At 42.3% G+C, this 234,043-nt stretch overlaps 1 protein-coding gene and 1 long non-coding RNA gene across 2 annotated transcripts; both read left to right on the top strand.

The window, feature by feature from the left end:
* Positions 1-28,973: 28,973 nt before the first annotated feature.
* Positions 28,974-159,586, top strand: TMEM132E (transmembrane protein 132E). The gene is made up of 9 exons (XM_056819460.1): positions 28,974-33,371; positions 142,500-143,442; positions 146,507-146,653; positions 147,131-147,323; positions 148,879-149,022; positions 152,825-153,030; positions 154,655-154,937; positions 155,297-155,488; positions 157,062-159,586. The coding sequence occupies exons 1-9, from the start codon at positions 33,299-33,301 to the stop codon at positions 158,115-158,117; spliced, it is 3,237 nt and encodes a 1,078-aa protein (XP_056675438.1). The 5' UTR covers positions 28,974-33,298; the 3' UTR covers positions 158,118-159,586.
* Positions 113,522-114,291, top strand: LOC103093114 (uncharacterized). Its single transcript, XR_463440.3, has 2 exons — positions 113,522-113,659; positions 114,093-114,291. It is a non-coding gene; the product is annotated as an uncharacterized LOC103093114 (long non-coding RNA).
* Positions 159,587-234,043: the final 74,457 nt, after the last annotated feature.

Below are 234,043 nucleotides of genomic sequence, written 5' to 3'. Positions count from 1 at the left end.
CCCACTTTTCCTATTGGTGACTGGAAATCTTTCCCCTCAACACTTCCCAATTGAAGGGACTTTCTGAAGAGAAACCCGAGCAAACTTTGCCTCAACTCCTGTTCCCCAAGGGTGAGTCAACCTGACTTTCTCTCAGGGGGTTCAGGCTGCCAAAGCCTGAGTTCCCTCCAAACTCAAGGAGGGAGAAAAAGGGTTTTAGATAGAGACAGGGACCCCTTTTCCCCACTTCCCTTTCCCATTCTTCCCTGACCATTATTCTTTTTGTATTATCTAATTGAGTTGACATTAAAAGTTATCTGTTCCCCAAGCTGAGTGTGAGTGAACAGATCAAGGGGAAACCCTTTGGTCTTGAGTAGTGGAGGGGGGGACAAGAGGGACAAGAGTGAATTGGGGAGAGCAGATTTAGCTAAAGAGGGAAGGCAGAAGGGGGAAATCTCTGAGCCAACCCTAAACATCAGCTGTCTCCCCTGGACCCTACTTTGTGAAGGGAAGTTCTCCTCTCTTTCCCCCTCTTTATACTGAAAGTCTTAAACCACTCAGAATACAAATTAACCTTCCCTTTTATAATACAAAGGTGATATTCTGGGGGGATTAAAATGGGACATGAGTATTACTCCTGCAAGCACTTTACTCTCATCTATTTTTCCTGGGGCTAAGTAAAAATAATACTCATATCAATTCCAATAATAAGGGAATGTTAATAAGGAAAGTCACTCAGGGGGATTTCGATGAATGTTTCCATTCTTCCTAGGAGCCACTTTGTGACCTCCTGGTTTCCATGTGTGACCGTGTCAAAACATAGTGGCTTGATGGCCCCTAGCATTTCTGCCTTCTGATTCAAAGATACTCTAAAAGGGTAGAAGGAAAGGACAGAAGGAAAAGTCCCATATAGACCAAAATATTCATTGCAACACTTTGGGGAGTGGCAAGGAACTGGAAATAAGTTCAGTGCCTAATAATCAGAGAACAACTAAACAAGTTGTGGTGTATAAACATCATGGAATATTAGTGTGAAAATGAGAGAAAATTAATAGGAAGAATGAAAAGAAGCATGGAAAGGCTTGTGTAAACTGATACAAAATGAAGTAAACAGAATTATAAAAATAATTCCCATGACTAACCCAATATAAAGGGGTGGGGAAAGAGAACTAAAGAAACTGAATTTTGTGTATATATTATAAAGATCAAGTTTGAACTCAAGGAAAAGTTATAAGAATATACCTCTCTTCTTTGTAGAGTTTGGTATCTATGAGTTTAAAACATTATATGTACTGTTTGACAGTGTTGGTTAGTCTTGATATATTGCTTTTTTAGCCTTTGTTAGAAGACTCTCCCAATCCCCCTAAATTCTAGGGCCATCTCTCTGTTGATGATCTCCTAATTATTTTGTATACAGCTTGTTTGTATGTGGTAGCTTTCATGTTTCCCCCATTAGACTGCGAGCATCCTAAGAGCAGGGACTATCCCTTGAATTTTTTGTATCCCTTTCACTTAGCACAGTGCTTGCCACTTAGTAGGTACTTAATAAATGTTTATTGACTGACTAGTATGGTTTATGGTGAAAGGGGAGTGGGATAAATTGGAAAAGGAAGGTAATTCAAAACAAAATATGTACAAATTTTATAATTTAATTAATATAACTTAAAAAGCAAAAGTGACAAAAGGAAAAAAAACTAAAATTAAAGAGATTATTCCTCTAATTTCTTTTCCATACTTAGAATTTATAACTCTAACCTCATAAGGAAGCAGCTAGATGCTTCAATGGATAAAGAACTGGCCCTAGAATCAGGAAGAACTGAGTTCAAATGTGACTCAGACACTTTCTAGCTATGTGATGCTGGGCAAGTCACTTAACTTCAGCTGCCTAGCCTTTACCATTCTTCTACCTTAGAATTAATACTTAGTATCAATTTGAAGATATATGATAAGGGTTGTGTTTTTTAAAACTAAATCAATAAGCAACCTGCAGGAATCTTCATTCATGATTTAAGGGTCTCCTTTTCTATTTGTTTGACACCACTGCAGCTAGAAGAGTTGGTCACCTTGAAACCAGAAAGACCTGATTTTGAGTCCTGCTTCCAGCACATACTTACTCATTCTTAAACTCTTAGGGCTTAGGAAAGTTGTTGAAGACTATGAGCTATAAATGAGTAGGAGGTTGGCAACTATGTGAATTCTGGGATTTACCATACTAGAAGTTCCCTACACTGATGAAATAAAGGGTCTGGGTATTGACAAATAGAAAGAAAAAGAGAGACAGAATTAAAAACAGAGATGCAGAGAGGAAAAAGGAAGGAAGGAAGGAAGGAAGGAAGGAAGGAAGGAAGGAAGGAAGGAAGGAAGGAAGGAAGGAAGGAAGGAAGGAAGGAAGGAAGGAAGGAAGGAAGGAAGGAAGGAAGGAAGGAAGGAAGGAAGGAAGGAAGGAAGGAAGGAAGGAAGGAAGGAAGGAAGGAAGGAAGGAAGGAAGGAAGGAAGGAAGGAAGGAAGGAAGGAAGGAAGGAAGGAAGGAAAGAAGGAAGGAAGGAAGGAAGGAAGGAAGGAAGGAAGGAAGGAAGGAAGGAAGGAAGGAAGGAAGGAAGGAAGGAAGGAAGGAAGGAAGGAAGGAAGGAAGGGAAGAAGGGAGGAAAGGAGGGAGGGAGGAGACATAGATATTGATAGAAGATAGGTGGATAGATAGATGATAGAATAAAACAGATAAAGAGATGATGTTAAGATAAAAAGATGAATAAAAGTTATAGATATGGAGATATTAAGATAGATAGATAGATAGATAGATAGATAGATAGATAGATAGATAGATAGGGAAAGAGAGAGAGAAAGTATTAAGTAATTTATACAAGGTCACAAAGGTAATTAGGAGAGCAAAATTTTGAACCTCAATTTGCTAACTTCATCTCCAGGGCTCTTGAGTAATTTGCCAAAGCCCACATAAGAAGTGAATAACATAGTAGAGATATGAACCTAGATTGTACTGATTCCAAATAAAGAACTCTTAGTTTATTTGTTCAAGGTGACATGGATATTAATATACAATAGAGGTAGGATATGAACTCAGGTCAGCTGGTTCCCAATTCCATATTGCTTCCATCATTTCACTCTCTCCAGTGGCTCCTCAGCTGTGGTGGTAACTCAGCCAATGTGAGTCCCTTAACACCACTAATATTAAGGAGGGGTTGACAAATGGCGGCATGATTCAGATAGGGGGCCATAGTTCCTCTGATTTTTGTAGAAAATCTAGTCTATTCAACAGTCAGGGCTGGTAAATATTTAATGAGTTATTTTTTTCACCAGAGACTCTACTGAGTAATATTTATGGTGGCTTGGAGGTTAAGTGTTGGGATTGGGCTCAACCAATCCTGCCTAATTCAATGTTCCAACTCACACATACTTCCTTTCACAGCCCACTTGGCACCCAATAGGGCAGCATTCACATTTGTGGACCCATGCTCTATTGTAAAAACAGACAACTTTGAAAGACTTAAGAATTCTAATCAATGTAGGGACCAATGATAATTGTAGAAGAACCATGATGAAATGTTACTATCCTCCTCACAGAGATATAATGGATGGGTTCATGATATAGAAGGAGACATTCATTTTTAAATTTAGGAATTTGTTTTAATTACTGAATTAGTTAGAATCTTGAACCCTTGGACTTCATCCCCCAGAAGTCCTTCAGTATTTCCCAGAATTCCTCTCCTCTCTCCACCTCGTTTGCATGGTCATGTTTGTATATAGTTTAGTGTCAGTCACGTCCTCTTTTGCTCTTCTTTCACAAGTAGACTGGGTGCTTTAGGTAGCTTTTACTCTAGTTATTATTAATACAACTTTTAAAATATAAGTTATTGAATATTAATTTTAATCTTTACATTACTATATATTTTTAATATTTCTATACTTTTCCCTTTCTTCTCTCAATGGGGAAGGAGGCAGGGAGAATAAAATAAAATAAATAATTCATTTATGTAATGCTATTCAATATTAGTGATGGGAAGAAAGATGGTCTTATCTAACCTTAACCCTTGTTTCAACATCATTATGATTCATACCTGCTCAGGTCTCTTAGAACTATGCTAGATAATCATATAGGGGTTTTCACATGAAGAGGTCCTTCAGCCTTTACAATAGCTGGATCTTGTTCACTAAGTTGTCATAGCAAACCCTGCAGGTTTTTTGGCATTCACCATTTGCTAATGGGTACATAGGTAGGAGTTAAAATTATGAGCTAAGAAGCAAAACGTATGCTTTTCTTGATAGCCAAACTAACAGATTTTTAGCATTTGGGGTTGGGGAAAGGGATGCTTTTCTGAATTCCCTGCTGGCAATGAAAGGGGTAGAGGTTGTTGTTCATCCTTCATTTTTTTTTAATCCTTACTTTCCATTTTAGAATCAATACTGTGTATTGGTTCCAAGGCAGAAGAGCAGTAAGGGTTAGGCAATGGGGGTTAAGTGATTTGCCCAGGGTTACACAGCTAGGAAGTGCCTGAGGCCAGATTTGAACCTAGGATCTCCCATCTCTAGGCCACCTGCCCCCATTCAGCCTTTTTTTTTTTTAAGAGAACCAATGACATCATAGGGTGATATCTTGACTGGCACACGGATCAGATTTAAGTGAGGCAGAGTTGTACAAAATTGTCAGTCTCATTGTCTTTTTCTAATCATCGAAGCCCAGTGGCAAGACAAAAGTCAGGATAACCAGTGATGGCCCAGGATGCAAAGGGAGATTTGTACTGACAGGAAACCATTCATTTAGCCGCCTCCTCTCCCTACAGATACAGAATGCTATGAATTAAAAACACCATAAAAACCTTAATCTGCATTGTCTTCTTCATTTTACTCATTAGGTCACTGGGATGTAGATAGGGGAAATACATTGCCAGAGGTCATGCAGTGAATTAATGGCAAATTTGGCCCTAAAAGCCAAGTCTTGTGAATGCAAGTCCAGTGTCATAAAGCTTCTATGAGTATCAGCTAAGAATTGGGCTCAAGCCAGGAGAAGAGAGTCTTTATGGAGAAAGTACCCTTCCTTCTTTACTGGAAAAGAATAAAAAGACCCTCTTTCAACCTCATCCTAGCCCCAAAGGCAAAAATCCAACCAAAGCATCTCCAAGAAGGAACTGGGAGAGGGATGTGGAAGATGCACCTAATGTATTGTTGGTAGAGCTGCAATTGATGTGATCATTCTAGAAAACAATTTGGAATTATTTGAATAAACTGACTAAAATGCACATATGTTTTGATATGAAGAATTCACTATTAGGTACACTCTTGCCTATGAGGTCAAAAGAGGAAAAGAAAAACTATTGATACTTTGTGTGTAGAAAAGAACTAGAAACAAAGAAGATTCTCATTGATTAGGGAATGGTTAAACAACCTGAATTTAATAAAAATTTACCTAACTGCGAGTGGGTGACTCAGTGGATTGAGAGCCAGGCCTAGAGATGGGAGATCCTGGGTTCAAATCTGGCTGCAGACACTTTCTAATTATGTGACCCTGGGCAAGTCACTTAACCCCCATTGCATAGCCCTTTCTGCTTTTCTGCATTGAAACCGATACACAGTATTGACTACAAGAAGAGAAAGTGTTTAAAAGAAAAAAAAAACTAAATCAGATGAGCATAAAAATACACAGAAAGACTTATATGAACTGACATAAAATGAAGTAAAGCCAGAAAAATAATATTAAAAAACAAAACAAATGGAAAGAATAACAACATAATTGAACATGAATGCTGCAAAATTGTAATGACTAAGTTTGATCTCAAAGAAGATATATGAGGCTATACCTTTCCCATACCCTTCGCAGAGGTGAGGGTCCACAGATATAGAACACTGGATATAATGTCAGAATTTACCTGTATATGCTGATAGGTTTTGTTGAATTTTTTTTCTCCTCTTTTTTTATTCTTTATTATAAAGGATGGCTCTCTGGGTGTGGAAGGAAGACAAGGAGACATGTGAGGTGAAGTAAAGAACAAAATATAACTCTATAAATTATTTTAAGGTAATTTATAAAAAGAGAAAAAGGAACCCCCCTTTTCATTGGAGATCTCTCTTTCTCCTAACATACCAAAAGAGATTTGTTTCTGAGATGATTACTAGAGATTTTTTGGAAATAAAATGATTTCTCCATGCTCCATTCCCTTCTATCTTTCCAGGCAAGTCAGGAAAGCTATAGTGAGTTATATAAATCTTTTAATTTTAAAGGGGGTTACACAGTCTACGGACAAGGTGGCTAGAATTGCAGTGAAGCAGTTGGCAGGGAAAAATATGGTGTTCTTCAATCCCCACCTGTTGCTAAAAAAAAAAAAAGCCATGGGATCCATGGAGGCACATAAAATCAGCATGTTGAAAAGGGAGGGGGTAGAGGGATGAAAATGGCTGCCTGACAACAAAAGATCCCTCTCCCCCTCCCCACCCCACCCTCATTTTGTAACTCCTTTATTCACCCTTTTAGATTGCCATGGATTTTCCTTTTAACCTGATTTCACCTGGATAAACATATGGGAAGTGAAAGGGGTAGGGAGAGGGGGCAGGGGAGAGACAGAAATGAAAGAGAGAGGAGGGGATATGTGAGAGGAAGAGGGAAGGATGAAGAGAAAGTGGGAGAAAGGAGAGGGAGGGAGAGAGGGAGAGAGGGAGAGGGAAGGATGGAGAGAGGGAGGGAGGGAGAGAGAATACATATTATGGTTTATCCTGAGCCTAGTACTCAGCTAGGAACAGCCTTAGTCTGAGGGTTTTCCCTCCCCCATTCCTTTCTGGACTGTTTGCCTGTTAAATCCTCTGTCTCTGTGCTGGGAAAATAAGCTCTCAATAGAGAGGTATTAGCCAGCCTGTCTGCTGAGCACTTGAGGATGTGACAGCAGGAGGCTTCAGCTCAGTTCCAGAGAGGACTCTGCTCCCCAGGCTGGGTCTAACAGAGTTGGGATCTCCAAGGTATGGGGGGCCAGAGGAACATAAGACAGCCTCACCTGGTACAAGACTGGGTACTCAGGCTGAGGGAAGAGAGAACAGGGACACAGAGAAGGATATTGACTGAGTCAAGAAGATGCTTTCCTCTGTTCCACACACACCCCCAGCTTAGATAAGAACAATGATCATTAACTCATCCTACACTGAAATTAGTTGGAGAGGGTATTCCTAGTACTTCACTAGAACTTTAGAGCAGGAGGGAACTTCAGAGACCAGCTAGTCTTACCACTGATTGATCCAGATGAGGAAGCTGGTAGAAGAAGTGTGATGTAGTAGACCTGGGTCCTAGCCCCATTTCTGCTATCAAATAGCATGATTACCTTAGTCAAGTCACCTCTTAGAAAAGAAATTTTCTCCTTTAAAAAGGGAAAACAATACTTGTCTCACCACCCCACCTCCCAACCTTGTTGTGAAGATCAGAGGACATCATGTCTGTGAAAAGCCTTCTGTAAGTGAACACAATAATGTTGATTACAGAGTGTCAGAGATGAGAGGACCTGAGAGATCATCTGGTCCAAGAGAAATGTGTACAATGGAGGGAACTGAGGCCAAGAGAGAGAATTGTCTAAAATGAAAATTGAAATAAGCATCAGAGCTGAGTCAAACCTAGACTGTCTAGCAACAGGTCCAAGCTTCTTTTCACTACACTATGCAACTTAGTAGTAATGGCAGCAATGTTGATGAAGAAAACAAAGGGAAAGAAGAGGAAGAGAAGGAAGAGAGGGAAAGGAACAGGAGAAAAAAGGAAGAAGGAAGAAAAGATAATGGTGATGCTGGCAGTACTTTAAGCAAGTTTTCCTATCTCTTATGACCTTGTGAACTTGAATCCATCATTTGATTTCTCTGTGCCTTAGTTTTCTCTTCTGTAATGTGCAGAGGCAGGATTTAATGATCCTTTAGACTAATTCCAACCCTAGATCCTGAAAGCCTATGAAGTGCTCTGGAAACCTGAATGGGAAATATATAGTATATAGGTCATAGACCAGAAGAGCTCAGAAGAAGGAAAGTTCAGTGTGGACTATCAGGTTTTTTTTCAGTAAATAAATTTTTTTTTTTACTAATTTTTACTAATTCTATGCAATAAGTTTCCACATACATTTCCCAAAATTATGCGATTCATATGGTCTCCCTCCCTTCTTCCCTCCCCACTCCTGGAGCTGGCAAGTGATACATATACCATCATGCAAAACATTTCTATATTGTTCATCTCTGTAAGTGAGTAATCTTATGAAGCCCAAACCCCACAACATAAACCCAAATAAGCAGGTGAAAAACCATCTGCATTTCTACTCCAACAGTTCCTTCTCTGGAGGTAGACAGCATTCTTTGTCCTACATCCCTCAGAATTGTGGACTGTAAGCTGTAAGGAAGAGTTTGGATTTAAAGCTAAACTTTCATTCTAAGTCTGGAGAGAATTTAGAGTAATAATAATAGTAACAATTAGCACCTCTATATCATTTTAAGATTTCCAAATAAGAGAGGTAACATCTTTCCAAGAATATAAGCACAAAAGTGTGTTTGTTTGTTTGTTATGAGAAGAGGAAACCCTCAGACCTCTATGGATCAGGAAGCTGGTGTGGGAGGACCCTGAGCAAAGACCAGGAGATGGGATAAGAGGTTTGGGGTGGGGGATTGGGAGGGCAGCTCTGAGTAAACCAGTCTGAATTGAACAAAGCACTCATGATTAGGGAGAGGGCAAAGAAGAAAGAAGATAACCTAGGTGAGATAAACTGGGACCAACTTGTAGAGAGCCTCGTATTTGAGGATAAAGAGTTTACAAAACGGGGTTAATAATAGCTTACCTACCGATGCCAAATTAAGCAAAGAGATCCAGAAAAACAATATATGAAATGAAAACTACAATGTAAATGGCGGGGGGGTGGGGGGGGAGAGACCCACAAAATGATCAACACTGACTGCTGTGAGATTATAATCACCAAATTGAGTCCTAAAGAATAGGTTCAAGGAGGCACCTTTGTAACCTTTAATAGTTTAAAACTGAGGCATCTAGGTGGCTCACTGAATAGAGAGCCAGGCCTGGAGATGGGAGGTCCTGGGTTCAAATCAGACCTCAGGCATGTTCTAGCTGTGTGACCCTGGGCAAGTCACTTAACACCAATTGCCAAGCCCTTATTGCTCTTCTGCCTTGGAACCGATACTTAGTATTGATTCTAAAACATAAGGTAAGAGATTATTTTTAATAATAATTTTAATAGCTGCATTGTCAAATATAGGTAAGGGGCAGGGAGGAGATATCAATTAACTTTTAAAAGAAGAATTGTGTGTGTGTGTGTGTGTGTGTGTGTGTGTGTGTGTGTGTGTGTTTTACCTACCAGAAGGCAGGGAATTGGACTAGACAACCTCTTGGGATCTTTTCTGTTTCTAAGATCTATGCCAATGACTGGCCTTTTCTCTTCCTCTGATTCCCTGCCCTTCACTAGCCCCAGGTATCCTCCCATCCCTAGTCTGTTTGAGTTTGCTGGACCTCTAAACATTACCTTGTTCCAACCCCTAACTCGCTGACCTCACCCTTTATTCTTCTTCTGCCCCAATAAAAATCATTCTTGCCTTTGAGCCAGGGGCTGGATTTTTGATGCTCTGGCCTCCCTCCCTGGCCCTTGCCTCACACAATCCCCAAACAAGGACTACCTCCTCTCCCCTCATCCCCAGCCCTCTCTCTGCCTAGGTTCCTGAACAGAGCTGTTGATCTGTATTATCTCTCTCCAGCCTTAGTGTTTTCTTCCCCCGCCCCATTCTTGTTCTATCTCCAGATTCCAGAGCCCAGGCAGGGAGAATGATCACACTCTCCCTAGCTATTTATACCCAAAGACACCTCGAGCTCTGTTATACCTTGGCGTCTTTCCACCAAGCGCAGCAAAGTAGTCCATCCTACTAAAAGAGAAGACAAAATGGACGTCCGCACCAGGCTCTTTCTCCTAGTCTGGCAGTCTCTCTGGCAGGAGCCCAGGCCTCCTTACCTCTCCTAGTCTGCCCCTCCTCACACAGACATCAGAGAGAAATCTCCTCCTCCCTTTTCCCAAACCACTGTGAATAGGTGGCCACTGAGTTTTTACAGAGGTGCAGTTCCCTGCCTCAGTCTCCCTGATGTTCACAGAAAAGGAGTGAATGTGCAGGTGCACTCACTGTGCACAAGCCTGCAGACAGACCACACACACACACACCCTAATTCTGGGTCTGTTGGAAGTAAGATGGAGTCAGAACCTTGGACAGCATTTGGAGCCCCTTCTTGGGGCAGCTCAGAGCAGAAAAGCTTCTAATTCCTGCCTCCTGCACCCAGAAAGCCTGTTTACAGAGTTATAACCTCCTAGTGGAATACTTAGTATCCACTTTCATCATATCAATTTATCATTTGCCTTCCATATTTCATAGCTCTGGGGGGAGGAACATTCAGGCAAGTTCATTTTTATTTTTATTTTTTTGTGATTGAGGAAGGGGGAGAAAGAAGAAGAGATTCAACTGATGGATAGAATCTTGATCTAGGGCAGTGATGGTGAATCTATGGCATGGGTGCCAAATATGGCACACAGAGTATTCTTTGTGGGCACTCCATCACCCTCCCTCCCCACCCCACCCCACTCCCAGAATTCATTACTAGAAAGGTAGAGGGACTCACGCTCCCTTCCCCTTCTCCCTCATTCCTATTGACATTTTTACATCACCTACCTCTCTGCCCAGCACCCCAATTGCAGTGCTTTCTCCCTCCCCCATGTGAGGTAAGGTGGGGTGGGGCATACCCAACATGTGGTTGTGGGGAGGGGCATGACAGTTGCCTCTGGGGGGGGGGGACAGGGCAGGCACAGCACTCAGTATAGGGGATGGCAAGGCCTGGTACTCTGTGTCTAAAAGATTCACCATGACTTCGAACTCCATTTATTAGTCTGGCCTTTTACTCCAGTTTCCCTTCTCCTAGTTTGAGGAAACATAAATGTAGTAAAAAGACCATTAGATTTGGAGTCAAAAGATCAGAGCTTGAAACTCATCTCTGTGACTTACTACCTGTGTGAACCTTAGACAAATAGCTGAGGTCTTTCTCTGGGTCTCAGTTTCCTTATCTGTAAAGTGAAAAGACATTAGACCAGGAATCCAAGTTCTTTTTGAGATGTAAGTCCTTTGATCTCTGTATGTCTGATATTATTTCTGTTCTAGATCTTTATTATGGGTGATGGAAGAGGTAACCCCCTGCCATCCTCCCCTCCTTCCACCCTGGGGTGTTTCTGAGAATCATCTCCTTCTCCTGGCCACTGATAGCCGGTGACTTTGAAGATGCCCTGCTTTCAAATCAATGCTCCCAGTGAAGCCAGGCCCAGGTCCCTGACATTCTAATTAAATATTTCATTTTGACCTTGGTTGCGTCATCTTAGCCTAAAATAATGGCATCTATCTTTCCCGTGTTCAGCTGCCCATCTCGAGCACTGGCTCCCACAAAACAGGGACACAGTCTGATCGCTGGTCCACTGAGAGGGACTTAAAGGAAAACTGCAAACCCTCTCAGGAACTCCACATCCATCTGCAGCTGGAGAAAAACAACCCTCATTCTCTGCCAAGAAGAGTCAAGGCATTTGCCCTCCCTGCCCTTCCAGTTAGTCAGGCAGTCCTCAGCACTGACAGAGTGCTGTGCTTGGAGCCTTGCTCTGGGAGGGGAAAGGAAGAAGGAAGAGGATGATAGAGAATACAAAGAAGGCAAAGGCAGCATCTTACCCTTTTTAACTTGTGTTCAACATTTATTAAGCATCTGTTATATGTGGAGCAGTTAGGAACTGGGGAGGGGGTATTGAGAACATACAAACAAATGTTCTTTCCCTGTCTTTATGGAGCTTCCATTTTAGAAGAGCATCTCACACACACACACACACACACACACACACACACACACACACACACACACACACACAAGAAGTAGTTATGGCATATGGGGTTAAAACACCGTCAGTGAATTAGAATGTTTCTATTCAGCCCAAGGTCATGAGTTAAGGGATAGTGCATTGAGGAATGCTTCATCGAGGTAACGTTTGTGTTGGGCTTTACATGGTACAGCACTGGATTTAGAGTCCAAAGACCTGAACTTGACTCTTGTCTCTGCTGCTTCTTAATTGTGTGACTTTAGGCAAGCCATTTAACCCCTCTGAATCTCTTTCCTCATCTGTAAAATTAAAGGATAGGACCAGATGGGTTTCTAAATAATCTTCTAGTTCTAAATTAGGGTAATTAGGTGGTGCAGTAGATAGAGAGAGCATCAGACTTGGTGTCAGAGAGGCTTGAGTTCAAATCTGGTCTCAGATACTTCCTAGCTGTGTGGCCCTGGGCAAGTCCCTTAACCCAATTTGCCTTAGTTTCTTCATCTATAAATCTATCTAGAAAAGCAAATAGTAAACCACAACAGTATCTTTGCCAAGAAAACTCCAAATGGGATCAAGAGGATGACTGAAATGACTGAGAAACAGGTTCTAAACCCCAGGAAGACATATAGGTAGTACCCTAGATAGAGCCTTGGACTTGGAGTCATGAAAAACTGAGTTCAAATACTTCCTGAGTCACTCAGTGTGTGACCTTAGGCAAGATATTAGCCTCTCTGTGCCAGTTTTCTAATTCACAACATGAGAGGGTTGAACTTGATGGCTTCTAAGGACCCTTCCAACTCTAAATCCAGGATCTCAATTGTCCCACAAACTCCCATGGATAGGGAGGATTTCAGTGGGCAAAGAAAGGTAGTAAGATATGTTAGTCATGGAGAAGAGTTTGAACAAAGGCAATGAGATGCAAAGTAATGGACTAGTGTGCAGTGTGCAGCTCTGTGTGTGTGTGTGTGTGTGTGTGTGTGTGTGTGTGTTTTGAGGGTAAGAGTTGTCAGTGCTGGGAAAGTTCAATTTGAAAACCAGGTCATAGACTTAGAACTGGCAAGACTTTTAGAAACCATCTAGTTTAATCTTCCCATTTTACAATTGAGAAAACTAAGACCTAAAGAATTTAAGTGACTTACTCGAAGACACTGGGGTTTGAACCCATGTCTCTTACTTCCAATCTAACATTCTAATCACTACTGCAGTGACCTCCGAGCCTTACTATGGCCCTGCCAGAATCACATAACCATATTTCCAAAGCTAGAAGGAACCCCATAGGTCACTTAGTCTGAAGCTCGAATGCCATCTACAATACTCCTAAGAAATGAATGATTAACTACTTAGGTATGTTCTTCTAGTCTCAATTCTTGGCTCTCTCTGCCCAGACTCATCTGATACCCCCTCTCTTTTTTGTACCTACTGTGTGTTAATATATATTGTCTCTGTACTGAGTTTGAGTATTGGACTTGGAGACTGGAAGACTTCAGTTCAAATTTCAACTTAGATAATTACTGTGTAACCCTGGGCAAGCCGCTGAGACTTTGTTTCTCAGTTTTCTTATCTATAATATGGGTAATATGGATGCTGATCAAACCTAAGCCCGGGAGCCTTTTTGAGCTAGTAACCAGTGACTGAGTCTGTCTCCAGGATAACTAGTCACTGAAATGAAGCATGAAAGGGAGAGGTTTTTTTAAAAGACCTTCTGTTTCAATTATAAGGCAGAGGAATAGTAAGGGGTAGGCAACTGAGGTTAAGTGACTTGCCCAAAGTCACACAGGTAGAAAGTATCTGAGATCAAATTTGAACCAAAGTCCTCCCAACTCCAGGACCTGGCACTCTATCCACTATGCTACCTAGAGGTGCTAAGAATACCATTTGGACAAAAAAAAATCATTTCTTTTTCTATGGTATATTAAGTTGAGTCCAGAGGCCAAGTCAACCTTTGTGGGAAAGGTGCTCTCTTTTGTTTGGACTTAAGGAAAGTACTATGGGAAGAGTACTGACTTTGGAGACAGAGAATCTGGGTTTGAATACCTCAGTCATTTATTTACTACCTAATCTCTGGACCTCTCTTTCTTCTCTATAAAATGAGGAGGACTGATTCATTCACCTCTAAGGTTCCTCTTACTTCCAAATACTTCATCCATGATCCCATAACAAAAATTCCAGGTGAGTTGGGAGAATGTAATATTTGTCCCTTTTCTAGACACTTAGTAGCTATGTGACCCTGGGCAAATCACTTAACCCTGTTTGACTCATTTTCTTCATCCGTCAAGAGTTGGGGAAAGAAATGGCAAACTACTTCAGTATCTTTGTCAAGAAAATCCCAACTGAGATCAGGATGTAATAGAGAGAGTTAATCTGGTGGTAAAAAGAGAGAGAAAGAAAGGAGACTTCCCCTCTCAAGGCATGGTTCAGGAGGGGGAGTGAATCTGTAGTTCCCCCTTTAGCCTCCCCTCAGGAATGGCTGCTCACCCAAACTGCCTCTTGATTTCCCTCTAATATTATGATATATAGAGCTTCCCTCCTCAGAGAGAGAGAGAGAGAGAAGTTACTCTCTCCCTCAAGCTGGAACTGTTTCCCCACTCTCACTATAATTAGTTGGGGAAGACAACAACCTTTATTCTAATTGATCAATTGGGGATAACACAGGAAAATGGCTGTAGGAGGGGTTTGTGAGGAAAGAGGGAAAAAGGTGTCCCTATTCTAGCTATCCCTTCTTCCCTCCTCAAGTTGGGGAACCCAGGCCTTGGCAGCCTTGGGCTCCTGAGAGATTCAGCCTTGGAAGGCCCTGATCTTGGTCCCACTGGGCAAAGGGCAGACCCAGGGCACCAGGAACTATTAGGTGATCTTGTCAGCTGCTTTGTGTCTTCTTCAGCTGGCCACTTCAGTTGGGAATTGAGGGGTGGGGGACAAGGGAATTCAGTCACCAGGAGAAAGATGTAAATCTTTTCTCAGGAGCAAGTCTTGACCAGACCTTTTCCTCAGGCTGTCTCAGGATTGAGAGAGCTAACTGCCTCTCCCACAGAATCTCCTGCTCACTTAAGATTCCAGAATCTCTCCTGAGGCCCCTCCCACATTGTGGCTGAGGCTCCAGCAATTTCCCAGACTGTAACTCCAGTTTTTGTGTTTGAAACCTCTATCACAAGGAAGAGTCAGATGTGACTGAAAACAGCTAACCAACATTCATCCTCAGAAGCAGAAAGTGTTAATTGTCTGAAGCCCATGGCAAGTTGCTGGTGCTTGTCCAGGGAATCTGAGAAGGGAGTATATGGATCTTGAATTCCCAGCTATCTTCTTGTTTCTCTTTCTCTGAGCATAGGTCAAAGACTAGCATTTCTGAGAATGGACTTTCTTTGTAAACTCCACAATTCCCAAGACATTGAGAGTTCCTAAGTTCAAAACACCCGCATTGGCTTCCTCAGAAATATATTTCTTGGAGAACGTAAAGCAACAGAAAGTTAGCCTACAGCTAAAGGACTGAAGCCATGAATGTGTGTAGGGGACACTGGGTACTTGAACAAGAGATCTGGTTCTTGCCAACCCTGTTATTGCTGAGTTGATTGGTAAGGATAGATCTAAGATGAAAGGAAAGTTACTTGTTCAGTATTAACCCCCTACCATGTCATTACCTCCTGAGAAGAGTCTAATGGGCTTTTCTGAAAGCTTTTGTTTCTGTGTTTATTTGTTCATGGGTTACTATGAGTCCTTAGTGTCATGCACACTTTCTGGGAGGTGGAATAGTGGCTTCCATATATCCAATATCCATTATTGCACAATGGGTGTCGATGTGGATGATGAGGGTCATATTACCCACTTAATGGGAAATCTAGGCATGTTGTTCCATCATGTCCAACTCTGTGTGACCCTGTGGACCCATAGCACACCAGGCCCTTCTATCCACTACTCTAAGTCTCTTCAAACTCATGTTCATCTCATCTGCCATCCCTTTCTCCTTTTACCTGTAATCTCTCCCAACATTGGGATCTTTTCCAATGAGTCCTGTCTCTTAATTATGTATTTAAGTATTTAAACTTTATTTTAATGCCATATAGACCTTGAGATAGGTATGCATATATAAATACCAATTTATAGTTAAATGTTTAAGTTTTAAGAATTTAAAGTATTTAAGCTTCAGCTTCAGTATTTGACCTTCCAGTGAAATTTTTGAATTAATTTCTTTAAATATTTACTGATCTGAATTTCTTGCTGTCCAAGGGACTCTCAAAAGTCTTCTTGGGCACCACAATTCAAAAGGGTCCATTCTTTAGCACTTGGCTTTCTTTAATCTAATCTCACAGTCATACACTGCTACTGAAAAAATCAGATCCTTGACCTTTGTCAGAAAGGTGATGCTTCCATGTTTTAGACATGAGCTATACTTAACTCTATTTTGGACAGTCAGGAAATAAACCAAAGAAAAGGAATGATTGAAGTTGATCAGTGTAAGCCCAGAGTTCTGGGAGGAGTGGGCTGTATAACAAACAAGGTCACACAGGGATAATAATAACACCTACTTCACAGGGTTGGTGTGAAATTATGAGTTCATGGACTTAAAATGCTTTGCAAACTTAAACTAACATATAATATGAGTTATTACTATCATTTAGACTATAAGCTCCGTGAAGGGAGAAACTTCTTCTGTCTCCCAAAAATGGTTATCATGTTTTGTAATTAATTGGTGGTTAATAATTTTTTTTAATTTAACTGATTTGAATTGACCAGACATGGTGGAAGAGGGACCTTAGAATCAATAGCAAACACAAAGAGGAACAGCTCTTGAGGACTCTGAACAAAACTTTGTAATTTATTTTCACAGAAGCATAAGATAGGCGGCCACTTCCACCCCTAAAGATCTTGAAGATGGGCACTGTTTGTTAGAGGGCTATTTTAGCTTGTTTTCCCTGTAATGGTTCCTTTTAGTGGATTTCAAAGTTGTAGTTTTGGGCTCTCTGGGAAAGGGAGAACCATAGCCATATCCCCAAAACCAGATATTTATTCATTATAATTCAACTGAATTTGTAGAGTTATTATTAAGCATTTATCATGGAAAAAGTCACCTTAATAGTATTTTCATCAGATCTTCAGAGGTCCAAGTCTTCTTCTTTGTCTTATAGATGAGGCTTAAAAGATCTATCCAAGGTCAGGCAGCAAATGAGTCACCAGGGTGGGTGATGGGAAGGAACTAGAGGTCCTCACCATCTTTACAGTCACCATCATCATTTTTTAAATTGTTGACATTGACATCATGCTTAAAATTGGTAAAAAATACTAGGTAGGTAGCTCAATGGACTGAGATCCATGCCTAGAAATGGGAGATCCTGGGTTCCAGTATAGCCTCAGATACATCTTAGCTGTGTAATCTTGGGCAAGTCACTTAACCCCAAGTTCCTCACCCTTACTGCTCTTCTGCCTTGAAATTAATGCACAATATTGTTTCTAAGATGGAAGGCATGGGTGTTAAAAATAATTTCCACACACTATCGTTAGTGCCAACCTCATCATCTCCTTAATAAGTACCAACCTCATCACATCCTTGTTTTACAGATGAAGAAACTGAGGCACAGAGCAATTAATCTATTTGTTCACAATTATAGACATTGATTGGTTCATAAATTGACTGATCACCAAGTCATAGAATATCTGGGTCATAAGATACATTAGAGACCCTCTGATTCAGAGAAGGGGGAAACTGAGGCACAGAGAGAACAATTGAGTTGTCCAAAGTCCCACTGGAAATCTGTGGCCAACTAGAACTAGGACCCAGAGCTTTAGAACACAGAAAGTACAGGCAGTAAGGGCAGGTACTACTAATAGTTGAATCTCAGAGGAGCAGAGCTCAGAGACAACCTCAGGGACAAGATTGATGGGGTGGTGAAAGGAAATCTGTATGAAAAACTGAGTTTCTTTCTATGGATTGAAGGCCTGGATTTCTGGCCTTATCGGTAAGTCCTGAAATTAGGACCTTCTACACAAAATACAGTCTGTTTGTCTGTCTCTATTTATTTACCATTAATCTATATTGATAGTTATCAATATATCATCTACCTATATCTATCAGTTTCTATATCTATCCATCTATTTACTTATTTGACTAAATCCATCTATTGTGAGATAGAGAAAGACTGACTTATTTTTCAACTGCTGTTAGACCTTAGACCAAAATGGGTTACCCAGATAAGTTATTTGGTTTCTCAAGACAGTCTTCACTCTATGTATTTCTCAAAAGTTGCTGGACCTCCCTTGATTCTCCACTAAATTCCAGCCTCACTTGACTCCTTTCCTAGCTTCTATTAGCTCCACTGTTAATCTTTGTTCTGAGCCATCCTAAAGCTTTGCTAGTTATAGTCCTTCCCAACCCTTACCCTCCCTCCTATCCATCCACCAAAGGAGTCTTGGGCATTTATAACCCTGGAGGCCCTCTCAAGAGTGGACTTCTGCTAACTGTGCATTGCCTGGCCTGACCAGATCTCTGCAGCCACATGCCTTCACTGGGGAAAAGACTTGGCTCATTATCCCATTGTTATGTCTCTCCCTCTCTCTGCTTCATCCATCAGCCAACTTGGCTAACAAAGGCATGTTGAGTAAGCCATAACAAACTCTGTAGTTCATTGCCGTTTAGCAGCAAAAAACTGTGGCAAAGCTAGCTCCATCCCCTGCCTGTCTATCTATTTCTCTGTCACTATCTGTCCATCAGTCTTTTCTGTCTCTTTGTTTCTGTCTTTTTCTCTGTGTCTGTGTCTCTATCACTGCCTCTCTCTGTCAATCTCTCAATCTTTTCTTCTCTCTCTCTCTCTCTCTCTCTCTCTCTCTCTCTCTCTCTCTCTCTCTCTCTCTCTCTATCTATCTCTTTCTCTTTCTCTCTGCTATGGGGAAGAAGAGGTCCTAGAACTATAGGAACAAAAAATATTAGTGCAGAAACAGATTTAGCTATATAATCCAACCTTCTCATTTTACAATTCAAGGCATCAGGCAAGGGCTGGGGAGTAGAAGGTAAGGTGGGCATATTAAGACTCTAGACCTGTCCATTACAGAGGTAGAATCACTAAATCTAGAATCTGCTGTGAAATGTGGGTTCAAATCTCAAAACTGATACCCCTTTCAGTGAATCACAGTCCTCAGTTTTCTGTAAAAAAGAGGACATTCAGAAGACCATACATCTTGATTTAGAAAGTACCAAAGAGGCCATCTAGACAAAGAATGACCTTCCAGATATGGAAGAGATCTCAGAGGTTGTCTGATTCCACCTCCTCACTTTATAGATTAAGAAAAAGGAAAGTTTGCTGACTTATCCAAGGTCATATGGGCAGTAAGTACAAGAAGTAGGATTTTCATTCAATGCCTCTGATTCCCAATAGCAGTACTCTTTCCCATTTGACTACTTTATACTGGGAAACAGATGACAAAACCTACCTACCTCCAGTTAGTAAAGAGGTAGGGAACCACAAGTATGTAATGCAACCTCTACTGTCCAGTGAAGTCACTATTTTTTCTTTATTTGAGATTTCAGTTCAATTAGGGCAGAACTTGGAGAAAAGAATATAATTAAAAATCCTGTCAATCAAACATTTGAAAAACATACAAATAAATGAATGAATGAATGAATGAATGAAAGAATGAATGAATGAATAAATAAATAAATAGATAAATAAATAAATGAAAGATTTACACTAAAGGATTCCTAAGGTCCCTTTGAATTCCAAACACTACTATCCCCAATCAAACAATAAGCATTTGTCAATTTGGCTAGCATTGTTCTAGACACTGGAGATACAAAGATAAAAATGAAATGTTCCCTACCCTTCCAAAGCTTACATTCTTTCAGGGATATGTGCATACAGAAATATCTATGAAATAAATACAAATTGATTGATGGGAGAGGGCCATTAGGAACTGGGGAATCAGAAAAGATCTCGTGAAAGGGATGATATTTGGACTGAATTTTGAAGAAAACTAGGGATACCAAGAACCATAGTGCATAGAGTGCCAGGACTAGACTCAGAAAAGCTCATCTTCCTGAGTTCAAATATGACCTCAAATTCAAGCTATGACCCTGGGCAAGTTACTTCACCTTGTTTGGCTCAGTTTCCTCATCTGTCAAATGAGCCACAGAAGGAATTGACAAACCACCCTGTATCTTGGCCAAGAAAACTCCAAACGGGATCATAAAGAGTCATTTACCACTGAATAGTCACAACAGTAAAAGGATTTCAAGATAGGGAGAGGGAACAAGCATTAATTTATTTCTAAATTATTATTATTTATTTTAATAGAAATTATTTATATTAGATTATATGTAGTATTATATTATATTCAATATTCAATTTATATTTAAATATAAGATTTTACAATAAATGTTTTATTTTAAATTTGTATTTATTTAAATTTTAAATTATTTTAAATAAATATAAAAATTTAAAAAATATTTATTATCCAGTTTATAGATATTTTTCCTTTTTTTAATTTATTTTCTATTTTTCCAGATTACACGTAGATGTAATTTTAATCATTGTTTTCTGACATTTTGTGATCGATGTTCTCTCCCTCCCTGCCACCCTTTCCTTCTCCTTGAGATAGCAGGTAATATGATATCAGTTGTACATATGCTCTCATGCAGTCCATATTTCCATGTTTGTCATGTTGTGAAAGAAGACACACATTGCTAATACAGGAGACAAATTCATGAAGGAAATAAAGCAGAGATGGCAGGCTTCAGTGTGCATTTAGCTCCTTCCCCAGTGGGGGACAGTCCTTGGATCCTGGCATCAGCACTGATTTCTTAAGTACTTCTACAATGTGTCAGGTACCATGTTAAGTACTTGACAACTATTATCTCGTGTGATTCCAGGAACTGGGATGGGGGGTGAGCAGGGGATTCCTCACTAGATCCGAGAGCCCTGCAGCTAAATTCTGAGCCCTGAAGACTGACCTCTCTTGTACTGTCTCCCTTCTCCCTTCAGTCTCTGGAAATGGAAGCCATGGGAAGGGTGGGAGGGAGATGGGGAGAATCCCAAGGGACAGCTTGGGATGGTACTGCAAGAGTGAAGAGAGGCAGAAATAGACTTGGCGAAAGGCAGTTTCACCTAATGGATGAGTGTCTACAAAGGAACCTGGCGATACCCAGCCTGCCACATAGACAGGCTGAACATATGTTTCTGTGGGCGTAATTCCGGGTATGTGTATCACTGTGTATTTATGTGTATATATAACTACGTACAAAGCTTTTTGGCACAGTAGAATGTTGGGCTTAGAATAAGGAAGATCTGAGTTCAAAACTCACCTCCAATATTTATTGACTATGTGAACATAAGTAAATTAGGTACGTTCTCAAAGCCACATTTCCTTATCTTTTTTTTCAGTATATATTTCCTCATCTTTTAAAAAATAAAATCATGTAATATAGGTACCACCCTGATTGAATTGCTTGTCTGCTCTGGGAGAGGGGAGGAAAGAAGGGAGGGAGACAACATGAATCCTATAACTCTGGAAAACTTATGTGGAAATTTGTTATTAAAATAAAATAAAGATAAAACTACAAAAATAAAATCACAAATCTGGCCTCAGACACTTCCCAGCTGTGTGACCCTAGGCAAGTCACTTGACCCCCATTGCCTAGCCCTTACCACTCTTCTGCCTTGGAACCAATACATAGTATTGATTCTAAGACAAAAGGGAAAATTGAAATTAACAAATTAAAGCTAGTAATAGCTGTGTGACCTTAGGTAAGTGACTTAAGCTGTATGTGCCTTGGTTTCCTCATCTGTAAAGTGAGAGTATTGGACTAGGTGGTCTTTGAGGGGCCTTCTTCATATAGTTCTATGACTCCATCTCTATGACCAACCTCTATGACTCCGTTTCCTCAGAGGATAGATCCTCAGTAACAATGCCTGTGGCACCTACATACCTCATCGGGTTTGGGGGATCAAATGAAATCATCTTGATAATATCCCTTACAGAATTTAAAGTGTTCATTAAAGTAATTTATTATCTTCCTAATCATGTGTGTAAATGTATATAAATAAGCACAGAGAGACATTATGGTACAGTAGGAAGGCACGTGAACTTTCTTGCTAAACTTAGAATTTTGAGTTTTGTTGTTTCATCATTTTTCAATCATGTTCAACTCTGCACGACCCCTTTGGGGTTTTCTTGGCAAAGGCACTGGAGTGGTTTGCCATTTCCTTCTCCAGCTCATTTGACAGATGAGGAAACTGAGGCAAACAACGTTAAGTGATTTGTTCAGGGTCCCACAAATCATAAATGTCTGAAGCCAGGTTTGACCTCAGATCATCCCAACTCCAGGGCCAGCACTCTATTTATTATGGCACCATCCAGCTGCCCCCTAGAATAGTGAGGTCTGAATTCAAATTTGGTTTCTGATATTTAGTTTCTTTGTGACCTTGGATAAGTTATTTTACTGCTTTTGCCCTCAGTTTCCTCATTTGTAAAATAAAGAAATTTGGACTAGATAGTCTCTAAATTATCTCAAACTCTAAAGCCATGATCCTATTACCTACATATATGTTTTCATAACTGTTTAATGTGCATATAATCATCTGGGAACATGTGTTGCCATGAGGTGACTGGCACTTGCATGGAAATTCATCTGCATATAATTCTCTGAGCATGTTACTGTGCATGTATATTGGGGGAAGTAGCATGAATATAGACAAGCTTTGTGTGTTGACGGCTGGGCAAGTATTCAGTCAACAAGCTTTTACTCCACACTTAAGTATGTGCCTGGCACTCTACTGGGTGCTGTTGAAAGGGTTTGAGAAGAAATAGACTAAAGAGGCTTTTAAAAATAAGAGAGTCGCAAGAAAATCACAATTTACTTTAAAAAGTGCTTGAATAATGGTTGCTTACATACCTATGGTTTATAGCACGCTTTTATATCTGTTCCTGCATTTGATCCTTATACTTTTTTTTTAAACCCTTACCTTCCGTCTTGGAGTCAATACTGTGTATTGGCTCCAAGGCAGAAGAGTGGTAAGGGCTAGGCAATGGGGGTCAAGTGACTTGCCCAGGGTCACACAGCTAGGAAGTGGCTGAGGCCGGATTTGAACCTAGGACCTCCCGTCTCTAGGCCTGGTTCTCAATCCACTGAGCTACCCAGCTGCCCCCTGATCCTTATACTTTTAAGGCTCTTCCTTGATCTCTGGGGTCTCCCCCTGCTTGAAATCTATGGTTTGGATGTGTAAATAAATAGTCTCATGAGCTAAGTAGAGTAAGGATGGGGTACTATATATATTGCCTCCCAGGCTAGCTAGGTAGCTAAAGCTCTGGTCCTCAAGTCAGGAAGACCTGGGTTCAAATTCAGCCTCAGACAGTTTTGTAACCCGGGGCAAGTCACTTAATCTTTATCTGCCTCCATGTCTTTGACTATAAAATAGGGATAATAATGGACGTTATTTCCCAGGGTTGTTGTGAAAATCAAATGAGATCATTTAGCCAGATACAAACAAGGCACTAATTAAGTGCTCATTTCTAGGAAAGGAGGAAAATTTACTTACTGATCAAGCTGGGGCTAGAAGGATCAAAAGGGGTTTGATCAAAGGAACATAGATTTTGCGGGGGAGGGGAATTTCCCTACTCTGTTTTTGGTTGAGGAATCTGAGATCCAGAGAGGTTGCCCTTCTGACTTTCCTAAGGTCACACAGCTAGTAAATGGGAGAAGTGGTATTAGAATTCAGGTCCCCTGCCTCTAAATGAGGCATGGGAATTTGGATGGGTAAATGGGTCAGGACATGCAAAGATAAGCATCAGAAGCTAAGAATACTTAAAGGATGCTGATCAGAAGAGCCCGTGGCAGAAGCTGATCTGGACCACTGAGTCTAAGATCAAAACAAAGCCACAAGGGTGAGACATGGAGGGAGGATACTGAACCAAAGCAGGGATGCAGGGTCCTTCTCCCTCAAGATGAGAGAGGGGATTGGTCCTTCCCCTGTCTGAAGTCTGTACCTCCCTGAAATTCAGTATGGAAATAAACAGAAAACACACATACACATGTCCTTGGTTTACTTTAATTCAACAACACCTCAAGGATACACGCTTCACAGTCCTTAATTAAGGTAAGATGTGGTTGTCTTTGGGCCTCTGGTAGGTGGTTTTCCTTTTCTCCTCAGGGTCTGTGGAGTCCCACAGCTAGGTGAAGGACAAGGTGTCCATGGGGGAATGACACTGCATAGAATGAGTCAGGCTTTTTGCTTGTATATTTGGCCCCCCCTACCCCCTCCCTTTCTGATCTATTGTCTTTGATGTCTCAATCTCCTCTTTGGACTTTCTTGCTTTTCCATTTTTGATGACACAAGGCGTTATCTCTTGCCTCTGATTCTAAATCTATGCCTTTGGGGTTTTAGGACATTAAAGTTAGCCTGGCTTGTGGTTAGTCTTGCAAATTCCTCTTAGGCAAAGGAATGAAGGCAGTGTCTTTGAATGGCCCTGTAGATGGCCATTATCCCATAATTCTGCAGGGCAGAAACCTTGTAAAGTGAGGCCCCCATCAGTTGTCCAACAAAGTGTTACTATATATCAGGGGTCCCCAAACTTTTTACACAGGGGACCAGTTCACTGTCCCTCAGACCATTGGAGGACTGGACTATAAAACCGTAACCCTAACCAGGCAGCAGTATACACAGTGGGGAATCCCCTCCCCAAGATCCCCACTCACCATGTTGACCATTGTGCAGACACGTAATCCTTGGTGTGCCTTGTTCTAAGGTGCCATGCAAAGGATTATATCACCGGAAGTAGTACTGTAAGTGAGTGATGCTGCCACATACAGTGCTCCTCTCACTAAACACCAATGAAAGAGGTGCCCCATCCGGAAGTGTGGTGGGGGCTGAATACATGGCATCAGGGGCCATCCAGCATGTGGCCCACAGGCCATAGTTTGGGGACCCCTGCTATATATAGTCAGTTAAGTATTCTGTTCAGTTGTGTCCAGAATCTTTGTGACTTCATGGACCGGAGCACACAGATCCTATCCATTTTCTTGGCAAAGACACTAGAGTAGTTTGCCATGTCCTTCTCCAGTGGATTAAGGCTAAGAGAGGCTAAGTGACTTGCCTAGGAATACACAAATAGTGTCTGAGACCAGATTTGAACTCAAGATGATGAATATCCAGGACTCCAGGTCCAGCACGCTATCCATTGAGCTACCTAGCTGCCAGGCAAGTGTCTTTATGCTATTCAGTTGCAAACAGGTCTGCCTTTATGGGAAAGCTCCTGGACAGGTACACTAAAGATTAGAACTCATGGCTGTCTTTGGCTATCGTTTTACCCTCAAAATACATGGGGGAGTTAAATTCTTAGTGTCAAGGGTCTGCATTCCACAAACAATTAATTTGATGGACTCAGTGTCTAAGGTTGAATAATTGGTTTGGCTTGGTTTGGTTTTATGCCAAGCAGTGATGTAAGGTTGGCCCTGGTTTCAACCTTCCCCAAATTGGTTGTAGTTAAATTATTACATCCAGCCACAGCATTACTTTCTAAAGAAATTTGCCATTTCTGAGTGGTGGTGAGTAAATGTGCCCATTTAAAAGTTAAGGAAACTGAGGCTCATATCTGTTCATTGACCTGTTAGAAATCATAAGAATATTAAATGGAGAAGTTGGGAAACTGTCTATAAGATTTCTACCCTGGAGGAAAATAGAACCAAATAGTGGAAGCAATGGGGCATGAGATTTTGCCTGCTATAATGGAAAGGACATGGTCTGGGGAGTCAGACTAGCTCTAATCCCAGCTCAGTCACAAACTAGCTATATGACCCAGAAGAGTCCCTTAACCACTCTAGGCTTTATTTTCCTCATCTATAAAATGAGTTCAGCTAGATGGTCTTTGAGATACCTTCCTAACCTTGATCTATGATCCTATGATGCCTCTATACTTCAGCTTCACTTATAAAATGGGTCTAATTGTCCTTCATGTAATCTTAAAGTTGGAGCTGGAAGGAGGCTCAAAGACCTTTATTTTATGAGGAGAACATAGAGGCCCAGACTGGTTAAATGCCTTAACCATGTAGCTAATATGGCAGGATTTGAACACAGGCCTTAGGATGATGATGTGTAAAAATAGACTTGAATCCAGGACTTCAATCCCCAGAAGTCTGTGCTCCACTTCCCCAGAATGCTTTGTAATCTCACTGAATTCTCACCTGGGAAGAGAGCAAAATATTATTTAAAGGTTCTCCACCGTAGGTGGGGTCTCTTTTTTTTTTTTTTCTCTTTTTACTTCCGCTTTGGAGCACATGTGGCTCTCCACCTAGCAGGCAAGATGTGAGTGGTCGTGAATAGGTTCTCTGGGCCTAGACACATGCTTTTCTTACTTGTGTTTTCTTTATATTTTAATCTTCAGTAAACCTCATAAAAATAATACTCCTTACAGAGAGAAACTAATTTCTACCTCTATCGGTATCCCCTAAATTTTAATCTTAACAGTTGTTCAATCATTTTTCAGTCATGTCCAATTCCTCACAACCCCATTTGGGCTTTTCTTAGCAAAGATTTTGGGGGAATTTGCCATTTCCTTCTCCAACTCATTTGACAGATGAGGAAACTGAGGCCAACAGGGTTAAGTGACTTACCCAGGGTCACACAGCTAGACAGTATCTGAGGCCGGGTTTGAACTCAAAAAGATGAGGCCTTCTGACTTTTGGTCACTATGCCCCTACCTAGTTGTCCTGCTTCTTACGATAAGAGCCTGTTAGGGCTGGAAGCAATCTTAGAAGCCATTATATCCAATGCCTTCATTTTACAATAAGAAGATTGAGGCAGAGAGAAGATAAGTAATTTCCCAAAGTCACCCAGCTACCAAGCCTGGAAAGCAGGATTTGAACCCAAATGTTCCTGACTTGAAGTTTTAATCACTGTCCCAGGTTCCACACTGACTTGGGGAGGAAAATGTATAAAAAGTTAAAGCAAGTTTCCTTGTCCCAAATACAATTTGGCTTCTCCATGAAGACTATTCTATTTGGAGGTTAAGTGGCCTGACCATAGGCATGTATGAAATATAAAGGCAGTATTTGAACCCAGATCTTAGCATCCTACAATCCTAGATTTAGACCTGTATGGGACCTTAGAAGCCAGTCAGTTTAACTCTCCCATTTTACCAGCAAGAAAATTAAGGTCTTTCTGAATCAAAAGTTCAACCATTTCTTCACTGTGCCTTCTCTTCAAAGATTTGTCATGAGGAAACTGATGGGAGGATGAATGTGTGAGGCCTCCATTACATAGATGCCTTCCTGTCTCCTGTTGTCGTCTGAAGTCCATAGGGAGCAGCTATTCTAAACTTCAGGGTCTGAGACAGTATCCATGCATTCCTATTGCTCCAAAGGCTGCCAGGTAGGAAGCTAGAACCTTCCTTGTTAGATGGCCAATCGCTACCCAGGGAGATTCGGAAAATGAGCAGCCTAATCACTGGGCTCATATAGGGAGGCCAGCAGTGAGAGCCACCCAGTCATCTCCAAAACAGTGTCTATAAAAACTCATTAAGCCCCAAACAAAATTAAAATAGCAGAAAGGAGATATACGCAGTAAAGTTAATTAATAAGAACTTAACGGTGCCATTTTTATTGGGCCAGGAGTGGATAAAATTCTCTGTAGTTCTGCCTGTCCTGGGATCTGCCTCATGTCATTGGTCAGTTCTGTCTCTACCTGGGACCCTGTCCTCTCTCTGTCCAGGGACCACAGCAAGGAGTTTTCCCAGGACCTCTTTCCTCAGGAATCATAATGAAATTCCTCCAGCTCATCATAAAACTTGTTCACATCTTTAAACAGAAATGGATGCATTTCTTCTTATCCAAAAAGAAGATGAGGCCAGGTCAGGTTTGGGCATAGGAAGGTCCCAGGAGACAACTGTCTTGACAAGGGGAGGTATAATTTATTTCCCCCCAAGGAAATGGGAAAACACATTTAAAACTGTAACTGAAGGTTGTAGTGTTTTGTAAATGGAGCTTGGCCTTTTGGGGGCTTTTGAATCTAGTTACTAGGTCCTGAGGCCAAATATGTTATTTTGCCAGATCAGTGGTCAGCAAGACCACATGAACTGGGGAGTTTCAATAACTCCCTATTGCTCTTAGACTAAAACACAAATCCTTAGTTTTGTCAAATCCCTCTGCATTCTGACTCTAAACTATATTTCTGGTCTTGTTATATGTTACTCCCCTTAACATATACATTCAAAGCCTTCAAACCACAGTCCCTCCTACCTTTCTAGTCTTCTTACACCTAATTCCTCAGTATCACTGGCCTCCTCCTTGTTCCACAAACAAGACACCCCATCTCTTATCTCCAAGCATTTTCTCTGGCTGCCCTCTGCAGCTAGAAAGTTCTCTTCTTTGCTCTTACTTCTGACCTCACTGACTTCCTTTAAGTCCCAACTAAAATCTCAGCTTTCACCAGAAGCTTTCCCTAACCCCTCTTAATTCCATTGCTTTCCCTTTTTAAATCATCCTAATCGTACTGCTTAGTTTGTATATATTTTCCTTGCAATCAGAGACTATCTTTTGCCTCTTTTTGTATCTCCAGCCTTAGCACAGTGCCTAACACACAATAGGTAGTTGATAAATGCTTATTGATTGGTTGATTGATTGATCCTTACATTCCAATAACTTGCTTTTCCCTGTCATTCTCTTGACACCATGAAAACTTCTGTCCTGTCCTGCCTGTCAGGTGTTGGTTACAGAGAAAGTGCTGACCTGCATTGAAAGAAGGAGATTCCTCTGGAATTTCTCTATGCCCGTGAAATCACAGATCCTGTCCCTAAAATGGGCATAGCAATTCCCCTGTTATTTCACAGGTTCAGATGAAAAGTGCTTTGTGAATTTAAATTTTAATTATTTTTAAAGAAACTGTTGGGACATGTTGCCCCCATTGTTTAGACAGGAAAATTGAGGCTGAAAGGGGGAGAAAAGAGTAGAAAGGAGTCTTCACTTTCCCACAATCATCTTGTGAGAAAGTATAGAATTCAAGATAAGAACCTAGATTAAGATGGAGTTGGAGGACCTGGATGGAAACCAGGACTCTTATCCTTTATTAGCAATATGTGCTTAGATGAGTCACTTAAAAGGAACTTTCATTTTCTCACCTGTAAAGTGGCGATAAACACAATAACTTTCATTGCTTGTTGCTTGAAAAATATTAAAAGTCTTTAAATTGTCATATTTATTGTTTTCACACCACCTTCAGTTCCAAATATATCTCTCCCTATAGCCCTCCCCAGGCAACTCACAACAACAAATAAAAAATAGAAGAAAAAAAGTCAAGCAAATCTAACCAAGAGTAACCAAGTCTGACAATGTACGCAAGAGTCACACCCATAGTCCCTCCCCTCAGGTCTACAAAGGGGAGAGGGAGGGACATTTAAATAAATATTTTAATCTCAATTGTTATATGTAGCCTGAAGGCAAAAACTGGATAAATGCGAGTTATGAATGCCTGTCTTCTTCTAGGGAATTTGGGGGGCAAAATAGTGATTCCCCAAATCTGGAAAAATACCTAAAAGAAGGTTATTTGATGTCATCTGAGGGATATTCAGTACCTCACACTGCTCTTGAAAAGAAAGTAGATGGCCTTTCTCTTTATCGATCCGGAACCCAGGATCTTTTAAGTCTGGGAGACAAGAAGAATGACAGGCAGCCCTTCCCACAGGCCTCCTCTCTCCTCTCCCTTAGACTCTGAGGACGCACCTTTTCCTTCTCCCTTCGGAGCCTGATTAGTGGCTGCTATCGCTATCACACCATTAATAAGCCCATGGGTGACATTAATTGCCATCAGGTACTAGGAGCCTAATGAGAATAATCTTCCTTGAAGGCTCTAGCACCTTCCATTCCCAGAGAAAGGAATCTCTGCCAACTCGCGGAGCTGAGGACGCACACTGTCTCCTCTCCAGACAGATGGGTGAGGTAGGGAAGGGGGTGGGGAAGGGCTCTCTCTCTTCCAGGCTCTGGGGCCCAGCAGAAGCGGATGAGAAGGCAGCAGCAGCAGCAGCAACAGGAGCAGCGTGAAGGGCTTCTGACAAAAACAGCCAAATTGCACTTTTCACAGCATAAATGGTATAACCTTTTCTGAATCTAACTGGAGGCAAGTGGAGAAGACTGAGAAGGAGAAAGCCTCGAGTTGTGACTGCTTTGATGTCATGCTCTGCCCCGTGGCCCCCAGTCCACACTCAAGCTATAGTAGGGATAGATATGGAAAGGGGTGACCCCAGCATTCGTCCTTTGGCTCCAGGATCCCAGGGCTCCCTTTCACGTCAACCCCCCTGGCCAGAGTCAGGTTCCAGGGATTTGGAGGCGGGGACACCAGGGAATATAAGATCCCTTCTCGAATGGACCAGTACATATGTAAAAATTTCATTTGAAAAAACAAGTCATTGTCCAAATATCCGGTTGACTTGTAATCTTATCTCCATGCAGATCACACAAGACTGTAAATGATCGTGCCCAGTTTGAGGAGGAAGGCCCGTTCCCGGGTCTCCTCCTCCTCCAGCAGGCTTATTCTGGAGACTCTCCCAAGGGGAAGGGGCACAGCGAGCATAAAGGTACACTTTGTTCTATCACTGGAGTTCAGCTGAGGGCCCCTTTAACAGAAGAACCAACCTGTAGGCTGAAGATACTCCTCTCTCTTCCTCACCCCTAACCCCTCCCTCTGGGTCCCTCAGGGCCTCAGAACGCCTCAGTTATTCCAAGCAAAACATAGGTTCCAGATGAGCCTGCGTCCCCACTCCTGCCTCAATGGCTGTGGGTGCATGTCCGGAAGCTCCTAAATAACCGCAAGCTCTGTGCGTCCCTGCCCCCTCCAGTTCCCGCTCCCCGGGAGGCAAGGGGGGGCTGCTGGGAAGCCCAGGATAATGTGCCTGACACTTGACAGTCCCCAAGGTCCCCCTCCCTTCCTCCACCCATACAATGCAAACCCTCCGCTCCCGGGATGGGGTGGGGGGATAAGGAGAGAGAGCGCACAACGACCGCCCCGCGTCTCTAGGAGAGAAAAAGGCTGCAAATTCCAACGGTGCGGCTCCCTCTCTGCCTCCCTCCCGCACCGGGCGGGGCGGGAGCATCTTTTACCAAGGCGCTTGCATCCTCTCGCCCGCGCTGGAGAAGAGAAGCCGCCACCTGTCAGCCCCACTCAAACCCGAATGCTAACCTGCCTGGGGAAAGGGGGGAAGGGTGGGAAGGAAACTCGAACCCAGACCGGAATTCAATCTACAGAAAGAGCAAGAGAGGCTCAGGAGCAACTGCCCTGAGCTGTGTGTGTGTGTTGGGGATAGGTGGGGGGCAGGGATGGGGGGCGGTGCACGCCTCCAGGCTGGGAATGCGGAATGGACACGTGGAGGGGGGAGGGGGCGCAGGGGGGGGGAGAAGACTGGGGGTCTCCAGCGGGCGCGAGCTCGGGGCGGCGCGCTTCTTGGCCACGTGATCGGGGGAAATCTGGGAGGGCAGGGGAGGGGAGGAGGGAGGCGCGCTAGGCTCCGCTATTGCCGCCGCCGCTGCCACTGATGCTGTTGCTGCCGCTGCCGTCGCCGCTGCTGCTGCTGCTGCTCCGAGTGGTGCTGAATCCCGGCCTGGGAGGAGGACTCGAGTGAGTGGGTGCGTGTGTCTCTCTTTAGTCTACGGCGGAGCAGCAGTCGGCGCTAACGCGGAGGAAGAAGCTGCTCAGTGCAACTGTGGTTGCCCCCCCCCGCCCCCCGCCAATCCCTTTCTCAGATTCCTACCCCCCTCCCTTCCTGGGGCAGCAACCCCCACCCCTGGCACCTCCTCTCGTCTTTGCAATGTATGCACCAGCTGCTGCCTTCTCGGCCCCGGGCAGGGGCAGTGCAGGATGCTCCGGCCACTAACGTGGCTCCCTCGACTCCCAGACTGCATCCAGCCGGGCTTGGCACTGGGGTCCGCTCTCGGAAATTGACTCAAAGCAGATCGGGAGTGACTGACAGCCCCACAGTTGGCTGCACCCGGAGGGGGAGTCTGCAAAGAGAAATTGTACGGGTGTCGGGGGCGGGGAGGGGAGAAGTGTGTGGGGGTAGGAGAGGTTAGGCTATACGGGGTGGGAAGTGGGGTGAATGGGGTGCTTATTGGAGTGAAGGAGATACCTGAGACTTATCCCTGGAAAAGTTCAAGGTTTGTGTATTTTCCCCGAGAAAGCATTTTCTCTTGGCAAGGGGGGAAAAAGAAAGGGAAAAGCGTGGCCCACTTATCTCTCCCCTAAGGGGATGTGACAGCAAGAAAGAAGTGGTGTGGGCAACTGGAAAGCACCCCCTAGTTTGGTGACAGCCCCCCTCCCATCCTGCACCGCCTAAAACCCAGGACGGTAGAGTCTCTGCCTAGGAGAATAAGGGTTCGGACCCAAGCAAGGAGGCTTGTCTCTTCCCCGACTTTCCCCATTCTTGGGCATCATCTCAATGGCAGACTCTGTCCCAGCCCAGCCGGACTCGACTCTGCTGCCGGAGCCCAGCCGCTGTCCGGGGAGGTGGCGCTAAAGCCGGACTGCTCGGAGCCAGCCGGAGCCCTGGCGGATGCTCTGGGGAGAGCTGGAGCTGGGAGGAGGAGGAGGCGAAGGAGGAGGAGGTGGTGGAGGAGGAGGAGGAGAGAGAGAGGGAGAGAGAGCGCGAGGAAAACAAGGAGAAGAAACTCTGCCCCCTTGCCTAAGTGCATTCCGCCCGGGCGCTCCGGAGAGTGTGGGGGTGGGGTGGGAGTCGCCTCCGCGTCGCCTGCGTGAGCTTCTGCACCGAAACTTTTCATTCTCCGGATGGATTAAAGTTACCTGGATTTGTTTTTAATATCATTATCAATTTTGATTCGTGTGCACCCGACGTAGGATTTTCTACTGGGGCCGCAGGTCGACAAAATCCAGACAGGACAACTCAGCCCGCCTAGAATCCTACAGAAACCTTCGAAATCGTACCTAGAATTGGAAATGGACGTCCTCGACCGATTTCGGATCTAATCGGGACCCGGAGGGGGGCCGAGAGAAGGGGCGGGAGTAGGGGGTGGACCCAAAGCTCTGATCTCCAGAGCCCGAGGCCGCAGGTCCCTCTCCAAGATTGCACGCGCTGCTCTGTTCTCCCCGGCTTCCGAGAACCTGCTGGGGCTCCCTCTAAGGGGGAGGTGGGTGGAAGTGCTCTCCCGCCCAATCCTGAATCCACCTCCCCTGGGCCCCAGGTGGGGAGAGGGATCCCAGCCCTCGGGGGTGGGGGGGGGGGAGTCTCGATGCTGTCTGTAGCTGGAACCGGGCTGGCCCTCTAAGGAGGTGGGGACTGTAAGGAGCTTGAGTCCCGTACCCCCCCCCCCACACACACAGAGACACCAAGTGGTTCCCGATTCTCTGTGCCCCCCCCCCCCCCTCACACGCAGAGGTGACAATTCTGCCTGCTAGAGGTTGGGTTTGACCGGCCCCTAGACTACGTCCCCTCCATCCCCAGCCCAGGGCGAAGGAACGGATCACCAGCTCTCTCCCTCTAGCTTCCCGGCCTCTGCCATGGCCCCCGGGATGCCGGGCCGCGGCCCCGCCGCCCTCCTCTGCTGCTGCCTCTCCACGCTGCTCGCCCACGGTAAGTATCGCGGCGCGGACACGCGGGGAAGAGACACAGCGGGTGCCGCTGTAGACTGTGAGGGTGGAGGGTAGGGAGGAGAAGAGAGAGGGGAGTCTCCCCCCGGGACACGTAGTCCTCCCCCAGCTCACTCTGCATTGCCGCCCGCTGGTATGGGGTTGCTCCCGCGCCTCAGCCCGCCCTGGCCCAATGCCGGGGGCCAGTGGAGGGTTAGGGAGTGTGCAAAGAACCTGAGCTTGCTGGTGAGGTGCCCTCTGACTCCCTGGGAAGGAGAAGACTTTCCTTTGCCCCATTCGACCAGGGCTGTTCCCAGAGAAGGGGGAAGGGCATGGGGGGGGGGTCTTAATCAAGCCCCCAGGGGCGTGTCTTCCTGTCTGGAACTGGGATCTTGGGGGGGGGGGTGGCATCCCTTCCTTCAGGATCGCTCCTCTCCCGGCTGCACTGGGGCCGGGGAGACAGCTACGTTGACTGGGACTGGGGCTGGGACAGGGACGAGCCGCCGATTTGGGGCTGGGAGAGTAGTAGTAGCGGTGTGTGGGTCTGGTTGCCTGTGGCTGGATCGCTCTTCCTGCAGTCTTCTGGAAGGGAGGGAAAGGGAGGAAAAAAAAATGCCCAGCGGAGCAGCAGGCTGCATGCACGCCCGCTATCCTGAGCTGCATTCAAATCGCTGTTTTAGCCTGGACTGGGCGGTGGCGCGTGCCGAGGGACTGGGCAGTGTCCCGGTGGGGACAGAGGCCCGGGTGCGGAGGTGCAGAACTGGCCTGAGGTGGAGGGTTCCTCTGGGCTCCTGAGCTCCCTCCCATTCTGTAATCTGTTGCGTCTTCTCCACCCCCTCCCCCAGACAGACTGTGTGCCTCCATTGCTAATGGGGGGGGGGATGCTTTGGCATTGGGACAGCGTGGGGGAGGGAGAAGAGTGAGAGAAGTGAGCCTCACTGGAATCTCAGGGTGCGCCCTGGGTGGGGGCTCATACTAAGATTCCGATGACTCTGCCTACCCCCACCAAGGGCTCTCAATCAAACAACCTTCTTAGTAAGGGTGGAGCCCTGAGGGTCCTCTTCCCTTTGGTAATCTAAGCTCCACTGTTGCTTGGGGGGGGGGGGGCATAGGAAGAGAAATAACTGGGAGGTCTGGAACTGGAAGAAGAGAAGGTCCACCAACCAAACCTGGACTTTATCGTTCCCCAGCCCCAACCAACCGGATCCTCCCCCACCCCCACCCCCACCTCTCACGACAAAGCTATCACCGGCCCCAGATGGAGTATATGTTTGGGAGAAGAGGAATCTGTAAGAGGACAGCCAGCCCAGTAAGGTGGTAGTGTAGAGAAACCCACCACTTCCCCCATCCAAGGCAGGATGAGCCCGACTGGTCTTACTTACTCTGGAGTGTGAAATCATCAGTCCCGTCCCTTTGTCCCCAAGACCCTGGGTTGCATAACCTCAGCTATGCCCACATAATATGACCCATGCGCCAGGGTTCCCCTTCAAGGCTTCCAGGCAGGCTGCCTCTATCCCTTTACCTCTGAAAAAGAAAAAAAAAAGTGGGAAGAAAAGGGATTTACTAAAGCAGTAGCTGTCATAGAACTCTCCAGGACCTGGAGAGAGGAAGAGAGGATAGATTCAGTCTCCAGAAGAAAGAAGGAATTCTCTTGGAGGGCAGGTAGAAGACTGTTGGATTTTGTTTTCTTAATGGCTGGTGCAAAATGGTCTATTGGTTGAGTTGGGTTTCCATGCTTCCTAGGTCCTTTTGGAGTTCAGACCAATGGGTAAAATAGGGAAAGGGGCCTTAGGCAAGACCGGAAGGGGATTTTTATAGCCCCCACTGCCTAAGAGCTCACCACATTGCCTTGTCTGGAGCAGAGGGGGCTTCTGTGAAGATTCAGAGCTCTGTTCTCTCCTAGGTCTCCCTGAGAGGAGGAAGAATGGGTGTGGGGAGCACATATGTGTGTCTGGAAGGGTTAGGTAGCTTTCTCTCTGGGGCATTGGTTTCTAGTACCTTTCTCTAACAGTCTGGAAATTGGAGGGGAGGGGAAGCGGGAAGCTGCAAGCCTGTAATTTCTAAGAGGAAACAATTGCTTCAAGGTTTAAGACTAGGAGGATGTATTTGAAAGAAGAATGGGGGAAATCCCTAGAGAAATGAGGCAGGCATTCCCTCTACTCCTGGGAATGCCTGGGCCTTTCCCTCTATGGTCAGTCTCTTTCTCAAGCAGGGCCCAGGTTTCCCTGTTCATAGGAGAGGCACACAATGATATTAGAGCTTAAAAATTCTTCACCCAGAAAAGACAGGGAGTACCCAGACTCTTATTCTTCTCTACCACCTCCCAGACTTCAGGACCAAAGCAATGGGCCCTTTCCTTCATCTCTGCTAGGGCATAGGATCATAGTTAAGGACCTAGAAGGGACCTTAGAGGCCATCAGTCTGACAGCTCACATTATTCCCTCATGAGTTCTTTATTGGTCCTTCCTGGCCTGGCAAGTGATTGAAGAGGTAAGGAGCTGTCAGTCAGGAAGAAGGAGAGTCTAGTTAGGTTTGCAAAGAGAAGGAACCAAGGCATGTGCATAAGCCTACTGCCATTTGTCTGAGGCCTTGAAAAGGAAGGTGGTCTATAATTTGCCCCTTCACAGGGTCTGACTGGGAGCCAAGAAGCTTGAGCTCCATTTTTTACTCAGGTGCTGACTTGCAGAGTGACCTTGGCCTGATGACTGTCCCCTCTCACTGTCTCCACATCCCTGTGCACAAGGAGAAAGGAGATACTTCTGTCTCTCCTTCCTTTCCATCCAGAAACCCTGCGTGGCTACTGCATGGAGAGCCAATGTATACAATTGGTCCCTGTACAAACAGATGCCATTATTCTGGTTGGAGGTGGTGTGGTGTGTGTGTAAAGGGTGACCAGGGAGGACTCAGAATAGCTAGTGCTCAAGGAATATCATAGATTAAGATTACTTTACCTTAAAGATCACTTATCTAGTCATTTTACAGATGAGAAAACTGAGGCCCAGACTTATTTAAGGTCACCCAGGGAATAAATACCTGTTTAAGGAATTAAACCTAGTCCTCTTACCCTGCATCCCATCAAACATTTTTCATTGTATCATCATCCTTGGGTTCATAGTGGGAGTGGGGAAGGGATATCACTGGTGTCAGAGTGGTCTTGCTTCTTCTCGTTTTGGTGTTGACTCCGTCTAGACTTTGGGGTCTCCATGGAAAATAGCCTATTGAAATGGTTGTGAGGATTATGACAAGAAGCATCACACCAATGTGTTTATTCGAAAAATTAAAGAACCATCTCTAAACATTAGATCCCCTAATTCACAGAAGCAAGTTAGGGGTAGGAGGAAAGAGAAAATATTGTAGAGAGAGGCAGGACAGAGTTCAAAGATTTGTCAATAACTGCTCCTTACCCTTCTAACATTAGCCATAGTGGATTACTGACCATTCTCAAAACTGGATACTTCATTTCCCACCTCCATGCATTTGCCTCTCTCAAGCACCTATCCCTCGGGTCTGAAATGCATTGCTTTATTCACATATTGCTCTGGTTTTCAAAATCTTAGTCTTCTTTCAAAGCCTGCCCCAAGCCTTCTCTGACCTCTGCCAGCTTCCAGTGCTCTCTCCTCAACCTTGTTCTACCTGTCTATGTACATGTTGCATTTCCCCTGTAGAATGTTACCTCAATAAGGACAGAGAATGCATGCTCCTTTTCCCCCCCTTGATATTCTCAGTACTTTGCTGTGGAATTGAAATTTAGCCTCTACTTATATCTCAGGCCAAGCCCTCAGTGGCTATAAGAAGTAGATTGTTAACTCCATAGATTTCCATGTGAAATATATAACTTTATGGTTTCATATGTATTTTTTCTCTAGACCTATAATTATGGTGGTATGGGGGAGCTCTCAGTGAAGAATTTATTCTGTCCATGTATATCTATCTGCTTGTTCTCCACAACTCAGAACCTTAACCAAGTTTCCTGGAAGCATTAAGAATTTAAGTGACTTGTCTAGGATCACCCAGCCAGCAAAAACTCTCCATCAAAGGGGAAACTAGAATTTGGGTCTTTCTGGTGTGGAGGATAATATTTTATCCATTTGGCTATCCTGCCTCTCTTCATATGAAAACATGTGACTGTGTATGCTGTGGCCGGTGCCATTTGTGACATGGTGGCCTCTAACATGAGAGGAGAAAGGATGCCCTCTCTCACGTTTCCTCCTTCTGGCCAATCTCAGATTTCTCCTTCCTTGGACATTCTGTGTCACCCTAGGCAAGTCACTTAACCCTGTTTGCCTTCCTCTTGCTTTTAGACCTTCCAGCCTGAGCTCTTTGCTGTATGGGATTGGCTAGAGAGGCAAAGGGAAAAACAGTGAATTCTCTACCTGGACCCCAAACCTGTGCCCATAGCTCTTTCTTCTCTCTCTGGGAGAAGAGCTCCGTGGAGCAACCCAGTTAATGTTTAAGACCAGTAGGTGGAGATGTGCTATAAACTTGCTAGCAAAAAAAAAAAATGAGGTTTATTTGAAGCCACTCTGGGCATAGATTGGTATGTGGCTGCTGATGGAGGCAGTTTAGAGCCAGGAGAGGCTAGAGGTAGTGGAAACCCCTTTGTAATACCTGTGCACTTGAATATTTCCCAGCAACCTCCTCCCCAAGCTGGGAAACATGCTCCAAAGGAAGTAATGTCTTGCATCTCTTGTATAGGTGGAAGGTGTAGTATGTATGTATGTATGTATGTATGTATGTATGTATGTATGTGTATATATGTGCATGTGTGTTCATGTATGCACATGTATGTTTATTGTGTAGGGTGTGTATATAGAGAGATGTGCCTACATATAGATATATATGTATATATATATATATATAAATAACTCGTGGACAGGTAGAAAGTGTATGCATGTGTGTGAACATGTGTACATATATGTATATTCATATATGTGCATGTATATGTGCATAAATATGTATATAGAGAAATATACCTATATATATTTATATGTATGTATGCATGCATGTATGTATATATGTATGTATGTATAAATAACTCCTGAACAGGTAGAGGGTATATGTATGCATATATATGTATATCTATGACAAATCATTGGGTACCCAGATTTCCAGAGTCCAAAATGATATCTAGGAATTCCCTTCAAAGACTTTGTTTCCCCAAAGGCCCTTAATGAGAATTCCCTTTGGCCTTCAGTTGTTAACTTACATCTCTATTGGAAACCACAGGGATGTCTAAGCATGAACATCTATGAAGAATATGAAGAAATGCTTTCCATTCCTCTCCAATTCAACTGAAGAAGTATTTGTTACTTTGTGTAAGGCTATAGGGTATTTTTTTTAATGATACTCTGCTCTCTGCTCTCAGGGAGAGTATATTCTATTCAGTAGGGAAGGCAGTGACAGGTCTCCAAATCAATATAGTATGATGTAGGGTGTGACAGGGGTGAAGAAGAGCCCCAGATATAATGTTCTGGGAAAATCAGGGAAGGCTCCATGTAGAGGGTGGCATTAAAGGAATAGAAGGATTCTGAAAGGTGGCAATGGGGTAGGAAATACATTCCAGGTAAAGAAAGAGCACTAGGGAATGCACGATGACATGTTCAGAAAGCAGAAGCCCAGGTTTTAAAAAAGAAAAAAAATGCAAAAAAATGGCTGGAAAATAAAATCATATGAAGGGGAATGATATAAACTAAAGCCACTAGGCTGGGCTGGACCATTGAGGTAGAAAAGAAGGGAAAACAGAGGAAGTTAGAAACCTTAGTACCATGCTAGATACCAAAGCTGCTGGCTCAGAGATGATACAGGCTAGACAGCTAGTGGAGAGATTCCAGTTTAGCATCCTCTTCAGACTGACCTGAGATCCAGACAATCAGGCTATTATTATCAGCAAGCTTGGGTAAAGTGTTTGCTTGGGGAGGAGGGGGGAGGGGGAGAAGAAGAGGGGGATGTCTCTTTCCCAGGCACTGAGCAAACAGGAAGAGTATGTGGGATGCTCCCTTCACTAGAATACATTCCTGGCTAGTTGTAGAGATAGGAACATTTGCATAGGGCAACACATGCTTAAGTCTTAAATGAGGAGTACCATAGTGCTATGGCAGTTAGAGCTAATGGAAGAATCTGAATGGTCCCCTGGCACAGTAGATATAACAAGGGACAGGGAGATAGGAAGGTCTTAGTTCAAATTCTACCATACATATTTACTGTGTGAACTGTGTGAACATGAGCAAGGCAGAGCCTCTCTCAACCCTTATTTCTTAACTTTTTCATTTGTAAAATGGGTTTAATAATAGCATCAATTTTACCAGGTTGTTGTGAATGTTGAATGAGATAATACATATAAAGCATCTTGTAAGCAAACTCTATATAAAGGCTAGTTATTTTTTGCTTTACTGGTCTCAGCATTGATTTAGATTGTGTGTGTGTGTGTGTGTGTGTGTGTTCTTTTATGACTTTGGAAACAGTAGAAAATGTTGAATTGAGCATTAAATGATATGGGTTCAAATCTTGACAATATGTCCCTGGTCCAGTCACCTTCATTCTCTGGCCTTGGTTTCCTCATCTGTAAAATGGGATAGGAATGGAGGTTGGACTAGAGACTTTTAAAATCCTTTCCAGTTCTACATTTGTGATCCTAAGTATTTCTTTAGGAAAAATGTGAAGAGTTGATGGTCTTCTTCTAAAAGGGAGAATAAGTCATCTGTCTCATTTTCTTATTGTATAGATTATTAAATCTATATATGTGAAGCTCATCCAATAAAAGGTTGAATTGACTAACTGACATTCCAGCAACTGTGCAGTCCCCTCCCCTTTCCCAAGGTGTCTCCCATTTCCCATCACTTACTATGGGATCAAAATGGAAGAGTCATTGAATCAATTTCTAGCTGAAATCCATGACTCCAAGGTTGGTGATAACCAGTAGGAACACAGAAAAGAAGTCATTTTGGAGAGGAGACTGGTGACACCATTGGGAGAGGGGTTGCAGTGAGTAAGAAGATGATCAGAGGATTAGAAATGAAGACCTTGGACTAGTATAGGAATCCACAAGTGACATGCCAAAGTGTGCCAAGGGAGATTGGGTTTAGGCACTTTGAGATCCTTGGAAAATGAGTAAGAAAATCATGCCCTGTTATAACACAGGAATATCAATCACCCAATTAAATAGTGGTAATATTTGTAATAATAATAACAATTGGTATTTATATAGTATTTAAGATCTTTAGAGAGACTTACATATATTTTTCATTCAGTCCCTACAACATGTTGGGGCTAATATTATCTCCATTTTAAAGATGAGAAATTGAGGCTATTATTATTCCAGAGTTACCCAGCTAGCAAAAATCTATGCAGGCAGGGGCAACTGGGTGATTTAGTGGATTTAGAGACAGGAGGTCCTGGGTGACCCTGGGCAAGTCATTTTACCTCCATCGCCCAGCTCTTACTATTCTGCCTTGGAACCAATAAACAGTTTTGATTCTAAGACAGATGGTAAGGGTTAAAAATATATATCTAGACAGGCTTTGAACCTAGGTGTTCCTGACTCCAAATTCAGCACTCTTTCCATGATGCTACCTAGCTGTCAGTAGTATCAGTTATTCCATCAGCAGACTCAACATCTTCTATCTTGCCTCTCCACCACTACCCTCATCTTCCCATATGAGCAGCAAGAGACAATTCTAGCTTTTTACCATCTTTCCTTAATAAAACAGAGACTTCTTGAGCCCATATTATGGAGTATGCACTGTGCTAGGGATTGGGGGAGATACACAGTGGTACCAGACACCATCCTCACTCTCACTGAGATTACAGTTGAGTAAGGAGATAAGACATGTCCATGAGTAACTAAAATATAGGGCTATACAGGAGAGGCAGCCCTGGAAATGGAGAGCTTGCATTCAAATCCTGCCTCTAATAAGAATGTTGCTTTATGACCCTGGGGCAATCTACTTACCCTTAATGGTCCAAGCAAGTCTTGGCTAACCCTTGGGTACCCAGAGGCAGTTTGAGTGTCTGGTGCGAAGCAGATAGAGGGCTGGGACTGGAATCAGGAAGACCTGAGTTTAAATCCAGTCTCAGACACTTGCTACTTATGTAATTCTGGGCAAGTCACTTAACCTCAGTTTCCTCAACTGTAAAATGGGGATAATAACAGAACCTACCTTGCAAGACTGTTGTGAGGATCAAGTGAGATGATATTAATGAACCACTTAGCCCAGTGCCTGGCACATGGTAGGTTCTATAGAAATGCTTATTCCCTTTTCCCTTCCCTAAGTTAATAACATCTCAGGTGTTTGATATGATGAGAAATAAATGTCATAGGAATAGGAGAAAATTTTCGGAATTCAAAGGACTCTAGACATGGATTGCCTATTCTGTGGCTTAGGTAAACAAGTTGCCTTCTCTGGGCTTCAGTTTCCCCCTCAGGAAAATGGGGAGGTTCAACTAGAGGGTCCCTGGGATCCCATCTTTTTTATGATAAGTAAGAGATCACTTTGATTTCTCTCCCTCCTCCATGCCCTCTTCTGTGCCCTCCACTCATCCCCCTCAGCCCCAGGGACTTGGCTCCAGGAAACTCAATTATAGAGGAGGCAGGTCGGGCCATGCCAGGGAAGAATGATTAGAAGAATACTCATCCTAGGAGCAGAAGGACATACCGGCTCTTCCTCTTCTCTCCCTTAGAGAATTTCCCCCCTCCTCCTCGGCTCCCTTCCCCCTTCCCCCCTTCTTTCTTGGCCCTTAACAAATAGCAATTTGAATAAGAGATTAATGAGCCCAATTTTTTATAAAAAAAGAAAACAATTTTCTTTTCTTTAAACAAAATGGAAAGCGTGTCTTATAGCTGCCAAGGAAGCTGGATGTTGTGTTAGGCTGTGTGTGCTTCAGCAGCTTCTGGGGAAGAGGAGTAGGGATGCCAGGAGTGCCAGGGTTCTGACGGGCATCCTGTGCTCCACAGTCAGATAGCCTGTGCTCCCACTTCATGGACACTAGAGATAGTCATGGCACATTTGGGAAAACTGTGGGAAGAAAAGAGGAGTGGGGTGACCTCAAAGGGCTGGGGGGGGGGAGGGGATAGATGGGCCTTTGAGAGATCATCTTGTTCTTTCTCTGTTTCTGTGACCCATTCAGGCAGCCATTCAACAACCACTCCCCCACTCCTTCCCCAGCCGACTGGCTGGGTCCCCAGCAGGGTGGAGTGGAAAATTGAGGCAATTACCTGGATAATTCCGTGCTTGTTGCATGAATAAATGAATGTGGGAATGAATAATTCAGATGGGGTTGGGGGGGCAGTAATTGAAGCAAATCTCTTTGGGTTTGTGCCTGGGTTGCCCGATAATTGTGCTGACTCTGCCTAGGAAAGTTCTTCTTTTTATCAGACTGCCATACTTTATGCTGTGGCACACACCTGGTCCTCCTCAGTCTGGGAGAAGGATGCTGTCCGCTGATTCCTACAGTGACCCTTTCTGCACGGGTGACCTTGGAGAAAGAGTCTGACAGGAAGGCTGATGGCTGCCATTTCTGAGCCCAGTTCCCATGCCCCTCTCCCACTGACACTAGGGATTGGTGTGCCCAAAATCATTTGGCAAGTCACTGACACCTCAGTGTTAGAAGATAAAAACATTTGCTTCACAACTCACAAAGTTGTCCTGAGTATCACGTGCAATAATGTCTGTAAGGTGATTTGCTAACGTTATGCTTTAATATGATGAGGAGATCACAAAAGAGATCCCCTTTGCCGCCTCTCAGCTAAGTAGAGGGGTGGTCTGCTAGATTTGACGCAGAAAAATCTAGGTAGAATTGTTCCCAATATACTTAGGAGTTGGATAATTTGGAGTCAGTCAATTATCTTCACTGCTCCTCAGTTTCCTTATCCATAAAATGGACATCAAGTGCATATAGAGTAGTTGTGATGCCCAAATAACATAACAAATGTTAAAGTGTTATTGAAATGTTACCTTTTGTCATAGGAGAGGTAATGTCAAAACAAGGAAGACATGAATTAGAGCCCCATCTCTGACATGTAGTAACTGTGTGACTTTAGCCTAAGCTTGCCCCATTCTTCTTAGGTTATCAGTGACTTGTCCAAGGTGCTCACCTACATTGGAAGAAAGAAATTCTATGAAACCTCTGAAATCACAAGTTTTCTATTACTAGGCACACTCAAAATCCCCCTGGTTGGGTCACAGGCATCTCTAAGAGTTAGCTGAATGGTATCTGGTAACCCCCTTGGGAAGGAGCATGCAGGGCAGATTTCTTCCAACAACCTGAGGGACGTGCTCCAATATTCCCAGGAGTGTCCTACATTGGTGATAGGCTAATCATTCTCAGTGGGGTGTTTTCTGTGCTAAGGGAGGTATCTGGAAGAAGCAAAGGAAGGAAACATTAAACTTTAATTTTTGTCTGTCTTTGTAGCCTCAGCACTTAACAAAGTACCTGGTACATAGTAGGTACTTAATAAAGGATAAATAGGGCAAAATAGATAGAATGCCAGGCCTGAAGTCATATTCCTGAGTTCAAATCCAACCTTGGGCATTTACTAGCTGTGTGATGCCCTGGGCAAGTCACTTAACCTTGTTTGCCTTGGTTTCCTCATTTGTAAAATGAGCTAGAGAAGGAAAAGGACAATCACTCCCGTATCTTTGCAAAGAAAACCCCATATGGGATCATGAGGAGTCAGACACAACTAAACAACAACAGGGCACTTAAATGCTGCTGGATTTCCTATCTGGAAGCCACCATTAGAAGTCATCTAACCCAGGAAGTACAGTTTTACAATTGAGGAAATCAAGGCCTATGGAGGTGAAATGACTTGTCTGAGGTTACACAAGAAGTGGAAGAGACAAGATTTCAACCTAGGTCCTCTTCCCCCAATATCCACCCCCCCCCAATATCTCCCCAGCATATCCCTTAAGGACTTGGGGAAAAAATCCACTCTCTGGGCCCTTTCTCAAGTGGGCGTGATGCTACTGGAATATCTGTAAATCCCAGTTTGATGGGGGATACAAGAATATACCACACCCACCTTTATGGATTTCCAGGGACACAGGCAAACATCTACAGTATTAGCAGATGGTAAGAAAACTCTTAAAGAACAGTACTGGCAGCATTCTTTAGTAGGTCAGTGCAAAACAACTCTGTCCCCAGCCCCCTTATTGAAAGAGCCCCGGGGAAATGATCTGGGTGTTTCTGACCTCTTAGAGCCCACCATTCCCCATTGGTCAGAGAACCCCAAACCTTACATCCCTAGCTTCATGGTGGCAAGCCCAGCTAAATGGCACAGTCAAGTTTATTTTTGGCCATGTAGTTCAGATTCTGTGGCAGACCTGTTACTAGGAGAGGAGGTAATGACAGTGGGAAATTGAACATACATATATAGCCTTACACACATGTGATCTTCTACACACCCACATGGATAAAGCGATGTGCATGTTTGCACAGATACATGAACACACACACACACACACACACACACACACACACACACACCCTTTTCCAGTCCCTAATTATCAGACTGGCAGAGCTCCCAATAATTGGCATCTGCTAATGGTAGCAATAGGTGCCTGTTCTTCTAGGGAATGCTAGGAGAGGATTCTTCACTCCTCTTACCATTGTTCATCTCTAGTATTTCTCCTAGATTAACCCTTTTGGTGCTCCCCTCTAGGTCACCTATCAGGTAGAAGCACATGCTGGGAGGGACAGTTTGTGGCAACTGCTCTCATCCCCCAGCTCCTTCCTCATCCCAGATTATTTTCCTCCCCACCTTCCCCTATCCCAACCTTGGCAATGACCATAAGGCAGTAGGAAGAGAAGCAAAAAGGAAAGGGCTTAGGCAGCTACACTGACATATTCCATTTATCCTCAAAGCCACACATTTAAAATATGGTCAACTCCCATTTTCCCCTTTTGTGTATTATCTGTTTGCCTGATGCAGCATATTTGGGGATTTTTGATGAGGCTACACACACACACACACACACACACACACACACACACACACACACTCACACACACACACTCTCTCTCACTCACACACATATACATTCCAAGGGTTTTTAATACTTGTTGGTCTGAAGCCTATGAAACCCTTCTCAGAATAAGATCTTTTAATGCATAAAATAAAATACTTAAAATTACAAAGAAAACCAATTATATTGAGTTACCATTTTTTTTTTCAAAACAATTCATGGCTCATTTGAAATCTATCTGTGGATTTTGATTTATTGGCTTGGGGAATTCACACTCATATTTTTCTATCAACCAAACAGCACAAAGAAAGAAAAGAAAATCTACCACTAGATAAAGGGAGCTGGAGCTGGAATCAGAGGTTCCCATCCTGTCTCTGCTACTTCCCAGCTGTAATAGTCTGAACAAGCCATTTCCTCTCCTCCATTGAATCCAATGCAAAATTATTTATGAATCTGTTGTGTGCAAGGGACTGTCCAAGGTACTGGAAATACAAAGATAACATATTCTACTAGGGGGTGAGAGGAAAGAAGTACAGTATGTAAAAAGATGAGAATATTCTTGATCATTTGAGGAGGAAGGAGAAAGGATTAATAGTGAAGACATATCAGTAACGGCGTAAAGGTTTGCTGTAGGAGATGACATATGAGCATGGAAGTTAGGGACAAGAGAGGCAGTATGGTGCAATAGAGAGAGCTCTGGACTTGGAGTTATGAAAACCTAGGTTTAAATCCTGCTTCAGACACTTAATAAACATGTAACCCAAGGCACCCAAGTTTTCTGTAATGTGGTCCCCTCATCTGTAAGATAAAAGGGATTTGAGTCAAGGTCCCCTCTAGCTCCAATTCTAAATCTATGATCCTATCATTCTAAGAGTTAGAGAGGGAAGGGAGAGTATATTCAGGGCTGTTTCAAAGACATTCACTTAAGCAGAAGATGAAATCCAAGTCTGGTGAACAGCAAGAAGACCAGTTGGGCTGGAATATAGAAAGTGCAGAAGGGAATAAAATTGAAGCAGGCTAGAAAGGTAGGCTGGAGCCAAATTGTGGAAGACTTTGAATGCCAAGAGGAGTAGTTTTTACTTCCACCTAGAAGTGACAGAGAATCATCAAAGGTCCTTGAGTAGGTATGACTTAAGTAGTGGTTTAGAAAGTTACTTGGGTAACCAAGTGGAGAAAGGATTGGAGAGGGGAAAGAATGGAGGTGGAGAGACCAGTTAAGAAGCTATTTCAGTATTACAGATAATAGGCAAGGAAGGCCAGAACTAGGGACATGAGAAATGCTTTGGAGGAATAAAAAGACTGCAATTGATTGATAATTGTGAGTGGTGAGAGAAGTCCCTCCACTATAAAATGAGAGGCTTAGACAAGGTGATCTCTAAGCCCTTTCTAGCTCTAGATCCTTTAAAAATAAGATTAATAATAAAATATTTATTAATAAGTACTATTTAACACAATATGCTTTATTATAAAATTTATTAAATTCAAAATTATTAATAAATAGTACTGTAAATAATAGCTATTCATAACTATATTTTATATAATGTTTTATATACTACACATTAAATTTATTCATATAAGATATTTGACATTATAGGATATTTATTAACAACTATCATTAAAGGTGACATTTATTGATAAATATTAATAAATATATGATATATATTATTTCATTAAGCACAATGAAACTTACTAATAAATATTATTACATGATATTTATTAAGAATTATTATTGAGTATAATGTTTATTGATAAATAGTATTAAATATAATATATAGTTTTATTTAAATATACACAATAAATTTATTAATAGATATTGGATGCAATAGTCATTCATGAATATCATGCTATAATATGTATTAAGAAGTACTACTGTATATAGGATTCATTGATGAGTATTATTAACTATATCATTATTATCATTTAAATAAGTATAATAACATTATTAATAAATATTATTGGAAACAATAGTTTTTCATACTGCCAGTAAATGTAGGAGTCAGGTCTGAACCCAGATGTCCTGCCTGCCACTCCCCTTGTGCATCTTATTGAAGTTTTTATTGCCCTTTCTCTCCTAGTCCAACTCTACCTTTAGTCTTTTCCACACCTCCTTTTACAGTTCCTCTCCCAAAGAGATTGGCTTGTTGGGTCTTTGTCCCCTGGAGAGAAAGTGCAACCTGGGAAAAGCAGACATCAGGGAACTGTCATTTCCTCAGCCTCCTACATGGTGTAAATGAGTCCAATTTTCAGTGACTTCTCACTGGGAGATTACACAACTGAATAAATATCCCACAGCTCTCCCCTAATCTTTTCCTTACTCAAAAGCTCACCCCCAGTGCTCACTAAAAGGAAAGAAATTTGAGGCTAGGGTATGTGGGGGGGGGCCAAAGAAGATAAACATTTTCTCTTCTTCCTTCTCAGAAGACATCATGATGTATTTTAGCTCTTGGAATCAGTGGTCTGAAGGCTCAATGGATTATCTCCTTTTTTATAGAAACTTGTGTTACTCAAGGCAAGTTATTTCAAGTCTTTTTGCCTAAGTTTTGTCTTCTGCAAAATGGAGATTAAAAGAACTGTGTCAATTATCTCACACGGTTGTTGTGAGCATCAAATGAGATGAAGAATAAAAAATATAGTGTAAGTGTCAGTTATTGTTTTTGTTTGAGTATTCCAGAAAGCATAGGGATGGACATGGGTTTTGGTGTCTGAATCATCAGCTGTGGTTCTGTCAACTGGAGGAATCTTCCCTGACTATCCAGCTCACTATGATCTTTTAGGATCAGCATCAACAATTGAGCACCTATCATATATGGCCTTTTCATATGTATTTATTGTCTCTTGAATTAAATAATAAGCTTCCTGAGGTCAGGAAACTGGTCTAACCCCTTCATTTATTGAGGTAGAAACATAGGCCTAAAAAGGGAAAGGATTTGTCCTAAGTCACCCAGCTTAATAGTGTCAGAGGTGGTACTATAACTCTGTTCCCCAGGGAGTAAATCAAGCCACAATTTTTTTCCTGCATATGTATCTGCTAGAGTCACACATATCTTTATGTGATCTCAGCACCTAACCCTGTTCCTTGATTGAATAAGTCCTCAATATATATTTGATAGATGGTGATGGTGGTGATAACAATGACAATGATAATTCAATACTCTGAGGATGGTGATAATGGTGATGTAGTGGCAGCTGTCACAATGGAAGTGGTGATAATGGTGATTATGATGATAACGATGATTATAATGGAGATAGTGATGGTTGTAGTAGTGATGCTGATGCTAATCTAGATGAGATGTTTATGAAAATGGTGATGGTAGTTTTGGTGATGGCAATGATAACGATGATGGTAGTTATGTAATGGAAATGATGATTTATGGGTATGGGGTTGTGATAATGACAATGATGATGGTGTTGATAGTGATGATGATGATGGTAACCAAATGGTGATCTAATGATGATGGAGGAGATGAAGATAATGATAGAAGTGATGACAATAGTAGTGACAATAATTATGGTCATAATTATGATGTTGCCGGGGACATTGTTGAAAATAACAGACCACATTTAAACTAGCTCTTTTTAAATTTTGCAATGTATTTGACATACATTACTTCATGAGACAATCCTATGGAGTAAGTGCTGCCATTATTCCCATTTTATAGCTGAGGAAACCAAGGCTCAAGGAGGTTAAGTAATTTCCCCATAGCAACAAACTATTAGCAAGTGTCAAAATTGAGACTGGGCAATGATAGTGATGCTACTACTACTGCTATAGTTGTTGATAAAATGGTCAAAGACTTCCTGTCATGTGACCTATGGTCTGACCAAAGCATAAGAAAATTTGCTAGCTAAGTGCTTTGAAATCATCGTATTATAGTTTTAAGAGCAATTTCACATCTATTATCCCATTTTATCCTCCAGCCTTTAGAGAAAATACTGCAGATAGGATTGTTCCCATTTTATAGATGTTGAAATTAAGGGCCAGACCAATGAAGAACCTCATTTATTGTTACATAACTATTAAATAGCAGAATTTGAACTAGAACGCAGGATTCTTACTTCCCAGTCCTATTCATGTTCTTTCAATGATAACTCCCTGATGCCTCTTTGATATTCTTCATATTATAGTTAAATAAATATAGCTAAATACCAAGTGTATTTCATGTTAATGGTCGATCAAGTATAAATCTCTTCATCTAAGGGAGAGCCTAGTCTCATGGGTAAGATGTGGTCTTTATTCCTAGTCTTCCTATGCCACCCTTCTTGTTCATGGCACCACTGGTCATACAACCTCAGAAACTTGGGATCATCTTCCTGCTTCACTCCTTGTATCCAATTAATTGCCAATCTCTATGGATCCTTTTAAGGAGCAGCTAAGTAGCACAGTAGATGGAATTCCAGGCTTGGAGTCAGGAAGATTCTTCTTCCTTAATTCAAATCTGGCCTCAGACACTTAATTGCTGTGTGACCCTGGACAAGTCACTTTAACACTATTGCCTTAGTTCCTCATCTGTAAAAATTATCTGGAGAGGGAAATGGCCAACCCCTCTATTATCTTTGCAAGATATGGTCACATAGTCAGACACCACTGAAAATGACTGAATGACAATAACAAATCAAACCTCTTCCTCACTGTGAAATTTCTGGCACACATTCATCCTTCTCCATTTCTATTGCCATCACTCTAATTCAGAATCGCTATACAGTCTATCATCTAGTCACACTGTCCTACTTTATTAACACAAGATAAGATACCACAATTATTTCCTCCATTGTTTTGAATTGCCTGCCCTCCTCCCACCCCTCCCTAAGTGGAATTCTCCCCTTCCTCACCTGAATTTGGAATCAGAGACTTAGACCTTTTCTCATTTTGTAAATGAGAAACCTGAGATGTAGGGGAAGGTAAATGACAACCAAGGTCACAAAGGGAGTAATTATAAGAGTAAGGATTTTAAACTAGGTCCTAGAGCACATAATGTTTACTTGTAGCCCATATCTATCCCATCACCTCTCTTTCCATTGTAACTGAAAGTTTAAGGAAATTTTATAAAGGTTCAAATGAAAGATCTCTGAGAGTAGAAGTTGTTTCGTTTTTTAAACTTGCAATCCCAGTACCTAGCACATTGCCTAGCACATAGCCTAGCACAGAGTAGGTGTTAATTGATTGGATTAAATAGATGGATTGTAGATGGAAATGGGGACAAATAGCTCTTGGACATGGACATGGAGAAATAGTTCTTACCCTCCAGGAGCTTCCAGTTCAGTTGAGGAAATGTCTGTGTTTCCAGGGATCTGATTTTCTGAAGATAAAGGAGGAATAGTGATACACATGATTTTAAAATACTTATATTCACAGCAGGAAAAGACTTTCTTCCCAACACCAAAACAAAGAAACAGTTGATTTCTTAGTGTTGGTGCTGAAAAGGAGCATATCTTTTCTCCTATGTGTGTATAGGGATATAATTGGGCAGTGAGACTCCTTGTAAATGCTAGCCCCCAAGGATGCTGCAGGGATGGGCATCAGGAGAGGTATAGTGGAGGTGGGATAAAGGCAGTTGGAGCAAGCATTGAGAAGGTGGAGCTGGTACTAGCACAGCTCCCTCCTTTGCAGCAGAAAGTCAATGAAGCCTCTTCAGTGATATAATTCAGCTAGGGGAGAAGGAGAATTGTTTGACCCTCTCTTTCCCCCAATGCCTTCACATCCTCAGAATGAGATAGAAGAGGAAACATCCCTCCCCCAAATGAGGACATCATGAGCACAAGTGGTAGTCAGAACCTTTGCACCAATCAGCTTGAGCTGCTCTTGGATCTACAACTTCCTCCATGAAGAGAACAGCTCCCCTGCAGGCCTCTGTCACACTCTCCTGGCTGTCCTCAAATGCCCTAGCTCACAGGATGTCAGGAAGGATGAGAGAGGCAACCTATCAAGGGTGGACAGAAGCTTGCCTTTGGAACCCAGAAGATCTAGGATCAAATCCTGCTTCTGACATTTAAGAGGCTATGGGACTCAGACCAACTCTCTCTGAGCCCCAATTTTCTCATCTGTAAAGTGGGGATAATAATAGCCTCTCCCTGAAAGGGTTGTTGGAATTAAATGAGATAATGGAAAGATCTTTGAAAGCTTTCAAATCTCTATAAATGTGAGTTGTTATTACTATTATCATCAGGGAATGGTAGATACTGAACTAGAATCTGAATCAGGAAGACTTCAGTTCAAGGTCCCACATTCTGTGTGACCCTGGGGAAGTTCTATCACCAGGCAACCTGCTAAACATATAAGCAACTCATCTGGCAAAGGAATTTTCTTGACCTGGAATTCTCTATATTAATGAAATCATTAGTCTAGACCATTTATTATTGTTGTCATTCAGTTGTTTTGCAGTCATATGTGACTCTTTATAACTCAATTTGGGGTTTTCTTGGCTAAGATACTAGGGTTATTGGTCATTTCCTTCTATACTCATTTTACAGATAAGGAAAATGAGGCAAATAGAGTAAAGTAACTTAACCATGGTTACTTTAGCTAGGTTAGCTAAGAAGTATCTGAGGCTGGATTTGAACTCAGAAAGATGAATCTTCCTGACTGTAGGCCTGGTACTCTATCTACTCTCACACTAGCTGCTCTTTTATTATTAATGATTATGATGATAACATTTAAGGAGCCAAGTGACCCCAGGCAAGTCTCTGAATTCATTTCTTCATCTGTAAAGATAAAAGTGATTATGATGATGGTAAGGGTAGGGGTGATGATGATGAGTCAACATGGTTTAGTGTATAGAGATTTGATCATGCATTAGGGGTCAGGAAAACCTGGGTTGGAATTTTGCCTCCAATGCCTATTGGCTTTGTGATCCTGGGCCAGTTATTTAAACTTTCCTTGCCACTAGTTGGCTTTCCAACTTCTCTAAGACTGTGGGGAGGGAACTAGTACTTGAAAATGTATTCTGAAAATAGAAAGTTTTATGGGAAGGAAACACTCTTAAGATAGGGGATAGGAATTGTAAAAGCTCTGGGTCTTCCCACCTACCAGCACAAGATCAACTAAACAACCAACCAGTACATTCCAGAAGGCTGCTTTAATTCTCAACTGATGAATGAGATACCCCTAGACTATTGGTTTATGACCTTCAGATTACCAGCCAGAGAAAAGGATTTAACCTCCCCTCAGCCCTGAGTTTGAACTACAAAATTTTTCCTGCTCTCCTGAGACCTCCACAGGGAATTCAGTGCTCCTTCAGAGCAAAGATCTTATCAATCAACAAGTATTTAGGATTAAAATACATTCTTATTGGTATCTTTCCTTTTTACATTGTAGAGAGTTCCTGTGTATCTCTTTCCTCTCTTCTCTGCTGGAAGGCTATCCTTTATAATAGTTTTGTTTTGTTGTAAGAGAAAGAGGAAGAAGAGAAAAAGAAAGTCAACATAACTAATCAATAATATTGGGGGGAAACACTAAATGCTATCTTCCACACCTGGGGACTTCCATCTCTACAAAGGAATAAAGGAAAATGTCTTATATTTCTTTTGGGGTAGCAAGCTTTAAACGTTAAATATATATTATATGCTAGTAGCCAGAGATACAAATAATGAAACAGTCCCTATTCACAACAAGGCTACATCCTAACAATGGAGAGAATGAGCCTACCTGTGTGGGTGGCTCAGTGAATGGTGTACTTTATTTGAAGCAGAAAAAACATCTCTGATAACTTTGTATCCCTGTGACCCAGGGTAAATCACTCTTACATTCTCCCTACCTAAACTAGGAACTTTCTCTGATTCCACCCTATATGTTTTTGTGTGTGTGTCAGTTCTCCCTAGATTGTAAACTTCTGGAGGGCAGGGATTGGTTTTTGTTGTTGTTGGTGGTGGTTTTTCTGGTTTTTTTTTTTTTGCCTTTTGGTGGTGGTCAGGTATCCTCAGCACTTAGGACCATGCCTGGCACTTAATAAATTTTTTTGACCAAGTTAACCTCTGTCTAATTCACTTTTCTCATTTGTAAAATGGAATTGATAGTTGCATTTATCTCCCAAAGTTATTATGAAAATGAAATAAGATGATATTTGCAAAATTCTTAGCAAATCTCATTGGCTATTAGTTATTTCTATACAGGATAACTATAAAGAGTACACAGAAATAAATAAGTGTGTCTTTCCTTCTGTTTGTCTCAACCAACTGCTTATTGTGTGACTTTGGACAAGTTACCTTATCTGGGCTTTAGTTCTCTCTTAGGAAGAATCTCTATTTCTCCTGGGGTAGCATGGAAGAGTGGAAAGAGCTCTTCATTTAGAGTCAAAAGGTCTAGATGCAAATTCTGACTTCATCTCTTATTATTAATGTGACTTTGGGCACGTTACTTCATTGTGAGGGCCTCGGTTTTCTCATCTGTAAAATGAAGGGATTTGGCTAGAAGACCTTCCAGTTTTCAATCTATGATATCTAAATTGAGGTTATGACAAAACAGAAAAGAAGGGGACTTGGGTAAAATGATTCATTGGAGCATTAGCACTATCAGGTTGTGGTGGTGAGAATGAGAAGGGGGAAAATGACTTAGAACTAAACTCTTAGTACTGAAGAGTTGTTCCAAATGAAATTGGCTATGGAGTCAATGGTCATAGGTTCAAATCTTACCCTCAACACACTATCTGGGCATCCTTAGGCAAATTTTTTAACCTCTCTTGGGCCTCAGTTTCCTCATTGGACTAGATGACCTCTTAAGTTTCTTTTGTTGCTAGATCTATGATCCTATGACCAGCTATTCCAACCCTTTAATTTTAAGAGGAAGAGAAAGGGGGGAAGAAGGCAGTTATCTTACTTGAAACCACAAGCTAGCTCACAGCAAAACTGTCTTCTTATCCAATTGCTCCGTTCACTGGCATTTTAGGAAAATGGAAAAAAATGATAAAAAGAAAAGGTCATCAGGGAAGAGGGAGGAAGGGTACAATGTAAGAAAGTAAGTTGTAGGGGAGGTAGAGTTTTCCCAGTGGTCCCTCAGGGTTAGCTGTACATACTCAGGAACTTTCCCACCTCTCCTCCTTTTCCTTAATGCAGTCATCATCACACAAGGCTTCACCAACCTAGTGTTTACACAAAGTAACTTGATTTCATCTTCTATAATCACATCACCAAACAGCCTGAAATTGGAACTGTTGCTAAATGTACAGCTTTTTAAAAAATCTCTCATTCCTCTCCTCAACTCACCACACACACACATACACACATGCATACATACATGCACACATACATACATGCACCAGGATCAACATTGCCTGGCCAATTCCACTCAGTTCAGGAGGGGCATCCAGAAGAAGAAATGTGGGGCCAGCAGATAGGTGAATTACATATTACATCTACATCCCTAAGAGAGGAGTGGTTAGCAAGGTGACTTGGAAGGGTAGCAGAATTCTTTCCCCATCTCACTAGCTCAAGGGACAGTCTCTTGACCAATGGACAAGCATTTATGAAGCACTTACTATGCTTAATAATTGTGTCAGGCACTATATTAAGTACTGGGGAAGCAAAGGAAGAAACAATCATAATGGGAGAGACAATCTGGCAATAAATAAGTGGGAGGTAGCCAAAAGGGAGGAAGGTTCTGTCAGCTGGGGGCTCAGAGAGAAAGCTCTTCTGCAGAAGGTGATAGGTAAGTTATGTTGAAGAGAGACAGACAGATTTGAAGAGACAACAGTGAAAAGGGAGAGAATTCCAGATGTAGGAGGGAAACAACGCAAAGGGATGGAGGCTGGAATTGGTGAATTATGTGTGACAAATGGCACATAAGCTGGCTTGACTGAATCATAGGATGCATGAAGGGCCAGGTTTCAAAGAGCTACAAATGCCGAACAAAGGACTTTATATTTGACTCTGGAGACATGAAAGAGCCTCTGAGGAAAGGAAATTATCACTTAGACAGCACCTACTATGTGCCAGATGCTGTGCTAAGGGCTTTTTTACAAATATTATTTTGTTTGGTCCTCACAATAACCTTTTGAAGTAAGGGCTTTTATTATTCCATTTTACAGTTGAAGAAATTGAGGTGAAGGTTAAGTGACTTGTTCACGGTCACATAGCTAGTAAATGTCTGAAGGCAGTTTTAAATTCAAGTCTTCCTGATTCTATGCCTGGCACTTGGTCCATCCAGTTGCCTCTGGAGTTTATTGCATAGTGATGATATGATCCCACTGTACTTTAGGAAAACCACTTTGGTAGCTGAGTGGAGGAAGAATTTGAAAGAGACTTGAGGAAAGCAGACCAATGGAAATACATTTTGGGGCAGCTAGGTAGCTCAGTGGATAGAGAAGTGCGTCTAAAGATGAGAGGTCCTAGGTTCAAATCTTGACTCAGGCACTTCCTGGCTGGGTGACCCTATTCAAGTTACTTAACCCCCATTGCCTAGCCCTTACCACTCTTCTGACTTGGAACCAATACACAATAACAATTCTAAGACAGGAAGAAAGGAAGCAAGGAAGGAAAGTGCAATATAATTATCTATAGACAAGAACTAATGAGAACCTAAAATAGGGTAGAGACTGTGTGAATAGAGAGAAGGGGAATTATGTGAGAAATGTGAAGGCAGAAATGAAAAGATTTATCAACTGATTTCATTTGTTGGATGTGAGAAAGTGAGGAGGTGAGGCTGATCCTTAGGTTATGAAACCAGGTGAGGGGGAAGATGGTGATGTTCTCAATAGTAATAGTGAAATTCAAAAGATGAGTAAGGTTAGGGTTTCTTTTGGGGGGTGGGGAATAATGAGTTCTGTTGTGACCACATTGGGTTTGAAATGACTACAGGGTATCTAATTTTAAATGTCCAATAGACAATTCTGAGCTGTGACTCAGAATTATATGTATACATATGTATGTATGTATGTATCTGCAAATCATCTACATGGAGATGATCATTAAACCCATAGGAGCTGATGAGATTATCAAGGAAAATAGTATAGAAAGAAAAGAAGAAAGCCAATGACAGAGTCTTGAAGGATACCCATGGTTAATAGGTAAGACATGGATGAACATCAAGCAAAGGAAGCTGAGAAGGAACCATCAGGCAGATCAGAGGAAAATCGAGAGGGAACAGTGCCATGAGAAGAAAGTAATAAGGAAAAGGCAGTCAACAGTGTCAAAGCTTCAGAAAGGTGATCAGGGAGAAGAAGAGGTCTCACTGTATTGCCACAGATTCTTCCCTATAGTCATATCACTACCAACCGCTACATTTTCTACTTTTGTCCCAGTTTTCACAAGTCATATCATTTCCCACTTTTACCATATATTTTTAAATTGTAAATCGATAACTCAGCAAGCATTTGTTAAGGAGTTGTGCTAGGAGCTGGAAAATATAGCTTCTGAACATAATTATCTTTCTGGAATGATTTGATTACAAACAGTTCTTGCTTCTTGCTTTACAAAAGCAGACTCTTCTGCACACCTCTAGTAAAGTGATTTTCTATAATGGGAATTTGCATTGGGAAACGAAGGGAGGGAGAGAGGGAGGCAGGAAGACCATGAGCCCATGGAGGGAGAGGAAAAACATGTGGTTCAAGGACTCGTGGGGGAGCCAGGGACAGATACACAGGAAAGTGGATTGTTGAAAGACAGGTATATGGGATCCAACATGGCCAGACATAAGGGCAGGGGACAACTTTTTCTGCCCTGCTGGAGTTCTCAAGTCAAACCCCAAACTTTCACTTGGAGGATTTTTTAGGGTCGTTTTTGTTTGTTTGGTTGTTTGTTTGGATTAAGGTAGGAGGCTGAAAAACTGAAGGGCAGGGGAGAGAGTCCAGCATTGTATAATAACCAGATGTTTGGGGGGAATTCAGATTTCTTTCAGAATTCTTGTGAAGTCAAATTGTGTAATGCAAATCTACATAAAGCAAGCCCTGTCTGTATAATTTCATGTAGGAAAATGGATTTGATGATCTCTTGGGATCTATTACAATTCTATTGTTCTTTTCATCTAATATAGGGAGATTTTTTCGGTTTATTTTCTGGTGGTGATGTGTGAATTTTCTCAACCAGTGTTTTGTTGCCTATAGTCAGAGTTTCTGGGGGTAATTTTCTTGTATTATATCCTGCATTATTATAGGTACATTTCTTGATGTGTCATGTTCTTCAGGAAAACCTGTAATCCTTAAGGTCTTCAAGACCAATTGTTTTGGCTCATAGAGAATTCATTTGTTCTTTTAACATTGTTGCTTTTTGCTTCTCTTCTGCTAATTTTCCATCTACTTCAGGTTTTTTTTTTCCCACTCTACATCTGCTTCTCTCTTTTTCACTTCTTTAGAAAGATTTTCCATCATGGATTTACTTTTCCTGCTAATTATGTTTTTAGTTCTGTACTGAGAGCTCTAATTTCTGACCTATGTTTACTTCTAATTTTTTTTCTTTTAAGGACTTCATTACTCTTTCAAATTATTCACAAATATCTTTTGTTCCATGCTCCCTAGGGAGTCCATAGGATTCTGTTTTTTCATCAGGCATTATTGATTCATTTTCTTTCATATTATAATATGTGCTTAATTTTTTAAAAAATTCTTTTTGAGGCTTTACTCCTTATTCTGTATGTTTTTAAGATTCTCTCTGTTGATTTCTTTACTAATGTACTAGACTTTGTTGGAGATTTTTTTATTCTTTATAACTTTGGTTTTCCATTCTCCTTTTTATATTACTCACCACTGCTTTTTTGGTCTCAGTTGTTTTGCTGATGAGCAAGCACCCAAGATTGGCTTCTAAGGCCTCTTCAGCTTTCTTAGGTTGGATTAATAGGATTTAGTGGTTTGGGTCCCAACATCTGAGTAGTCTCCAGGAATTCAGGACTGTCTCTACTGGAGTTTCAATTCTTTTTCTTTCAGCATCAATGAAGCTGCCACCTCTCCCTCCATTCCTTCCTTCAATCTCTTCTCTTCCTTCATGTGTCAGAGCAGAGTCCATATCTGCTGCTTCTTTTGAAGTAGGAATAGAGTATATATTCTGAGCAACACCAAAGAGTCTGCAGCAGTAGAGGATCAAAAGAGTTTGTTTTACTGCTTTGGGTTCATAGAGGCTGGTGGAGAAAAGAAAAGAAACAGGCATCTATTAGGTACCTACTATGTTTCAGGCATTGTGCTAAATGCTTTACAACTATCACTGATCTTTACAACAACCCTGGGAGTCAGGTATTATGATGGTTCCCATTTTACAGATAAGGAAACCAAGGTAGAGGTAAAGTGACTAACAAGTATCTGAGGTTGAGCTGAAATCTGGTCTCCCTGACTGCAGACAAAGCACTATCCACAGCACCACCAGGCAGCCAGCTAGGCTAGTGAAATTGTACTAGTGAAAAGGATTGTGCATTCAGTGAATAATCTAACTTTTAAAGGCCTCCAGCATTAATTCACAAGAATTTTTAAAACTGAGGACTTAAATGCAAACCAATATGAACAATTAAAAGTGAACAGAAAAAGGAAAAAGATAATTGTATATGAAACATGAACTCCTTTTATGTATAGATTGTTTTCTCCCCTACAGTGTAGAGCTAGGTTTATTTTCATTTGTGTAGAATTTACATTTAGTCTAGTTGTCTGTCTCCCCTTCTGAAATTCCTTCTCATCAATTTATTCTTAGTGACTTCTTGATGTTATTTCTTTTCTTCCTTTTTCAAAAGCATTACCATCATTGCCTCCCAACCCCCTTGTACTCTACACCTCCCTGAAAAAAGAAAAACCCTTCCTTCTAACAATGACAACAACAAAAAATATAATCACTCAACACAAATCCATGTATTGACTTTCTGAAAATGTGTCTCGTTCTGGACATCTAGTGTTCATCACCTTTCTGCCAAGAGGTGGGAAGCATGATTCATCATCAGGCTTTTGGAGTTGTAATTGGTCATTGTGTTCTTAAGTCTTTCATAGAAGTCATCATAGGTCTATAGTTTTATACAGCTGTTTTTCCTTATAATGTGTAGTTATTAAATAAATTGCTCTCCTGGTTCTGCTCCCTTCACTATGTGCCAGGTCACATATGTCCTCCTAGGTTTCTTTGAATACATCCTTTTCATCATTTTGTATGGTGAAGTACTATTACATTGCTTCCATATAACATAATATATCTAGCTATTCCCCAATTGATGGAAAACTACATTGTTTCCGGTACTCTACTATAATAAAATGTGCTGCCATAAATATTTTTGTACACATGGGTCCTTTGTCTCTTTCTCTGATCTTCTTAGGTTTTAAGGTTAGTAATGGTATTGCTGGGCCAAAGGGTACACACAATTTAGTGATTCTGGGGGTATAGTAAGCAAGTACTTCAAAGTCCTCTCGAACAGTGCATTAGGGGGCATGTTCTCCAATGCCCTTCTAATAATTGTCATTTTCATTGTTTTGTCATCTTTGCCAATCTGATTGGCATACAGTGAAAGTTCAGAGCTATTTGAATTCACATTTCTCTTATAATTAGTGATTTCGAGCATTTTTTATAATATGCTGATATTCAAAACTGACTCTTCACATGCTTTGTCTATATATGTGTATATATGTATATGTCATAAATATCAGACCTTTTATCAGAAAATTTTCTGCAAATATTTTTCCCCAAGTCAGTTATTTCCCTTCAGTTTTTAGCTGTATCGATTTTGTTTATGCAGAAGCCTCTTAGTCTCCTGGGATCCTTTTTATTCTTTATTTGGTCAAGAAATTTTCCCCTATTCACAGATGCAAAAGATACCTCCTTCCCTGGTCCTCTAATTTCCTAATGACATTTAGGTCATTTACTTCCATTTAGAACTTCTTTAATTTGGTGTAAGGCGCTAGTTTATACCTCATTTCTGCCATAATATTTTCTAATTTTCCAACATATTTTTGGTCAGATATTGAATTCTTTACCCAAGTAATTAGAGTCTGGAGGTTTATTAAATGCTTTTTTTAAATGTTCATTTGTATTTGGATCTTATATACATGATCTGTTCTACTGGTCATCATTTTTTATGTTTTATCCTGTACCAAATAGTTTTGGAGATAACTGCTTGGTAGTATAGTTTGAGTTCTTATACAGTTAGGCCTCTTTCCTTCTCACTTTTTTCATTATTTCTCTCCAATTCTTTTGTTCTTCCAAAGGAATTTTGCTCTTTAAAAAAACAGTTCTACATATTTTTTGCTACTTTGATTGATATAGTATTGAATAATTAAATTAATTTAGGTAGCACTGTCATTTTTTATTATATTGGCAAGGCCCAACCATGAGGAATTAATATCTCTTGAGTTATTTCAATCTGTATTCTGTAAGGATTATTTTATACTGATTTGCATGTAATTACCAAGTATGGCTTGGAAGGCAGACTATGAAGGATTTTATGCATTTTGTAGTTATTTTTAGTGTAATTTCTCTTCTTGGCCATCTCTTTACACCTATATTCTGGCCACCCCTACCCCCACCTTCCCACCATGGCCTTGGACTCTGATCCAGGGTCTCCTTGCTCTGATAAACAAGTTTCCTCCTTGTCTTGCCAAAAACCAGGTCTCCATTTCACTACTCTGATATAATAGCATCATGCCATGTACCTCCTCCGCTTTGCTTTCCAGCTCCGTTTTAGGTGATCTCCCCTATCAGAATGTCAGCTCCTTGAGGACAGGAATGGTCTTGCTTGAATTTATTTGTGTCCGGGGTGCTTGGCACATTACCTGGCTCCATGTAGGCATGTATGCATTTATCTAGCTATCTTTTTCTGCTAAGTTTTGTTATTAATGCACAGGCAGGCTGATGATTTTTGTGGATTATTTTATATCCTACTACTAAAGTTATTAATTCAATTTATTTTTAGTTGAATCTCTAGAGTTGTCTAAACAAACTATCATAACATTTGCAATAGGCTGTAATTTAGCCTATGCTTATTCTTACTTTCATTTTCTTGTTTTATTGTTGTAGCTAACATTGATGAAACTATATCAAATAGTAGGGGTGATAATGAACATCCTTGCCTTACCCTTATCTTATTGGTAAGGCCTTAAGTGTTCTCTATTTTATAGAATTCTAGATTTGGGTTTTAGATAGATACTCTTTTCCTTATTAAAGAGAGTTCCATTTATTCCTTTGCTTTTTTAATGTTCTTTTTTATTCAAAAATATTTTAGTTTCCCAATTATATGTAATAACAATTTTCCACATACATTTTCCAAAATTACAAGATCCAATTGTCTCCCTCTTTCCTTTCCTTCCCTGCTCTCAGAGATGGTAAGTAATTTGATCTGGTTAATGTTTTTTCTTCTAATATTTTTTAACATAAATATATGCTATATTCCTGTTCAAAGTTTTTCCAAATCTGTTGATAGAATTATGCGGTTTTTATTATGTTATTTCATGTGATCTATTTGTGCTTATACTTTTCTCAATACTTGAGCAATCCTGCATTACTGGCATATGTCTAACTTGGTCATAATGTATAATTTAAATATAAATATATGATATATTTCTAACTGTATTTCTCATAAACACATGTCTATTTGTGTGTATACATAAATAAAACACAAATGTGTATATAGTTGTAGCCTCAACTAGTGTTTTATTAAATAAATTTACATTATTATCTTTTGGGATTTTGGTCTTTGGTTTAGGTATAGAGACCATTTTTTTCTCTAAAAGGAACTTAATTGTTGTTTGAACAGTTGATTATAAATCAATGTGTTCCCAAAGGGTGTTCTTGTTTGCTTGTTTGTTTAGGAGTTCACTTATATCTAGTTCAATTTATTTTTTATATTAGGTCATTTAAATTCTTTATTTCTTATTCCGTTATTCTTTTCATTTTCCATTTTTATAAATTATTAATTTGCTTTATTTCTTGTGTTTTATTAGCATATAATTAGACAAAATAGTCACTAATAATTATCTGTATTTCCTCATATTTTTGTGAATCCTTTTTATTCTTTGATCCAGGTAATTTCTTTTCTTTCTATTTTTTAAATTATATTGACTTGTAATTTATCATACTTATTAGATTTTTTTAGCAGTTCCTAGTATGATTAATCAGTTCAGTGAAGTTTTTGCTTTCAAATGTGTTCATCTCTTCTGTGATTTTCAGAATGTCTATTTTGGTGGCTAGTTGGAGTTTTTGTCTGCAGATTTTCTAGTTAGATAAGTTTCACAAACAATTTTTAATTTGTTCTTTCTTTTGTTGGTGAAAGTGTTTATATACACACGCATACAAACAACCCCTCTGGATTTATTTGGCTGCATCCCAAAACTTTTTATATGTAATCTCATTGTTGTAGCTTTTTTTTCCTATTACATTATCTATTACTTCTGTGATTTGTTGTTTGACCCACCAGTTCTTTAGGATTACATAATTTAGTCCTATTTAAATTTGAATCCTTCCTTCAAAATCCCATAATTGATTATAATTTTATTTCATTGTGGTAAGTAACAGATGTGTTTAATATTTCTGCTTTTTTTGCATTTGTTTATGAGGTTTTTATGCCCTAACACATGACCAGTTTCAGTAATGATGCCATGCACAGCTGAGAAAGTCACTTAATCTCTCAGCAATCTAGGTAATTCTTTAAAACTATGAGTCATAGAGAAAGTGTTGATCTGCCTTGTAAAAGAAAGTTTCTAACTAGAAATTCTTCAGACCAGGTCCTTTGCTATCCTAGGATACACATGGTTTTGAAGGATACATTATTCTTGTTCACAAACCTGTATCTTCTGGAATATGCTATTCCGAGATTTTCTCCTCTTTATATTAATAGTTGCCAAATCTTACATGGTTCTCACTATGGTATCTTGGTACTTGAACTCTGTGGCTGCTTACAATAGATTTTCATTTTGAGGCTTCTTTCAGGAGGTGGTGACAGGTACATTCTTTCTATTTTAATTTTTCCTCTGATTCTAATAGTCCAAAGCAATATTGATATATGAGAGTTCTTGAAATATGGCTAGTATCCAAGCTTTTTTTGGTCATGACCTTCAGTGAGTCAGATGATTCTTAAATTATCTCTCCTGGACTGTTTTCAAAATCAAACTTTTAATAGATCCCCCTCATTTGTGGAGCCACTTATTTGTTGGTTCCATTCTCATTTTCAGTGATTCTGTTATTTTGATAAAAGCGTCTGTCTTCGGATCTTTTAAAAATTTTCACACTTCATTTCTTCCAGGGATTCTTACAGTTCTTATGGCCAAGACATTTCTTTTCCTCTAAGGCTCTGCTTATAACTGTTGTGGAGTTTCTTTTTCTGGACTTATCTTTGAATCCATAAGAATCTTTGTAGCAGTCAGTGCCTTTTTCTGTTTACTCATATTCCAGCTTTATTTCTTGATTTGGGACTTTGTGGCAGGGCTAGGCTCTCCCCTCTCCTATACTTTTGGATAGGGAAGTCAAGTCTATTTGACCTTGATCTTTATTTCCTAGGTTCCTATTCACCTCTGCTGTTGAGTCTATGTTTGGAGTATTGTCAATATTCATTGCTGTGGTCTTCAAGGGCCTCTGGAGGCCTCAAATCAAAGGGCTGAAAACTGAGGTATCTCAGTCTGAGTGCTGCTGGCTTCTAGTCATACATCTGTTGTTAAAGCTGACAGAAAATTACAAGTTTCTAGCTACCCTGGAGCTTCCTCATGGAACATTGTAGTATTTCCTATACCAACCCCTTTCTTAAAACCTTCCTCCCTTAGAACTTTCCCTGTCTTCCCAGAGTTCTGCAGGCTTCAGGAGACCTTAAAATGTCTCTGATCTTTGCTGGTAATCATTCAACTATATTTTTGCTGGATTTTCTGGTGGGACCTTTTCCCCAGTGCCCTCAGGCTATTGTCAGTTTTTTGTCTAATACCGGGCTAGATCAAAGTGCTTGCTATAGTCACTATTTTGGACCTTTTGATCATTATTTGATCTGATTCTCATTTTTTAAAATTAATTTAAAATTAATTTAAATTTAATTAATTTTTAAAAATAATAGTAATAACAATTATTATTGATGGTGTTTATGCAAAGCTTTAAGGTTTGCAAAGGGCTTTATAAATATTATTTCATTTACCACAGTCCTGGGAAGTAGATATTATAATCCCCATTTATAGATCTTTGCTGGATGGAATAAATCTGCAGTCATTCACACTTTCATCTTAACTTGAATTCCCCATCCCCCCATTTCACAGAGGAGGATTGAGGCCAGAGAAGGAAAGTGATTTACCTAAGGTCAGTACTCAGTGGCAGAGTTGAAATTCAAGCCCAGGCCCTCTGACTCCAAATCTAACTACCCCACCACCACCACCACCACTGTACCATGTAACCTTCACAGGTCCATCCTAATCTCACTTAATTTGTCCCCAGTTATATTTCTCCAGCCAGAAAAGTGCTTCAGGCAATCTCTCTCCAGCCCTTCTTGGAATTCTACTCCCTTCCACTTCACATACACACATACTCACCCAACCCTAGGCAAAGCTTTTCTGCATAAAAGCATCCCTGGGTCCTGCCTTTAAAAGTCCTCATCTTTTTTCCTTTCCCTAAACGGCCCCTAAATGATTTCAGTAAATTGCTCTAAGTAGCTCCAAAAAATATATATATATATATATATATATATATATATAATAACTCAGCATCTCTATGCCTGACCAGAATGTTGATAGAGCTGCTTCCTGCTACCAGGCCCTCTTCCTCTTTTCTAAGCATGTCTTAGCTCTGAGGAACCAAGAACAGGCATCCCCCACCCCTCTTCTCTTTCTCTTCTCTTGCTGGCATTACAGTAGATGGGGACCTGCTTTTTTTTGTCTCTACCTTCTCTTGTTTCACCAGGGGATGGGTTCCCCTGCTTCATTCATTCCACCAATTTAATATTTATTGTATATCTAAAGTCCAGGGTTTGAGCTTTTATTCCTTTGAGGAAAGTTCTCAGATTTTCCTCTGGGGCACCTAATGTAGTAATATGACAATGACAAAGGGAGGGTCACCCCAAAGCTTCTCAGGTCTGTCCCCAGGTCAAGAGACAGTGTCTTTTAATGACTCAGAATATCAAAACTTCATACCCTACCCCTACATGACAAAGAAAGGACTTATAAAACAGGTTTAATGATGAGAATGTTGGGCTTGTTATTAGAGTACCTAGTTTCTAATTTTTTCTCTTTTACTTACTAGCTTTGTGACTTGGAATAAGTTTATCTCTTTGGGACTCAGTTTTCTTATCTGTCAATTGGGTGGGTTATAGTATCTCTTCTCAAAGGTGTCTTCTAATCCTGAATTCTACCATTCTCCCCCCAAATGGCTCTCAGATGTATGTTCTATTACTCCAGGAGTGTCCAGACTCATAGGAACTATAGAGTCATAAGATTCTGATTTAGAGGCAATCCAGTTCAGGGGTTCTTAATCTTCTTTTTTTTTCATGAGAACATTCCTGCATGATTGGTTTCCTTTGTAATTCTATGTATTTTATTTTATATAATACTTAATAATAGTCTGAGAAGGGGCCCATAGGCGTTAGCAGACTGCTGTCCAAGGGTTCCATAGCATTAAAAAAGGCTAAGAGAGACTTCCGGTTAAGATGGCGGCTTAGAGAAAGCTAAAGCTCAGATCTCCGGAAAACCCTTCCCGACCAATCTCAAACGATAAGCTCCTAAGGCGCCGAAATTCAAAACGATCAACAGCACAGACCCTGGGAACCCTCCTCCTGGACCTGGACCCGGTTCAAAAGGTACGGCTCCCCTTAAAAGCCAGAACCCGAGATCACTCGGACCTCAGGGGTAGGAGCGCAGAGTCCAAGGCTCCTGGAAGCCGCAGCCCGGCCGGCTCAGAGAGCAGGGTCCTCGGAAACAACAACCCTCAGGGCCTTCTACAGTCCCGGTGAAAGTTACTGCCTGGGGCTTCCGCTGCAGAGAGCTGGTCAAAACAACAGCAACCCTCAGGGCGGGCAAGACAGCCTCACGGGCTGGATCCTGCTATCCAAGTCTCAGTGAAAGTCTGTGCTCTCGGAGCTTGGGGAAGCGGCAGCCCATCCCCCCGCAGGCCGACGAAACAGCCTCACGGCCAGCGATTCTGAAGGCAACTTCCGGAAAGCGAGCCGGGGGGAGAGTGTGGCCTCGTGGTCCGACCCTTCCATTCCAGTTCCAGTGAGGCATATTCAGTTTAACCCAGGGAAAGCCCATAGAACTATCTGCCCAGGACTGCCTCTGAACACCAGAAAGAGACAAGAAAAACTAATCCTCCACATTCAGAGATGACAAACTCCACAGAACCACAGAAGCCCCAAAATACCAAGAAAAATAAGAAGAAAGGGGCGACTTTGGACACATTCTATGGAGCCAAAATACAAAATACAGAGCAGACAGAAGATAATATAAAAGAAAATGCTCCAAAACCTTCCAAAGGAAATGGAAACTCTCCACAAACCTATGAAGAATTTGAATCAGAAATGACCAAAAAGATGAAAGCCTTCTGGGAGGAAAAGTTGGAAATAATGCAAAAGAAATTCACGCATCTACAAAACCAGTTTGACCAAACTGTAAAAGAAAACCAGGCTTTAAAGGCCAGAATCAGGCAGCTGGAAGACAACGATCGTGTAAAAGAGCAAGAATCAATAAAGCAAAGCCAAAATACCAAGAAATTAGAAGAGAACATAAAATATCTCACCGACAAGGTGATAGATCTGGAAAATAGGGGGAGAAGGGATAATTTAAGAATAATTGGACTCCCAGATAAGCCAGAAATAAACACCAAACTGGACATGGTGATACAAGATATAATCAAAGAAAATTGCCCAGAGATTCTAGAACAAGGGGGCAATACAGCCACTGACAGAGCTCACAGAACACCTTCTACACTAAACCCCCAAAAGACAACTCCCAGGAATGTAATTGCCAAATTCCAAAGCTATCAAACAAAAGAAAAAATCCTACAGGAAGCCAGAAAAAGACAATTTAGATATAAAGGAATGCCAATCAGGGTCACCCAAGACCTTGCAAGTTCTACTCTGAATGATCGTAAGGCATGGAACATGATCTTCAGAAAGGCAAGAGAGCTGGGTCTCCAACCAAGAATCAGCTACCCAGCAAAACTGACTATATACTTCCAAGGGAAAGTATGGGCATTCAACAAAATAGAAGACTTCCAACTTTTTGCAAAGAAAAGACCAGAGCTCTGTGGAAAGTTTGATACCGAAAATCAAAGAGCAAGGAATACCTGAAAAGGTAAATATTAAGGAAAGGGGAAAATGTTATCTTCTTCTTTTACTCAAACTCTCTTCTATAAGGACTACATTTATATCAACCTATGTATACTAACATGTGGGGGAAATGTAATGTATAAATAGGGGGTAAAGAAAGACCAAATAGAATAATCATTCTCACACAAAGATTCACATGGGAAGGGGAGGGGAAGAAAACTCCTATAAGAAGGAGAGGAAGAGAGGGGGGGGGGTTACTTAAACCTCAATCTCAGGGAAATCAGCTCTGAGAGGGAAAAACCTCCAGATCCATTGGGATCTTGAATTCTATCTTACCCAACAAGGGTAAGGAGAAGGGAAAACCAAGGGGGGGAGGGGGAGAGGGAGAACAAAAAGGGAGGGTAAGAGAGGGGGGAGGGGGAGGGAACAAAAAGGGAGGGACTAAAAAGGGAAACATCAAGGGAGGGGACAAGGGGGACTGTTTCAAAGTAAATCACTGGACTAAAAGGTAGAGCCGAAGAAGAAAAGGTTAGAATTAGGGAAGGCAATCAAAATGCCAGGGAGTCCACAAATGACAATCATAACTTTGAACGTGAATGGGATGAACTCACCCATAAAACGTAGACGAATAGCAGAATGGATTAGAATCCAAAACCCTACCATATGTTGTCTTCAAGAAACACACATGAGGCGGGTTGACACCCACAAGGTCAGAATTAAAGGATGGAGTAAGACCTTCTGGGCTTCAACTGATAGAAAGAAGGCAGGAGTGGTAATCATGATATCTGATAAAGCCAATGCAAAAATAGACCTGATCAAAAGGGATAGGGAAGGTAATTATATTTTGTTAAAAGGGACTATAGACAATGAGGAAATATCATTAATCAATATGTATGCACCAAATAATATAGCACCCAAATTTCTAATGGAGAAACTAGGAGAATTGAAGGAAGAAATAGACAATAAAACCATACTAGTGGGAGACTTAAACCAACCATTATCAAATTTAGATAAATCAAATCAAAAAATAAATAAGAAAGAGGTAAAAGAAGTGAATGAAATCTTAGAAAAATTAGAATTAATAGACATATGGAGAAAAATAAATAGGGATAAAAAGGAATACACCTTCTTCTCAGCACCACATGGCACATTCACAAAAATTGACCATACATTAGGTCACAGAAACATAGCACACAAATGCAGAAAAGCAGAAATAATGAATGCAGCCTTCTCAGATCACAAGGCAATAAAAATAATGATTAGTAATGGTACATGGAAAACCAAATCTAAAACCAATTGGAAATTAAACAATATGATACTCCAAAACCGTTTAGTTAAAGAAGAAATCATAGAAACAATTAATAATTTCATCGAGGAAAATGACAATGGCGAAACATCCTTCCAAACCTTTTGGGATGCAGCCAAAGCGGTAATCAGAGGTAAATTCATATCCCTGAATGCTTATATTAACAAACAAGGGAGAGCAGAGATCAATCAATTGGAAATGCAAATGAAAAAACTGGAAAGCGATCAAATTAAAAACCCCCAGCAGAAAACCAAATTAGAAATCCTAAAAATTAAGGGAGAAATTAATAAAATCGAAAGTGATAGAACTATTGATTTAATAAATGAGACAAGAAGCTGGTACTTTGAAAAAACAAACAAAATAGACAAGTTACTGGTCAATCTAGTTAAAAAAAGGAAGGAAGAAAAGCAAATTCACAGCATTAAAGATGAAAAGGGGGACAGCACCTCCAATGAGGAGGAAATTAAGGCAATCATTAGAAATTACTTTGCCCAATTATATGGCAATAAATACACCAATTTAGGAGAAATGGATGAATATATACAAAAATACAAACTGCCTAGACTAACAGAAGAGGAAATAGAATTCCTAAATAATCCCATATCAGAAATTGAAATCCAACAAGCCATCAAAGAACTTCCAAAGAAAAAGTCCCCAGGGCCTGATGGATTCACCTGTGAATTCTATCAAACATTCAGAGAACAGTTAATCCCAATACTATACAAACTATTTGACATAATAAGCAAAGAGGGAGTTCTACCAAACTCCTTTTACGACACAAACATGGTACTGATTCCAAAACCAGGCAGGTCAAAAACAGAGAAAGAAAACTATAGGCCAATCTCCCTAATGAATATAGATGCAAAAATCTTAAATAGGATACTAGCAAAAAGACTCCAGCAAGTGATCAGAAGGATCATTCACCATGATCAAGTAGGATTCATACCAGGGATGCAGGGCTGGTTCAACATTAGGAAAACCATCCACATAATTGACCACATCAACAAGCAAACTAGCAAGAATCACATGATTATTTCAATAGATGCAGAAAAAGCCTTTGATAAAATACAACACCCATTCCTATTAAAAACACTAGAAAGCATAGGAATAGAAGGGTCATTCCTAAAAATAATAAACAGTATATATCTAAAACCAACAGCTAATATCATCTGCAATGGGGATAAACTAGATGCATTCCCAATAAGATCAGGAGTGAAACAAGGATGCCCATTATCACCTCTACTATTTGACATTGTACTAGAAACACTAGCAGTAGCAATTAGAGAAGATAAAGGAATTGAAGGCATCAAAATAGGCAAGGAGGAGACCAAGTTATCACTCTTTGCGGATGACATGATGGTCTACTTAAAGAATCCTAGAGATTCAACCAAAAAGCTAATTGAAATAATCAACAACTTTAGCAAAGTTGCAGGATACAAAATAAACCCACATAAATCATCAGCTTTTCTATATATCTCCAACACAGCTCAGCAGCAAGAACTAGAAAGAGAAATCCCATTCAAAATCACCTTAGACAAAATAAAATACCTAGGAATCTACCTCCCAAGACAAACACAGGAACTATATGAACACAACTACAAAACACTCGCCACACAACTAAAACTAGACTTGAACAAATGGAAAAACATTAACTGCTCATGGATAGGACGAGCCAATATAATAAAAATGACCATCCTACCCAAACTTATTTATCTATTTAGTGCCATACCCATTGAACTACCAAAATACTTCTTCACTGATTTAGAAAAAACCATAACAAAGTTCATTTGGAAGAACAAAAGATCAAGGATATCCAGGGAAATAATGAAAAAAAACACATATGATGGGGGCCTTGCAGTCCCTGACCTAAAACTATATTACAAAGCAGCAGTCATCAAAACAATTTGGTACTGGCTAAGAAATAGAAAGGAAGATCAGTGGAATAGACTGGGGGAAAGCGACCTCAGCAAGACAGTATACGATAAACCCAAAGATCCCAGCTTTTGGGACAAAAATCCACTATTTCATAAAAACTGCTGGGAAAATTGGAAGACAGTGTGGGAGAGACTAGGAATAGATCAACACCTCACACCCTACACCAAGATAAATTCAAAATGGGTGAGTGACTTAAACATAAAGAAGGAAACCATAAGTAAATTGGGTAAACACAGAATAGTATACATGTCAGACCTTTGGGAGGGGAAAGGCTTTAAAACCAAGCAAGATATAGAAAGAATCACAAAATGTAAAATAAATAATTTTGACTACATCAAACTAAAAAGCTTTTGTACAAACAAAACCAATATAACTAAAATCAGAAGGGAAACAACAAATTGGGAAAAAATCTTCATAGAAACCTCTGACAAAGGTTTAATTACTCATATTTATAAAGAGCTAAATCAATTGTACACAAAATCAAGCCATTCTCCAATTGATAAATGGGCAAGGGAAATGGATAGGCAGTTCTCAGATAAAGAAATCAAAACTATTAACAAGCACATGAAGAAGTGTTCTACATCTCTTATAATCAGAGAGATGCAAATCAAAACAACTCTGAGGTATCACCTCACACCTAGCAGATTGGCTAACATAACAGCAAAGGAAAGTAATGAATGCTGGAGGGGATGTGGCAAAGTAGGGACATTAATTCATTGCTGGTGGAGCTGTGAACTGATCCAACCATTCTGGAGGGCAATTTGGAACTATGCCCAAAGGGCGACAAAAGAATATCTACCCTTTGATCCAGCCATAGCACTGCTGGGTCTGTACCCCAAAGAGATAATGGACACAAAGACTTGTACAAAAATATTCATAGCTGCGCTCTTTGTGGTGGCCCAAAACTGGAAAATGAGGGGATGCCCATCAATTGGGGAATGGCTGAACAAACTGTGGTATATGTTGGTGATGGAGTACTATTGCGCTAAAAGGAATAATAAAGTGGAGAAGTTCCATGGAGACTGGAACAACCTCCAGGAAGTGATGCAGAGCGAGAGGAGCAGAACCAGGAGAACATTGTACACAGAGACAAACACACTGTGGTATCATCAAACGTAATGGACTTCTCCATTAGTGGTGGTGTAATGTCCCTGAACAACTTGCAGGGACCCAGGAGAAAAAAACACCATTCATAAGCAAAGGATAAACTATGGGAGTGGAAACACCGAGAAAAAGCAACTGCCTGAATACAAAGATTGAGGGGACATGACAGAGGATAGACTCTAAATGAACACTCTAATGCAAATACTATCAACAAAGCAATGGGTTCAAATCAAGAAAACATCTAATGCCCAGTGGACTTACGCGTCGGCTATGGGGGGTTGGGGGGGGGGGGGAGGAAAAGAAAATGATCTATGTCTTTAACGAATAATGCTTGGAAATGACCAAATAAAATATATTTTAAAAAAAAAAAAGAAAAAAAAAGGCTAAGAACCCCTGGGCTAATGAGATCAAAGAAAAAGGAAAAGAACCTACATGTTCAAAAATTATTTGTAGCAGCTCTTTTTGTGGTAGAAAAGAATTGGGAATCAAGAAGATGCCCATTGATTGGAGAATGGCTGAACAAGTTGTGAAATATTATTATGATGGAATCCAAATTGCTATAAGAAATGATGGGGATGGGGGAGGTTCAGAAAAACATGGCAAGAACTATGTAAACTGATGCAAAGTGAAGTGAGAAGAAACTGGAGAATAATGTACATAGAAACAGCAATGTGATGATGACTGTGAAAGACTTGGCTACTTTAATCAATACTGTGATCCAAGACAGTTCTAAAGGAGTCATGATGAAAAACTATTACCTAATTCTAGAGAGAGAACTGAGAAACTCTAAGTACAATTTCTTTTAGCCCGATACTTTCTGTCTTAGAATCTATGCTAAGCATTGATTGGTTCCAAGGCAGAAGGGCTATAATGGCTAGACAATTGGAGTTAAGTGACTTGCCCAGGGTCACACAGGTAAATGTCTGAGGCAAATTTAAGCCCAGGATATCTCTCTTATCTCCACGTTTGGCTCTCTAGTCACTGCGCCACCAAATTGCCCCTGAGCGCAAATTGAAGTATGATTTTCTCTCTTTCTTCATTTTTATTATTTTCTGTGATAGAGATAATATGGAAATGTTTTGCATAATTTCACATTTATATTTGATATAATTTTGTTTTTCATCTCAGTGTGTGGGGAAGAGTGGGAGGAAGGGAGAAAATTTGGAACTTAAAATTTAAAAAGAATGTTAAAAATAAATAATAAATTTATTAAAGAAAAAAAGAACCCCCCAGGATATTCCAATCCTTTTATTTTTACAGGCAAGAAATCTGTAGTCCACCAAGTCAGTCTCAGCCAGTCAAGCATTTGTTAAGCATCTACTATGTGCCAGACACTGTGCTAAGCACTTAGAATACAGAGATCAAAGATAATCCCTAACCTAAAGGAGTTTACAATCTAATGAGGGAGACAGCATTTATAGATCTTTGCTGGATGGAATAAATCTGCAGTCATTCACACTTTCATCTTAACTTGAATTCCCCATCCCCCCATTTCACAGAGGAGGATTGAGGCCAGAGAAGGAAAGTGATTTACCCAAGGTCAGTAATCAGTGGCAGAGTTGAAATTCAAACCCAGGCCCTCTGACTCCAAATCTAACTACCCCCCCCCCACCACCACCACTGTACCATGTAACCTTCACAGGCCCATTCTAATCTCACTTAGTTTGTCCCCAGTTATATTTCTCCAGCCAGAAAAGTGCTTCAGGAAATCTCTCTCCAGCCTTTCCTGGATAAATATGTGGGAAGTGAAAGGGGTAAGGAGAGAGGGCAGGGGAGAGACAGAAATGAAAGGGGGAGGGAAAGAGAAAGAGAGAGAGAGAGAGAGAGAGAGAGAGAGAGAGAGAGAGAGAGAGAGAGAGAGAGAGAGAGAGAGAGAGAGAGAGAGAGAGAGAGAGAGAGAGAGAGAGAGAGAGAGAGAGAGAGAGAGAGAGAGAGAGAGAGAGAGAGAAGAGGGAAGGAAGCCTCTCATTTCCAAGTTAACACCCAGAGTTTTCCTTTTCCATGTTCCTAGCAAATAGGGAGCTAATGGGATGAACTTCATCCCTCCCCTGTTCTCCGAGCTCTCTCTCAAATTCTTCTATTTGTGTATCTGTTATGAAGGAACTCGGTGATATTATCATGGTAGGGCAGAGCCCCATCCTTGGCCCAGTTATCTACCTCTCAGCATCCCTATGCTCTTGGGCAACCTAATTTCCAGTGTTGCAGAATGGACAAGTTTGAGCAATGATGGGGTTCCTAAGAGGTAGGTCACTTACAGAAATATTCCTGATCAGGAAGTCCAGAAAAGCTGGATTCTAAGCCTGGTTCTGCCACTTCATAGCTGAATGACCTTGGACATATCATTTAACCTCCACGAATCCCAGTTTCCTCATCTATAAAATGGGAATAATAATATTTATACTGCCTACCTCCTGGGATTATTGAAGACCAAATGGCATCATGTATGGGAAGATACTTCGAAAAAAGTGAATTGGATTTACAGCAGGAAGAGATTATTGTCAAATCAATCAATAAATGTTTAGTAAGCATCTGTCCTCTTCTAGGCATTGTGTTGGGCACTAACGAGAAACAAAAGACAGTTTGTACTAGATGTGAAAGGTTAACCACTACAGTTCTTTTCAATCATGCTTGATTCTTTGATGACCCTTTTAGATTTTTCTTGGCAGAGATACTGGAGTGGTTTGCCATTCATTTCCTTCTCCAGTTAATTTTACAAATGAGGAAACTGAGGCAAATGGGTTAGTTCCTTGAATATTTCTGCCATTGCACTAGAGAGAAATGCTGGAGTCCTGCAGACAGACCTTTTTTTCACTGGCACCTGGACTGTAGCCCTTGAAGGTAGAGGGAAAAGTCCAAGATAATTCATTGCCCCCATTTTACATATAAGAAAACTGAAACAGGAAAGAGAGAAGTGCTTCCTTGTGCTCACCACAATAAGCATCAGATCCCAAGCAGGTTTCATTGGAAAGAAGCCTGGCTCTGAATCCAGAGTCCCAATCCTGGCACTTATTATGTGACCTTGGACACTTAAGGTTCCTCAGCTGCCATTTTCTTAATTGTAAAATAAGGAGGTTGGACCGAATGAATCATAGACTCAGAGATTCAGAGTTGGAAGGATTCATGCTCCACATGTCACAGGTGAAATGTTTCTAAGCTCCCTTCCAGTCCTAGGTCTGAGATCCTATGACCCACGTCCATCCAGACCAGAATCGTTGGCTGGTTCATCCTTCTATCTCTCCCCCCCCCCCGCCCCCCTTCCTCAGAGCTTCTTCCCCTAAACTGTCCTGGCTTGAAGAGCCATGGTTCAGCTGCCTCCTGCCTCTTGAATCTGGCGCCAGCTCCTCCTCCCCCATCCTTCTGCCCAGTTAATCAGGCTACCCCACAGACTATTAAGGAGAGCCCAGCAGACAGACAAATGAAGGCAAGCCTGAGATAAACACAGTGTGGGGGGAATATCATCCTTCCTTCCTAACAAAAGCGCCCGAAATTGTTTTGAATGAGATAAAAAGACCATGTCACTCGAATTCCCTTTGATGTATAAAGGGGAGGAAGGAGGGAGGGGGGTGGGAAACCACACACAACCCTCTGCTTCCCCTCCAATCTAATTGGAACCCAATTAAGTGAATAATTGTTACAAATGTAAAATTACCTTCCACCAACTTGTGGAAATGAGTTGCCAAGTCTGCATTCAAAATGAGCCTGTGGGGCCTAGAGCATCCCTCCTGCTTCCTCTCACCTCCCCGGCTGGCTGATGAGGCTCCCTCTGGCTTAGTGTCTGCAGACTCAAGAAGAGCCCGAGAGGATGGCAGCCCTGGCTCTGTCCCTCTCCGTCACCTTGTCCCCCTCTGTTCCCAGCTGTGAGCTGACCCACAGTCCAGGAAGCAGCTCCCAAAGGGTCATCTGCTCCAGCCGCCTGCCTTAGTCCTGCATGGTACCTAGAGCATCCCTGAGGGAAAGAGACACAGGGATGTGTACCCAGATGTTCTGTACCTGGAAAAGAACCTGCTGGGGAGGCCCCAGGATTGCTAAAAGGTTCTGGAAGGAGCAAGGAATAAGGTTTTCAGTAGCCTGGAAAGGTGATGGGGGTAGGGGAGAGAAGAGGATGAACACATACAGTATATGGATTTATACAGTGATGGCGGATTGGGTACTCACCACAGGGGCATCCTAGACCCAATTTGTGTAGTCCAGGGCAGCAATAAGTCCATCAATTAGCTAATGGCCAAGGACAAACAGCAATTAATCATCTGGGTCAGCAATATTTACCAATAGTGGCTATTTTACTAGGGAGCCAGTAGAACATCCAGAAGGAACTAGTTGAGTCCAGTAAAGTGTTCCATTATATGGAGGGGCCATCAGATTTGAATAGGGACCTAGACCTGGGACTCTGAACTCTTGGATTCAAATTCTAGCCCTGTCCCTTGTCAGCTGTGTGACCTTGGAAAAGTCACTTCAAGTTGTCAAAGTTGCAGCTTCCTCTTCCGTAAAATAGGCATGACAATTTGCCCCCGCCTTCCTTCCTTCTGTGGAAATAAGGATCAAGAGATTAGAATACTTATAAAAGCTTTGAAAATTGAACAATGCCATACCCAAATAGGAGGGATTCTTATTATTCATTTGCCCCCAAGGCTCAGTGTTGAAATTTTAAACATTTCCTCCTCTTTGAAGAGATAAGATCCATAAATGAAAACCATTAAATCTGTGTGATTTTATATGTAGATATAGATACACATAGACTGCTCAGTCATGTCCTACTCTTCATGATCCCATTGACCATCGCGTGCCAGTTTTGCCCATAGGATCTTCTTAGCAAAGATACTGAAGTAGTTTACCATTTCCTTCTCTAGTCTATACATATATACTGATCTGTTTGTGTGTATCCATACATGTACACACATGTATATAAACATGTATGTACATTTACATGTATGTGCATGCATTTATGTGTTTTATAGATGTATATATGTATAGATAGATCTATAGCTATATATAGATATATACATTTCAGTGTATGTATACATTGTGAAAATATATGTATCTACAAAGATGTGTGTATCTGCGCATATGTGTGAATGCATGTATGTATGTGTGTGTGTACACACAGAGTACAGGTAGTCCCAAATTTAGGAATACCTTATCTATAAATGACCCATGAATACCAATTCTGACACTCCCACCACTGGCGTTTTGGTCTCTCCCCTTCCAAGAGCCCCCATGCTGCTGTGTTAAGAACAACTGTGAGGAGCATTTCCAGAGAAGCCAGGGGCCCAGAAGTCAAGAATGGAGGAAGGAAAGAAGCTATGACAAGTAGCCACAGCTGAGGAAAGCTGACCCCACAAGCTGATACTTGGGCAGAGCTCCACTGCCTGCCTGCCGAGTGGGCATCCTGCCCAAAACATTTCTCTTGGCATTTTCAGAATTTCCCCCTTCCCTTTTCCCCCTGCCTGAATTCCTAACCAGGAGAGATTTATATGGGATCACAAGTGTCCTCTTTTAAACTGTAAGTCCCTCCGGGAAGTTGTTCACATTTTAGTCTGAATTCTTGTAATTAATAATTTTTCTCCTGAGATCACCTATGCTGAGGAAATGGGAATTTTTGTGGTAGAAGAAGGAAAAGGTCATTGATTTGATCAGTCCTGGGTAAAGTGTCACAGTTTAGATATGAAGGTATAAAAATAGATTTTACACTACTGGAAGGGTCCATATGGAATACTAATTTCAGATCTCCTTGGTTCATAGGAATCTGCAGATGAAGTGATTTGCAAGGAAGTATCATAGAATCATAGACATCACAGATCTTCGAGGCAATCTAGTCCAAACCCCTTTATTTTATAGATGGGTAATCTGAGGCATAGAGAAGGCAAGTGACTTGATCACAGTAACACTAATAAATTCCAGAAATGGTATTTGAACCCAGGGCTTCTGACTCCAGAATTCATGAGTATTCTTTCCATTGTACCACATCACACACAAGTCTGGCCTCCTGGTTCCCTGACTGCTACTTTGTACCATATCATGCTGCTTCTTGGAACTCAAGGCAACACGAGGACACTTTGTGCCTAGGGAAGAAGGATGATGAGAACTAATTCTTAATTTTTTTTAAATTTAAAATTTTTTAGCAGTCTGGAGAAGCCTGTGGACCCCTTCCCCAGAAAAAAAAATTTGTATGCATAAAAGGCAAAGGAAATCAATTATATTGAAATAGTTTTTTTTTTTAATTCAGACTCAAGGTTAAGGATCTCTTCTGTTGAATAAGAATAAGATGCAGAAATAGTGAGTTGCATTATTTAATTTTTTTATTAATAAAAATTCATTTTCTTTCCCACCTACTTCCATCACCCATTGTAAACAAACAAACAAACAAACAAACAAAAAACCTCTGCAATAAAAATGGCTAATTTCTACATTGGTGACGTCCAAAGATGTAGATTTGATACTGCTTCCCCAGCTCAAGAGCTTGATCCAATGTTTCATTATGAGTTCTCCACTACATCAGTCAGAGGTCTTCAGTCCTAAATTGTTTGTCTTTTCAATATCGTTATTATTACATGCATTGTTCTTCTAGTTCTGCTCACTCTAGTCTGTATCAGTTTGTAGAAATCTTTCTATATTTTTCTGAAATCTCCTCTTTCCTAATTTTTTGTGGCATAATAGTATTATATTCATATAGCACAAAGTATTCAGACATTTCTCCAGTTGATAAGCATTCCCTCAGGTTCTTTGACTTCAAAAAAAGACACATTTCAAAGATGAACTTGGCCTTTCTTCAAAGTTCTGCTGAAGGCCAGTCTTGAATCCAGGGAATGGAGAGGAAACTACCTCCTCCTAATTGCACTTTAAGGCCTTGCCTAACAGACAAACTTCAGCTGTTGCTGTGAAATGGTCAGATCTCAGGCTAGTGCTGTTAGTGCTATTTTAAATCTGGCCCACTTTCCTTCAAGAAATATACAGCAAAATCTTAGCATTTCAGTGGTCAGACACCACTTCCTTCAAACACCTCAAAATTCCTCTAAGGTTTGGACCTGGAGAGTTGCCATGGCTGAAAGCTTCATGGCCTCCAGCTAACGGTGATGAAACCTTTCTGATCATAGCTCTAGGCTGGCCCATTCCTGGGCCCCTCCTTGACAGCTTCTTGCCTTAAGTGGACATATCCATATTTATGTTTTATTTGAATAACCTTGGAGAGCCCAAGGTCCATGTCATATCCATGTCATAACGAGGCATCAGAGAAGGATGTAAGAGCAGCGGTCATTGGACTGTATATTTTGTGGACTAAATAAGCTTTTCCTGAGACCCTAAGAACCATTTATAGCATCATTCCTATGAGGAAATGGGGGTAGTGGGACTAGATGACCTCTAAGGACCCTCCCATCCCTAAATTTCTAGGATTTTTTGAACATATGCTCCAAAATTCCATTCCAGATGACTTACTCACAGACTCTTGGAATGCAACTCATTCCTAAATATACATGGAGGTATCCTGGCCATGTGAATCAGGGGCTAGGCTTAGAATTAGAAAAACCTGAGTTCAAGTCCTACATCAGTCACATGCCAGCTGTCATGCTGGGTGTGAGGGTCTTAACCTTTCCATACCCCCAAACAACTTTCAGCTCTGTAGGTTGTAAAATGCCTGCAAATCTGCTTTGGCAGAGGGAGTTTTCTCATCAGGAATTCCCAGTACCACCAAAAACATAAGTCTGGACCATACTGTGATAGAAAAAGGAACTACAAGTTTATCATAGAAAAATTATAGGCAAGAATGAGAAATTCTCACTTTTCCTGTCCCATCTGGCTCTCGCTTAGCCTAGGGTGTGGAATAGGGAAAGGGAGGGTAAGTATATGTATATAGACAGACAGACAGACAGATAGACAGAGATAGGCAAATAGATAGATGAAAGAAAGATAGATAGGCAGATATATCGATAGATATAGAGAGAGGGAGATGGATAAATGGATAGATGGATGGATAGATGGATGGATGGATAGATGATAGATAGATAGAGAGAGAGAGAGAGAGAGAGAGAGAGAGAGAAAGAAAGAAAGATAGATAGATAGATAGATAGATAGATAGATAGATAGATAGATAGATAGATAGATAGATAGATAGATAGATAGATAGATATACATATATATATGGATGTTCTCTAAGCTCTCTTCCTGGCTACCTTGGGTCTCTGGACTTTTAAAGTAGAGAGATCTGAAGCTGAAAGGGTCCTCAGAGCCATCTAATTCAACCTCTTTATTGTATAGGTAGAGAAACTGAGGACCAGAGAGTTTAAATTATTTAAACAGAGTCAAGTAGGTAGTAAGTATTTGCCATCAGAGGCAGGATTTTAATACATGTTCTCTAACTCCAGAGCCAGTATTCCTCCCAGGAATCTAGGTGAGACAGGCTGTCAGACAGAGAAAACAATGAGTCATTAATTAGCTAAACCATTTGAGGGATAACTGCTGTCTTAGGACCTCAGGATCAAAGATTTAGAGCTAGAAGGGAATTCAGCTTTCATCTTGCCCAAAAGCCCCTCATTTCACAAATAAAAGACTTTGAGGAAGGAAGCAAGCATTTATCAAACACCTACTATTCATGAAGAGTCAGACTCAGCTGAAATGACTAAACTACAAAAATGTGCCAGGCACTGTGCTAAGTGCTTTACAAATATTACCTTGGTTGATCCTCACAATAACCCTGGGAGATAGGCACTATCACCATCCCCATTCTTCAGTTGAGAAAACTGAGGCAAACAGGATTAAGTGACACTCCCAATCTAGTAGGTGGCTGAGGGGGGATTTGAACTTGAGTCTTCCTGACACCAAGCAGTTTCACTGTACTACCTAGCTGCTTAGGATGGAAAACCTAAGAAGTTAAGACTTTCTCAGGGTCACAGAGGTGGTCATCAGCAGTCAGGATCTGAGCTCACATCCTCTGAGTCCAAGCCCCCCAATTAGCTGGTACCAGTATGAAGGTCATGGGAGGCTCCAGAAGGTTGCTTGTTTATTAGCATACCAGGATGTCTGTGGGACACTGAGTACAAAAACCAAGCTCCTAGCAGTCCCAGAATTCACACTTTGAATCCCAGTATGGCTGAGTGTCTTTCTTGGTGCCCGAGCTCCAGTTCCTTCCTCTTTATTTTCTTTTTCTTTTTTCAGTGTCTCCTCTTACTGGGCATTCTTTCTCAGGGCTCTGCTCTGCCTCTGGCCAGAACTCCAGAAAAGCATAGTCCTTGCTTGATCAGCCTTCAGACACCCTCAGAGCAAGAACCAAAGCTTGTCTGTAACACACATACAGCCCTCATTCCTCAGCCAGATAGACACGCAGCAAGCAGGGGGCTGAGGCAGATAGGCTCCTCTGGGATGGAAGAGAGAATCAGCAAATGGGGGAGATGGGAGGTCCACCGATAAAAGGTCAAAGCAGAAAGCCAAGACATCATCTGCTAAGGAGCAAATTCCTGAACTCAGTGACTGGAGTTAAAATGGTGCCTCTTACGCCAGAGAATAAGGGGTCATCTACCCCTTCCCATTCTATCTAATTCAAGTTGTGTTAGGGAGGGAGGAGAGGAAGGCAGTGTTCATCCTAGAAAAATCAAGAAGAGGACTTCAACCATCAACAATAAGATTAATAGAAAGTGTAGCCATTGAGGAATATGGCACACGGACATGGCCAGGCTCTAAAGAAGGTAGGTTCCTTAAGGAATGTATCTCTATGCCTAGCACTGAGTTGACTCTTCAGTGTTTGTTGATAGATATCTTGATTCGCTGGAGGAATTTCTGTTATTGGTGATAAGATAACTTTGAACCAGTCCAGAAGGAGACCAGAAGGATGGAGCCCCAAGTCACAGATCTGCTGCTGATTCACTGTATGACCTAGGACAAGTTACTTGTCCCATAAGGGCCTCAGTTTTCTCCTCCGTGAAAGAAGGGGTTAAGGCGAGATGATCCCCTTCTGTCTTTGATATTCGGTCACTTTGTGATTTTCAGATAAATCCCACTCAAACTCCAAAGGGACCAAAGATAGCCATGGCTGTCAAGGTATTAATATTAGCCTTCTGACCTTTTCAGCTCTGGCAGCTTGTGTGTGTGTGTCAACAAACAGAGGGAGTAGGTGTGGAAGACTTCTTCCTTTACTATGTCAAGCATCATTTTCATTTGGGTAGCAGGGAATTCTTTTGTGGGAAAGGCACTGATCTCTGGACCTGGCTAGGGTGATATCCGGGAGTTGGGACAATGCCCATGGTGATAGGAGGGGATCTAGGGTTAGGAAAAAAAGGAGATTTGAATAGACTGAGTCAAAGGGGTTCAAATCCCACCTCTGCTACTACCTGTGTGATTTAAGAATATCAGTTCAGCAACCCAGGACCTAAGTTTCCTCATCTGTAAAGTAAAGTGGTTGAATTAGACGGTTTCTAAGACCAGCTCAGGGTGTACGTATTTGTTTGTATATGTTGAGGGAGAGCAGCAGGGATCTGGGCCCATGGAAGTCATTCTGTCCTGTGGTCTGACCTCTTGGGGAATTAGCTACATCTTTCTGGGCAAGAACCTCAGGTTGAATGGGGCTTGGAATGCCCGGCAGAGCTTTGTATAACTTTTATCCCACTCCTTTCTTCATCAAGGTCAATTTGTTTCTCCTTTCAGGCAAGGACTATTTTCTTTTTAATCTCTATGTTTCCAGTATGTTGCATATAGTAGGTGCTCAATAAACGTTTGTTGAATCAAAAATAATAGCTGTCACTTATCTAGTGGTTTCTGATTTGCTAAGTGCTTTGCAGACATGATTTTATTTTAATCCTATAACTTATGAGGCTTTTAAAGATGCTAACATTACTCCCATTTTGCAGATGAAAAAACTGAGGCAGAGAGAGGCTAAGTATATAAGACCAGATTTGAGCATTGATCATTCTGATTCCAAAAAAGCTTCTTTCTATAAGATCTGGTGAGGGAAACAAGGAAATACAGCCTATGTTGAATAAGAGGAGATAAGGAATATGGCCCCAGGGGGCTCAGAGCCAGGTCTAAAAGAAGAGTGGAAAGGTACTAGGATGAGAGAGGGGGATCTACTCTTTCCCTGTTCTCAGCCACAGGGATGACAGTGATTAAAGACACCATGGGCCCAGGTTGTTCTCAGCCCTCCCTGACACTAATTTAGGTCACAATTAGGCCAATTTGTCTCTGTCAGTTGAAGTTTCTCCCCTCTAATGACTCCAGCCCCTTCCAAGGCCTCTAGGGGAAGGAGGGAGTTGGGAGGATATCACTCCTGTTCTCAATTCCCTCTCTTTTCCACTCTGCCTGCTCATGAATCTCTCCTTATTGAGTTGACCCAGCCAATCAGTAGGCAAAAGAAGAGAAAAGAAAAGAAAAGAAAAGAAAAGAAAAGAAAAGAAAAGAAAAGAAAAGAAAAGAAAAGAAAAGAAAAGAAAAGAAAGGAAAAGAAAAGAAAAGAAAAGAAAAGAAAAAGAAGAGAAAAAGAAGAGAAAAAGAAGAGAATTAGCCTGGGTTAAGAAGTGTCATCAAACTGATATCCTGTTGTTTTTCAGTCATGTCCAACTCTTCATGGGCATCCATGATACTGGATAGGGAGTGGTTGCCATTTCTTTCTTCAGTGGATACTTTTGTCAGCCAATCAGAGATTGAGTGATTTGCCCAATGTCATATAGTTAAGAGGTATGTGAGTTTGTATTTGAATCCAAGTCTTCCCAACTCCATGGCCAGCCCTCTATCCACTGAGCCACTTATCTGCATGCTGATTGGTATTCATTCCCCCAAGTATCTCACTTTGGATATTTTCATGTCATATTCATCATTCAATTAAAAAAACATTTATTGGGGACAGCTGGGTAGCTCAGTGGATTGAGAGCCAATGCTAGAGACAAGAGGTCCAAAGCTTAAATCTGGCCTCAGACATTTCCCAGCTGTGTGACTCTGGGCAAGTCACTTGACCCCCATTGCCTAGCCCTTACCACTCTTCTGCCTTGGAACCAATACACAGTATTGACTCCAAGGTGGAAGGTAAGGGTTTTTTATTTTTTTAATCATTTATTAAGAATTTGTTGTATGTTACTCAAGAATTATTCTGCGCTAAAAATTGGGGATAGAAATAAAAGCCCCTGCCATCAAGGAACTCACAACCTAAATGGGGGAGACATCTAAACTGCCATGTCTGAACAAGCTAGATATAGGATAAATGGGAGACAATCACCCAGAGAAGTATTTCTTAATTACCTACTATGAACCAGGCACTGTGTTAAGTCTAGGAATACAAAGAAAGTCAAAAAACACTTCTGACCTCAAGGAGTTCATAGTCTAATTAAGAAGATGGCATTCAAGAGCTATACAGAAAAGGGGTAGCTAAGAAATGGGAGATTCTGAGTTCAAATGTAGTCACTTTCTAGCTGTGTGACCCTAGACAAGTCACTCAACCCTATTTGCCTAGCCTTGCTGCTCTTTTGCCTTCAAAGCCATACTTAATATTGATTCTAAGACATAAATTAAGGTGTTTCTTTTTAAAAGAAATGTACAAAGAGATAGAAATCAGTCCCAGGAGCAAAGCACTGTGGGGAGAGGAAAGAAGGGAAAGAGAATGGGCGATGGGAAAGACCTTTTGCAGAAGCTGAGATATGAGTTCTCTTGAAGGAAACCAGGGAAACCAAGATGAGGAGAAAGGAGTGTAAGCATTGGAAGTATGGGGGCCAGCACAAAAAGAGAGAGGGATGATGCAGTATGAAATCAAAGAAGATATAAGCCTGTGTATGTAGCTAATTCCTAGAGTGCTTGTTTTAGGGGGAAGGGGGAAGAGTAAACTGTAAGAAGATTGGAAAGCTAGGAAGGGGCCAAGTTGCAAACCATATGAAATGCCAAACAAAGCCCTTTATGTTTGATTTTGCAGATAATAGGGAGCCCCTGTAGCTCCTTGAGCAAGGTGGGGTGGCAGGATCAGACCTATGCCTTTGAAAAATCACCTTGGTAGCAGGATGGAGGGTGGATTGGAGTGGGGCAAGACTGGAGGCTTGTTAATTGAAGGATGAGGCTCTTGGATAGATGATTGGAGTTAAGCTGGATAGCTGTATTTGTAGGTAATTATGGTTATTCCCCCAAGACTCTGTCCTAAGACTGCTTTTCTCCATTCCCTCTCATGGTGATCTCCCCTGCTCAGATGGGTTTAATGACCAACTTTACCTAATGTGTAATTCAATGGAAAAACACTGAGAATTCAAGTTTTTTTCCTAGCTCTTTTATTGGATGTCCATGTAATCTCCAAGCAAAACCCTTCACCAATTTGGTCAGAATTTTCCTGTCTTTGGCATGAAAAGAGAAATAGACTAGATGAGCTCTGAGGTCCCTAAATCAGCTCTAAATCTGTGAACTTAAGACTTAATGATATAATCATAATCCAAATAAAGATTTCCTCCAAACAGGATCATAGATTTAGAGCTAAAAGAGACCTCAGGGGTCAAAGTCCAGTTTTTTCTTTTCTTTTTATTCTTTTGAGAGGAGGAAACCAAGCCTAGACACAAATACAAAGTGGTAGAATTGGAATTTGAACTCAAATCCTTTTGGCTTGGGATCTCTCAGTATATTGTCTATGGGAAGAAATTATTCCTTCTTTACTGCTGATGGGTTGAGTCTTGCCCATAAATGGTTCTGAAAACCTTGACCCCAGGAGTCAGTGAGTGGGACCAGAAGGGCTACCAACTTGGAAATGGAAGAGGTACTGAGAGCTGGGTATAGGGGAGTCCAGAAAGAAATCTCAAGAAGCCCAGGTGCAAATTAGAGGGCAGGAGGGTAGAGTTCCTCCCCAGAGATATTTCTGGCCTCTATTTCATTCAATTCGGTCCTCCCTTTCCTTAGGTGCTAGTAAATTCCTTTTGGAAATCCCCCAACCTCTGCCTTAGTCTTAGGGGTAATTAAGAGGAGGGAAGGAAAGGTGTCCATGTGGAGGCCAAAAGAATCTAGGGAAATCCCTGCAACCAGAAATGACTTGGCAGTCACAGTAGCAAGATACAGAATGGTGGGATGCCAGGAGCTATGGGAGGTTGGCCAGTATAGACTTAGTATATGCAAAACATAAAAGAAAATCCCCAGCATGGATTTGAAGAAGTCTCTTTCTTGCTAGGGTGCAGGTAGGTGGTGCAGTAGATAGAATGTCGAGTCTGGAGTCAGGGAACACTATCTTCCTGAATTCAAATTCAGCATCAGACATTTCTTAGCTGTGTGACTCTGGGCAAGTCGCTGGAGCCTGTTTGCCTCAGTTTCCTCACCTGTAAAAATGAGCTGGAAAAGAAAATGACAAACCACTCCAGCATCTCTGCCACAAAAGCCCCAAATGGGGTCACAAAGAGATGGACATAGTTGGAAAACAACTGAAAAATAACTTTCTTTCCAGAGTCTTTTTCTTCCCCATTCTTTGAAGGCAACAGGGACCTCCAACTTCTAGAGGTATTCCTTATCTCCTAGATCCAGGAAGTTCTGAATCAGAGCTTTTACAGTACCACAATAAGTATCTGAGCAGTTCATTCAGACTTCCCTGGAGGCAAAATGGTATAAGATCAGGCCAAATGGATGGCTTTTTGAGGGCCCTTCCAATCTGGAAGTTTTGTGATTCTATAGAATCTGCACAGAGCTGTTTCTCTCTCTTGCCAAGTGGGCCAGAACTTCTCCATCCCCTGAATCAAGCTAACTTCTGGTGGGAAGCTAAAATTAGATCCATGAACATTGTATCTTAGGGAGTAGCAAGGGACAGGTCTTTAAAACAATAGCTTTGAATGTGTTTAAAACAAAACACATAGAAAGTCATTTCCATGAAACACATTTCTTCCTATCACAAAGGTTTTATCTCCCTTTCCCAAAAATCTAGCCATTTTCTGAGATTGAGGAGAGATGGGAGGTCTGGGGGAGAATCTTAGGATCCTAGACTTAAGACTGAAAGGGATCTCAAAGTCCATCTAACTTCATCATTTTATTAAGAAGGAATTATCAGTAAATTGAATGATTAAAATATCAAGTCAAATCAATTAAAATAGCAAAATTGAAGCCCACCCAATAAATAATAGAGGTGTACTAGAGCCAGCATGAACTGGCGAGCAAGAAATGATTAACTTTTCAGTGAGAACATTAATGATTCAGAAATTACCAAAAGCTACCAATCAGGGCTCAGTTTATTATTTTGTTGATTAGCTTAGACTTAAGAAAGTGATGAAAAGGGGCCTCAGTGGAAAACGAGCCAGAGCTAGAGATGAGATGTCCTAGGTTCAAATCTGGCCTCAGATACTTTCTAGCTGTGAGTCTGGGAAAGTCACTTAACCCCATCGCCAAGCCCTTTCTGTTCTGCCTTAGAACCAATACCCAGTATTGAATCTAAGAGGGAAGGGAAAGAAAGGGTTAAAAAAGAAAGAAAGAAAGTGATAAAGAAATCTATCACTTTTTTAAATCCATCATTTTCTTAATGTTAATAATGTAGGTTAAACTTAAAAAAAATTTTTTTTTGTTTTTCATGGAGAATTGTTAAACATTTACCAACACAACCCCAACTTGCCCAACATTATACATAGGTAATATCAGAGGTGGGATTTGAACTCAAGGCTAATGAGTCTAGAGATAATCATCTTTTTACAGTAGATTACCATACTGGAGAAGAGTCTCCAAACCATGCTCTGATGTGTTCCTACCTTCACAGACACTAACTTTCAGAATAGATTGCTATGTGTCTTCTAAGGCTGAGAAAGGTGGGAAGGGACATATAGGGGAGGAATATGGTATCATCCAATGCTTTCTAGAAGTGGAGACTTCTCTCATTTTATAACTCAGAAGAGATGAAATGACTTTCCCAAGATCACATAGTTAGGAAACATTAGAACTGGCACACTCAGACTTAGAGGTAAATTGATGGTCCATTGTAGAGTGCTGGGCACCTAGCCTCAAACACTTCCCAGCAGCATAACCCTGAACAAGTCACAACTCCATCTGCCTCTGTTTTCTCATCTGTAAAATGTGGATAATAACAGCACTTGCCTCCCAAGGTTATTGTGGAGATCATTAAGTTAATCTTATCCTGAACCATTATTTGAGATTTCAATCTTGCTGCCATGATATGATCAAAAGTTTGATTCATTGAGGCAGCTCATTTGTTCAGTGGATTGAGACCCAGGCCTAGAGACAGTATACTGGTCCTGGGTTCAAATCTGAATTCAGACACTTCCTAGTTGTGTGGTCCTGGGCAAGTTGCTTAACCCCCATTGCCTAGCCCTTACCATTCTTTTGCCTTGGAACTGGTTTACAGTACTGATTCTAAGATTGAAGATAAGGGTTTAAAATATATATTGCTCTATGGATCTCTCTCATCTCTTTCCTCCTCTGTCTGCTTTGGCTCTCTTCTGCCCTGAGATGGTCTGAATGATGAGGGAGATTTGGGGAGATGAATCACTTTCCTGGGAGAAGGCTATTAATGACCATTTCCCCTTCTCTAACATGTCCCATCTTATCTATATCTCATCATAGCTGAGGAAAGAACAATTTCACCTGCCTGTTACCTATGGTTACGAAATCTCTCCACTCAAAATATACCAGAAATGCTATTGCTATATGGGAACTGACCTATTTACCCTCTCCTGGGGTGCTGGGAGCAGCATTTCCTGGGGAATGATGGGGATGTCCCATGTACAGGAGCCCAGTTAAAGCTGTGGAGGCAGAGCAGGGAAGAAATTAGCAACTGTAGCAGAAATAGAGTTCCTATCATTGCTAACCCCAGCTTTGCAGTCCCCCCTGTGTGAACTGACTCATTTACATGGAGGGAAGAAAGATAGGAACAGCAGGTCTGTGTGGGTTGGAAGTAAATTTAGCTCTTAGAAAGCATGAAATCTTATGGACAGGAGATGTGGACAGGTGTGGGCAGGGTATCTGAACATCACCAAATGGCCACCAGGTAGGAAAGAAATCTGAGAAGAGTGGAGGAAATGAGAAGTTGTTGCAGCAGGGTGGATGCAAGTTAGACCTCAACCCAACTTCATGGGAACATCGAGATGCCAGAGTCAGGCACAGATGGTGGTGGGGGGTGGAATCACCTTATGGGGAAATCTCTCCAAATAAGTTTATCTTCTATGCATTTGGTCTGGTTTAGGCATAAATAATCTGGAAAGTTGGGGGATCAACCATATTGCCTAGATTGACAGTTGTGCCCTAAAAGGTAATTTGTAATGAAACGTACAAAGTGGGTTGCGATGGGAAGAGCAGGGACAGGAAATCAAACTTGGCTTTTATTCTGGTCCCAGGATTTTTGACTCTGAAACTCTGTAGGACAGTAGGTTTAGTGGAAGGTCTGTTGGCTTGGGAGCCAGGGAATTTGATGGGAATCCCAGGTCTACCACACTGACCTTGGCCAAATTCAAAGTATCAGTACAAAGACATAGAGACTAGAGATAAAGAACTATTTCAAATTCCATTTCAGTCCTTTATTCAGTTATGTCTGACTGTTCATGCCCCCATTTGGGCTCTCTTGGCAAAGCCGTTCCTTCTCCAATTCATTTTTAGAGATAAGAAAACTGAGGCAAACAGGGTTAAGTGATTTGTCCATGATCACACAGCTAGTAAATGTCTGAAGCTGGATTTGAACTACTTCAAGATGTGTAAGATAGAATTGAGTGTGGTATTCCCAGAATGAGTACATTTTGTTACCTTTTGTTGTTACCTTTTGCTGACTGAGGACTCCAGGACAAGTTTGGGAGTGAGACTGCTGGAAGACAGAAAGGGCAATAAATAGCTCAGGTGCTCCCCTTACCGCACCTAATATGGGTTGGAGGAATCTGCAACCCAGTCACAGTTTTGGATTGTGGGTCAAGGCCCAGTGCAGGGGATCTGTCAGGGGAGGGAAGAGGAGCCTTGTTTTGGGAACTTGTATATATTGCCTGTTTGCTATCTAGTCTGTCGGCACTTCTTAGCCCATCATTGAAGTGCTCTCTTTCAAGAAGGGAATAAACAACTACCTCTTTTTACTACTACCTTCTGATTCCAGGTTTTGTTTATTTGAGTGAGTGGGGTATTATGCCCATCATTTTTATCTCACACAAAGGGAAGCTCCAAACTCCCGAGTCTGGCAGTTAAGGCCCTTTCACAGTCATCCTACTTCTTCAGACCCATCTCATTTTCTTCCTGTCTGGGCAGGTAAGGTCCTTTCACAGGCTGACTTCATCCTAATTTTTCAGACCCATCTCATACTCTTCCCCACCTCTTATTTAAGCGCAACTAATCTAATTACCCTCCTTTTAAACCAATTTTCGACTTCCAAACTGTCCTAGTATCAGTTTATCCATCTATATAACTGGTATGGTAAAACTTGTAGTATCCACCTTGGAAGGTGTTTGTAAGGAACAGTTAAAATAAAGGCTTTAAACTGTCTGCAAGCATCAGAGGACTAAATATTAGTTTGTTTTTAAATCACTTCGCATCTTTGACCTAATGTAAATCCCCAGCTTGATCACCCTTATTATTTCCCAAATTTGACTCCAAAGTCTCTCAGATAAAACCCATCCACAAAGGACAGTATATAGCCACCACTGAAGACATCACAGAGATTGGTCATTGGATCTTGAAGGCTGATCTCAAAAATTCTAGCTATAAGATGATACTCGACTATACTATATATTATTCTATACTATATATTTTATACTGTACTAAACTATACCACACTAAGATATATTCTACTCTATCTACTCTACTATAAAATACTACATATATTCTACTCTATATTCACCTTGAAAATGTTAGAGAAATGTAAGCCATTACTGACCCCATCTTTAATATCCAGCATCATATATATACCAGGCATCAGTGCTACTTGCTAGAAACACAAAAACCAATACAAAGTCATGTCTGCCCTCAATAAACCAAACCTACATTTCACCCATTTGTTGGCAGCACTGTGGGACTAGCCTGCTAGGTACCTTCTCTTCTGTATGAGTTCTGGTCTGGTTACTGAAAAAAATCAAACCAAAGAATGCCTCCCAACTAGCCCCACTCAGTCTGGATCTATATTCAGAGAAGGCAAACTTGGGTCCCTGTTGACCTGAAGCAGGTATTATGCAGAAGATAAGTTATCTGAGAAACACAAAAACTACCCTGCCTTCCATCCCACGGCTTAATAGCAATGACTGGGGGATTTCCTGTTCTATGGGATTATCTGCATCCTAGGTCATCCTTGGTGGCCCAGATCAGTGAAAGCTGTCCTCCCTCAAGTTCTTATTAGGACCAGAGGTTTTAAGAGCAGCCAGGATTTCCCAAACTAACCAGCCCATTGGTCCTTCCCTGTCTGTCAAAGAATAGAGGTTAGGGTTCTTCACTGAGCAGAGGGTGGCAACCCTAGCCTGTAACTTCAGTGAATGGGAGACAAAGGGGTGGGGGGACAGGATGTTAAATTTGAGAACTAAAGCCCTGAGGGCAGTTAGGTGGCACAATGGCTACAGCATCAGACCTGGGGTCTGGAGAACCTGGGTTCAAATCTGGTCTTAGATACTTCCTAGCTGTGTGACTCTGAGCAAGTCATTTAACCCCAATTGCCTAGCCCTTGCTGCTCTTCTATCTTAGAACTGATACTAAGACAGAAAGTAAGAGTTTTAAATAATAATAATTAAGGCCTTGAACCATTAACCAGACTTATCACCTCACTTCAAACCTGAAGGTACAGTGGAAAGAAAGCCAGGCTAATAGAGGACCAGAGTTCTAATCTCTCAGTTCTGTTAATTACACCCATCTCCTTTGCCTCAGTTTTCTCATCTGTAAAATGAGCTAGTTAGACTAGATAGCCCTTCAAGCTTTCAAAGGTTTGATCTCATCACCTTGGCTCTGCTATGTCCTCCCACCACATACCAAAAAAACCATCAAGGTAGGGAGAGAGATCCCAGGGGCTCAGGCCATTGCTGCTTTATCTTTTCAATGGCAACAGCACATATAAAGCAAGCAAGCCATACAGAGTAGAGGTTCATGGTTTCCCATAGGATCTTCATTTTGTGTTTTACTCTATGTCTGGAAGTGCTCTTTTTTATGTTTAATTAGAATTAAATTTTTTTCCAAAAAATCCAAACAAAATATGATAATGATGAATAGCAATCATTGATATCAGTAAAGTGATTTAAGGTTTGTAAAGCACTCTACATACATTATCTCATAGGACCTTAACAGCCCCATGGGATACTTCCCCACCTTTTCCAGATGAGAAAATTGAGGGTCAGAACAGGGAATAGTGAAATATAATGCTATACTTTGAGTCAGAAAGACCTGGGCAGGATTTGAACTCATCTCTCCATTCTAGATTTGAAGCTCATTTTTCCAGTTACATCCCCAATTGTTTTGTTTTGTTTTTAAGGTGGAAGAGGGTTTCCCCCTCCTGCTGAAATCTTCATCCTAAACATATCTTTAGACTCCCATCCTAATCTCCTACCTGGATCCCAACCCCCTGCTCCCAACAGGTTATTTGATTAGAACGTGGAGTTTCCTTGGTTGGACTTGGAATCAGCAGTGTGGAGGCTGGATGTGGGATGCTTGGTGAATCACAGCAGATAATCAGCTGCACGACTCATCCAGCCCCCCTACCCCGCTTTGGAAGCCTGCCTCCTGTATCTGGGAAGAGGGGGAAGGTAGGCTATCAATGAGCCTCAGCCCAGGAGAGGGATGGACAAAATAAAAGATCTCTCCAACTCCAGCTCCAAGTCTAGAACTGAAGGGCTCTGGGTTAGCATGGTTCAGGGCGCCATCATGAAAGGGACCCTTCAAAGTGTCTCTCCTTTGTCTAACAACTCAATCTGGGGATGGCAATGATGTGACTTAGTTGTCTGGACACCAAGATTCTGGTCTCAGCCCAACCACTAACCAGTTCTGTGATCTTGCACCAGAAATTGCCCTCCCCCTGGGCTGATGTCCAGATGTTCCTTTTTCTGGAAAAATGAAACAGTTGGATTAGATGAGGCATCAGTGTTCTAGATTCTTCAGGCAGTCCAGTGACGATTACTCTGGTTTGTCACCTACATTAATTATTGAAGGAATTGCTCCTTTTGGTTCAAGATTGGTGAAATTATTTACCCCTTGGAGGTTGGGGATCCCCCATTACAAGCTCTAGGACCGGACAGTATCTAAGGTCTTTTCCATGAGCTTTGATTTCCATAACTGAAGAAAGACCCCACACTTGCCAGGTGTCTATGACAATACCAAAGACATTCCTGAATATGTGTGGGGAAGGTACTGGGGTGGAGGGGGGGAGATAATTGCCTAGAGATGGGAGTTTGCTTAGACTCTAGGTCCATATTGCTCCCTCAAACTGCATCTCTGCTAAGCCAGAGGCTGGGAGAGCCCTAGCTTGGCTAGGCAACAGGGAGATTGTTTGCCACCCTTATTCCCACGGCTTCTCCTAATGATCACAGGCACCACTGTTTGGGTTTTTCCATACTTGCATCCCATCTGCTATTCCTCGTCTTGCTGCTGCCTCCACCCAAATGGCAGTCACAGCCCCTCCAATCATCTGCTTATGTTACCCCCGTTTTCTTCTTCCACCTCCTCACCACTGGATTCAGTGGAAAAAACATTGGCTTCATAGGCAGCTGGGTTGCTCAGTAGTTAGAGGGACAGACCTGGGACTAGAAAGTCCTGGGCTCAAATCTGGCCTCAGACACTTCCTAGCTGGGTGACCCTGGACAAGTGCCTTAATCCCCATTGCCCAGCCCTTATTGCTCTTCTACCTTGGAAACAATATTTAGTATTGATTCTAAGAGAGAGGGTAAGAACTTGTTGTTTTTAAAGAAAGAATTGGCTTCTGAGTCAGATGCCCTGGGATCATATTTCACCTCTGATACCAACACTGTAACCTTGGACATATCTCTCATCCCCTTTGGGCCTCAGTTTCCTCATCTGTCAGATGAAAAGTTGGACTAGATGGCCTCCTAGTTCCCTCCCAGGTATCCATCCAGGATCCTACTCCTCTTTCCTTTTTTCTTTGTTTTCTTACTTCTCTGAATATCCAATACCCTCAGAAGTGTAGAAACATTGGTATAAGAGAAACTTAGTGGAAAGAGACCTTAGAGGTCATCGAGTCCCGCCTCTTTCCCATTGAAGGAGTCTTTTCTACATGACAGGTGGTTATTCAGGCTCTGTGTGGGCGCCTCCAGTGATGAGGAGTTCACTGCCTCACAATGCAGCCCAACCCACTGTTGAACCAACTCTCCCTGCTAGAAAGTTCCTCCTTCACCAGATCTGAAAGCAGCCTTCTTCTCGTCTCTACCCATTCATCCTAGTTCCATTTTGTGGGGCTACACAGGAGAGACTCATCCCTTTTCCACACTAAAGCCCTTCAGATGTGTGACGGCTGTGATCAGATCTGTCTTCCCCACCACCATCACCACTCCAACACCCTTACTGACCCTCCAGGTTTCTCTAAGAAAGGCATCTTAATTTAAGCTGCCCAGAGGAAACAAGGTGGCTCAATAATGATCTGAAGTCAGGAAGACTGTGGTTCAAATTCAGCTTCAAATTGGTCCTGACTGTGTGACCCTGAGTAAGTCATTTAACCCCTTTCTGCCTCAGTTTCCTTATCCAAAAAATGGAGGTACTAATAGCACCTTCTTTTCATGATTCTTCTATTTGTAAAGCACTTTGCAAATCTTGAAAGTGATATTTAGTTGCTAACTTTTATTAGAGAAGAGAGAAAGAAGGAGGCAAACATTTATTGCACATCTGCTATGTGTCGGACACTGTGCTAAGTACTTTACTATAGATTATGGACTATTGGTATTAATGGGCAGGTGGATGGCACAGTGGATAGATTGCCATGCTTGGGGTCAGGAAGACACATCAAATCTGGCTGATTAACCCTGAGCAAGTCCCTTCACCCTGTTGGCCTCAATTTCCTCATCTGGAAAATGAGCTGAAGAAAATGGCAAACTATTGCAATATCTATGCCAAGAAGACCCCCAATGAGGTCACAAAGAATCAGACACAACAGAAAAATGGCCATACAAGTCAAGCATTATGCTAAACACTTTTCTATCATTATTGATTATTGGCTTTTATTACAAAGTCTCTTCAATTGTTCCTTCTATGAGATGGAATCCTCCTTCCCCTCAACATCCCAGCCATCCTATTTTGGCCTTTCTAAGTGTGAAATCCAGATGGGAACAAGATACTCCAGCTATAATCTGAGCAGGGTAGAGTACAATGAAACTCTCACATCCCTCCTACAGGACACGACACTGCTGCTATTAATGCTAAAATCCATTGAGAGAGGAAGCTGCAGAACAGTATCCTCAGTCATAAAGACCTGAATTCAAGTCCTGCCCCTGACACATTGTGACTGTGCTACCCTGGACAAGTCATTTAACAGTGTCCCCAGATAGTTCTCCAAAACTAGAAATCATAAAGCAGATGCTGATCTATATTGGTAGAGGGAGTTTTCATGCTGAGAGTTTCTCATAGGTATAATTCTCAGCCCCATCCCAACTTCCTAGATCATATTAGCTTTTTTGGAGGGGTGGGAATGAGGGAGAATCCCACAGTAGCCACTCACATGTCCAAAATCTGTACTGACTAACCAAGCATCTTTGACCTGCTACCTTTTGATCTGAAGGGATTTGACCTTCTTTAAGGCAGCAGTTCCATGGTTCCCCACTCCTGGGGGCTCACCATATTAGAACAAGATTTAACAGAGACTCCTGATCAGTTTTACAGTATAGGTAAGCTCAGAACTCAGGAGCCCAAGTGGTCTGCCGCCTTCAACTCTCCCAGGAGCAGAGATTACAGGTATGTGCCAACAAGCCTGGCCCCATCAGCTTTTCAAACAGCTAATCTCACTGCTGACTCAAATTGAATTTCCGATAAACTTGGGGTCTTTTTCTTTTTCACATAAACTGCTTTTAAGCCTGATATTCCTCAACTTGTGCTGTTGACTTTTAAAATCTAAATGTCATACTTGACATTTATCCCTGGACATTTAACCTTCTTCCTCTCAGGTCCTGTTCTGATGTTTCAGCATGGTGGGGGTGACCCTGAGGTCTCTAAGACTGTGCCAGCAGAGCACAAGATCTGACAGATCCAACCAGGCCAGGATGGCTCTGAGTTTGGACCTGGATGGCCTGTTTGCCCTCTGAGGACCAGCCTTGCCAAGTTCAAAAAAAACCTCAGATTGACTATAGGGAGATGAACCACTCCAAAGTCACAGAGGGTTTGGGATCTGTGGTGGGTGGTGAAGGGAATAACCATACCAGCAAGCTCACAGATCCCTGAAGCATTGAATGAGTCAGTGTAGTGTGGACTCATCATGATGTTCGGGCCATATCTTTTTAAAATCTTGATAGAGTAGCCCAATAATCTTGATAGATGGGGAGGGGAGGGGCAGAAAGGTACAGTGGAAAGAGCTCTCACTGGATCCAGACACAGGATCCAGGTTCAAATTCTACCTTTGATGCCTGTAACCTGTGTGACCTTGAGTGAGTCCCTTAACCACTTTGGGCCTCAGTTTCCTCATGTGTAAAATGATAGATTTGGACTAGAGGACCTCAAAAATCCCTTGCAGTTCTAAATCTATGATATTATCCTTTCCAGTTAATATATGAAATGAAAACACTGAACCAGATGGTGGACCCCTCTGGCTTCCATGTTTAGTAGTTCCCTCAACCAAGACACAGAGTCCTAAGGGAGTCAATACCGATGTCTGACGGGAGAATTTAAGCCGTGTGCTATTCAAATATTAAGGCTTTGATGGCCCTCAATGGAGATAGGATAAGTGGCAAGTTGGGAGAGACAGAGTAGTTATGATGGTTCCTTGTCCAAGCTAAGAGGAACAACCAGTCCAGAAAGGCTTTCTTCAAGAGGTGGGGATGATGGACTCTTCTGTGAATAATGGCTGGGAAGACACTTAGAATCTCTGCTTTACTCCAAAGTCCTGGTCAAGCACCACTTTCAACATGAAGATTTTCCTGATTCCTCCCAGATGGACACTCCTCCCTTTGCACCCTTCAATTAGTCCTGTCTGTCTATTCCTGTCTCCCCTCACTGGGCTGGGAGTTCCTTGATGGCAGAGACTATTTCATGCTTCCTTTGTATGTGGAATGCCTAGCACAGTGCCAAGTAGATAGTAGGTGCTTAATAAATGCTTGCTGAATGTATGAGTGATTGGAAATCAGTTGGGATGGAAAGGAGGGGAAAAACATTTAAAAGGCTCTAAGTGTATGCCATTGTCTTCAAATCATCAGTTGGAAGTATACAAAAGGAATCCCAGGTCCTCTGAAACATAGATGAGTATGACTGTAAAGCCTGAGGTCTCTCAGGTAGCTAGTGGATAGAGTACCAGGTTGGAATCAGGACAAGCCTAGGTTCAAATCTGGCCTCAGACACTTCCTAGCTGTGTGACCCTAGACAAGTCACTCATCTCCAATTGCCTAGTCCTTACCATTCTTCTGTCTTAGATTTGATATTAAGATAGAAGGTAAGTAAGAACTCTGGAGCTGACTGACTAGTGGTTGATTTTTGACTGTTATGAATTAGTAGGAACCTGATTTGTTTATTTGTTTTCTCTTCCCAGTGGGAAGCATGTCGTTAACTTAATGACCAGCCTAGTAATTTGGGTGCAGCACCACCACTCTGCCATGTCACCAGAAAGCTTTCCAATTGGCTGAGAGTAAACCCAAGCTTGGGAGCATGGACCAATGAGCATCACCCAAAGAGCCCAAAGAGAAGAAAATGAGCTAGTTCTCTGCTGTGTTCTTCTGGGGCTATGGGAGATGGGACAGTGAGAAAGAGTCAGACCAAACCATCAGAACTTTACTTGAGTGTGAGGTTGGAAACCTTAGGTGTTGCTCAGCCTTACCAGACTTCATTTCTCCTTCAGTCTTGATTATCTCTCTCCCCCATCTCTACCCAGAGAGTCATCTCTTGGTATTTTGTTTATTTATTTTTTTAAACCCTTACCTTCTGTATTAGAATCGATACCAAGTATGGGTTCCAAAGCAAGAGTAGTAAGGGCTGGGCAAATGGGGTTAAGTGACTTGCCCAAGGTCACACAGCTAGGAAGTGCCTGAGGTCATATTTGAATGCACCCTCCAGATTCCAGACCAGGTGCTCTATCCAATATATTCTCTAATTGCCCCTTAGAGGGTCATCTTGTAAGAATGATTTTAAAAAGGAAGAGGGAAGAACAGGCAGTTCTGTAAAGTCAACTAGCACAGCAACCAAATCTGACGATATATCCATGCTCTCCCCCATAATCCCCCCCGCCTCTATGAAGAGGAGAGAGAAATTGTTCATTACTTTTAATTGCCTTTTTCTGGTATATTATTTCTCAGTTTATACTTTCTCTTTTCTATTGTGCTGAAAAGCCTAGAAAAAGTACATTCTGTGATCTGGAGTAAGTACAAAGGACCTGAGGGAAAGAGAGAGGCTATGTACATGAGTAGAACATCTGGAGAGATGTGCTTTTGGAGGAAAACATTTGATAAAAGAAGCAGCTAGCTGGTGCAGTGGATAGAGTGCCAGGTCTAGAGTCCAGAAGCCCTAAATTCAAATCTAGTCTCAAATACTCACTAACTGTGACTCCAGGCAAGGGACTTAACCTAGGTTTGCCTCAGTTTCCTTTATTGTAATGTGAAGATAAAAATAGCACCTTCCTGGGAGGGGGGGTTATTGTAAAGATCAAATGAGATAATATTTGTAAAAGTACCTAGCACTTTTTGTTGTTGCTGTTTAGCCATTTTCCAATCATGTGCAACTTCTCATGACTCCATTAGAGGTTTTCTTGGCTAAGATACTAGAGGGGTTTGCCATTTCCTTCTCCAGCTCACTTTATAGGTGAGCAATTAAGGCAAGTAGGGCTAAATGACTTATCCAGGGTCACATAGCTAATATCTAAGGCCATATTTAAACTTAGAAACATGAGCCTCCCTGACTCCAGGCAATCTATCCATTGTGCCACCTGGCTGCCTACTACTACGACCACCACTACTACTACCACTACCACTATCACTACTACTCTACTACTACTACTACTACTACTACTACTACTACTACTACTACTACTACTACTACCAGTACCACCAGTACCACCACCACCACCACTATTACTTTTACTACTACTACTACCACTACTACCACTACCACCACCACCACCACTACCACTACTACTCTACTACTACTACTACTACTACTACTACTACTACTACTACTACTACTACTACTACTACCTACTACTACTACTACTACTATTACTACTACTACTACCAGTACCACCACCACCACCACCACTATTACTTTTACTACCACTACTACCACTACCACCACCACCACCACTACCACTACTACTCTACTACTACTACTACTACTACTACTACTACTACTACTACTACTACTACTACTACTACCTACTACTACTGCTACTATTACTACTACTACTACCAGTACCACCACCACCACCACTATTACTTTTACTACCACTACTACCACTACCACCACCACCACCACTACCACTACTACTCTACTACTACTACTACTACTACTACTACTACTACTACTACTACTACCTACTACTACTACTACTACTATTACCACTACTACTACCAGTACCACCACCACCACCACCACCACCACTATTACTTTTACTACCACTACTACCACTACCACCACCACCACCAGTACCACTCTACTACTACTACTACTACTACTACCAGTACCACCACCACCACCACCACCACCACCACCACCACCACTATTACTTTTACTACCACTACTACCACTACCACCACCACCACCAGTACCACTCTACTACTACTACTACTACTACCAGTACCACCACCACCACCACCACCACCACTATTACTTTTACTACCACTACTACCACTACCACCACCACCACCACTACCACTCTACTACTACTACTACTACTACTACTACTACTACTACTACTACTACCATCACCATCACCACAACTATTACTACTACTACTACCACTACCACCATCACCACTACCACTACTATTCTACTACTCTACTACTACCACCACCACCACCACCACCACTACTACTACTACTACTACAATCACTACCACCACTACTACTTTCCTCAGAAGTCCTGATAAAGGCTAGAAATTTGGTGCTTAGAAATCATGAATAATTGTTCTTTTTTGTTTTTTTCTTTTCTTTTCAATGGCATATAGAAGGAATTTTTAACAATTGTTATCTGACATTTTGCAGTTCAGATTCTATCCTTCCCTCTTTCCTTTATATTCACCCTCCCTGAAGCAGTAAATTGTCTTATATAGGTTATGTCAGTACTGTCATGTAATACTTATTTCTAAATTCCCCATTCCATGAAAGAAGACACATATTGCATATATAAGAAGAAATTCATGAAGGAAAAAGAAAAAAATGGAATCCTTTGCTCTACAATCAGACTCCAACAGTTCCTTCTTTGTTTGTGGATAGCATTTTTCAATGATGGTTCTTCTTATTCCTGAGCACCAATTCCATGGTTATAAATTGTGTGATGGAGTAGATTTAAGGGCTCTCCACCCAGGAAGAATGTATCTGGAAGATCAGGTCTTCACTTTTCATTGTTTTAAACCCTTACCTTTCATCTTAGAATCAATATTGTGTATTGGTTCCAAGGCAGAAGAGTGGGAAGGGCTAGGCAATGGGGGTTAAGAAACCTATCTAGGGTCACACATCAAGGAAGTGTCTGAGGCCAGATTTAATTCCTGTGGAGACCTTCTAAGACCTCTATCCTGCCCACTTCTTGCTTAGGTCTAGTCCTACTTTTTGCCTCAAGAATCAATCATATTACGTCTTCCTTGACTGAGGACTCCAATTGTATCTATGCTTGGATTTCTACCCTTGTTGGTTTATGCCCCAAAGAGATCTATATGTCCAAATGTTAGAAGCAAGAGGAAGAAGCAGGACAAGTCTGTAGATATATGTGGTATCCTTGTGCTTCTTCAGGAGTTCTTAAAGAGAATGTATAGGAAATGGTATATTGTAAGGGTTACCAACATGGGGTATGTGTACTTCTAGGGGATACAAAAAGCTTGACAAGGGGGCAGCTAGATGACTCAGTGGGTTGAGAGTCAGGCCAGGAGATGGAAAGTCCTAGGTTCCAATCTTGCCTCAGACACTTCCTAGCTTTGTGTCCTTGGGCAAATCACTTAACCCCTTGCCTAGTGCTTACCTCTCTTCTGCCTTGAAACCAATCCACAGTATTGATTCTAAGAAGGAAGGTAAGGGTTTCTGAGGAAGAAGAAAGAATAAGAAATAAGACTAGATAGAACACAAGGAAAAGGAAGAAGAGGAGGAGGAGGAGGAGGAGGAGGAAGAAAGAAGCTTGATAAAGGATATGGAGGATATTTATTTGGTAAATAATTTTGTTATCCAGAGGGATTAAGTAATTTGGCCAAGGTCAGGCAGTGAGTAGTAGACCTGGGATTCCCACCAAATTCCCTGGCTCCCAAGCCAACAGACCTTCCACTAAACCTACTGTCCTACAGAGTTTCAGAGTCAAAAATCCTGGGACCAGAATAAAAGCCAAGTTTGATTTCCTGTCCCTGCTCTTCCCATCCCAACCCACTGCCTCTCTTTCTTTTCTCTTTCTTGTCTAACTCTCAGTGATATAGGGATATGGTTTTCTTTAAAGATCTGTAGAATGACCCTGGGCCAAACACAGTTTTCATACCTTACAGCATCCTAACAGCAAAATCCAGAAGAGGGTCCTCTACTGAACTTGGCAAATGGTCCCCTAGATAATCAGAGGATACAGAACCATTCAGTCCTGCTCATTCCTCTTTCCCAAGAGCTCTTTGGGGTGAAGGAAGACAATTTGGAGGCTTAAAGGCCATGGAGGCTATGTAATCCAACTCCCTTATTTTCCAGAAGAATAAAGTGAGACCCAGAGAGAACAACTTGCCCAAAGTCATATTGGGAGGTCAGAGCCGGCTCTTGAACCCACACTGATTCTCCATCTGCCATCTCATGATACATCTCTTTCTACGTCATTTGATCCATTAACTGGTCCTGAGGCTGTTGATACAGAGACCTGGCTCCTCTTGCCTGACCAACAGTGCCCAGTATCCTTCTTCTTCTTGCAGGAAAAATGGGGGAGAATTGAGTCCCAGGAAGGAGCCCAGACCTCACTCAGACTCTTCTCACATTAAGATGCTGAAAGATGCAGCCAGAAACAGACAGGAAGGCAGGCATTGTCACAGAAATATGAAATCCATTTGCTGCTCTGATCCATGGGACTGTTAAGATCAAGTTCAGGAAATGAATTATTCGCTTTACTGATACCTCCTGGGAAACTAGTTGTCCCCACTTACTTCCCCAAGGTGACAGTGACTCTTTGCTGTGTTTTCTTGGGCTGTTGTTTAAACAGATGATGGAGGTATCCTTCCCACCTTCAGAGAGCTCTTGATGATGAGAGATGAATAGTCAGGCAGCCCCTGCCTGAAGGTGGCAGGATGGAGGATGGGGGAAGAGACACCATCTCTGCCTTCAAGGAGCACACAACTTTTGAGGGGAAGGAGGTCATTTGCTTTCAGGGAGCTTCCAGACTCATGAGGAAAACAATAAAAATAATAGCATTTATATAGATTCTTTTTTATTTTAACCCTTACCTTCTGTCTTGGAGTCAATACTGTGTATTGGCTCCAAGGCAGAAGAGTGGTAAGGGCTAGGCAATGGGGGTCAAGTGACTTGCCCAGGGTCACCCAGCTAGGATGTGGCTGAGACCGGATTTGAACCTAGGACCTCCTGTCTCTAGGCCTGGTTCTCAATCCACTGAGCTACCCAGCTGCCCTCTATTTATATAGATTCTTAAAACTTTGGAGATCTCATTTGATCCTCACAATAATCTTGGGCAGTAGGTACTATTGTTATCCTCATTTTACCATTCCTATCTTCACAGAGAGCCCAGTCTAGTGAAAGAAATATAATTCCTGCCCTCAGTGAGCTTCCCATCTAATTAAAGAAACACATTTGAGCACTAGATCAAGCAACCAGAAGACCTGTGTTCTACTCCTGGTCCTGCCTCTGACCATCTGTGTGACCTTGGATGTGTAACTTCCCCACTTTGAACCTCAATCTTCTCTATCTGTAAGATGATGGGGCTCTAAGTCCCTCTTTCAGTTCTGACTCTCTGGAAAACGATTAGGAGCCCTGCAAATGACATTAGGGCAAGCTTATTCCAGGGCTATGGGACTGCAAAGCCAACTAAGAAATGATCCTACCTGGGTCCAGGTAATCTGGGATGGCTGCCAGAAGAGAAAGCATTTGGAGTTGGCTTGGACTGGGGGGAAGGGGCCATGGATTGATGGAGAAGCACTGTTTGGGGCCCGGTAAATTGAACCCAAGATGCTTACTTAGGTACTCACTTGGGAAGTGTGTGCTCTTCCATTCAGATTGCTCCCTTAAAATATCTTTCATTTGTTCTTTTTTTCCTACCTACTCACACTCCTCCCTCCCCACCCAGGTCTCAGTAGCCTGGGGAGATAACCATACACCATAGATGAAAACGCACAAAGACAATCGTCATCCTCGGTTACCGAGAGACTACTACCATCCATCTCTGTTCTCTCTAATCCCTTCTCTTGCCTGACTGCTTCTTCTCAGGGGCTTAAAGTTCAGAGATATTGAGCTGGAAATTCTTGGTATAATCCACTCCCTGAGAGTTACTTGGGCCCTTTGGGAGGATACAGCTTCAGGATGAAAAGGGCCCTCATTCCTTTGCTTTCCAGGAGCAGCTCATGCCTTGTTCTGGGTAAGACTGGAATCTGTGGCTCTCCTCCTGGGTCCAAAAGGGAGATGGTTCTCTACTTTATAAAACAAGAGACATTCAAGGTCACAAAATCCAACCTCCATATCTTACAGACGAGGAAGCCTGAGGGCCAAAGGGAGAAAGTGACTTACCTAAGGTGACACCAAAGGAAAATGATAGACCTGGGATCTTTTTCCTCTTTTCTTTATCTCCTATAACCCATCACAGTCCAGTTTGGGTTTGTGCTTAATGTAAATCATTTGTTATTTGTGGTTCAATCATTTCAGTTGTGGCCAACTCTCTGGAACCCCATTTGGTATTTTCTTGCCAAGATACTGGAGTGATTCGCCATTTCCTTCTCCAGCTCACTTTACAGATAAGGAAACTGAGGCAGAAAAGATTAGGTGTCCTGCCCAAATTCACACAGCTAGCAGGTTTCTGAGGTCAGATTTTAATTCAAATCTTCCTGACCCCATTATTAGTGCTCTACTACCAAATACCTCCTAGTCATCTGATTTCTAGCCTTTGGGGAATTTATCCATGCCCCTTGTTAAGGAATAAGAGGAAGTAACCTGGAAATGGATCCCTAAGACCCTCGATGATGTCCCTGAACTACTGAACTCACACAAAGGACTATGATGGCTGGGCCCATGCAATTAAGAATGAATGCCTTGAACTTTTGGCCATGAGGGCAGTGTTGCCCAGTGGAGCTGGCATTGTACCAAGAAGTAAAGGACAGAACTCTGTCTCTCACCCACCAGCTGTGTGACTCTGAGCTAACTCCCTGACTTTGTGACTAACCCTATCCTGAACCCAAGTCACTTCCTCACTTCGAGACTCAGTTTCCTCCTCAGTAAAATATAAGTATAGAATTAGATCATCTCCCTACCCCGCACCCATGGTCTCTCAATCTCTATGCTCAAAGGAAAGAGGCTTATTTGACCATCTGTTTCCAAGGCCAGTATTAATCACAATAATTAGTTATATAATTATATATTACAATATGTAATTATAGATATTATATAATTATAACCAGTTGTTGTTCACTCGTTTCAGTCATTTCTGACTCTTTGAAACCCCATTTGGTATTTTCTTGGTAAAGATATTGGAGTAGCTTCTCCAGTTCATTTTACAGATGAAGAAACTGAGGCAAATGGAATTAAATGACTTGCCCAGAGTCACATAGTAAGTATCCAGGGCCGGATTTGAAATTGGGAAGATGAGTTTTCCTCAGTCCAGGGCCACTGCCCTGCTTAAGTGCCCTATATTTCATTACCCAGAGCCAAACTTTATTTTAGCGAACTTTTCACTGATGTTACAGCAGTCACTGTGTGTATTGTTCTTCTGGTTGTATTCACTTTGCTCTACACTAGTCTATATGAGTCTTAGTAAATATATTTTGAGGACAGGTAGGTTGCATAGTGGATAGAGTACCAGACCCGGAGTCAGGAGTACCTCGATTCAGATCTGGCCTCTTGGATACTTCCCAACTCTGTGATCTTGGGCAAGTCATTTAACCCAATTTACCTAGTCCTTGCTGCTCTTCTGTCTTTGAATAAACACTAATGGGGGTAGCTAGATGGCTCAGTGGATACAGATCCAAGCCTAAGAGACAGGAGGTCTTGGGTTCAGATCTGGCCACAGGCACTTCCTAGCCTTTACTGATCTTCTGCCTTGGAATCAATATACAATATTGAGTCTGAGATGGAAGGTAGAGGGGTAAAAAATTCTCAATATGTGCCAGGCACTGTGCTAGGCACCAAGGATACAAAAAAGGCAAAAGACAGGCATTTCTGTCTTTGAGGAGCTCAAGATCTAATTATGGAGAGAGTTTGTTAATAGCAACATCCAGACAAGTGACACATGAGATATATGGGAAATATCACTAAACAGAAGGTACTGGAGCAATGGCAGACTGGAAGAGGCTTCCTATAAAAGGTAGAGTTTGAACTGGAGCTCAAAGGGAACCAAGGGGTGAAGATGAGGAAGGAGAGTTTTCCAGGTATGGGGAACAGCCAGAGAAAGTGCCAAGATCCAAAAGATGAAGGGTCTCACTCACAGACTAGCAAAGAGGCCAGTAGGAGTATATGGGGGGAGCTGTGAGTTCTATGAAGCCTGGGAAGGTAGGAAGAGGACCCAGCTGTGAAAATTTTAAAAGACAAATGGAGGATTGGATATTCAGTCCTGAAGATGATAGGGAGCCACTAGAGTTTACTGAGGACGTGACATGATCCAGCTGCCTCAAGTTTCTTGACCTTCCAGTCCCATCCTCCACTCAAGCTTCAATGTCCTCTCCATTCATTTCTCTTCCTCCTCCTCCTTCTACTTCCTTCTTCTTCTCCTCATTGATGGCTGAGTGGAGGATGGACTGGAGGGTCAAGAGACTTGAAGCAAATAGTCCAGGCGTAGGAAAATGAGAGTCTACACCAGGGTGGTAGGGAAGGAGGCATATTCCAGAGATGTTTGTTGCAAAGGTGAAATCGAAAAGTCTTGGCAATGGGTTCCATATGAGGGGTGAGAAACAGTGAGAAATTGAGGGTGACTTCTAGGTGGCAAACTTGGGAAACAGAGGATGATGTTTCATTTGATGGTAATGGGGAAGTTGGGAAGGGGGGTAAGAGTTTGAAGGGAAAGATGAGTTCAAGATGTCTAACAGACACTTGGAGATGTGAGCTCTTCTTCTGCCTTAGAACCAATACTTAGGATTGATTCTAAGGCAGAAAAAAAGAGTTAAAAAAAGAAAAAGAACACAGTTTTGACCTTCAGGACCCCCTTAAAATATCTCTCCTCCAGAGATCCCCAGACTACACTTTGAAAATGCCATAATACCTTTCTTTGGGCCTCAGTTTCTTCCTCTGTAACATGAAGAAGTTGTACTAAGTGACTTCTAAGGCAGAAGTTCTTAACCTTAGGTCTGTAAACTTGATTTTACTTTTGTTCCTAAAAATATTTTGATAATTTTATATTACTGTAATGGATTTCCTTTAGAATTCTATGCAAATTTATTTAATGAATTTTAAAAATCTGAGAAATGGCCATAGAGTTCACTTGAGTTTTGCTAAAGAAGTACAGGACAAAGAAAGATTTAAAATGTCCTCACTCTAACTTTCTATTCCCATGGTAGTTCTTTTTACATTCCCCATACACATATACTTAATTTTGTTTTTGTTTTAATTAGAATTACTTTGTTTAAGCCCCAAAACTTATCATTCTTTTTTTAGTTCTAAGTTCTCTCCTTCTCTTCTCCCCTTTCCACTTATTAAGAAGGCAAGAAAGACAAAATTCACTACAAATATGTACAGGCATACAAAACAAATGTCTGCATTAAGTCATGTTCCCACACACAAAAAAAAATGCAAGAAAAGGAAAGAGAGAATATGCTTCAATCTGTACTCTGAGATTATCTACTCTATCTGGAGGTGGCTGTGTATTTTATCATGAGTCCTTTGGAATTGTGGTTGGTCCTTATGTTGATCAGAGTCAATAACTCTTTCACAGTTGACGTTCATTACAATATTTTTATTAAAGTATAGATTGTTATCCTGGTTTTATTCACTTCACACTGCATTAGTTCATATAAGTCTTCCCAAGTTTCTCTGAAACAATCTCCTTCATCATTTCCTTCAGAACAATGGTATTCCATTGCATTTATATACCTTAATTTGGTCTACCATTCCTGAATTGATATTGCCTCAGTTTCCAATTCTTTGCCACCACAAAAAAAAAGCTATTGTAAGATTTTATACATGCAGGCCTTTTTCCTCTTTGGGTATACCTATATACTTTTTAAAAACTCTTATCTTCGGTCTTGGAATCAAAAATTGGTTCCAAGGCACAAGAGTAGTAAGAGCTAGACAGTCGGGGTTAAATGACTTGCCCAGGGTCATGCAGCTAGAAAGTATCTGAGGCTAGATCTGAACCCAAGACCTCCCTTCTTCAGGCCTGACTATGCACTGAGCCACCTACCTGCCCCTGTACATATACTTTATATGATCCTCAGGAATGACCATCATCATACTTTTTTGTGGTCCAGGAGTGGGGCTAGATTCTATAGCTTGGAGCTCCAGGCTTAGAAAGATTAGGGATTGCCTACACTGGGAATGAAGCAACAAAGTGATGCAATAGAGTGCCAGACCTGGAGTCAGGAAGACTCATCTTCCTAAGTTCAGATCTGGCTTCAGATACTCTCTGGGCGACTTCCTAGGTAAGTCACTTTACCCAATTTGCCTCAGTTTCTTCATCTGTAAAATGAAGAGAAGGAAATGGCAAACCACGTCAGAATCTTGGCCAAGAAAACCCAAATGGGATCAGGAAGAGATGAAAATAACTGACCTAGAAGTCTGGGAATAACAGGGAATTTTTAAATGTCCCTTTTTAATTGTTGTACCAAAGATGAGATTTCTGAATCCTTATCTTCTACTTGCATTGTAAATAACCCCCTGGAAAACCAGCCCTTGTGATCTGGGAAGAGAAGCAGATGCTGTAACTGGGCATTCAATTACAATGACATTAGCAGAGGAGAGCTTTTAAAAGGCACTTAGGGAGCCTGATGAGACAGATCTCTGAACTCAGGGAACCAGGTACATTTAAGGGATAAGATGGGATTAGATCTTGAACCTCCCAGTTGGGGGTTAGGGATCAGTAAAGGCTTAGAAATTGACAATAAAGAAAGTCCTCACACCAAAGACCATTCTGAGAAGGAGCTAGGATCTCTGGGAAGATACAAAGATTCAGGAAAACCTAAGGCATGGCAGGGAAGGGGTTTGTTTTAACCAGAAAACCACCATGGACTACCATGTTCTATGAACAGGGAGAAAGAGGAGAGAAGAGGGGAAGAGGCAGAGAGGGGATAAAGTGTGGAGGAGATGAGGTAGGTGAGCTCATAGTGGTTAGCCTTAGTTGTCTCAATAAAGGAGGTGAAGTCATCTTCAAAAGGGAGTGGGAAAAGAGGGTTCCAATTGATCCCCTGGGGAAAATGATTTAGAACAAACCATTCCATGAAGACATTTATTAAGCATTGAGGCAGTGTATCCCCATGGGTAGAAAGCTGGCCTCCTAATTAGGAAAACATGGGTTCAAGACCCATTTTTAAAAATTCTTATTTTCAGGCTTAGAATCAATCAATACTAAATATCAATTCTAAGGCAGAAGAGGGATAAGGGCTAAGCAACTGGGGTTAAGTGACTTGTCTAGGCTAACACAGCCAGGAAGTGTCTGAGGCCATATTTGAACCCAAGACCCCCAACGCCAGACCTGGCTCTCTATTCCTGAGCCACCTAACTTTCCCTTCAAGGCTCATTTTTGACATTTAATGATCATGTGACTCTAGGCATGTCACTTAATATCCCAGCTCTCTAAAACTATAAGATACAGAAGAGGCATCAGTCTACATTGCTAGAGAGAATTTCCTTACTGGGAGTTTCCTATGCCAATAAAATCATAAATTTGGTTTCTTGTTTTGTTTTGTTTTGTTTTTAAACCCTTACCTTCCATCTTGGAATCAATACCATATATTGGTTCCAAAGAAATAAGGGCTAGGCAATGGGGGTTGATTGACTTACCCAGGGTCAGACAGCTAGGAAGTATCTGAGACCACATTTTCCCCAGTTAGTTGCTCCTTGATTTCATGTTTTTAAAAAGTGACAACTGTATTCAAGGCCCTCAGGATATTAAATTGGGGAGAAAAGAAATAAAACAAGACAGGCCCTCTGGAAGTGATGATTGTGGTAAGTATTGGGGGTAGGAGAAGAGAAGGAAGATGAGATAATATATACACATAACTACATCATAAGAATAAATACTCTTGCACTGAAAAATTCATGCCTTGGAGGAGTCAGTAGTGGGAAATGTAATAGAAAGCTAGTCGTACTGAGAAGAAGCATGTTGTTCAATCACTTTTAGTCATGTCTGACTCTTCATGAATGCTGTTTGGGGTTTTCTTGGCAAAGATACTAGAGTCATTTGCCATTTCCCTCTCCAGCTCATTTTACAGATAAGGAAACAGAGGCAAACACGGTGAAGTGACTTGCCCAGGGTCACACAGGTATTGAGTGTTTGGATCTTCATGACTGCAGGTCATAGTTCTATGGGAAAGAATCAGGATCTGGAGTCAGAAAACCCAAGGGCAGTCAACAAGCCTTTACCATGGACCTACAATAAGCTAAGGCATTGAGGACAAATGTGGAGATACTCCAGAGTCTACATTCCAGGGAGAAAGAAAAAGATACCACATGAACATATGATCAGATAGATATCAGGTGATTGGTGTGACAGAGGCTGGCACTAAAGAAAAAGTGCCAGGCTGAAGAGTGTGTGAAATTGATCACCTCAATGGGGGAGGGGCTCCAAGGGAGTGGAATCTGTCAGAGGAGGAGACTCTGGCTGGTAGAGGAGTTGGTTGCTCTTGGTCTTGAGAAGCCAAAGACAGAAGGTGGGAAAAGACTTTCTCCTGAGGGTTACCCACTTTTCCTGCTAGTGACTGGAAATCTTTCCCCCTAACACTTCCCCATTGAAGGGACTTTCTGAAGAGAAACCTGAGCAGGCTTTACCTCAGCTCCTGTTGCCCAGGGGCAATTCAACCTGACTTTCTCTCAGGGAGCTCAGACTGTCAAGGCCTGAGTTCCCCCTAAACTGGAGGAGGGAAGGGAAAGGGTTTAGATAGAGACAGGGACCCCCCCCTTTTCCCACTTTCCTTTTCCCATTCTTCCCTGCCCATTATTCCTTTTGTATTGCACGATTGAGTTGATATTAAAAGTTATCTGTTCACCAAGCTGAGTGTGAGTGAACAGATCAAGGGAGACCCTTTGGTCTTGAGTAGTGGAGGAGGGGCAAGATGAATTGGACAAGAAAGACAAGAGTGAATTGGGGAGAGCAGCTTTAGCTAAGGAGGGAAGGCAGAAGGGGAAAAATCTTTAAACCCCCTCTCCTTTCTCTGAGCCAACCCTAAACATCAGCTATCTCCCCTGTACCCTGCTTTGAGAAGGGGGGTCTCCACTCTTTTCCCCTCTCCATACTGAAAATCTTAACCCCTCAAGAACAAACTCCCCTCCCCATTATAATACATTGGGAAGGAAGGCATTCAAGCAGGTGGGAGGGAGGTGGGGTGGTGGTAATCAGGAGATGGCAGTGTTTGAAATGAGCCAGGAAGAAAACTAGGGATTTTAAAAGACAGCCTTGAAGAAAGAGAGCATTCCAGGCATGGGGCAGCCTGTGCCAAGACACCAGGGACTGGAGATGTTGCATCCTGTAGGAGAAACAGTGATAAGACTAGTTTGGCCAGATATCCGAGCAGGGAAATATTGTATGATAATTCACTAATCAATAAATATCAAGCACCTACTATGTGCCAGGGACTATGTAAACTGAGTGATACACAGGGATACAAAAGGATGCAAAAGATAGCCTCTGCCCTCAAGGAGCTCATAATTTAATGGTATTAGATTAGTTGTATTACAATCCAATGAGGCTGAAAAGGTAGATTGAGTCCAGGTTGTGAGAGTTTTAAGGGTAAAAAATAAGACAAGAGCTCCATCCCTCACAGGAGCTTTAAAAAGGCCCTCTTATTTATTTGTTCATTACACCGATATTCCCAGGTATCTCCCTCTCTTCTTCCTTCTTCCCCTCCCCACGCTAGAGAAGGCATTATTTTACATTATATATATATGTATATATTTATATTTATAACTCTGACTTGCTTGTTTCTGTTTATCAGTTCTTTCTCTGGAGACAAGCACACACCAGTTATTCTTCAAGCAGTATTTCTGTTGCTCTATATAATGTTCTCTTGGTTCTGCTCGTTTCACTTTTCATAATTCCACGTGGTCTTTCCATGGGCTTTTTTTTAATTAGCCTGCTCATCATTTCTTTTTAAAGAAAGTATTTTGTAAACCTGGAAGTTCCTTAGCCACGTGAGCAGTTTTCAGAAGGAAATAAAGGGCTTGCCTTGCAGCAGTCTATGCCCAGGTGAGGTTAGAGAGCATAAATATTTCTTGGATTCATTCTATCAGAGAATCCAGGGAGGAGGAGGTTCCAAGGCCTCTCCCCAGAGCCCACCTTTCTCCACTTTGGCACTCCAGACCCACAGATTTTTCCAGGCTGGCATGTTTGGGTGTTGTTTTTCAGTGTGTGTGTGTGTGTGTGTGTGTGTGTGTGTGTGGTTTTTTTTTTCCTTCATCTAATTGTTTATTAGGAGATTCAGGCAGTTGCACCAGTGGGAAGGCTCAGCTTGCCTCTGCTATAATTAGGATAATGCACATTACTCATTTAGGGTATACAGAGAGCATCCCCCCTCCCCCGCTTGCTCCTTCCCCTCCCCTCCCTTTTTCTGCTCCCCCCACCCTCCTCTCCACTTCTCTGATTTTCAGCACTGATGAAGAGTCAAGGATTGTCTTTGCCTTCCCTTCTGGAAGCCTCTGATATCTAGTCTCTCTCCCTCCCAGCTCCTCTTCAGCTCACCTCTTTCACCTGCTAATTCTATCTTCACTCTGTGTGTGTGTGTGTGTGTGTGTGTGTGTGTGTGTGTGTGTGTGTGTGTGTGTGTGTGTGTGCTCTGTCTGCCTGTCATCTCTTCTCTTTCCCTTTCTCCCGATTCTGCCTTGGTTTCTTCTGAGAGATCTCTGTCACTTTTGTCTTGTCTGTCTCTCTGGTTCTTCCTCTCTCCTTTTCCTTTTCCCTTCCCTCACTAAGATGTCTCTTGTGGTTTTCTAGCCTCTCTTCCCACCTCCACTCCTGGCTTCCCTTCTCTTTGTCTCTGACTCCTTCTGGCTCCTTCAGGAGACTGAGTCCCTAGATTAGGAACTTTTCTGTCTAAACTGTGAGCCAGGGACTAACAAAGTGGTTGGAGTGGTATCTATGGAGGAAGATCAGAACTAGCTTCACAGAGCAGTCAAGGAACCAGATGCCCAGGTATTTATCCAATGTGATTTGGAGGTTCTGACATGTCCTTCAGATCTTCTTGGGTTCATCTTTCCTCCTACATCATCTCAGCTCCTCAGAGAGACTGAATCCAAAGAGATGAGGCAATCCACTGGCAAGTTTTAGGAGGGACCAGGACAAAGAGAAGAGGATATGGCAGCAAAATCTTTTAGGTGGATGGGTCAGGGGGTGACAGCTTGAGAGCCCCAGGCCATTGAGGACAGATCCAGAATAAGAGTCTCCTTCCACCAAAGGTGTTAGCTGGTGAAGGCAGGAAGGGAACCTATCTAGCTGGAGCATGTGTAAAGGGTAAGGGTAGATGTGTTTCTGTATGTAACTCCATGAGTGCTATGTACACTTGTGTATGTGGGTGCATCTATGTATGTGTAAGAGAGACAGGGAGTGACCAAGAGAGGGAGGGAGAGATGGAGAGAGAGAGGATAGAGAAGGAAAAGAGAGTGACAGATACAGAGAGACAGAGAGATGCAGAGAAGCAGAGAGATGGAGAGAATTTAAGATGGAGAGACACAGAGACAGAGACAAAAAGAGACAGAAAGAGGAAGAGGGCTTTAAAGATAAAGAGGCATACAGAGAGAGAGAAGAAGAGGGAGAGAGAGAGATGGAGAGAAGGACAGAAAGAGGAGAGACAGAGACAGAGACAGAGACAGACCCAGAGAGGGAAAGAAAGACAGAAAGAAAGGAAAAGGGAGAGAGAGAAAATAGAGAGAAAGAGAAAGAAGGAAAGACATAGACAGACACAGAGAGGGATGGTAGGGAAAAGCCATTTGTACATTGAGTATATGTGTCAAGGGAGGAGGAGGGGTATGGGGATGGATGTATATCTATATGTAAAGTTTGGGGATTTACTGTGTGCCCATACGTGATGATTGTATCCATATAAATGGGACCAAAGGATGAAGGTATTTAAGCATCAGGAGGAGATAGCATACTAAAAGCAGGGGGTGTGATTTGAGCTAGATTATGAGGGTGGTGCTGTATGTCTCCAAGGAGAGCATTGTATATGATGTGTGCCTATGTGCATTCAGGGGATTGTGAAGGATGTGTCTATGCGTGATGGTCCTGTCTGTGTGTGAGATTGTGATCTATAGGTAATGAGGTGTATTATAGTAGGGACAGTGTATGTCTGTATGTGGCTTGTGTGCCTGTGTTAGTGGTGTGTGTATTTGTGTCTAGGTGCTGTAGGAGTGTTTCTATGTTCACAGGTATGTGTGTATGTGCACTCATGTGTGGTGGATTATATTAGAAGGTGGATGTACATTTTATGTGATCTGTGTCCGTGTGGCATATATGTATTTGTGTTTGCATGAGGCATGGGATGTGGGTCTCTCCATCAGTCCAACCAGAAACAAGGGAACAGTCTATAACTACACACAAGGTTTCTTTGTCCCTAGCAGTCGAAGGATGGAAGCCACCACCACTGTCATTACCAAAGTCTCCACCGTCTGAACCTTCTCCTTGGGAGAAAGGGAGATTCCCCTGAAGTTTAGAGGTGGAAGAACTCTGGTTATAGTCCCAAATTCATAGGAACCCCCCCTTGATTCCTGCCCTAAACCCAACCCTCTCTGTATATTCCCACATTTCCCTCCCCATGTCATCATATTCTTTCCCCCTTCACTATTTCTTCTTTAACTCTAGGAATGATCAAGTCATGAGTGCAGAGATGAGTCCACCTGGGTTACCCATGCCAGACTATGAATCTCTCCCTCCCACTGTCCATCCTGCAAGCCTCTGACTGAGTAATCTTCCTAGCACAGAGTTCCAATCATCTCATTCTCCTGTTTAAAAATCTGCAATGGCTCCCCATGGCCTTCCAAATAAAGAATGAATTCATTGATGTGGCATTCAAGGCTTTTTTCAATATGGTGCCAACCTGCTTTTCCATCTTATACTCTCACATATTCTTTAGGAATCAGGGCTAGATCTGTGAGGTAGGCAGCTCCAGATGAAGAGAACTCATACTATCAATGGAAGTCAACTCTTCTTCTGTCATCTACCATCTTAAGATCTGGCCAGAGCACTGAGAGGTGTTGGGGTTAGCCAGTGCATGTCAGAGGCAGGATCTGGATCCAGAGATATCATGTAGAGTTTGGGGAACACCTCATAGTCCAACAACCTCCTGGGTTTGTTGTAAACTGTAAAGCGCTCTGATAATGGAAGGCATGTCTCTCTATTTACTATCCCATCTCATAGAATTTCATAGAGCTTTAGAATTTTATGTATTTATGAAATTCTAAATAATATTATATTTGTGTCCATCTTCTCACCCCCTAAAGTCAATCTAGAATAATCAACAGGGTGCTAGAGTAAGGAAAATGGGTTTAAATCCACTTTCTAGCTATGTAACAAGAGGCAACACGCTTAATCTCTCTAAACGTCAGCTTCCTCATCTTTAACTATAACAATAATTAAATAAATTTTTAAATAATACATTTTAAAAGGTAATAATAATAACTGTAGTTCCTGCCTTAGAGGACTGTTGCGAGTCTTTAATAAGTTTATAGAAAGCCTTTTACAGACTTTAAATACAATATAGAAATCTCATCATTATTTGGTTGTAAATTCCTTGCAGGTAGAAACCATATCTTTTTCATCTTTAAATCTCCCTCAAGGCCTAGCACATATTAAGTAGTTAGTAAATGTTTGAGTAATAAAAGAAAGGAAAGAGAGGCAGACAGAGAGAGACAGATGGAAATAGTGAGAGAGATGGGGACCAAAAAGGAATCAGAAGACCTCTCCCTAGCCCAGACTTGTTCCTAAAGACAGCCCGGAGAGATAGTGGAAAGAGCATTAGACCGGTACAGTCAGGAAGACCTGGGTTCGAAGTCTGTCTTAGATACTTCTTAGCTGTATGACAATGGACAAGGAATTTGATATCTCAGAGCCTCCATTTCCCCATCTATAAAATGGAGATAACAATATTTGTGCTACTTATCTTACACAGCTGTTCAGAGAATATTGAGTATTAACTATTAAGTATTAATTAATAATATGTTATTAATTATTTATTAATTGAAAATTATTAATGATTAATATAACAAATAATAATTTATACATTAAGCATTAAATATAACGTATTAAGCATTAAGGGACTATATAAATGTTATTATTATTTTATTATTATCATCACTAAATTCAGGAGTGACCATGGACAAGTCACTGGCCTTTTCTAGACTCCAGTAAAAATCTGAAGATGACTTCTGAAAGATTTCTTCCAGCTCAAAATCCATGATCCTATGGTTCTCCCAATTTTTCATTTTGTTGTGGTAGAAAGGGCACTGGCCTTAGAGTCAGAGGACCTGGGTGCTAGCCTCCACTTTCCCCATCTGTACAGTGGACATAATCATACATAAGTGCTTTCAGTTCAATAAATCTAGCTTAAGCAACTATGTGTAAGGTGCAATTTTGGAGTTGGGCAGGGCTGCGAGAACCCACCTCTGATATGTATTTGCTTTGTTGCTTAATCTCTCAAAGGTTATCGCTGGCGGGGAAGGTGCTCACTTGGACTGTGAGGGTGTTTTCTTATCCTGGAGTTCCCTCTATCAGTAAAATCCCAAATCCAATCCCTGACACAATATGGAAGGCGTTGGGGAGGAGGTTGAGTTCTGTGGGAGGTTAGAACGGGAGCCTTAATCCATTTAGAGCAGAGGAAGGAAGGAAGAAGATGGAGTAAAGAGAGATGGAAATGACTGCTATAGGACTCCGAGGAGGAAGAATTAACAGAGAGGTGAAGGGCAGAGCTGGGGGAGTTGGGTGGGAGATCGTGGTGGGCTTCCCAGAAAAGACAAAATCCAAGCTGAGCCTTGAAGGGAGAGGACAACACAGGGAGACAGCTGGGGAATGAGTGCCTTTCACACATGAGGCACAGTTTGTGCAAATTTATGGAGGCGGGAGATGTCATGTAGAGTTTGGGGAATATCTCCTAGTCCAACAACCTCACGGGTTTGGTATAAACTGTAAAGCTCTGTGAGAATGGGCTCCAAGTGCCAATGGTGGGGGAGGTTGTTCAGCTGGGTTGCCGGTGGTGGAGCATAGGGAAACTACTGTGGGCAGCTGTCCCAGAAGCTGGCATTAGCCAACAAACATCCCCTAAGCCTGTGAGATCACTGGAAATGGCCTGGCCAAGGAAGAGTTAATAATTCAGGGTCTAAACCAAAATGCAGCTGGGGGATGACCGGTGGACACATGCACATACTTCAAGATGTCAACCAATGGGAATCTCTTGCCTTCCTCTGACCTTCTTGCCAAAGGCAAAGTGATAAACCAAGTGACTCAGGGGAGAGGAGGGAGCCCTGTCAGGCTGAACAGATACCTGGTACATCTTCTCGGGCATCAGGAATGACACAGACAGATCGGCTCCAGTTCTCTAGAAGCTGGCCAAGAGGGCAGACAATGGGGGCGAGGGTGAGCCTGTGGTGGAGACCTTTGCTGCCAGGATCGCCCAATCCCCAACCTCCACCACTCCCTGGCCAGGCTTGTCAGCTGCCACCAGCCAGGGCAGATGGGACTTCTTGGTGTCTGGATTGTATGGCCTTGGAAAAGGAGCTGGACCACCCCAATCTGACCATTTGCCAATGAGAGGCAGGGTAGGGGAAATCAGATCTTGGTTACCCCTTCTATCATTCATACTTTCTCAGCCTGGTGCCCCAAACACTGGCAGCAGATATGGAAAGGCAGGATTGTGGTACCGGGTGATGGAGAGGAGATTCAGACTCAGAAATTCAGGTTGACTGGTTGGGAAATAGATGAGAGACTGTCTCAGGAAGCATTAGATCTTGTGCAAGGCTCAGATAGGAGGCTGCTGACAACCTTCCCATGATCCTTCTCCCCCCACCATAGTCCTTAGGAATGATCTGTGGAGGAAGACACCCTGCAGTCTGGTGTCTTGACCCCTTTGGGGCTTGGATGATCCAGCCTTCCACTTCCTTTCGCCAGTTTTGGCCAATCCATAGCGGAATGCTCCCCGGGCAGCCAGGACCAACTCCTCCTTGTCCCTGGCCCATCATTTGTCTGCCAGTCAGTGTTTGCTCAGGGCTCTCCCTGTGCTACCATTACTATGTGCTCCTCACTCTGCAGAGAGGGGATGATAGAATGGAGAGGGAGGAATTAGAGACACCCAGAGCACAGGGGGACTACACAGAACAGGCCCGTCCATTGTCCTGGGCCTGGCCCTGGGCCAGGTCTGCAGCTGTCATTAGTGACCTGCCCTGAAATGGCTTTTTGGTAACACCAACAAGAGTGGATGTGGGTAGAGAAGCTGAGGACTGTCTCCTCCCCTACCCTCTGGCTGAGAGAGTGCCCTGAGGGCAGTCGGGGTCTATGTGGCCCTTCTCCTCAGACTGTCTTGCTCTCTAGTGCCAGGGATTCATTTCTACTTAAGACTACAGGGCTCCCTGAGAGAAGAAATGATGTAGCCTCTCACACTGGGAGGGCAGGGACTTTCTCTACTAATCAAATGAGGAACCCCACGATGGAGGGAGTTTGTGACTTCCCCATCCAAATGGAAGCTCTTGGGGGTCAGAAGCAGGGTCTCCCCCTACTCAAAGAGGGTTCTCTGAAGGCCAGGCCTCTTCCTCCTCCTTCCTGTCTCTAAGCCCAGACCAGCCTTAACCTACATTCCCCATAGCCCTGAAGGGATCCCCAACCCAGCCCGATGTACACCCCAAGTCTCAGAGTCCAAAGGAAGACACAGCTGAGGTCATGATGGGGTATTCTGAAGATGTAACCAGTCCTTCCATTCATGAAGAAGCAGCATCCCTCCCCTTCACCTTCTGCCTGCTCTTCCATTTCCATCAGCTCCTTATTTTAAAGCTAATTAGCATTTCCAGAAGAAGTGGCAAGGTGAGAGGTGACTCTGGTGACAGCATCATTTGCTAAGAAACACCCATGTTAACTAATGAAGGCCTTGCTAATTATTCTCCCCCGGGGCTGCCTCAAACAGGTACTTTCCTAGGCTAGATTCTCTCATCCAGAGGCAGCCAGAAACAGGACCCAGAAGTCTTTCCTTTCTAGGTCTTCTGCATCATCTCTCCCCACCTCCCCCATCATGCACCCTGGGTAGCCTTAAGAGATAAGGCACTTATTTCCCAGAGTTCTGGGCTCAGGTGGTGTCTGGGAATGGACTTTCTGGCTTCTGAGGTGAAGGCTGGCTTACATTTGGCGTACTATTCTCTGTGCATGTGACTGTGTGTTTCTCTCTCTCTGTCTTTCTTCTCTGCTCATCTCCAAAGGCTATGAGTCACGGTCAAGTCCTCCTCTTCCCTGCTGGAAGGAAGAAATTCAGGTGGGCGGGGTACCTTCTGCCCAGTGTCCCCCACCTTTCCATGTCTCTTGGGTAATGTGGGAGGAAGGAGATGCATTCCAACGTTCCCTAAACAAGAATATTGCAATCTTGGGCCATGCTGACCCTTGGAGCCAGCAGAGAACAGCTGAGAAGAAAGTAGGAGGGAAGGAGGAGGGGAGCCAGGAAAGAGCAAGAGAGAAGGAGAGGAACTGCCCTTAACTTTGGAAAGGAATTTGCAGGAGCCCCATGCTTATGGGAGGCCGTGTTGTCTAATGGATAGGGCTCTGGAGTTTGAATCAGAAAGACATGCGTTAAAATGTACTAGCAGTACTTCCTGGACTTTACATTTCTGTGTCTCATCTGGAAATCGAGGAGTGGCCTCTGAGATCTCATCTATCTAAAGATAAGATCTCATGATCCTAAAAGGGGTTCCAAATAGGAGGATGAAGTATGAGCCCCCTAAATTAGATTATGCATTGCTAGAAACTCCCTAGAACCTCACAATTGGAAAGGATTCTAGAGTCCATATTTGACTAATAATCCTTTCTAGAACATCCCCCCAAGGTGGACATTCAGCATGCCTGATACAGAGTGTAGTTCTTGTCCAGTCTTGCCTAACCCTTAATGATCCCATTTGATGTTTTCTTATCAAAGATCCTAGAGTGGTTTACCATTTCCTTCTCTAGATCATTTTACATATGAGGAAACTGAGACAAACAGGACTACATGACTTGCCCAGGGTCACATAGCTACTAAGTGTCTGAGACTGGTTTTGAACTCAGAAAGATGAGTCTTCCCGACTTTAGAACAATTCACCTAAATGCCTTGTGTCATTTAAGTGCTTGATAAATGTTTATTGATAGACCCAGCCTCTGCTCCATGACCCCATGATGGACAACTAATCATTTCTCAAAGCAGCCCATTCTGTTTAATTGTTTGATTCGTCCTTGAACCCATCCTATAGTACACATCTCTGCACCATTACCCGATAGCTTTGGGAAGGGCTTAGCAAAATGCCTGACAAAATAGGTTCTTATGATTGGATGGATGAATGGATGGATGGATGGATAGATGGATGGATGGATGGATGAATGGATGGACGGATGGATGGATGGATAGATGGATGAATGGATGGATGAATGGATGGACGGATGGATGGATGAAAGGATGGATGAATGGATGGACAGATAGATGGATGGATTCGCTCTACTTCTGCCCTCTAATAATTCTAATATCTTACTCAGGCAAAAATCCTTCAGGATCTGAAAACAGTCATGTTCTCTTGCAGTCTCCTCTTTGGGCTAAACTTCCCCCAATTGCTTCAATTGATCCTAAAATGGCATCCTTCTCATTGGTCTCTACTGGACCTATCCCAACTTGTCTAGGTCTCTCCTAAAGTGTTGTACCCAGAACTGAATACAGGACTATAGATAAGCTCTAACCAGGGCAGAATGTATGAGAATTCCTATTTCTCTCATTTTGAGTACTGTATCTTTCAAAACACAGCCAAGGGTCTTCTATGATTTGTTTCATTTTGCTTGGGGAAAGGGGTCCAAATCTGTTATTTCATCTAGGTAATAGTCCTTCCCCAGTTGCAGATCAATAGCTCTGCTGTAAGTAAGAAGTCTGTAAGAGAGTCATTTGGGGCACTGAATGGGATTTACATATGGTAACCCAAGTAGTATAAAATAATGATACTAATACAAATAACTAGTCTTTATATAGCAAAATACTTTACAAATATTCTCTCATTTGATCCTCACAACAACTGTGGGAGATCAGAGCTAATATTATTCTTACATTGGGGAAACTGAGGCAGGCAAAAGTTAAGTGATTTGCCCAAGGTCACACAGCTAGTATCTGAGGGAGAATTTGAATACAAGTCCTTCTAACTCCAGGTCCAGTATTCTATCCACTGCGCACCTAGCTGTCTCCAGAGGCAGGACTGATACCAAGACCTTCTCCCTATCCACTATTCCATGATTCTTCTTCCATAGCCTAGGGTAACATCTTTTGAAGAGCTGCCAAATCATTCTGCTGACTCATTTTGAGCTTGAAACATTTCAGGTGAAGCTTGCATCTTCTCCATCCCAAGCATCAGTCACCCTGTTCAACCTGTCCTTGTTTAGGTTCTAATCCTGTCATTAAATTTGCTGTGTGACTTAGGGCAAAGTCACTTCCCCTCTCTGATCTGAGTTTCTTAATCTGACCCATGAGGGTATTGTACTAAGTAATTTCTAAAATTACTTCCAATTGCAATATGCTGTGATTCTGAGAAATATTCTTCAAGGGGAAGCTAGGTAGCAAAATGAATAGAATGCCAGATCTGGAGTCAGGAAGATCTGGGTTCAAATTTGACCTCAGATACTTCCTAGCTGTGTGATCCTGAGCAAGTAATTTACCCCCAATTGCCTAGCCCTTACCACTCTATCCATACTTAGTGTGGATTCTAAGACAGAGGTAAGAATTAGAAAAAGAAAAAGAAACATTCTTCTTGTCCTGGAGAAGCTCCCGGTCTCATGGAAGAAGATCAGACAGAAATTTCCCTACCAAGCAGCAGAAGGGAAAGGGGTGAGTAAGTAGTCATATGGGCTACTCTGATGACCTAGAAAGGGGCCATAGAATATTAGGACTAGACAGGACCACTTCATAATAACTGAAGGTTCTCATCATTTTTTTTTCACTAGCATTCTGATGAAAGCCATGCATCCTTGCTCAGAATAATGTTTTTGAACCCATAGAATTATAGGGAAAATAACAACGCTGAAATATTTTTTTAATTCATAGACTCCAGGTTCAGAACCATTGATCTAGCCCAGCAAAAGGAAGTGACTTGCCCAGGGTCACCCAGCTGAACAAAGCCAGAAAAGGAATACAGGTCTCCTGGGGTATATTCTGGGTCTTTCTATGGCAAACAAAGCCAAGGGAGAAACTGGAATGGGGGAAGGAGAAGATAGCTTTATCCTGCCCCCCCACCCCAGGCCCCGCCATCTCTCTACAAGACAGATGCTTGCATAGAGGAGTCACGGTGTCGGGAGATGTTTCTGGCCACAAGAATAGTGGGAGTTAGCCGTGCAGCTGAAACCTGAGATCCTTCCGAATATCCAGAGGAGTTATTTTACCACCCAGTCAACTGATTACAGCTTTTTATTTTATAGTCCACGATGGGGGGATGGGAAGAGGGTTATGGTGCCGGGAAGTCGCATCTACTGGATTTATGACCTGCCAAGGCAGCTCGGGAGTGACGCTGCCTTGGGGGAGGGGCCCCTGGCCTGGGGAACTCTGCCTCCCGGGCTTATTCCTCCCGGTCTGGGCTTAGGGGAAGAAAACACCGTTTCATTTTCCTGGCTGCTAGCGGGGAGAGGGGGCCGGGCTCCTCTGGATTTATATGCAGCTTGTGTCTGATCTATCCAGTGCCGGCTTCCTCCTCCTTCCCTCCCTCCCTCCCTCCCTCCTCTACCTTTCCATACTGCAGGTCTATATATAAACTTGGCACAGAACCGTGGGGCATTGTGGGGGCCACCAGAGGGAGAATTGTATTTATTAAAGGATGGTGGGCCGAAGAATGGGAGGAGAGTTATATAGTCTGAGGAAGAAAGATCCAGCCGAACCTGCCCTCAAGGAACTCCGCTTCTACGGGGTAAATAGAGCCTCTGTGTCCCAAGAACTCCCAGTCTGAAGGAGAGACTTCACCCCTGCCCTCAGGAAATACCACGCCGAGGGAACAATTAGCTCTGCCACACGAATCCTAATTAGTGGAAGTCTCTAGTTTCCTTCCCTAGTTTCAGCTCAAGACCCCCTTCATAAAGGTTTCCCTCTCCTCCCCTTCATAATTACTATTAAAAAAAAAAACCGTACCTTCTTAGAATCAGTACTGTGTATTAGTTCAGGTAAGGACTAGGTAATGGGGGTTAAGTGACTTGCCCACGGTCACACAGTTAGGAAGTGTCTGAGACCAGATTTGAACCTAGGACCTCCATCTCCAGGCCTGGCACTCTATCCATTTAGCCACTTAGCTGCCCCTGCTCTATGTACTTAAGAATGCTTTGGGGTTAATCAGGAGAAAGCTCCACCAGACTGCTTACAATTACAGGATTTCCTATCACTGCTGGAGACATCAGAGAGATAATGGGGAGGGTTCTTGGATTGGGAAAGCATCTTCTTAATCCTTGGAAGGTCCCCTGCCCTTGTCTAGTCATGGGTACCTTTTTCTTTTTTCTATCATCCCTATATATCCTACAAACATGTTTTGACTCTCTCTCACCCAAATCCATTGAAGAATAAGGTAGGAGAGAAATCAGGGGTTATAGGATCCTAGATCAAGAAAGGGACCCCAGAGGTTGTCTAGTCCAAACCCATCATTTTATAAATGAGCAAACTGAGTCCCAGACCAGTCAAGTGACTTGGCCAAAGTCACATTGATTGTAAGTATCAAAGGTGGCATTTGAACCCAGGTCCTCTGACTCCTGAACCAACTCTTTTCCCAATATGCCATGCTGCTTCATTGCAGCTACTTTTTTTTTCCCACAGAGAAGTCTTCCAGAGTCAGCTACATACTCTCCTTATTTTCTCTGCCAATTTACTGCATGACCTTGAGGAAACTACTTTCCTTCCCTGGGCTTCAGATTCGTCCAGATGACTATTTCCCCTGACTTTTTGGAAGGATGGAACTCATACTTAAGAAAGGGGACTTTGAGACCTTCAGGGAATGGAGCAAGGAGTGACAAGAAGGTCAGAGAAATTGTAGGCTCCTTGAAGCTAGCCTCTTTCTCCCCATTGAGATGAGTGAGGGCAGGAAGGGAGAAACAGAGGGTCCAATTTAGATGCTTGAGACTCCTCACCTCTCCCCACCACTGGGTTGCTTCACTCCTCCACCTTGATTAAAATAACTAAGAAGATCCCTAACATGAGGAAAGCTTCCCATATATAATTTCCAGCAATATTTCAGATGGGTCAAGAAAATGGATTATTTCTATCAGCCCTTCTCCACCAGGTAGTTCTCCCAGTGGATAGAACACTGACCTGGGAGTCAAGAAAACTTGTGTTCAAATACCACCTCAGATTCTTAGTAGCTCTATAACCCCTATAACCAAGCTCTATAACCAGGCAAGTCACTTAACCTCTGTCATCCTCAGTTTCCTCTATTGGAAAATTGGAAGAATTATAGTCCCTGTCTCCTAGAGTTATTGTGAGGATTTGAGATATGAATAAGAAGAGCTGGGCTAGTACTTTCTAGAACCCAGTATTCTAACTGAGAGGGTGTGTAGTGTACAGGTAGATGGCCAGGCCAAGAGAGAAGAGGATTGTTAGCTCTATCTTCTTTGGGAGGATCCACTTCTTCCATGAAATACCTCCATTAGCAAACTCTTACATAGACATTTTGGCCAGTATCATCATGTAGGATAAAGGGTTTAACACTCTCTCTAGCACATAGTAGGTGTTTAATAAATGCTTATTCCATTCCAACATTATCATTTTTGTGGGGGGAGGGGGTTCCCACCTCCCTAGAATTCCAAAGGAAAGCAACCAGAAGCTCAAGAAAAAGGCAGCCTTTCTCTTTAATTCCTCTTAAATCCTAGCAAGTAAATCCTCCTGTTTCAATCACTAGCCCTCTTGTATGGGCCCCAGTGATACAGATCAATCAGAGTTGCTGTTTCATGCCTATCCTTTTTTTAATACTGAAAATTTTATTTAATTAATTATAATATTTTTCCATGGTTACAAAATTCATGTTCTTTCCCTCCCCTCTTTCCACTCCATTCCCATAGCTCACACGCAATTCCGCTGGGTTTTACATGTGTCACTGATCAAGACCTATTTCCATGTTGTTGATATTTGTTCTAGGGTGATTGCTTAGAGTCTACATCCTCAATCATATCCCCATCAACTCATGTGATCAAGCAGTTGTTTTTCATCTGTGTTTCTGCTCCCACAGTTCTTCCTCTGGATGTGAATAGCATTCTTTCTCATAAGTCCCTCAGAATTTTTCTGGATCATTACATTGCTGCTAGTCCATTACATTTGATTGTGCCATAGTGTGTCCATCTCTGTGTACAATGTTCTCCTGGTTCTGCTCCTTTCACTCTGCATCGATTCCTGGAGATCATTCCAGTTCACATGGGATCCCTCCAGTTCTTTATTCCTTTGAGCACAATAGTATTCCATCACCAACAGATACCACAGTTTGTTCAGCCATTCCCCAATTGAAGGGCATCACCTCATTTTCCATTTTTTTTTGCCACCACAAAGAGTGAAGCTATGAATATTCTTGTACAAGTCTTTTTCCTTATTATCTCTTTGGAGTACAAACCCAGCAGTGCTATGGCTGGATCAAAGCATGTCTATCCTTTTTAGGACAAAGCTCTTGTCCCACCCCACAGATAAACCAGAATATCTGCTTGGTACCTCCTGTTGTTCTCAACTCAAGGTCTATACATCTTATCTTGGCTACAATGGACATTGCTTCATTATGCCCCTATCTCATTCCTCATCCAAAGGCATGAAGTGAATGAGTCTGCCCTCCAGGATGGTGGAAGAATAAGGAGCTCTTGCTCTGGTGTCCGTTTTCCCATTTCTCTACCTAGGAGAGGACTTAGGCTGACTGCTCTGCTTTTGTTCTCCGTGGTGGCCCCTAAGCCCTTGCATTGTGAGCCTAAGCAATAATCCAGGTCTGTATGTCTGGGTCATCACTAAACAATCTAATAATGCCAGTTGTATTTTTGTTTTTGCCTTGGAGAGCAGGGAAAAGGTCAATAGTATTTGTTGGGATGGTGTTATCACAGTGAGGAAGGCAGTACAGCCAGTTGGATCATAGATTTGATAAGGGAACCTGGTTCAATTCAGTTTTGGAGCAGTCAGACATTTAGAACTGGAAGGAACCCTAGAAGTTATGTTCAATCTCTTCACTTTACAGGTCAGGGAACTGAGGCCCATGGTAACACAACAAATAAGTATCTGAAGCAGTATTTGAACCCAGGTCCTTATGATTAGAAGTCTGCACTCTATCTCTACATTCTGCACTAATATTTCTACTCATGCCACCAGGGTCCTCAACAATCATTATGCTTGATCAAGAAAAGATATACAGTCATTATTGCAAGTTGATTGCAAGACTTGCCCCTTACAATTAATTATGTATATACAGATTGAGCCTTAGTGAATAAGGAAAGAGTCACAAGATCATAGAAGGTGAGAGCTGGAAGAGATATCGAAGATCTTCTGTTTCAGGGATTTGTAACTTGGTGTTCATAAATGTGGAAGAGAGGGAGGGAGAGAGAGACAGAGAGACAGACAGAGACAGAGAGAGGAGGGACGGAGGGAGGGAGAGAGAGAAAAAGAGAAGGAAGGAGTAAGGGAGGAGGAGGAGGGAGAGAGAAAGAAAGATATGGCTAGATGGATGGAAAGATAGACAGATAGATAGATAACTAAATTTCAATATAATTGATTTCCTTTGTAATCCTATGTAATTTATTTTATTCATTCATTCATCTATTCATTTATTTAATCTCTTCTCTTTTGGGTGGGGGGAGGGACTCTTCCTTGCTCTCCTTATTTCAACCTGCCTGGGCTACTCACAGACATGATCCCACTGTTCATTAGCCTCAGAAATTTGACTCATTTCTTCTTCAGCCTGAGTCAGTTAACTCCTCTCTAAGGCAATCTAGTGGCCTCCCCCCAACTCATCCCTCCCCCCCAAACACAACCCCCTCTCAAGGATTCACCGCACTGGTACCAGACTTCATTTAAACATCCCAACCAGCTTAACCCTCTACAGCTCAGAACTCCCACGTCAAGTGACCCACCAGTTAGCCCTCCTACTAGCTGGGACCACAGTTGTGGATCACCATACCCAGCTATTTTATACATTTAAAAACATTGCTTTGAGAAGAAGTCTTTAAGCTCCACCAGACTGCTAACAGGATCCATGACCTACAGAAAGACTCAAATCCCCTGATCTAGACTAACACGGACTATAATGATACCTGATCATAATCAGGGCTCCTGGAGTTGAATTAAATTGATGTCAAATCTCTTCTACACCTTCTAAAACAAATGGTCCTACACCATCCTACACAAAAGGGCTTCAGCCCTGTAGTCAATGGTTATCCACCATCTCCTGAGCTGGACAGGACTCTTCCATCTTCCACATAGACCTTCAAACACTGGAAGACAACTTTAATGTCCCCATATGTCAGGTAGGAATGACTTTTAGTATAGAGAAGCATTCTCCATGGCTTATTTATCCTTCTATTCTCTTTCCCTCTGGTCAGGGAAACCAGCAGGATGTGTCCTGCCTTTGTCCCCTGAATGTCTTAGGCATCTGTCACTGTTGTGCTAGACTGCCCAGACGTGTAGACATAGGCAGGAAGTGGGTGGAGAAGTCTATATTCTGGCTCAGCAGAGACTTCAGACTTCTGAAAGTCAAGACCACTTCCTTGAAGGATGTTGGTCAGAATTAGTGATATGGCAAGTACGAGATCACCTAGCCCAAATGACTTGCCCAAGATGACACCCAGGTGTTATTGGCAGCTGCTAAAAGTAGACTTGAATTCAGGTTTTTTGATAGTCAGGTCTCCTGTACAGTGAGAGAAAAGCATGGTACAGTGACATCATTGCTGAAGCTTGAAATTGTGGACCTAGGGCCAAACTCTGGCTCTGCCTCTGTGAGCTTGGATAAGTCCCTTAACTTTAGTACCATCATCTGTAAAATAAGAGAATTATTGTAAAGTGAACTTTGAGGTCCCTGTTCTAAACCTATGGTCTTTTAATTTGCCTTTTATAGTGTAAAGGGCCCGTAGTATTCCCCATTATCCAATGGACCCATCAATAACTTTGTGACTGAACATTGTTATTGTTGTTCAGTCACTTTTCAGTTGTGTCTGACTCTTCATGACCCCGTTTGTGTTTTCTTGGCACCAGAGTGGTATGCCATTTTCTTCTCTAGCTCATTTTTAGAGATGAAGAAATTGAGGCAAACAGGGTTAAATTGATTACTCAGAAGCACACAACTAGTAAGTGCCTGAGGCTGGATTTGAACTAGGGAAGGTGAGTCTTCCTCACTCCAGGCATGACACCCTAGTGACTATGCCTCCTTGTCTGGGCACACTTATCCCTGAACCCCCTCTTATTCCTGTGGGGGACCCAAGGGACACAAGAGGAGGCACAAGTGATCAGATGCTAATACTAAGTGTATCACTAAGCCTCATTTCATCAATCACTGTTGTCATTACCATCATTGATCATCAACCTTATTCTTATTGCTTACTGTTATTAATATTCATCACCCTCATAAATGATATAGATCATTGTTATGTATTATTGACCATATGGCCAAGAGACCCCACTTGTAGATCTTACCCCTTGTTGATCTCCAAGCACATCATGCAAACTTCTGGTGCTCCCTATGTTAATCCCTGACACTCCTTCCTTCCTTCCCCCCACCTCCAAACACGAACACACACACACACACACACACACACACACACACACACACACACACACTCTTCCTAGGAAACCCTTCTGTACCTCCTTCCTTGGTCACTTACAATGCTACTTGTCTTCAAGCAACACCAAACTCTAACGAGAATTTTTTTTAATTGCAAGTGATTAGTTTTAATTTGGGGGCAATTAGTGGGAAAGAAAGGAAGCATCTGATCTTCATTAGAACTCATAAAATCGGGTGATTCCCACTCCTGCCATTCCCTTCCCTTCCCCCTTCCTCCCTGTCTGTCTCCAACCCTCAGTCCACTGGCACCAGTGGGTTTTCAGGAAAAAATCTCAAATGAAGAAGCTGGAAGTTCTAATGCTGCCATATGGAAGACCGCCCTCCCTCCAGGCACAAGTGAAGTGAGATTTGAGCAGAGCATTGAAGGATAGAATAATGAATGACCATTGCAGAAGAGAAGGACATTTTCCTTTTTGGTGAGACTCATTGGGTAGAACTGGACTAAGACAGAATGGATATAATTTGACTAAGTGGAGGGAGCAGGATGGAAGAAAGACATTCTGGGCAAGGGCAATCCCCTCTCATCCCATAACTATAAAACCTGGGTGAGGAGGTTAAATCTCATCACCTTATGATGTCATGATGATGACTAGGATGAAGTCATAGATAAGGTCTTGCAGATTGGGAAATAGGGACCAAAATTAGCCAGCAAAAGTGGCAGTGAAGAAATTCAAGAGTTCAAACTCCCAGGCCCATGCCTGATACCTTCTTCTGCCCTGTAGGATCCTAAAATCATAGACTTAGACCCCAAAGGGATCTTAGAGGCCGAATTGTCCAATTCCTCTATTTTAGTGGTGAGAAAACTGAGCCTCTGAGAGGTTTAAGAGAGTTCCAAAGGCTCACACTGCTTGATTTGCACTCTAACCACAGCACTATAAAAGTCATTTAGTTGGTCTACCACCACCAACCCCTGATTTTATAGATGGGGAAACTGAGACTTAGGGAGGGGAAGTAAGTTATATACCAACAAAAGGGACCTTAGAGACTATTTAGTCTGTTGCTTTTGTTTTGCAGTGGAGGAAAATGGGGTCCAGAGAAGGAATTTATCTTGCCCAAAGTCACACAGTTCCTTAGTGAAAGAGCTGGGAGATGGGAATAGAAGCCAGACCTCCTGGATTGGAGTCCCTTGGTCAAATGTATGTCTGAATTCTCAAAGCAGGACCTTGAGTGCTCATTAAAGAAACAGATTTCCTGCCAGGTTTTTAGTCCCTCTTCATCCACCCCCAAAACCCAAACCTTGCTAAACTTCATAGCTATAAATATGGCAGTATTAGCCCTAATACAGGGAGGTTTATAGTCTCAGCTGGGTGATATGTCTATGGGATTCTGCTAATGGAGAAGTAGAGATTTCTCATTCTGAGACAGGGAAGTAGGGACAGAGAGAAGACTGTACTGTACCTTTGGTGCCCTGAGATCAAGCAATGGCCTGGCATCTCAATAGCTAGGTTGATATGAGTATGCCTAGATGTTGGCTGTCATCAGACCCCTGCCTGACCCTCAATGTAAGCCATGAAGCTAATAATACCCTTCTTTCCTGGTCTGATTATCCAGTATGGCCTGCCCATCCTCCCAGGCAAGATATTGGGTTCTTGAAAAAGCCCTAGTTTCTTCCTGAACCTTAGCAAAAAGAATGGGTCCCCCCAACGAGAACAATGCCCTTCTCTCTTGCTATGGTCATCCAGTGTGTACTACACATCCTTCCAGGCAGACTATACAGTCCCAGAAAGTACTGCCCCAGTCTTTCTCATTCAAGACAGTAAGGAGAGCAAAAGGAAGAGAGAGGCTTGTACCCACTGCCAATGATGAGAATGACTCTGTCTTCGTTCTAAAGGCAGCAGGATTCAGAGCTGTGTGATCTTGGATCAAGTCATTTAAGTCTCATTTCTCTTCTCTGTAAAATGTGCATAATAATATTTGCATGATCTACTCCAATCAACTAATAAGCAAGCATTGGGCACCTGTTATATATCAGTAGCTGTGCAAGGTGCTGAAGATTAAAAAACAAACAAAAAATGGTCCCTGACTTCAAGTAACTTCCATTCAATCAGAGGAAACAATGTTGTTTGAAAACAGTACTGTGTATAAAAAAAAAGTTCATTTGAGGAGGCAAGAATATAGTAGGGACTTTTCTCTGGAAAATGGGAAGACCCCAGTCTGGTTCAAGATTTCCCTTTTCCTCTTTTCCTCCCTTCTGTCACAGATTATAGGAATAAGAGGGGTGGAGAGAACAGGATGTTATCCAATAGACTTGTTCATAGGATTTAGACCTAGAAGGGACTTCAGAGATCTTCTTGTTCAGGCTTGTTTTTGCTTTTCTCTTGTTTTCTTTTTCAGAAATGGCATCAAAGAGTTTAAATGATTGCTAGGATCATAAATCTAGGGCTGGAAGGAACATCAAGGTTAATTTAGATCTATGGTGGTCAACCTATGGCATATGTGCCAGGGAGGGGGAGCTGCTCCCCTCCCTTCTTCAGGTATGCCTCAGGATATTTCTCCCATCACCCACCCAGCAGCCCAATGGGAACACTTTCTCCCTCCACTGTATGGGATAGGGGAGCAGCTCACATGCAGTGTAAGAGTTGCAGTTTGGGCACTCAGACTTTAAAAGGTTTGCCATCTCTGGTCTAGATTAACCCTAACATTTTATAGATGAGGAAATCAAAGAGGTTGTGACTTGTTCAAGGTCACACAGGCAGTAATCAGCTTTGCTAACTGTTACTCAGTCCTTTTCAGTTGTGTCTGACTTTTCATGACCCCATTTGAATTATTCTTGGTAAAGATATTGGAGTGGTTTGCCATTTTCTTCTCCAGCTCATTTTATACATGAGGAAATGGAAACAAACATTATTCTTTGTGTCTCCAGGCTCATAGCACCATGCCTGGCACATAATAGGTTGTGTGTGTTTTTGTTTTTTTTTTAACTCTTACTTTCTGTTATGGAATTGATACTAAGTATTGATTCCAAGGCAGAAGAGCAGTAAGGGTTAGGCAATTGGGATTAAGTGACTTATCCACTTGCCATCTAGGAAGTATATAAGGCCAAATTTGAACCCAGGACTTCCCATCTCCAGACATGGCTCTCTCTCCACTGATCCACCTAGCCATCCCACATAATAGGTTCTTAATAAATGTTTGTTGATTAAAGGTATCTCTTTTCATAGGACCACTTGGAGTTCTAGGGCAGGTGAAAGAGATGGCTTTGAGAAGTGTATGGTAAAATCAGACTGAGAACTCAGGGCTCTTCTCTCCCAACTTAACAGTTCCTCCTTCCCCCAGTGCTCAGGGGAAAAGAAGTGTGTGTGTGTGTGGGGGGGGGAGATAGCTTTCTCTGCACTGGGCAATTTAGAAGAATTAGTGGATTTCTCTGCAGGCCACAGAATGCAAATTCCCCCTCTACCGATGGCTTCTTACATCAGGACGACCTGTGCTTTGACCAAGTAGTTAATATATTAGCCAGAATAGCAGGCGATTAGAGGAGATAATTTAAGGTTACAGCCTCCCTGTCGAGGAGCAGGCTGTTGGCTAGGCTGTTTGGAGCAGGGAGCCTCTCTGATCTCGGGAGGGAGGAGGTTAGTGGGGGATAGTTGGAGAGAGATTTGTGGAGCTTGGCTAAAACCGATGATTTATCACTGGCTCCTCTGAAACAAAGAGATCATTCCTGGGATCTGGGATCTTCTCTCCCAAACTCTTTACTTGACACTTTCCATTCCAGAATCTTATCTTCTGGGCCTAGGTTGGCTCTTCCTCGGACCATTGGCTCTCTCCTTTCCCTTTCCTAACCCACAAGTGGCACAGTGGGAAAGGTCAAGTCAACATGTACTATTACACACTGAATGTGTCACAAACTGTGCTAAGCATTGAGGACACCAAATAAAGGCAAAAATAGACCGGAGGCTAAGGTTCCAACCCAAATTCTACCACTTCCGGTCCTTGTCACCTTGGTAAATTACTTATTAACTTCCGAGTCTCAGTTTCTTCATCTGTAAAATGAATATTTCTGCTAGATGATTCCCCTAGTTTAAGTCTACGATCCTTTCCCAGAGATCCCAGCTTCCCAGAGGCAGACTCCTCTCTGCTAGTTCTCCACTTACCCAATGATAAAGACCTGATTTGGCCTCCCAAATTGGTGGGAGTATGAGATAGTGACAAAAATTGGGAAAAACTCAGATCAACTGCCATCTTCTATAGCAAGGGATCCACACACTCAGAGGGAACACAACTTGAATAAGAAACAAATCACAGTTTTATTTTCACTAACTCTCATTGAGATTTTGTACATCCTTTGGTTACCAATGTAGGCAACAAACCCTAGTAGTATTAAGCTTTGCCACACCAGCACCTGGTACATAAGGTACTTAAAATGCTTATAGCTGAACTGACCACCAAAGGGTAGATGATACCAAAAGAGTTAAGAACTCCTCTTCAAAATGAATATTTGGCCAATTTCTCCCTTCCTCCCCAATCCTCGGGCTTTAATCCCTCAGAGAAATACTTCTCTATCAAAACTTCAGACCCAGGCTGTACTTTTCCCACCAGGATCAGTTCACACGTGTCCAATGAAGAGGGCTTCGAGCTGGTCCTGAGTCCTAGGTCCTAGTGTAAGAACAAGGGAATAGACCTGTGATTTCAATGAAATTGGGAACTTCAGCCCTGTACAAATATCAGCTGGCACCTTTCTCTGCAATTTAGTTTAAGAAAGAAAGCAAGTATATGTCCAAGGTTGAGAGCAACTTTCTTTCTATCCACTATGGCGGGTGGCCTCTCAAAGCAAAGCCCTCCTTGATGCCATGTCCCTTTATTTCCTCTTCTGTTGACCTTTTCCCAAGCCTATGGTCTTGGGGAGACCTTTGATATCTGTGGTCTTTTGGAGGATTGCTTAATTTGTGCATTTTCCTGAAAACTGATCTTCTGCTCTTATTCTACTGGGAGTACCCACAGAGAAGGAACTCTAGGAGTTCCAAATCTTAGTGTAGTCTGTATCTTCCCTTCAAACTGAGAGTTCTCTGAGGACAGAGACTCTGCCCCTTTAGACTGAGATACCCCTAATGATACTCACTATATCCCTTTCAACAGACTGTAAGTTCCCCAAGGAGAAGTCCGCTCTCCCACTTGTATATTTCTTATGAATGCTTTTGTTTTTCAAGTCTTTACCTTCTATCTTAGAATCAATACTAAGTATTAATTCCAAAGAAAAGAGCAGTAAGGGCTAGGCTTGCCCACAGTCACACAGCTAGGAAGTAGCTAAGGTCACATTTGAACCCAGGACCTCCTATCTCCAGGCCTGGCTCTCTCTCCACTGAGCCACCTAGATGCCCCCACTGCCTTCTAGAGAACACCATCAAAGCCAAATGTTTACTGATGATCTTATTCATTTGAGTGACCTCAAAATCACCAAGATCTTTCTGACTCAGAAATGACCAAGAACATATAGGTCACCCCCTTATGTCCAGGCAGGATTGCCCCTTAAGTATATGTTCATCAAAAAGCATTTATTAAGCACTTACTATATTCTGGACAACATGCTAAGATCTGGAAATACAAGGACCAAAGTGAAACATCCTGCCCTCAGGGAGCTTATTGAGAGAGACAAGACATAGAGGTAGGTGTAGACATAGACACAGTCATAAACATTGAGATATAGACAGAGATGATATATGAAGAAATAGAAAAGAAATAGAGATATAAGCTATATAGGAAATAAAGGAACTAAATTTAAAAGATAATGTCAGGAAAGCACTAGTAGTTTGGGGGGGGGGCATGAAAGGCTTCTTTTAGGAGGTAAAAGTTGAACTTAGTCTTGAAAAAAATTAGGTAGAGAGCTAGTGGATTGAGATCCATGTCTCCAGATGGGAGACTGATCTCAGATACTTCCTAGTGGTGTGACCCTGGGCAAGTCACTTAACATCCCATTGCCTAACCCTTACTGACCTTCTGCCTTGGAACCAATTTATAGTATTGATTCCAAGACAGAAGGTCAGGATTGGGGGTTTTTTCCTTTAAGAAATAAAGGAAACTTTTGATTCTAGGAAACAGAAGGTGAGAGGGGATTGCATTCCAGAAGAAATGTGAGGGAGACAGTGCAAAAGCACACAGAGAGAAGATTTAAAGACTTGGACTAGGAACAATATTCCAGCCAGTTTGGTGGACTTTAGGGTATGGATGGTGCTAATGTATAATGAGGCTTGAAAGGTCATTCAGAGCCAAATTGTGAACAGCTTAAAATGTGCAAACAGAAGAGTCTGTTTTAATACTAGAGGGAATAGGAAATCACTGGAGTTTATTAAGTAGAAGAACAGCCACCTGACCTATGCTGTAGGAAGATCATTTGGGGAGATCACTTTAGCAGCAATGTGTAGGAAGAATTGGAGGAGGAAGAGACTTGAGACAGGAAAGTCAATTAGGAAGTGATTATATTTATTCTAGGCTCAGGTGGTAAGTGCTGGAATGAAGGCGATGACTTTGTGAATAGAAAAAGGGAGACAGATGCAAGGAATGGGAGATCTCTTCTCCACTGTAAAGGTAGAGTTCGATTAAGAGTCAGAAGAATTCCATTATTTTTTCTGACTCCTCCTCTCCCAAAAAAAGATGCAGTCTGGTTGCCTAGTGGTTAGAGCAGCAGCCACGGTGATAGGAAGATCTGAGTTCTGTTTACCTGATATATGGCTCTTGGAAAGTCCTCAGTGACACAGTTTCTTTATCTGTAAAATGAGGAAATTGGACTCAATGACCTCTAAGGTACCTTCCAGCTCCAAAGCTATGATTCTGTAACTTACATCCTATGTGATCTTGAACAAATCACTTAACCTTTGCCAGCCTCAGGTTTTCTTATCTATAAAATAGGGGGTGGGAAGATATCAGAATAAATGGTTTCTGAGTCCTTTCCAGCTCTAAATATATAATATATAATCCTTAAAGTTTCCTAGAGAAGAAAATTATAGTTTCCCTGTGTAATCTTCTAATGTAAAGGACATGTATTTGAATGTGTCTGTGTTGTATGTGCATTTGAGACAGAGACCAAGGGAAGGAGGGAGGGAGAGAGAAAGAGAAAAGGAAGTAGGGGAAAGAGAAACATACAGAGAGAAAGAAGAAGAGAATGGACAAGGGAGAGAAAGATAGAAGGGAGGAGAAAGGGTCAGAGAGAAGAAGAATGGAGAAACAGAGAGAGGGAAGGGGGACAGAGGGAGGAAGGAGGGGAAAAAGAGAATGAGAGAGAGGAAGGAGGGAGAGGCAGAGAAGAAGAGAGGAAGAGATACAGAGGGGAAAGGAAAGCAGGAGGAGAGAGAGAGAAAGAAAGGGAAATGGAGGAGAGCTGGAAAGAGAAAGAATGTTTATTGTGTTCAAATACATCTCATAGTTACACTCTCAGCCATTGCTCTCATTGTGTCTGGGCTGATTTCCTCCTCTGCATCTGACCTTATGAAACATTCAGAGGGTTTTCTTTCCCAGCTTTCTCCCTCTTTGCCCTTTCCAGGCACCCTGAAGACTGGAGAATAATTGTATGGAGTTCTACACAGAGATACAGGGAGTGGGCACAATGGCATACAGCCTGGCATGCACATATATAAGTGTGTGCATTTAGTCATTCATTCTTTCATTCATCCTTCCATTCACATTAAAAAAAAAACTTTATAGAGTTCCAGCTGTGAACAAGGCATTATGTGAACACACACGTACACACTGACACACTTATACACGTGTGTACATACACACACCACCCGCGAGAATCCTGATAAACCCTGCAGTACCCTAGGCTAGCATTAGCCTGAGGATTAGGATTCCTGGGTTCTGTTGCCAGTTTGGTGCAAAGTGATCCCAAGACAGTGGTAGAAATCTCCAGGGTTCATACGGTTCAAGTTTCTGCCCCAGTGTAAAAGCACTTAGGATAGGGCCTGAAGCCATGATTTCATTGGTATAGGAGCTCCTGGATGAGGAAACTTTCTCTATCAACAGGGTCTCATAGTTACTGATTGTCTTAGAGACTTGCCTAGAACAGAGGTGACAAACTTAGGACCTGTCACACACCCCAATGTTACTCCCAAACCAAGTTAAGAGAAATATGTAACAAAATGAATAAAAATTGGGCAGCTAGGTGGCCCAGTGGATAGAGCATCAGGTCTGGAGTCAGGAAGACTCATCCTTCTGAGTTCAAATCCAGCCTCAGACATTTACTAGCTGTGTGACCCTGGGCAAGTCACTGAATGGTGTTTGCCTCAGTTTCTTCATCTGTAAAATGAGCTAGAGAAGGAAATGGCAAACCACTCTAGTATCTTTGCCAAGAAAACCCCAAATGGGGTCACAAAGAGTCAACCCAACTGAAATGACTAAACAACTGACAATTTCTGGCTGCGGGGATCCTTTTATATGGTCTAGTTCTTAGCATGATGGCTAGCATATGGAAGGCACCTAAATGTTGATTGATTGATTGGTTTAATAGCTCCTTTTCTATTTGAGTCTGATACCACAGGCACTGTGCAAAACACTAGGAAGACAAAGAAAAGTTACTAAACAGTGCCCTCACTTGCTTTATTGTTCAGGTATAACTGGATCTGACTCTTTGTGACCCCATTTAGGGTTGTCTTGGCATGGATACTGGAATTGTTTGTTATTTCCTTCTCTAACTCATTTGACAGCTGAGGGAATGGAGACAAATGGTGTTAAGTGACTTGCCTAGTGTCACACAATTAGTGAATATCCAAGGCCATATTTGTCATTTCCTTCAGTTCATTTTGCAGAGAAAGAAGCAGAGGCAAACAGGGTTAAGTGACTTGTGCAGGATCACACAGCTTAACAAGTATCTGAATCCGACTTTGAACTCAGGTCCTCTTGACTCTGGGCCCAGCATCACCTTTCTGGAAATAGAACTAAGGAGAAAAGAATGAGGTTCAGTTATATTTGCTGAATGCTATGGACCATCAAGCACCATGATATTTCCTCTTCCCTCTACCTACTCCTCTCCTCTAGAAATTCTGATGACCCTTCCTTTTCTACTTAGAACCACCAAGAAAATAAACATGCAAAGAATTCAACAAATATTTATTAAGGGTGGAGAAGGGCTGAGGAAAGGAAAACAGAAAACTACAAGGGAGTTCCTGCAGCAAAAGGAACTCCCCCCTTACACTGGAGCCCTATGGAATACAGAAGGGAAGAATGGGTTTCTCTGGGTCACACAGACATTACAAAAATATCTTACAGCTATAGTATTATAGTTCATAGGTCAGAGAACTATTTAGTTCAGGAGGGGCCTTAGATATCATTTAATTCAACTTGTTCTTCATGATATAATGGAAAGAGCACAGAATTTGGAGTCAAAAGTCCTGAGTTCAAATTGTGCCAGGATGATCATAAACAAATCCCCTTAATTTCTCTGGGCCTCAGTTTCCTCAACTGTAAAATAAAATGACTTGTCCAGATGGACTTTGAGATCCCTTCTAAGTCTAAATCTATGATACCACACATAGACCCAAGGAAGTGAGGTGAGTTGCTCATGGTCACTGAGATAGTAAGAAGCAAAATTGGGAATTGAACCTGGGTCCTTAAATTCCAAAGTCATCCAAATTCCAATACTACATCACAAGGTACTTTCACTCATGCTCTCTTTTTTGATCATCTCAGAAAGTCTGTGAAATGGTCCATCAGGGCAGATCTGATCATGCCCACTGTGCAGCTGGAAAAACTAGAGGCCCAACACGGCAGTGGTAGCACAAGCAGGAAGTGCTAGGGCTGAGACTTGAACCCAGGTTTCCTCATTCCTAGTCTTGTATTATCTATTAGGATATCTACACACACACACACACATTCACTCACTCACTCAGATCCATCCCCACTTCACCATGTTCCTCTTCTTCCTCCTCCACCCTTGGATAAGACCAGGTATATTTATCCAACCCATTCCTTCATGCTGATCTGAATCCATCTTACCATATCCTACCACCCTCCCCCTTCATCTGGGCCTGGCATGAATCCAGATGGTCAGGCTCAAGCTTTGGGGACTCGGGATGGGACCAGAGAGAGCTAAATGTTACTTAGCAAGCTCAAGTTCGCCTATGGGTGGATGAGGTGGGGAAGGGCCACTGATTCTGACAACTTCCTCTCTCCTACCTTCTACCCCACCCTCAGGTTTGATGTCAGAGTCCCTAATGATCAGGAAGTGTTTGCTGTTTTACAGCAGCTGTTGCCATTATCCCCAAGGAGAAGGGAAATGTGGGGCCTCAGGAAATGATCTCCCACTGTCTGCCATAGAAAGAGAGAGAGTGAGACAGAGACAGAGACAGAGACAGAGACAGAGACAGAGAGAGATGAGTGACAATGATAGATGCATAGATGGATAGGAAGATACATACATATATAGAGATATAGATAGATAGGAAGATACATACATATATAGAGATATAGATAGATAGGAAGAGAAAGAAAGAAAGAAAGAAAGAAAGAAAGAAAGAAAGAAAGAAAGAAAGAAAGAAAGAAAGAAAGAAAGAAAGAAAGAAAGAAAGAAAGAAAGAAAGAAAGAAAGAAAGAAAGAAAGAAAGAAAGAAAGAAAGAAAGAAAGAAAGAAAGAAAGAAAGAAAGAAAGAAAGAAAGAAAGAAAGAAAGAAAGAAAGAAAGAAAGAGAAAAAGGAAAGAAAGAAAGAAAAAGGAAAGAAAAAAGAAAGATAAATGGATGGGGAGAGAGATGGATGATAATGAGATACAGATGGATGGATGGATGGATGGATGGATGGATGGATGGATGGATGGATGGATAGAAAGAGAAAGAGAGAGAGGTAAATAGATAAAAGGAGAGAGACAGGTAGATTAGGGTAAAGAGGGAGACAGATAAGATATATATATATATATATACATATATATATATATATATATATATATATAGAGAGAGAGAGAGAGAGAGAGAGAGAGAGAGAGAGAGAGAGAGAGAGAAGTATAAGTATTAACTATATTCTGGGCACTATGCTAACCACTGGGTTTACAAATTCATGGGTGGCAAGAATACCCTTGCCCTCAAGAAGCTTATTTTCTAATGGGAGAAGATAACACATAATGGTGAGATGAAGAGAGAAGGCTGTATACTTACTGTGGCAAGATCATAGTCTCCTGAACAACTAAATCCCTGTCACTCTCTATAAGTAATCCCAGTAATCCATAGGTTGAGCATCAGATCTGGGACACCGGGAAGGAGAGCAGAGTGCATCCTTCTTCCTCAACTCATATTGCATTTATTGATCCAGTTAAATATTATGTTCTTGCCATCCCCCGCATAGACTTAAGCCTCTTTAAGACAGAGATATAGTATACAACCAAGATAAGCTGGTTGAATTAATGAATGAGAGAACATGTCCTTTGTGTGTTCAAGTAATTCAGCCTTGAAAATGTTACCAAAAATGTGAATTGGGAGGCAAGGGTCAAAATGAGCAAAGAAATCATCTGATTGTAAGTTTCTTTTACACACACACACACACACACACACACACACACACACACACACACAGATAGAGCACATCACAGTTTTGGGACCACTTACAGCAACTCCAGTCACATCCAGGGCTGCCCACAAAAATGAGGACTTCTCTACTGGGCAGCCAGAAGGACTCAGACGTCATAGTCCAACCCCCTCATTTTATATTTCATTTCTAGGCCTAGTTTTCAAGACTGGGTGCTCTGATTAGAAACACTCCATTGCTCAGGGTTGTCAGCCTGCAGGGCTGAGTGTTTTAGTGGGTGCCCAAAGTCTCTGTCTCCAATGACCTCCATGCCATTCCTTTTTTTTTAAACCCTTACCTTCCATCTTGGAATCAATAATGTGTATTGGCTCCAAGGCAGAAGAGTGATAAGGGCTAGGAAATGGGGGTTAAGTGACTTGCCCAGGGTCACACAGCTGGGAAGTGTCTGAGGACAGATTTCAACCTAGGACCTCCCATCTCTAGGCCTGGCTCTCAATCCACTGAGCTACCCAGCTGCCCCCCCTCCATGCCATTCCTGATCTGCCCCACCTAGGTCCATTTCCCCAGACTCTCCCATGCCACCCAAACATGAGGATGCCCATTGTTCTAATCTCAGAAAACATTGTTTTTCCCTCTTCCCCTACCCGTCTATTCCCATTGACCCTACAAAAGAACCAGACCCTGATCCAGGGAAAAGGGCAACAAACTGGTCATTTGGAAGTACCATATTCTGGAACAAGTGTGGGTGCTTGTGTGCAGAGCTTGAAAATTTGCAAGTCTCTTTCTATGTTAACTCAACAGATCCTCCCCACAATCCTATGAAGTGAGTGATATTATTACCTCCATTTTGAAGAAACTGTAAAATGGGCATAAGAGATAAGATATAGATGTTTACAGACTTATCCAGGGTCACACAGCTTGTATCTATTTAAGGAAGAATTTGAACTTGGGTCTTTCTGATTTTGAGTCCTGTGGTTTATCTTCTTACTAGCTGTGTGACCTTGGATAAGTCATTTGACGCTGCCTCCATTTCCTCCTCCATCAAATGAGATGGAGAAAGAAAAGGCAAACCACTCCAGTATCTCTGCCAAGAAAACCCCAAATGGGATCAGAAAGAGAGAGACACAAGTGCAAAACGACTAAGTAACAACAGCAAAGTCTATTCCCTTTGACATCTACCTGCTGAGAGTGGCTAGAAAGGGATCTGGGCAGTGGCTTTCCCAAACTGTCCCTAAATGGTGATATAAGTAAAGAAGTACTTTAAAGCCCAAGTTCTGGGAGCCTCTGGAGAGAGAGAGATTGTGGAATTTTAAGAGAAGGATAAAGAATGAAAAATTTCGTTTATAAGTATAACACCCCTTTATGTTACCTTTGGGCATTTGTGCCCAATTTGGGTTCCAAGCTACTGAGATTCGCGCTAAAACCCCCTATTTTTTCCCTCTCTGAACACCTCTCCCGCCGGCCAGACAACATTAATTATAGGTCCTACGTTATGTAAGTTGTGCAAAAAGAGATAATTTGCTTAAAATAGAAATGCCAGCAAATAGTAGGAGAATTACACGAAGCAGCACTCTCCACAATGGTCCCCACCTGCCCCGGGAACGAGGCGTTGGCACCTACTCTGCTCCTCTTGGGCTTATCCTCCTGAATCTCTGGGAAACATTAATCACCCCTTCACTGAGTCCACCTCCCGTCCCACAGTCATTTATTATAAATGACGGAGCCAAGACTGGAACCCAGCGCCTCTGAGTCAGTACTATTTCCACCAGGGTCCAGGGCACATCGGATGGCTTGGGAGACTCTCGGAGGGCTTTGGCGGGACCCTGTGATTTTACCGGTACAGGCAACCCCCACGCTAGCTAGCTAGCCAAGGGACTCCCTCTCCCCGCCCAGGGTAGCCTTTTAGCCTTTTGTATTTCATTTTATATTTTTTTCCTGATTAAATGTCAGCACAATTTTAGTCATCGCTTTCTGACATTTTGAGGTCCAGGTTCTCTCCCTCCTTCCCAGCCTCTCCCCTCCCCAGCTGGCAGGTAATAGGATCTAAGTTGTTCATGCGCTATCATGCCACACGGATGGGGAAGAAGACGCATGACTTATACTGGAGAAAAACTCATGAAGGACGTCAAGTGAACGAACAATGGGATGCTTCAGTCTCTGCAATTTAGTCTTTTTTTTTTTAACCGTCACCTTCCGCCTTAGGATCAATATTATGTATTGGTTCCAAGGCCGCAGAGCGGCAAGGGCTAAGCCAGTGTTGGTAGAGACGTGGCGGAGCTGCCACTCAGGGAGCTGCTCCATTCCCCCTCTTCCCAGCGCCCCACCACAGTTTTTGCGGGTCCCGCCCTTCGGTCCAGCCCAAAGCCAGCACTTTCTCCCTCAAATCTTCCCATTGCCGGGCTAACACACAGCTTGAGCACTCGAATTCGGGAAAAGACTAGGGGGTTAAGTGACTTGCCCAGGGTCACACAGCTAGGACGTGTCTGAGGCCATGTTTGAACCCAGGGCCTCCCATCTGTAGGCCAGGCTCTCAACCCACTGAACTACCCATCTGCCCCCCATCTGCAATTTAGCCTTGTGGGGTGCCAAGAGCATTGAAAGATTAAGTGACTTGCCCAAGGTCACACAGTCAATATGGGAGGGAGGACTTGAACTAGGGTTCTCATTCTCTATCCAGTGTACCAACCACCCCTTCCTAACACCTTTTATACCTGAAATATCTAGGAGCACGGAGGTTGGGGGCGCCTATGCCCTCCGTCAGGGAATGGGAGGGCATTAAGTTCCTACAGCTTCCTGATCTTCCTTCTCTCCTCTCTTCGCAGCGTCTGGCCGCACCTCCCACCTGGCCACGCCGATGCCCCCCGAGGCTCCTGCTGCGCCAGTGCTGCCCGTCAGTTACCGCCTGTCCCACACCCGCCTGGCCTTCTTCCTTCGAGAGGTGCAGCCGCCGCCCCCTCCCACGGCCAACAGCAGCGGCGGGGGCCCCCTGCAGCGCTCGGAACCCTTCGTGGTCTTCCAGACGAAGGAGCTGCCCATCCTTAACGTGTCCCTGGGGCCCTTCAGCACCAGCCAGGTCCTGGCCCGGGAGCTCCTGCAGCCCGCCAGCACCCTGGACATCCCCGAGCGTCTGACCGTCAACTGGAAGGTTCGGGCCTTCATCGTGCACTCTCGCGTGCCCGCCTCGCAGCCCGTGGCTCAGGTCTTGTTCTACGTGGCCGGCCGGGACTGGGACGACTTCGGGGCCACCGAGAGGCTGCCTTGTGTCCGCCTCCACGCCTTCCGCAATGCCCACGAGGTCAAGAGCTCCTGCCGCCTGAGTGGAGGACTGGCCACCTGCCTGGTCCGGGCCGAGCTGCCCCTGGCCTGGTTCGGACCGCCTGCTCCGGCGGCACCGCCCCCTGCCCGCCGCAAGCCCCCAGAAGGCCTGGAGCCGGAGCCCGGTGGGGAAAGCCAGCAAGCTGAGCTCTATTATAGACTCCACGCTCCCGATGCCAGTGGGGGCTGTGGCGGAGAGGGGCCCCGCCGGGGCGGGGGAGGAGCCCGGGCGGAGGGCCCCACCCAGTACCCGCTCCTACGGATAGGCAGCATCAGTCTTTACCGCCCACCGCCCCGGCGGGCACTCCAAGAACACCGACTGGACGGCAACCTAGTCATCCGCCTCCCAGACCGTCCCCTGAAACCTGGAGAGGTGTTAAGCATACTCCTCTATCTGGCACCCAACTCCTCCTCCTCCTCCAACCCCAGCGTGGAACATTTCACCCTCAGGTACAAGGGTTGCAGTCCTAGGACCATAGATTTAGTCACTCTGGAGGCCATTGAGCCCAGATGCCTCATTTTACAAATGGGGAAATGGAGGCTTGGAGGGGTTAAAGGACTTGCCCAGGGTCACCCACTTATTGTGTCAGGAGCACGATTTGAATCCAAGTAAATCCTGGTGTCCTCTTGGTTCAAAGCTAACTGAGCTTGTGAAACCAACAGGAGTCCAGCTTACTAGAAGTCCCCTTCTTCCTACTGTGTTCAAGAAAGGCTGGGCTTGACCCTTCCCAGGTCTAAATTCTGCTTCATCATTAACTTGACTTTGGACAAGTCAATTCATTTACTTTATTTTGTTTTTAGATCCTTATCTTCCATCTTAAAAGTAATAGTGTGCCAGGCCTAAAGATGGGAGAGTCCTGGGTTCAAATATGGCCTCAGACACTTCCTAGCTGTGTGACCCTGGGCAAGTCATAACCTCTGTTGCCTAGCCCTTACCACTCTTCTGCCTTGGAACCAATATACAGTATTGATTCCAAGAGGGAAGGTGAGGGTTAAAAAAAAAAGTAATAGTGTGGATTGGTTCCAAGGCAGAAGAGCTAGTGAAAAGGGCTAGGCAACAGAGGTTATGACTTGCCCAGGGTCACACAGCTAGGAAGTGTCTGAGGCCATATTTGAACCCAGGACTCTCCCATCTCTAAGCCTGGCTCCCTCTCCTGAATCACGTAGCTACCTTTAAGTCAATTCACTCTTGGAGCCTTGATGTGCTCATCTATAAAGTGGGGATAATCATACCTGTCCCACTGACCTCATAGATCACCCCCCTGCTCCTCTGTTTAGGATTGCTAGAGAAAAAGTGGGGGAAGGTTGGACTAAGGTCTAGAGGGCCCAGTCTGAGGAATATAAGAGATGCTAGCAACAAGCATAATCATAAAAGTGACCATAATAATAATAATAAACATTAACATAGGACTTTAAGGTCTGCAAAGCTTTTTATGTTATCTCCTTTGATCCTCACAACAGCCCTGTGAGGCAAGCACTGTATTTATCTTAATTTTTGTTGTTCAGTTGTGTCTGACTCTTTGTGTGACCCCATTTGGGGTTTTCTTGGCAAAAATTTTGGGATGGTTTGCCATTTTTTCTCCAGCTCGTTTCACATAGGAGGAAACTGAGGCAAACAAGGTGAAATGACTTGCCCAGGGTCACACAGCTAGTAAGTGTCTGAGGCTGAATAGGAATTCAGGAAGATGAGTCTTCCCAACTCCAGGCCCAGTACTCTTTCCACTGTACCACCCTGTAACTTGATTTGCCTGATGGGGAAATTAACACTGAAAGTGTTTAAATAGTTTGTTTTTAAGTGTTTGAGTCACACCTTGATTCAGGTCTTCTTCACTTCAAGTTCAACACTATATATACTGGGCACTCTAGCTAGCTACCTGTAAATGGGAAAACTGGAGAAGGCAAGAGGGATGATCATTGGAGTCTGTGAAGTTGTCAGGGTCCGTCCCCCCCCACCTTTGTGCATCTGCCTCCCTCTCCTAGGCTTCCATAGGTGAGCAAGCTGCCGCGGTCAAGGCCTTTCTACATATTCATTAAGCACTATTGGAAAGTTACAAAGTTGATTACATTGACTTCTAATGGCAGAGTGGACTGACAGAAAGCCACAGGCATCCCCTGGTCCCTGGAGGGAGAGAAGAAGAGAAGGGCAAGACAGGATGAGTGAGGTTTCAACTTTAGCTTTCATTTTCCCAGCCCTGAAGCAGAGGGAGCTTCAAAGCCTCTCCCAAGGAGTATCTCAGAAGAGAGCAGACCCATTGGTGCATGGCCCATACCTCAAGGGCTTCAAGTCCTTTGAGATGTCCTAACTTCCTAGACTCTAGACATTCCTGAAAATGGGAAATCCAAATCGAATTGGCCTTATGAATAGATGACAGTCCCATAAGAATGTCTACCTGATCAGAGATTTAGCCCTGGAAGAGATCTCAGAGATCAGCTAGTTCAATCCTTTTGTTTTGCAGATGAGGAAACTGAGATTAAGTAACTTTCCCAAAGTCACACCAACAGTAACTAGCAAAGGGAATAAGTAGTAAGTGATTCATATGTGCCAGACATTTTACAAATATTATCTCAGTTGATCCTCATAATAACCTGGAAGGTAGGTGCTGTTATTAGCTCCATTTTATAGCTGAGGAAACTGAGGCAAACAGAATTTAAGTAATTTGTCCAAGATCATATAAATGTCTAAGGATAGATTTGAATTCAGGTCTTCCTGACTCCAGGCCAAGAGTTCTATTCATGGCACCACCTAGCTAAACTGTAAACTCACATAAACTCTCCTCCTCCTCCTCCTCCTCCTCCTTCTTCTTCTTTCTTCTTCTTCTTCCTTTTTTTTAAACTCTTACCTTTTGTTTTGGAATCAATACTCTATATTGGTTCCAAGGCAGAAGAGTGGTAAGGGCTAGGCAATGGGGGTTAAGTTACTTCCCCAAGGTCACACAGCTAGGAAGTTACTGAGACCAGACTTGAACCAAGGACCTCCCATCCCTAGGCCTGGCTCTCAATCCACTGAGCTGCCCCCTCTTACCCTCTTCTTGACAGACTAACAAGATTTTCAACCCCTTGAGGATGAGAAATGAGCTCCATTCATCAAGGCACCCCCTCCATGAGTAGCCTTCACAAAGGGTGATTGGTGAATTGGGGTAGAATTGAATTTCAAATTAGGGTACCTCTGGGAAGGGTCAACTTTAACAAGCCAGTAACACTTGAGTGTGGAAAAGTGTAGTTAGCTCATTAGATCCTGCTTCAAACTGCAGATTATTTTAGGTGTATCCTCTGGACCCTTGGAACCAAGAGACAATTTCCCAGAAGTCTTGCTCTTCCTCTTCAGAAATAAGTTAATTGGATTGCCTTTCCCCAGGCACAGTTAAGGCAGAGGGTTAGTTCATCCTGCCCTTACCACCATGCCTTAGACAAGGGTTCCTTGGCAAGTGGTATTTCTTAATGACCCCTAGAATTGGAAGGAGCTCTGGGCCCCACTGTGACCCCCAGCCCCTTCTTCCTCCATCTTTGTTCTCAGGGTGAAGGCCAAGAAGGGAGTAACCCTACTGGGCACCAAGGCCCGAAATGGCCAATGGCAGGTGACTTCAGAGCTGCTCACTGGGGGAAAGCACTCAACTGCCACCGTGGATGTATCCAGGACTCCAAGTACCCCCTTGCTCCCCAGGTCAGCCCCAATAGCCACCTTGCATGTCCTGGAGGGTGGGTCCCCCTGTTGACCCTTCTCAGCGTAAACCCATGACTGGGTTGGAGGGAGGAGAGCATGAAAGGATTGCCAGGCAGAAGTGGGGAGGGAGCCTTAGAAAGAAAAATCAATGCCAAATTGAGGCAGGACCCAGGAATCCTGACTACCAAAAAAGGAAGCTTCTGGTCCCAACACAAACTAGAAGGGAAGAAGCATGAGTGCATCAGAGACTTCCAAATTAGAGAGCAAAGATAACTTTGGTAAAGCCAAGGACTGGGGCAGTGGGGGTAGGATTAGAGGGAATCCAGCCCCAATTATTTAGTTTTTCTCAAGGGTCAGGGAGATTGTCTCACTACCAGTTAGACGGCTTTCAGGGATTCCCCCATCCCACCAAGGAGGAATGGCCCCCCAGCCCTTTTTGCTCATCCCTCCTGCTGCCATCACCTTCATACCTGGCAGGGAGGGGGAGGGACCCCTGGAGATCCTGCAGCTGGATTTTGAGATGGAGAACTTCACCAGCCAGTCCGTGAAGCGGAGGATCATGTGGCATATCGACTACCGAGGCAGGAGCCCCTTGCCTGACCTGGAGAGGGCAGTGACTGAGCTGACTGTCATTCAGAGGGATGTGCAGGCTATTCTGCCCCTGGCTATGGTGAGGGACTTCCTGAGTGCATGAGAGTGTGATGGCATTCCTGTATGTAATGTTGTTTCTTAAATTGGGGGGGGTGCTCCTTGGAGACCCCTTGATCCTAATGCACCTCACCATGTTGCATTTTTACTTGCATATGTTCACATTATTTTCCCCAATGATGATAAGTCCCTTGAGGACAAGAACTGCTTTATTTCCATCTTTGTATCTATAGTGCCAGATGCCTAAGAGGTGCTTGATAGATGCTTGTGAATTCATTGATTATTGGTGAGTGTACGTGTATGATTGTACAATCATACACACTCACCAATGTGTGTGTTTATATGTGTAACTGTGTGTATGACTATGTATGTATGACTGAGTACATGTCATGGAGGCAATGTGGTACAGTGGAAAGGGCACAGTACTTAAGAGTTAGGGGACCTGGATTCAAATTCTGATTCTGCTACTTACTACCTATGTAACCATAGGGGCAAGTCATTTAAACTTTGTGCCTCAGTTTCCTCACTTAGAAAACTAGAAAGTTTGCCTAGATAGCCTTGAAGGTATTTCCTCTGTGTGTGTGTGTGTGTGTGTGTGTGTGTGTGTGTGTGTGTGTGAGAGAGAGAGAGTTAGAGACCAAGAGGGACCAAGAGAGAGGAAAGAAAAGAGAGAAGATGGGAAGAAATGAAAGAAGAAAGAGAGGGAAAGAGAAAGGAGAGAGAGTGGGGAGAGAGAAAAGAGGAAAAAGAGACTGTGGAAACTAAGTGACTAAATATAGACGTGACTCAATGAACTTGTAAGATAATATCTGACAGCAATGTTTAAGATTAATTCAATTCCACAAACAATAATCAAGCACTTGCTTGTGCAGGGGCAACCTGCTAGGTGAAGGAATACAAAGATTTTTTAAATGGCAGCATGGTCCCTGGCCTTAAGGGGCTTACACTGGAATGAGAAGGAACAAGGACACACAGAGAAGCATGGTGCCTGGAAGAATGTGGGCAAAGAACTGTATAATTGGGGATTTAGAACTGGAAGAGTCCTTAGAAGGAGATCCAGACCAAGTGGTCCAGGAAAAGCTGAGGAAAAGGACCACATTCAGCTGGGGTAATCTGGGAGTACTTCATGGAGTGACAACGAAGTAGAAAGAGAATAATCTCATCAGGTGGAGATGCAGATGGAGTGTGTACTAGACATGGAGGCTAGCTGGTGTAAATATCCATCAGAGGGAGGGTCATAGAATGGGCTACTTCTCCAGAAAGCCAGCCAGAAAGATGCCTCAGTGGTACAATCATGAGAAGATGACTGAATGTATTTACCTGAAAATGTGTGGCTATGGATGAATGTATTTGAGTTTGTTTGTGAACCTTAACCTGTACGTTGGTGCAAGGGGAAAAACAGACACATTCCATATGAGGAGTGAAGAACAAGGGGGGAGATCATTGAGGGTAGAGGAGGCAGAGTTAGAAGGGAAGATGAGAAGGAGTGATGCTTGTCTTCTCCAAGATGGCAGAGGAAATGGACTATGATGGGCTCTGGATAGAACCATGCATTGTCTCTTTCATCCTTCCCATAGGACACGGAGATCATCAACACAGCTATCTTGACTGGCCGGACAGTGGCTATACCAGTCAAGGTCATCGCTATTGAGGTGACAGGCCTTGTTCTGGATGTTTCAGCTTTGGTGGAGTGTGAGTCCAACAATGAAGACATCATCAAGGTGGGTACGGTGGTCTTCAAGATCCCCCAAGGGGGCAGCTCTCCTTGGTGGGAGGCAGGAATCCCGAGGAATCTAAAGGGTAGGAATGCTCATGATCAATGTTAAATCAGCATTATATAATACTCAAGAACAAATGCATTTTGGGTGGAGTATAGGATGGCCCAAAAGCATGATGGTGGGGAGAGGGGAGGACAGAATGATGAGCTTTGCATGTCCTATCTGGGTTAGGGGGGAAACTATTCATTTTGGGGAGGGGTGTTTGCTTTTTGGTTTTTGTTTTCTGACAAGTCTTAGAAAGCTTCCTGGAGGAAGTGACCTTTTATGGGAGAGAGATGGCTTGATATCAAATCCTCTTGGAAAAAGAAGTCCTATTGAGAACTATTTACAGTAGAAATAGAAGGAATTCTCCTTTCTTAACTTCTGAAACCAACACAACAGTAGATTGGACAAAGGATTTGGAATGAGGAAGACTTGGGTTCGAATCACCTTAGACAACTCAGTAGCTGTGTAATTCCAGAGCTGACCTTCATGGGCCTCAATTTCTTCATCTATAAAACAAGAGAGAGCTAGATTTGATGGTCTCTAAAGTCCAGTCTAGTTCTATATCTCTAACCCTCAGTATCTTCCTTATCCCCTATCCCTCTATACCTGATCCAGCCATAAATAACCACAAGCTGGACTCCTCTTGATGTTTTCTTTAAACAAGATTATTGTAGGTATATCCTGTCCTCAGCATTCCAGGGATGAAGGAAGCCCAGCTTGTGATAAATCATTTGTCAAGCTACCTCCAGGGGGCCCCCCAGATTTATTCCTTCTTGCCCAGTATGGAAAGTGGGTTGGAGGCAAGTAGGAAAAGGAGAAGAGTTTGGGGAGAGTAAATGGGGAAGTGGAGGAAGACGGGAAGAGGGTGAGAAGTTGGCATAGGCATCTTACCTGGGGAGCCAGAGAACCATTATTACAGTGTCAGGGTTCCCGGCGGGCTCCATAAATCAAAAGATTACATGGCTGGATCTGTTTTCTGTTCCTGTAAATAATTCAGCATTAAGGAGAACAGAAGAAGGGGGAGCTGTGGGTTTTTGTTCCTTCATCCTGCGCTCTCTCTCCCTCTCTCTCTCTCTCTCTCTCTCTCTCTCTCTCTCTCTCTCTCTCTCTCTCTCTCTCTCTCTCTCTCTCTCTCTCTCTCTCTCTCAGACTGAAGTGTATATAATTCATCTCAGCCATAGATACTCCTACCTCTTGGAAGGATAATAAGACTAGCTAATATTTTATGTAATGCTTTAAGGTTTAGAAAGCATTTTACAAATATTAGCTCATTTTATCTTCACAAGGGCCCTGTGAAGTATGTCCTATTATCATTGCCACTTTACAGATGAGGAAACTGAAGCAGACAGAGGTTAAGTGACTTGCCCGGGGACACACAGCTAGTGAGTGTCTGAGGCCAGATTTGAACAGAGGACTTCCTTACTCCAGGCCCTGTGCACTGTCCACTACACCACCTACCTGCCCCGACATTGTAGAGGACTCTGGGTCCTCCCAGGCTCATGTTTTCAGGAGCAGAATTTTTGCCTCCAAAGGATGTTTCCTAAGGTCTGACCTACTGATGTCCATGATCACAGAGCACAGAAAAGGAATAGTTAGACCAAAGGGTTGTCTTTGAACCTGGAACCTCCTACCCCCAGCCCTTCTCCGGTGGAATAGATTTTTTTAAACCCTCACCTTCTGTCTTAGAACCAATACTTTTTTTTGGTTTTAAAGCAGAAGAATGGTAAATACTAGGCAGTGGGGGCTGTGACTTGCCCAGGGTCACACAGCTAGGTCTGAGGTCAAATTTGAACCCAGAATCTCCAGTCTCTAGGCCTGGCTCTCCATCCACTGAGCCACCCAGCTGCTCCCTGGAATAGATTTTGGAAAGCTGCCAGTGGTCTTTGTCCAAATTTGGAATACATTCTGTTGATTTTTAAAAACTTTTCTATCTTATTATCAATTCTAAGACAGAAAAGTGGCAAAGGCTAGATAATTGGGGTTGTGACTTCCCAGATCCCACGACTAGGAAGTGTCTGAAACCAGATTTGAACCCAGGTCCTCTTGACTCCAGGCCTGGTACTTTATTTACTGTACTATCTAGTTGCCCTCTCACTGACTTTTAATGGAGAAATGGGCTGTTTTGTCAGGGAGATTACCACCCTCTCTTCCAGCCACTAAAGCAGTGATGAGCTAAGTCCATTTAGGGACTCTGAGCTGGATCATTTTAGTAACGGCCCCCACACTGTGGTGAGGGGAGAGGAAAAGATGTTGGGAGAAAGAACCTGGATCAAGTGACCTCCCCACTCCTTCCATTCTTCCCTCATCGCACCCTGAACCCGTGTCCTGTGTGTATCTTTGTAAGCATCATTCCTGGATAGGAGCAAACTGTATATCATGTGCACAGGTGGGGGCCAAGGCAGCTCCGGCGTGTGTGTGCACCTGGGGAATGTGTATGTGTGTCTGTGTTTTGGGATTCAGTTCAATGAACTTTTTTATGGACCTGCTATAAGCTTTGGGGGAGAGGGACTAGATTGGGATTCCTTTAGTACAGGGACCTCCTAGGTAAGGAAATTTCTTTCACCAATGCAGGTGGACACCTTCTCTTCAACTTAACAGTCAGAATTTCCCAGAGCACTGAGAGATTAAGTGATTCGTTCTAAGACACACAGCCAGTTTGCCTTAGAAGTAGACTTGAACTCAAGCTAGAAGGGTACTCAAATCCTTTCTCCTTTTCTGTGTCCCCAGGCCCATTCTTTCCATTCCATTCATGTCTGTGGACTATAGGTTGTACCTCTCTCTCTCTCTCTCTCTCTCTCTCTCTCTCTCTCTCTCTCTCTCTCTCTCTGTGTGTGTGTCTCTGTCTCTCTCCTCTGTCTCTGTCTCTCCTCTCCTCTCTTCTCTCTCTATTTCTCCTCTCCTCTTTCTGTCTCTCTCCTCTCTCTCTTTCTGTCTCTCTGTTTCTCTCTCCTCTTTTCTCTCCTCTCTGTCTCTGTCTGTCTCTCTGTCTCTGTCTGTCTCTATCTCTTCCCCCCCCCCCCATCCCTCTGTAGGGTATATAGAGAATCCTACTACATGACTCTCCCCGAGGCCAGACTCCCCAGCAGTCTATGGGATGGCACTCCATGCATGGAAGAGGTGTCTCTCATGGTTTCAAGGCCCCAGGCAGGGATCATGATAAATAACCCTAGAGTTAGAAGGGTCCTCAGAGACCATCTATCCCAATAGCTTCATTTTACGAATAGGAAAACTGAGGCTCATTACCCAGAATGACCCAGGATTTGAACCCAAGTCCTTTCACAACAGAGACAAAGCTCATTCCATCATCCGGTGAATAATCACTCTCGTGATGGGTTCTTCCCTGGCTTCATTGGGCTGGGTAGTGAGTGACCCTTTGGGAGACAAGTCTGCATTTAAGCCCTTGGTGTCTGCCTGCTTGAAAAGGAAATGGTCCAGACAGAGGGACAAGATGAACAGTGTCAAAGTAGAGTCAAAGCCAGGTTAGTTATGATCATGCTTTGCAGGGACATTACTATACCAGTGTATTTGTTCAGGGGCTTCTCCACCCCCTCCCCTTGTGTCTGCTTCCTTTCCCCAAGGACTTCTTTGCCTCAATTCTTCTCCAGTCACCCTCCTCTGGCTCTAGTGCCCCCTCCTTACCAAGCGTTCTCTCTACCCAGTCATCTGGCCCTCTTAAGGCTTCAGATGCAATGGTGGGTCTTTATAGCATGACACATTCCTAGTTTTCTACCTCACTTCTCCCCACTGCTCTACCCCACAGGTGTCCAGCAGCTGTGACTATGTGTTTGTGAGCGGGAAGGAGTCGAGGGGCTCCATGAATGCTCGGGTGACCTTCCGATATGACATCTTGAGTGCCCCCCTGGAGATGACGGTCTGGGTTCCCAAGTTGCCCTTACACATTGAACTCTCTGATGCCCGACTCAGCCAAGTGAAGGGCTGGAGGGTTCCCATTCTACCAGACAGAAGGTACAGGCATGACCCTGGGGGACACATAGGTTCCCACTCAAGTAGACTTTAGCCTCCAGTGTATTCACCAGTAGAGACCAATGTAGACACACACACCAGTCTTGGCCATCCTTCCCCTTACCCATGCATTGATGCTCAAAGCCACACGCTTTCTATACCTACTCTGAGCTCCTGGAGTGGGAAAAATCCAGGAGGAAGTTTGGAGAATGATTGGAAGAGAAGCCACACGGAGGAGAAATGAAGGTGAATGAGAGAGATGCAGGCACCAAGATTTAACATGGCAGTGGGTTAGAGAGATAGAAGGAAAGAAAAGAAAGAAGAATAAGAAGGACCTCAGAGATTAGGCCAACCCCATCATTTTATAATGATGAGAGACTAAGCAATTGCTCAAGGCCAAGCTAGCTTTTGAACCCAGATCCCCCTAAGGACAATTCCAGGACTCTTCAATCCTATCACACTATTGAGACAGACTGGGAGTTCCTCAGACCGTTGGGTCTAGAGAATGGGGTTGAAGTGGAGGATGCTGGCTAGAGTCTTTCTCTGGGATATTTAAATGAAAAAAGAGAGAGATGGGCAGAGATAAGAGAAGAGGATGGATACATGGCAGGAAGGGGGAAGTGAAGGATGGGAGCATAGGTTTAGAGCTTGAAGGAACCTAAAAAGTCCAACCCCTGAAACACTGGGAAGAAGGGGGAATACAGGGGGCAGCTGGATAGTTCAGTGGATTGAGAGCTAGGCCTAGAGATGGGAGGCCCTAGGTTGAAATCTGGCCTCAGACACTTCCCAGCTGTGTGACCCTGGGCAAGTTACTTTAATCCCCATTGCCTAGCCCTTACCACTCTTCTGCCTTAGAGTCAGTATTGACTCCAAGACGGAAGGTAAGGATTTTTATTTTTAAAAAACAAAGAAAGAAAGAAAGAAAGAAAGAAAGAAAGAAAGAAAGAAAGAAAGAAAGAAAGAAAGAAAGAAAGAAAGAAAGAAAGAAAGAAAGAAAGAAAGAAAGAAAGAAAGAAAGAAAGAAAGAAAGAAAGAAAGAAAGAAAGGAAGAAAGGAAGAAAGGAAGAAAGGAAGAAAGGAAGAAAGGAAGAAAGGAAGAAAGGAAGAAAGGAAGAAAGGAAGAAAGGAAGAAAGGAAGAAAGGAAGAAAGAAAGAAAGAAAGAAAGAAAGAAAGAAAGAAAGAAAGAAAGAAAGAAAGAAAGAAAGAAAGAAAGAAAGAAAGAAAGAAAGAAAGAAAGAAAGGAAAACACAGCCTCCTAAAATAGACTGCTTCTTGGAGTAGAGTAGAACCAGAGTCTAAGGGAGAGGAGGGCCAGTCCCCTTCCATGCCCACACACCCACACACATTCCAATATGGTAGACACTACTTTCTCCTCTCTAGAGCTCAGACAATTGGGAAGGACCAAATGAAGAAAGCGACATTATAGGGACAACATCCTCTGGATATGTGGAGACTGTAAATGGAGCAGGATTTAGCTTCTTGCCTCCCCACTGCCTTCATTCTCTTTCCTCCTTAACATGCATGCATACACACAAGCACACACATGTATACATGTCCTCTGTCTCATAGATGAGGCTGAGGACCAAGTGATCTTCCTAAACTTGCTCTCCTCTTGCTTGTGCCCAGGTCAGCTCGAGAAAGTGAGGATGAGGAGGAGGAAGAGGAAGAGAGGCGACAGAACCGGGGCTGTACTCTGCAGTACCAACATTCCACCCTCCAGGTCTTCACTCAGTTCCACACAACATCCTCTGAGGGCACTGATCAAGTGGTCACCATGCTGGGCCCTGACTGGCTGGTGGAGGTGACCGACCTGGTCAGTGACTTCATGAGGGTGGGTGACCCCCGTGTGGCCCAGCTGGTGGACAGTAGCACTTTGGCTGGCCTTGAGCCTGGGACTACCCCATTTAAGGTAGGAATTGGCTTCCCCTTAGCCCCAACCCTTCCTGGATTAAGATCCTCGGGCCAAACAGAATAGGGGGGCTGACAAGGGCAGCTGCTGCCCTGAGATTGACTCCAGCTCCCCTGCTCCAAGCCCCACATTATTCCTGTTCACCCCTTCCCTCTCGTATACCTGTTCTTGTTGATAGCTCTGAAGTAATGAGTTATAGTCAAGAGAAGGATCCTTCTTGGGGGGAAGGATGGCTAGTCTCTAAAGGGTTGGGGTTGGGGCAGGCAATAAGTTCCCTACCATCCTGAACCTCTGTCTCCCCTTCCCCACACTCACCTGTGGCCTGAGCATCTGGCATCCAATTTGCTCCTCACCTCCAGGTTGTGTCCCCACTGACTGAGGCTATCCTGGGGGAGACCATGGTGACAGTGACAGAGGAGAAGGTCAGCATCACAGAGCTCCGAGGCCAGGTGGTAGCCAGCCTATCCCTCTCTCTCCGCCCCAGTCCTGGGAATAGTCACACCATCTTGGCTACTACAGCAGCCCAGCAGACCCTCAACTTCCTCAAGCAGGTGAATAACCCATCTTGGACTGATGGGGTCGGAGGGAAAGACGGGGTTCCTCACCTTGTGCTCCTATTCTCCGCTACTGAGGCTACTCTAGGTGACGTGTTATTCAGCCTGCTGCTCCTTCCTGGCTCAATGGGAGCTCAAACATGGGGAGTTTAACTACTTTCCTACTGGCTCCATTGTTCAATATTGGGTAGGTAAGGACTTAAATTATGGGAAGTCTAGCCCTTTATCTTACTATACTCAAAGATCAGAGATTACTTCTGGAAACCTAAGAAACCTTTCTTTCTAGGTCTCTGGACCAAATACCAAGCTTCCTCAATTCCCTCCAACTCCTGAACCCCAATAATAGCTGCTTCCTTGACTAATAAGAACAGGAAGAAAGACAAATGGGGTGGGGGAAAAGAAAAAAAATTGATGCAAAAAAGCAGAATATATAATAGATCAAGGGATCATGGGACCACTGACTTAAGTCCTTAGACAAGTATGGAGATCCCCCCACCCTCATTTTATAGATATGGAAACTGAGGCTTGGAGCATTTAAGTGACTTGCCCAGAGTCACACAAGTAGTAAATGTCTGAGGCAGGAAGAACTCTAGCTAGGGGATTCAGGTTATCCAGGTTATTCTGGCTCAATATGCAATCTTAGGCAAATTACTCTCACTGGGCCTCAGTTTCCTTCTCTATAAAATGGGCTATATTATTTCTAAAATCCCTTCTTGCTCTGATATTCCTGTGATGTTTTCAATTATTTAGGCCATAGGGGAGAAGGCCAAGGAAATCTTGGACCAGAGAATAGAGGAGATAATAACAATTCCTTAGCATATGAATAAAAAACAGATTTTTCTTCATCTTCTCCAAAGCAGGACAAGGAAGAATGGCTGATACTGCAGTACAAGAGACTTGAGTTATTAAGATAATGGGGAGGAGGGGGCAGTGATGAGGGCCGGCTTTGAAAGAATGGATGGGCAAATGAAAAATCCTTTAAGGACTTACAATGTGCCAAGCACTGTACCAAGTGCTGAGAATACAAAAAGAAAATGTGAAACAGCCCCTGCTTTCAGGGAACTCTAATTGAAAGAGGCAACACACATAGGAAAGTTCATTTGCGAAGATGCGCCTGTGCATCCCAAGGGCGCAGCCACAGCGTGAATGGCAAGGTCCATGGATACTTGGGATGCGTTGATGGGTCAGATTTAGTGCCTGGGAAGCTGGAAGGCACCATGGCAAGGCTTGTAGGTGAAGCAGATTTCCAAAGACGGATACTATAATAAATGGCTGGAGTAGTTTAAATTTAGTAAGTTGGAATGGTTGACTCAGTTCCTCCTTGTTAGATCAGTTCCATCCTCTGTGCTCCTCACTTTCTGCCTAGTGTTGTGGCACTAAAATCTCATTCATGCACATATCAGGATATCACCCTGTGATGTCATTGGTCCTCTTTGAAAAAGGACAAACCACAAGTATTTTCCCTCTCCCAACTCCAACAGCCATCTCCAGCTCCTCTGGAAAGGGGATAACCTTTGTGACATCTCTCCCTTTTCTTTGCCATCCCCTTCCCCTGGTTATTCTCTTCCAGGAAGCCCTCCTGAGCCTCTGGCTGTCCTACAGCGATGGCACCACAGCTCCACTCTCCCTATACAGCCCCAGAGACTACGCACTGCTGGTCAGCAGCCGGGATGAGCGGGTGGCCACGGTGACCCAGGACCGGGCCTTCCCCCTTGTGGTGGCCGAGGCTGAGGGGGAAGGTCTTCTGCTCCAGGCTGATCTCACCATCGCAGAGAGCTGTCAGAAGTCCAAGAGGAAGAGCATCCTGGCCACAGCGGCCGTGGGGCTTCGGGTCCACTTTGGGAATGAGGAAGAGGACCCCACCTATGACTACCCGGGCCCAAGCCAGCCTGGCCCAGGTGGGGGCGGTGGGGATGGTGATGATGAGGTGGTGGGGGCCGGCCACTTGGGCACTGCTTTCCCTCAGGGGCCTCCCACGCCAGGCACTGCTGGCCTGGCCCAGACAACCACCGATGATTTCCCGCCGGCACCCACTGGCTTCACCCAGATGCCCCGGGGGCTGACCGACCTGGAGATCGGGATGTACGCCTTACTCGGGGTCTTCTGCCTGGCCATTCTCGTCTTCCTCATCAACTGTATTGTCTTTGTACTGCGGTACCGACACAAGCGGATCCCCCCCGAGGGCCAGACCAGCATGGACCATTCCCATCACTGGGTCTTCCTGGGGAACGGGCAGCCCTTGAGAGCCCAGGGTGAGCTCTCCCCTCCTGCCGGCAACCCTCTGGAGGCCGTGCCAGCCTGCTGCCACGGCGACCACCACAGCAGCGGCAGCTCCCAGACCAGCGTCCAGAGTCAAGTTCACGGGCGAGGGGATGGCAGCTCAGGGGGCTCGGCCCGGGACCAGGCTGAGGACCCGGCCAGCTCACCCACGTCCAAACGCAAGCGGGTCAAGTTCACCACGTTCACCACGATGCCCTCCGAGGAGCTGGCCTATGACTCAGTGCCCGCTGGGGAGGAGGAGGAGGAGGAGGACCTGAGGTGGGGCTGCCCAGATGTGGCGGGGGGCACACTGGCTGCTCCTCAGGACCTGCACAACTACATCCGCAGAATCAAAGAGATTGCCTAGAGGCGTGAAAGCCCTCCCGTGAGACCCTGAGCCTCCACCCTGGCCCCACTCAGCTGCTTTTCCGGGACGAGTCTGCCTCCACCTCCCGGGCTTATTCTGGGCCTTGTTGGATTGGGTTTTATAAATCCTAACCTTCTCCCCACCGCCTAACCTTGGGTTAGGCCTGGGCAGGGCTGCTTCTGAGGCCTTGTCCTGCATCTCTCCTCCCTTCGTCGTTGGTTCTCCCTCTGGGGGGACCAGCCCAGTAGGAAGGGATTGGAGGAGAGACCCTATTTTCTCTCTTTCCGCGTCTCCACTGCCCTCTACAATCTGCCACTTCCATAACTCCCTTCCCAGAGAGTGAGAAGAGGCCCCCGGCAAGTGTGTAGACAAGAGAGACAAAAAAAGAAGTTGGGAGAAGAAGAAAGAAGCATGGGCTTTGCCCCATATGCCCCTCCCAAGCTTTGTCTGACCCTCTGGTTATCCCTTCCTTGGGGTCTGCTTCCCTCTCCTCCCCTGCCCCCCATTTCTCCTCTTTCCCTCCCCCCAAGCTGCACAATGACTTTTCTCAAACCTACATTCAGGGATTTCTGTCCTGAGGATGGGGATGAGGGGACTCCCCCCAGCCCTCCTGAGGGATGGAGCTGCAGAGCTGAAGGATTGGGCTGGGTTGGGAAATGATGCTCTGTGACCCTCTGGGAGGCTGGGAATCTCCTCGGGTGACTCGTGAGAGTCCTTTGGTCACCAGCTCAACAGAAAGGGTTCAAGCCACCCTTCCCTCCCATCTCCTCCCCTGAGGGATTGCTAATGGGTCCTCTCCTAATGCCTCCTTCTGTGGAGTAGGGTAGGGTAGGGAGATAGTGGGGAGCACATGTCTACTCCGTCCACAACCATTCCCCTGCACCCCCAAAAATCTATTGCCCAGAGAGGGGGTACTGCTAGTGAGACTATACCAGAAAGGGTTAAGGAAGGGGTAAGAAGGCAGAGAAGGGAGAAGAGGGGGAGCTCCATCTGCCCATGCTCTCGTGGCTTCCCCACAATGTCTCACCCCTGTCCCCCGACCCAAGGGCGCTGCCCTGCAATTCCCAGTTAGGTGGGAATTCTTCTAACCTTGTGATTTCCTCAGCGAGGTCTTCACCACGCCTTAGCCACTTGTCATGGGTTCGCCAGCTCTTTATCCCCTTTCTGGGTGGCCAGGGTGGGAGAGAGGGAGAGGGAGGCGCTCGGAGAGGCGGCCTTTCCTCCCCTCTGCCAACACAGACCCCCATGGGGTGGGTCCCAGGGCACCGGGAGACTTCTTGTCTTCTAGGGTGGGAGCTGAGGGCACCAGCATCACCGCCACTGCCCTGGGATAGCTGGATTGGACAATGTGACTTCTCAGATGTGATTTCTCCATTTGGGTTTTTGCCCACCACTGTGTCTGATTTTTCTTAAATAAATAAACAGAAGAGACCAGGACAGGGCGGGAGCAGAGGGACCTGGAGAACAGATGTGCTGCTCCCTTGGTTTTGTTCATGTGTGATCATGTATACCCACTGATACCCAACGTGGAAGAGAAAAGATACACAAACACGTAACTTCACATGCACTGCTCACAAATGCTTCTTCCAGTGTGTTGCTAGCCACTGAAAGGGGGGAGAAGGATATAGGGTCAAAGAACCAAAGATAGTAGGGACCTCAGAGTCTAGCCCATCCCACTCCCATTTTACAGATGAGAAAACTAAGGTCCAAGCAAATTGAGTGACTTGCTCAAGGTCACATAGTTAAGGAAGATTTGAATCACACTCCCCTGACTCTGAGGTCAGTGTCTGGGACTCCCTGCCTATCAATTTGATTAAAATTTAAAGAAGGAGTTTGATTTTACTGATCTTCTCCTAAGGTTCCCTGACCTGATTCCCTGAATTCTGCATTTGAGAAAGGTTTGTCTCTTAAAATAATTGGAGAGATAGGACCTGAATCAGGTTGTAGGTAAGAACTTCCCTATAAGAAGTCTTTTTTTTTTTTAAATAAACCCTTACCTTCTGTCTTGGCATCAATACTGAGGACTGGTTCCAAGACACAACAGTAAAGGCAAGGCAATAGGGGTTAAGTGACTTGCCCAGGGTCATACAACTAGGATGTATCTGAAGCCAGATTTGAACCCAGACTCTCCCATCTCCAGGTCTGACTATCCCCTGAACCACTCAGCTGCCCCTGTAATAAGTCTTAAAATGAGAGTGCTTTACTTTTTTGGAGCCCTGGAGCCCTTGGGCAGTCTACTGACACCAATGGACCCCCATCTAAGACCTATAAAATATATCAAATAAGAGAACTATAAAATAAAACATGTACGATTACAAGAGAAATATTGGGATATAGTTAGGAAAATGCCTAAAAAAACCATTGAGGACCTCTGCTAGAGACTGATGGTATTGGTCTTGTTCATTTCATTCTATGGTCAACCTGCTTTGAATCTGGCTACCACTGTGATTTTCCTAAACAATCAGAATAGTTGGCCTATTCTTTAGAAGTCAACCTTCTACCTTCTGAGGGAGCAGATGAGGAAAGCTGTGTATGAGCCCCAAAGGGCCAGGTCAAATTTCTCCTTGTCCCCCTCCAAACCCATGGCTAGGAAATAATTCCATTCCATTTTCCGCTGCCTGGATATTAACGTTTTCTACCTTAGAGACTGCCTAGCAATCCTGAGCCCCAGAACAATTACCAATGAGGGTCTCTCATCTTTATGAAAATCAGCAGGAATAGTCTCAAGACTACAATGGGATGACTCTCAACAGAGGTCCTATAATGTAGAGCACTGAGCTTTAGAACAGAAACCTAGATTTAATTCCCAGTTTTGAAACTCACCACCCCATGAGCAAATCATCCCCCTCTCAGAACCTTCGTTTCTGCTATAAAATGAAAGGGGATGGGGAAGAGGTGGGCCAGAGGGTCTCTTAAGTTTCCTTCCAATGTTGTGATTCCATACCTGCTGGGAATTGGTGAATTTACACAGATGCTGCTGCATGCTTCAAATTGATTCTCAATTAAAATAGGCAAACATGCCCTAGCACCTTCCCTCTCCTGGGCTCCGAGCCCCCATTGAAGGGAATCTATAGTAAAGTTTAAGAAAAAGAATGAATCACAGTAACATCTGCAGAAACCCAAAGGCCCTCGTGGAGCCAAACACTGCATTGATATTAAAATCTTGTTGCCAGCTTCATCACACATAGAGGAGACATTATCCTTGCCTCCATTTTTGAGTAATTGTGCCAGGAAAATATTTGTTGTTCTTGTTTACACAGGCATCTATGCTTCCAGTTGAAGCCTCTGCTGACTTTGTCTCCATCTCTGCTTGTCCTCATTCCCTAGTGCTGCTTGCAGCAGGGGCAATCCTTTTATGCCAAAAAATTCAGTGTCCAGGGACAGTGTGAGCCAGGCATAAAATGCAGAATCAGGAGGCAGCTCTGTTGAGGCATTAAAGTGGGATCATTCTAAGAGGTGATATTTTGATTTTAAGTATGGACTGGATTGAAGGAAAGGATTGATCTCAGTCTTCACAGGAAAGTGATTTAGGAGAAGAAAAGCAGATACATTCATACTTTCATAATCCCTGATACTACTATTCAGGTAGTCACTCCACCAATGCAGATTACAATCCATTCATGCCTTCTCATCTTGTATAATTCATGTCAAGATCCTTTCAGCAGTCCAAAGAGATCTGCCTAAGATGGTGGACACTCCTGTGTACCAGTATAAATGCAAAAACACATTTCAAAGCCAAAGTAAATTCATGGACCAAAATGGGGAAGCCAACAAGTGGATAGATAGCTCAAATAAAGAAAGTCAAGAAACATGATAAATAGATCTCATATGGAAATTTTCCAGGAAAAAAATGAAGAGAAATGCAGAATGAGAGAATCTGAATGGGCTGCAATTTGCACAAGTGGAGAGGAGACTTATAACAGGCAGATGGAATGAAAAATCTATCATATGAATGGAGCACTGTCCTAGGCACTTGGGGAAAGGCATCTCTTTAATACCTCAATAATCTGCAATTGCCATTGTAGGCACTTGCTCCACCATTCTGTCATCACAAAATTGTAGCTCCTCTACAACTCAGGCAATGTGCCCATGACACCTTCTTTGATATTAACTAGTCATGTATGCCTAAGCAAGTTCCTAGATGCCTCTGAGTCTCAAGAGCCTCCTTCATAAAATGAAGGAGTTGGACTAGATAGGTTCTAAAGTCTCTTTCAACTCTAGGTCAATAATCCTATGATCCTTTTAGGAGCTGGTGGTCTTCAAGAGTTGTTGTAGCCCCCTAAATTTATAATGGTCACTATTTGATTATAATTGACCATTATTGACCCATTATTATGGGTTTATAGCTAATGGAAAAGAACTAAGAGATCATCTAGTCTAATGGTGTCAAACTCAAATAGAGACCACTAAAACCAGACTACATATTGACTTAGAAAAACACATGCTAACACTATTTTCTTTTGTATCTTTATTTACTTTGTTATATATTTCCCAAGTATAAATATGTGTGTATATGTATAGATACAATATATACATATATATATGCATACATTTCATCCTAGAATCAATACTTTATATTGGTTCCAAGGCAGAAGGATGGTAAGGGCTAGGCAATAGAGGTTAAGTGACTTGCCCAGGGTCACACAGCTGGGAAGTGTATGAGGCCAGATTTGATTCTAGGACTTCCCATCTCTAAGTCAGGCTCTCAATCCACTGAGTCACCTAACTGCCCCCTCCCAATTATATTTTAACCTGGTTCTGGCCCCTGAAGTGTTGCAGGTGCTGCCATCTCAAATCTAGTCCATCCTCTATCTTTCCTCCTCCCAATTTTACAAGGTCCAAGTCTCATCTCCTATTGATGCCACCAAACCCATAGGTTAAGAAACATTTACCCTTCCCTTTCCAGTTGCCAAGATAAGAGCTAGCTGAGACCTTAGAATTAATGAAGGAAGGAAGGAAGGAAGGAAGGAAGGAAGGAAGGAAGGAAGGAAGGAAGGAAGGAAGGAAGGAAGGAAGGAAGGAAGGAAGGAAGGAAGGAAGGAAGGAAGGAAGGAAGGAAGGAAGGAAGGAAGGAAGGAAAGAAGGAAGGAAGGAAAGAAGGAAGGAAGGAAGGAAGGAAAGAAGGAAGGAAGGAAGAAAGGAAGGAAGGAAGGAAGGAAGGAAGGAAGGAAGGAAGGAAGGAAGGAAGGAAGGAAGGAAGGAAGGAAGGAAGGAAGGAAAGAAGGAAGGAAGAAAGGAAGGAAGGAAGGAAGGAAGGAAGGAAGGAAGGAAGGAAGGAAGGAAGGAAGGAAGGAAGGAAGGAAGGAAGGAAGGAAGGAAGGAAGGAAGGAAGGAAGGAAGGAAGGAAGGAAGGAAGGAAGGAAGGAAGGAAGGAAGGAAGGAAGGAAGGAAGGAAGGAGTAAATGAATGAATGAATGAATGAATGAAGCAAGCATTTATTAACTGCTTACTCTGTGCAAAGCACTGTACTAAGTGCTAGGGATACAAATAGAAAACCAACATAGTCCCTGATCTCAAGGAACTCATATTCTGATGAATATCATATTTTGAGGGTAGCTAGGTGACTTGTGGGGATAGAATGCTGTCCCTGGAGTCAGAAGGACTTGAGTTCACACCTGGACTCAGATATTTACTAGCTATGTGACTCTGAGCAAGTCACTTAACTCTGTTTGCCTCAGTTTCCTCATCAGTCAAATGATCTAGAGAAGGAAATGACAAACTAGCTGTATGAACCTAACTCTGCCTCAGTTTCCTCATCTGTCAAATAAACTGTAGAAGGAAATGGCAAATCATTCCATTATCATCACCAAGAAAAGCCCACTGGAATCACAAAGAGAATCAAAAACAAAAACTATTTTACTCTCATAGAAACTGAATGAATCCCAAGGAGATTGTGACTTGTTCACAGACACATAGCTAATTAGGTAAGATCTTGGTGATATGTTAACAGAGGAGGAGACTAGAATTTAAAGAGAACCAATGATTTGTCCAAATCAGTACCAGAGCTAGAATGTGGTCCCAGATCTCAGACTTTAAGCCAGCATTCTTTCCTCTTTACAGCTTGGGGCTTTAATCAATCTTTTTATTTTTTACTCTACCCTTAGAGTCTCTGTGCTCCTTCACCCCTTTGTCTAGTCATCAGTGGTCTTTAAAGAAGTACACTTTATTTTTTAATTTTAATTTTTAAATATTTTTTCCATGATTCCTTTTCTTTCCCTCCTCTTTTCCCTCTCCCCTCCCAGAGCCAACAAGTAATTCCACTAGGTTGTACAAATGTTATCACTTGATACATATTTCCATATTATTCATTTTTACTATAGAGTGATCTTTTAAAGCCTGAACCCCAAGTCACATACCATATATACATGTGATAAGTAATATCATATGTTCTTTTGCATTTCTTCTCCCATGGTTTTTTCTCTCAATGTGGATAGTGTTCTTTTCCATAAGTCCTTCAGGAGTGTCCTGGCTTGTTGCATTGCTACTAGTAGCAGAGTCCATGACATTGGATTGTGCCACAGTGTATCCATTTCTGTGTACAATGTTCTACTATTTCTGCTCCTTTCTCTCTGCATCTGTTCGTTGAGATTCTTCCAGTTCACAAGGAATTCCTCCAGTTCATCATTCCTTTCAGCACAATAGAATTCCATCACCATAAGATACCACAATTTGTTCAGCCATTCCTAAATTGAGAGACAACCACTCATTTTCCAATTTTTTGCCACCACAAAGAGTGTGGCTATGAATATTTTTGTACAAGTATTTTTCCTTATCTTTTGGGGGCACTAACCCAGTAGTAGTATTGCTGGATCGAAGGGTATGCATTCTTTTAAAGCCCTTTGCTCAAAATCCTAAATTGCCTTCCAGAATGGCTGGGCTTAGTTCACAACTTCATCAGCAATGCATTAGTGTCCCAATTTTGCCACAACCCCTCCAACATTTATTCTTTTCTTTTATTGCTATATTGGCCAATCTGCTATGTGTGAGATGGTACCTCAGCATTGTTTTGATTTACATTTCTCTGATTATGAGATATTTAGAACACTTTTTCATGTGCTTATTGATAGTTTTGGTTTATTTATCTAAAAACTGCCTATTCATGTCCCTTGCCCATTTGTCAACTGGGGAATGGCTTGATTTTTTTGTACAGTTGACCTAGCTCCTTATAAATTTGAGAGATTAGACATTTGTCAGAAGTTTTTGTTATAAACATTGTCCTAATTTGTTGCTTTTCCTTCTGATTTTGGTTGCATTGGTTTTGTTTGTATAGCAATGTTTTAATTTAATATAATGAAAATTATTCATTTTATATTTTGTAGCATTCTCTATCTCCTGCTTGGTCTTAAATTCCTTCCTTTCCCATTGATCTGACAGGTATACTATTCTATTTCACCTAATTTGTTTATGATTTCCATTTTTATATTTAAGTCATTTACCCATTCTGAGTTAATCTCAGTATAAGGTGTAAAATGTTTGTCTAGACCTAATTTTTCCTATACTGTTTTCCGATTCTCCCAGCAGTTTTTGTCAAATAGTGGGTTCTTGTCCCAAAAAGCTGGAATCTTTGGGTCTATCAAACACTATCTTGCTACTGTCATTTACCCCAAGTCTGTTCCATTGCTCCACCATTCTGTCTCTAAGCCAGTACCATATTGTTTTGCTGATCACTGCTTTATAGTATAGTTTGAGATCTGGCAATGGTAGGCCTCCATCCTTCACATTTTTAAAGCAGGACATTTTAAAGCCAGGCTCAGCAAGGTTAGTTTTTATGGAACAGACACACAGCCCATCACTTGGCCAGGACACTCCAAGATTTCTTGTCTGGGCAGCAGCTGATACAATTTATGCCCAGCTGGCCTGGCCCTTGCAGATTCAGGATCACATTCATATGTCAGGAAAGAATAGGTGAGGTTCCTGCCCTTTAGAGAGCTTCTAGTCTAGGGGCAGCTGGGTGGCTCAGTGGATAGAGAACCAGGTCTGGAGATGGTAAGTCCTGTGTTCAAATGTGACCTCAGACACTTCCTAGCTATGTGACCTTGGGCAAATCACTTAACTCCCATTATCTAGCCCTTACAACACTTCTGCCTTGGAACGAATACATAGTACTGATTCTAAGGCAGAAGGTAAAGCTTCTATTCTACCAAGAGAGATGGCAGATGCACAAGTGGCTAACAGAAGGAAAGGAAAACAAGAATTTATTATTATCTCATTTGATCTTCACAACCACCCTGGAAGATAGTGCTATTATTATCCCCATTTTACAGTAAAGGAAACTGAGGGAGAAAGAGGTGAAGTGACTTTCCCAGAGTCAAATAGCTAGTAAGTGCTGAGGCTAGATTTGAACTCAAATATTACTTGGCTTCTGTCCTTCATCCTAACCACTGCATGCAGGCAAGAGTGTTGGGGAGAGTCAGAGATGACCCTGAACTAAAGAAATTGGGGAAAGCTTCAGGGAAAGAAGGGCTAGGTTTTCAACATGTTGGGATAGTGGAGAGGGTAAGAATAAGCAAAGAAAGATACTCTATGAGCAATAATGGAAGACTCTCAGGAATCGTAAACAGTCTGAATGAAATGTCATAACAATCCCCTTTTTAAGATTTCACAAAGGACCTATCTCATAGCAGCCTGGTAAGGGAGACAGTGAAGGTATTATGATGCCCATTTTATAAATGAGCAAGTTGAGGATCAGAAATGAGAAGGGACTTTCTGGTGCAAATAGTGGAGGACTCAGACTCGTGCCAGCCCAGCAGGCTGACTGTAATGGGAAGTTATTTTGTTGTTGTATTTTAATGTTTTAGAAAGTAATGGAGTTTTTAAAAGTAAAATGCTTAAAAGGTAGGGTGACATCCATGCCAGGTTGTGGGGAGTCTTAAGTGCCAGATGGAAACATTTGGACTTTTTACTTCCCAACTCCCCTAACAGTTTCCGTTAACTGTCTCCTCCATATTCCTGGTGTCTGGCATGCTCTGGCAAAGCCCAGGATGATTTCAAGAAGAGCTTTCCCATCAGAAGAGTGAGACTTTGGAACGGGAGTTGCCCTTCTCAACGACTGAAAATAAAGTCATTCATTTTATTCACTCAACAAAAATGTATTAAGCCAGGTTCTGGACGTATAATTTTTAAACCCTCATATTCCATCTTAGAATCAACATTAGGTATTAATTCCAAGAGGAGTAAGGGCTAGGCAATGGAGATTAAAAGACTCTCCCAAGGTCACACATCTAGGAAGTGTTTGGGTCAGTTTTGAATCCAGGACCTCCAATACCTAGGCTTGACTTTCTATCTACTGAACCACCTAGCTATCCCCTGGAGATAGAAAATTTAAAACAGCCCCTGACTTCAAGGCTTTATTGTGGGGAGAAAACAGGAATACCAATAAGTGAAGGCAAAATGTACACAGTACAGAGGCATTTCTGTAGGGAATACACTGGCAACTGGAGGGATCAGAATGGGCTTCATGAAAGAATTAGCCCTTAAGGCAAACCTTGATGGGAGCTATAGGTGAGAAGGGAGTTCATTCCAGGCTTGGGATGGGGGTGGGGGTGGGGCAGCCTATGCAAAGACATGGAGACCAGAAATGGAATGTCCATTAGCAGGAGGTTGGTTTAGCTGTAACAGATTATGCTTGAAGGAGAGGAATATGGGAAAGGGAACTGGGAACCAAATTATAAAGCGCTTTAAATGTCAAACCAGATGCAGCTGCAAAGGGGATTTGGGCTATAGGGGCCGGGCTGCATGGAGGCAGGGAGTAGAGGGGAAGGGGCTCAATGATCATCCCTGCTCTTGCAAAGCCATGGGCTGAGAGCCAGGGGACAGAGAGAAGACTTGTGCTCAGTCTCATGGGCAGAGCCCTGGATGCCCCAAATCCTGGGTCAGCTTCCTCCCTTCACCCCGTCCTCTTTCCAAATGAAAGAGCAGAAACGGTTTCTGGAAACCAGCAGGCTCTGACCCCTGTGCAGTTGGAGAGGGAGCTGTAAGTGTGGGGAATGAGGAGGGACATTAAGTTAACAGCCCCTTTGGAATGGCCCCGACACTGAACTCCTCTTTAAAAATTTGTCTTCAACCTGAAAATGAATCAAGGGACCTTGTAAAGAACCGTTATTGACAGAGAGCTGCTCTGGGAATGCTTGGGAAACTATGCCCATGAATCAGAGCTGCTGCAGAAATGAGATTTCCTGGAAAGCCAGGGACTGGCTAATGAAGAGCTGTGAGCAAGGGAGGAGGGAGGGGGACAAGAAGAGCACCACTCCCGATCCCTTCAGCCCCAAGTCCAGGAGCCCCTGGGAGACTCCTTCAAAGCCTACCTCTTCCTGGAAGACTTATGCAAATCCACTTTTCCCAGCTCTGCTTAGCTGGTCTGCATACTCTCAACATTTGCCAATTTAGCTGAAGTGCCAGTGGATCATAGATTAAAAGCTACAGGAGGAGTCTCTGTCCCCATTTCACTTTACAGGTGAGGCGACTGAGGCTAAGGAGGATCTCCTATCTTTCACAGAGTGAAGATTTGAATTCAAGTCCTCTATATCCAGTGGTCTTAGGAGCCATGGCTTGTCAGAAGCTATCTCTATTCTTTAAGTATCCCAGGACAAGGGGACAGCCTGTGAATTGTGTTTAGTTCCGTGTACTCCTTATTTGATAAGCTGTTGTCCAGAGAAGGCAATCAATAGTGAAGAGCCTTGAGCCATGCCAAACCAATGCTCTCATACCATAAACCCCATTCCCCTATGACAGCCAGGAATATTTAACCTGAAGAAGACTCAGGGAGGATATTATAGTTTTCTTTAAGCATTTTAATGACTCTTTTGTGGAAAAGGAGGTTAGATTTGTTCTGCTCTGCCCCAGAGGAAAAGTTAAGAAAAACTGGTAGAAGGTAGAAAGATTCAAGTTTGCTGCTAAGTAGAGCAGAAGATTGTAGAACATAGCCCTTCTCATGGAACCAGAGCACCATATCTCCCTAGAAGGGGCTTAAATGCAACCCTAGTTCTATGGGAAGGGCTCCAGTCCAAGCCCAAACACATTAGGGAAAAGTTTCTAACCAAGTTACTCCAAAATTAGAATGGGCTCCCTTGAGAGGTAAATGGGTACACCATCATTTGTCTTCTCCAAAAGAAGATAGGTTGGGTGTAGTAGAAGGAATCTTTAGTCAGGCATGAAGTGGACTACTGATGGCTATTGAGGTCCCTTCCAACTCTATGGAATCTAAACCTGAGAACTAATGGAAGACAAAAGCAAGACTTGCTGGAGAGAGAGGAGTAAGGAAATAGTTTTAGCTGGGTCTGAGAGATCTTATTAAGAATTGAAGCAAAGTAAAATTGGAAAGGTCCTGAGAGAGAAAGAAAAAATCAAGGACAAAGCTGAGGGGCTGAGATTTAGAGATTAAACAACAAGGGCCACTTAATGATAAAAGCAGAGAGTATGCTTATTTGGAAGAGCGGATGACTCAAGGAACTTTTCCCAGTCTAGGATTCCTCAGTGTCCATTCTAGCAACACATAGAATCATAAGTCCCAGAGCTAGAGGGACCCAGGAGACATCTACTATAGTTCATTCTCCTACCCAGATATAAGACTTGTCCTTCATAATATTCTCAGCTTGTAGTCAGGCACTACTTGAATACCTCCAGTGACAAGAAACTTACAACCATGCAAGGAAGGTCCATTCACTTCTTGAACAGGTTTAAGAATTAAAGAGTTCTTTCTATGGTTTAATAGTTAGAGTTCTTTCTATTGACTAAAATCTTATTCCCAGTATCTTTCATGCTGGGATGATGCAAAATAAATTTAATTCTCTTTCTATATAAGATATTTAAAGGATAATTAGGTCCCCACCCCCCCAACCCTCAAGTTTCCTCCAAATCTGAGCCCCCTCGGTCAGGTCACTTGTCATCTTTCCTCTTAAAATTAGTACCAAGAATCGAATACCAAACTCCAGGTGGGGTAAGATAAGAGTAGTTCACAATGATCTAGATAATTTTTTTAGAAAGTCACTTCCTTATTTCTAGCCTCTTTCTTCTCAGAAATCATACCCGTTCTATTCCTTTTCTTCTGGAGGACATCCTCACTACCACCATTATCCCCCATATGGAAGCAGGACATTGGTCCTGTCTTTCTCAAACCACAAATGAAATGATGGAATACTCAAAGAGAAATGTCAAATAGCATTTCTGGTTCCTAAAGCTGGCTCCTTTACCATATTCTCTTCCCCCCTGCTCTTTTATAATGGACCAGTATTGTACTGAGGTGGGTAATGCCCAGGGTAGTGCAAAACATTCCCTCTGCCCCACAGAAAGGAGGAGAAGCAAGACTAGCAGCCAGTCAGGACCAGACTGCCAGACTATGGAATCCCTCCAGAGAGGACACAGCTTGTGTGGGCAGGTCTGTAGATAGAAATGGGATGTCAGCCAGCCAAGAAGGGTCCACCTGGCTGGCATCTGGCATTTCATCCTCAGCAAGAGGAGGGAACCCTAGAAGATATCAAGCCCAAATAGAGATTTCCTAATAGGAGAGGAGAGGAGAGAGGAAGGAGAGGGAAAACTGAGCTAGTACCCAGTTGAGTTGCATGAAAATTGTTTGATCTGAACAGATACACTATACCTGATTAATCTTGGAAGTCTAGGATCCATTAGCCTAGTGCCTGGGTTTCTAGGACATTTCCAATGAAATCTATTTATTTGAAGCACCAGTTTCATGATATAAGATCACTCCTGAGGTAAACAGAGATGCTTAATGTGGGGGGGGGCAGGTATGCTTTCCTGCCTTTTGACAAAGACACATCATCTGTCTTGTCTGCTTAACGTAGGAGAACATGCAAAATGCCAACAACTTTTCATATGAATCACAAGATTTAGACTAGAAAGGGCCATACAGAGCACACTGGGGATCATCTCGTCCACTGGTTTCCCTTTGTCATTTTAAAGAAGGTGAAACACCTGTCCAATGTCTCATAAATACTATGAAGCACGGATAGAATTTGAATCCTGATCTCTTCAAACTCCAGATGGGGTTGGAGGTTGAAAGTTGGCCATGGAGTCAGGAAAACCTGGATATGAGTCTCACCTTTGATACGTGTTAACTGTGTGACACAGGAAAAATCATTTACCTTCTCGGTGTCCCAAGGCAGTTCTCTAGGTCTGAAGATTACCAAGTCAGTACCTCTCTGCCTTGGGGGAGGAAGTTTCACATGAAGAGCTCCCCATACAGATGAAATCTCAGGTCAATCCACCACACCACCAAATGGTACCAGTAGATTTAAACATTTATCTAGATGTAAGAATATAGAAATCAATGACTAGTTCATGGCCTTCAGGTTAAGAACTCCTTAAGATGAATTATGGACTCCTAAAGATTATCTAGATCAACCCCTCACTTTCCAGGGGAGATATGAGTTTCATTGAGGTCACATGTATTTATTGAATGGAACACAGGTCATCTGATTCTAAGTCCAGTGTTCTTCCATGAAATCACTTGCTTTACTGTCCTTTGTAAGGAAGAGGATGCAAAAGGAGGAGGATGCAAGAACAGTACTGGCCTCAGTGGCCTGGGCTCTTTGGGATAGGCAGTAAGCTGGAAGAAGTGCAAGAGAAAGAAGGATAACAGCCTTAAGTACGTAGCCCTGGATGTCTATTCCCAATTCCAATAGCAAATGCCACTAACTTGTCTCTCACACACAGATAACCACGCTCTCCTGGAAGTGCTAAAGATTTGAATTTGTTCAGTTGTCTAGAGAGAAAAAAGAGACAGAGACACACAGAAAGAGACAAAGAAAGAGAGAAATACTGCCCAGTCCTGCTCCTGCCTCTCAGAGTCTTCTCATGGCATAGTAGAAAAAGCTCTGATTTAGGAATCAAAATTCTTGAGTCCAAATCCCAACTCTGTTAATTACAAGCTGTTTGGCTTTGGGCAAATTACTTCTCCCTCCTGGGACCTCAGTTTCCTCATTATTCATAGTGACACTTAGACACTTACCAATAAAAGAAAATCAATTAGCAAGCATTTGTTAAGCTTACTATTTATATGGCAAGCCGCGTGCTAACATCCCTGCCCTGAAGAAGCTTTCATTCTCAGAGGAGAGACATTTGCACAAGTCAGTGCTCTGGCTACACCACCCACTAGTCATTATGTTGGATCCCAAGAGGATCCCTCACGTCCACCGTCCTCTGTAGGACCACATTCCGCAAAACATTCTTCTTGAGCCCACATCACTGTGCTTCCATTTAATAGCCAGTAGGCACAATTAGCTCAAAGCAAAGGGATTTACCAAGATGCCACAGGAAGAGCAGTAGCTACAGAACATTCTCCTCATAAGCCTGAACATGTTCTCCCACAGAGACACACATCATTGGGAAAGTTGGCACTGAGGGTAAAGGTGGGGAGACATACACAGAGGGGACCTGGATTCTCCCTGGGTGCAGCATGTCTAATGGGCAGGTGGCTGAAGGAGACTCCTTGGACGTGCTCCTCTCTCATGCTCACTGTAGATTCTCTCTTGAATCCATTTCTTCTCTGCTGGGGTCACACTCTTAAAAGTCTTTCTCCTGCCTCCATTCATTCTCTCTCTCTCTCTCTCTCTCTCTCTCTCTCTCTCTCTCTCTCTCTCTCTCTCTCTCTCTCTCTCTCTCTGTATCTCTCTCTCTCTGTCTCTCTCTCTCTCCCCCTTCCTCTTGCTCCCTTTCCCTCTCCCCTCCCTCCTTCTCTCTCTCTCTCTCTCTCTCTCTCTCTCTCTCTCTCTCTCTCTCTCTCTCTGTATCTCTCTCTCTCTGTCTCTGTCTCTGTCTCTCTCTCCCCCTTCCTCTTGCTCCCTTTCTCTCTCCCCTCCCTCCTTCTCTCTCTCTTTCTCTCTCTCTCTCTCTCTCTCTCTCTCTCTCTCTCTCTCTCTCTCTCTCTCTCTCTCTCAAAAACCTTTTACATTTCATTAAAATCAATATTATGTCTGCATTCCAAGGCAGAAAAGCAGTAAGGACTGGGCAATGGAGGTTAAATAACTTGCCCAGGGTCACACAGCTAGGAAATATCTGAGATCAGATTTGTTCTAGACTGCTTCTTAATCCACCTCACCACATAGCTACCCACCTCGAACTTTTCTCTTTGTTTCTGCCCTTCTGTCTGTTTCTGCCTCTGTCTGTCTCTCTATTTCCCTATGCTCTTCATTTCTCTCTGTAGCTCTCTCTCTTCTCTCCTTTTCTCTCTTGTCCCCCCTCTCTCTGTCTCTCTGTTTTTCTGTCTATCTCTGCTTGGTGACTGTCTCTGTCACTGTCTGTCTGTCTGTCTCTCTCCCTCCTGTCTTTTGCCCACTCCTTCCTTACTGGGTACATTGTCTTCTACCTTTTGCATAGCTCTAATAGGCGCAATTTCCTTTCAAAGGAGAGATTCTTCAATAGCTGGCTTTCTTTCTTGCTACCAGAGGTCATACTCCTCGGAGTTGTCTCAGGAAACTGCTTAGAAAGAAAGAGGGAGAAAGGGGAGAGAAGGAAGGGAGAGGGGGAGGGAGGAAGGGAAGGAAGACCATTTACTACATAAATGACCCTGGACTAGTCACTGAACCTCTATCTGCCTCATTTCCTCATCTGTAAAATGGGGATAATGAGAACATCTACTTCCCAGAGTTGTGAGGAACTGGTGAAATACTATTTGTAAAGTGCTTTGAGAAACCTAAAGCACCACTAATTACTACCATCATTGTTGTCATTATTATTGTTACTTATTTTTACTATTATCCAGTGCTTCTGGATGGAGACAACTCATAAGAAGTGGGGGAAGGGAAGCAGCTGGGTAGCTCAGTGGATTGAGAGCCAGGCCTAGAGATGGGAGGTCCTAGGTTCAAATCTAGCCTCAGACACTTCCCAGCTGTGTGACCCTGAGCAAGTCACTTAATGCCCATTGCCTAGCCCTTACCACTTTTCTGCCTTGGAACCAATACACAGAAATGTAGTTCAAAGGCACAAGATTTCCAATTACACACTGTTCATGGATTTATCTTGGCAAGGATACTAGAGTGGTCTGCCATTTCCTTCTCCAGCTCATTTTATATATGAGGAAACTAAGGCAAATAGGGTTAAGTGACTTGCTCAGGATCACACAGCTCCTAGCTAAGTATCTGAGGCCAGATTTGAACTTGGGTTTTCCTGATTCCAGGCCCAGTGTTTTATCCACTGCCATGCTCAAGGAACTTTTGACTCCAAGATAGAAAGTAATGGTTCAAAAAAAAAAGTGGGAGAAGGCAGCAGGTGAGGAGGAAGAGACCAGGTCTGAGTGAGATGAAACATGTCAAATCCTTCCTAAAGTGCTGATCTTGGGAGGGCTTCAGGGCAAATTGTTGTTCAAACATTTCTCAATCAAATTTGACTCTCTGCACCCCCCCCCCCCCTGTGATTTTCTTGGCAAACATACCAGAGTGGTTTGCCATTTCCTTCTTCGGTTCATTTGACAGGTGAAGAAACTGAAACAAAGAGGCTGAAATGACTTGCCCAAGGTCACGCAGCTAATATGTGCCTTAGAACAGATTTGAACTCAAAAAGATGACTCTTCCTGACTTTTGGCCAGGCACTCAGGACAGAACATGCTTCATTTTTTTAAGGAACACCCAGTGACTGCCATCTTCTAACTCCAACAGGCCTAGTTTGAACACTTGTTCACAGGTCCTGAAGGAGTAACCAAAAAGCCTTTCATATAAAATTCCATTCACATTGACTAACGACCTTCTTTCCATCCAGCAGAAGATCATTTGCATCTTATTGTCACTTTACATTCTTGTTATTTCATCAATGGCAGGAGGAGGGAATATGTTAACTAAGGCTGCCCTTATTCACTCCTCCATCCTCACTACACATAGATTATGCCCTTTGATCTTCACAAACAATCTGGGAACAAATAAGTATTGTCATCCCCATTTTACAGATGAAGAAAATGAGACACACATTTAGTGTCAGAGACAAGATTCTAACTCGTTCTCCAGACTCCAGGTCCAGTAATCTTTCTACCATATCTTTAATTTGTTGTTATTGTCCTTCATTTTTAAAGAAGACCAGTGGTATCATGGGATGATGTCTTGACATGGGCATGTATTGGATTTAAATGAGGGAGAGTTGCACACTGTCTTTTTAGCCTCCCTTTCTCTTCCAGAGTCATCCAAGTCCAGAGGAAAGACAAAATTTTCTGAATCTTGGATGCTAAGTTTCCTGGTCCTTCTGCCTTTCTACAACAGAGCTTTCACGTGTTTGTTTCTAGCTCCATAGAGCACTTGTCTTTGAGTCAGGAAGCCCTAGATTTGAGTCTTGCCTTGAAGGACTTCTGGGCAAGCCTATGGGACTCACTTTCCTCATCTCTAAAAGGAAGGGGTTAGTTTGGATTACCTCAAAGGTCCCTTTCAGCTCTGAATAGAGTATCCTACATCTCCCAAGCTCTTTGTCCTATCTAGATTCACTCTATTCTCAGATTTTGGTGGGAAGGTGAAGGAAGGGAAGAGTTGATAGAAAAATACTTCCGAGCTAGATGAATGTTCCCTTGACTTAGGTGGCACAGTAGATAGAAGACTGAACCTGGAGTCAGGATGACCTTCATTCAAATCCAATCTTAAATATAGCTGTGTGACTCTGGGTAAATCATTTAACTCCATGTGCCTCAGTTTCTTCATTTGTCAAATGAGCTGGAGAAGGAAACAGTAAGTCAATCCAGTACCTTTGCCAAGAAAATTCCAAATGAAGTCATGAAGATTTGGATATGACCGAACCAACAATATCACTTGGGGCCAATCACTACCCAAAGAGACATTTTCCCCCTTCTCTTTTCCATTTGAAGGTCCTTAATATTGCTCTCCTTCCTCAAAGAGTAAGTTATAGGTCAGACTGATGTGTGAGAAGCCAGAATTCTGGGCTCCCTCTCCTCTCCCACTGGGCCCAGTTCTGGTTCCACTATTGTAGGCAATGATGGGAAAGTGAGAAGCAGGACCTCAGGCTAAAAGGCTTGTTTGGCTCACTATCTTCCCTAAGGCTTGGCTTTTTTATCTGTCACTCATCTCTACCTTAGAGTCTCAGATGTTGGCAGCTGCTTACTATTTGTGTGTGTTGGAACACCAGGATGGAATAAAAGGAGGGCCTGCTGCTAGCCACCAAAGAATGGGAAAAAACAGAGATACAAAATGGACCTCAAGAAAGGTCAGATGTAGACATCCTTATGCCCTGTAGGAAGTTCCTGCCTTCAGGAAGCTGTCAGTATTCTAGAGTATCTAAGATAGTCCCTGCCCTCTGGGAGTGCCCAGGGTGAAGGGAAGATGGGAGAGAGGAAAGATAATTCTAGTGCTTTCCTCCATCTCCCAAGCTCTCTGTAAATGAGAAGGAAAAGGGAAAGAAAGAATTAAGCGGTACTTAAGCTCCAATGGATGGAGATAGAAGGAGAGAAACAACCTCTGCCCTCAGTGAGTTCCAAGTTAGACTGTTGTTGTTTAACTGTTCAGTCAGATCTAACTCTTCATGACCCCATGGACCAGACTTTTGTAAAAATTAAAATTAATCTATAATAATTTCAAATATTATACTTTATAAAATTTATTAATAATCACTAGAAGAAAAAAATAAAAAGGTAACAAAATAAAACCACCTGCCCATGGCTAATCTACCTGTTCAAACAGCCTGCTCCACCACAGTCTCTGACAGGAAGCAAAGAGTCCTAGCCACAGAAGACCACCTTATTTATCCCCTTGTCTATGTCATCACAGAATGACAGGAAGTCAGTGGGCTCCTGGGAAATGTAGTTCAAAGGCACAAGATTTCCAATTACACACTGTTCATGGATTTTATCTTGGCAAGGATACTAGAGTGGTCTGCCATTTCCTTCTCCAGCTCATTTTATATATGAGGAAACTAAGGCAAATAGGGTTAAGTGACTTGCTCAGTATCACACAGCTACTAGCTAAGTATCTGAGGTCAGATTTGAACTTGGGTTTTCCTGATTCCAGGCCCAGTGTTTTATCCACTGCCATGCTCAAGGAACTTTTGATCTGGTAGAGCTGGGTGGGATTACTCTGAGAAGGTTTCCTGAAGAAGATAGGCTTTAAGTCAATGTGTTTGTTGGAGGAGTTAACAGATTCAAAGACGAGGATATTTAGAAGGTGTTTCAGATGATTGGTGGGATCCATCTTGGATCACCACAGTCTTAGTGAGCAAGAGATTGAATGTGGGCAGGAGATAAACTCACACAAGCCTACCATTAGGGTTAGTTCCCAGATCTTGGTTGGGGGCTGGGAAGGAGACACATAGGGAAATCACAAGAGATGCAGTTGGTAAGACTGTATGGTAGGATGGTGGTGGATACTACATGGAGACTTCTGGAACCAGTGGACAGAAGTCATTTAGGTATCCCTGATGATAGAAGAGAACAAACTGAATTGGGGTAGGAAATAGCAACCCAGAATCCATTTGCCAAGGGCAGTTTTGAGGGCTGAGCTTGATGGGGAGAGGCTGAAGGGGAAGTGATAGAAATAGATCAGCTACATTCAGGAGGAATGGGAATGAATGGAAACTGAATTGGGGCAGGGGAGAGTTAGGGGGATAGAGAGGAGCAGGGGCTCCATCCATCTTCCCTGTCAAGGGTGCAGTAGCAGAGAGAAGTCTTGATCCACTCCAGCCCTATATCCAAGATGATAACTTGCTTCTTCCTTCATTCAAAAGGACAAAGTTGGAACCTGTGCCAGGGATTATCCATAGTCTGCAGGTAGAGAAAAATGGTCTGCCTTGGTCTCTCTCACTAGCACTCCCAACTATGAGGGCATAGCTATTCTAATAAAGCTGATGATGACCTAAACAGAAATCTCTTAGTCATAAAGTTGGTTCTCTTTCCATCTCCTCTTCTTCCATTCTCTCTGGACCCTCTCAAGTGGGCAATGACTCTGGAATGAGATCTGAATTCAGATTCTGACTCTGACTCTTCTGTGACCCCGGGGCAAATCTCTTAGCCTCGCCTGGGCCTCAGTTTCCATCCTAAATCTATGATTTCAAGTCTCTTGTACATGCCTCTTAGGGGATAGTTATCAAGGCAAGAAAACCTCAGGCCCTGAGAGGGCAATGCCCTTGCCTTGGGTGCAAAGGAGGGCAGAAATAGAATCAGTAATGGAACTAAGGAAGTGATGATGGATATGTGTCAGGATTTTGTTTATTTGTAAATAGAAGAGAGAATATATGAGAAAGAGGGATGAGTGTTATCTATGTGGCCTGTAAGCAGGAGTGTTATAGAAGAGAACCTGTAAGAACACAGTCCATGGTGGGGGAAGAATAGAAATACAACGTGAAGTCTAGTTTAAGGAAAAATGTAAAGGTTCCTTTTCAGAGATGCCAGCAGGCAGCCACAGTTGGAGGAAATTTTTGCAGAGGGATGAGTGAGTGTGAGTGTGTGTGTGTGTGTGTGTGTGTGTGTGTGTGTGTGTGTGTCCTAGGGTAATACTCCAATCCTCCTCCCTAAAAACCCTGTTCAGACACAACAAAACACCAGACATAGCAGGTGATTAAATTGCTGCCTCTGTCAGGCATCTGGGGATGCATCTACAGCCACACACAGATCCAGGCTATCAAAGCAGCAGCAGCAGCGGTAGACTAGCCCACACTGATTGGAGACTTGCAGCCTGAATGCATTAGCCAAGAGGTGCCTAATGCAATCAGGGATAACCTAACCATGTTACTGTGTGAAGCTGAGGGCGTGGGGAGGGGCCATAGACCCTTCCTGCTACTTACTCTGTCCCAGGAGAGGGACAGGGACTTAGAAACATAACTAGCAATTTCTCCACCTGGGGCAAGCAGCAGTAGTGTGTGTGTGTGTGTGTGTGTGTGTGTGTGTGTGTGTGTGTGTTAGAGGTTAAAGGGGGATAGATGAAGGGAGGAAAGGTGTAGGAATGAACACCTGGAGTCAACTTTGGGATGGAGATGGAAGAAAAGCAATCCTAGGATAAAGGTGTCAAACATGCAGCCCTCATGTCTCAAGCAGCCTACAACACTCCTGAGGGTAGTTTGAACCAGATTAAAATGTAATTGGGAAGTATTTCAAAATTTTAAAATATAATAAATATAGATAATATTATACTTCGACACTAAATCAATATGCAACCCACAAGGGTCCTTATGTACAGATTAGTGGCCCTTGTTTCAACTGGCATTTGATACCACTGCTCTAAGATTCCACAGTTTCTAAGTTACTGGAGGGGAAGGAAACACCTGTGGAATACTCCCTCTCCACCCCACACATGAATGAGTTCTCATGCACTCATGCATACACACACACACACACACACACACACACACACACACACACACACCTACCACCACTTCTCAAGAAGGAAAGAAGAAATATCTATAGTATGGCATCAGCACCCTCAAAATTTCCCAACCCTCAGCAAAGCTCTAACTGCCCTGCCCTATTTACACTTCAGCTGGCACTATACTCATGTTAGAGATGAACTTATCTCCATCCTATATTAGAGAGCCAAATTCACAAAAAGGGACAGGATAGATTCTTGGTATGGTGATATTTTTAACCAGGAGATCCAAACTTAATACATTCGGAGCTGGAAAGGAATTTAAAGAACATCTAGTCCAAATCTTTCATTTTACAGATGATGAAAATAAATCCCAAAAGGTGAACTGATTTGCCCAAAGTCAGGGTTTCAATCTCAGTGCTATCATTCACTTTGGACAAGTCCCTTAATTTCTTTGGGACTCATCTTAATAATCTGTACCATTTGAAGGTTAGAAAGTGTTGCCATGGAAATAGTTCAGAATTATGACCATTTACAATCTTTTCAACCTTAAGCAACCTATTTCCTCTCTCTCTAAGTCTCAGTTTCTTCCTCAATCAATCAATCAAACATTTATTAAGCACATACTATGTGCCAGACACAGTGCTGAGCTCTGGGGATATAAGAAGAGAGGAAAGACAATCCCTCCCCTCAAGGAGCTCACAATCTATTTGGGGAGGCAACAAAGGAAGCAATGCAAAGCAGACTATACAGGATAATTACAAAATCATTTAAAGAAGCAAAACACTAGAATTAAGAGGAATTTGGGCAGGCTTCCAGTAAAAGAAGAGATTTTAGTTGGGACTTAAAAAAAGCCAGAGAAGTCAGTATTCAGAGTGGAGGAGGGAGAACATTGCAGACATGAGGGCTGATCAGAGAGAATGCCTGGAGTCAAGAGGTGGACCACTGGAGGCCAGTATCATTGTTGCAAAGAGTATGCATTGCAGAGTAAAATATGAGAGGACTGGAAAGGTAAGAGGGGACTAGGTTATGAAGGACTTTGAATCCTAAATATTCCAGAACATTTTCTATTTCATCCTGGCGGTGACAGGGAGACACTGGGAGGGGAAGGGGGGGATAGGGGTTACTTGACCAGACTTGACATTTTAGGAAAATCAGCTTAATGGCTGAATGGAGAATGGATTAGAATGGGGAGAGACGTGGAGCAGCCAGTTCCACCATCAAGATATTGCAATAATCCAGACAGGAGGTCATGATGGCCTCAACCAAAATGGTGGCAGAGTCAGAAGAGAAAAAAGGAAGCTTATTCAAAAGTTGCTTCAGAGATGAAACCTCAGGCATTGGCAGCAGAATGGATACGGGGATAGGGGAAGGGTGGTAATGAGAGATAGTGAGGAGCCAAGGATGGGTGGGAGCTTGAGGAACTGAGAGGTTGGTGTTGTTGTCTACAGTAATAGGGGATATGATGGGAAAGTGTTAAAGGGGAAGAAGATAATGAGATCTATCTTGGACATGTTGAATTTAGGATGCCCACTGGACAATTAGTTTGAGATATTTGAAAGACAATGAAGGGTGAAGCTATGTTAGGTGATCAATGACTGAATGTGAGAGCCAGGTGTTGGGGCTCACCCACTGTCACAGTCTCGGTGAGAGAATCAGCCTACAAGGAGGTGACTCTAAGTAAGAGAGAGTTAGTGAAAGACAGAAACAGATAGAAAGGAAAAAACAGGAGCTCCATGACTGAGGGGAGAAGTCTGAGTGGGCAAACACACAGCCCAATGATTGAAGCTATGGCTCCATTTATTATGACAAAGAGAAAGATTTTTATAGAGTGTGCTAAGCATTACATCATTTTTTTCAGAGGCATCTTTCCCACAGAGCATTGTTTATGAAAAAAACTGTACCCAAAACATTTTTAGGGCTCCTCTACAAAACCAAGCAAACTGAGGAAGAGTAAACGTTGATCTATTCTGAGTAACTTAGGGAAAAGAAAGTCTGAGTCATTTGGTCATGACATTACAAAGGCTTCTTTGATCTTCAAAATAAGGAGTAGCTCAAGGTTTTATTATGACCATTTGGGGAGGAAGCCTTCAATGGTTCTCTTTATCTGAGTTTTAGTCAGACAACACCTCATAGCTGTGAGATTGGGCCTTGCCAGGAATCCCAAGCAAATTTACAAGCATATCTTTTATGGCTTTTTTCCTCAATGGATCTAAATTGTCCTAGGTTCCTCCTTAAAACTGGGTGGCTGAGTAGATTGAGAGCCAGGCCCAGAGATAATAAGTCCTGGTTCAGATCTCAGAAAATTCCTGTGTGACCCTGGACAAGTCACTTAATCCCTGTGGCCCAGCCCTTTCCACTCTTCTGCATTGGAACCAATATACAGTATTGGTTATAAAATGGAAGGTAAGGGTTTAAAAAGAAAAAAAGAGAAAAAGACAATAAGACAATAAGAGATGAGACACTGGTAGACAGCAGAGAGATTGGTACAGTTAAGGTAGATTTGAGAATCATCAGCTTAGAGCTGGTAATTAAAACCATGGAAGATGAGAAAATCACCAAGAGAAAGTATGGAGAAAAAACAGAAGAGGGTCCAGTACAGAACTCCTGGGGAGACACTTAGAGGAGGTGATCTGGAGAAGATTCCAGCAAAGACAGAGAAGGAGAAGAAAGGTAGGAGGAGAACATGGAGAAAAGGGTATCCTGAAAACCTAGAGAAAAGACAGTATCAATGAAGTGATCAACTATGTCAAAGGCTACAGAGAAATCGAGGAAAATAAAGAGTGAGAAAAGCCATCAGATTTAGCTACTAAGAGATCATTGATTACTTAGGAGAAAACAGTTTTGGTGGAATGGTAAGGTTGGAATTATGGCCAGATTATGAGGGGGTTAAGAAGAAAGGGAAAGGAGAAAGTACATGGATCTATTGTATGTGGCCCTTTTTTTTAGACCTTACCTAAATACTATAATACTAAAAATAAATAATAAATGCTAACAATACTAAGTATTTGTTCTAAAGCAGAAGAGTGGTAAGGGCTGGACAATGGGAGTTAAGTGACTTGCCCAGGGTGACATAGCTAGGAAGCATCTGAGGTCAGATTTGAACCCAGGACCTCTCATCTCCAGGCCTGGCTTTTTATCCACTGAACCACTTAGCTGCCCCTGTACATGGCCTTTTTGAAGAGTTTAGCTACAAAGGGAAGAAGAAAAATATGATCATAGCAAGGATAGAAGAATCAAGTGAGTGGTTGTTTTTTTTTTTTCAGAATAGGGGAGACACGGATGTCTGTAGGCAGCTAGCAATGAACAAGCAGCCAAATAAAGATTGAAGATAAGTGAAAGAGTGGGGATGACAGAGGGGCATCTGTTGGAGGAAATGGGATGGAATGGGATGACTTGGATAAATAGAGAGGATATCTACCAAACAAAGGGTTGGACCAGATGATCCCTTCTACCTCCAACTCTATCATCTCACCATCTTTAATGCCATTGCTCCCCCAGATCTAAATCCCATGATCCTATGACAGAAAGAGATAGGCAAAGAGGCAGAGACATATGGGCCAATATTGTATATAGGTTGGAAGAGGACAGCCTAAGTGTGTTATTTCAGGGGCTGGGAAGAGCGTAGACAAGCCAAAGCCATTCCAATTTCACTTTGTGTTGCCATATGCAGTAAAAATCCTTGCTAATTAGAGAAGCAACGTGTTGTCATGATCAGAGTGGACGTCTCAAGAAGGAATGAACTCTCCCTCACAGAATGTCTTCCAGCAAAGTCTTCATAACCAAATCTTGGACATATTGTAGTTGGGAATCTTTTTCTGGGATAGATTGGACTGGTTGGCCTCTGAGAGTCCATCTAACTGAAATTCTCTGTTCTGAAGTCAGAGAGGGACATGTGTTTGCATCCTGCCTCTAATGTCTACCAGAATCCTGTAGGTAGTACAGTGAGATGCTGGACCTGGGAGTCAGGAAGACCTGAGTTCAAATCTTGACCTTGGGCACTTCCTCCTGTATGATCTTGGGCAAGTCTCTCAATTTTAATTTCTACATCTATAAAATTAGGATAATAATAGCACATACCTCAAAGGGTTATGGTGAGGATAAAATAAAATAGCATGGGTAAAATGCTCTGCCATTTTAAACATTATTTCTATTATAAATTCTATAGAATCATTAATTCTATTAGTTCTTCCTTTGTTTCAAAGAGGATCAGTGCTGTTTGCAGGATGATTTCTATATAACCCAGAGCAAATTATTCTAGGAGGAGGCAATAAGGGAGGAAGGCAGACAATTTGGATCATACAACTTTGAAAAACTTATGTAGAAATTTGTTATTACATGTAGTTTTTTGAAATAAATTACCAAAGAGGAGAAGCGATATCACAATGAGTGATGTTTTGACTTGCTCACAAATTGAATTTAAGTGAGGCAGAGTCTCACAAATTCATCAGCCTCACTCTCTCCCTTCCAGAGTCATTGGAGTCCAGTGGCAGAACAAAATCTAAGCTAACTGGTGAGGCAGTGGATGTGTTTGGAGTCTTATCTAAGTGACTATGGGCTTCGGGTTGCAGACTTTCCATTTCTCCATCTATAAAATGGGAGCATTAAAATCCAGAGTACTTACCCCAAATGGTTCTGGTGAGGCACAAACGGGACACATGTTTTGAGTCTTGTAGGCATATCAAAGAGTTTTCATTCAAACCTCTCCTCCAAGTCTCCTCCAAGTCCTCCAAACCTCCAAGTCAAGTTTGTGCTAATTCCCACAGAGCTAAAATTTATCTCTGTGTTCTCTGAGGGATAGCTAAGAAATTTGGGCAAATAAGGATTTTGTTTTGAAAGGAAGAGATTACAGTCTAGAGATGAAAGCCTATATCTTCAAGCTTTTAAAAACAATATTTAGCAGCATCTAGTTAACACATGAAACCACGTGCTAATTACAAACAATTCTTAGCCTTCCCCTTAAAGGAAGCCCAGAGGAATATTAACTGCCTGACAACCCTCAATAGTTGAAAATGGTGAAGCTAAGATTTTCTGCTTGGCCCCTTGAGTACCGAATAAGGACCAAGAGAAAAAACATTACAAAGAGGCAGATTTAGGCTTCCTGTAAGGCAGTGCTTCCTATGGATTCGAGGGCTCCAGAAGGGGAATGGGGTACTGCAGGCAACAGTGGCTTCTTTCTCATGGGAGGTCTTCAAGCAAACGTTGGATGACTGCCTGCAAAGGAAAAGCTAAAGGTAATTCCTGATCAGGTATATGTTAAACTCATCCAAGGTACTTAACCTGGTACTCCCCCATCTCTATCTTGAACCGTATTTTCTAAATAATTGGAGAGCTGTATTTCAACATAATTGGTTTCCTTTGTAATCCCGTGTATTTTAATAATGTGAGCTAGTATTTATCTAGCAATCAAAAATCATTTTATAGGTATTATCTCATTTAATCCTTATAGCAACTGCCTGAAATAGGTGTTGTTATTATTAGCAATTCATTTTATAGATCAGGAAACAAAGGCAGAGGGGAAAAGAAGGAAATAAGCAAGGAATAAACACTTATTAAGCACCTACTATGCACCAGGCTCTATACTAAATGCCCTACAAATAATCTCTCATTTGCTTCTCATAATAATTTTGGGAGGTAGAAGCTGTTATTAATCTTATTTTCCAGTTGAGGAAACTGAGGCAAGATGAGGGTAAGTGACTTGCCCAATGTTACATAGCTAGTTGAGTGTCTAAGACTTCACATGAACTCAGGTCTTCTTGACTCCAAGTACAAAAGCTGTCCTATTTTTTTTTAAACCTTTACCTTCTGCCTTGGAGCCAACTCTGGGGGGTAGGTGCCATTATTATCCCCATTTTTTTTAAAAAAAAAACCCTTACCTTCCGTCTTGGAGTCAATACTGTGTATTGGCTCCAAGGCAGAAGAGTGGTAAGGGCTAGGCAATGGGGGTCAAGTGACTTGCCCAGGGTCACACAGCTGGGAAGTGTCTGAGACCAGATTTGAACCTAGGACCTCCCATCTCTAGTCCTGGCTCTCAATCTACTGAGCTACTCAGCTGCCCCCTGTCCTATTTCATTTATGCATTTAAAAGCATTATTCTGAGGAGTCCATAGGCTTCACCAGCCCATGACACACATAAATATATGTACAATCCATATGTATGTGGTGAATGGTATTAGAAACCCCAGCTCTCGGTGGTTTCTGAGATCCCTCCCAATGCTGAGATTATGTGATTTCAGCACATCAGCAGGACAGATTCTAAGGAGCTCGGAGACGAAGCCCAGAAAGTAGGTCTTCTATGGCCTAGCCCTAAGCCTACGTGACATGATCTTGTCTCTTTGAAAAGGTGAATGGCTCAGGATGGGGAAAGAGCCGGCAGAGGTAGATCTGAAGAGCCGCTGTTTCCCTTTGTTTTCTCTTTGTGGATGGCAAGAGTAAAGATCTATGGACAGAAGAAGGACAAGGAAAAGGGTTAAGGAAACCCTAATAACGGGAGAGAGAGAGGCTTTATATGATCTTTTGACCAGCTTCCTGCCCTCACCCTTCTGTGCATATGAGCCCCCACTCACTCAATTAGATTTTTATTGCTTAGCAACCCCAGTATCTCCTATCTCCTACTCACCCCCACTACTCATATACATCCCAGAGTAAAAAGACATATTTGGAATAGAGCCAGCTATTTCCCTTTCTCTGCCTTTTCATTTCCTCCCTCTTCTTTCTCTTCCCTTTCTTTTTCTGTCCTTTTCACAACTGTCTCTTCTCTGTACTTCCTATCTTTATTTTTTCTCTGTACCCCCTAAAGCTACCCCTTCCTCACTTTTTCTGCCATATATTTACCTATTTTCTTCTCACACCTATTGTCTTTCCTTTACCCAATATCTGCCATCTGTCAGTTCTCCTCCTCATCCATCCCCTCTTTGTTTCCTCCCAGCCTGTTCCCCCTTTTGTATGCCCCCATTTTCTGTCCTCCTCTACACATGTGCCCCATCTCTGTCTTATCTGCTTTCTCTCCCAGGTCCCCAATTTCTCTCTCCTTCTTACTCGTTCACCTCTTTATCTGCCCTATCTTTGCTTCTTCATAAAATTCCATTTCCCTCTCTGAACCATTCACATCTCCCCCATCTCTGTCTCCCTCCAGCCCTCAATCACATCTGCACCTTCTTGGCTCCTTCCTCCTGTTTGTCTCCTAAATGGCTAAGATCACAAGCAATGTTGTGTCCATAACTTCTATGACCAAAAGAGTCCCAATTAGTAGTGAGACCCTTTGGGACAGGCCAGAGCATAGCGGTCTTGTCCATCACCAGACTGCAGAGATGGGAGAACATCAGAGGTCTATGAATCTCAGACAACTCATTCCACATCAGAGCAAGCCTCATGGTCTTAAGGAAAGAGCTAGTATGGACAGAAGCTGGTCTTCAGTCCTTCCTCTAAAGGAGCTTAGATGCATAATATGGAGGTAGGTTTTGAACAATGCTACATATATAACCCAATGGAATTGCTTGTCAGCTCCAGGAGTGGAGAGGGAAAAAGTGTGGGAAAGATCATGAATCATGAAGCCATGGAAAAATATTCTAAATTAATTAATTAATTAAAGGCACTTAGGACAAACCTTCTCCTTTGGCTTAAATCTCTCTTTCTACCTCTGAAAACTGGTGGGAGAAAATCTATCTTCTACCCAAACCTCCTTTCTAGATCCTGATAATTGTGGAGTAAAATCAAGCAATCAACAAGTATTTAGTAAGCCTCTACCATGTGCCAGACACTGTACTTGGAATTGGGAATCCAGGTACAAAAAGTACATTCAATCCCTACTTGAATGTAGCTTACATTTTAATCGTGAGGACAAGTACTTATAAAAATATAGTGTGAATAAATGCACCCACAGATACACAGTACTTAAATACAAGGTACTCTGGGAAATTGCTGGAGGGATCTAGGAAAAGCTTTATCCTGGACATGATGTCTTAAGTTGTGTCTTAAAAGGAAGAGAGTGCTTACTGTCTCAGGGAGGAGCAAGGCCAAAGAAAGAGAGGGAGGATCAGAAGACAGGAGAGAATTTGGAACTCAAAGCATTTTAAAAATAGTAATGTTTAGGGAGGCAGCTGGGTAGCTCAGTGGATTGAGAGCCAGGCTTAGAGATGGGAAGTCCTAGGTTCAAATCTGTCCTCAGACACTTCCCAGATGTGTGACCCTGGGCAAGTCACGAACCTCCATTGCCTGGCCCTTACCACTCTTCTGCTTTGGAGCCAATACACAATATTGATTCTAAGACTGAAGGTAAGGGTTTTTTAAAAAAAATTAATGTTTAAAAAATGCTTTTACATGTAATAGGGGAAATAAAATATTATTTAAAAAATAAAAATAAGTAAAAGGAAGAATTTCTATGGAAAAGAGGTAAAGAGGGAGGGCATTCTAGGCATGCAGGACAGCCTTTGAAAGGTATGGAGACCGGAGATTGTCCTGAATGAGGAACCAAATCTAGCTGTTTGACTAGATTGCGTAGGGGCATTGCTGTCTGGCAAGATTATTTGTATTAAAGTTGTGAAGGACTCAAATGGGAAGCAGATAGATGTAAGATCTTTGGCAGAAAGGAATGGGAAGAAACCTGAATCAGGGAGACCAAACAGGGGGCTGAATAATGAGGGCCTGAACTAAAGTGAGTGGAGAGAAAGGTAAAGTGGAAAATGGGGAATAAGGAAGCCAAAGTTGTACTCTTGTCCACCATTAACTTACCATGTGACTTTGGGCTAACCTCTTTCTCTCTCTGAGACTCAGATTCCTTCTTCATCAAATGGAAACAAAGATGCCTACCCAGCCAACCTCAAAGGGATGGGAAAAATGCAAAGAAAGGCTTATTTTCCCCATGTGGACCAATGGGACTTCAGAGCAATGGGAGTATTATCCCTAAACTATTTATTGGATATAACAGCTATAGGAAATTTGTAAGGAGTTGGATTAGGAGAAATGGAGACGATAAACCAAGAGCCATGGGGTATCTCAGCTACCTATAAAGGTGTTTTCCCAATGTGCATTTCAGTCCAACACATACCAGGGGTTGGAAGAAGAGAGGAGCAGCTATTATGAGCTGATGTGCAGCCTGTCATTGGCCGGGATGTGTTAGATGTGTATCTGTAAGTCGGAGATAAGACTCAGCCTGAATGGTAGAGGACCTTATCTCTCTCTCAGGCTGGAGCTCTCCTGAGCTCTTTACAGGTAGCTTAGAAAGGGGCCCTCTCCCATCTCTGATTCATTTCCTGTTTCCCTCAGTCTAATTTCCCATCTGATGGGAGGTTTTTCTCTTTGACTGGGCATGTAATGAAGCTGGCTGCTTGGAGGGTGGGGGAAGAGAAGGAAGAGGGTCTGGGGGAGGGGGAACTTTCTGAGGGTTTGGAGAAATGGGTTCCTCTTCTTTTCCAAGGATCCAGGTCCTAGAGCTTTCCCTGGACCTACACAGGCCAGAGTTACCTCCATGAATGAGGAGGGACACTACCTTTTTTGGGGGTCAAGAATACTGAATTTGAAGTTAGAACAAACTGAGTTCTGATCCTCATTCTGCCACTTAACTCAACAAAATTGCTTCCCAACCCTGGGCCTGTTTCCTCATCTGCAAAATGAGAGGGTTGGACAATAATGTCCTATTGTCAGCCTCAGTTTCCTCATCTGTAATATGAGGGTGATAAGAATAATACCTACCTCATATGGTTTTCAGAATGATCAAAGAAGATAATATAGGTAAGAGACTTTTCAACCCTTAAGGTGCAATATAAATGTTAGCTATTGTTCATTATCATTGTCATTATTAATATTAATTATATATTACATGGCAAAATATTAATAATAATTCTATAGCCTCCTTCCTCATATAGCTTACTATTAGGAGCCAGAAAGTCTAATTCTGCTCTCCAAAGTATGACTTTGGGGATCACAGGCTGGAGCAGGAATCCACAGTTCCCAAAAGGAAACAATATTCCAAGGGGCAGCTATCTCTTCCTTTAGGAAGGACAAAGAGGAGTTTCTTAGATATTGGTTATAAAATCTCAGAGTTAGAAGAGATCAACCTTTCCTGACCCAAGCAGGCATTTCCTCTCCATCATCATTCAAAAGTGGTCCTTTGGCTTCTTTTTGACCTCCTCCAGGAGCCCAGTCAACTGTTGGGAAATACCAATTGTTAAAATATTTTTCCAAATTGGAAAATGAGGGGATGCCCTTCAATTGGGGAATGACTGAATAAATTGTGTATCTATTGGTGATGGAATACTATTGTGTTAAAAGGAATAATGAACTGGAAGAATTCCATGTGAACTAGAACGACCTCCAGGAATTGATGTAGAATGAAAGGAGAAGAACCAGGAGAACACTGTACACAGAGACAGATACACCCCGGCACAATCGAATGTAATGGACTTTTCTACTAGCAGCAATGCAATGATCCAGGTCAGTTCTGAGGGACTTATGAGAAAGATGCTATCCACATCCAGAGGAAGAACTGTGGGGGTAGAAACACAGAAGAAAAACAATTGCTTGATTTCATGGGTCATGGGGATATGATTGGGGACATAGGCTCTAAACCAGTGGTTCTCAACCTTTCTAATGCCGTGACCCCGCAATACAGTTCCTCATGTTGTAGTAACCCTAAACCAAAAAATTATTTTGGTGGCTACTTCAAAACTGTAATTTTGCTACAGTTGTGATTCGGAATGTAAATACCTGATATGCATTATGTATTCTCATTGCTACAAATCAAACATAATTTAAACATAGTGATTAATCACAAAAACAATATTTAATTATATGTTGAGAAATATTAATCCAGCAGGAGGCAGCCTGAGCACTGCGGCGGGAGGTAAATCCTGCCTGGGGATGGGGGTCCGCAGACGTTGCCTTCTTCCTGTCGTCTCCTCCAGCTCAAGCTGAGGCTTCACTTTGCTGGGGTTACTCTGCTCCATTATCCGCTCCGGGAGTTATCCACTCCAGGACTCGTTCTTAACCCCTCCTGAGCCAACACCCTGGGTGCTCTCTCTGGGTCTCTGTTTGAGTCCAGTCTCCAGGCAACAGGGTAAATCCATCGCTCCTCATAGAGGGAGGGCTGCTGATAAGTAACTAATATTAGTACAATGTGCGGGCAGCAGGCTCCCCATTCTTTCCGAGATCTTGCTGTAAAGTATCATGATTTCTCAGCGACTAAAGCAATCGGAAATATGTATTTTCCTATGGCTTTAGGCAACCCCTATATTTTGGTCATTCAACCCCCATGGGGGTCACGACCCACAAGTTGAGAACTGCTGCTCTAAACAATCACCCAAGTACAAATATTAAAAATATGGAAATGGTCTTGATCAATGACACATGTAAAACCTAGTGGAATTGCATGTTGGGTAAGGGAGAGGAGTAAGAGGAAGGGAGGGAAAAAGCATGAATCATGTAACCATGGAAAAATTTTCTCATTTAATCAATAAATTTTTTTTAAATGTTTTTCCTTCAATTAACCACAGTTCTTCTCCTTGATTTCATTCCATTGCTCCTAATTCTGTTTCTTAGGGCCAAACAAAGCAAGTGGAATCCTTCTTTCTATAGAACTTGGAATCTGATAAAAATCAATATACAAATTCTTTTGGCAAAAGAGGTTATGCCATATTCAGGATAGGAGTAGAGATTGGAGTTTGGATTTCAGAAGGAAAACTTGGGTGATAAGGAAATACCCTCAACCAATGAGGATTGGTCAGGGAAAAGAGAAAAGGACAAGTATTCACTAAGTATTTACTTTATTCTAGAGTCCTAATGAGTTTGCCCAGGGTCACAAAGGTGGTAAATGTCCTTTGTGGGATTTGAACTGGATCTTCCTGATTCTAAGCTGTGAAGACTGGATTTAGCTATCTCCTGATTGTAACAATGAAGGCTCTTAGCTCCTTTATTGGGAAGATTGAATTGTAATCCACAATCTATTTTTAGATTTTAATCTACAAAAAGGTGGTAACTCAGTATTTTAAGTAGATCTACCCATTTTAACTACAAAAAGGTATTAAGTAACTACAAAAGGTGAATTAACCGAGACTTCCGGTTAAGATGGCGGCTTAGAGAAAGCTGAAGTTCAGATCTCCAGAAAACCCTTCCCGACCGATCTCAAACTAGAAGCTCCTAAGGCGCCGAAATTCAAAACGATCAACAGCACAGACCCTGGGAACCCTCCTCCTGGACCTGGACCCGGTTCAAAAGGTACGGCTCCCCTTAAAAGCCAGAACCCGAGATCCCTCGGACCTCAGGGGTAGGAGCGCAGAGTCCAAGGCTCCCGGAAGCGGCAGCCGCGCGGGGGCTCAGAGAGCAGGGTCTGAGGAACAACAACCCTCAGGGTCTTCTACCCAAGTCCCAGTCCGGGTGAAAGTTACTGCCTGGGGCTTCCGCTGCAGAGAGCTGATCGGTCCGGGTGAAAGTTACTGCCTGGGGCCTCCGCTGCAGAGAGCTGGTCAAAACAACAGCAACCCTCAGGGCGGGCAAGACAGCCTCACGGGCTGGATCCTGCTATCCAAGTCTCAGTGAAAGTCTGTGCTCTCGGAGCTTGGGGAAGCGGCAGCCCATCCCCCCGCAGGCCGACGAAACAGCCTCACGGCCAGGGATTCTGAAGGCAACTTCCGGAAATCGAGCCAGGGGGAGAGTGTGGCCTCCTGGTCCGACCCTACCATTCCAGTTCCAGTGAGGCATATTCAGTTTAACCCAGGGAACGCTCATAGAACCAACATCTGCCCAGGACTAAAGCCTCTGATCACCAGACAAAGACAAGAAAAGCCAATCCTCCATGTTCAGACATGACAAACTCCACAGAAGCACAGAAGCCCCAAAATACCAAGAAAAATAAGAAGAAAGGGGCGACTCTGGACACATTCTATGGAGCCAAAATACAAAATACAGAGCAGATAGAAGAAGATATACAAGAAAATTCTCCAAAATCTTCCAAAGGAAATAGAAACTCTCCACAAACACATGAAGAATTTGAATCAGAAAGGACCAAAAAGATGGAAGCCCTCTGGGAGGAAAAGTGGGAAATGATGCAAAAGAAATTCACGCATCTACAAAACCAGTTTGACCAAACTGTAAAAGAAAACCAGGCTTTAAAGCAAGAACTAATAAAGCAAAGCCAAAACACCAAGAAATTAGAAGAGAACATAAAATATCTCACCGACAAGGTGATAGATCTGGAAAACAGGGGGAGAAGAGAAAATTTAAGAATAATTGGACTCCCAGAAAAGCCAGAAATAAACACCAAACTGGACATGGTGATACAAGATATAATCAAAGAAAATTGCCCAGAGATTCTAGAACAAGGGGGCAATACATCCACTGACAGAGCTCACAGAACACCTTCTACACTAAACCCCCAAAAGACAACTCCCAGGAATGTAATTGCCAAATTCCAAAGCTATCAAACAAAAGAAAAAATCCTACAGGAAGCCAGAAAAAGACAATTTAGATATAAAGGAATGCCAATCAGGGTCACACAAGACCTTGCAAGTTCTACGCTGAATGATCGTAAGGCATGGAACATGATCTTCAGAAAGGCAAGAGAGCTGGGTCTCCAACCAAGAATCAGCTACCCAGCAAAACTGACTATATACTTCCAAGGGAAAGTATGGGCATTCAACAAAATAGAAGACTTCCAACTTTTTGCAAAGAAAAGACCAGAGCTCTGTGGAAAGTTTGATACCGAAAATCAAAGAGCAAGGAATACCTGAAAAGGTAAATATTAAGGAAAGGGGAAAAATGTTATCTTCTTCTTTTACTCAAACTCTCTTCTATAAGGACTACATTTATATCAACCTATGTATACTAATATGTGGGGAAAATGTAATGTATAAATAGGGGGTAAAGAAAGACCAAATAGAATAATGGTTCTCACACAAAGATTCACATGGGAAGGGGAGGGGAAGAAAACTCCTATAAGAAGGAGAAGAAGAGGGGGGGGGGGTTACTTAAACCTCAATCTCAGGGAAATCAACTCTGAGAGGGAAAAACATCCAGATCCATTGGGATCTTGAATTCTATCTTACCCAACAAGGGTAAGGAGAAGGGAAAACCAAGGGGGGGAGGGGGAGAGGGAGAACAAAAAGGGAGGGAAAGAGAGGGGGGAGGGGGAGGGAACAAAAAGGGAGGGACTAAAAAGGGAAACATCAAGGGAGGGGACAAGGGGGACTGATTCAAAGTAAATCACTGGACTAAAAGGTAGAGCCGAAGAAGAAAAGGTTAGAATTAGGGAAGGCAATCAAAATGCCAGGGAGTCCACAAATGACAATCATAACTTTGAACGTGAATGGGATGAACTCACCCATAAAACGTAGACGAATAGCTGAATGGATTAGAATCCAAAACCCTACCATATGCTGTCTTCAAGAAACACACATGAGGCGGGTTGACACCCACAAGGTCAGAATTAAAGGATGGAGTAAGACCTTCTGGGCCTCAACTGATAGAAAGAAGGCAGGAGTGGTAATCATGATATCTGATAAAGCCAATGCAAAAATAGACCTGATCAAAAGGGATAGGGAAGGTAATTATATTTTGTTAAAAGGGACTCTAGACAATGAGGAAATATCATTAATCAACATGTATGCACCAAATAATATAGCACCCAAATTTCTAATGGAGAAACTAGGAGAATTGAAGGAAGAAATAGACAATAAAACCATACTAGTGGGAGACTTAAACCAACCATTATCAAATTTAGATAAATCAAATCAAAAAATAAATAAGAAAGAGGTAAAAGAAGTGAATGAAATCTTAGAAAAATTAGAATTAATAGACATATGGAGAAAAATAAATAGGGATAAAAAGGAATACACCTTCTTCTCAGCACCACATGGCACATTCACAAAAATTGACCATACATTAGGTCACAGAAACATAGCACACAAATGCAAAAAAGCAGAAATAATGAATGCAGCCTTCTCAGATCACAAGGCAATAAAAATAATGATTAGTAATGGTACATGGAAAACCAAATCTAAAACCAATTGGAAATTAAACAATATGATACTCCAAAACCGTTTAGCTAAAGAAGAAATCATAGAAACAATTAATAATTTCATCAAGGAAAATGACAATGGCGAAACATCCTTTCAAACCTTTTGGGATGCAGCCAAAGCGGTAATCAGAGGCAAATTCATATCCCTGAAAGCTCATATTAACAAACAAGGGAGAGCAGAGATCAATCAATTGGAAATGCAATTGAAAAAACTCGAAAGCGATCAAATTAAAAACCCCCAGCAGAAAACCAAATTAGAAATCCTAAAAATTAAGGGAGAAATTAATAAAATCGAAAGTGATAGAACTATTGATTTAATAAATAAGACAAGAAGCTGGTACTTTGAAAAAACAAACAAAATAGACAAAGTACTGGTCAATCTAATTAAAAAAAGGAAGGAAGAAAAGCAAATTCACAGCATTAAAGATGAAAAGGGGGACAGCACCTCCAATGAGGAGGAAATTAAGGCAATCATTAGAAATTACTTTGCCCAATTATATGGCAATAAATACACTAATTTAGGAGAAATGGATGAATATATACAAAAATACAAACTGCCTAGACTAACAGAAGAGGAAATAGAATTCTTAAATAATCCCATATCAGAAATTGAAATCCATCAAGCCATCAAAGAACTTCCTAAGAAAAAATCCCCAGGGCCTGATGGATTCACCTGTGAATTCTATCAAACATTTAGAGAACAGTTAACCCCAATACTATACAAACTATTTGACATAATAAGCAAAGAGGGAGTTCTACCAAACTCCTTTTACGACACAAACATGGTACTGATTCCAAAACCAGGCAGGTCAAAAACAGAGAAAGAAAACTATAGACCAATCTCCCTAATGAATATAGATGCAAAAATTTTAAATAGGATACTAGCAAAAAGACTCCAGCAAGTGATCAGAAGGATCATTCACCATGATCAAGTAGGATTCATACCAGGGATGCAGGGCTGGTTCAACATTAGGAAAACCATCCACATAATTAACCACATCAACAAGCAAACTAGCAAGAACCACATGATTATCTCAATAGATGCAGAAAAAGCCTTTGATAAAATACAACATCCATTCCTATTAAAAACACTAGAAAGCATAGGAATAGAAGGGTCATTCCTAAAAATAATAAACAGTATATATCTAAAACCAACAGCTAATATCATCTGCAATGGGGATAAACTAGATGCATTCCCAATAAGATCAGGAGTGAAACAAGGATGCCCATTATCACCTCTACTATTTGACATTGTACTAGAAACACTAGCAGTAGCAATTAGAGAAGATAAAGAAATTGAAGGCATCAGAATAGGCAAGGAGGAGACCAAGTTATCACTCTTTGCGGATGACATGATGGTCTACTTAAAGAATCCTAGAGATTCAACCAAAAAGCTAATTGAAATAATCAACAACTTTAGCAAAGTTGCAGGATACAAAATAAACCCACATAAATCATCAGCTTTTCTATATATCTCCAACACAGCTCAGCAGCAAGAACTAGAAAGAGAAATCCCATTCAAAATCACCTTAGACAAAATAAAATACCTAGGAATCTATCTCCCAAGACAAACACAGGAACTATATGAACACAACTACAAAACACTCGCCACACAACTAAAACTAGACTTGAACAATTGGAAAAACATTAACTGCTCATGGATAGGACGAGCCAATATAATAAAAATGACCATCCTACCCAAACTTATTTATCTATTTAGTGCCATACCCATTGAACTACCAAAATACTTCTTCACTGATTTAGAAAAAACCATAACAAAGTTCATTTGGAAGAACAAAAGATCAAGGATATCCAGGGAAATAATGAAAAAAAACACATATGATGGGGGCCTTGCAGTCCCAGACCTCAAGCTATATTACAAAGCAGCAGTCATCAAAACAATTTGGTACTGGCTAAGAAACAGAAAGGAAGATCAGTGGAATAGACTGGGGGAAAACGACCTCAGCAAGACAGTATACGATAAACCCAAAGATCCCAGCTTTTGGGACAAAAATCCACTATTCGATAAAAACTGCTGGGAAAATTGGAAGACAGTGTGGGAGAGACTAGGAATAGATCAACACCTCACACCCTACACCAAGATAAATTCAAAATGGGTGAGTGACTTAAACATAAAGAAGGAAACCATAAGTAAATTGGGTAAACACAGAATAGTATACATGTCAGACCTTTGGGAGGGGAAAGGCTTTAAAACCAAGCAAGATATAGAAAGAATCACAAAATGTAAAATAAATAATTTTGACTACATCAAACTAAAAAGCTTTTGTACAAACAAAACCAATATAACTAAAATCAGAAGGGAAACAACAAATTGGGAAAAAATCTTCATAGAAACCTCTGACAAAGGTTTAATTACTCATATTTATAATGAGCTAAATCAATTGTACAAAAAATCAAGCCATTCTCCAATTGATAAATGGGCAAGGGAAATGGATAGGCAGTTCTCAGATAAAGAAATCAAAACTATTAACAAGCACATGAAGAAGTGTTCTACATCTCTTATAATCAGAGAGATGCAAATCAAAACAACTCTGAGGTATCACCTCACACCTAGCAGATTGGCTAACATAACAGCAGAGGAAAGTAATGAATGCTGGAGGGGATGTGGCAAAGTAGGGACATTAATTCATTGCTGGTGGAGTTGTGAACTGATCCAACCATTCTGGAGGGCAATTTGGGACTATGCCCAAAGGGCGACAAAAGAATATCTACCCTTTGACCCAGCCATAGCACTGCTGGGTCTGTACCCCAAAGAGATAATGGACACAAAGACTTGTACAAAAATATTCATAGCTGCGCTCTTTGTGGTGGCCCAAAACTGGAAAACGAGGGGATGCCCATCAATTGGGGAATGGCTGAACAAACTGTGGTATATGTTGGTGATGGAATACTATTGTGCTCAAAGGAATAATAAAGTGGAGAAGTTCCATGGAGACTGGAACAACCTCCAGGAAGTGATGCAGAGCGAGAGGAGCAGAACCAGGAGAACATTGTACACAGAGACTAATACACTGTGGTATAATCGAACGTAATGGACTTCTCCATTAGGGGCGGTGTAATGTCCCTGAACAACTTTCAGGGATCCAGGAGAAAAAAAACACCATTCATAAGCAAAGGATAAACTATGGGAGTGGAAACACCGAGAAAAAGCAACTGCCTGAATACAGAGGTTGAGGGGACATGACAGAGGACAGACTTTAAATGAACACTCTAATGCAAATACTATCAACAAAGCAATGGGTTCAAATCAAGAAAACATCTAATGCCCAGTGGACTTACGCGTCGGCTATGGGGGGTGGGGGGGAGGAAAAGAAAATGATCTATGTCTTTAACGAATAATGCTTGGAAATGATCAAATAAAATATATTAAAAAAAAAAAAGGTGAACTAACCAAAAAAGGTGTTAAGTAACCCAAAAAGGTATAATCTAACCAAAGAAGTTGTGCACTAAAGAGTGGGAAGTCCTGGAGAAAAGTGTCTGCTGTGATTGGTAGACATGAAATTTAAGGGAGGTGACACGAGAAAAAGACCTTTAAAAAGAGGACCAGAGTCCAGAAGAAGTGATATTCTATTCGAGATACTCAATCCTGGAGGAGCTTGTGCAGGAGACCTCAGACTGCTTTCTTTTTAGATGGTCACCATTGGTGAGTGAAAGGCTGACTTAGTAACCTTGCCTTTCTCAGAGGTGTAAACTTCTGAGAAAGGTCCATCAACTTGAGACTTTTTTCCCCTGAGTAGGGGCCTTAGAATTTCTACCTGGCTCAGAAGAAGCCAGAGTTGCTGTCTCAGAAGAAGCCAGAGTCGCTGTCTCTGTCTCTGTCTCTGTCTCTGTCTCTGTCTCTGTCTCTGTCTCTGTCTCTCTCTGTCTGTCTCATTCCTTAATATCTTCTCTCTATTGTAAATAAAACTACCATAAATTTCATTTTATTTTAATAATTCATTTTTGGGATTTAGAAATTAAATCCCTGGTGACCACCTAATAAAACCACCACTTTAAATAGTCAGTGTCCAACCACAATTTAAATTTAACAAAGCCCAGCATTCTACTACACTCACTGAAATACCATCCCTTCCAGGAAAACTTTCTTGATTAACTTTTAACAACCAGAATCCCATGGATCTCACATAATACTTTATTTTGCACCCTTCTGATTGATGTATTATGTTCTTCCTTAAGACATTTGAATGGGGGGGGGGGCACAGCCAGATATCACAGTGGATAGAACTCCAGGATTGGAGTCAGGAAGACCTGGGATCAAATCTGTCTTCAGACATTTCCTACCTATGTACCATGGGTAAGTCACTTAATCCCATTTGTCTAGCCCTTGCCCCTCTGTCTTAGAATTGTCACAAAGAGAAAGTTAGAGGGGTTTTTTTTAAGATACTTCAATGGCTCTGTGATCTCCTCTACATGGGTATTCCTTTTAATAATATAGTTCAGAAACCATTCACACCCTCTAATCCTATATGACTCTTATTTGTATCTTCTATCTTCCCATAAATCTTCCCAGGGCAAGAGGATCTGACATGTAGGATCTTTCCATTAGTTCTCTTTACAATTCAATGGATACCAATGAAACTCAAAGGCCATCCATCAGTTATGGCACCTTCTTGGGTCCACTCTCTCCATCAGTCATATATCTCCCTGATAGCATCCTTTATGCTGTTTGTTCATGTGTGGCAGAATGCTCATGTCCACCAGGTATCTCTCCTTTGTCCTTTAGGTGACCCTCAGCTTTAATTCTTCATTGGCTATAGGATTCTATGACTCAAAGCCATGTGGCATATCTAAAAGAACACTGATATTAATCACCCAGCATCTAGTAAGTGCTTAATAAATGCTTGCTTTATTGGAGTTTAAAAAAAAAAAAGATGGGCTTTCATTTCTGGAAGATTTTGAGTCATCATAATTATTGTATGATTTCTAAGACAATACAACCTGATGGTTTCTCTTGTTCAGCCAATACTTGGCTATTGTTATTCAATAGTTTCAGTAGCATCCCATTATTCATGACCCTATTTGGTGTTTTCTTGGCAAAGACATAGAAGCGGTTTGCCATTTCCTTCGGCAGTTCATTTGACAGATGAGGAAACTAAAGCAAACAAGTTCAAGTGACTTGCCCAGATATAGCCAGTAAGTATCCAAGGCTGGATTTGAACTCAGGTCTTCCTGATTCCAAGCCTAGTGCTCTGTCGACTGAGTTTAATAGCTGCCTTTCAGGAAATAATACATACCATGATTGGTGCTTGTATCATCTCTCCATACTTGATCATAAGTTCTATAATGTCAAAGGGCACAGCTAAGCTCAATGTCTCCTCATTGCATAGCACAGTATCCTGTATACACCAGGTGCTTAATACATTTTTGTTGAATGAATAAATCCATTCAGGGCTTATACTTAATCATTCATTGACTGTCACACACATGGTCTTCCCTGCCACATGTCTCTGGCCAAACACAGACATGGCTTCTGCCAAAAAGAAAACCCTCCCTGGGTTGCTTGGGATTCAGCCAGCATCCTCATGTTTCCCAGATGATACTGAGTGTGCTTCTCAAACCTCCTTTCCCTAGTAGGAAACCCTACTACTGTCAACATTCCATAGGTCTGTCCTGCCAAATTCCATCCAAGCATGGCATGGGAACTAAGGAGAGAGAGTGGCGACCAGTTGCTTTCCCCAATCTCACCTCAGGACTACTCTGTCATGTCAGATAGATGATCATCTACCTTCTATCCTCCAGATACCCAGGTCCACATAAGATGGGGCCAGGACAAAGCATTTCCCCCCAAATTTATTACAAATCTGACTCACACTCCAGGCTGCATCCATACCCCAGGCCTTCATCGCACCCAATCATATTGTCAGAGCCTGGAAGAACTTATCAATTGTTTAGTCCAACTCTCCACTCCCCTCATTTCACAGAGAAAAGATGGGGACCAGTGAAGGAAGGTGATTTATCTGAGGCAAGAAGTAGCAAAGCTGGGATTCAAACTGGAGCCTTCTGATGTCAAGTCCAAAGCTCTTTCCATTATACCACATGACTTCCTGGCCCTACTTTACCTTAATCTCAAGCTATCTTTCCCTAACACCCTTGGGTGCTTTAAAAAAAAAAACCTCTTACCTTCTGTTTTAGAATTGGTACTGAGTATTAGTTCCAAGGCAGAAGAGCAGTAAAGGTTAAGCTATCAGAACTGAGTGACTTGCTTAGGGTCACACAGTTGGGAAATTTCTGAGGCCAGATTTGAAACTAGGTCCTCTTGAATCCAGGTCAGGCTCCCTGTCCACTGAGCCATCTAGCTGCCCTTCCTCTACTCATTTTCCAGATGAGGAAACTGAGGTAAACAAGGTTAAGTAACCATGTCCTCCCAACTCCAGGTCTGGCCCTCTATCCACTGAGCTACCTATGTCGCTCTTTCCTTAGGTTCTAAACCCAAGTCTGTATATGAGATGGTGGGGGGGGGGATGGACAACATTATAGAAAGTCTCTGGAAGATACAAAAACTGTGAATGCATCACACATATATCAGGCATAGTTTGAATGCTTTGTATAGACTTCATCTTTCAGGAAGTAGGCACTTTATTGATGCCTGTTGAATAGAAATGAATTCCCTTCACATCCTGTGTGTGCATCCCCCACATTGTGCACTAGTCCAGATCATGCATCTACTTAACCATGTTATATATACATAGTACATTTGCCCAAGCCATAAATCTAGCATATCCATACATTATATTTAGTAAAGTCCATTTCTACTGGACTCGACTTTCCTCATTTCCATTTCCTCCTTGACAGTTGTGGGGCAGATGTTTGCACCGAGGATGGGGAGTGGGAGAGTATTCCTATATGAGCTGGGATGTTGCCCCCTGGTCTAGGAGATGGGCAGACATCCTGGGAGAGGAGACATTGTGGAGGGAAACAAAGGCTGCCACTGGAACAAGGTACTCTGGGAGGCATCAGAGGAAGGGGGAACATGAAGAAATAACAATTCTAGATGTGAAACTGGAAGGAACCTTAGACATCATTTGGGTCAATGCCTTCATTGAACAGATAAGGAAAAAGAGGCTCAAAGAAATCAAGAAACTTGCCCAAGGTCACATAGTAAGTAACAGCTAGATTTGAAAAGTTTTTTTGTTTTGTTTATTTTGCTTAAAATCAGGGACTTTTCCCACGGTCTTGAATCTGGATTCCTTAGTATGTGGGTTTCTCCTAGGAAGAGGAAAAAATGAAATGGAAGGAGGTAGGGAACCTCAGTGTGGACACACTCTTGTTTTAGCAGGGGTCATGCATAGCAGAAAAAGCTCTGGACCTCAAGTCAAGAAGACCTGGGTTTAAATTCTACCCCCAATCCATCCTTGCTGAGTGACCCTGGGCAAGTCACTCACCCTCTTGATGAGTTTCCATTTTCTCCCATGTGAAGTGGTTGGATTGGGCTCCATGCCCTCCAAGGTCCCTTCCAGCTCTAAATCTATGCTCCTCACTTTAGTTGGAACCTGCTCCAAGAAAGTTTAAGAAGAGATAATAAGGAAAGTAAATCAATAGTAACAGTAGCAATAGCAGTAACAGTAACAGTGCTACCACTGTAGCAGCAGCAGTAGTTGTAGTAATACTAATGGTAGTTATAGTATTATAATAATAGTCATATATAATGTATTATGATAGAATATCTAATAGTTATATATGATATATTATATGATACCAAATAATAGTTATATATCATAAAATATTGCCTAATAGTTACATGTGATGTCATTATATGTTAGCAAATAATAATTTTATATAATATATTACAAAATATAGAATAATAGCTATATATGGTATATTAGATAATATCAAATAATCATACACAATATATTATTAGTAGTATGCATTAATTACTTATGTGTTATGTAAAATACATATGTATTCATTACTTATACATAATTGGGTATATTACTTTATATATTCTACATAATCATATTATGAATGTTATTTATAATATAGTATATAATAATTATACATAATAATAATTATTATTATTTTATTTTGTTATCGCAGTTGGGTTGTTTTCAGTCACATTCAACTCTCTGTGACTCCATTTGAAGTTTTCTTGGTAGAGACACTGGAGAAGTTTGCCATATTCTCCTCCAGAAGAGTTACAGTAGTAAAATACATATTCTCCAGAATAGTATAATAATAACGATGAATAAACAAGTGAACAAATTAATAAGTAAATTAATAAATACCAAACAGAGTATTTCAACATACTTGTTATTTCTTTTTAAACCCTGACCTTTCATCTTGGAATCAATACTATATACTGGTTCCAAGGCAGAAGAGTGATAAGGGCTAGGCAATGGGAGTTAAGTGACTTGCCCAGGGTCATACAGCTAGGAAGTGTCTGAGGCCAGATTTGAACCTAGGACCTCCCATCTCTAGGCCTGGCTCTCAATTCACTGAGCTACCCAGCTGTCCCCCATACTTGTTATTAAAGGAATTCCAAATCAGGTATTTATTGGACCAAATGGCCTTGGAGGTCCCTTCCAACTCTAGGATGATATGGCAATATCTTCCAAAATTGATTTTTTTAAATGGTGAAGGATTTTTTATTCTCATTTATTCTCCACAGATTTATTCTACCAGAATAATTTTCATTAAGTACAGATCTGACCATGTCATGCCCCTACTCAACATCCTTCAATAGCTCTCTATCGCCTCATCACAAACTGTTTCCCCTCATCTTTTTAAGTTTCCTTAGATATTACTCATTTTCCTGCATGCTATAATCCAGATAAATTGGCCTTCTCTCAGTTCTTCCCCCATAACACACCATCTCCCAGCTTTGCAGGTGTTCTCCCACTTAACTAGAATGCAATACTTCCTCACCTCTGCCACCTAGAACCCCTCTCTTCCGTTTAAGCCATAGCTCAGGCGGTTTCACTCAGAAAATTTTCTTGAGTCCTAACAACTGCTAGGGCTCTCCTTCCCAAATGACCTTGTATTTAACTACTTTGCATTTTATGTATATTCATTCTCTTTCATGTTTATTCTATTCAAATTCTCTCCCAGTTAGAATATAAGGTTTTTATGAATATGGATAAGTTTATTCTTTGTATTAGCCCAGTGCCAAACACACAGTAGGAATTTAATAAATGCATGTCAGTAGATGGAGTGATTTTTCCATTAACCATGTTCCCCTTTCCTACTATAAATGAGTTTGAGTGATGAATTAAGAATTCTGTGGTGTGGTGAAGAGGGCAAAAGAGAGACTGACTAATATAAGAGAAAGGAAGGAAAAGATACAGGTGAGTAACATATGGAAGCTTGGGTTTCTTTAAAAGACCTCACAGATAATAGCTGAATACACATTAGGGCCTTGGCAGTCCCTGAGTCCCTAGATAACAGAAGGAATATAAAAAAGCCTCACGGAGGAGTCCCCAGTAACAGAGCCTAAATAAATGATGATGTGAGCACCAAATATAAGTTTATCTCCTTGCTCAGGGAGAAAGTGAGAGGTCTGAAGGAACACCTCTCAACTCTGACTTATCAGCAAGAATGAAGCATTCTTTGAAAAAATTGAAGGAGTACTTCAAGGAGAAAGAAAAAAGGAAAAATGAATCTGAACAGGCCATGGGGAATAATCTTAACCTATTTCAGGAAGGCAGAAAGTAGAAGAAAATGACATCAAAAACAGAGCGAAGAAGAAGGAGAATGGCTGTAACTTTGCTATTCTCTCATAGGAGTAGGATTCCTTTTGGAGGGTGGGACTATACACTCTGAAAAGGGCACAGTGGCTTTTTGTGTTCCTCTGAAGCACTTGGAAACACTGCGAAGAACACCAAGAAAAAGGCTGTCCAGTACTGAGTAGGAAGAAGAAAGGAGTTCAGTGGTTGGCAACTCTATGAGTAAGAATACCAAGACATCTATATATCAACTTGTCATGAACAGTGAGAAAGCATTCTATCTTTCTCCTAGTGTGAGAAAGAACAGTGTCAAATTTGATGACTATTCTCTACTTCTGGTGATATATATGGGTACAGATGATATGGCCAGAAGGAATCCAGAAATTGTCCATAGAAATTATGAAATCCTGAATAGGAAACTGAAGATCTTAGGGGCAAAGGGATATTTAATTACATGTTTAAAAATCATTGCACGGGGCATCTAAGGTGACTCAGTGGATTGAGAACCAGACCTGGAATTGGGAGGTCCTAGATTCAAACCTAGCCTCAGACACTTCCTAGCTATGTTTACTCAGACAGGTCACAACAGCCATTGTTTAGTCCTTACCTTAGGAATCAATATATAGTATCAATTCTAAGATGGAAGGTAAGATGCTTTTTAAAAAGTCATTGCAACTGATCAAAGGTATAGGGGCTTTAGAAATAATAAGTGAATAGTTGGGTAAAAAAAATTATAACAAAAGAATTGAATTTTTGTCCTTGGGCTTAAGATGCATGACTGATAAACAGGATCTTTGCCAGGGTTGGAATGTACCTAATAAGAACTGGAAGAGACATATCTGTCGTTAGATCCCTGAGGATCTGATCAGAGGCTTTAAGCAGGAAATTGAAGTACAAGGAAAAACCATCCTCAAGCTCACAGGGAATAGTAGACATAAAGGGATAAGACTAGCAGTAGAAATAGTAAATAATTCACAAAAGGCAATATCCAGGAAATCAGGAAGTGATAATACTCATGGTCTCAAATGTTTGTTCACAAATATGTTGAGTAATCATCAAAGAGAACTCAATATAAAGAGGTAAATATGGCCTCATAAACACCAAGATTTGGTAGATATGGTCTGTTTTGGGAATACAGCCATGGGATGGAATGCCTTTTTTCAAAAGGAACAGATTAAATAAAAGGAGTGGTGGAATAACATTGTTTACCATCTTAACAATCAGGTGATACTGCTAGCACTGAATCTGAGCCTATCCACCAGAAAGGATCAGACACTGGGCAAGTCTCAAACCCACCCTGGTCATTATACTCCTTCAACCCCATCAAGTAGAAATTTTGGCCAACTGCCAAGCTTTCTCTGTTTTTCTGAGAGTGAGTGACCTAACTACCATTGCTGCCTCTCTCCGGATGCCCAGGCTGAGTTGTTGAAAGGGTTGGATATTATGGATGTATCCAATAAGAATCAGCTTCAAACCCCCATCCTACCAGAAACCCTGCCTTCTCATGACATTTCAATGAGCTCTAGTCTCATGGCCTTTGAATAATGGAATCACTTCCCTGTAGGAACTGACAGAACATGTTTAACTGTATACAATGCTTTATTCTTGGCAGAGGTTCAATAAAAGCAATAAAACAATACATACTAAAACATCTACCATTTGGCCGAATGCCTGCAACCTCTCCCATACCCAGGCAGTTTTTTAAATGGTTTTCTCATCTCCTTTGAACCTATTAATGCTAGGAAAGTCAAGGTTCTGGGGTTTTTTTTGTTTTTTGTTTTTTGGGGTTTTTTTTGGACTTCACACCTGCTTCCCTTTCAAGAGTGAAAGGGAACAAAGCAGCTATTAAAGCTTAAAACTTAACTAAGATTTTTTAAAGATACTGTGTAAGGTATATTGAGATGGATAAAAAAAATGTTAGGTAGAAGCATTAGGTCTAGAGTCAGGTCGTAAAAATCCTGCCTCTGAAGCTTACATGCTGGATGACCCAGGACAAGTCACTTAACCTCTGTCTGCTTCAGTTTCCTCACATGTAAAATTGGGTTAATAAGAGCACTTACTTCTGTAAAAATGGAGATTTGAACTCTGGACTCCATTCCCCAGAAGTCCTTGCTCACTTCCCAAAATGCCTTGTAACCTCACCTGGGCAGAGAGGGAGATGGGGTATTTAACCTAGCTATAAAGGCTACTGGTTTTTTTCCTACTTCTGCTTCGGAGCAGATGCATCTCATGATGTGAGTGAAATTTGAATGGACCTCTTGGCCCACATAGCAAGTGCTCCTCTTACTTGTATATTCTTAAATTCCTTATCTTAAATAAAACTAAAAATATAACACTCCTTGCAGAGAGAAACTAATTTCTACCTGCCTCAGTTTCCCCAAATTTTAATCTTAACACTTCCCAGGGTGGTTGTGAACATTAAAAGAGATAATATTTGTCAAACACTTTGCAAACCTCAACATGCTATATAAATACTATCATTGTTGTTATTATAATAATAATTATTGTTATTACATAATTCCTAGCCAATGTTCCTCTCACACTTACGGTAGGGTAGTTCTTCGAATGAAGACTCTGAAATTCAGTACTTTGGGCTGGACTCAGGAACTAGTACAATTAAAACCCTTGCTAGCCAGTGCTTTTCCACTCAGTAGCCTACCCCCTGACAGTGACCTCAGATTGTGTCTTATGTTTGCTAGCTCATTTCTCATACATTAGAGTGAATGCATGCTGCAGTAGTCCCTGTCAGGGAGCATCCTGCCCCTGCCATTCTGCCATGACATCCCTGACCTTGACCATGGACTCTTATGTCATTACTTCGTGATGAACACTTATGTTCTTTCTCCCTACCGGTAGGCCAAGTCTTCCTGCTCCAAGCATCTAGGAGGGTCAGACCAAGAATAGGAGTACTATAAAATGTGTGTATGTATATACATTCCTGTTTGGGAATCCAAAACCAATGCAACCAAAATTAGAAGGGAAGCAACAAATTGGGAAACACTCTTCATAACAAAAACCTCTGACAAAGGTTTAATTACTCAAATTTATAAAGAGTTAAATCAATTGTACAAAAAATCAAGTCATTCCCCAGTTGATAAATGGGCAAGGGACATGAATAGGCAATTTTCAGTTAAAGAAATCAAAACTATTAATAAGCACATGAAGAAGTGTTCTAAATCTCTTATCATCAGAGAGATGCAAATCAAAACAACTCTGAGGTATCACCTCACACCTAGCAGATTGGCTAACATAATAGCAAAGGAAAGTAATGAATGCTGGAGGGGATGTGGCAAAGTAGGGATATTAATGCATTGCTGGTGGAGTTGTGAATTGATCCAACCACTCTGGAGGGCAGTTTGGAACTATGCCCAAAGGGTAATAAAAGATTGTCTGCCCTTTGATCCATCCATAGCACTGCTGAGTGCCCCAAAGAAATAATAAGAAAAAAGACTTGTACTAAAATATTCATAGCTGCACTCTTTATGTTGGCAAAAAACTGGAAAATGAGGGGATGCCTTTGATTGGGGAATGGCTGAACAAATTGTGGTATATGTTTGTGATGGAATATTATTGTGCTAAAAGGAATAATAAAGTGGAAGAATTCCATGTGAACTGGAACAACCTCCAGGAAGTGATGCAGAACGAGAGGAGCAGAACCAGGAGAACATTGTACAGAGACAGATCAACTGTAGTACAATTGAATGTAATGGACTTCTCCATTAGTGGCAGTGCAGTGATCCTGAACAACTTGGAGGGATCTATGAGAAAAAAAGCTATCCACATTCAGAGGAATAACTGTGGGAGTAGAAACACAGAAGAAAAACAACTGATTGAATACATGGGTCGAGAGGTTACGGTTGGGGATGTAGACTCTAAATGAACATCCTAGTGCAAACACTAACAAAATGGAAATAGCTTTTGATCAAGGATACATGTAATACCCAGTGAAATTGCATGTCAGCTACAGGAAGGGTGGGGGTAGGGAAGGTAGGGAAATAATATGATTCTTGTAACAAAGAAATAATGTTATAAATTTACTAAATAAATTAATTTAAATTAAAAAAGATTATAGTCCTCTAAAATTCCAAATCTTTTTTTCAAAAAAGCTATTATCTATCCAAACCTCACCCATTTTCAACTTTTCAAGTTGATTTTAGGAACCCAAGTGAAGGACTTTACATTCACCTATATCACATGTTGATTAAAATTAAAAATTTGCCCATTGTTCTAGTATGTCACCATCTTTTTATATGCAAACTTAATTATTGTATGTGTTAACTCTCTCACCTGACTTTGAGTCACCTTCATAACTAATTAGCAGTTTTCTATGCCTTCATGCAAATGATTGATACAAATATTGAACAATGCAAAGTTATGAAGACATCCCAGGAGTTCTCCACTACTCCTCACCAAGCTGATATTGATTCATTAATAACAATTCTTTGCTTCCAATCATTCTACTTCTTCTGAAGGCACCTAATAATACTGGGTATCTCAAAAGTCAATGCAGTTTTATATTTTAGCAGTTTAAAGTCATCCTTTTGGCACACCTATTTTCATCCAGTCAATAATTCTCCATCTCAGTCTCAACAGAAGAACAGAACATTAAACACTGCTTTCTAGATAAACATGGTCACAGGACTCATGTAATCTAGTAACCATATCAAAAAAGAAAATGATGTTAGTCTAAAATGATCTGTTCTTGATGAGGTCATACTGGTGTTCAGTGATCACTGCTTCCCTTTATAAATATTCACAAACCATCCATTTAATAATATTATAAAAATTGGATAAGAAATCAGAGTCAAGTTCGCCAGCCTAAAAGGTGAAGATTACATTTCCCCCTTTTGGGGGGAATACTGAGATGGGCATTCCCTATGGGCATTCCATACTTGTAAAGATTACTGCTCAATAACCACACTACCAATTTCTTCATCAACCTAGAGAGCAATTCCTCCAGAACTTGTCGCTTGAATTTATAGAAGATATATGGTTGTCCTCTTTCCCTCTCCCCTCTTCACTTTCAACTCCCCATTAACCATTTTGGGTCTACCCAGAAATGTATTGGAGCCAGCTCATACCCACTAGGGAGAGTCATTTATTGTTCAATGTTCAGTGTGAATATTTATACCTTGGAAGAGTTGGATTTGTTGTTTTGTTGATTGAGTTAAGAAAGTGATGGGAAATGTGTTAATGATGCAAATTAAATTTTAAAATGGGTCATGTGACTTCTTTTCTGAAGAAGCATTTGTTAAATATTTACCAGCACACTGTTAAATCTCCCCTTTTTAAGCTCAATGGAATCAACCTCTGCTTATTTCTTCCATTCAGTTATTCCCAGAAATCCTGACAAAGAATGTGAGCATCCCAGGAGATTCTCCAGTGAACTACCCTAGGTATCAGGTACCATGTTCTGCCTCTGGGCTTTCTGGTACCTTACTCCCTATTGTAGTATATTAAAATTGCCTCAAAGGACCCAGCATCTTCTGAACTCTATAGAGAGCCAGCTAAAATATAAATAGCCTCATATTTGGTGGTCTATCATTGCAAGGTCATTTCATGGCCTTGAAATGGGACTCATCTTTAGCCTATTGCCTTAACCAGAGGAGGTGTCATTACCAGAGGCATCCAGATGGCTACATCTGATACAATAATTAAAGGAGGCTATGTCTAGAGGTGGCAGTACACCTTTAGCACCTTCTCTCACCCTTCCTTAGAATGGCTAGTGTTCCTTTAGGGGGTCCAGTACTGAGCAGAGGTGATATAGAGGCTGGTTTAAGGTAGTTTTAATACACACACACACACACACACACGAGTAAGATTTCCCCTAGACTCTTGGCACACTGCTTTATCCTTAATGAGGGGAGTCCCTTTTTGAGGATTTTTAGAGACTCAGGTTATCAAGAATACATATAACCTCTAGTCTCTCATACCAATAAACCAGTCATCGCACTCTGTGAAAGGGAAAAACGACCTTGGGCAACCCATAGCTTTTCTCTACATCTGTAAAATCAGAGGATTCACCTAGATTATTTCTAAAATGCCTTCCAGTCCTAACATTCTGACTGAGCAAAAGTAGGCTCCATAGAAAGAGGGGCTGACCATTGCTTCTACCAGGACGAAGCCCTCAGAGAGAATCTTGCCCGGACTGAGAAAAACAGCTTCCAAAATGGATAGTTCCTTGTGGAATGCCTGCGTAGGAAGAATCCTCAGAAGGAGCCGGAAGGTTAAAGTGCCATCTCACTAAAAGCTACCTAAAGGGTACATTAGAAGAGAGTTTACAGAGTAGCCCATATTCGCTTCCAGGCTCTCTTAGAAGGCACCCCCTTACATAGTTAACAACCTCTTGGTTCTTTGTTGTGTTTATTGAGACATTTAAATCATGTCTGAGTCTTTGTGACTCCATCTGGGGTTTTCTTGGCAAAGATATCAGAGTGGTTTGCCATTTCCTTCCCCAGCTCATTTGTCAGATGAGGGAACTGAGGCAAACAGGGTTAAATGACTTGGTCAAAGTGGCATAGTAATTTTCTGAGACTGGATTTGAACTCAGTTCTTTTGACTCCTAGGCTCTACTACTACTACTGTGATCTTAAAACATTACTTCACCATTTTGATCAATGCAACAACAATCAACCAGGATTCCAGAGAAACAATGATTGAAAATGCTGCCCCACCTTTTGACAGAGAAGGAGATAGATTCTGGGTACAGAATGAGACATAAATCAGTAGACATGCATAATGTGGAAGCTTTTTTTGCTTGGCTGTGTGAATTTGTTACAGGAGATTTGTTTTCCTCTTTAAAATAAGAGTGGAAGAGATGAGAGAGAATGAACGTTAATTGAAAAAAATCTTTTAAATTAAAAAAAAAAGAAAATCATTTAGCTTCTCCAAACCAATCAATTGATCAGCAACCATTTATTAAGCACTTGCTATGGGCCAAGAAGTATGGTAAGCACTGGGAATAGAACAAAAGAAGGGAAAATAGTTAGTTCTTGCCTTCAAAGATTGAGTATAGAACCCTCAATTGACATTGAAAGGCTCCAACTCTCTTTTGGCCTCAATATCCTTTTTTTGTTGTTGTTCTTCAGTTGTCTCCATTTTGACTGAGTCTTCAATTTTGGGTTTTCTTGGCAGAGATATTGGAGGTGTTTATCCTTTCCTTTTCTGGCTCATTTTATAGGTAAGGAAACTGAGGCAAACAGAGTTAAATGTCTTGTCCAGTTAAATATCTGAGACCATATTTAAACTAGGGAAAATGAGTCATCCTGATTCCAAGTCCAATACTCTAGCCACTGAACCACCTACCTGTCCTAACATAAATTAGTCTCCTTTATGTATTCTCAGTTCTAATCATACTGGTCCTTTTCATGTTCCTTACACTTACACATCATCTAGCCTTCAAGGCTATTCCTTGTGTCTGGAATGCACTCCATTCTTCCCTCAACTCTTAGATTCTCTGGCTTCCCTGAAAACTCAGTAAAAGTGCCACCTTCTCCAACAATACCTTGTATGTCTTGTGTATATACTTCCATTTTTCCAGGTTTCTCTCTCCCTTTCTCATCAGCCCCTGGGACTCCAAAGTAAGCTCCTTGAAGGCAGAGATGGTTCCATTTTGTCTTTGCATCTCCAGTGCCTGACTTGTATTTTGTTTCTTTCAAACACTTATCCCCATTTGGACTTTTCTGTGCTGCTTGGTGAGATGACCTCTCTCCATCTCAGGCACTTTCTTAATAATTCAGCACTAGACATGGATTGTTTTTGTTGCTAACTCTAAAAGCTTATTGATCGATGAGATATCAGTTTCTTTTCTTGGTAGATGAGAAGGTTGGACTGGATAGAAGATGCTTTCCAGCTCTAAGCTTGTGATCTTGCAATTATTTCCCCTTCAATTATAACCCCTTCTTTCCTCACTCCTTCTTGGAGATGGCAGCTTGTGGGATGACCTACTCAAACCCTTCTTCCAGCTCCAGTTTTCATAGAACCAGTGAATGTCAGAACTAGTAGGGACCCTGAAGATTATTCAGTCTCGGCTCCAATCCTTCTGGCTTCAGCTTCCTCATCTGCAAAATGAGAATAATGTAACAACACTTCCCTCCCTTGTTATTGTGAGAGTCAAATGAAATCACTTTGCAGCACTATCTAAGTGCTAGTTTTTGTTATTGTTGAGTCATTTCAATCATGTCTGACTCTTCAGGACTCCATCTTGGATTTTCTTGTTAAAGATACTGGAGTGGTCTGTCATTTTCTTCTCTAACTCATTTTACAGATGAGAAAACTGAGGCAAACAGGTTAAGTGACTTGTCCAGGACCACATAGCTAGTCTGAGGCCAGATTTGAACTCAGGAAGATGGGTCTTCCATCTTCCATAAGCCAGATACTCTATCCACTGTACCATCTAAGTACCTGAATGTTAGTTATTATTATTTTAGGAGAGAAACTGAGGCCCAAGTAAGAGAAGTCATTTACCCAAATGTGCTTGGCCAGTAATTAGTAGACCTGGTGCTAGAGTGACCACACAACCCTATTCTGACTATCTTTTTTCAACTGACTCCCCTTGTCTACAGGTCTTGGTTATCCTACCTGTCATCAGCAGATGACTCTCCCTCTCCCATAGCATCTATAGCTGGAGCCCTCCCCTCTCTTTTCCTCTATCATCTCCATCCCCCAAGCGACCCTCGATTGGTTCCTAAATGAGCACTAATCCCAAACAGCTCCAGAGAGGCTTTTCATTAGGGTTCCCTAACGCATGGCTAATTTCCCAGTAACGGAGGAGGCACAGCCTCGTTAAACACCTAGGCACTGGGGAACACCTGAAGGCTTTGATAGGAGCTCTGGCTTCCTGGGAAGCAGGAGATGTTGGGAGGAGGGAGCTCAAGGAGGCTGTGGAACATAAAACTTTAAGGATGTTGAGGATTGTGTACTTTTAGAGACCGGCAAGGGTTCAGTGGGAGAGAATGCCATCCTTAAACTCTCCACTAGAAGTGCCTTAAAGGCACAAAATGGAACCTGTTGGTAGCATACTGGACTAGATTTGAAATCAGGAAGACCTGAGTTCAAATCATGATACAAACATGAGATGTATGACTATGGCAAGCCATTTAACATTTATTACTTGAATGCATGCATTAGCTTTTTCAAATAGTCTGATAACTGTATTTCAGTTTAATTTCTTTCCTTGTAATCTTATATATTTTACTTCATGTATCTAAAAGCATTAACTTATATTTATTTATAAATGTTAACTGCATAATAATATATCATATATCATACATATAATAATAAAAGCATTTTATTATATATTACTTTTATATTAAATAGTTTAATATTTTATTTATGTATTATTTTGTATTTTTATTTATCTTTAAAATTTCTTAATTCTGAGAAGGGGTCCATAGACTTCGCTAGACTGCCTAACAAAAATAACTGAGTCCCTGATCCACTGAGTTTTTGGTCTCATCAGCTTAGGTATTCTCTTCAATGATGCTGCTCTCAAGATATTCCACATTGCCTCACTTCTGGGACTCTTATCTGAATTCCTCTAGTCAGTTTACCACAGGGGGATTCAAATGATGTGCAGAAGCTTCCTTCATTCTTGGTGGTCTTTCAGAAGATTCCAATGGCATGCTTAGGCTAGCTAACATTTATCCCTCCCTCTCATCACCAGATCAGCCCATCTTCTTTTCATTTCCATGTCTTTATCTCCCCCAAACCTTTTTGGCATGCCTAGTGGGATGACAGCTGGGCATGGAGGGAGTAAATAGTATGCTAGTCTCAGATTCATGAAGATCAGATTTCAAATGCCTCCCATTACTTACTAGTTTTGTGATCACTGGTAAGTCATTCTTGGCCTCAGTTTCCACAGCAAGAAAATGGGGGTGACAATAATAGCATATGCTTCAAATGCTTGTTGTGAGAACCAAATGAATTAACTTAAGTAAAAAGTTTTACAAATCTAAAAACACTATATAAGTATTAATTATTAATATGCACAAAGCACCATGCTAGCGGAGAAAGGGGGCACAAATGCCAAAGCTAAGGGCATTAGACGTTCCAATAGGTAATTATTGAGACAGCTAGATGGCTCAGTGGATAGAGTCCTGGGCCTGGAATCAAAAGGTCCTGAATTCAAATCTTGTCTCAGGTACTTAGTAGCTGGTAATTCTGGGCAAGTCACTTAATCTCTGTTTGCCTTAATTCATTGGAGAAGGAAATGGCAAATAACTTTTGCCAAGAAACCCCCATAAAGGGTCAGGAAGATGTAGACACAACTGAACAACAAGAGGTAATTGTGGGAGGCCAGAGGCATTAGAGGCCAGGAACATTAGGCAAAGGGTAATGAACACCAAGAAAGTTGTGGAACTTCCAGGGAACCCCAGATGATGAGTCAGATCAACAGAATGACAACAAATAAAAATAACAGGGAAGCCCCCTGAGCTGCCCTGGGGATACATAAGGCATCAATGAGCTCCTGTTTTCCTTTGCAGCAGGTTCCCTTATGGGCTCTCTCGGGAAACACAAATAAGAATTCACTGGTTTTGTAGGAGAAGGAGCATGGGTTGGCAGAGAGGGAGAACAATGAAGTTCAAGGAGGAGGAAGGCTTCCCTCTTCAACAGATCTGTGATTTCATTGAGCTAGGTACAGATGGCAACCCAGTCATGCCTTCTTACTCTGTGCAATGTTCATCTCTAGTCTCCTGTACGTGCTCCATAGGGTGTCCACCCAGTGAGCTGGAGGCTTTTCTCTAGATCTATGACCATTCTGTGGGTACCGGGACAACACATGGACTGTTCATCTGTTAGCCCTTATTTCTTCCTTTATGACTCTGATATTCTCTTCCAGGAATACTTCTCTTTGATGAGATATTTATGCCACTTCTTGTAATCAAATCATTAGTAACATGTTACAGTCTGTTTATGTCTACCATAAATCCCTTCTTCTCACCGTGGGTCTCTTGGTGCCCTACAATTCTGATTCTTCACAGATCATGACATTTGAGTGGAATATATTTAGCATCACTAGAAAAATTTTGCAACTGAAAAGATGAATTTATAGTTGAGTACAGTGACACCTACCTATAATTTCTGCTACTGGAAAGGTAGATACCTTCCATGGCAAATGCCTTTGTTGATTCCCCACACACACACACTTTTATGCTTATGGAACCAAATAAGTTTACCTTGGGCAAGTCTCTGAGCCTCATTTTGAAAATGAGAGAGGTTGGACATAATGGCTTCCATGATCCTTCCAAGTCTAAATATATGATCTTCTACTTCTATATTGACATTGACATCTTCACTATAAATAAAACCAGGAGACATAAGAAAATTGCAACTAATGAAAGTATGGTTCACAGATTTACTTGGTGACACAAGCAAAGGATTTGTGGAGTTGGTTTCTTCATAATTCCAAAGGCACATTTCATCACATACTCATTCATTTGCCATCATAAGCAAAACCACCACCATAAAAAATAGCACTTAAACTCTTTTGTTCTTTTTAGGAAGTGTGAAGAACTTCCTTAATTAAATTTAATGGGATTATAAACTACCCAGCCATTGGCAGTCTAAAGATGCAGCAGCCAATGCCTCTGGTTGCTTTAAAAAGAAAGCTTGCCAATTCTGGAGTCAATTAGTGAAATAAGGAGGATCTCTGTCTGACTAGAGTAGAGTCATTTCTGATCATCAGGAGAGTCATCAATGGCAGTCAAGAAGAGAGTCAGCTACTGAAAATGAATTTAGACCTTTAAAAGGAATTGCTCTTCACATTTTCCCATGTGCTTTTTCCAAAGTGCAGCCTGGGTATGGAGAAGAGAGACAATTGAATGCAGAGCAATCCCTCTCAAAATCTATCCTCCTCCCTAGCTGACTCTTTTCTGAACTGCCAGCAATGACTTTCTCCAAGTGGCTAGGCATGTGGCTCTCCTAAAATCCCACCAAGTTTGGCTGAGGAATTTATTCCTATCCTTATAAAGAAGCAAAGGAGTAGAAACACTTCTTAATCTTTTCCTCATACCTTTCTTCACAGAACTAAAAAAAAAGTAAAGATTGAAAGAGCATTTAAACTACACCAAATATACCTAGAGGAAGTCTGTGCTGAAGGCTATATAGTTCTGAGGATTTTGAGAGATTCTTAAGATATCTGAAGGAAGGGGGAAGATATGGAACAAGTAGAAAAAAATCATGGATGATATCTCAAACACACACACACACACAAGGCAATTGAGAGAATATCAATAGCTACTGAGCCAACTACCTCATTTCTCAACTACAAAATCTTTATGAGAATCTCTCAGTGTACATGTGTCACATGTTTCCAAGGTATTATTGATGAAAGCATGAGAAAGAAGCAGATAGGTTTCTCAAATGATTTTCTAGAACCAGTCACATCTTTACAGTTATTCAATTGTCTGAAAGGTAAAGAATACAAACTATATGTATGTGCATTCAAATATATATCATATATACTATATATAATAGATAGTGTATATATATATATACACACTATATATAGGGGAGAAAGGAGGGAAGGAGAGAGAGAGAGAGAGAGAGAGAGAGAGAGAGAGAGAGAGAGAGAGAGAGAGAGAGAGAGAGAGAGAGAGAGAATAATAGAATGAGGGGGTGTGAGAAAGGGAGAGAGCAAGGGAGAGGGAGGAGGGAGAAGAGGGAGAGGGAGAAAAAGGGAGGGAGAGGAAGGTAAAGAGACTCTCCTCCAAGAAAGTATTTTCCATGAATATACTAACATTGTATATGTGAGATGTAGCACTAGAGATAACTTTGTTGGGTGATTTTTCTGAGTGTTACTATGAGAAGTAGCCTTTGTGGAGGAAGTATGATCATGAATAGATGTGGACAACCTCTTTAAGTTGATGGAAGATATGACCTGGATGGGGTTTAGGGAGTTCCTTTTTGGCTTCTCTGTTACTTGCCTTAGTCAAGACATTCAGGGGAAATTGTTTGCAGTATGACTATTTTTATAACTTAGCTAGGCACTTAAATTTACACATAGAAGGCACTTTAAAATTAGTTTATTAAAATGGCAAAGCATATCAGAGGAAAAAAACAAAGATGAGGCAGAAGTAGAAGAAGCTCTGTCACAGACAACCAATCTGGGTCTCTGGAGATTGAAGACTATGAATCTCCACCATCACTCAGGGCATTGGGTTTTACAGTTCCAGTCAGACTACCATCTCTGGAACTTCCAGAGATGGCAGCCATGAAGAAGTAGTGGTGGAACCTCTAGAACCAGAGATGGGATCTGAGAAAAGGCAGTGTCAGAGCATCCAAGATATCCTAGAAGTGTGTATGTAAGGAAAGGAGAAAAAGAAAGGATGGTCCTGGAGGAGGAGGGAACCACATAACTCAAGAGACTGCAATAGCTGAGGAGCACTTATAGCATGGCAAGAATTCCTAGACAGAGCCTCCTAGAGAGAGAAGGGGGCTTTTCTTGAACATTACTGAATTCCTGACCAATACCATATTCCTGGAGAATAAAGCAACAAACATATATATTACCCCAGATCTGTAGGAGCAGTAAGGGATTGAGCTACAACATGGAAAACTAAAGTTTGTCCTTACTTCTTGCTTTTACTATGAGTTATGAGGACTGTTCAGGTTCATTAAGAAAGAAGCTGTTACTCTCTAACAATCAAAATATTCCAACATTAACAATTCCCTTTGGGAATATCCCCTAAGTCTAGGGAATGTATAGGTACCTGGAGGAGGTGGAGAACTCACCAGAAATCAGGGAAGTCCTCTACCTATTCACCTCAAATGCATTTCCTTTCTAAGGGAGTTTAAGTAAAACAGTGACTCTAAATGTAGAGGAGTATGTAGCCCTTGAAGATGAGGATGGGGGAGGATGAAGGGGAATCTGCCAGAAAGAGGAGTTTGTTTACAAACTTCTGCGAGCCTTTTGGGTATTTCTCATGTTCATAGAGTTAAATAAAGACTGAGCATTACTTGATATATATGTATTGTTATCTTGAATGCTTGCGCAGGAGCTGAAAACCTTTTCTATCCAGAGAGAGAGTTCTACCAGTGAGTAATATTCCCAGGAAAGCCCCTGAGTGAGAGAAAATAAGCCACTTCTAAGGTTCCTAGATGTAACTCATATTTAAATAATGATTCATTCGATGCTTCCAAATGAGGCAAGAGATGGGGGGGGGCGGTGAAGGGGAGAACGTAAGGAGAAGGTAGAGCTCAAAGTTGGCAGTGGAAGAGGATGAAGAACATGGCAGCTAAAGGGGCAACATAGAAGGAGGAGAGAAAAGTCTGTAGAAAATATGGGGTGGTAAGAGGGGGATGATTTGTTTTATATCTTTGTTTTATGCCTGTATCCAAAGAGGGGCAGAATGGCTCTGTTTTCCCAACAGCCCCAAGTTTAGAATGGATGTCTTCCCTGTCAGGAGCACTTGGTGAAATACATATTTCCACTGTGGTGGGAAGAAAGATGTGGCCTCCAGGTAATCCATTTGGTCTGTAGTGTGTGATAAACAGCCAACCCGCCTGAGCAGAACAAAGCCTGCTCCCCATCAAGTCCTAGTGAGTGGGGACGGTCTCCCCAATCAGAGCTGGAAGGCAAGAGCAAAAAAATACAGTACTAAGCACAGGGATTTGTGTTGCAATCCTAAACCTGGTGGACAGCACTTGCTGATTCTGATTTGCTCTAAAGGACCTGGAGTAAGAACAATTGTCCATTCTTTATTTTGGTGTTCCTGGGAGAAAATAGCCCGAAAAATGTCTCTGCCCAACTTACCTTTCCATTTTCTTCCTCCATCTCTCCTTTCCCCACTTTTGCTATGAAATTAAATTCTTCCTCAATGCATTTAAATGTCTTCTATGTGCCTAATACTATGCTAGGTACCAAGGAAGGTGCAAAAATGAACTGATAGTATTAATGATGAAGGTACCTCCTGCTTACCAACTAATAGAGGAAATAGGGCATATTCCCAAGTAATAATAATACTAGGTGGGAAAGGATTAGTATATAATATATATGTATACAAAAAGCTATATATAAGAATAATCCCCTTTCTATATTGTTCAACTTCCTCCCACTCCTTCTTCTCCCTTTTCTTCCCTCCTGATACTATTCTCCCTCCTCATTATATCCTCATCTTCCTATATTTTGCTGGTTCTCTTCCTTTTTGAAAATTCGGTCATTTGCCCATTTGCAATCTTAGGATGCAGCTACTATTATCCAAGATCTTTGCAATATCATTTATATGATTCCACAACCACATCAGCCAGTTCTTTTGGGAATCTCAGGTGTAGTTCATCTTGGCCAGGTGGTCAAGGTCAACTGGGTGCTATATTATTCTCTCCTTACTTTTCTTAACTATCAACTCCCTGAGAGTGATTTTTCTGTGGTCATTTCTAGGGTCAAGGTCATTTTCCTTGGCAGAGAAAACAGAAATAAATCCAGATGAATAGCTCTCTCTTCTCTGTATTGGCAGTATCATCACTCTACCCCTAAGAAAAGGTCCTTGATCTTCCTTTTTCTCCCACCCTGGTTGCTGCCCTTAACTTCCCCTGCCAGCCTCATCTCATTCTAAGTCTTAGCATTCCTTACTCTTTTCTTGGATGACTATGTGGTGCCCTTATATTCATCTTGTTCCCTTGCTTTGTTTCCATTTCCTATATATGCCTTTTAAAATTTAAATTGATTGGTGAGTTCTCTTCCATCCACTTTGGTCTCTTCAGACAGGTCCTATCTTTCCTTCTTGTTGGACTTGTTTACCTCTGTGATTTCAGAATTTTCTTCTTGAGCATCTCTCAACCCCACCATGAAGCATCTTAGTTCATGGAATCCTGGCTCTCTTTCCCAGGAACTCTTGGGATCTTCTTTCTCAAAGTCTAGAATATGTATGAAACTAGATCCAAATTTCTTCTCCTCAATCACATATACAAGGATGGAAGAGTCACTCCCTCCCAATATTCCCATCATTTCCACCCCAGCAATCAGTTTCTCTCTGCTGGCGAGAATCAAATCTAAAATAAGATTTCCCTTGGATGGTTTCTCCACTTTTGGAAGGATGTAATTATCACTAAGGCAAATGAAGAAGTTATTATCTGCTCTGCTTTTGGCACAGGGAGAGCTCCAGCTGATGTTTGAAAAACTGACGTTCCCTCCTACCCCCATCATTACTGTGATACAGTTCTGTGCCAGGCTCATGATCTGTTTTACAAATTCCTCATCTATTTTCTCTTTCAGTCTAGGTGGTCTGTAGAATAGTCCCAAGGTAAAATAACTCTCCCTCCACTGAGCTTGACTCAAATATTCTGTTACATTTCCCCCCATCTACTTTCACATTCCCAACTGCCAAGGACAATGCCTTGCCACAGAACAGGTATTTAATAATTGAGAGAAAAAGGAAAGATAGGAGTTTTGTTATGATTCCATGACATCTATTGTCAATCTTCCTTTAAATTTTTTTTTAAATTTGTTGTTGTTCAATCATGTCTGACTCTTCCTGACTCCATGGAATATATAGTTCATGGGATTTTCCTGGCAAAGATATTGCAGTGGTTTGCCATTTTCTTTTCTAATGAATTAAGGCAAGCAGAGGTTAAATGATTTACCCAATGGCACACAGTTAGTGAGTGTCTAGGGTTGGATTTGAACTTGGCTCTTCCTGACACTGGGCCCAGGGTTTGTTCTATCCACCCAGCCATCTAGCTGTGTTGTTACTGAGTCATTTTGGTTGTTCCTGACTCTTAGTGACCCCATTTTGGGATTTTCTTGGCAGAGATACTGAAGTGTTTGTCATTTCCTTCTTCAGCTCATTTGACAGATGAGGAAACTGAGGCAAACGCGGTTAAGTGACTTGTTTAGAGCCATACAGTTAATAGGTGTCTCAGGTTGGATTGAACGCATGTAGATGAGTCTTCCTATTTCCCAAACTCTGTCCACTGCATAACTAGTTACCATCCAAATCATGCAAACCTGTAATTATGTCTACATGCAAACTCTTCATAGACACAGTTAGGCAAGTCTTCTGTAACTTACAGTCTTGATAAGGGCCTGGAGGGACAGCTAAGTGGCTCAATAGATAGAGGGCCAGACCTGGAGTCAGGAGGGCCTGGGCTCAAATCTGACCTCAGAAACTTCCTAGCTGTGTGACCCTGGGCAAGTCATTTAACCCTGATTGTCTACCCCTTGCCACTCTTCTGTCTTAGAACTAATACTCAGATAGGAGGTAAAAAAGAAAGATTCCTGGAGCCTGAAAGGTTCGGAGCAGAATCGAGAGCTTCCTGTCATCCACTGTGTTTGGTTATTGGAAAATAAAAAAGAAAGAACACATTTTTATTATAATCTCAGAAATTCAATCTTCAACCCCAATCATGCTCTCAGATTTGTACCATTATTAATCCGGTTGACAGGGCTTTGAAATCAGAAGAAGGACCTGGGTTCCAATTCTACATTTGATATTTTGCTATTGTGAAAGGGAATTTTTTAATCTTAACCCAATCATCCAAGTACTTGGAGTGCTCTACCCTCTTAACTTAATCAGGCAGGAACTTGAGGATGCTTTTGATAAAAGTTCACACCCTCAGAGGATGAGAGGTAGATCCTACAAATTAAGAAACTTTTATTGATTCCTGAGATATAACAGGGAGAGTTGATGGGTGGAGAAAACTGTGTGTATAAGTCTGGGACCCTAGTGGTCTTTTGGTGGCTCAGTCTTTTGGCAGCTCAGCTAGATTAGGCATTCAGTTTGAACTTGGATTGAATGTTGGTGGCTCAAGGAGTTCGGCTTTCAGTGATTTGCATGAGTTGAGGAGACCCTGCCCAGAGACACTGGCTCTTCAGCTCTTCTCCTGTCTTTGGTGGTATGCTCTCTTCAGTCTGGAGGCACTTGGATCCAGACTAGGGGTATTTAGCTAGGCATTATTTTCTATCTCCTTCCTACATTTCCCCCTTTACTATCTCTACCTTGGTGTAATAAAGCTACTAACAGCCTTGTGACTTAAGAGTTAATTTTTATAAATGATGACCACAACAATTTTTTAAAATTCTTATATTTGTCAAATCCATTTTAATTATTACATACTCTTTCTGATCTTAGACAAGTCACTTAATCACCATGGGTCTCAGTTTCCTCAACTATAAAATGAGATAAAATTAGACTAGATGGCATTTGAGGTCACTTTCAGCTTTAAATGTCTAATGCTTTCCACACTGTACATGCTGCCTCTTTGGAACCATCTCCTACTGACCAACACTTCAATACAGCCATTAGCAGCACATCTATATAAATGCTCCCTACAATGTTACAAATCCCAACCCATTCACTCATAATATGAAGCTCCTTGCAAGGGAAGTCTGGGATGCTTCTCTAGGAGTTTATCCAACATGAGCGATCATTTGGGCTGTCCATTGGTCATCTTTCACTCTCCCTCCATGATCTTCTTCCCTCCCTTTCCCATCACACTTTTTCTTTGATATCCTTTAAAAGGTTTCCTATACACAATTCTTTGTTGGTAATAGGATGCATCCCATTTACTCCCATCATGCATATCTCCATTGCCCTTTGGGAGACCCCAAAGGTTCAGTTATTACTGACACTCTTCCTTTAAAATGGATCATTGACTTTAGGCTGATATAAATTTTACTTTATTGCCATTTGCCTTATGTACATCAATAAAATTTTACTGTTCAGTCAAGGTTCCACGAATGTTTTTGTTTTCATGGTAAGTTTCCATGCTTTCAAAACACTGGAAAATCCTTGACTGTATAGTCTCAGTGTCACCTTTGGCTCTTCCAGACTTCCAATGTGGAAGATTTGACCTCTGACCAAACTCCTAACCCAAGAATCACCAAATGGAATCACAGAAAGCAAAGTATAGAGAATAAGGTGTTAAGTTAAATGTAGAGCTATAGCTGGGGCAGCAAGGTGGTACAATGGATAGATCACTAGGTTTGGAATCAGGAACACTTGTATCTATGAGTCCAAATCCAGCCTCCGACACTTAATAGCTGTGTGACCCTAGGCAATTCACAACCCTTTTCTCCTCAGTTTCCTCATCTGTCAAATGGACTGGTGAAGGAAAATGGTAAACAACTCTAATATCTTTGCCAAAAAACAAACAAAAAAAACCCCCAAACAAACCCAGATGGGGGTTGAGTTGGACAAAACTGAACAGCTACAAGGGCATAGCTGAGGGGACTATCCCTTGCATCCCTTTACAAAACATAAAAGAGTTTTCTTTCATAGAACTAAAGGGACAAGTGGTATGTCAATAACCTGATTGAAAATGGAAAAGGAGATTGTCTTAATTAAATTAGTAGAGGAGCCTGGTCACTGGCCAAAACTTCACAACCCTTAACAAACTAAACTGACCGTCTCTGGCAGCCTGTCCAGATGGAAGCCTGCAATCAAAGAAGAACTCAGACTCCCCAAACAGAAGCCCTCTCTTGTAACCAATGAGGCCATCCAAATAGAACCCTGCATCGTCCATACCTGCAAATGCACGTCTCATTCTGCACCTCTCATCCACCATTCCTGCCAAGAGGCAAAAAGGATTCTTCAGTGATGATGAAACATATCTATCTCTCTCACAAGGTTACCATAAGGAAAACACTTTCTTAATTGAATAGCACCAGAGAAATATGAGATGTTTATGAGATTTTAACAAGATTCTCTGCAAAGACCCAACAGGACATGTAAATTACCTTCATTTAGTAAGCTGCCTCTTATCCAGATAAATACCTTCTCCTGTCCTGCCCCTTTTCTAGAATACCCCATATCGAACTCAAATTTTCTGTTCCCTAGTCAACCTCAGTAAGTAGCACCTTCCTGCCTAGGACATCAAACAAAGGAAATCAATCAGATGTGCCCGAGGTAGACCCCCAGGTTTCCCTATAAAATACTGCTCCCATTTTCTCATCTCCGATGCTTGGGATAAGCCATACGCTCCTGACCTGAACTGGAAAAAAATGAAAAGAGCTCAGAATAAACCTGGATACTGAGACAGAAAAAAGAGTCTGGGTCATGGATGTGTGTATATATACATGCATGTGTGTGCATGTATGCATGTATATGTACATATACATATATTCATATATTTAGATGTGTGTGTATGTATACTACCTCTCTGGAGATGTGGTTGTAACATTAGGGAATTGGGGGGGGGAGGTAGCCTTGTATAGGGAAACTGCTCCATCTGCTGAACTAGGGCAAGTCCCACAGAGCTGAGTTTACACCCTGGTCCTTCTAACATGTTGCTCCTCCAGATTTCTAGTGGAAAGGACTGGACCACTGACCAAACCCCTAGTCCAAGAATCCTAGTATGGAATCACAAGAAGTAAGGTGTTAAAGCCAATATAAAGATGTTGAAAGGATCTACATTCCAGTGAACTCCACGTTCAGTCTCACTTCTGATAATATATGTGCTCTATTTGGTCTAGCAGAGAGATAGGGCTCCCCTGATTACCTCCACTGTATTTATACCTCTAATGACTGTGATCTGACTGTTCTTTCCCTCTGTCTCCTTCCTCCTTCCCCTTCCCTTACTCCTTCCTCATATAGTTTAGTGTCTCAAATTAAGATCCTACCTTTGTATGAGTTAAAAACAAACAACTAAACAGAAATTTATTGTCATTTTGGCATCCCTGACCAATTAACTCCTTTTATGCAAGTCTTTAAGTCAGCTTCCTCCTCCCAATAATAAGCAAGAACAATATGGTGTACAATTACGAGAAAAAGTGACCGATAGCCCTCCTGGGTCTATTTGGAAGCTATAGCTCTTCTAGCCCCTCTCTATCTGAAGAACCTACAAGAGCTGATTCTATAATCCTGTAAGGGCCATGTCAAGGCACCAATGACTCTCATTCAAGCCTTTCCAGATGTAAAAATCTTTCCCTCCTCCATCTTTAAGGCAGGAAATGGGACCAATCTTATCACCTAGTTATACCTAGTAGAAGATATACAAGTGCTTGGGAGCTTTCTTATCCCACAAAATTAAATCGGGAAGATGCCTTGTATGTACTTTGGAAGGTAAGGGGGTCTTCCCACCCTTCTCAGGGCAATGGGGCTATTCCCCAATGGCCCTGCAAAACCTTTGATTTCCAAGGGAAAGGATTCACTTTTGTGTACTTAAAGAGGGAAGATTTTATTCTGTTTCTCAAAGCGATGAAAATCCTCTCCTTACCTATTTTTAATTTTTTTTCTTGTTATTTCTTTAGCAAGGGAGGGACGGTTAATCAGGGATGAGAGAAGAATGTAAATGGAACATCCCCAAATCTGCCATATACATGCCCTGACTGGTTAAGAGGGAACCAGTTTAAAGCAATCTCCAAGATAACCACAAGGGATTCCAGATGAAAATGCTATCTATAGCCAAAGAAGGAACCACTGGAGCCTGAGTACAGATAAAAGCACTTCATCTTCCATTTTTTTCCTTCATGAAATCCTATTTATTGAATGTGTGAAATGTGTCTTCTATCAGCACATGAGTAATATGGAAATATGTATTACATGAAAGTCCTGGTATGACCCATATCAGGCTATTCACCACCTTGGAGAAGGGGGAGGATAGGGAGGAAGAAAATCAGAATTCTAAAATGTCAACAACCAAAAAAAAAAAAATTGTCAAAAATTGTTTCTACATGTAACTGAAAAAAAAATGGAGGGAAAAAAAGAATGAACCAGTTCTTGAAACTCTATGCCAAGACATAACCAGGGTGTGGGCCATTAATGCTTTGCCCATGGGCACTTAAATTTAGAGGGTGCAAAACTTTTCAATAATGACTTTAAAAGATTGTGCAATTAAAAAAAACCTTTTTACATTTACATTTTTATAGCACTTTCATCCCTTCAGCAGCACAGAAACTAGATAACAAAAATAATTTGTAAATTAGGAAGCTGATGCCTCCCAGGCAGCCACATACCAGAGTTGTTCCTCCTCAGCCCAGCCCAGCCCTGCTCCCCTTAGAAGGTGGATGCCTCCATACTAGCTACTTGGAAGTATCCCTGAGTCTCCCCCATGAAGGGTTAGGGGAAAAGGTCCAAAGTCTTCCTTCTGGTAATTAATTTGAGGGTCTGTTTCTTCTTACTGTTCCCATACACCAAAATTGCTAGTTATGATTCTGGCTCTACCTGAACCCAAAGCAGATTTGGAAATTTTTATTTAATTAATTTAAAATATTTTCCATGGTTACATGAATCATGTTCTTTCCCTCCTCTCCTCCCACCGTAGCTGGTACACAATTCCACTGGGTTTTACATGTGTCATTGATCAAGACCTATTTCCATATTATTGATATTTGCACCAGGGTGTTCCTGCAGTTATTTTTCTTCCATGTTTCTACTCCCACAGTTTTTCCTTTGAATGTGGATAATGTTCTTTCTTGTACATCCCTCCAGGTTCTTCATGATCACTGCAATGCCACTAATGGAGAAGTCCATTACATTTGATTGTGCCATAGTGTATCCATCTCTGTGTACAATGTTCTCCTGGTTCTGTTCCCTTCACTCTGCATCAATTTCTGGAGCTCATTCTAGCCAAAGTAGATTTGGGGTAAGGGAGTAGAGATGTGGAGGAAGGGTATCTATGGCTGAAGAAAGGCTTTCCTCTTATGGGATGATAAGGGAACTAGATTGCTGCAGATAGGTTTCCTAACCTGGAAAGTATCCCCCAACCTGGAGAACTTCAGTTAAAGAGGAATTTGGAAAGCCCAGGCATCAGTCAGTCAAGGACAGGACAGTTTTCCTTTCTAAACATTTCTCATTACCTTATTCTAGTCAGTTCTTTCTGAATTTCCCCATCATATTTCTCTGTGTAAGCTTGTTGTTTCTACTCGATTCATGATTCCACTGGTCTAGAGAAGTAGGAAAGAAATATTCTCTCCCTAGGCAGATCAACACTTACATGCAACTTCTAGTCTTCCAGAGATGGCAAGGGGCTCTGAGAGTTAAATGACTTGCCTAGGGTCAGACACTCAAAAAATGCCAGAGACAAGATAGGAACCCAAGTCCAGTATAACAGTCTGTCTCTCTTTGTGTTTAAACCCTAAAAAATGCAATCTTATACTCTGGAAAATGGGGAAATGGCGGGGCAGAAGGGAAAAGGTCAGATTTAAGTCTTCACTTTTGGTGATGGCAATAGAAGAAGCTGGAAGAGGTTATTAGGAATTGTGTGCACCAATTTCTGAACCCCAGGAACCAGACTCTATGCTTCATTTTTTAATGGAATACCCAGTAACTGCCATCTTCTAACTCCAAAAGACCTAGTTTGGGTAGTCAGTGACCAAGAAGAGTTCAATGATAATAGCTAGCATTTATAGGCATCTTTTTTCATATCCCTTACCTTCTATCTTAGTGACCGCTCTAAACTGCATGGAAAGGGCTAGGCAAATGGGATTTAGTGACTTGCCCAGGGTCACATAGCTAGAAAGTGTCTGAGTCTAGATTTTAACCCAGGTCTCCCACAACTCTAGGCCTGGCACTCTATCCACTGCACTACCTGTAGACTTCTTTATAAGCTTATAGACTTCTTTAAGGTCCAGATGGTGTTTCATTTATGTAATAGCTAATAACACTAATAAACATTTATATAATATTTACCAAGGTCAAGACACATGCTAAGAGCTTTACAATTATTATCTTATATGACACACACAACAGCCCTGGAAGACACATGCTATTATTATCCCCATTTCACATATGAGAAAACTGAGATAAATGGGTTAACTGACTTGCCAAGGGTCATACCACTATAATTTCCTGAAGCCAGATTTTAATGTGGGTCTTCCTGACTCAAGACTTGGCACCCTCTCCACTATACCCCTAGCTGCCCATGGCATCCCTCTTTCTATGAGTCTAAGAGTCCCAGTCTAGAGGATCTCTTTTCTCTACTACCATCAGCTCATGCCCCCACCAGGTTCATTTTCTCCATTTGTTAAGAGGCTCTGAGTAACATGCTGGTTCTATTGAACCACTGAGCATTTAGTATTTTTTACAAAGACTTATTTACTTCAAAGATAGAGCAAGAACAAAGTATTAATCACTCCTCAAACATTGCATGGGCTTACTCTCCCCTCTATTATCTCAGTCCCTTGGGAGAGTAGGCTGAATTTAGCTTAGTTCCTACATAACATCTGTCTTATTGAGTTCATGTCCAAAGACGGTGTCTCTGCTTAGATCCTTAGCTCATCTACTGCCCAACTGGGGTCTCCAAAGTCACCCCTAAGGGACATGCCTTGCTTCTCAAGGCATTGATGCTGTATTAGCTATAAGCTCAGACTTTGGAATGCTGGGATACTGAGGGAGGATTAATAGCTGCAAACATGCCAAGGAGATCTCTGGACCTTTTGAATTTAGAATGCAGACTCCACTCCCTTCACTAGTCACTGAACTCCCCCAAAAGTCTTGAGGGGAAGAGGAAGAGGCTTGAGTTTATGGACCTTTTCTGAGAGTCTTCTCTTCACCATGTGATTAGCTGACCAGTTATAAATGTCTACATCTACTCCAGTTTCACCAAACCCCTTACTTACATTCCATGTCATGATTCTCCTAGAAACAGAAAGGAGGCTTCCTGTCAATCAGTCAATAAACATTAAGTATCTACTATGTGTCAGGCACTGTGCTGAGTGCTGCAATACAAAAAGAAACATCTAAATTTGGGAAGACACTATTAGAGACACTCGGTCCATTTGCCAGACCCCCATTACCCAGCATCTGTGAGCTTAGGGACTCATTTTAGTCCCTAACAACTAAGCCAATCCCATCAATCATAGAGTGTATAAGTATGAGGGGCAGGACAAAGGGCAAGGATGCTATTTCTTCTCCCTGTCCAAAGCCCTCTCCTTTCTCTTGTGCTAGTCAAGCTCCAGTTCCAAGATGACCTCAAAGGAGATTGATGCTCTGAAGAAGGAAGCAAATTGTGATAGAATCCCAGTTCCCAGAACTATCCATCACTGTTCTCCTTCACTCTCCACCCACCTTCTGTCCCCAACCTTGTCCTTATCACCCTGTCCAATAAGAGTTATGGCCTCTGTGAACAAGGGCAGAATCTGGGTGGAATGGGACATTCCTAGAATTATGGTCTCTGTGGGCAAAAGGCAGAAAGGTGGAATTGGGATATTCCTAGAGTTATGGCTTCTGTGAGCATGGGACAGCATCTGAGTGGAATGGGACAGCCCTAGCACTGAGGGGACTAAATAGGAGAGATCCATCTGGCTTCATCATCTAAACTGGTAAACAAAATAAGATCCAAGGCCCAGAATGTCAGTATTAGAAAGAACCTTAGAGATTATCCTCTTAGACTTTTTTTATTTTAAAAAGAAGGAAACTGAGGCCAGATTGGGAAAGTGGGTCTCCTAAGTTCACACAGTGGCAGATTTGAGATGACATCCTAAATCTCCTAAACCCCCAATGCCAGAGCTCTCCCAAAATGAATAGAGCGATGGATATCTACCCAGACTCAAAGTCTGTAATCTCAGATTGAATTACTCAGGTGGCAGTTCTTGCCAAGCCCTTTGCCCTCCCTCCAAAGCAAAGGCAATTCTGTCTTCTTCTTTCTCACCACCCCCCAACAACAGATAATCCAAAATTCATTTAGCTTTGGGACTGTAAGACCATGAGCATCTGTTGTTCAGCAGGCTTATCCTTCTAAGGCTGGTGGGCTCAGGCAAAAATTAATCCACATTCATAGGATTATAAGATTTAGAGTAAGAGGGGGTCTTAGAGATTCTTTAGTTCATTCTGCTCATTTTACAGAGGAGATAACTGAGACCCAGAGAGGGAGAAAGTTTGCCCACAGGTAGATAGCAAGGACAAAATTGGGACTTGATTCCACAGAAGAGTTCTCAAATGCCCTTCAACTCCAGCACCATACAGACACTCCACTTACTCTCTACTCCCTAACTATTCTAGATTAACTTCCAATGTCTCCCTATTGTCTCTAGGGTAGCATATAAACTCATCTACTGTCATTTAAGGCCCTCTATGATGTGACTCCAAACTATTTTTTCAGATCTAATTTCATATTATTCTCCTTGATACATTCTGCATAGGGCAGGTGAAGCAGTTTTCCTAAATTTGTCCCAGCATCTTTTGCATCCAAACAGTCATTTCCTCTATGCTTGGAGCACACCTTCTCCTCAACTGAACCTTTCTGAATCCTACCCTTACTTCAGTAACTAACTCAGGTGCCAACTCCTCCAGGAAGCCTTCTCTGATCTTCTCACATCTAAATGTTCTGTCTCTTCTCAAATTATCCTTTGTCAGAATCTCTTCTTTGCTCCATTATCCTGTACTTTGTGTTGCATTTATCTATGCACATATCTTATCTGATAAGTTTTAAATATTAATCATGCAGCAGGTTCCAAAAGTAGTTTTAAGTTGCTGAATTCTGTTCTAATCATTCTGTTAATGTGTATTGAGATTACTTTGTGTTTAGCATTTTTTTGTGTATAGGAATAAATTACTTTGTATCTTTTTATGTGTGTATACACATATGTTCTCTCTCTATGTGTATATACATATATAGTACTTGTATATACATGAATAAAATACATATTGTCTACACCAAAATATCCAGCATTTTGCCATTTATGCCTTAAATTCTCTAAAAGAAAAATAATTCTCAACTTATTCAAACTGGTCCCTGAAAACTGATAGGGACCAGGAAGAAAATAAGACATCTGTAGCAGAGGAAAGCTAGGGAAGTAATTTCATTCCTGTTCAGAGGTTCCTAGAACCTATATGAAGGACCATTCTCTTCCCCCATCCCATCTAGTCCCCACCCTTTACATAGTCTGTCTGACCTGGAATACAGTCATCTAACTTCTCACCTACACCCTAGTAGAAATTCCCACCAACATTTTAAAATCTTAGTGCTAGAACCTTCAGTATCCCTATTAGACATGGCTTACCTACCATGGTCATACCTGATATTTTTATAGCATAGCCCCATTTTCTGATCAAATAAGGTCATTTTTGTAAAGCACTTAGTACAGTGCCTGGCATATTTGTTCTTTCCTCCCCTGCTGTTAGAATCTAAAGGGGGAGAAGGCTCAGACCAGGGGCTAAGGGTCCCTTAGGTAGGAGTGAGAAATAAAAGACCAGAGAGATTAGAATCTTTGGGGTCAGAAGGGCTGCAGAGATGATAACTACTGCCAGCAAAGCTTATTGAATAGGGGAAGGATTTATAAAGGCAAAAACCGCAGGACCAAAGAAGGAGAAGGGGAATGGGGGAAGCGTGAGTACATGTGGGATTCAGCAAGTTCATGGTTAAATGGGTAAAAAAACATATTCCTTCTCAAGATTGTTTTTCTGGCCATCTGTGCCACTTCATAAGATATTTAGTCTACTGGAATAGGGGAGATATTCACACTCCAATCTTTGTCCTTAGACCTAGAATATTATTTACAAAGTTTGGACCTTTGCCTACTTTCTTAGGTCCCAAACTTGGTTTGTTTCTGTCACTCCCCTTCCTTCCTTCCTTCCTTCCTTCCTTCCTTCCTTCCTTCCTTCCTTCCTTCCTTCCTTCCTTCCTTCCTTCCTTCCTTCCTTCTTTATTTCCCTTCAGTGTCTGAGCCCATTGAACTACAGATTCATGTAGGCACAACTCCTATAAAATGCAAAGGCCCCCTTTCTGCTCTAATTCCCCAGACCTCTCCTCAATGCTAATTTCACCCATCCCAACCATCTTGGCCCTCACCATCCCCCAGGCTGTTGGAACCCAAGACGGACATCCAGGGTAAAGCCCCTAACCCACCTCCTCCATCTCTCATACATGATGTTAGCAAATATAGTACAGCCATCATTCACTTCAACAATCTCTCAGTTCTGGTGCATGCCGCAACCTGCTCTGCCCCTACCCCCACCCCACCCTCCCCTCCTCTGGGAGAACAAAATTAAAAGAGATTTGTCCTCAGAGAGAGACAGCTCATTACTCTCCCCCAAGCAGCTGCTGAGTTTCCCAATAATCCCTTCCTGTGCTTGAAAAGGAAGGAAGAGGTCAGCAACTGCAAAAAGGGTTGATTATGGTCAGCCCAGACATTCTTGAACCCTCTTCTCTATTGGTACTTAGTTTTTCCATTCCCAGAATGTAGCTCTCCCCAAATCCCTTGCAAATGTCCCTCTGAGACTTGGCCCCTCTTACTCCTAGCCCTTGGCCCTTCCCATCACTGACATTTAGCCACCCCATCCTTGGCATTTGTCACCCCATCATCCTTGGCATTTAGCCCTTCTTATTCTTGATCATTCATCTCTCCTATCTCTGACATTTGGTCCTAACTATCCTTAACACTTACCTCACCACTTCCTCCTAACTCCTAACAGCATAGCACTTGGATCTTCCATCGCTGGTACTAGCCAGTCATCCCTGGCACTTATCTCCCCCTATCCCTAAATCTTATAGCCCCTTGTCTTTGAATTTATTATATTTCTCCCCATCCCTAGCCTTTATTACTAGTACTTACTTTCCCATGCTGGACATTTAGCACCCATCTCCTAGCACACAGCCCCTACCATTAGCATTTAGTCACCCTCTATCCATGACTCATATCTCTCCACCTACTATAATGACTTCCATTTAGCCTCCAACTTCAGATGCTGAGAGAGTTTTTAAACCAAAGCTTTCAATATTAAAAGAAATCCTTTTCCACATTTTATATGAGTCACCAAAAATTTTAGTCCCACCTCATCTCCATCTTTGAAATCCAACCCTACCTTCCATGATAGATAGCTACACCAGTCACACCTACAACAAAACCAATTTCTCCTAAGACATTGGCCCACTGCCCAGCCCAACTGCCCAGCCTCCAGCCTCCACCATGATCAGAGGGCTAGAGAAGAGAGATCAGTGAGCTTGAGGACAATAATGTATTCCCTGATACAAAAACAGAGAATTGCATCCAGCATCCCCGACTAGGGAAGCAGATTCCACAGATTTAGATCCAGAAAGGACCTTAGAGGTTATTTAATCTCATTCACCCATTAATTCACCCCTATATCAAGTGCCTAAGGTTCACTAAGAATAAAAAAAGGAGGAGCCCTTGACATAAGTCTGAGTCCAACATTATGGGAAATGTGCCCCATTGATGAAAATACTTCCTAATATCCCCAGGTAATTGTAGGATTTAGAAACTAGAAGGCACTTTAAGACCCAGAAAAGCTGGACTTCTTCATGTGAACAAGGAGGAAAGTAAGGGACACTGACTTGTTCCAGGTCACATGGTAAGTTATTGATAGACTTGTAATTAAATCAATCTCAGAGTGAAAAGAAAATTGTATGTGGAACCAGAAGACTTGGGTTCAAATCTTAATATTTTATTTACCCACTTCTGCTCTCTAAGATTAAATTAAATGACTGTAAATCTATATTCATAAATCTCTAAACCTAGCACTCTTTCCACTGTTTAACCATAATCAAATGTTGTGAAGTTGTTTGTTTTAAATTACTTGGGTTCCCCAATGGTCTTCCTGTAATAGATCATTGAGAGGGGATAGGATTGTAAATCCTCCCATTTAGTGGTTTTGCTACTATTTTTGAGTCCCTCTGTTCTGAATGGAAGGGGACTGTGGTCTTAGGTGATGTGGTCCCTTTTCCCACAAACCCAATCCAATCTCATTCCCCATTCCCTGCTAGTCCCCTTCAAAAATGGCCCTAGACCAATAAAAGGGCTTTGCCTCAGTGCAAGCCATGAGGTGAAGCATTTCATCTCTTCTGCCAGGTGGCAATGGGATTCTGGGGCTGATTGAAAGTCAGTACCATAAATCACCAGGAAAAAAGGTCAGAATCAGTGAAGAGGCTGAGTCAGAAAACAATGCAACAGAGAAGGGAGCTCCTGCGTCATACACAGAGAAGAAGACAGGCAGAGCACAAAGTAGCATCAGGAAGGATGGTAGTTAGATAATGGGAATGACTTCCTGGCTGGCACAAGTCAACATGATGAGAGTGAAAGACATGGTAATGAGATAGAGGCAAGGGAATGGCCAAAAATGGCCAGAGCCCTAAGTAGAAGGTAATAACTGGGCCTTTGTCCAAAGCACCCAA

The sequence above is a fragment of the Monodelphis domestica genome, chromosome 2 (genome assembly GCF_027887165.1).
Source record: "Monodelphis domestica isolate mMonDom1 chromosome 2, mMonDom1.pri, whole genome shotgun sequence".
In the NCBI taxonomy this organism is placed as follows: Eukaryota; Metazoa; Chordata; class Mammalia; order Didelphimorphia; family Didelphidae; genus Monodelphis; species Monodelphis domestica.
This window is presented reverse-complemented; position numbering and strand designations above follow the sequence as displayed.

Bases quoted from the DNA above. Each gene is read 5' to 3' on its own strand.
- TMEM132E (XM_056819460.1), top strand. From the start codon at position 33,299: ATGGCCCCCGGGATGCCGGGCCGCGGCCCCGCCGCCCTCCTCTGCTGC. The intron at 146,654-147,130 runs GTCAGCCCCAAT...CATACCTGGCAG, and splicing joins AGTACCCCCTTGCTCCCCAG to GGAGGGGGAGGGACCCCTGG. The intron at 147,324-148,878 runs GTGAGGGACTTC...TCCTTCCCATAG, and splicing joins CTATTCTGCCCCTGGCTATG to GACACGGAGATCATCAACAC.